The sequence below is a fragment of the Drosophila innubila genome (assembly GCF_004354385.1).
Source record: "Drosophila innubila isolate TH190305 chromosome 3L unlocalized genomic scaffold, UK_Dinn_1.0 0_D_3L, whole genome shotgun sequence".
In the NCBI taxonomy this organism is placed as follows: Eukaryota; Metazoa; Arthropoda; class Insecta; order Diptera; family Drosophilidae; genus Drosophila; species Drosophila innubila.
In genome coordinates, this window is record NW_022995376.1 from 127,881 (window position 1) to 366,065 (window position 238,185).

The following is a 238,185-nucleotide window of genomic DNA, read 5'->3' on the forward strand; positions in this document are numbered from 1 at the left end:
TCGAAGTTTAGGTCTTAGTATGAAAAAAATTTTTGTTTTTTGAGATAGTTTAACCAAATTTATTGCATAAATATCTGGGCTTATACTGTACATTCTGATGAAATTTGGTTCAAATCCGTCCACTATATCATATAGCTCCCATAGAGATGATCTGTCAACAATTCATCTAGACACTCATCGAAGTTTAGGTCTTAGTATGAAAAAAATTTTTGTTTTTTGAGATATCTTAACCAAATTTATTGCATAAATATCTGGGCTTATACTGTACATTCTGATGAAATTTGGTTCAAGTCCGTCCACTATATCATATAGCTCCCATAGAGATGATCTGTCAACAATTCATCTAGACACTCATCGAAGTTTAGGTCTTAGTATGAAAAAAATTTTTGTTTTTTGAGATATCTTAACCAAATTTATTGCATAAATATCTGGGCTTATACTGTACATTCTGATGAAATTTGGTTCAAATCCGTCCACTATATCATATAGCTCCCATAGAGATGATCTGTCCACAATTCATCTAGACAATCATCGAAGTTTAGGTCTTAGTATGAAAAAAATTTTTGTTTTTTGAGATAGTTTAACGAAATTTATTGCATAAATATCTGGGCTTATACTGTACATTCTGATGAAATTTGGTTCAAATCCGTCCACTATATCATATAGCTCCCATAGAGATGATCTGTCAACAATTCATCTAGACACTCATCGAAGTTTAGGTCTTAGTATGAAAAAAATTTTTGTTTTTTGAGATATCTTAACCAAATTTATTGCATAAATATCTGTTCTTATACTGTACATTCTGATGAAATTTGGTTCAAATCCGTCCACTATATCATATAGCTCCCATAGAGATGATCTGTCCACAATTCATCTAGACAATCATCGAAGTTTAGGTCTTAGTATGAAAAATTTTTTTGTTTTTTGAGATAGTTTAACCAAATTTATTGCATAAATATCTGGGCTTATACTGTACATTCTGGCGAAATTTGGTTCAAATCCGTCCACTATATCATATAGCTCCCATAGAGATGATCTGTCAACAATTCATCTAGACACTCATCGAAGTTTAGGTCTTAGTATGAAAAAAATTTTTATTTATACTAAAATCTTCATAAAGTTAGTTTAAATTATGAGTAGATTTAGCTTTTGTCAAAATAAATATGCCGACCACTGTATAATGAAGACAACTTATTTTTGTGCACCCGTAAATAGGTGTGAAAAATTAGAGCTCTCGTCGGCAGCAAAAGCTCGTTCGTTTATAACCTTATAGTCAATTTACAATGTCGGTAAGCAAAGAGCCTTTGCTTACGTCGAAAGTCGTTTACACTGATGAAAATGCCGATATTTTAAAGTCTAATTGTCAAATTGTAAATTGCTCATTACTAAATTTATTATAAATTGTACTTAAAGTTTTTATTCAAATGTATATAACGGATCCATCATGTATGTCCGACGACTTGTTGAATGCATAATTGAATTAATGAGAAATTTACGGTTTACAAGAAATATTTCAAATATTAACTGACCTTTTTGTGGTGGTAAATCGATTTTTAATCAATTTTTAGCCAGGGCTGCCAACTTTTGTCAAAAAAATCGTCGTTAATGACGCCGTTAATGATAGGGGCTCGCCTAAAAGCCTTTATTTTGAACCTAACTGTCCAATTTTTGTATGGTAAAGTCCTACTTAAGGGCTCTATACCGGCTTTTTTCGCTACGGCGTCATACCGGTCTTAGATGGATGCAATACGTTTTGTGCTCTCGTAGGCAGTCGAAGCACTAAGTTAAGGGAATAATTTTGCCGACGAGAGCACCATATACATATTTCATCATGAACTTAACTATGAAATCCAATGAATCTTGATATGCGTCAGCTTTTTCATATGAAATTTCAATTTTTTTGGACTTTTCCCGTCAAAAACAGTTTTTTTCCTTAAGAAAGTTGGCAGCACTGCTTCCAAATTCAGATTCATTCAGATTCAGTGCTGCCAACTTATCTTAAGAGTTGCAAACTTAGCTATTTTTTAGCTTGTTCTGACTGTTTTCAATATGATCAAAAATTGCAAGCAGCGCGCAATTTAAATTTATTTACTGTTTAAGCAATAAATGGGCAACAACCCGATCATTTATTGTAGGTTTTTAATTCGAAACTAAATAAAATAATGGTGAATTATCAAAGCTGCAAATTTTAATACATTTAAGGAATTGATCACAATCCAAAAATGGTCGGCCAGCTTTTTTTTGCGACATGTTCATTAAAACAAGTTGGCAGCAGTGTTACTACAGAGACGTCAGTCTTTTTAAGAACAACTAGAAGAAGAACGGGAAAACGATAATTATTTGTAATTTTCTTGTAAATAATTTTTCACATGTCCAAATTTGCTTAGTAATAAGAAAAGAACATGTCCGCCCGTATGCTAAAGAAGCTGCAAGGCGGAGCCGATAAGCTGGCGCCACCGCCAGACGACGAATTGGACAATGACCACTTGACTGACAATGATGAGCTGGACACGGCCAGAGGGAATACGCATTTAAATCCATTTGATTTGGTAAGTCTAAACAAATGTAAAGTGTTGTTGCTGTTGACGTAACTTCTGTGTGTGTGTGTGTGTGTTTGTTGCAGCTAAATCAACAAAGTCTATCGGAGAGCGAATTTAAGGAAGACGACAATGAGACGGAACATCCATCGGCAGCTCTGCCAGCGAACAGCGTTGCAAAGAAGAAGAAGAAACGCAAGAAGAAAGTCAAATCGCATGGCAACCACATAAGTAGTGAAGATAACGAACGTCCAGATAAATACATTGAAAGAGCTGATCCGCTCTATGGCAAACTCTATGATGCGTTGCCAAAGCAGTTGGAGAAAAATCCTGGACAACAACTGGCAAGCAGAAAACTGCTTACAGTGGAGCTCAAACATCTGAATCAACAGAATGAAATGCGGCGCACTTTCGGCAAGCGCGTTGTCAAAGTTGAGTAAGTTCAAACTAGGGGCAAAGTCGAAACTATCGATAAGTCATGTATTGATATATAGATTTTTATAGAATTCATATATAGATATATATGCAAAAACCAATTGGTTGATGTCTTTACATCACTGTCATATAAAAATATGTCATATCGATATTGATATCATCACAAAAAAATATCTACCGATGTATCAGTTATATTTCCATTAGATTAAAAATTATAAATTTTTTAATCATTATATTGTACAAATTTTAAATATGTTTATTATAATTTTAACTATCAGTTTTTACAATTTCACATTAAATAATGCTAACTTATGGTTGATATCGATATATTATTCATTTCACATTTTTACTTATCCCTAACATTTTTTATTATCCCTTTGGTATAAATTCAATTTCAAATTATTTTATAGCTTACAATATGATGTTTTTTGTGTTTTTGTTTCTTCTGTTAGAAATAAGCGTGGTCGCCAGAAGCCAACACTAAAATCCACTTACATGATAACTGCAAAGTGTTCATGGCCGCCATTGACCAAGAATATCATCTCAATGAAACTGATACCAACGCCTGAAATACCGAGCACATCCTCGAGGAGTCCAAAACAGCAACTGAAAGACGAGGATAATGGTTCAGGGCAATGGTTCAGCTTCCAGCACAGTCAGTACTATCAAGGTGTACAACACATGTTTCTATCGGCACTGGAACGCATAGATTCCGAATTTTTGATAACGCTTATCAAACGCTGTCCCTACCACGTCGACTCACTTGTCCAGCTGAGTGAGGTGTGCAAAATGACGGAGGACTTCGCACTGGCCTCCGAGCTGATTGAGCGTGCTCTGTTGCTCCTGGAATCCTCGCTGCACATCAATTTCAGTTTAACATCGGGGAATTCCCGATTGGATTATCGGCGACAGGAGAATCGCGCTTTTTTCATTGTGCTGTTCAAGCATGCTCAGTATCTGGAGGAGCGTGCCTGTTGCCGCACCGCATTTGAGATCTCCAAGCTGCTGTTGAGTCTGCAGCCGGATGTTGATCCCTTGGCCATGGTCCTGGTCATCGATTACTATGCATTGCGAAGCAAACAATTTGGCTGGCTAGTGGAATTCTATGAGCAATATAATGCGACCCGTAATCTTGCCCAGCTCCCGAACATGGCTTACTCCTATGCCTTGGCTCTCTACACGCTCCATGGCAGTTGTGCGCGTGCCAACGAGGCTCTGCAATATGCGCTGCTCATGTTCCCGGGTCTACTGCGTCCGCTCCTGGACGAGATGTCCGTGCAAACAGACAAACGTGTGCTTGCCTCATCATATTTCTTTGCCGATGTGTCTGGCAAGTGAGTATTCCATCCCCATCAAGATCTGTCTAATCCGACTTACTATACGAATATCGAAAATATTTGTCAGATTACACAAAAAAATATTAGGAATTAAAAATTATGAATACAATTAGGAATTAAAAACCAGAAAGACATAAATTAGGAAAAGTCGAAAACAAATATTGAGAAAAAAAATTTCGAAAAAAAAATGGAGGACACAAATTAGGAATAAAAATTGGGAAGACCAAAATTAGGATAAGGCAATATCCAAAATAGTTTCTTAAATATTGCGTAATTCTTAAGGAATTTTTAGGAAACTAAAATTAGTAATACTGTTATTAGAAATTAAAAATTAGGACGAGAAAAATTAAGAAAAGACAAAATTAGAAAAAACAATATTTGGAAAACAAAAATAAGGAAAAAAAGTTGATAAAACAAAAATTGGGAAGACCAAATTTAGGAAAATCAAAAAATAAAAATAGTTTTTTCTTCGGCGAAATCTTGTTTATCTAGCTCTTTCCGTAATAATATAGAGTGATTTGATTAATGTATATTTCTATTTGAAAAAAAATCCAACCAGACAGAAAAATTAAAGCTACTTTTTAAGTAGAATTTCCTAATTTTTGTCTCTTGAATTTAGTTTTTTTCTAATTTTTGTAATCTAAATATTTTACTTGTTTGAAGCACCTTATTTACGATTTCTTATTTTTTTCTATTTTTATTTGAATTCCTTAACTTGTATTCTTTTTTTTGTAATTCCTTCAATAGTATCCGGATGTGAATGATCTAATAGTTGAATCTAGTTAGTCATCTCTTCTCTCTTGTGTTGTAGTCAATCACCTGCGTTGCACCAACTCGTCTGTTTGTATGTGTGTCGTGCCAAGATTGTGTGGCGTCAGAATGATGTGCTCACTTGGCTGGAGAGCAATGTAAATACTGCACTGGATCGCATTGAAGCCAAGGATCCGCTTATTAATGACTGCAAAGAAAAGCGTTCTGTACGCTACGGCGGTACACCACCGCGTCCCATTTTGCGTCATGTCATCCTCTCCGACTACAAGGAGAAAGTGCCCTTGGCCGTGTTTGTATCTAAAGAAAAGCAGGCCATCATGACTTACGATCCACTGCCGCCTGTTGACAGTGTCAATTGCTATCAGCGGTGAGTTGAAATCAACAGATGACAAACGAATTAATTAATTAACTTGTTTCTTTATTGGCAGTAAATCATCTTCGAGCAGCAGTCCCACAACGACCGCCAACAACTCTGTATCAATGTTTTTCCAATCGCTTTTGCCAACATTTAATTTGAATAACATTGCTGCCGCACAACAACAACACCAACCTGAGGTAGCTGGTGCCGCTGTAGCTGGAGCAGGAGCTGTTCCTCCTCCTCCCCCTGCTGCTGCTCCTCCTCTGCTAGGCTTTCCAGAGCCAGAACCAATCGCCCATGGCGGCGAAGCTGAAGGTTAAATTTTTATTGTATTTTTCATCTATTTACAAAACCCTTTGTCCATTGTGGAGAACTAACCGTAAGAACTAGAAAGCTAAAATTATCACATAACGTAGCTAAGACTATTTGATCTCGCAATCAGGCAAATTGCAAATTGGTTAAATTTAGAGTTGAAACTCACACTTCCATTGAATTGCTGAGCTTATAAATATTTCTGGTCTTATATCTTTATAAATCTTTATGACATTATTGTTGCTACTATTATTTAATTTTTGCTTATTTATTCCTGTAAAAGCTGGTCTACAGCAATCGCTGACATTGATGATGGATGCTATGCGGGATTTTCTGCAGAGCTTTCGGATTGCTGAACACTTGCGATCACCGGAAACAGCCGTTGCCCCATCGAGTAGCAGTAATGATGACGAGGAGGAAGGATCCAGTGACTATGTTGATTAGAGCCGCCTACACCCTATTCTAATAATATTCTTTCTTATTACATACCATACTATTGTACCCTCCTCACAGCCACTTAAAGTTGATAACTTGCACCGCATTGTTATCAGAATCAAATGAAAACAGTTTAATAATTGCAAAGCTTTGTGTTCGAGTGTTTTTAAAAAACACTTTGTTTTCTTACGCTTAAGCGACAGTCACAAAATTTGAATATTAGAAAATGTTTATTACTCATGTGTATTCCAAATATGTAATACATTAATAAAATTTCCTGTCAAAGCTTTAGAACAAAACGGCGTTTAATATTCTATTTAGAAACATAAGCAGTGACCGTTCCGATTCTAGTTTAAAAATATAGAATATTAAACTATATGTTGATTATCAAAAAATTAAACAAATAAATTTTTTTTTATCTGATCAAAAAATTTTAAACTTTCAAATTACCTGTCATTATTTTTTATTATAAAAATTTAAATTCAAAAATAGCCAAATAATTAATCTTCTTTTTTTTGTTTCAAAAATTCAAAATAAAAGTTATTTTTCAATGAAAATAATTGTTTAATTGAATTTGAAAATTTTGAATAGTTTCATGAAGTCACATTACAAATAAGAGCTAAAATAAATTTTTATGTTAAAAAGTTTAAAATGCATCCAGTTTTTCTCATTCATACAAATATATTTTCTCTAAAAAACTTTAAAAAAAAAACTTAAACTTTGCTATACCCGCAATAAACTCGAAATTAATTTCACTTTGGGCTTAAAGAATGTTTTATTGATTTAATGAATGCCTTCAATTACGCTTATCAATATAACAAACAGATTTTTCATCAATATTAGTTTTCATATTATTTTTCCCTTCTTCATGTAATCAAACTGCAGTTATTGCAATTTATAATATTACTTTGACAAGTACAATTTCAATTTAATTAAAAATTGGGTTTTGACCGGTATTCAATGCAGCGCCGTTTGGTGTGTGTGTTCTGTGTGTGTGCGTGTGTTGGACATAAGAAAGTTACACATTATATAATTAATCTTGTAGAAGTAATGCATCTTATAAAAAGTTTAACTGGCAGACATTGTTATTTAAACACATTTTAGCTTAATTCAAAATCCGAATCACACAGGAAATAAAAATTTGGCCAAAATGATTTAACGCGTATTGTTGATATACAAATATTTTTTTTTTTTCGACAACTTTACAGCCTAACAAATAGAAAATCATTACTAATGTCTAAGCAATACTATAGCGTGGAATACATGGTCGCATATAGAATTAAAAAACGGAAATCAAATCAATACATAAAAAATAAGTTTAGGCGCGGCATTTTTGACAGACAGCCACGAACATCAGAGGATTATAATTATGTCATGGTTCCAAAGACAGGATTGTGACGGCAGATGCTGGGTCCGTACTCCTCATAGGCGGCCTTTGTGTGACACACCTGGTAGAACTCCGGCTAGAACGTGTAAAACTTATTATTAATCTGCTTTACAGTTAAATAGATCCAAGTAACATAGCTAGAACTTTCTTAATCTTTACAAAACCATCTTTTTCTGATAAAAATGAAATTGCATTTAAAAAAAAAAACAGTTTACATATATATCTTTGGTAATATTTTTATTTTATATCTAGCAATTATTATTATTATTTTTTTCGATTATTGAACTTTAAGGACAGATTTTTCATTGTCTGTTTAAATTTTATCAAAGAGATATTTTAAAATTTGACATTTATTTCAATACGTTTTACGTCAAAATATCTCTGATATAGTTTTCATACTCCTTATTTAGACATTGAAAAGCCGGTCCTAAAGTTCTTTAATTTATATATAAAAAAATGATTGTTACTTTTTCTCTCCCTTGATTTTGTTATGAAATTAGTTAGACAGATGTATGTGTTAGATATTACTCATTCAAATTTATAAATTGTATGCATTCTGAATCAATATTGAAATAAGTTTTAAAGAATGATTCTAAAAATTAAAAAAAAAAAACTGTTTTCATACAAAAATGCATAGTGTTGTATCAGAAAAAGGATATTTTATACAGGTTAAATACTATTTAATAAATAAAAGTAAGAAATTCATTACCGTTGATGCCAGCATACTGCCTCCAAACCAGACAGCATAACGCTGCATATGATGCGTGATCACCTGGACATCGATGGGTTTTGGCTAAATAATAAATCGATTATTATAGATCTATGTCTGCAACTCAAAAATGATCATTTTGATAATACCTTAATGCGTCCCTCCGACAGATTTTCGCTAATCCGTAGACGGGTATCCACCGATCTCTTAATGTCCCGTTGCAGTCGTCTGCCAAAGTCCTTGAACATTGTGGAGCCACCGCTCAGTACAATATTGTTGTATAACGGACGTCGCACATCAATGGGACAGTTTTGTATAACATTGTCGACAATCTCGGACAGTGGTATGGTAAAGTCGGGATTGGAGAATTCCGGATGAAAGAAGATTTCTGGTCCGAGGAAACGCTCATAGCCAACATCCACATTAAATGGCTGCTTGGTGACGGTGTTAAGTCCCTCAAATTGACGAATCCATTTGCTTGGCTCCGTATCGTACTTGGCAAACTCTTTTGCAATGTCTGGGCAAATATAGCAATGTTTCTCCTTGATCGCTTTGGCCGTCTCCAGGCTCTGTTCCGGCGGAATGCCCACCTCCCGTTCCCGGAGCAAACTCTGGATGAAGGATGTAATGTTGCGACCAGCAATCGGTATATGCTTGATGCAGGATCCAATCACATAGCCTTCGGCCTGTCAAATTCAAATGTCGATATATAAGTAACGTTTTAGATCAAATATCGATAAGTATTATTTGTGTTATCTTTTCTGTAGATATTATTGTGCGATAAATGAAATACAACTTGATAGAATCGTTAACATAGATGTTGTGTATGTCAAAATATAATTAATCAACAGCTCTTTTAAATGAATTGATAATATTGATGTTATGTATATCAAAATATGATTGATCAACAGCTCTTTTAGTTGAATTAATAACAAAGATATTTACAAATATTAAAAGCTCTGTTAATTGAATTGATAACATAGATGTTGTGTATATCGAAATATAATTGATCGTTAGCTCTGTTAATTAAATCGATGACATAGTTCTGTTAATTGAATAACATAGATATCAAATATTGATATTTACCAATATCAACAGCTCTGTTAATTGAACCAAAAGCGATAAGATAACGCACGTATATCGAAATTATATTACAGGGACTCACCACGGGAATAACGTGCGTCACTCCATCACCACTGTCTACCACAATGCCAGTGAGTGTTCGCTCCTCCGCGGATCTGGATGCCCAACTGGCGGCCAGTGCTAAAACCGCCTGCACCGCAATATAGAGACCGGGAACATTGAAAGTCTCAAACATGATTTCGGCAGTGTATTCACGGTTCTCCGGCGTATTTAGTGGCGGCTCTGTGAGCAGAAAATGATGATCCTCGGGCTCCGCACGCAAATACTTGAAGATGCATTGCTCCAGAAAGCGTTCCATCAAATCCCAGTCTTCCACCAAGCCATGACGCACTGGATACTATGAAAGTGATTAGCAAACGATTCGATTAGTAATTGGAATGTATATGGGAGTATGATGACTCACTTTTATAGAGTAGCCGGTGGCATCGAAAGCCTCGTCGCCAATAAAAAAGTCCAAATCCTCGATTCCTTTTGTGATGCGTCGCGTGTTCGTGTCGCCGACGCGTGCCGACTCCTTAATGGCAATCGCCGAGGGTATTATGAATTGTGGCTCCTTGTTGCCAGCAAAACCTAGTTTTGAGTAACTACAAAAAAAGAAAAAACAGGTAAAAACAGGTAAAAACATAGAAATTAATCATGTGTTTGCTGACAGCTTGCTCTCTTTTTCGAATTGTCAAAATAGACGGCACCTTATTTGCATACAACCTGATCTGCGATTTGATTGTCCCTCCCCCTCCCTCACCACATACTTCCCCGCAGACCAGTATATTCAACCTACCCGGTGCCCACATCGATTACGCATGCCGGTAGCCTGCCTGCCATGTTGACTGACGATTTGTTGAATGTTGTATTTGAACGGGATAAATTACAATTCAAGCTTGAATTTCACACCACTTTCAAATGTCTGGCTCTTTTGTTAAACAGCAGTTTATAAATTTTCAACCACACCTCCGCCAGCAACGATGTGTCATTTAGAAAACTTCGCTCTTTGTCACTCCTCTCGCACACACTTACAATCACACACACACATACACAGCGTTGCATTCGCTACATTCGATATAATTGTTTCGTTTTGCAGCACTACAAGACAATTGAAACGCTGTGGTAACATCGATATAATTATATTAACACTATTCTCAGCTGGATAATAAAATGTTATATAAATATAAACATTGAACTGCAAGTAAATATATTTCAATGTGCTCTTTGCGTACTTGCAACATTTATTTTTCGATAAATAGCTAAGTTTGAAGATTCCCACCATTACTGTAGAATCGATATTTCACCTAAACTTGAGGTATCGATATTTTTTCCGAAGTACGTTCGGACTCGGAAATTTCGGCGGTGTTGTGTGTGGCTGTGACAGCCTTTTTCCACGTTTTTTCTATTAGCACATATTTTTTGCAATTGGCATTAATCCGTGCGCTAATTGAAACGACATTTCAACTAAAATCGAGCAAATTGTGGGTGCTTTAGTAGAATCACAGCCAAACAGCCAAAAAAGACCGGCAAATTGGTCAAAGCAAAACCTCTTACACGAAAATGGAGGCACAAAAATTGACGGAACTGTTGCGCGCAACGATTGATCCAAATCCCGAGCAAAGGAAGGCGGCCGAGGATCAATTAGCACAAGTAAGTGACTTCTGGGTGTTTGGATACTAAGTTTAATACCACCAACACGACAGTATAATGCCCCTGTTAAGGGGCGCTGTTGCCAGCAGCAAGATTGAAAACCATGTGCTTTTTTAATTGTTCGCTTTTAACCTCCTTCCCTCCCTCTTTTTCTGCCTCTGCTCTGTGTGTGTGTGTGCATATCACTGTGTGTATGCCAGTGTCAACAGTAAATTGATATTGGCCAAAACCAATAAAATGATACATGTTTAAAATTTAGTTTTCAGCCATGCCTCATAACCGGGACAGTAAGGCAACAAGTCTTAATACTGCTAGCAGATTCACAGGGGTGGGGAAGATTCGCATACAAATGCAGTTAACAAATCCATATTTGCATGTATGCGTGCTGAACAGTGGGCAGGAATACAAATACAAAAATATAATCAGATTAAGTTTATATTTATTGATTTAGCTGTATTAAAATTATTGAATAATGTTGAGTGGATATTAAAAAAAGTGAAGGCCACTATTAAAAAAAAATGAAAATAATATCATCAGGTTCTTTTATTAATTTAGTACAGAAATAATGTTGTTTTAAACTTAAAAATAAAATATAAAACATATTAACTAAGTGGGTAGTCAAAAATATCAATATAAAAAAAAAATTTAATTTATATACAAATTTGCGTGATTTTTAATAAAGTATTTTTGTTTTTGGCTTTAGCACTTATTCCGATTATCGAATATTTTAAATAATAAAATAAATATACCAAATATTTGTAATTATCTAGAATCAATGAGTGTCGTCATATAAATATAGAAAGTTGAACCGCAGCTACTTTTCCGTTAACCATTAATAAAATAAAATAATTTTTTTTTAATTTTTGTACTCAATCCTTTTTTTCTACTTTTGCATTCCTGTTTTGATTTCTTCTACATTTTATTCTTAGTGTTCATTCATACATAATTTCAAAAATATTTGAGTTCATTTAAATAAAACCTTAAACGAAGCAATTAAAATATTGTAGTTTTTATTTAATTGGCAGTAATTAAACATTTCTTCGGAGTACACACAATGGTAATATGAATATGTACATTATACAATTTTGCGCCACTGTGCAAGTGGCTCTTGTGTTGTTGTTGTGTCTGAGTCAGCTTCTTACGATTTCCATGCCCTGCCTTATTCAATCGGTTAATATCATATCTGAATAAATCATACATGTAGTGGGTCAATTAAGTTGTGAGCCACTGTACATGTGTTGCTATTGTTTTATCAATATACAATAATTGTTGTAGTTGTTGAATCTTTCGCATTGGCACGCGAAATGTTATCCAGAGAATCGCATTACTCATTCGCCATGTTATGCCGACAGCTGTGTAAACAAACGGAAATCTATTTTGCTAAATACCCATTGTATACTATACTATATTCGTATTCCTATTCCTATTCCCATGTCTTATTTAGATACACAAAATCATTGGTTTTGTGCCTACCATACTGCAAATCGTAATGCAAACGACACTCGAGCAGCCGGTGCGACAGGCGGGCGCTGTTTATCTCAAGAACCTGATCAACAACAGTTGGTCGGATCATGAGACCAAGCCGGGCGAACCGATACCATTCTCCATCCATGAGCAGGATCGCGCCATGATCCGCGGCGCCATCGTAGATGCTATTGTCCACGCTCCAGAGCTGATCAGGTGAGCATGCAATCCTATTTCCAGTAGGGATCGTTATTATTTTATATATAAAATAATTATTTTTTAGCTGAAAATATTAATAATGATTAGATTTAAGTTTGTTTTATGAAATTTAAAATACAATCTTTTATAATACAATTTAATTTAATTTAATTAAATGCACTTACCAAAAATATCAACAAATATCAAATAATCAAAAGAAAAACAAAGTAAATAGATAAGTAAAAATTATACCAAACCTAATCAAATACATTTTTAAACTAAAAATTAAATTAATTATCGCAGACAATTCATTTTTAATTTAAAAATATTTTTATATTTTTCATCTTTATTTAATATTATTTAAAACAAAAATGTAGAGTAATATTTTCAAATTAATAATACATTTTAGTAAGTTCTTTAATTTTTATTATAACACTTTATAATAAAATTTAAAAATCAAAAATATCATTAAATTAAAAGAAAAAATACCAAAACTAATCAAAAACATTTTTAGAATGAAGACTTAATTAACTATCGCGGATGACTTGTTAAATTTAAATTATATTTATAAACTCATTTGAATAAATCTAATGATTGTTATTTTCCTTTACAGGGTTCAGCTTTCAGTCTGTGTGAATCACATCATAAAGAGTGATTTTCCCGGTCGTTGGCCCCAAGTGGTGGACAACATTAGCATCTACCTGCAGAATCCGGACGTGAATGGCTGGAATGGTGCACTGGTCACCCTGTATCAGCTGGTCAAGACGTACGAGTATAAACGCTTCGAGGAGCGAACGCCGCTCAATGAGGCGATGAATTTGTTGTTGCCAATGATTTATCAGCTGATGATGACGCTGCTCAATGATCAGTCGGAGCAATCAGTGTTGCTGCAGAAGCAGATACTCAAGATTTACTATGCACTCACACAATACAGCTTGCCACTAGACCTCATCACCAAAGAGATATTCTCGCAGTGGATGGAAATCTGCCGCCAGATTGCGGATCGGGCGGTTCCCGACTGTTCCCATCTGGATGATGATGAGCGCACTGAATTCCCTTACTGGAAGACCAAGAAGTGGGCTCTCCATATTATGGTCCGCATGTTTGAGCGGTAGGTTCCCAAATAAAACTCTAAATTAATTTCATACTAATCTTAATTTACGTCTTTTAATTTATCTACTTCAAAGTTATTATAAACATAATTTGTTTATTGAGAATTTTAAAAATTTTTTAGTTTAAGTTTTTTTTAAAAAGCAAAATTTATATAATCCGATTTTAGAAATTTATTAATTATCAGTGAGTAAGTCAGGACAAAGAGTTTTATATATGTAGATTTCTTTTTCTATTAATTTATAATTTTGGTTTTTTTTTCAAACCCTAGCTAAATTTATCTATTATAAATTTTATAATAATGTATTTATTTATTTATTTAGTTAAAGAAATTTGTTTAACAATTTTTTATTAAGCGATGTTTCAATTAATTTATAGTTTAGTTTTGTTTTTAAAATCAATTAAATAAAATAAAATTTTTATGCTTTTTTTAATTTGTCTATTAAATGTTATTTAATTTTTTTAACAATTAAAGTTGATTAGGATTTTAAATGTATAAGATTTATTTATTAATTTGTTTATTATTTTTTCTATGCAAAGTTAGTGAAATTAAAAAATGATTTATTTATTTAATTACCTTTGACCTTTTTTTTGTTCAATAACTGAAATATTTTTCTTTATAACAATTTCAGAAATGTATTTATTAATGAAAATAAATGTTTTTATTATTTATGCAGCTATGGCAGTCCCAGCAGTGTGGTTAGCGAAAAGTATCAGAAATTTGCCGAATGGTATCTGCCCACCTTCAGTTCTGGCGTTTTGGAAGTGCTCCTGAAGATTTTAGACCAATATCGTAATCGTGTCTATGTTTCGCCGCGTGTTCTTACGGACGTGCTGAATTATCTGAAGAATGCGTAAGTTTACAATTCAATTTGTTTAACTTTAACTTCATTTAAGTGGTTTGTTTTTCTTACAGAGTGAGCCACGCCTACACCTGGAAGCTGATAAAGCCGCATATGGTAGCTGTTATTCAAGATGTCCTATTTCCTATCATGTCATTTACCGACTCGGATCAGGAGCTGTGGGAGAGTGATCCCTATGAGTATATACGCCTCAAATTTGGTAAGCACAGGCACTTAGTTGCTGTTATTTGGATTCCTAATTAAACTCCTGTTCCTGTTTCTGCTCCTTTTTAGATATCTTTGAGGATTATGCTACACCAGTGCCAGCTGCCCAATCCCTGTTGCATTCCGTTTGCAAGAAGCGCAAAGGCATCCTGCCCAAGGCGATGAGCACGATCATGCAAATAATTACCTCACCGAATGCGGACAATAAGCAAAAGGATGGCGCACTCCATATGATTGGCACATTGGCAGATGTGCTGCTGAAGAAGGCGCTATATCGTGATCAGGTCGAGTCAATGCTCACCACATATGTTTTCCCGGAATTCCAGAATCCGGCTGGACATATGCGTGCCCGTGCCTGTTGGGTATTGCACTATTTCTGCGATATCCAAATTAAGAATCCTCAGGTGCTGGCCGAAACTATGAGATTAACCACAAATGCCTTGCTAACGGATAAAGAGCTGCCCGTTAAGGTGGAGGCCGCCATAGGCCTGCAAATGTTCCTATCATCCCAGGATGAGGCACCACAATATGTGCAGTCTCAGATCAAAGAGATCACCAAGGAACTGCTGACGATCATACGGGAAACCGAAAACGAAGACTTGACAAATGTCATGCAGAAGATTGTCTGCACGTTTACGGAGCAACTGTTGCCGGTAGCCACCGAAATCTGTCAGCATTTGGCAACGACATTCAGTCAAGTCCTTGAGTCGGAAGAAGGTTCCGATGAGAAGGCCATCACGGCCATGGGATTGTTAAACACGATAGAAACGCTACTCAGCGTTATGGAGGAGCATCCGGATGTGCTAATTAATCTGCATCCGATTGTCATCAATGTAGTGGGTCATATATTCCAGCACAACATTACCGGTTAGTCCCCAAGGTCAATGGAGAAACCGATCATTGTTCTAATTAAATGTTTCCGTTTTCGTATTTCATAGATTTCTATGAGGAAACCTTTTCGTTGGTCTACGATTTGACGTCCAAGGCCATTTCTGCAGAAATGTGGCAAATGCTTGAGCTGATCTATCAAGTTTTCAAAAAGGATGGCGTCGATTACTTCATTGATATTATGCCAGCGTTGCATAACTATGTAACCGTCGACACACCAGCGTTCCTTTCCAATCCAAATCGTTTGCTGGCCATTCTGGACATGTGCAAAACTGTAAGTTGGCTTATTCGAAAAGGATAAATAGCGCACAAGAGTTTTGGGCTTACAAATCTGTTAACAATACCAGAGAATAGTACCGGATCCAATACTGTATCCAAAATAAATTCAAGAGCTGGTACTGTACTGGTACGGTTGACGAACTTCCAACTGTCATAACTTGATCAACATTCAACAGATTTTCAAACGGAATTTCATGTTGATCATGATTTGGCCTCTTGATTTGTTCTGTATTCAAATTTTGTGCATTTAGAAAATATAATATTTTGCCACCATCATCCCTAAAATTCAACTTCGGTAATAAGGTTTGAAAATTCAAAATTTTAAATCTCAAGTTTTCACTTTTGATCAACTCCTAATATCGTAATTAGTGTAAAACAACACTTTAAACTTGATTCTGAGACCTTTCATTTTACTGTAAATAATCATGTGAATATCAACAAATATTTTGGCTTGTAAAGTCGTTAGGTCAGAGGCGTGACCAGCTTCGCACTGTCGTAACTTTAACAAAGCGTAGCCAATTTTTAAGCGGATTGCCGTTTTGGTCACAGTTTGGCCTATTATTTCATTCTGCGTTCAAATGTAATTTATTTCGAAAAAGTAAATAATAAATAAATTCATTTGATTCAAATTTTGAAAAAAAAATTTTCCTTTGGATCTTGGTTTTGGTTTTAATGCCCGCTTTTGATATTTTGATATTTTAAAAATTTATAATTTAAAATCTCCTCACATCACAATTAGTATAGAACCTTTTACCGAAATAGTTATTTCGGGACGTTCCAAAACCAAAAGCCGGAATCTATACTTGATTCAGTTTAAAAAGCTTACTTAAGAGTGTTGTTTTTTATAGATGCTGACTAGCAATCCTGGCGAGGATCCCGAATGCCATGCCGCCAAATTAATGGAGGTGATAATATTGCAGTGCAAGGGTCAAATTGATTCGGTGATACACATGTTTGTGGAGCTGGCTCTGTCGCGTTTGACACGCGAGGTGCAGTCGTCCGAGTTGAGGACGATGTGTCTGCAGGTGGTCATCGCTGCATTGTATTATAATCCGCAGCTGCTGCTCTCCATCATGGACAAGATGTCGCAACCGAGCAACGAACCAATTATCTCGCATTTCATTAAACAATGGCTGCATGACACGGACTGTTTTCTGGGGTACTACACAAATACAAAATATTTAATACTTTAATTGTTTATTAATACTATGCCTATATTTATTTAGTATTCACGATCGCAAACTCTGCGTACTTGGTCTGTGTACATTAATCTCCTTGGGGGATGCCAAGCCACAGGTACTGAGCGAGGTGGCCGATAAGATAGTACCATCACTAATATTGCTGTTTGACGGTCTCAAGCGTGCCTACGAATCCCGAGCACAGGAGGAGGAGGAGGAAGAAGAAGAGGAGGACGGTGACGATTGCGAAGGTTAGAACCAAATCCAATAATATAATATGAGTTTTCGCCAATAACACTAGGCAACAAATTCGAATTGATTGGCTATTAAACGAACGAAATCCACCTTTTTGGATATCAATCTTATTGTTATTCGGTAAAAAAAAAAACAAAAAAACAATTTTGGTTTTGCAGAGGCGCTGTCGAGCGATGAGGATGAAATGGATGAAATGGCACCCAACTATTTGGATAAGGTGGCGGACTTTGCAAAAACGAAAGGAGCTTCAGCTGGTTTCGAAGTAAAAGCTGAGCTCAAGGATGACGACGAGGATTCGGATGACGAAGCGGAGGAATCAGTTGGTGATTTAAATGAAACTGGTCTCGAAACATTCACCACACCCATTGACGACGAAGAGAACGAGACCGCTGTTGATGAATACTGGACGTTTAAGGAAGTTATTACAGGTAATATGATTGATTTAAGTCCTGTCTTTGTCCTGACTCGCTCACTGACTGACCCATAACAACTAGGAGGCTGAAATTTTCACCAACATAGCTGAAACAGTTTAATTAATATTATATATATTTGTTTCAGGAATTTCCACTCAAGACCAGCCATGGTATTCGCTGCTGACGTCGAACCTGATGCCCGAACAGGCCAAAGCGCTCCAGGAAGTGGTCGTTACTGCGGATCAACGTAAGGCGGCAAAGGAATCGAAACTGATTGAGAAGCAGGGTGGATTTGCCTTCCCCCAGACAACTGTGCCCACATCCTTTAAGTTTGGCTCTTAATTGGCTTTTTGTGTACCAACGACTTTGCTGACTTCATATTGTGACTCATCATATTTCTTTCCAAAAACGTAAACAAATGATATATGATAGCATATTCTATAGGTTTTCTGAAAGATTCTTTATATATGTTGCATGCTTCTTCGGCCCAGCGGTCGGTCGGTCGGTGGGTAAGATGATCGCTATATATTTATTGTAGATTTATATTAAAAAAAAACTTCTAATCAATTATTGGCAAGTCTATGCCAACTAAATTATGATAACATAAGTTAAAAGTCGAGTCTATATCATTGTATGTAACTAATAAAATCTACAACGATCAGAAGACACACTCCAACCTAAAATGGGTCAGAGAATGAGAATTTAACGCTGAGCATTTCACATACATTGTCTTTACACACACACACACACAAACTCACGCATATAATGTACTAGATGGAGCGATATTTTTGAAAAATAAAAACATTTTTAACGTTTGAATTTAAGTTTGTTTATTTAAATTGCAGGATTTTAATTGAATGTAGTCAAAGATAGCAAATAAGGACCAAATAAATCAGTGTGCACGAAATGTGTTACTTCAACTTGAAATACACCAAAATTCCAAAATTATATTATATAGTGATATAAGCCAAAAATCTTTATTTTCGTTTTAATAATATATAAATCATTTTTAATTCTTATTTTTAATTTTAAAAATTATATCTATTTTTGATTTGTATTTTAAAAGTTAAAAAAATGAGTTTTTCCGTAACTTTTTTTTTTAAAAACAAATATAAATTTAAATGTGTATTTTTATTTTATTTTTGAGATGTTTTTCCCTTATTTTACGCGACTTTAACTTTGAATGGCCCAGAAATGGCACAGGAAAATAATTGATCATAATATATAGTAATGCTTATATATTCGACAGAGTTTGGAAGTATTATGTATTGAATATAGAATGTACGTTAATACCAAAAGTATATATGTATTTTTTATATATATTTTAATTCTATTCGTTATCGCTTTAGATTCGTTTGCTACCAGCAAAACAACTTTCTCTGCTCGCGGTTCTTTCCCGAATTTAGATTTTTATTTAGTTGACCTCTGGCCGAATCAATGGTCGCTGAATTTGCTAATCGCGATTCTGGCGTATTTGCTTGAATAAAGAGTAGATGCCGAAGAACATGTAGATTTGAAGACTATGTTAATATAGGAGTCAGACATTGCAAAAATAATCAAGCTTATGAATTTTCCATAAAAATATAGCACCATGGCCAGGACGGCGATCACAACACAAAGGAGCTCAATAATCCCAACCAGCCGATCACAACTCCGGAGGTGTTGAGGCGCATGAATCATATCTTTTTCATCATTTTCACTGTTTACGTGTATTTTCTTTTTCGTACAGATTTGTAATAAAAAATCGTAAACTGGAATATTCATAATTAGCATCCACTAATGCTTCACAATTGCAAGTGCATTTTTCTTTTGAATTTTTTAGTAGCTATTGGTATTTTCTTTGCGACTAAATACTGCATACTTATTGTACTGCAGCCAAAATATTAAAGAAAAAGAGAAAATTATAGGATCGTTTCGTAAAATTCATCTTTAAAGGACTTAAAGGAAACTAGGTTCAATAGATATTCAATTTAAGATGTATTATCGATTTTATAAATAAAAGTCACTAATTAACTCTTTTAATAGTTCTTATTTGTAACTATTAAAATATAAATTAAAAATAACCCGTATTTAAAATTTTTATGATAAAGTCAAAAGCAAGTGCTGTTTTGTAACTTTTTAATAATTTTGGGAAACAATTGTTCAATTGTAAATATTTATTTTCAATCCTTGGATATAGTTACTCAAATTTGCCTGCCAATTGTAAGGATTTAATTAAAGTCAGCTGCTAGTTTTCGTTCTAATAAAATGTATTTTTAATATGTTTTTAAAACTCACAAGTTAAAAAGAAACAAAATAGACTAGTAATAAACATTTATTCCGTTTAAATTTAAAATAATATAACTTTTTGGCTGTAATTCATATTTACCATTTTTTTTTATATAGATAACTAAAAATAATTAAATTATTTTCCAACTTAACGACTAGTATTAGTTTGAGCTTTTAAGAAGATGTTTAATTTTCACTTCTCTAGAGCCATTTATTCCGTTTAAACTTGAAATAAGATTACTTTTTGGCCATAATTCATTTTTACCATTTTTTTTTTAAAAGATAAGTAACAATAGTTTAATTATTGTCAAACTTAACGACTAGTATTAGTTTGAGCTTTTAAGAAGATGTTTAATTTGCACTTCTCTAGAGCCATTTATTCCGTTTAATTTTAAAATAAGATTACTTTTTGGCCATAATTCATATTTACCATTTTTTTAAAATAGATAAGTAATAATAGCTTAACTATTTTCCAACTTAACGACTATTATTAGTTTGAGCTTTTAAGAAGATGTTTAATTTGCACTTCTCTAGAGCCTCTATATAGACGGGGCATCCACTAAACCAAGCCTTATGACTACCCTCGCAATTTGCGCATTTGGGGGTTGCGTGCTTCGGTTCGACGCAATCAGTGGAGAAATGGGATCCTCCGCAATTAAAACAGATAGATCCTTTGTCCTTTATCCGACAATTCGTAGAGCTGTGGTTGAAACCTAGGCAATTGAAGCACTGCTCAATCCGGAATGGTACAATCCTGACTTTAAATGCTTCTAGGTTGCAGATATTCAGCGCATCCAAATTGTTTTTCTTGGACAAAAGGTCCAATAGGATAGAGTTTTCTGGAAATTCGGGAATATACCCGCTGTTTCTTGCCGCTTCGCAGACAGTATGACCAAGTTGGGCCAGTTGACGAGAGATCCAGTCTAGCGTTGTGGAGCAGGGAAGTCCTTTAATTATAATGGTGAATCTCGACTTGCTCTGGGTGCGATCCACAAAGGGTTTTGAAAGAGCCCTATGTGTTTCCTTCGTGGAGCATTGAAAATCGAGGTCATTTCCTGGAGGCTTTCGGATAATCTTGTCGACGTCCTTAACGTTGGGAGTTATAGCAGATAGCGCCTTATCCTGGCATATTTTGGCGGTTGCCAATTCTTTATCCAATGTTCCATCGGTTTTATCCTTTACTGTTGGTGCAGATGCACAGCTGCTGGAAGATTGGGTAATAGAGGCAATTACTGGTGCTATCGCCTTCAGGATAATACTCTCGGCGTCCTTAACGTTGGGAATTATAATGGATAGCACCTTAACCTGGCATATTTGTTCGGTTGCTAATTTGTTATCCGATGTCCCATCGGTTTTATCATTCAATGTGGGTGTAGACTCACAGTTGCAAGAAGATTGGTCAATATAGAAAGTTGGGTCCTTCATGGAGCATTGAAAAGAGAGAGCATTTTCTGCAATTTCCTTCAGTTTGGAAATAACAATGGATGGCACCTTATCCTGGCTTTGTTCACCAGTTGCTATTGGGTTCTCCGGTGTCTCCGTTGTGCCGTCAGGTGTAGACTCACAGTTGCTGGAAGATGCGTTAGTGAGCTCTGGATTTTCGTGTTCTTCCCCATGAATTTCTTGTATTTCCAGTTCAAGCTCATCAAGTTCATCCAGGAAATCCAATTTTAAATAATTTCTTGGCTCTACTTTAAAGACATCAAGGGAAACTATTGATAGTTCAGCACCTGAACGGTTATCCTTGCCGGCACTGCGTTGTGGCGAGGGGGGAGGGAGAGTTGCTGTCTCATTTTCATCCTCACTATTCCAATCGGCGTCACAAGCACCCAAAACTTGAGGCTCTGGTGAATATACCCTTTCTTCACGCAACGGAGTCTTCACGTTGTCACCTTCATTTTTTATTTGCAATTTATCCATTTGATTGTCCATTTTACGCAGAAAACATTTCAAGTATTTTATTAACAAAGAAAAATTGTTTGCGATTCGAATCGTTGGCTTATCGATAAATGGGTGACTTATCGCACACTGCATATTATAGTTACTTCTGACAATTTTCAATATGGTCAGAAACTGCAAACGGCGCGAAATTTAAATTAAGTTAGTTATTTTTTTTTAAATTTTTTTTAGCAATAATTGCCAAAGCTTAACAATTTAATTTACATGAATAATTTAAAATTATATTAAATAAAGGTAAATTGAATCCAAATATATAGAAGTTGCAGATTTTAAATACTTTTCAAAAGTTGATCACAATCTGAAAATGGGCCACCAAGGCTGCCAGCCCGTTTTATGTTGCGACACGAGTCGTGTCACATGACTATTCAAACCAGTTGGCAGCACTGTAAACAAAGAGCGACATTGTGCATTGGGCGCATTTGATTATTTACGTTGATTTGTAAAATAAAATTGCATTTAAGGAGCACAAATATGAAGATTGCCATTGAAGGATGCGCCCACGGCGAACTGGAGCGCATTTATGATACAATTGAAGGTATCGAAAAAGAGCGCAATATCAAAATCGACTTGCTTCTCTGTTGCGGCGACTTTCAGTCAACCCGTAATGTTACGGATTTACAAACGATGGCTGTTCCACGTAAATACATGGACATGTGTACGTTTTACAAGTGAGTGAAGGTAAACTACAGGCGGGCACAACTTATTTATATATACTTTTGGCAGATATTACAGTGGAGAGCGTTTGGCGCCAATTCTCACAATCTTCATTGGCGGAAATCACGAGGCATCAAACTATTTACAGGAATTACCTTACGGCGGTTGGGTTGCTCCAAATATCTATTACCTGGGATATGCGGGCGTTGTGAATGTGAATGGCATTCGTATTGCTGGAATTAGTGGCATCTACAAGGGACATGACTTTTTGCGCGGTCATCATGAGTTTCCGCCGTATACGGAGCAAACGTGTCGCAGCGTCTACCATGTGCGTCAATTAGAAGTGTTTCGTTTGCAGCAGCTCTCGGGCAAAGTGGACATTTTCATGTCACACGATTGGCCCAGGGGCATCCAAGAGTATGGCAATAAAGCGCAATTGCTACGCTTTAAGCCACACTTTGCCGAGGACATTGGCAGCGGACAACTTGGGAGTCGTCCGCTAGAGGAGCTCCTAAAAGTGGTGCAGCCCACATATTGGTTTGCAGCGCATTTACACTGCAAATTCGCAGCGCTGGTACAACACAAGAAAAACGCTAGGAGAAATGAATATGCGGATGAGGATTCCGCTTCCTCCGATAGTGAACTGGAGGAGCATGATAACGGAGACAGCTTGGAGACGCATACCCCAGCGGTTACCAAGTTTTTGGCACTAGATAAATGTCTGCCCAAGCGACGTTTCCTACAAGTGCTGGACATGCCAACGAGGGAAGAGGAAACGACTCAATTAAAGCTGGAATATGACCTGGAATGGCTAACAATATTGTACACAACGAATCATCTGATATCGGTCAAGGATTACAATTACTATTTGCCAGGAAAAAAGGCGGGATCCATGGAGGAGCGCTGTAATTTTACACCAACCACAGAAGAATTATCGCATATAAGCAACAAATTCAGTAATCTTGAGGTGCCGTTGAACTTTTGCCGCACTGCGTCCACATTTGATCCCGTTGAGCAACAGAATTTTAAGCACTTGTATGTGGAACAACCAAAAGCACAACTGAATCCACAGTGCACGGAATTTTGTGCACTATTAGGCATTGATGATCCACTATGCTTGGCCATGCTGGCTAATGGCAAGCAACTACCTCAGACTTTCAGCTTTAAGCAGAGTCCAGCAAAGATCAATACTCCAAATACCACCGTGGTTGAGTCCACAGAACCCGTAGCCGTATTGGCCACATCCAAAAGAAAATTAAATTTAATGCTCCCAGCTCTGAAAGTGTCTGAACTGGAAAAAAACGTAATTGAGCTGCCAGTTGAGCAGGAGGCAGATGAAAAACCATCAATTGTCCCAGTTACACAGGACGCCAAGGAGGAGATTGCTCCTATTTGTGTCAGTCCAAATCTGAAAAAGCTCAAGAGGAGAAATCAAAGCATTTATCAATCTGAAGATAATGGCGAGATTATCTGAGATCTCCTAAAAAGATGCCGAACAATATTACTCAGGCCCGGTTTTTCAAAGCAACGGCCGTGTCGATTGAGCCATATCCGACTGTCTGTCCGTCTGTTTGAACGCTTCGATCTCAGAAACCATAAGAGCTAGAGACTTTAAACTTGGTATGGTTCCTGGATCAAGTTTGTTTTTACTTTTGGATCGGACCACTGTATCTTACTTATCTTGATTTCTTAGTTTTCGCAATTCCTTAAAAAAATGCTCGGAATTCGTATAAAGTACCACAATCTAAAGATTAACTACAAATTGATAATAATAAATTGTACAGTATCTCTCACTTTTTATCTGTATACTTGAGTCGAAAAATTATTACAAAACAAAAGGCAATTTTATTAAATTTAAAAATAACACAGAAAACGCTTGACACTGCATGCAGTTATATTAAATGGAAATAAATTAATTATAAGTATATAATTATCGAATATATATATATATATATATTTAATAGAAGATGCTTCCATCACTGAACGTCGGTCACATTGACGGCAAATGCTTCGGCGGCGCATATAAAACCGCATTGCAGCACCGATTTGGGCGTATCGGTTAAATCACAATAATAGCTGGATGGTGAAGGAATGCATTGCAGCTCTAGATGATCAGCTAAAGATTGGGATTCGGAGTTGGGGCGATAGAAACGGCAACGGCGTGGCCCAAAGATCGGCATATTGGCATCATAAGGTGGACTTAGAATATCGAAAAAGGCAGCAATGCCATTTCCGTCTTCACTTCCGCTTCCGGCTTGTGTTATCTGATGATAGTTGCGTTTACGTGGCGTAAGCAATGCACTTGATGTTTCTGTTGTAACCAGACAGGGCTCCTCAGCGATGACCTTGACCAGCGTGGGATTCGTGTCATAGGTCAAGGGATCGTCAGCAGCCAACAGCTGGGAATAGCTTTGCACATGCAGTTTTCCCCAAAGGCAACGCAGCAAACCGTACATCATGGGATGATCATGCAATGGAATCGAGTTGCCGCCACGCACAATAAACAAACTCATCGAGAAGCGTTCATCCTCAAAGATGTGCATATAGGTGCAGGGTGCCGAGCGAACACTGTCAACACTGTCAATGACCTCACGAAACAACTCCTCCTTAATGTGTAAGTCCCGATATGTTAGCTGATCCGTTAACTGCTTCAAATGCTGTAGATTCGAATTGAAGCTAGCAAGATTGGCTCGGTCAAATGTCTTGAAGGCCTGGCGCAGCACGCTCATAAAATGGGACGTCATTGCCAAAGCCGGCGAATAATTGTGCAATTGTTTAATGCAACGACCTCAGACAGCAATTTTTCACTGACGTAAGTTGTACTTTTGGTAGCGAGTAAAGCGGCAAGTCTAGATAATCAACTGCACAACAATTGCGGCCAACAAAAATTTTAGATAAACAAAAAGTCAGCTGTTTGACAGTGCTGGAAAACTGTCAAAACTAAAAATAGCTTAGCAGTGCTGGAAAACAACACAAGATATTGCGATTACAAAAATCTTTGCTTGTAATAAAAAACTGTTAAGTTAAATTAAATACATTTATGAAATTTAAACAGTATTAATTGTTTTAACAATTATAACAATTAAAACTAGTCTGCTACTGCATTGAATCAAAGCTTCCCAAGATAACACAAAACCCAATTTCAGATCTAGATGGAAGAGGCGTAATTTCTAAATATGTTTATTATTTAGAAATTATGCCTATATTTATATATTTATTTGAATTAACAATAAATTAAAAGCCCCTCTCCTTGGACTGTGTGGCGTGAGTCAGGATCCAGGACTTGTAGTCACGTTTCTTCATAGACATTTGCTTGTGGCGCGGATGTGTTGGACAGATGACATAACCGCGTTCCTGGCGCACCACAACATAGCAATCACTGCATCGACGCTTTAGGCGACCCTTGACCTTGAATCCTGCCACCTGCTGAACTAGTGCATTTAAAGGCGCAAGTAATCCAGCTGTATTTGTAGCCGGCACCAATTGTTGACCAATTGAGATGTGATCCGAAGTTGGAGATGATCCAATGATTGTGGAACGCATTAGACCATGGAAACTACGCGCGGCGCTTAATCCATTCCATAGACGGTCGCTGGATTTCAGTAGTTTGCTTGCAAAAGACATCTAGTAAGAACGTGAACGTTTTATTTTATATATTTTAATAAATTACACAAAACACGCACCTTTTGTTGACTACATATATTTAGAGTTGCCAGATTGCACAAAATTGACAGGTTGTGATGCTGCCCACCTTTTAAACAGTTTTCCACTGGCAGAATTTAATAACACGTTTCCACTGCAACGGCATTTTTGCATTCTCAATTGTTTATTTCCATTTGGTAATTTAGTTATTTTATTAAAAAAATAAATATTAAAATAAAGGTTAAATTAATGCATTTTTTTCTAAAATAACATATATTTTTGATTTCTCCAAAGATGTTTTTTATTAAATGTGAATTGTAGATATATCTCAAATTCAATTGTTTATTTCTGTTTGGCATTTTTTAAAATTAAAATTAAGAAATATGAATGCAGTTTGTTCTCCAATATATATATATATATATATATATATATATATATATATATATATATATATATATACATTTTGATCTCTCTCGAGGATGTATCTATATTAGATGACATTTTTAAAATTCAAGTGTTTATTTCAATTTGAGAATTATATAAGTACGGATCTTTAAAGTATGCACTATTATTAATCAATGCTGATTACTTCCACAGATTGTGGCTCATCTAATTTAGTGCGTTTACTCTTAGTAGGACCCACTTCTTCTTCTTCGGATGAGTCCAGAATTTCGGTTATATCTTCATTTTTAGTTTCTTTACTGGGTTTGCGTTTTGCTGCTGTTTTCGGAAAACTTGCCTCGACAAGTTTATCAGTTGTGGAGCTTACAATCTGTTCAACGTCATTCTCCTTCTCCTCCTCCTCCTCCTCAACTACAAGGCAATCATCATCATCATCATCGACTTTAGTGGGTCGATTACGTTTGGAGGTTGAGGGACCATCATCCGTAGAATCTTTGCCATTCGCCGTACGCTTCTGGGACCTGGACTCCGTCTCTGTCTCCTCCTTGCCCTGAGATTTCTTCTGCTGCTTTGGCTGCAACTGACTTTTATCCGCAATCACCTCAAATAAGGAATCCTCTCGCTCCGCCTCAAAGTGTGATATGATGATGCTCAGCTCGTAGTTCTGGAAGAAGTCATCGCACTTGAGAATGATGCCATCCACGATATTCATATCACAAAGCATCTTCTGTTCATTGCATTCGGTTTCACCCTCCTCCGATGAGATGATAATGGATCCTGTAGATTCCACGGTTACATCTGGATTGACCATATTTAGAGCTTTGATGAGTACTTCATCGCGGAATGCCTTGACCTGGACACGCTTGGTATCGATGCGTAGTGTGATGGCCGGATCACTGGCACACACATAGCAATTGGGGTTGGGCTCCGGGAAGAAGGCGTCTGCAACCAAAAACTGATTACGTCCATTGAGACGGAGTCGGGCATAGACGGCCTTGCACTGTTCCCACTTGGATTGGAGCACACTGAAGGCGCGCATTACGGATATTCCGGCCGTAATGGCATTTGTGGTCGCAATCGCTGGAATTATATTGCCCGCCATGGATTTGATCTCAAAGCGCGACTTGCGCTCAATGTCAAAGATGTTGGAGCGCACATTGGCACAGGCAGCCACAAAATCCATGGCCGCCTGCTCATCCTTGTCCCAGACCAAGGTATCATCGCCCTCTAGCTTCAGAAAAGCAGCGCTTAAATCCTTGAGCGCATTGGCAAACACCTGGGCACATTCCTCCACCGTCCAGACTTTGTGATGTTGACGCGCCAACTCGAATCCTTCAGCCTCCTTGACGCCCTGTGGCAACAGGGTGTTCCATTGCACGGGCACGGGTGCCGTGCGGGATTTCCAGAGATTCGACATGCGTAGCAAGTAATTAATGTCCTCGTTGAAGAACTTGTTAAACAATTTGCCAGCATCGTAGGCGCAATCTTTGGCCCATTGGCGCGTATTGATGCGCACCACATTCCCATTGGATTCCGAGTTGGACTCGGATTCACTTTCTTTATCCTTCCTATCGTTATCGTTATCCTTATCCACGGCAACAGCGTCACCGGCACCGTCTTTGTTGACTTCAGCTGCCTCGGGATCAGCGACATCGGGGGATATATCCTCATCCTCAACAGATTCACCGAATAGTTGACTGAAAGTATTATTTTAAATTCCATATCGATCAATATTTGATGTAGTAATGTAAAAAAAACTAGCAACTTTCCAAGTCCAAAAACATGTCCGATTTAACATGATTTATAACAGAAAACTGACACGTCTCAGAACCATGTTTAAAGTGTTGTTTTATACTTATTACGATAGTTATCAGTCTATAGTCGAAAGAAAAATTATATGTTCGAAATAAACAAAATTTATATTTTTTTTGATTAAAAGTGAAAACTTGAGATTTAATATTTTGAATTTTAAAAATTTCAAAGGGGGGACCCTTACCATCAACATGAAACCATGGCTATGATTTTTGAAAAATAATAAAATTTTCTGAATGAACAAAATTCAAATGCAGAATAAATTTTGGAGCCAAATCATGATTAAATTGACATTCCGCTTGAAAATCGCGTAAATTTTGTCAAAGTTACGACCGTTCGAAGTTGCTCACGCCTCTGACCTTAACAACTTTATAAGTCAAAATATTTCTTGATTTTGACATGATTTTTTACAGAAAAATGAAAGTTCTCAAAATCAAGTTTAAAATGTTGTTTTATGCTAATTACGATATAGGAAGTTTATAAAAAGTGTAAACTTGAGGTTTAAAATTTTTAATTTTCAAAAATCCTAAGGGGGGACCCTTACCATCAACATGAAACCATGACTATGATTTTTGAAAAATAATAAAGTTTCCTAAATGAACAAAATTCAAATGCAGAATGAATTTAGGAGCCAAACCATGATTATTATGACATTCCGCTTGAAAATCGGGGAAGTTTTGTCAAAGTTACGACCGTTCGAAGTGGTTCATGCCTCTGACCTAACAGCTTTACAAGTCAAAACATTTCTTGATTTTGACATGATTTTTTACAGAAAAATGAAAGTTCTCAAAATCAAGTTTAAAATGTTGTTTTATGCTAATTACGATATAGGAAGTTTATAAAAAGTGTAAACTTGAGGTTTAAAATTTTTAATTTTCAAAAATCCTAAGGGAGGACCCTTACCATCACCATGGAACCATGGCTATGATTTTTGAAAAATAATAAAACTTTCTAAGTGAAAAAAATTCAAATGCAGAATGAATTTTGGAGCCAAACCATGATTATTATGACATTCCGCTTGAAAATCGGGTAAGTTTTGTCAAAGTTACGACCGTTCGAAGTTGCTCACGCCTCTGACCTAACAACTTTACAAGTCAAAATATTTCTTGATTTTGACATGATTTTTTACAGAAAAATGAAAGTTCTCAAAATCAAGTTTAAAATGTTGTTTTATGCTAATTACGATATAGGAAGTTTATAAAAAGTGTAAACTTGAGGTTTAAAATTTTTAATTTTCAAAAATCCTAAGGGGGGACCCTTACCATCAACATGAAACCATGACTATGATTTTGAAAAATAATAAAGTTTCCTAAATGAACAAAATTCAAATGCAGAATGAATTTAGGAGCCAAACCATGATTATTATGACATTCCGCTTGAAAATCGGGAAGTTTTGTCAAAGTTACGACCGTTCGAAGTGGTTCATGCCTCTGACCTAACAGCTTTACAAGTCAAAACATTTCTTGATTTTGACAAGATTTTTTACAGAAAATGAAAGTTCTCAAAATCAAGTTTAAAATGTTGTTTTATGCTAATTACGATATAGGAAGTTTATAAAAAGTGTAAACTTGAGGTTTAAAATTTTTAATTTTCAAAAATCCTAAGGGAGGACCCTTACCATCACCATGGAACCATGGCTATGATTTTTGAAAAATAATAAAACTTTCTAAGTGAAAAAAATTCAAATGCAGAATGAATTTTGGAGCCAAACCATGATTATTATGACATTCCGCTTGAAAATCGGGTAAGTTTTGTCAAAGTTACGACCGTTCGAAGTTGCTCACGCCTCTGACCTAACAACTTTACAAGTCAAAATATTTCTTGATTTTGACATGATTTTTTACAGAAAAATGAAAGTTCTCAAAATCAAGTTTTAAATGTTGTTTTATACTAATTACGATACAGGGAGTTGATTAAAAGTGTAAACTTGAGGTTTAAAATTTTGAATTTTCAAAAATCCTAAGGGGGGACCCTTACCATCAACATGAAACCATGGCTATGATTTTTGAAAAATAATAAAATTTTCTAAATGAACAAAATTTTAATGCAGAAAAAATTTTGGAGCCAAACCATGATTAAAATAACATTCCGCTTGAAAATCGGTTTATTTTTAAGAAAGTTACGACTGTCCGAAGTTGATCACGCCTCTGATTTAACAACTTTACAAGTCAAAATATTTCTTAATTTTGTCAGAAAAATTAAAGGTCTCTGAATCAAATTTAAAGTGTCGCTTTTTACTTATTACGATATTAAGAGTTGATTAAAAGTGAAAGCTTAAGATTTTAAATTTTAAGGTGGGACCCTTACTACCGAAATTGAATCTTGGCGATGAAAATGTAGAATTTGAATACAGAATTCATTTAGAGCCCAAGTTATGATCTATATATGCAAATTTTTATATGACAGTGATGTAGACATCAATTAATCTGTTTTTGAATCTACAAAAGTCGATTTATCGAATTGTTTTACTTAAATAATTTGTTGTTTTCATGTGTAACTCACTTAAATAAATGCTTGGCCCACACAATACAATGAATAGGCTCCGAGGGAGTGTTTCTTATGGTGCAGCCGGGAAAGCTGCGCTGCTTTTCTTTCGGTGTACATTCGTAGCATTGGGTTAAGCCGCGCTTGATCAACTCCACCTGACCGTTATAGCCGGAGGTGCCACTTTCAATCAGAGGCACATCTGCATTCAGACACAAGCGATTCACATGGTTGCGAGCAGCTCGATTATCCAACGCGCTCAACACAACATCGAATTTCTTGAAGAAACTCACACCGTAGTCAGTGCTGTAAAATTAAAAAGATAATAATAACAACAATAACAATGAGTCAGATCATAGTGAAATAAACAAAGTGAAATATGTATTCACCACACTATAATACATTTTGATAATTCACCACGTTCTCAATTTCACCACACACACTTACGATGTAATACTGTCATGATGTGCAGTGATATTCGCATCAGGATTAAAGCTCAAAGCACTTTCTCGTGCAACGCGAGCTTTTGACTTGCCCACATGCTCGCGATGGAATAGAAATTGGCGATTTAGATTGCTCAGGTCAATGGTATCCAAATCAATCTTAAAACAAATTGAAGCATTGGTCAATTTATTATTCAAACTTGTCACTCGTAACTTACAATTTCGATTTCCGTAAAGCCGCTGAGCACAAGATTTTTGAGCACCTCGCATCCGATGCCGCCGGCGCCTACAACCAACACTTTCGACTTTCTAATCAATTCTTGCAATGTTGCGGGGAAAACGCCGTCAATTGCCGCTGCCATTATTTTAATTTTAGTTGATTCCTTGCAATTACAGGAAAAGGAATGCAAAATTTGCAAATGACGCCGGCAACAGTGCTGCTAGCTTTTTTAAGGAAAAAATTGCTAAAAACCAACCGAAAAATAGCTAGATTGACAATGCTGCCAACTTTTTTGAAGTCGAACACAACGGGGTGGCAGCCTTAAGTCTCAGAAAAAATTCCGATAGTTTAAACGTTTAAAAAAAGTGCGATATTTATTTATCACAGTCTGAAACGGTTAACAATTAAAATTTTTTTTTTTTTTTTTTTTGGGTTTTTGCAATAATTTAGCAAAAAACCAAACAAGTTAATAAAAACATATTAATTCGAATTTAGATAAATTAAAGGCGAACTTTTTTATGAATGCTGGGAGTTTGTTGTGCGTAACAAAGTTTGATTTAGTTGAACCCAAAAATGTTAAGAGCTCTAAGAAAAATTACTTCAAAATTTTTGTTAACTAATAGAAGTTTCAGATTAAAGCTCATTTTTAAATTAACTGATCACAAAATGAAAATGGCTATAAATCCGAGAGCCAAGCCTGCCAGCCCGTTCAATTGTTGCGACATGACTATTAAAAATAGTTGGCAGTACTGACTCTACATTTGACAACATTGGTGTGTTGTGTTGAAGTGAAAAACGGACGTATTATTTTTTAAGTGCTTGTTTGTGAAGCACAACAACTGCGCTAAAGCTGTAATTTGAAAAAACTTAATATTTAAATTAGTTGCGGAATTTGTTGAAAGCATAAGTATGGCTGAAGTGCGACGCAGAAAGGCAGACAACGAGGCGGACGATGCTGCTGCTGCTGCTGCCGCGAGCAGCGCAGCTGATTCTTCAGATCATGTAAGTTTGTTACCCAGTCCAATAAGACTAAAATGACATTCCAGCTATGTATGTGTGTATATATAAACGTAATTGAATGACTGAATCCTTACGTTTCGCTATTCAAAATTGGCTATAATTGAAGCGCAAAGCAAAACGAGACAAAAATGTATGTATACGCATACAACAACAACATTAATACTGCATACATGCATACATACATATGTGTATGTTTCTCTGTGCTGTGTTTTTGTTATTCTCTGACGCACAAGCAGGTGGTAAAAGAGCGCCATCCAGAGAGCGGCGAACGACAGCCAGAGAGAGAGAGAGAGAGAGTGGGGAAACGATGAAAAACCAATAACAAATAAACTGCGTTCTCGCAGTCATAATACAACAACAAGAATACTAACAAAGAATCTGTTGCAAGCAAATTCAATTAAGTGGCTGAACAACGAATCCACCAACCACCCACTAAGAATTACCTCAGCACAGCTTGCTAGAAATGAGACTCTCAAAGCTAAAAAAAAGACACGCTTGTTTCAAGCAGCGTGTTTTTCTTAATTGATAATGAAAATAGTGCCGCACTTTGCCAAAAATTCTCACTATTCCATTACTTAGTACTTAGTACTTAAAGAGAATGCCCCTTTCACTACTTTCTTATCAGACCTCACTAATATTTGACAAGCAAACAAAACACGCCACCTTAACAACCAACCACAGACAGCTTGGATAAATTGCCTAAATATATTCGTATCTTGCTGATTATATTGTCAAGTTCTTGTTTTGACCAATTTTAATAATTCACAAATTTATTTATTATTTACTTGTATATGATGGATTTCATTAATTTTTTTAAATTGCCTTAAGAACCATAAAAAACATTTTTAAATTTAAAAAATATTGTAAATGATCAATTAAGCTATTTATTGGAAAATATAAAAATTTACATATATTGATACTTTTTTGTATTTAAAGAAATAGTTAAAATCAGTGTATATCATTATTTTTCGTAAGAGTAAATTGATTATGTATCTAGAATAGCATCTTTTCACAAATTTAAGCAATACATATTTAGCTTTTATTTTTTTTTTAAAAATAGTTATTCTCAATTAATTTCATTATACATCATTTTTTAATTTCTGAAATTAAAAACAAAAAAAATTAAATACGAAGACGATTTTCTTGTCAAAAAATTTGTTTGACTAACTGTGCGCAAACGGAATTGGACTTTGATTTTGCACGCTTAAGTGTGAAATATCTTATTTTGATCAACTTTTTACTTGATACTTTAACAGGTTGATTCAGAGGAAGAGAAAATACCAGAGGAGAAATTCGTTGAGGAGCTGGCCAAGAATCTACCTCAAGGCACTGATAAAACGCCAGAGATATTGGACTCTGCACTTAAGGATTTACCAGATCGGTATGTGCATAGAAAAACATTATTTATTTACAACGCATTGATACATAATTATTTGTGGGTCAGAGCGTAAGAAATTCCGTTAATATTTCAACACACAGCTGTGTGCATATGGCGGCAAAATAACAACAACCAATAATTCACACACATCAAAATTAAAGGTCAATTTTCCATTTTGAAAACAAATTGTTATAATGTTGGAAATACATATATTCTCATAGTGAATTCATATAATAATATTTAGTTGGCATTCAATTGGTTTTTTTTTTTATTTATTTGTATTAATACATATAAATTTTGTACTCTTTCAGCTGGAAGAATTGGGTCATTCGCGGCATTTTTACGTGGATTATGATTTGTGGATTTGCATTGATAATCTACGGTGGCCCTTTGGCCTTGATGATTACGGTGCGTTAAATGATGATACCCACACAATTAGTCCAAAAAGTTGTTTGATTAAATACTGTTTCTTACAAAAATATAAGTATTATTGATTTTAATTTTATTTTTAAAGATTGAAGTTATCAATTTTTTAAACAAAAAAACCAGTATAAATCTTGTCAAAACGCATTCGTGACTAACTATACTTAGGTGTACAACTATTAAACACCTAATTGTCTATGTCTATATTATCTATATATATTATTGCATTTGCAGACACTGTTGGTACAAGTGAAGTGCTTTCAGGAGATTATCTCAATTGGCTATCAAGTGTATCGCATTCACGGTCTGCCCTGGTTTCGTAGTCTCTCCTGGTATTTCTTGCTCACATCCAACTATTTCTTTTATGGCGAAAATTTAGTTGACTATTTTGGAGTCGTCATTAATCGTGTGGTAAGTGATTCAGCTTATTTTTAAAACGAATTATTTTCAATTTGTAACTTATATATTTTCAGGAATATCTGAAGTTCTTGGTAACATATCATCGCTTCCTATCGTTCGCCCTGTATATCATTGGCTTTGTTTGGTTCGTGCTCTCGCTTGTGAAGAAATACTATATCAAGCAGTTCAGTCTATTCGCCTGGACGCACGTCTCGTTGCTGATTGTCGTCACCCAGAGTTATCTAATTATACAAAATATATTTGAGGGTCTTATATGGTTTATAGTGCCCGTATCGATGATTGTTTGTAATGATGTCATGGCATATGTTTTTGGTTTCTTCTTTGGACGCACACCCCTCATTAAGCTCAGTCCCAAGAAGACCTGGGAAGGTTTTATTGGTGGTGGTTTTGCCACCGTTCTTTTTGGCATATTATTCTCACTGTTATTGTGCAATTACCAATACTTTATCTGTCCCATACAATACTCGGAGGAACTGGGTCGCATGACAATGTCCTGTGTGCCCAGCTATCTGTTCACGCCACAGGAGTACAGTCTTAAACTGGTAAGATTAAGCATTACACACACTATAATACTTACCTTTACGAAATGCTGTTTGTTTTGATTTGAATTGCAGTTTGGCATTGGCAAAACTTTGACCATTTATCCATTCATATGGCACTCGATTTCATTGAGCCTGTTCAGTTCAATAATTGGACCCTTTGGTGGCTTCTTTGCATCCGGCTTTAAGCGTGCATTCAAAATTAAAGTAAGTGAACTTATCATATTCTTTTTATACACGGAAATCACAAAATGTCTGACCCCATAAAGTGTATATATCTTGTTGAATCTTAACCTGACTTTTTCCTTTCCACTAATTGATTTGTGTTTTTTTTTTTAGGACTTTGGCGATATGATTCCTGGCCATGGCGGTATAATGGATCGCTTCGACTGTCAGTTCCTGATGGCCACCTTTGTCAACGTTTACATTTCGAGTTTCATAAGAACTCCATCGCCGGCCAAATTATTGACACAGGTTTGTTGTTCACTATACAACAAACGAGAACTAAATATATTTACAAAGTTTTGAAATTACTTTGCAGATTTATAATTTAAAGCCGGATCAACAATACCAAATCTATCAGTCCTTAAAAGATTCACTTGGCGAGATGCTAAACTAAATGAAAAAAAAATTAGACAACAACAATTGTTTGCTTTAGTCGTACTTCTATATATAATCATTATAAATTACCCATATATACACATAAAATCTGTATATGAAAACACAGCGCATGCTGTTAAAGTCTCCTTAAAAAATGATTCAATAGAATGAATAGTTATAATTTTGAGCATAATTTTTGTTATGTTTTTTAGTTGTATAGTTTAGAATTTTTGTTGTTACAATTTTAAGTTATTTCAGTTACGATTATTATTATTATAATTATTATCATAATAGCATTATATAGTGCAATTGTAATCCGCTTATCGGAGACATGTTGTTAAGCGATTCCATTAATTTTAATTGAGATTGACTATTTACCAAATCGAATTAAACTCTAAAAAAATGCGAATGAAAACACGAAAATGAAAGGCAAAGCAAAATAAGAAAATTAAAATAACCACCAGTAAAACAATCCTCTAAATTTGATGTTTGTGTGTCTCCATGTGTAAATTATATACATAGTATTTATATACTTATGTGTACTAACTATTAGTCCAGAGAGAGAGAGAGAGCGACAACGCCTGTGAGTCAAGTCGAAAGAGGCGAAACTATATAAGAATGTGAATTATTCTCTATATAGTACAAATCTATAACTTAAAGCATTTTAATTTATGTGAAAAATACGTACTACAAGCGAGTAACTTATGTCTAGTGCAATATATATATATATATAACATTATAAAACATTTTTCCATTTTTCAAAACGTATCATTTATATAAATTTAATTTTATAATATTTATGTATCCTTTGGTTAACGCATGGATAAACAATTCCGTGAACTTATTCAATTCAATTCAGAGTTATATCAAACTGTTTAAGATATAAGAAAAGTCTTTATTGATGTTACAAAACGAAATTAAAAATATGAATGTAAATGGAAAATTAACAAACAAATTTTAAATGGCACTCACACACTTATGTGTATTATATATAGATTTATATTATTTTAAATCATTTAAATGATCTTTAATTCGAGAGCGATTTAATTTATCAACCTCGCTGCGCTTCAGATCAAAGTAAAGGTGTTTATACACAGTGCACTTAATTAAGAGCCAATTATATATATTCATATATATACATATTGGAATCGTTTGGATTACACCGTATCTAAAGGAGAATTATCTTAAATTTCAATGGGCTTAACAAGAATTTTTTTAATCAGAGAGCGATTTAATTCATTGACATCGCTGCGTTTCAGATCAAAGTAAATTTGTCGTTTTCGAGCATCATCCAGCAAATGACGCCACATATCTACAGCCTGTGAACAAGAAAATAGAAAAAGGGATGTTACTTTTACATGAATAATATTTATATATTTATTTGTTTAATAACGTACCTTTAAGTCATCGAAATTGCCGCAGATGATTAGACAACGACGTGGTCTAGTGATGGCCACATTAAGACGCTGGTAATTGGTAAGGAAGCCAACGCCTCGAGTGCGTGCATTCGACAGGATAATGACATCTCGCTGCTGACCCTGATACGCATCCACCGTGTGCGGTGTGATGCTCATGTGACTCGGTATCATTTGGCTGAGTATATGGCATTGATTGCTATAAGGCGTTATCAATCCATATCTAAACTTTGAAGCGGGCATATGCTTATCCAGCTCCATCAGCAACTTGGCCACAAAACGCGCCTCCTCATCGTTGCTAATGCTCCGACTGCTAGAATCATTTGTGTCCCGTGTGAAACTCAAATTGATGACACAATACGGAATAATGGGAGATGTTAGATACTGTGTGCAATTGGCATTGACCAATTCACCCTCATAAAAGTAATTATTGGGCCAACGGCAAATCTCTGGATGCATGCGATACTGCATACTCAATTTGTAGACTTTGGTATGTACAAAACTATTTCCCTTCTCCTTGAGGAGCTGTTGTTTTAAGTTACGCTGTATGCGATCAAACATTGAGTTGCCCAGTCCAAATTCAATGGCCTTCTTAGATAGCACTGTTGCCGGCAATTGTTGTGTATCTCCGACGAGTACTAATCCTCGCACGCCAAACTGAAGTGGGAGAAGAGTCCAGGGTTCGGTGCACTGTGTGGCCTCATCAATGATGCACGCATCAAAGTAATCTATGAATGTGGCCAATTTAACGCAGCTCGAAAGGGTTGTGCACACAATATTGGCACGTTGTATATACTTTTTGGTTAGCTCGTATTCCTCCCGTGGCGTCAACGGTGGATTCAGTCGCTCATTGACCAATCTCAGTTGTTGTTCCTTCGTTTGCAGTTGCTGTTGCAAATAACTCAGCTGCACCGAGCGTTGTTTGATCTCGGCAATCTCCATTATCAGCTCCAGCTGTTGTTGGAGTAGACTGGCTACATTGTCAGGTGTCAGACGTTTGCGCTTCTCCTCACGCTCCTGGCTCAGCAGCTGCTCCAGCGACACCTCACGCACACTCTGATGCATCTTCTCAAAGCAACCAAATCTTAACAAGTGAAACTTGGAATGACCCATAGCATTCCTTGCCTGATTCAATTTAAAGGTGATATTATCCACAGCTGCATTGCTGTGCGCACAAATGAGAATCTTGCGATCCAGAGTGAGATGTGTGGTTCCATATGTGCACTGTAGCGCCAAATTATAGATGACCGCCGATTTGCCAGTTCCCGGTGGACCCTGTATCAGTGTTATACTTGGTGTCGAATCGTCAGTCAGGCGTATCCAGGTGCTTAGACAAATGTCCGTCTGATGGGGATTCAGTCGCTTGAAGCCTCTATATCCGGCGCCCTTAAAATGCTTGCTGTCAAAGGATATCACATTCTCGCTGGGCTGCAGGATGCGTTGGAAGAGCGGCGAGCGGCCAAGTTGATAAACCCCATTAAATGCACCCAACTCCACTCGCATATTATCCACAACTGGCCGACAAGTTAGCGTCTTAACGGGTTGTAGCATTTCCATTGAAATGTCCTTTTGCAAGATTTCAAAGGTCAACTCGTATACATTGCCTGCGATGTAAGGTTAGATTAGTTTTAATATTAACAATCAATAAAGATTAGTATATAAATAAAAACTTAATCAGGCAATCAAACCGAAACAAATATCGATTCTGGTTTCGGTACATACCGATGTAACTATTTCATCAATAGGTTTTATACTAATTATTATGTAAGGAGTTAATTAAAAGTAAAAACTTGAGATTTTAAATTTTAAAAATTCCAAAGCAGACCCCCTTAGCATTCAAATCGCAACCAAGATCTGGAGACAAAATTTTATTTTAAAAATTAATTAAATTTAAATGTAGAATTGAAATAAGACGTTAAATAATGATCAAAATAAGATTCCGTTTGAAAATAGGTTTAGTTTTGACAAAGTTATGTAGGTTTCAAGTTGGTGAAACCTTTGATCTATTTTTGTCCAATATGGCATGATGTTTTACAAAGAAATGAAAGTTCTTAAACCCAAGTTTAAAGTGTTGTTTTATACTAATTACGATGCAAGGAGTTGATTAAAAGTAAAAACTTGAGATTTAAAATTTTGAATTTCCGAAATTCCAAAGGGGCACCCTTACCATCAACATGAAACCATGACTATGATTTTTGAAAAATAATAAACTTTTCTAAATGAACAAAATGGAAACGCAGAATATATTTTGGAGACAATTCATGATTAAAATGACATTCCGCTTGAAAATCGGTTAAGTTTTGCCAAAGTTACGACCGTTCGAAGTTGTTCACGCCTCTGACCTAACAACTTTACAAGTCAAAATATTTCTTGATTTTTACATGATTTTTTACAGAAAAATGAAAGTTCTCAAAATCAAGTTTAAAATGTTGTTTTATACTAATTACGATATAACGAGTTGATTAAAAGTGTAAACTTGAGGTTTAAAATTTTGAATTTTCAAAAATCCTAAGGGGGGACCCTTACCATCAACATGAAACCATGGCTATGATTTTTGAAAAATAATAAAATTTTCTAAATGAACAAAATTCAAATGCAGAATCAATTTTGGAGCAAAATCATGATTAAAATGACATTCCGCTTGAAAATCGGGTAAGTTTTGTCAAAGTTACGACCGTTCGAAGTTGTTTACGCCTCTGACCTAACAACTTTACAAGTCAAAATATTTCTTGATTTTTATATGATTTTTTACAGAAAAATGAAAGTTCTCAAAATCAAGTTTTAAGTGTTGTTTTATACTAATTTCGATATAAGGAGATAATTAAAAGTGAAAACTTGAGATTTAAAATTTTGAATTTTCAAAATTTCAAAGGGGGGACCCTTACCATCAACATGGAACCATGGCTATGATTTTGAAAAAATAATAAAATTTTCAAAATGAACAAAATTCAAACGTAGAATGAATTTTGGAGAAAAAATCTGGAGGAACATTTATTTTGTAATCGAAATAAATAAAATTTTAGTGAAGAATTAATTAAGACGTCAAAAAAAACCTTTGACCTAGTAACAAGTTCAAATTTTTTTTTCGAATTAGGGATAATTTTTTAAGAATCAAGTTTAAAGTGTTGGTAAAAACTTGTTAATGGGAATCCAGACAGTAAATATTAGTAATAATAATATATTTGGAAAATTTACCGGCTATGCGCTGCATGCGGGGCAATGTCGCGAAGATTTCTTTCAACCGATCGCTACTGCGTAGAGTATAAAGGTCATATTTCTTAACGGGCTTGTTGCTGTCTAAAAATAGAGTTGGAAATTATTTGAAAATATTGAAACATAATCATAAAAGCAAAGAGAAATTTGCTAACATCTTGTGACCAGTAAGAAACGTGGACGATGTCTGGTGTTCTCCCTGGAATAGCTCTTCAGAGTGACTTCAAATGTGGTGCTGTTGGATTTATATTCGCGTTCTATGGTGGTTAGTAGCTCCAGCTTCATTAGTGGTATTATGGTTCTGTGTATGTTGCATTAAATTTAAATTAATATTTATAGGAATAATGTAACTATTTATTCACTTACTCTTTGTACTGTTTGTAGCTCTTGAATTCGGTTGGTATTGGCATTAGGACATCCTTTTCGGCCACATCACTTGGATTACCTAGTAAGAGCCATTGATTACCCCAGCTAAGTATATTTCCGGTTATCAGATCCGTATAATTCTCCAATTTTCCCTTGGTCTGTGCCCATTCCCGTCGCTCAGAGTATTTACTCAGTGAAAACTTGTTGGTATCCTTGGCATTATTCACCTTTCTCATGGCACCTTCGATACGTTCAATGTATTTGATCTGAACATCATCATTAAATCGAACATGACGATTGCGTTTAGACAATTTATTCATGTCCTGTCGATATTTAAAATCACGATCCATATCGGCAAATGTAACCCGATTGCAGGTACGTGTATTGCGCGCCATTTCCGCCTCTTTACGCTCCGGCGGACGACAATAGTAGAACGGCGGACTCTTAGGCGCATTCTCGCCGGCATTAGCCCAATTCTCGCTGGGATTAGCCTCATCCAAATTTTGTGAGAAGCATTCAATGGTGGCACGACGCTTTGGTATTGCTTTTAGAGACGTCTTTCGCTTTTTATCCGTTTCCTTATCCAGTTTGGCTTTCTTTGCCACTGGTGGCTGCAATTCCTTGGTTAGAAATTCACCACGATTGCAATTGCCGAGTGTGGGCACGTGTAACTGGTTACGCTTCTCTCCTTTTGCAGTATCCGTGGAGTTGTTTGATTTTTCCTTGGATTTTTCCGCCAGTTTTTGCAAATGCTCACGACGCATTTTCTTATTTTCTTCATATTCCTTTTTCTTATCCTTTGGCTTTTGATACCATTTCTTTTTCATTTCCACTTGGTATTCCAGCGTTCGTTGTTTATCCAAAATCTCATTTTTTCGCACTGTGTTTTTCTCCGTTTCCTTCTTCTGTTCGGCGGACACTCCGCGCAATTTGCCACGATGTACAGGTAAATGTGGCGCTGTTACAAGTTTTGGTCCTCGACTTGATTCCTCGCTAACTGGTTTTGATCCTCGATTTAAATCCTTGCTTTTCTTGACTACTTTTGTTGGCGTTTCCGGTTTTTTTATTATTGGAACTTCGGGTACTAATATATGTGAATCTTCTGCATTTTGTGCTATATTTTCTAGAATATTTCTGATGCCCTCACAAAGTTCGGAGCGTGTAGAAATGGACTTTCTACGACTGCTTATTGCATTAGTCTTAGGCACATCTTCTGAAGTACTTGTAGGATCATTTGTTTCTAACTCCATGGGTCGTTCCATGTAACAAGATTTGGATCTATTGCGTAAGCGGGAGTGGTTTAGTTTGAATGGCTCTACTGGCTTTGCTATTGGAGTCTTGTTTGGTGAAGATTTTGCCAACTCTTTGGCATTAGGAACATTTTCTGGTATAGGGACATCTTTTGTAGTGGACGACTTAGGATCCACAGGCTCTATTGTTAAAGATTTTCCATTCTCTTTGATGCCCTCAAAAAAATCCGATCGTGTGGAAATAAACTTTCTACGACTGCTCATCGTATTAGCCTTAGAAACATTTTCTGTAGTACTTGTAGTAGAAGGCTTAGGATCATTCGTTTCTACCTCCATTGGGCTTTCCAAATAACAAGATTTGGGTTTATCGCGCAACCGTTTTGTTGTTTCTGCTGGCTTTGCAACTGACACAACTTTTTGCGAAGATTTCTTTAGCTCTTTAGGAGGAGAATCTGAAGATTTTTCCGGTTTTCGCTTGCTTGTTTTGCTTGTCTTTGTTTTTGACTTCGATTTACTCGGTTTAGACGTCGTTTGTGGTACCAGAATCACTTCCAATAGTTGATTGCTATTCGCTTGAGGATCCACAGGCTCGACAGACTCGACAGCCATAGCATCCGACTTCTCATTGGCGTCACTTGGGTCGCTTGTATTTGGTTGATACTGTGACACATCAATGGATTTTAGACGCACCCTGCACCGTTTGATATTCAATTCCACAGTTGTGGTTGGCACAGCTGCAAGAAAATATACATTTATTTTAATAGATTTGTTTGATTTTCTATACGAAAGTCGAAAAATATAACTCACTAAAAATCGAAAACCAAAATAAGAAATACTGTTATTAAAAACTAAAAATTAGAAAGACAAAAATTAGGAATAATTAAAATTAAATTGGAACACCAAAAATTACATTAAATTTGGAAAGACAAAAATAAGGATAAGCTAAAATCAATATTTATTAAAAATCCCGCTTTTTTCTCTCGGGCCTCATTCCGGCGAGAACTTAAAAAATTTTCAAATCTTGTTCATGTAGCTCTTTCATTATGTAGTTTAAAAATCACTGTGGACGGCAGTTCGCGCTAGGGACGAAAGCACCACGAAGGGTGCGAAAGGCGACTAGCAATATATACAGCTAATTTGGAAAATTTGCTATGACTGTCCGATCACATCGAGTTGTATACCGATCGAAAGGTTTAAACTTAGGTCTTAACTTACAAAATGGCATACTAAAACTTTTTCTAGTTCACCTGGGTCATGAGATACGGGGGTGTAAATGGGAGGGGGGAAAATTGCAATAATTGCAGCTAATGGGATTGTTCGGGCCTTTTGGTAAAATTTTTTATTTTTTTAAAATTTTAACTAAAAATACGCGTCGATTAATACTTCGATCACCCAAATCCAATAGCTGGTTCAAAAGATAAATAAATTTGAAAATTTTAGTGGACTTCTCAAAATGAGATAAAAAAAATGTTTGTTTGCATCAAAGCGCTAAAAAAGCTTAGATGTAATGATGGGGATTTATTCCATTTCGAAAATCTAGAAATGTTTGTTCTACGACTAAAAAACGCTAAATCACGCTGAGATTGAAATAAAAATATAAATTAATATAAAAAAAGCGAAAATTGCAATTAACAGTGCACAATGTCAATTTTCGTTTTTTTTTTATTAATTTATATTTTTATTTAAATTTTTTATATTAAACTGAATTTTGTTCGTCACAAAATTGGATATCAGAAATTTTGGGGCTAGAAATTGCTTTTGTCACTAGACTTTTACCTCGTGTAGAGGATTTTTTGTGGGGTTTTAATATTATGGGATGATTGCACCCGAATATAGGATATCGTTCGCCAATGTATTATCGGGTTTTATTCACCTTCTTATCGAATTCATAACAATAGCCTTTTGGATCAAGTTGTTCTTGCAATTCCTTGATCCATTTTTAACAACGAAACATACGACCGTTTTTCGCAATTTTTGTCTTTTGAATATTTGTTGCCCCTTATTGTTATACTCTGCATTTTTTTTTAAGATGAAATTCCTAAGTTATGTTTCCTCTTTTTACTTCCGAATTTGTTTGTTTTTTTTTGTAATTCCTTAAAAAAATATCGGTATTCGAGATACCCTAATTGACTGTTGAAGGGTTTAAAACGTACCTAGGCATGGGGCAGGATAAGGACCAGGATCAGCAACGTCCTCGTCGCTGTCTTCAATGCGCAGCGATTTGAATCTGCGTCTGGTATAAAGATTTGACTCTGCCTGCAGACTCTGATGCTGTCCCTCGGCATCCTGGCCTTCCGCTCCATATATCGGAGACATGACCTTTTGGGAAAGCAGCCTCGATGACCAATCTGCCACCTTTTCGAAGAGCTCATCATCATCATCTTCAATAATGATAATTTCATCATCGATGATACGGGTGGCCACATCTGTTTCGGTTTTAAACGGCGACAGAAAGTCCTCCTCGCTGAGATCGTTGCGTGTATCGGCCATTTCCTCTTTCATCTCCTGCAGCACAGCTTGCGACATGGCCATGACTTCATCATAGTCAGCATTATCATTACTATTGACAGTTTCATTTACATTTGCATTATTTAAATTATTATAAGTTGATGTGGCGTTGTCATTTAACTTTATGATAACGCCATTATCATTGACATTTACATTACTTAAATCATTATTATTAGATGTGGAGTTGTCGTTTAACTCTATAATATCGCCATCGCATATTTTGCCGGCTTTTTTGGCGTTCACATTATTATTATTGTTATTCAGCTGCTTGTAAACATAGGGATTTACATTTAAAGCGGACTCTAGGAAATCCTCATCGGGTTCTCCAAATAGTTCTTGAACAGTCTTGGTTGCCTGTGATATATGTTCCTGTTTCACATCTGGCAATTTGGGCAAATGTATTTCGCGATTCTCATTGTAGCTTCTAATCTCCATGTCAATTGCCTCTGGCTCTGGGTCTGGCGGCCTTATCTCTTGTTTGATCTCTTGATTCTGCAGATTCTCAAAATTCTTGCCCACTTCGTCTCCCTCGTCATCCGAAATGAGCACAGTTTCGTCGGCATTTGTGCAGGTTTGTTTTAACTTGAATACCGCATGATTTGATGGCACCACAGCATTTGGTTTCTTGTCCATATCCACTCCAAGTCCAATAATGTCACCACATTTCAGTGACTGTGTCTTTTTCACCATTTTAATGTTGTTGATAAAGACGCCATTGAGTGCGTTCTTTTCATATAAACATACGCAAATATTAATAACATACATAATGCCACTAAACGCAACACTTACCAACTGTTCCACAACAACACTATTATTATGGCTGACAATCAACTTGACGTGCATCCTGGACAAAAAGTCAAAGCTGCACAAAATAAACTTGCAGGTTGAGTGCCTGCCGAGCGTATTTTCACCAGCGTGCAGAATTATCTTTCTGCCGGTGGTTGGATGCTCCAGGTACCAGTAGGTGTCTACTGGGGCCATTATCCATGAATTAGCAAAACAGCAATGTCGAATTATATTTTATTTCAATCTCGGATTACAACTGTTGCGGTAAAATTGACCTGCGTATGTCAGTGTGACCAGTTGGTTTATATTAAAAAATACCGCCAAATAAATCGACATTATGATTTGCTTTGGTGCTTTTCTGCCGATCTTTTTTTTACATTTCGCATTTTTTCTAAGGTAACGCAATTATCTTTGCATATAATTAAGCTGGCGTGAAATCTGGATAAGTACTGATAGTTTTTCAAAACAAACTTTCAGGTAGGATGTCTTCCCAGCGTATTTTCACCAGATATATCTTTGTGCCGGTGGTTGTAAGTAGTACCAGCTTTGACCATCTTGGTAATTCTTAAATTTCAGATTGGAAAAAGCTGTTGCGCGGCGTCGGTCATTAAGACCAGTTGCTTATTTTATGAAATCTCGCCAAATATATCGATGTAATGTCGCAAATGTTTATAAAATTAATAAAATTAAATACCGAAAATACTAGTAGATACTGTAGACAGCTGCGAGGGCTGCAAGGTCGATTTGTGTAGTGCAGCCCTGACATAATAGTCAGCTGAGTTGCAAATTTTTGGCGCGCTTCTGTTGTACATAATAAATATTGCACAAAATGCCAAGAACAAATAGAAATGACAAATTAACGCCACTGCGCATTGTTAATGCAAAACGCATTTGCATTGAGCGTGTTAAGCCGACAGACACTCGTGCGAGCGCGGTGGAAAACAATGAAAGTGTGCTTTGGCCGGAAAATGACTCCAGCTTCTTTTCCCATGTGAAACTAGAGGATATGTTTAGTGGCCAAGATGCTGTGGTGTCTGCTCCATTCAAAGGCAACATGACGCAAATAGCAGCGGATGACAGTCTGTTTGGTGACTTATCTCTGTCTAGCAGAAGGAATGCAACAGATGAGCAGGTGAATCAGGTGAACCAGATGAGTCCAAAGGAGCAGTCAAGTTTCAAAGCAATCAACATGTCCGACTTGAGCCTGGCTGAGGCTGAGGATATTTTCCAGGGAATTGATAACGATGACAAGCCAGATGTGCAGAACACTCAACTCTTCTTGGATGCAATGCCAGCAGAGATGAAGCAGATCAACCAGAGAACCGAAGACGAGTCCATCTCCGTCTCCATGTCTCAGTCCATGTCATTCATATCGAAATCCATTCTAGATGGCATTGTTCAGGGCACACAATACGAAACATATAAGACTGCTAAAAATCGCACAATGCTCCAAACCCAAAACGAATCAGCTGAACTCGATCTCGATCAGTTGGATTGGCAGACACAGGTATTTGCTGAATTTGAAGCTGCCAAGGAAGAAGATAGTTTTCCATCCAAGGGCGACTTCTATGGACTGCCGGATAAGGTAAAAAAATTGATATTTGAGCACAAGGGAATCAACAGTTTATATGGCAAGTAAAGCTTAAAATAATGCCTGTTAATAATTTTAAATGGTTTCTCATACGAGTTCCGAATGCTTTTTAAGAAATTAAGTAATTCAAGATAAGGAAAAAAAGAAAAGAATTAACAGATTCAAAACGAAATCAAAAATTAGAAAACTCAACTACATAAAATATTCAGATTACAAAAATGATAAAAATCCCCAATTTTAATTCTCAAAAAATATTTTAATTTTTGTAAATTCGTAATTTGCATTTTCCAAATATTATTATCTGTATTTTCCTAATCTTTATTTCCTTATAAAAAATTGCCTAACTTTGATTACAATTTTTTTTTCCAATTTAAAGGTTTTCTTTTTCCAAATTTCCTTTTTAAGTTTTCCTCACACGAATTCCAAATATTTTTATAATTTATATTTTTATAATTTATTTATATAATTCATTAATAAATACACTTGCAGAGTGGCAAAATGAATGCCTCAATCTTCCTGCCATCCGAAAGCGCAAGAATCTCATTTATGCACTGCCCACAAGTGGCGGAAAAACTTTGGTTGCCGAAATTCTAATGCTACGTGAGCTGCTCTGCCGGGAACGTAACGTTCTTTTCATTCTTCCGTATGTGTCCATAGTGCAGGAGAAGGTCAGTGCCATGTCACCGTTTGCAATTGCCATGGACTTCATCGTTGACGAGTATACGGCGGGCAAGGGCAAGTGTCCGCCACAGCCACAGCGCAAGAGACGTAGCCTGTTCATTGCATCTATAGAAAAAGGTGCCGTCCTTATGGACAGCTTAATTGATGCTGAAAGACCCCATGAGATTGGCCTGGTTGTTGTCGATGAACTGCATCTGATTGGGGAACGTGGACGTGGCGCCACACTAGAAGCATTTCTCAGCAAAGTTATGTTTTTGAACGGTACGTAGCGTATAAAACATTTCTTTTGTAACAAAATTGGAAGCAGAATGTAAGCAATGATCAAGCATCAAATAAATTCTGCTTTTTAAAATCGGTTTAGTTTTCACCAAGTTATAATCGTTTGAAGTTGGGCAGACTTTTGATCTAGCAATTTTACAAGCTATTACTTCTTGATTTTGACATGATTTTTTACAAGAAAATGAAAGTTCTCAAAATCAAGTTTAAAGTGTTGTTTTATACTAATTTCGATATAAGGAGTTGATTAAAAGTGAAAGCTTGAGATTTAAAATTTGATTTTTGAAAAATAATAAAATTTTCTAAAGGACACTTACCATCAACCCATGGCTATGATCAAAAAATTTTAAATTTTCTAAATAAGCAAAATTTATATGCAGATTGAATTTAAAGGCCAAGCAATTACATAATAGAAACTTGCACGAATTTGCAATTTTTACAGCCAACATTCAAATTGTGGGCATGAGTGCTACGATTGGAAATTTGAATGAGATTTCTGCTTTTCTGCATGCGGATGTTTATACGCGAGGCTTTCGTCCGGTGGAGTTGAAGGAATACATCAAATGTGGCACTGATATACTGGAAATCAATGCATCTGGGCAAACACTTGAGGACATTTTCGTGCTAAAGCGTAGCGTTAACTACAATGTGAGTTAGTCCATATTAATTACTGAGTATGAATTAATTTTGTATCAATATTCTGTTGCAGTATAGTTCTGCTGTGGCGCGCGCTGATCCGGATCATCTGGCTGGTTTGGTCAGTGAATGTGCACCGGAGCATTGTTGTCTAGTGTTTTGTCCCACACGCAAGAATTGCGAGAATGTTGCGCTTCTTTTAAGCCGAATTGTGCCTAAACAAAAGTTCTTTGAGCATCGCCAGAGCGAGAAAGTTGATCTTATGAATGCCCTGGACGCAATGTGTGGCATTCTAAGTCCCGTGCTGGCCAAGACATTACCTTATGGCATTGCCTATCACCATTCCGGCCTCACAACGGACGAGCGCAAATATATTGAGACTGCCTATCGTTTTGGCGTCATCACCGTCATTTGCTGCACATCCACATTGGCCGCCGGGGTTAATCTGCCCGCCAAGCGTGTGATTATCCGTGCTCCCTACGTCGGTCAGGACTTTATGACCCTGTGCAAGTACAAGCAAATGGTTGGACGCGCTGGTCGCGCTGGTTTAGGTGAAGCAGGCGAAAGTATTCTTATCACACAGAGCAAGGACAATTTGCAAGTGGGTGAAATGCTCTTCTCACCCATGGACAAGGCGTTGAGCTCCTTGGATCAAATGGAAGCCGTTGGCTTGCAGGTGAGAATACAACTTTAATGATACCACAAAAGAAATCTTAATATTTTTATAAGAATTGCAAAAACAAACAAAAAACTAACAGTATAACTTAAATTAAACCTAAATGAGAATAGGGAAGTACGAATAATAAATATATTCATATATATTCATATATAACACTACTAATTTTGAATTCCAAACTTTTATTTCCAAATGACCTACTTTCGAAATTTTTGTTGTTTTAGTTTGTATTTGCAAATGTTTGCTATTTTGTAAAACTCATCTTAAATCGCTTTAATATCTTGATTAAAAAATGTATAGCTCTAAAATGATTTGTAGTCTTTAATTCTTAGCGTTATTGGACTAAATCTGGCTGACTGTCGACGTGATCTAAATCGTTTGGTGAACAGCACACTGCTGGCTGTGCAGGCTAATGCCTTGGAAATAGCTGTGGATGAGCTGGTGCTGCGAATCCTGCGTGATATGTTTAAAAACAAAGTTCTAAAACTATGCGATAGTGTGCCAAAAGGAACGCCAAACAGTTCAGATATTATGACCACACAGGATATGACTCTAAGCAAGCATTCGTTTGGTTACGGTTCAGTATCTGGGCCTGGATCAAATCGTCGTCTGCTCATTAGTCAGTCCACAAGGTTTCAGCTGACCAGCATTGGTCGGGCCGCCTACAAAGCCGGCATCGATTACAAACGTGCCTTTGCCATACACAAGGAACTGAAGCAGGCACAGCAGCAATTGATCCTCAGCAACTATGCGCATCTATTGTATTTGGTTGTCTGCTTCAATTCCAATGAGCGTGGTGACGAACTCTTTCCAGCGGATGCCAGCATTCTCTTTCGGGAATACACTTCGCAGTCAGCAGCTAAGCAGGGATTATTTAAACAACTGGGCTTTACGGAAGCCCTTGCCGCCAGATTGGCCAAAACACAGTCAGTGCAGGGCCCATTGGTCCTGCAATTGAATCGTCTCTACAAAGTGCTTATACTGTGTGATGTCATGGATCTGTTGCCTCTACCCAACGTGGCCAACAAGTACAACATCGAACGTGGCACATTGCAGCATCTCATCAGTCAATCGACTTCGGCGGCCAGCGCCATTGTCAGACTCTGCGAGCAAATGGATGAATTTTGGTGCTATAAACCATTGTTTGAACGCATCCACCATAAAATAGATCGCTGTGGCACTTTGGAATTGGAAGCACTGCTCGAACTTCCTGCAGTTAAGATTGTAAGCGCTTAAAATAATCATATCTCATGCAAATAATTATTAAGGAATTACCAAAATAGAAGAAAAAAAAGGAATAACATTTTTAGAACCCAAGATAAGGAAGAAAAGAAAAGGAGTCATAAATAAGAAAATTGAACTATGAAAAATATTCAGATTATACAGATTACAAAATGTAGGGGGAAAAAATATTGAAAGACAAAAAGTGGGAAAGGTCAAGATTTGGTTTCTTTTTTTTTTTTTTTTAATCTTTATCTCTTAATAACAATATTCCTTATTTTGGTCTTCCCTAATTTTTATTTTCCCCATTTAGCTTCCTACTTTTTATTTTTTAATTCCCAATTTTTGTCTGCCCATTTTTTTTTCAAATTGTTATTTTCTAGTATCCTATTCCTAATTCTGTTCTGTCCAAACTTTTACCACACAATTTTGTTTCTTTATTTTTTCAAATTTCCTAATTTTTGTCTTCCTTAATTTTTATTTTCTTATTGTTATTTCCTAAAAACAATATTTCCAGTTTGGTTTCGTAATTTTTATATGCAACTTTAATGCTAGTTTTTGTTTCCCAATTCATATGTACAACTAAACTTTCGTATTCTTTTTTCGTTTTATTTTGCTACATTTGTATAGGAAATCTAAATTAATATTTAAACAACTGTTTTAATGTATTTTATTGTTTTAGAATCGCGCAAAGCAGCTTTATGCAAAAGGCTTTCGTACTGTTGAGGATGTAGCAAAAACACGACCCATGGAACTCGTAAAAACCGTTGAATTTATGCCTTTAAAAGTGGCCACCGAAATTGTATCTGCAGCCAAGGTATGTGTTAAATAGATTTCTTTTAACATATTCTTTATAATTTTATTTCTTTTTAGATAATTTTAATGAAAAAATTGGATAATCTGGAGGAGGCAACGGAGGGCCTTAAGAATTGTTTATACTTTTCAGAAGCGAAACAAATTAAAGATGAATAAACTAAGTAATAATAATATTTTTAATTTTTTGTATTTTTGTTTTTATCATATATTTTTTATTTTGTTGGAGCACTCGTGTCGAGCCTAGAACATAACTTAAATATTATGTGTACACAATTTATGGATTCTACAATTTAAATAAGTTGTATAATTTTTAAGAATTTTAAATTTGTTTTCTTTCTAACAAATTTGTGTATTTATCTAACTTCGTTCACATTCAATAACGGGAAGTGTATATTTTTGTAAAATTTAGCTGACAAAATTAAAATTTCTTTTGTCTCGGCCACTATCACGAGATTTGAGTATTATATAATGTGCTTGTGTTTTTGTTTTGTTTATGTTAAGGTGTTTGTTACTTAAAGTAGATCTCGATAAACTTTAACTATAGAAGTATAAGTAGGTTGCGTTTAAGAGTCTAAAATAAACAATGGTTGAGAAATTATGTTGCCTAGGCACCTGGGACGCTTTCTAGTTGTTGAAAGTTATTTACATCTTCAGCTGCAAAAAAAGGAATTAAACAATTATTATTAACTTAAAAAAAAATTACTTTCGATTTTATTCCGAAATTTTAAATCCTGAGTTTTCACTCTAAATCAACTTCTGAGGTCCAAATTAGTTTAAATCGACACTTTAAATTTAATTTTGAGAGGTTTAATTTTTCTGTAAATAATCAAAAAGATATCTGACAAAAAATTTGTCTTGTAAAGCTGCTAAGTCAAAGGTTTCACCAACTTCAAACTTCCATAACATTGTCAAAACTTAACCGATTTTCAAGGGGTACGTCGTTTTGATCATTATTTATTCCCTTAATTTATTCTGCGTATAAAATGTATCAACTTTAACAAATTTATAACTTTCGTTATTTTTTTTTTTCGAAAATATCATGTACTCCTCTTTGACATTTCCGGATAAATATTTTTTTTAAAATTTAAAATCTCCAGTTTTCCCTTTTAATCAACTCCTGGTGCCCTAACTGGTATAAATCGACACTTTAAATTTGATTTTGATTGGCTTCATTTTCCTGTACAAAATCAGCCCGAAACTAACAAAAAATTTGACTTGTAAAGGTGTCAGTCCAACGTTTTTCCAAACTTTAAACTTTTATAACTTTGTCAAAATTCAACCATTTTTCAAGCGGAAAGCCATTTTGATCGTTATCTAGTCTCTAAATTTATTATGCATATAAATATTAACTTTACAAAATTTTGAATTTTCTCCTTTTTTTCCGAAAAGTCATAAAATTTTCGGAAAAAATATTTTATTCCTGAGTTTTCACTTTTAAACAATTCCTGAGGCCCAAATTAGTATAAAACTACGCTTAAGACTCGATTCTGAGAGGTTTAATTTTTCTGTAAAAGATCAAGAGATTTGACTTGAATTGTTGCTAGTCAAAGGTTTCACCAACTTCCATAACTTTGTCAAAACTTAACTTAATTTTCGACAACGTAACGTACTCCACCTATGGGTTTTTTTTGAGATTTGAAATGTGGAGTTTGTATTTGTGTTGCCTAGCGGTATTACCTTTTTTCACTATCGACTAATATGAATAATCTTCATAAAATTGCTGACTCGGTCGCGATCCCATTTGGATGCTGCTCCTCACTGCTCCGCCTCCTCCTGTTCCGGATCCGGCAGCGTATTCGTGTCGATGTGAACGCGTGACTTGCGACGGGACAATCGCTCGCCGGCGTATATCTGTCGATGAGAAATAGGAATCACTACTATGATGCGACGGTGACTGTGACTGTGACAGTGACTGGGACAGTGACTGTGACGGATGCAAAGCGGATGCAATGGAAGATTGATGATTCTGATTTTGATTTTGATTGATGGATGCCTGCTGATAATTCTGATTATGAGCCGCAAATGGATTGTAGGCAACGCTCTCTGCAGGATCAGGAGCTGAAGCTGAAGTTGGAGCGGCATACGCACTGGCATACGGGCGACTTTGAAGCTGAGGCGGAAGCTGATGTGGATGCGGATGTGAATGCGGATGTTGTTGTGACGTAAGCGGCTTAAGCGTGGGATCGAGTGCATCATTCAGCGTCACATCGTAATCATTCTCATAGAGCTCGTCCAGATTCAGCTTGGCTGGCTGTGACTCTGGCGTTGTCTCTGTTGGCACCGATGTGGGAAGCGCGCTGCGTGGCGGCAACGTCGATGGCGATGACAGCTCACGATCTCGCTCCCGTTTCATGTCGTTGCCACGCAGCAGTGGAGCACCGTGCTCCAAGAGTCGCACACCGGATATGGTAGAGCCCATGTCAATGGGTGTGCTCTCTGTGATCAGTTGCTGTTGCTGCTGTTGCCTCCCTGCCACGCCCACTGGCTGAAGGCCACGTGGCAGATAGGGACTTCCCCCGCGCGATGGTAGAAACGGTCGCTTCACCACACGTACCGAAGCTGTTCGTTGTGGCTTTGCCGGCGTCACCTCATCCCCAATTGCCGGCTCATCATCCGTCTCCGACTCCGTCTCCGTGGATTCCCTAAAAGAGTATCTATACTTATTACTCAGAAGTGGAAGTGAAAAATAGGAAGGAATTACAAACAAAAAAAACATTAAAATTTTAAGAAAGCAAAATATGGAAAACTAGAGGGCTGCACCCCCTGCTTGCTTCGCTCGCGGTGCTACAGTCAAGCATACTCGATCATATATGACCAACTTAAATGTCCGATAAAATAAAACAAACGTAGACTTGATCTGCCAACAATGTAGAGGAACCTATAAATCAAGTTTGGTGTCTATTGCTCTGATAGTCTCTGAGATCTAGGTGTTAATACAGACGTCAAGAATATATATACTTTACTCTGCCGCACCTCCTTCTGCCTGTTACGCACATTTTTTTTAATGCGGGGTCTAAAAAAATAGAATCATAAATTAGGAAATTCAATTAAGATAATTATTAATAGTAAAAAACAAATAGTGAAATACAAATTCGGAAGATATAAATTAAGAAAGTCCAAAATTTAGAACACTGCTATAAAGAAATACAAATTGGGGAAAAAATTTGAAGGTCAATTTCCTATTTTATGATTCCTTTTTTTTTCGTTTTGGTTTCTTAAAATTTTATTCTTTGTAATTTCTTAAAAAATATTCGTAATTCGTATGGGGTGGTACCTCTCCGTCTCCTGCTCCTTCTGCAAGGCGAGCGCAGCTGTTGTCCTGGACGTGGGCAGAGCTCGTTGCCTACTGGACTTTGGCAGCTTTGGATTACGTCGCAGCGCATTGACTCTAGCACGTGAAGCTGGCACAACCGGCTGCTCCTCCACAAGCTCCTCGACAGGCTCGTCCTCCTGCTCCACACTCGGCACTCGCTCGATGGGCTGTCGTGGACGCTGGACAGGCTTACGTGGTGCAGGACGGACGCGTTGTGTCCTCGCTGGCGTTGTCTTTTCTTCGTAGTCCACATCATCCACGATATCCGGCTCCGCTACTGGCGGCGCACGTGTCCGACTTCCTGCTCCTCCTGGACGCTTGCGACGTGTATCGGGTGCATAGTAATCCTGATCCTCGAGCAGGGGCTTCTTGTCCGTCACGGGCTTGCGCAGCGAGGAACGGGTAGGCTTCTGCTCCCGGGGAGATGCAGTGCGTCTGCGTGATGTACTCCGAACTGGTTGCTCGTAGTCATCCTCCTGCTCCTGCTCCTCCACTGCCTCTTGATAGTAATCCTCATCTACCAGTTTAGTGGCCGTGTTTTTCTGCACAGGATAGGAATACTTTTTCTTCTCATTGATGGGCACAGGTCTGGCAATCCGTGGAGGAGCGCGGGGACGGGAGTAGACGGAGGCAGGTGCCGCCTTAGGAGTAATAAACTCGGTTAGTGGCTTGGGCGTTGTCTTCACCTTCAGTGGTGTTTGCTCCTCGGCTTCCTCCACCTGATGCAGTCCGTAGGGCTTCTCATACTCGTCCAGCTCGTCCAGCACATCCTCCGTTGAGGGTGTGGTGCGTTTCTCATTATTTCGTCTTCGGCCGTTGCCGTTGGAACGTCTCGGTTCCTCACGATCAATGTCCCGATCCCGTTCCCGATCCTCATTGAAGCTGCGTCGCTCGTCCACGCCACGTCCTGGTTTCCGAACCGATGCCTTACCCCTGCCCCCGCCCCCTGATGAGGTGGGCTTACCCCGACGCCCACCTGGACGATTGGGTCGATTGGGTTCCTCGTAGTAATCCTCACTGAGATCATCCTCATCCCTGTATTGATTGCGGTTCCTCCCCGTCGGTTTCACCTCGACCCGTGGATCCTTGTCCTCATATTCATCGTCATATTCCAGCGGCGGCTGTGGTTTGCGTGGACGAGGTCGTGCCTTGGGCTTGTGACGATATCCCCGATTCTCGTAGAAGTCATCCTCATAGTCATCGTCGTCGTAGTAGTCGTCCACCGGCCGACGGCTGTAGGGTCGATGATAGGGACGCTGAGGGCGACGTCTTGGCTGCAATGGAGGCGCCTCCGTTGTTGTTGTTGTTGTGCTCGTCGACGACGTCGTCGTTGCCATGTACAGCTCATCGTTTCTGAGTACGGAAATGAGCATAAATACGTGTTAAAATCAGGGAGACAATTAATTAAATCAATTAAAATTTTTTTTTTTAAATTAAGATTTGTAAATAAGTATTGAAATTTGGTCTTTATATAATAATTTTTTTTTCGATCGTTAAATAAAAATTATAGAATTTAAAAAGTGTTTAATAGGTTGTTATTCTTAAGATCACAATAATTACTTTTCCTGGAATATTGTCTTAGTTGTAATAGTTTAGGATTCTCACCTGTTCCAATACTTTTGAGATCCCTCGCAGTCCACATCGGAGGCAAAGTGACAAATGAAGGTGCGCTGATCAAAGGCCGTGAAATTGGCACACAGAAAATCGTGACGAATTCCATAAACGCAATGATGATAGATCTGCAAAAAGAAGAATTAGATAATGAAATCTGTTGGTTCAACTCGGAAATATTAAAAAATTATAATCCTATTTAAGAGTTTAAGTTACAGATGGCATAACGGAGGTGTGAACAATTTCTGTTGTTTAACGTCTCGTAGCCTGGCAAAAAAATTTCAATTTGAGGTCAAGATCGACATGCAGACAATTTTTTTTCTCTCATGCTTTTTTTTGTATTTTTGTTTTTGGCTTTGCGTTTGGGCACGTAAGTCGCAAGTCGTCGACAGCAAAAGAGAAATTACTGGATATGAATTACGCGGACGATGTTTAACTTGACCAATTATAACACCACTCCCCACACCATTTTTCCCCCTCTGCCGTCCACAGTACCGTGGCGTTTTTGATCACAAGGTCAAATTCTCGAACTTGAGTGACTTTGAATATTATTAAACTATCGTTCAGGAGTATTTCATATGTAACTTATAAAAAATTTTTTTAAAATTTTTAAACGATTAGAACACTATCTCTATAACCATCGTAGTAGGAAGGACTGGTAAAAAAAAATTGAGAATGGAGCATTAAAAATGATATGTGCAGGAGATTAGAACTCTATCTTGTTATATCCTTGCCAATGTTATTATAATTTGCTTAATTTTTTGTTTTGCTCACCTGACATTTATACTCAATAGAGGCATAAAAACCATCGTGCAGTCCCTCGCATTTGAAGTGAATTTCATCCATGGGTGGTACAGTGGACAAAAATGGATAGCTTGACAGATTGTAGCTGTAATTCAAAAAAGATGAAATATACAATTACAATTATTTTTTATTTTTTTGATATTCTTAAAATGATATTACCCGTGCAGTTCTCGTGGCAAATTTGGATCCCAGACATAATCAATTTGAGGTATGCCCGTCAATTTAGAGTTTTTTGTTAGCGTTGCATTGTCGGACTGTAAATGAAAATTAGTTTTTAATCCTTACATATTAAACTGTTTGTCATAATTGACTGACTTATATTTGTGCAGGCCGAACGGTAAGACCACGTTGGCTGAAATTCATCTTACAATAAGACAGCTTTTTGTATTACATATATCCTTACTTAAGTTGCACCTTAAAGTTGAAGTAATTACCTTGTTTTCCTCACCCTCACTTGTTGATACTTGTGGCAGTTCCTCATTTTCAGGGTCATCATCCGGAATGGATGTTGTTGTGGATGTTGTGCTGGTTGCGGCTGTGGAGGCAGGTGTTTTGGCAATGGAGACCTTTTTAAAGGGCAGCGCTGCATCCGTGGATGCCAGTAAGCCCAATAACAGCACTGTCAATTAAATTAAAGTATGTTAAACTTGCATCAGTCTTTTATTGTCGCATCCGATACGAATGGATTATATCACCAATTTCGGCAGTACGAGTTGTTTTTAAACCACAATTTAGTTATAACTAGTGATATAAAAATACATCAACAACTCGATTTTCGCGGAAGCGATTCTCAACTACTTTAACTAGACTATTATTTTTGACACTTTTTCAAAAACTTTAAACTGTCATAATTTTGTCAAATCTGAACCGATTTCCTCGCGAAATGTAATTTTTATCATTATGTGGCCCTTATTTCATTCTGCATCATAATTAAAAATATCAATTTTTCTTCCCTAACTGTCCTTTTTGCCATAATTTTCCATTCTCTTCCCTGGACACTGTTTTACAAACTTCAACCTGTCATAACTTCGTTAAATTTTAGCCGATTTCCTTGCGGAATGTAAGTTTTTTCATTATTTCATCAGTCTTTTATTGTCGCATCCGATACGAATGGATTATATCACCAATTTCGGCAGTACGAGTTGTTTTTAAACCACAATTTAGTTATAACTAGTGATATAAAATACATCAACAACTCGATTTTCGCGGAAGCGATTCTCAACTACTTTAACTAGACTATTATTTTTGACACTTTTTTCAAAAACTTTAAACTGTCATAATTTTGTCAAATCTGAACCGATTTCCTCGCGAAATGTAATTTTTATCATTATGTGGCCCTTATTTCATTCTGCATCATAATTAAAAATATCAATTTTTCTTCCCTAACTGTCCTTTTTGCCATAATTTTCCATTCTCTTCCCTGGACACTGTTTTACAAACTTCAACCTGTCATAACTTCGTTAAATTTTAGCCGATTTCCTTGCGGAATGTAAATTTTTTCATTATTTCACTACTAATTTGGTTCTGCATCAAAATTGGAAAGTGCATTTTTTTCCGTCACTGTCAATTTTTACCATACTTTCTATCAATCTCAGTTTTTCCGCACTCTTACTTTAAAAGTTTTTCAGGAACTACAAACTGTCATAACTTTGTCAAATATTTACCAATTTACTCTTTTCGATTCTCGATCCAACTCGATTCTTTTTTGTCTTTTTGGTATTTTTATATTTCGATTTTAAACTCAATTCACAGTTTTCATTAACATCACTGGTTTTTCGAGTGTCTGCGCCTGAACATTTATTTTAATTTCAACTCACCTGTTGCCGTTGTTGTGAACAGCCAGCGTTTGGCCCTCTTCATGGTAATAAGTCTTTTGATTTTTTTTTTTTGGCTTTGCTAGAATTAAAACTAAATATAATGAAATATTATGCAAATTTAACAAGCAAAGAAACACACACAAAAAAGGAAAAAATTTGCTAAAAACTTCGGGGCGTGATTTGGATAGATTTATGCTTCATGTCTTGCGAGTGGCCTTTTGGTTGAGTTCTTCACTTGATTAACATTTTCGGCACGCAGTCAAACCTTTTTCTTTTTCTTTGCTTGATTAACGTTACTTTTTTAACTGACAAGCAGTTAATTGAATAGTCTTATTGATGAAATTAAAGACGCAAAGAAAGGCATAGCTTCAAACTAGATATGGGTGTAGAAAGTGTTCTAGACTCATTTTACGAGTATGTTCAATTTAAAAGTCTTGAAATGGAATCCAAAATGTGTTAAGATTGTTAATAAAAAAATAATATAAATAAATAGTTTTTAATTGAAATAAATTGAATAGAGAATGCATAAAGTGTACATATTGAAAATCTATAAAGAAACGAAATTCTTACTATTAAGAAAATAGCTATTTATTAAAAATTTAATTACATTAAAAAGAATAAATAATATGGATTGATTTTTTAAATTTTTAATGCAAATATATGCTCTTGCTTAAAACTCTTTCACTTAAGCGTAATATCATAGTATCTCATTATGTTTTATCATTTTTTTTATGCACAATGACTATGCTAAATTTTGTTTAAATTTTAAGTTAATTTAAAGACATGTTTTTCTTGAATTAATTGCATAATTAGTACCTGCCTGCAATGTCACTTACGCAAAGCGCAGCGAAAGGGCAACAAGTCAGAGAGACAGACAGACAGACAATTTAAGTATAACTGTATCGAATCGAAAAGTGAACGATACTCCTTACAGTTACAATTACAATGCTCCGACACTTTCATTTTCCATGCGTTTTTTCATTGACTGTGCAAATTGCAAAAATTAAAATCAAAAGTATTTGTGTAAATATTTTCATTTTGTCAAACACTTTCTTGACCAACTGTATTGTATTGGCGTGGTTACAGATTCCAAGCTGCCAAAAACCTGCAGTTGTTTTATTGCAAAACAAAATCAGACAGTATACAGGCAGAAAAAGAGGGAGACAAAGACAGAGAGAGAGAGAGAGAGAGAGTGAGAGAGATTAAAAGAAAAAGAGAGGCATGAGTGATTGTCTTTGAAGTTAATTTAAAACGAATACAAATGAAAGACAATGCTATGCAAAAAGTTCATGAGAGCATTGTAATTCGGCAACTTGTCATTGTTTTTTTTGTAATATCAGATAAACTGCTTTATTTTGCATTGTTTATTGATTTGCTATAAATTCGATAATCCATCTATCAGGTAATTGTAGAGCGGGGCGTATACGCAATGTAAATACAAAATGTCAGTCTACTACAGTTGTTGAAAGGAAACTTAAGTTAAATAAATGGATTGTGGATAGATTAATGGATTTGTGTATATGTTTAGTTCAAGTAGATCACCGACAGCCTTTCATTTATTCAAGGCGCAAAATAATTTGGAAACAGTGTTGGTTGCACTTTGTATGACGAAGGTGTCTTAATTTGTTTTGTTTTTTTTTTCACTGGTGGGTTCAAAGATTCATCGTTCACACCCCGCTCCAAAATTAAAGTGTGTCGCGCATTTTAAGTGGATTTTTATTTGTATTTTTCTTGATTTTTTGTGTGCCTTTTTTATATTCTTTTATGTACAGTTTGTGTGCGTTACGTTCAAATGGTGAAGACGGCCTTAAGTTGTGTGCAGTTTCTGACATTTTCAGCTGGTCTCTTAAATATGTGATAAAATATGATAATCGGCAACGTGTTTAGTTTATTGCATTGAGCTAAGACCAACTGGTTCTTTTAATATGACATCAAATGCGTAAAGCGATAAATAATATTAAGTATAAATGTATATTTTATTTATCGTATATCTATTAACAGTTGACATAGTAGTAGTAAGTTAAATTTCTAAAAAAAAAACAATGTGATTATATTGCAAAATACGATGAAGTAAAATTTTAAATTGAATTTTAAAATTTATATTCAATACCTAAGTTAAGTAAAGGATATTTAATTGGAAAGTATTAGTAAAAGTACCAGTTATATTAAATAACATAGAGATGTAAAAATTTATCGAATTATGAACAACTCGATTTTCGCCGATGTAAATTTTGTTAATTCTACATCAAAATTAAAAAAATGAATATTTTTACTATCGCTGTCAATCGGATTAAAATTTAAATGTAGAAACTTAACGACTGATGGTTTTTATTTATAATAAATCCATTGACTGCTCTATGCCCTCTACTTTACAATGTTCCAAATATGTTTTAAACAAACACATATGCACATCTTAGCCATTATTTGAAATGTCTAAGGTCAGATTTGAAAGCTCTTTGAAATTTATCAAACAAGCTAAATTTATGGCTTAGTTTTTGTTTTTGCTGCATATAAAGTGTTTAAATATTTCAATTTTGTTGAACGCTAATATATCAATAAGGAGCTATAACAATAATGATTAAGGCATATTAATTTTTACAGCCCACCATTGAGTGGAGACAGCACAGAAATGAACTCGAAGTTTCGATGTTGTTAAATTTTTTTAGCCAAGTTCAAAATCAAGGCTAAAAAACACACGAATATCGGTAAATCGTTTTTGCATTGTTGTTGTTTATATTGTTTGTCTTCGTCTATCAAACAATTATTGATCAAGTCACAGTTAAAGTCACAGACACTGTTGCAGTCAGAATTGCCTCAATTTATTTTAGCCGGAAAAGTAAGTTAAATTTTTGACAATGTCACAGGAAATTTTAAATTAGAATTTCGTGTATTTTATTGTTCAGTTCATAGTTTCGTTTTGGGTTTTTATGAGAGCAAAGCTCCTTGAATTTGTGCAAATTTGTCTAAGCAACGAAAACAGCCAACACAAAATTATTTTTCACATAATTTAACAATAAATTCTATCTATGCGTGTCTGTGGTGTTTTTATTTACAAGTTGATTTTGGCAAATGACTTAGACAATGAGTGGCGTTAAGAATCAGAGATTAATGTGATTGAGGTCATTCACAGTCATAGACACATTTTTAGTTAAATATAAACAATGCACAATTAGAATACAAATTTAAGATATTAATTTCTGACTTTTGATTTGCATTATTCATTACCCAAAGGTCACAGTGTCTCGAGAGACTTGTCTAGAGATTCAACAACAAGTTGAACCTGTGTCTTGTCTAAATTAACTCTCGATTTCATTTCCATTTCTAAACGCTTCAAGTCAAATTTCTTTGAAATGTATCTTCGTTGAATCGTCGCGATGTCAGCAACTGGTTTACCAGAAACCAGATACGCTTAGTCAAACAAGTGTTTTGACAATATTGAAAACATAAATAGTTTAAACACTTTGTAAATTATATTATTTTGAATAATTTTAACTATTTTTAAATATAAGAAACCAAATATCTGAACTTTTTATCTTGTCAAAACACTTTTGTGACTACCTAACATATGTTTTCCCTTTTTTATTTAGCTTGATAATATTTAAATTATATTTGTTGTATAATTTATATATATTTGAATAATTTTAGCTATTAAAAAAAAAATATCTTAGTTATTATTTTGTCCAAAGACTTTCGTGACTGACTGTAGTTTTTCCATTTTTTTTTTTTTTGTTTAACTTGATAATATATAATTTATATTTAAAGTCTCTTCAACCGGTTGCTTCTCCGGTCCGTTACTGATCTTCACTAGGTGCCGGCTCCTCCCCGGTTCCTCCCCGGTTTCTCCTCGGTTACTTATCCTATTCGCCTGCTGTGTTGTCACTAAAAATTAGCATCTCTGGGCCACAGTGATTGGATTTTTGACTTTTCTTTCATTTTATTTATATTTATATTTTTTTCTGTGGTCTTTCAAGGTCGATGCTGCTTTTGTGACTTTGAATTTCTGTTGAATTTTTTGGTGCAGACTTTTAATGTTTTGTTTTTCGCATTATATAATAAATTTAATATGAGCTAAGCTAATTGTGCATTGGTTTTTGTCTCTTTTTTTGTTTTTATATTTTATACATGTTAGTTTGATCTTACTTTACCAGTCTATTAACTAAAATCTATTTAAATTTTGTTTAATTTCCTTGACAAATAGATTTTCTAAAGCATCTGCGTTGTGTTTTTTTGCTCAAGTGAAACTGAAGTCTCCGTTTTGGAAATCCATTTTCAGTTTCAATTAGTGTCTCTTTGCTGCTTTTTTTTTTATTATTATTGCCGTTTGCTGTTCAGCAAATAAGTTAATGGTCGATTCCGGTTGCAACTTATTTAAGTCGATTTTGGCTTGGCAAGTTTATCGTGTCATTTAAGAGAAGTTTACTATATATATATGAGAAATCTTAACAAAGCACATGTTCACACCCATATAATTAATCCCCTTTTAATTATTGAATATTAGGCGATATTTATAATTTAAGAAAAACTGAAAATAGTGAAAATATTGTTATATTGTTTCACATCAGGGGTGTTCAAAGCTGCCTTATGGATGTGCCCGCACTAATACAAATAAAATAAATTAACTTAAATTTTTTTGTTTCAATGTGTACACTGGAAAAAATAGGAACATGTTTGTTTAAGTGAAAAAATTAAATTACAAATGAAAAAATGCGAATAGAATAGATGCGTAAGACGATTCACAACAAAGTATAGTTTTTCGTTTTCAGTGTATACGAAACAATAAGGCAACAACAACTTACATCGGGATAAGCGACGAATCACTCATGCAACAACAATGTCTATAAAGTTGTTGTTGTTGAGCTCGGCGACATGTCAGAAAGTGAAAAGAAAGAGAGCGAATGTGTAAAATTGTTTTTGTTTTAAAAGGATCGAAAGGGACGGAAAACGAAAAGTCAAAAATTGTATGTGTAATTTGTCAATGTGAACTACGAGCCTACTAATGTGTAAGCTCACACACTTCCATATGATATGTGCACAACAAAACAAATGTGCGTCGTGTGTACAGGCACTGAGCACCCCTGTTTCATATATTTGTATATTTAGATACAAATGCAATCGTTGCAGATGGATGAAAGTAAAGTTTCGAAAAAATGTTGTTGTACTTAAGTTGTTGTTGTTGATGATGAAAGTAAAATCGGCGCAGTTTTGTTTGGCCATTTGGCAAAAGATGCGCACAGTAGCAGATGCAAAGATACATAGATACAAAGAAAACAGCTGCAAAATGTGTATAAACAAATTATGGCAATTGTTTGTGTTTTTAGCAAGTAATGTAACAACGACAACAATATATAGTAGTAGTAACAACAACAAAGACAACCACAACAACAACATATTGTACAATGTACATGGAAAATAATTAGCTACGCTTGAGATAATTTTGCAAAGTTTTGCCACGAGATTTGGCCCTGAGTGAACAAGAGATTCAGTTGCTATATAACAACAGCTAGAAATGCATCTTGATATTAAATAAAATAAGATTGTCTCAGCTATTGTGTGTCAAAATTTCAGTCTTCTAAGTATTATGGTTTGGTAGGCTTTGAAATGATCAGTCAGTGAGTGAGTGAGTCAGGGCAAAGAGTTTTATATATATAGATTTGCTTACCTCACGCACAAAGCGAATAATATTTGCAAAATAATCCACAAGAGTTTCCAATATTATTTTATTTTCTGTTTATCTGAAGAATTTTTTTTTTTGTTTTAAAAATATTTTTTAATTTTAGTTTAATTGCTGCTGTAAATAAAGCAACAAATAGGAATGTTTTCAATAAATTACACACATACTCACTTCAATCGACAGAAAGAGCGAAAAAGAGAAAAAGAAAAAGAGCCACGCAAATAGAGTGAGACAAAGAGAGAGAACGATAGATGTACACAGCTAGTCAAGATAGTGTTTTGACAAAGTAAAAATTCACATATTTATGTTGATAATTTTAAAAATTTGTAATTATTTTTTTATTTTTAAATTGCTCTAAGAATTCAATTTAACAGAAATTAAAAGAAATATTCATAAAAAAACATACTTTTTATAATCAAAATATTTGATTTTTAAAATATAAATAATAATTGTAAAATAGCAAGTAATTTAAATGTCGAAAAAAAATATAAATTTGTTTTCAAGAGAAAATGTGTAGTTTTTTTATTTTGTCAAAACATTTTCTTGACTAACTATTTATCAATGCAAGGGGTGTGTACTTGTGAAAATTTTTTGTTGTTTAACACTCGCGTATTTCCATTTGATATAAGATTCAAGAAGGATTAATTTAAGATTTTCTGATAGTAGCACAAATATGAACCGGGTATTATGGGTATTACGACACTGGAGTTTAAGATTTTCACAACAAATACAGCTGCAATTGCTTTAAACACTTGATTTATTTATTTATTTTTAATAAAAACAATAAAGTATTGTCGTAATTAATTTGCATTCAAAACTTTTGTTGTCCATATATATATATTTTATATAATTTTTACAACACAACAATGCAAAATGCACACACAAACAGAGTCTATATATGTATATAAATGCGTATATATATGTATATACACTTGTACGATTGCTCTGCGCATGCGCAGCGTCACTTTTATAGGAGTTGACTACGCCCACTTTGCCCACTTACTGTTGCCAACGTGTCTTGGCTGCCGTTCACCAGGCTGACCGTCTGCTGACTGAAATTGCAGACTGTTGGCCAACTTTGTATTGGCTTCAAGTCTCGTATTTTGCCATCGAATCGAGTCGAAACGAAGCGAAGCTTTTGCCTCGCTAGTTTTGTATTGGTAACAGGTTTCTTGCTGCTTCATCGCAACGGTTTAAGGGGGCAAATCAAGAGACAAAACAACTTAGAGAGAGATTAAGATACTGAGAGACAGAGAGTGAGAGAGCGCGAATTGAGAGAGTGCTTGAGCTTTTCACTTTATAGCAATTTTTTTTTATATTTGTTACACTTTTCCTATGTGCAATAGTTGGAATATGTTTTTATTTTTGTATTTGCTTTTGAATTTACTTCATCTTGACTTTTTTTCTTTGAGCTGCTCAATCTTTATTACAGATTTTTTATTGCTTATTTATTTACTTATATTTCAATTGCGGTTCAGTCAATATATTAAAATTTACTTTTCTTGTAAAGTTTTGCCAAAGTTATCATTATCAAAATTGCATCCCGTAAATCGGGTCAGTTTTCTTCAAGTTAAGACAGTTGTAAGTTTGTCAACGTAGTAATTTTACGACAACCGTACCGGTACAAGTTTTTTGGTCTTCGGTTCTTGAAAGAGAATTTATTTCGGTTACGGTTTCAGTTCCGGTACCTAACATGAAGCGGTTAGTTTCGGCTAACGGTTCCGATACCGGTTACGGTGCTATTTCCTGGTTATTACTATACAATTTTCTTTTATAAAAAAAAAAAATTACTAAATAATTTATTTAAGATTTTAAGGGCTCAAAATTATATTATGAAATTTAATTTTAAATCCATTTATATTGCGTATCCCTATTTAGATTTTTTTATTTATCTACAAAAATTACTTAATTTTCAATTGGGCTTATTATATTTATTTTAATTAAATTCAATATCATTTTTTATGCATTTTTGTAATGCACGATTTTGAATATCACTTTTAAAATTTTATTGTATTTAAAATTAAAAAGTTACTGAATTTTCGCTTAGTTATTTGCATTTGTAATACTTTATGTTGACTGATCTATTAACTAATCACAATTGATAAATTGTTTAAATGCATTCCGTTTTATTTGCAGACTGGCCGCAATGACATAATGACAATAACACAACACAAATTACCACAACCAACATCATTAACAATAACAAAAACAACAACAACAGCGCCATGCATTTCAATTAATGAACTAACGTAAGCCAAATCCATCTGACATTAGTCACACACACAACAAAAACAACAAAGGTAACAACAACAACAACAAGAATATGAAAATAACCGTAACACAAGAAACCAATGGACGCTGTCCAGCGACATAAATTGGTTAAACGGCTCATGAATTATTGCGTATACCCCGCGTGGTGTGGATCACAATTAAATTTTAGTTAGGCCATATTATATACATATTGTAATCTACACACACATACACTGAAAGAAAATGCATTGATTCTTTAATATTTACAGTTTGATTTTAAATTAAATATGGATTTATTAGATTTAAAGTGTACGCACTTAAAAAAAATATAAAGTATGAGTATATTCAATTTAAATATATTTCATATTGAACTACATGACCTTTTTATTTTAACTTGAATAAAATATTAAAAGGAAATACAAAACATATTTAATTTGAATACGTCTTAGTTAATTTTGTTTTTTCTATCAGTGTAAACTAAATCTTTCAATCGACTGATTGCAAAATAATGTTAAGCATTATAAAGATTTCAATCAGTGCATTGTTGTTGTTGCTGTTATCGGTTGCGGTAACTGCGGATTATAGTTTTTTTTTTTTACTTTTAACTGCCAAAAGACTTGAGGCTGTGTCTGTACTCTTTATATATATATATATATATATATATATATATATATATATGTGTGTGTGTGTGTGTGTGCGTCTATTACGTCACAGCTCCAAAGTACTTGGAGTGTTGTGGTGCACTGTGAAAGTTGAATTTGATTTTTGCGGCATCGACTGTTGACGTTGTATTCAAATTGGAGCAGGCAATGGAACTGGCTAAGACACACACAGTCAGACATACTTACTTATAACTTGTTACATTTAAAAAGTCCACTCATATTCAAGCAATTGCTTTGTTGCATTATCTATCTGTATCCATTGTTTGTACCCACCTTATCTATGAATGTGGGCTTTTGGGTCTGCTGAGAACGGGAGCAATATGTCGTCGCCTGCAGCTAAAAAAATATCTATATGTGTGTGTGTGGGTCACCTAGCTGAACCGGTATTTCGCACACTTGTAGTACTCCTTCTCCTCCTTCTCCTTGTCCTTAGTTGTAGTTTAGTTTTAGTACATGTTGTAACTGTTTCCAACTGGTCTCCAGTCAGCTACCAACTTCCAGCTACCGGTTTCCAGCTCAGCTCTCATGTATTTGATCTGATAAAAATTTTGTAGCACTTTAATAACATAATCATATTGCTTAATATTATTGTTTTTGACCCCAAATTTAATAGGAAGTTAAATTAAATGCCTAAAATATTTAAATGGTAGTAAGGTAGGATTAAGGTTTATATTTAAATAAAAATATCCAAAATGCACTACTTTTGTGTAAAATTAGTAAATTTATTGCTCTCACACTGAAGTGCACTCTAACAATACTTGTTTAGAACTGAACTTTAAATTATGTTGAATAGTATTTAAATGGTTCCTCATGCGAAATTCGTATATTTTTATAAGAAAATAAAAATGAAGCTAAAAATTAAATATTGATCACCAAATACAAGCATAAAAAGGTAACATTATTTTGGAAATTCAACAAAGAAAATATTCAGATATTTATAAATGGATTTTAAAAAATGGACACAATTTTATATTAGTTTTCTAACTTGTAAAGAAAGCAAAATATATCTGAATGAAAAGGAGGCATAAATTACTGTATTAATCCAAGAAAAACATTTAGAGTGCAAAAATTACGAAAACTTATTTTTATTGATGTTTCGATAGATAGGTCTATTATTGGATTTTCCAGCATGGTTGATTCCGGATTCTTAGTCAATGTTTCGTCATAAAGATATTTGTATTTGTATTGTAAAGCTTAAAAAAACATAATAAACAGTTGAAGAAAGAATTTCCCAAAAAAAAAATGTATTATTAAAAAGAATTGCGCATTATTTATTTATTTATTTTGTGTCAACTAAGAACAGTTGATTAAAATCCAAATATATTTATTAAAAATTGCTCTTAATTAAAATTTAAATGAAAATCTGAAATAAAAAAAAAAACAAATTAAAAATATAAAAGTCTATGGAAATTTAAAAAAATTTTCAATGAAAATATTTGTATTTTCTGCTGTCCAATTTAATTTATTTTTTAAATTTTAATGTTATAATATCATAAATCCTTGTTTTTATTTCTAGGTTTAGTTTTACTTATTTTCGTTGCCAAAATTTTGGTATTTTGAGTATTATTTGCCGATTATCTTATTGAGAATTTTATTAAAATATTTTTATTGTTTAGTTGTCATTTGCAACCATTCGCAAATTGTTGATTTCTTGGAACCAAGAAAACCCCACCCAAAAAACGTATTTTTGACCGATTTGCATGAAATAACAACAAAACACATGCAGATTATTTTTATTGTTATTGTTAAAAGCATAAAGTCGTTCAACTCGTTTTTGTTACTCGTGTAATACGTAATTACAAGAGAAGAATGTTTTTTTTTGTTTTGTTGCTGGGTATGTTTTACATTCTCTTGAAAACCTTGAAGGCTTTTGCTAACAACTGAACAAAACACAAACTGAGAAACTGACAAAGTGAATTGCAATTCCGCAATCAGTTCGAGTTTGAGTTTGAGTTTCAGTTTGTTTTTGTTCAGTTATTGAACAACTCAACACCGAGTTGACCTTGCGAGTTTACGCATATAAATCGATATCAGCTTAGTCCGTTGAGTGCTTAAACGACGAAGAAGTTCATAACAATTCGAAGCACTTGACTCAGTGTACTGTTGGAGGCTGGTAGGTCATTGGCAGATACTTGGGCATCCCGCTGATCCTCCTCCAGTTCGGCTCCATAGCGAATTATATACCACTCGGCTATAAAATACAAGGCAAGTGTGATGAGTCCGAATTTAAGATAGATTTTGAATATATCTATAATGTGTCGACACAGCTGAAGCAGCCACTCCATTAGCTTCATCTTGGGACAACGTTGCGTATACGCAATCAAGGCGGCAGTAAATTAGTAGTAGTAGTTCTTGTTGTTGTTGTTAAATGCTGCTCTCTACAACGGTAACAACTTTTTGCACCTACTGTTGTCTGTTGTTTGTTGTGTAGGGTCGAAAAGCTGGCAAAGATTGCAATTTGCGTAAATGAGATCGCTTCAGGCGTCACTTGGGATGTATATCTCTCTCTCTCTCTCGCAGTCTCTCATTTTATCACTTTCTCAGTTGGGTTGCTTATGCAATTGTTGTGTTACAGTTGCTGCTGCTGTTGTTATGGCTGTAGCCAGGGTTGCCGCATAAGCTACTTTATAGCTAGTTCTCGCTATATTTCATGTTCGACAGCTAAAGAAATTGTTAAAATTGTTATTAGTTTGTCATAAAAAAGTTGGCTATATTCTAAGATATTTTTTTTCATTACTATTTTTTGAAATGGAAATTTTATAAAGAAATTTAAATTTTAGTGGAATAAAAGAAGGCGTTTTTAAAGCCATTATTTTCTTTGCAAATTTTGTTTTTTAAAATGGATATTATAAAACTAGGGGGCCCCCTGCTCGCTTCGAGCATACTCGACTCTCGTTTTCCATACTAAGACTTGATTTTCGCCTGATCGGTCCTATGTCAGCCGAACTTTGAAACAAACTTGATCTGTTTGCAATATAGAGGCACCTAGATACCGAGTTTGGTGTCTCTAGGTCTTATAGTCTCTGAGATCTATTTGTTCATACAGACAGACGGACATTGCTATATCTACTGGGCTATTGATGCTGACCAAGAATATATATACTTTATAGGGTCTGCCACGCCTCCTTCTGCCTGCTACACACATATTTGTTGAAAAAAACCCAATAGACCCCTGTATTTTTTTTTTAAGTACGGGGTCTTAAAATATAAAGTGTGTTAAAAAAAGATAAAGTTGGCAAAACTGGTTGTTACTAAAACAATTGTAGCGATTGTGTATACCGTAATAGTGTAGAGTGTTAAAGATGCACATTTCGCTTTTGTGAGCCCGTTTGATGCTCTCCCTTCTCTCCTCTCCCTTCTTTATTGTAGTTTGTTTCGTCGCCTCATTTGAATTTTATAGCGTTAATAATCTCTTGGTTAAGATTTGACTGTTTCGCTATTTCGGCCTTTTACAATCTTAATAATGGTTTGGTTCGGTTACCTCATTAAGTTTTTAGTTTCTGCTTAGTTTCTGCTTCAATGTAAAGTATCTCTCTCACGTTGTCATTTGATCATCTCAATTATGTTAATTTGTAGAGCAACTTTGATCATTTATTATTATTTTATATTTGGTTGGTTTTGGCTCTATTGTTGTTTTTGGAGTTGAGCTGCTTTTATTTGCTCGCTTTGCAAAATGCTCAAAAGAAAGAAAATAAAAAATGTTTAGCGTATTTAAATATGATTGAAAACTAATTTGTTTTGGGGCGGCAATCTCTTATATGTAGATATAAAGATAAATGATTTAGTAATAAATAGTGATATAAATAACGGGATAAATAAAAATAATTGGTAGATTGCAAAAATGATGTAATCAAAATCGAACAAATGTGATGAATCTTATGAAGTGATTATGGCTCAAGTAAATATGAAATATGATATATGATATTAATATACGAATTGTGATATATAGATTTTTACAATCTGGCTTGGCCTTATGTATCCGGTCCAAATGTGGCTCACATCAGTCCACTATACTATATATAAAACTGCCATGGGAACGATTGGGCGGTTGGCGATTGAAGGATTAGTATAAAAACTTTAATCAAAGTCACAGAATATGAATTGTATTTTGTGTTATACTTCCTGACCAAATTTGGATCTTTTCGGTTCAGTATATCATGTAGCTATCATTAGAGCAATCAGTCGAAAATTTAATACAGTAAAAATGTGGACAACTTGGTATATAAAAGGCAAAAAAACAAATTAAATATATTACTTAAATTTAAAATCTAAAATGTACGGGCTAAAGACACAGAGTTGTTGCAATGCAAAACATAAATAAAAAATGCATAAACCAGTCTCCAAATGGACAAAAGTGGATTGCCTTCTTTGCGTTGGCAGTTGAAGGCTGTTTTGCGACTGCTGGCAAATCGTACTCGAATTCGAATTCTTCCTGACTGTGCACAAAAAAAGAAGCACATAAATGCTGAAGTTGAAGTGCTGCATAAATTGAGCTGCATCGGACAAAGAAGCTTCTGAGCTAAATCTACAAACTGTCAATTCATAACATTACGACATTAAATTTAAGATGCGAAGCTGAAACTGACTGACAGTGCTGCCACATATTTGACATATTTTCTTAAAATTAAAAAGCTTTCAAACATTTAAAAATTAAGCAGGAACTAGCATCAAACAAGCTAATCTGACAACACTGTCTAGTTGTAGTAGCTTCTGTCTGAAGATGCGTAAAGAACTTTTTATAAGAGCGAATTATAGATCTGTTCATTCTCTCAGTCCAAACATATTCAAACGTTGACAGTTGTTTCTTCTTTCTATTTATTTGTGATGCTTAAGTTTACAAATTGTGCATGTCTTACCATATGTTTTCTAAAGACTTTCAGTCAATCACATTTAAGCTTCAGTGAAACCCATCTCGATGCTTTCAATAACTTTTTACGTACGATATGATTTTCCTACTCTTCCACTTAACTTTAACATTATAATTACTTTATTTATTATTTGCTCAGCAGTATACACAAAAAATAAAATTTAATAGTTGGCATCTGGAAACGTGATATTTCCAATTCGCTTCAAAGCTTTCTTGAAAGTCATATGATCAACAGCTGATCTCCAAGCAGAGCTTTAAGTGTAAACACGTTGGTTTGACTTGTGCGAGAAAGAAATGACTATAGACGGCTTTGAGCCAACAAAAGCTGAAAGCTATAGATTTATAGCGGCCAGAAAAAAATGAATGGCCATTTCAAAGCATCAAGCTTTGGCATTTATATATTTCGCCTAAAAGCATGCTTTAGAGAATGTAAATTGTTATTTTCTTTTTTTTTAACTTCTTGCAATAACTGTAGATCAGAATAATAAAATAAGAAAATAAATGAAAATCAGAAAATACACTAAGTCAAGAAAGTTTTTTGACAAAACATAAATTTATACATTTGCTTTTTTTCAAGAATAAGATAGTCGGAAATTAAATTAAAATCCCTAAAATCTATATATTTTGTTACAGAAAAAATTTTGTTAAGTTTTGATTGTTATTTTTTTTTATTGTAAATCAAGTTTTATTTCAAAATATATTTCGGGTTTGAAACTTTTTCTAAATACCTAAAGAAAATAATAATAAGATTAAAAATAAAATATAAAAACCTAACAAAAAATATATTTTTTTAAAGAAAAGTTGTTTTGATGTTTGATTTTGTTTTATTTTTTTCATACATGAAATTTTATTTTATAATTATGTTGTGTCAGGTACATCAATTTATTTATGATAGTATGTGTAATGATTGGTGAAGTGATTTTTAAAAACTAACATACAATGCTTAAACAGGAAGTTTTTTAACTGGAAAAAAACATCTTCAAAGCTTTTAAAAGTTTTTTTTTTCGTATTTGAATTGTTTTTTAATTTCTCCCATCGTTTTATTCAATGGCCTCAATTATTTCATATTCTTCATCTAAAGAATGATCATAATCAATGTTGAATTTGTTTTTGATTTTACTTTTGTAATCCTTAAGCTCATCATCGTTTTCAAATCTATTTAAGTTGTAACGGTGGCTACCGCGTTGTTTGCTGTTGTACTTATTGTTGTTGCTGTTGTGGCTGTTGCTGGTAGTGTTGTTGTTGTTGCTCCTGTGTTGAGTGCTTGTACGTCTAGAGGGTGTGTTACCTATACTATTTTGATATTTTTTATTATTCCTACTACTATTTCTGCTGCTATTATTTTGCCTACTTTGATATTCTCTATTTACTTTACTATAATTATTTAGTTGTGTTTGGGATTTTGATTTCGATTTTGATTGCTGCTGTGATGATGAGTACGACGATTGAGAATTGGATTTGTGTCTCAAGCTGCCTCTAAAGCTATTTTTGGTCATTTTATTGTAGTTTATTTGTGCGGTGTCATCTACGATATTGTTGCTGTTGTTGCTGCTGTTGCTGTTGTTGCTCTTGTTTTTTGACAAAAATTGTCGCTGTCTGCCTCCTCGTTGCCGATTTACTTGCCCAATCCTATACTCATCATCAGCCTTATATCATACCACATTCTGCTGCTGTTGTTGCTTGTCGGGTATACGATAGAGTTCATCGTTGTTCTGATACAATTGCTCGGAGCTGGCACAGTTCACATTTGACCACCAATCGCAGACACGAACGGCTTGGTTGAAAACTGTCCCATTTGGACAGAGGAACGAATATTGATGTCCAGAATGCAAGCACCAATGCCAGACCTTTAAATATATAACCATATATAGATTAAATTTAGTAGTCACAATTGTGAATCCAACTGTTTTCAATACCCATTAGACCCGCTTTTAGTTAGTACTTCTCTTTGGTTCTTTTGATATTGTTGAAATAATCTGTGCTAAAAATGGCTCGGTTCAAATATGGTAAGCATAAAAATCAGTTGAGATTTCTATGTAAAAAATTAAATAAGGCTTTCTTTATAAATTTAAAATTACTAATTGCTTATTCGCTAAATCATTCGATATGATCTTCTTAAAAAAATCGCTTATTTTCTGATCTGAATAAAAAAATGTTGATGAAATACTCAGTTCTGTTGCGGTTTTCACTTTTGCAAGAATTTTCAGAAGCAAGTATTTTAACCTGTTCTAATTTCATTTAGGCTTTTTGTCTAAGCTGAAACAGGACTGAATAATTAAGTTCTTCTTTAAAAAGCATCAAATATATTTTACTTTAAATTAAACTGATAACTTTTTGAAAATTTTAAGCTATGAAATGAAATAAATTCACATAGCCAAAGAGTAATGTACTATTGTCAATCGTTGTTTTTAACCATATTATTGCGAATATGAGTTTAGCTTTCTGCATGTTTCACCTGACAGCGTGTCTCAATGTCCGCATAGTATCCTGGCTGGCGCCCTTGACAGTTGAAGGACAATCCTCGGGGCACGGCATCGTAGGCTGGATAATCCTCGCCAGCTATATAGCCATCAATTTGCTGCAATATGAAGACAGATGACACAATATGATGTATTTTTTTATGTTTTATTATTTATAATTCAGTGTGAGAATGTGAATTATCTCACTGAGTGCAAGTACGAGTACTCGTAATGTGACCTTAGTTCGGTTTTTGGTTTTTGTGTGATTATGATGATAATGATGATGATTGCCCAAGCTATGCACATATAAATCATGGCAAAACAACTGCAAATTGATGTCTAAACAATAACAAATTACGAGCTGCAAACAATTGCCATACAAAACTTGGTACACAGAAAAACAACAACCGAAATTTGAAATGCAAATGCATCAACCAAAAAATCTGTCGAAAAGCCAGAAAAAAAAACAGACTAGAGATCAACAAAAGAATCAGATTCAGTGAGTGTTAAAAAATTGCATAAAAATGAGAGAGGGGTCAAAGAGAAGGCGTGTGTTTGACAATAATAACCGACGAAAACAAACAGACAACTGTCAATCTCATGCGTATGAAACCATGAAAAGCTAATACTGCAACAAAGCGTGACAGATTTTCAAAGTTGCAATCTCATAATAACACATTACATTAATCCCATGACAGGCATTCTACAGAAACTGTGATATCTGTTTTTTGTTCATCATATGTATATTAATACAAATTTTATAACATATTTTTCATCGCAACATTGTCACGCAACATGTTGCACGGGAACGAACGAGACTAATAATATTTATTCCATATTTGTACTGCCTTTTCATTGTTCCTGGTAGTTCTAAAACAGCACCTACATAATACCTTCTGAAGCTATAAATTATACACTTTCCCAATTCAAAAATTAATAATCGATTACAATTTAAATTTATAGATGATTGCATCCTCCTTTTAATTTTATTACCGATTAATTTAAAATTGCTTAAATCGATTGCATACTCAGCTTAATTTTATTACGATTACTCCAATAGATGGTACACTAATAATTTTCAGAGTACAATGTCTCACTGAGTTGAGAGGCGCAGTGCCTCCAAACGCTCTTCACAGGCATTAGCTTAGCAGGTATATGGGCTCTTTAAATATCAGACAATGACGAAGACTTTAAAACAGCAACAACAACAAATCAAGCAATTTTTCTTTCTTTTAAGCTGTCTATGTTTTTGTATTTGTTTTGGTTTGTTCTTCTTTTATTGTTGTTGTTACTGTGTAGAGCAGGGCACCAAGGCTAATTGATAAAAGACAACAAAAGGAACAACAAGAAATGGTTAAAAATAGCTGTAAACGAACACAAAAGAAAAAAAAAACATGTGGATCAATCGAGCGCACTCGACAGAAGGATACCCTGTGCTTAAGAAATTATGCCCTTGCAGAGCCTTTGATTACATTTTTGATTGATTGTTCCTATCTCAAGAAACAAAGAAGTTTTTCGCACTAAAACCTAATTTTCTACCGATTGTTTCTATGGCCACTATGTGATATAGTTATCCGATAAAGCAATTCAACTTTGGTCAAAGTGTAAGAGTCTGTCCAAAATATACATTCTGTGAGTTAGGATAGCTTAGGATAGCTCAAAAAACAACAATTTTTTCAATATTAAAGTGTAAATTTTGACCACAAACTTCACCGACTGGCAAGTCAAATTTCACAAAAAAATCGGCCTTATTGCACGATATAATCGTCTTAGCTTCGTTTTGTAAAAGTTTCAGCTTTCTAGGTCTTACGGTTTGGTCTTCACCATGATCAGTCAGTCAGTGAGTCAGGACAAAGAGTTTAATATATATAAATGCCTTCTGTCAAATACATTATACCCTTTTTTTTGAAAATTTTTAATGGATACAGGGTATAACCAGCAAACGATGACCACACTCAGACTCTTGAACCATGGGAATAGGGAAAGGGGAAGTGTGCTAGGGATCTTATGGTTATAGGTCTGTGTTTTGTGGTGTTGCACGGACGTGAGAAGATGTCTAACACTTTGCAGACAGGTTGACGTCGTTGTCTGCACTTGCAAAATCGCAGGCAGTAAAGTTTCAAGAAAAAAGCAGAAGATCTCTTTTTTAGTCTATTTTCTTAAGTTGCAACAATTGCATTGATATTGTTGTTATTGCTGTTGTTGTTGTTGGCTGCAACTTTGCGTGGGAATCTGTTGTTGTGTTTGCTGCTTGTAGATCGCTATCAAACAAGAGACAAATGGTGTGCGCAATCTTTTACTTTGCATGAGTACAGAAATTTATCTGCAATGACAAATTTTTCTCGGTGTGTGTGTCTCATGATATGTCTGCCTTTTCTATATGCATAGCTAATGAAGTTATCAAATTTTGAGTTAATTAAAAATTAAAAAACTCTTAGTCGCCTCATTCCCAGGCCAAGTATTGAAGTAAAAAAAATCCAGACGATAAATGCAAGATAATTCACAAAGAGCAATAGGCAAATTGGAAAAAGTAGGACGGTTGGAAAACACGAAAAGAGGGAACAGGTCAACAAATAAGTACACTCAGAAATAATTCTAAATACTTAAATTCTAATATGTTGAAACTTATTTATTAAGCATGAATCGGTCATAAATTAAACACTTACAATAAATATTAAATATGACAGCTAATAGTCGGCTTTTAATCAAACCTACTCAGAATACAAAAGATCATGCCAAACATTAAACTTAAGTTTGTTTAGTTACCTACAGAAGTATCAGAGGTTTTTATAATCTAAGATTCTATAGTCGATCTCTTACAGACTTTTGTTAATAATCAAAACATTCCAATTTCGGAAATGCCGATTTCGAACTTATATTTCTTGGTTTTTTTCTGAGTGTAGGCAGGTCAACCAATAAATAGCTGCAATGGAGCATCTTGTTGTTGCCCGCCACCCCCAACTTACCCCATTGACACAGTTATCTGCCAGCAGCAGACCGAGCACGACAACAAATACGATGGATATGCTGGAGGTGAAGCAGAAAAAGTTGTTGTAGCTGTAGTTGTTGTTGCTGCTGTTGATGTTTTTGTTGTTGTTGTTGCTGCTGGTTGCACGATGAAGATGCTGCTGTCCGCAATGTTGTTGTTCTTGGAGTAATTTGTTTCCTGTTGTTATTGTTGTGGCTGCCATAATGTCTGTGATTTTGGGTTTACGGGCAACGCGGCGTATACGTATTTTAAATGTAATTTTGTGTTTACTTTGTTGTTTTTCTTGTTTTTTTGCTATCTTAGAAACAAGGAAGAGAGGGAAAGAGAGAAACAAACTGAGCTGAGTGCTGTTAAATGATTGGTTTGAATATATTCACTGCATTCACTTTGCTTGTGTGTGCACAATTTTTAGAAAGGAAAAAAGTATATTGCATTTTGTCTAAGTAGATGCGCAGTGCAATGAATTCTGTGCATCGGGTCTGCAACTAGATTTAATTTTTATATTTTTATTATCTATACATGAATACACGAAGTTGGCATGGCATTTTTGTGGTTTGTGGTTGAGACAACAAAATTCACTTTTCGGCACTAGATTTTGATGGGTTTCTTTCATGATTTCTTTTGTATTTGATTATAATGATTTATGATAAATTTGTCCAATTTTTGATTGTGCAATCCTTATACCAAATTAATTTGATTTTGTATTAATTATTATTAATATTCTTGTAAATAAACTATTCTTAATTTATATTCAAAAGATTCCTCATTTTATATTTTCTTAAATATTTGAATAATCATAAATTTTGCATCCAATTGCTTTAGAATTCATATTTTTTGAAATTGTCATTTTTAAACTTCTTTTAGCAAAGTATTTATAATTTTTAAAAATTTGTTTAGTTATTTTATAAAAAAAGTATCCTTATAAATTTATATTTGCTTCTTATTTTCTTAAGCTTTTTAAATAGAAATTGTTGGCATTTTTATTTGGGATATTTGGAAGATTTTGTAAATTTCTTATTTTTAAAGCAACTTCTTTTATCAAAATAATTCTTGTTTCTTAAGAATTTATGTGTGCCATTCTTTTTTCGAATTAGTATGCTCTTAAAATAAGTGTTCTTGATTTCTTTTAAAGTTTCCACGCACTTTGTCGCACTGTAAATTTTTTATTGGTAGTACTTTAACGTTTTTATGTCGCGCTGCGAGCTACACGTGTTGCCGCGTTTGAAGTTGATGCAAAAGTTAGAAAAAAATTCGCCTCAATTTTAGTTTTATACTCAAAAGCAGGTCGGTCGGCTAGGGGCAAACACAAGAGCAAGCTTCACACAAAAAATGCACAGCGTCATCGTCATCGTCAAATCGAAAGCCGATGCCGAAGGTAAAGCATCCAACGCCGCCGCATTGCCAAAGAGAATGCTCATCGGCTTCGTCATCGGCGGAGAAACACGAGCTGCTGCCGAACTAACTGTAACTAAATCATTGTACAATTGGTGCTTGTTCGACTCTTCAGTTGGACCCATCTTATCTCTTAACTCTTCTCATTCATCGCTATCGGTAAATAAGTACGAGTAGTTGGCGCTTTTTGAAGATGCCACAGTTTCGCACGGCTAAGACTTTGTTTTCTTTGTGGCTTTTGTTTGTTTATGTTTTTGGCGTATTTCATGTTGCCAAACTAAAAATTAGTGCAAATTTTCATTTGGTCTGTGATCGCAAACAAAAGACTTAGGCAACGAACTTGATTGGACTGTAAACTGTTAAAGCATTTAATTGCTGAACTCGTATGTTGAACTTAAATGTTTACAATTAGTGGCGGTTAGCAGTGATAAACATACAAACTGGGCAATATGCAACTGATTGATTAAAAGTGAGAGTAAAAAAAATGTTACAAAATACTTAATATCGGAATAGCTTCTTTTATTTGCTATTTAAACGCAGAGAATTCAGTATTGAATGCAGAGTAAAGTGATTAGTTTAAGTACAAATAATTTTGAAATTTTTTCCTGCAACGTTATAGCATTGTAAAAATACCATCTTACATATAAAAATGGTTAATTATGATGGATTGGGTCAAATTAGTAACCTAAAACTAAGTAAAAACCATATTAAATAGAAAGAGCATGCTGAATTAAAACTGAATGATGAACAGAGTGTCTGCCTTAAGTATTAAGGTTTCCACTATTTTTCAGCATTATTATAATATTTAAAATACACGCTCTTATATATGAAAATGAATGAGCATTCAGAATCAAAAGTAAATGAAGATAATGTCTAGCTTAAGCATAAAAAAATCCAACTAATTTTTAGTATACAAAAAATACTGTCGTATGTATTTATTATAATGATTCATTAGGAAGGATTGGGCCAAATAACCTAACTAAGCTAAATAAATAATCAACTATTTAAGAAGAATCAGCATCAAATTTAGACATCGTTAGCCTGATGAAGCACTTTAATTACGCAAATCCCTAACGTTTTAACCCCCGCAATAGAAATAAAATTTCCATTATGAATCAGCATAAATTAAACTAATTAAAATCAAATGCAGCAATAAATTTGCAGCAGACATTCGCTCTAGAATTGATGCTGCTATCTGTTGTTGTTGTTGTTGTCGTCGGTTTTTGTTGTTGCTGCAAAAGTAGTCGGAGCGACAGCCGCTCACTTTCAAGATGTGCAGTGGCAATCCGGTTGAAGCAATCGAGAAACCAAGAAATAAATATATCGACAGTGGCTGCAATAAGATGTAGACTTTAGTTGGCTTTCAATGCGCTTCAGTTGGAACACTTTGAATCAGACTGAGATCGTAACTGAGGCTAAGCTTGGGACTCAAAATAAGACTCCAACTGAGACTGCAACTCATTGTGGTTCACCTTCGAGAAAAGCATTACAGTACAATAACAACAACAACTATGTGTATAACAACAACAAAGTTTGGCAACTGCTGTTTTCCAGTTATTTTTATTTTATTATATATTTTTTTGATCTGTGAGAAATTCCCTTAATAAGCGCAGTTGCAACTTGCCAATAAGAAAAGTCCAAAATGAGTTGAAACTTGCAGCTAAAAATGGTCGAATACTTTTGACTTGATTTTAGATACACACAAGACATTTCATAACTGATCTTTAACTGAGCCGGACTGATGTGATATGTAATTAATATATGGGAGTGTTGCTGAAGAGCCACCATATTTTAATGAACTTCAACTTTAACTTGATTCACACGCTACTTTATATTATTTTCGATTCGCTGCCACCGTTAAATATCGAATCTTGCCCTTGACTGTAACACCCTGTGGTCGTCACAACATGTGCCACAGTCCCCGAATCATTTACTCCACAAAGTGGAGAGGAGTGCAGAGGAAACCATTAACCTTGACTTTTACTTATGATAGAGGTGATGGAGTTGGCTCCATATTTTCTTCGTCTCCTTCATTGTCGGTCTCTAGGAAATTGGCTTATATACGTGACCAAAACAATGATTAAGTAATTATTTATATACACTGATAGAAAAATGCTTTGAAATTTTATTATACACACTTTAACTACTTTAAACTAAGATTTAGAGTTCAATATGGATTTTAAGCGTACGCAAAATATTAATGTATAAAAAATGTGTATATATTTCATATTAAATTTATATGCAAAAATCGTAGAAAAGAAAGTTTTTTAACATTAATATATTTTAACGAAATTTATCTACATAAACTTTTTATCTTAACTTGAATAAAATATTAAAAATAAATACGACACAAATTCAATTTAAGTACATATTAATTAACTTTCCCGCATTTTAAATAAAAATAAATATGGTATTTTAGATTTGAAGTGTTTTCTTTTTTTAGTTTTTATATTTATACAAGCTTGATATTTATTTAATTTTATTGCATTGAATAGAAAGAAATAGAGTTGTTTAAATTTTACCTGTTCGATTTTTCTATAAGTGTATATTTGACTGACTGAGCTTGACTTAACTTCTGCTGTAATTTGATAATGAGCAACACAATAAAATGTTGGTTCTGAGCTAGCTTAAATAATTTTGACTTGTAAAGTTCACTGATCCATAATAAACGCACTTCCTCGACTTAAACAATCTTTGTATAAATACATATATATTTGTGTATATCATTGTATAGAAAGAGCTGTTTGTCATTTTGATTTGACCTCTAGATTTATTCATTTCTTCTTTTTGAATTCAACATTATTAATTTCGATGATGCAACGTTAAAAAGACTTTTATTCTTACATTAGTATTTAATTCTGTGCACACATTTTTCAAACTAAATTTTTCCTTAAAAAATGAACAAAAACTGCACCTAAACAGACCGCAACTTGATAAACGCATTTCAGCAGCAGTTTTGAATACTCATTGTATTTTTTAAGTTTGCTCCTTTGCAATGAAAACAAGAAGACAATGCAGCTGCAGTCAGTTGATTATTGTGCAAATAAAAGTTCTAATGATGATTTCGGCAACAACAATGCAATTATGCAAAGCAAAAAGCAATAACAAAAGCCACAAGATGAGGGAAGTTAATTAAAGACATGGAAAACAACAAGAAAAACAAGAATTGGAAATTATCATAGAGTTGCAATCAACAAACGGCGAATATGCTAAGTAACCGGAAAGAACATCCTATGGATTCACTACACCATAAGCCAAATATCTTATATATGTATGCACATCCGCCATTTTTGAGCATCATTATCATCATCTTCATCATGTTACCAAGTAGCAATTTTCGCAATGCGGCAAAACGTGAAACCCAAAACCCAAAACCGAAATCAAAGCAAATATCATACATCATCGTAAAGGCTTTTCTATTACATCGGATCGCAGTGTTTCTCTTCAATTCAAACTGTAGCAAATTGTCGAAGTTTTGTAATCAAGCTCGTAGCATTTTTTTTTTCGTACTTCTCCCTTTGCCTCTTCTTTGAATCTTTTTGGTCTCAACTAATTCACACATGCTGAATTTCGATAGTTGGCTAACTATATGGAACTTCTTCTTACTACTGCGAGTATATCATTTTCTTTTCTTTTTCTGGCCAAATAAGCATAAGATACTTGGACCGCCTTTTTGTTGCAGATCTTTACTTAATCATCGTCTACAATTGCCAGTTTCTACCATTGCAAATTGAAATCAAAGCATTTTAATTGTGTATAACTTGCAAAAGATTTGGTGAAAACGAAAAAAGTGTTGACATCTTATATGACAAGAGGTTTGAATAATATCCAACTGAAATTTGGGTCGTTGAATGAATTATATTCGTAATCCGCTTGATTGTGGTCATAAGTACAGGTGACTTTAAATGCTGACAACTGGCCTTTGTAAATGGTTTTAATTCGGCCAAACCATGATTAAAATGGGATTAAGCTTGATTACCGTCTCAGAATTGACAGAGTTATGGAGGTTTGAATTTTTCTTCAAGAATTTTTTCTTCAATTGATACTAACTGCAATATAAGGAGTTGCTTAAAAGTAAAAGCTTGAGATTTAATATTTTGAATTTTCGAAATTTCTGAGTGAACAAAATTCAATTGCAGAATAATTTTTGGAGCCATATCATGATTATTATGACATTACGCTTGAAAATCGGATCAGTTTTGCCAAAGTTACGAACGTTTGAAGTTGTTCACGCCTCTGACCCAACAACTTTACAAGTCAAAATATTTCTTGATTTTGACATGATTTTTTACAGAAAAATGAAAGTTCTCAAAATCAAGTTTAAAATGTTGTTTTATACTAATTACGATATAGGGAGTTGATTAAAAGTGTAAACTTGAGGTTTAAAATTTTGAATTTTTAAAAATCCTAAGGGGGGACCCTTACCATCATCATGAAACCATGGCTATGATTTTTGAAAAATAATAAAACTTTCTAAATGAATAAAATTCAAATGCAAAATGAATTTTGGAGCCAAACCATGATTATTATGACATTCCGCTTGAAAATCGGGTATGTTTTGTCAAAGTTACGACCGTTCGAAGTTGTTCACGTCTCTGACCTAACAACTTTACAAGTCAAAATATTTCTTGATTTTGACATGATTTTTTACAGAAAAATGAAAGTTCTCAAAATCAAGTTTAAAATGTTGTTTTATACTAATTACGATATAGGGAGTTGATTAAAAGTGTAAACTTGAGGATTAAAATTTTGAATTTTCAAAAATCCTAAGGGGGGACCCTTACCATCAACATGAAACCATGGCTATGATTTTTGAAAAATAATAAAATTTTCTAAATGAACAAAATTCAAATGCAGAATAAATTTTGGAGCCAAATCATGATTAAAATGACATTCCGCTCGAAAATCGCGTAAGTTTTGTCAAAGTTACGACCGTTCGAAGTTGTTCACGTTTCTGACCTAACAACTTTACAAGTCAAAATATTTCTTGATTTTACATGATTTTTTACAGAAAATGAAAGTTCTCAAAATCAAGTTTAAAATGTTGTTTTATACTAAATACAATATAGGGAGTTGATTAAAAGTGTAAACTTGAGGTTTAAAATTTTGAATTTTCAAAAATCCTAAGGGGGGACCCTTACCATCAACATGAAACTATGGCTATGATTTTTGAAAAATAATAAAATTTTCTAAATGAACAAAATTCAAATGCAGAACCAATTTTGGAGCCAAATCATGATTAAAATGACATTCCGCTTGAAAATCGGGTAAGTTTTGTCAAAGTTACGACCGTTCGAAGTTGTTCACGCCTCTGACCCAACAACTTTACAAGTCAAAATATTTCTTGATTTTGACATGATTTTTTACAGAAAAATGAAAGTTCTCAAAATCAAGTTTAAAATGTTGTTTTATACTAATTACGATATAGGGAGTTGATTAAAAGTGTAAACTTGAGGTTTAAAATTTTGAATTTTTAAAAATCCTAAGGGGGGACCCTTACCATCAACATGAAACCATGACTATGACTTTTGAAAAATAATAAACATTTCTAAATGAACAAAATTCAAGCGCAGAATAAATTTTGGAGACAATTCATGATTAAAATGACATTCCGCTTGAAAATCGCGTAAGTTTTGTCAAAGTTACGACCGTTCGAAGTTGTTCACGTCTCTGACCTAACAACTTTACAAGTCAAAATATTTCTTGATCTTTACATGATTTTTTACAGAAAAATTAAAGTTCTCAAAATCAAGTTTAAAATGTTGTTTTATACTTATTACGATATAGGGAGTTGATTAAAAGTGTAAACTTGAGGATTAAAATTTTGAATTTTCAAAAATCCTAAGGGGGGACCCTTACCATCAACATGAAACCATGGCTATGATTTTTGAAAAATAATAAAATTTTCTAAATGAACAAAATTCAAATGCAGAATAAATTTTGGAGCCAAATCATGATTAAAATGACATTCCGCTCGAAAATCGCGTAAGTTTTGTCAAAGTTACGACCGTTCGAAGTTGTTCACGTTTCTGACCTAACAACTTTACAAGTCAAAATATTTCTTGATTTTTACATGATTTTTTACAGAAAAATGAAAGTTCTCAAAATCAAGTTTAAAATGTTGTTTTATACTAAATACAATATAGGGAGTTGATTAAAAGTGTAAACTTGAGGTTTAAAATTTTGAATTTTCAAAAATCCTAAGGGGGGACCCTTACCATCAACATGAAACTATGGCTATGATTTTTGAAAAATAATAAAATTTTCTAAATGAACAAAATTCAAATGCAGAACCAATTTTGGAGCCAAATCATGATTAAAATGACATTCCGCTTGAAAATCGGGTAAGTTTTGTCAAAGTTACGACCGTTCGAAGTTGTTCACGCCTCTGACCCAACAACTTTACAAGTCAAAATATTTCTTGATTTTGACATGATTTTTTACAGAAAAATTAAAGTTCTCAAAATCAAGTTTAAAATGTTGTTTTATACTAATTACTATATATGAAATCTTAGAGTTCATAGAACCTTCAAAAATATACAATCAAATATAATTTATTAATAATTAGTTAACTTTTCAACATCTTGAGATCTGTAATATAAATCACGGAATGCAACTATTAACAATCGGAAATTCAAGAAAAATTCCATTAATATTTATTGAGTAGTGATGGATGTCTTGGACATTAGCAACAACAACATTCAATTATAGTAACAACTGTGTGAATGGCTAAAACGACTGACAGATTCATCAAAAATTGTAAGAAGGCCAAAAGTACAAAAAGTACATTTGAGGGAGCTTCATCAACCGACTCGATTGAAAAATAAAAACCAAAAATGCAACAAAGGCCAAAAAAAAAAAATGAGTTGGACAAGTATAAATGATAATCATGACGCGTTAGCAAAAGACGATGATAGACAATTGCTGTCGGCGAAATTTAACACAAAATGCCAGCCAAAAATGAAAAAAATGAAAATGCCAATGGAAGAATCATTTCAGATAATCAGTATTGACATGGAGTGTAATAGAAACTATACCGAACCGCAAACAAGGTCAAAAGCAATGAGTTGGCCGAAACTGTTCGGATAGTGTAAGAGCTCGAGTTCGAGCTCGAGTTAATACATTTTTCCCATTTGGCCAAGAAACTGCAGCATCTGGCCAAGAGATAATGTCGCATTCACAGTAGTTTCGAGTTGCACTGGTTGCAACTTTGAACATATTTCGTTTGGTCCACATTGTGCACCTACAGTATGTCAAGTAATTGTGTCCATCTTTCAATTTGCAAAAAAAAAAAGGAAAACAGTGAAATGCATTGTAATGTATAAAAATAACGCATAAGAAATGAAACATACACACAGAAAAAAAGCATATTCGATTTCTTAAAAAAATCGTATTCTTTGTCAAAATAACTTGTTAGCATACTGTATGTTAAAGTTACACTGCAAGTTTCCGTTTCTTTACACATTGATATATTGTAATTTAAGGCAAGGTCAACTGGCCTTTGAATTTGCACGTGTGTTTTTACCTGTAATTGGGCCACAATTGTTAAATATGAAAGACCTTAGAAAAAGTCTAGTCATTGTGTTTTTTTTTCACTCAATTGAGATAAGAAAATATCCCAAGAGTGGTTCAGATACTTAGATACTATAGGAGATGACACCTCGAGATTTTGCATTTTAAATTGTTGTTATTATTGTTAGTTGACAATTATTTTTTTTTCCTTATGAATATATATCTTTTACACTTCTATTGTATGCAATGATTTGATATTGTCTAATTGTCATAAATTTCCAATTTAACCGACTAAAATTGCAATAATTTAAATAAAGGTTGTTGAATAAATTTATCTTATTTACAAATGCTTCTATAAAGTCCTTAAGCACAACATTCATAAATGCCCAACATCCTTAAATTTACAATTATAGCTACGATAAGTCTACAAGAATGCACAAGTTTAATTCACTTGTTGCTATAAAATAACCAAGTTTCACACTTCCCATAAAATCAAGTTAGCAGCTAAAAATACCAAATTCCATATGATTAAAATTATAGCTAAAAGAAGACTATAAATATTCACAAGTCTAAAAATACCTCTGGCTATACAAATTCCAGTTCACACTTGCTATAAAAGCTTAGCTCAGAGCTTTAGTTCGAAACTAGGCTAAGTGTCTTTGCTGTACGAGTAATAATTGTATTTACAAACATTTGAATATTATCACTGCGGACGGCAGTTCGCGCTGGGGCTGTTGGGGCCTTTTGTTAAAATTTTTTATTTTTTAAAAATTCTAATAAAAAATACGCGTCGATTAATACCTTGATCACCCAAATCCGATTGCTTGTTCAAAAGATAAATAAATTTGAAATTTTTAGTGGACTTCTCAAAATAAAATGAAAAGTCAGTATGTTTGTCTGTCTGTTTTTCTGTTTGTATCAAAGCGCTAAAAAAGCTTACATGTAATGATGGGGATCTATTCCATTTCGAAAATGTAGAAATGTTTGTTCAACGTCTTTTTGAAAAAACCGCTAGTTTGGTTAGTTAGTTAGTTTCAAAAATGAAAGATGAGAAATTCACAGCACTCTATTTGATAAACAAAAACAATTGAATAATAAATACGCATCAATTGTTTGGCAATTGAACAGCATCATATTTCATAATAAAAGAGTTTTGGCAAGAGGTGACTATTAGCTTGGTCAAGTTGGCAAGTTATTGTTAAGGAAATTGGTTGCATTTGTATGCAACTCTTGGCCATAATGAGCCCAAAAAATATTCAATCCGCTAATGTTGAATGAATTACAGCTAGTCAGCAATTTGTAAGTGGCCAATTGACGGCAGTATAAAAAGTCGCATGAAGCGCAGCGATTTAAAATATGCACAAGTGTTAAAATCAATCAATTTTGAATGACTGCAACAGCCGAATGACAGTGAGTCTATTAGACAAATGCTAGCAACAATATTCCCCCCATTATCTCTTACAACCTTTCTCCTCGTATTGCCCTTTTCACCACATTTTATCAAAAAAACCATTGAAACCACTTGAATGCTTGCTCTCTCGCTCTAATTCTGACTCCGTACAATGTTACATTTTCAGATGATTTTACTGACAGAAGTTTGCTGACTGTTGACATGTGGTCCAAATGCAAAAGGGAACTGTTAACTGGTAACTGTGTTTGTGTTGGTGTTTGTGTTCGTGTTCGTGGTGGCCAAGAGGGGCACTACACTTGATTGCCGTTTAAATTACAAAATCATGCATGTGAATGACAGACACATTGCCAACTGCCAACTACCAACATAGAGCAGGAAAAGGGGAAAAAAGGGTGTCAGACTGGTGTTGAATTTATAGTACATTTGTGTTTTGTAATTAGATCTCATATACGAGTACTCATCTACCTACAGTACTCTCAATTCGACAAGTGTGTGTGTATGTTGCTTAGCCTAATAAGCCCACAAACGCATCCTGAAAAACAATTCCAAACACCGCTTGATTGACACACAAATTATAAATAGATCGCAAGAATCAACAGATATGTTTTACAAAAATATATTTTCTAATAGTATAATGTACCAGCTATAGCTACCATATCAAATATATATCTAAACAATACTACAGTATTTATATGACTATGTTTGGAACCTCATGTAAATTTGGAATCTTATTTTAAGAACTAGATGAAATAAAAATTCACATTTCTTTTTTATTTATAAAAAATTTTTAAATTCTTGAAATATTTTATCTAATTTTTTTTTTTTCTGAAAACTAGAAATGAATAATAAAACACTATATAGTATAGCCCTGTTCCGGTTTTCACTTTCGGCAAGATTTATCGGAAGTAGAAATCTTTAACCTGTTCTTATTTACTTTGAGTTGGTGAATTTAAGTCTGATTTAGTGAAAAAAGATATTTTTATAAATACTTAACCTAAATGCATAGTGAAAAAATGCAATTAATAAAATCCTATGAAATAGGATTTAAAAACTGGAACAGTAATAAAAAAAATGCATAAATAAATATTTTTTAGCAAGAGAAAATATTTAAGCAATTGATATTGTCAAAAGACTTTCTTGACTAACTGTGCATATGTTCGGTCATTCAAAGAGAGTCGATGTATCGATGATGATGCGCCAATGAATTCAAATTTAGCTTGCCACAAATAAGTTGGCATTGTGGTTTTGGCTTTCGGATTCTGGGTTTCGGGGTTTTAATAGTTATTGCTGTTCTTGATGTTGATTTCGTTGTATTTATGGTGGTTGACGATGCTTAACTCAGTTCAATAGATTTGATTTGCATAATATGGCAACGCCATGCAACAATTTCCTGTTGCCGGCCCTCTGCAAAAATGGAACAACAACAAAAATCACACACAATTTATTTGTGTTTTGTTTTTCGAAGCTTTCAATCAAACAAACATTTCATTATTTTGCAGACAGCCACTGACTGTAACCCAATATTTAGTCAGTTGTCAAGTGGACAACTAAGTGGCTCTGATCCAAAACTGGCCCAAACTCATTCCCACATACACATACTGGATATGGACTTGGTCAATATTCAAGCGAGGTCTTAGTTAATAGGATTTTGTGCGAATTGTTGTTATTGTTGGTATACTTATAGAAAAACTCAAAGCAAAAACAAATTTAACCGTATTTGATTTTATTATGCTAGATTTCACTAGAAAACGTATTAAAATTAAATAAAATAAACTTTAATTTATCTAAAAACCTACTTAAATGTCAAAGTTAATAGAAATAAATTGAAACCAAAGAGAAAACACTTCAAATTAAAAATACCATATTTCTTTTATATTTAAATCATACTTATTTTAAATATGCGGAAAAAGTCATAAAGCACAATTTCACAGCATTTTTTTGTTAGTGTAGTGTAGTGTGAATTGGACCTGTAAATGTTGATGCTTTGGCAACATATAGTTTTATACAAAAAAGAAAAAAATTGGCTATGTTTTATTTTATTCATTAGACTCTTAAGAAATCGGAAACTGATTGACAGCTATCTATAAATTTTCACTCCCACATGATGCAAACACACACACACACACAGCTCGATTAAGCCAAATCAGGGCTAATTCAGCTATGATTTACGCACAGATAAATGCACAGGGAATTCCGAAACGTTTTTGGCTTAGGTTTCTAGGGGGAAAGACGTTAACATACAATATCTGTGCACTGCAAACCTAAGTTCGAATTTAGTCAGCTATTTTAGTCAGTCTAATTAAGGAGGGGAAGAAGAGTAGAAGAGGGGTGGAAGACGAGAGGATAGAGACAGTGGAAAAGGAAAGGAGACAGGCTTGTCGCACAACATCTTTGCTGATGACAAATGTTTTAAATGATTTGGAGTTGACTGCAGTTGGCAAATGTCAGCATGGTCACTTAAAAGCCCAGTACCCAAAGAATACAAAGGCTATTGGGTTTGTTACCCTGTTTGTACTTTCGTATAAACTTCAAAGTTACAATGATTATAAATAGTACTTAGAGCCACCACATTTAATGAAATTACTTATTTCGGATAAAGTTTGTTGAACTTTAACATTTTGCTGAACTTTACTGAATATTTTAACTCGATGGATTTAAAAGCCGAAAAAAATTAATTGAGATATAATTTATAAGCAGCTTTATCAAATTTAATATTATTTGACACATGGCAGATCTGGAATTCCTCATAAATGTACTACACAGAAATAAAATTATTCTAAAATTTAAGTTTAAAACTCAAGATTTTAGCATGTATTTTAACCAAACACAGATTGTATATTTGGACTGTCTGTTACATCCCGACCAAATTTTGTCCAAATTAGATTACTATATTTATTTATATAAGAAACTTCTAGGTTAAAAAATTCAATTCGATTTTTTTACATGACTAATTTTGTTCCTGAACCCCAGATATTTTTCATCCAGTGTAGGAACTAGGACTAGAAGCAAGAATTAGAACTTGACAGAAACTGCAGTGGTCGCTTTTGGACATGCGTAATTAGGTTTCATCTTGTCACTAAATATGCGTGTCAAGTTCCTCAGCCTGTTGTTGTTGTGTTTGGGTGTGTGTGCGTGTGTGCGTGTGTGGTTGGCTAATAACTGACCTGGCCAGCTAGCAAATGTTAATGTCCTGCGTTTGTGTCTTGTTGTTGTTGCCTGCATAAATTATAATTGAAACCTCATTTCCGCTGCAGGCATTTCAAACCCCTCTTCCACGCCTACGCCTACGCCCACTTACTGCGGCTGCCATGGCCAATAATATGGGGTTGCTTTAATAATAACACTAGGCAACAGCCTAAAAATTACAAGGACCAAACCTACTGTTTTGGATAGATTTGGGGCCCCAAACGGCAAAAGCCTTTTTTTTTAATGGTGAGATTTTTTTTTTGGAATTTATTGAAAATCTGTTTTTTTTTATTACTTTTTTTAAAGGTACGCCCACATTTGTCATCTATAATAAAGTCAAAAAGTAAAAAAAGCTAAAAAAAAAGCTAACAAAATCATCGTTTTCTTAATTAAAGAATTGATATCTCTTAAACTACTGGTTTAAATCTTAAACTTTGTATAAATTAATTATAGATATATTCATTGTCTATCTGAAGCAGTTTAGCTTTGGAAAATCGGTTTTGGCAATCTTAAATAAAATTGCGATATTTTCATGCATATAGCATGGTTTTAAGAAAAGGCTAAATGTATACACAAGTTTCATTGGGCCTAACTTTCTTATTCCCTGCCATTAATTATGGCCAAAAAATTATATAGTTTGTTTTTAGTTTTAGATCAGGCCTCTATATCATAAAGTTGCCATAGGATTTTACTGTGATAAACTTCCTTGTAATTTTAAATATTCTAACCAATCTGGCAAAATAAGTAGGCAATATAGTTTGCAGTAAGCGCTGTAAAGTAGGAAACAATATTTTGTACAACAAATTCAAGCAATCAAATCTTTTTATTTATCTGTCTATGTCCTAGCGGTAAATGGATATCCTTATAAATTAATGCACAGGACACAAACCACATTAAATAGATTTATTGCCCTACTTTAGCTACGAGTTACAAAATCTTTATACTTTAATAAGAGAAACATAATTAGTATTATTATTAAATGTATTAATAGTCTAATTTTTTGTTTATTTTGTTTAATAATTGAATCGTTTTTTACAAATTCTAATAATTTTATCAGTTGACAGTTATTGCTCATGTTCATTTGTCAGAATGAAGTGATGATTGAAATGCAAAAACTGGTGATGTTCTTTGTTATACACTTCCAGTAAGAGAGACACAACAGCAATTGCTGCTGCATTCTGTTCTCTGGCTGCGTGTTCCATTCTATTGCATTCCAGTTAAAAAAGAGAGCAAGAGAGTTACAAGTGAGTCAATTTAAGGCTCTTTGTTTCAACTGCAGTTCAAATTAGACTGAATGTGTTCCATTCCATCGCATTCCAGTTAAAAAGAGAGCAAGAGAGTCACAAGTGAGTCAATTAAAGACTCTTTGTTTCAACTGCAGTTCAATTTAGACGAAACCATGACCCTTGGCAACATTTATTTCATTGTGTGCTCTGCACTTTTTGTTCCTAAACCAACAACAATAATAAGAACAACAACTTTGAATTAGTTAATTGCATAAAGCATAAAATGGCCGATAGAAGCAAGAGCTTCTTTGTCATCGAACAACTACAAAAAAGCAACCGAGGATATGGAAGAGGTGGAAGAGGTAGAGAGGGAGAGGGTCACAGAGAGAGAGGAAGATACATCTTTGCAAATATTAATTTACTATGTAAAGCGCTTCACATTTTCTATAAGCTATTGAATATACCTACAATTCAATAATATTTAGTTTACAGCCTTCAATGCAAATAAAGCTTATCCGATCTAAGATTTATAGTTTTGTTTGTTAAACGAATAACCTAATCTTTCAACGAATAATGAATGATAACAATTTATATAAAATGTTTAATTCTGAACACTAAAATAAGGAAACAAAAAGTTGTGAAATTAACTTAAATAGATGCTGCGCATAAATCACATAAATCATATGCAGCTTGACATGTGTGAAATTACTTAATTAAATTAATTTTTGGATATTGCACAGTCGAGTCGCTGTAAGGGAAATTGGGATTCTGTGATATTGAAAAATGTCGGCATTTTAATTTGCTGACAAAAGCATTTAATTTATGGCATGTCAATTGTCAATGCCGACGCATAGTTAATTGTCTGAATTAATACTTACGATTCACAATATATAAAATTAATTTCGAGCAATTTATTTTGTTAATTTTGGAACTCTCATATAGTTCTTAGCAATTTAATTTTAAATACAAATAAATAATAAATAGAAAAATAAATAAGTAAAATCAAAAATTAATGAATACTTGGAATTTGCACAGTGCTTAAGTCAAAACAAAAGGGCCTTTAAAACACATCACGCATACGCCGCGTTGTCTGCCTTAATCGCTGCATTTGCCATTGTTTTTGTTGTCTAAGCAACAATGCGTTGTTGTCTCCCTGATATGCAAAAACACACTCCTTAACACACACACAGGGACATGCATTTCAGAATGCGGCAAACAGCAACAATAACAACAACAGCAGCAGCAACACACTTAAATCAAATGATAAAGTTGCATACTTGAGTAGAGTTATGCGAAGTGAGGCAAAGTGAGACGTGGCAAGGGCTGTGCAGGGGCGGGAGGGGCGTGGCGAGAGGGTGTGTCAAGAGGATGAGCTACAGACGCGCACAAAACGCGGCAAATAAATATGAAAACATTTTTTTCCGTTGCGGTTGTTGTTGTTGTTGTCTGCCTGTTGATGTTCGTTGTTCGTTGCGAGTTGTTTGTTGTTATTGTTCTTATCGTTGTTGTGCTGCAGTCTCAACAAGCGTGCTAAATAATATGCCTACAACAGTGGCATTTATAACTCAACACACAAAACACAAAATTCAAAATACAAAACAACACAGCAAGTAAAAAATAATAATAATGGCTAGACCTCGTTGAATTGTTGTGTTGCTTCAACAACAACAGCAACAACAACAGTATTATTTTGGCATGCACATGTTTAACGCAATAACAAAAGCAACAAGAAAGCATCACCGCCCTTAAAGATACTTGGTACTTTTTCATTTGTATTTTTCTTAACATGTCTATATATTTTTCGCCCTTTCTTCCATTCATTCTTTGTCTCTCTCTCTATTCTAAACCTTAACCGTTAACCGGTACTAACCGATTTAAATTAGTAATCAGAACAATACTTTTTTACTTTAAGAAATTCAAGTTATTACAGAAATTAACGAAATCAGAAACCCAAAATATCCGTTTAGTAACCGATTCAGGTATAACGGTTAGTTTAGGTTCAATCAAGCTTGTATTTGAGTTATGTTGTTGAGGTGTAATAATTGTTTCTCAAACCAATTTTTGTTTTAATAATGTTAAATAAAATAATTTATTTTAAAATAATTTTTTTAGAATTTCAACTGAATTGTCTGTCTCTAATATTTGGTGAGATTTTCTAGAGTATACACAGTTCTATGTGATCTTCGCTTAGTTACTCGTACTATTCTTTTCCATTCCATCAGCATTCCATTGCATTCCATCTACCAAAAGACAACTCTAATGTATTCCAATCACAATTCTAGTTTTCGACATGTTGATGCACTAGAAGTTGCTGCTCTTGTTGATGTTGCTATTGCTTTAGCATTATTTTTGTTGTATTTTCATTTTTTTCTATTGTTGTCATAACCGTATTTTTTCTTTTATTTTTGCTGATACTGCACATATGTATGTGCACTGCACTATTGTGATTGTTATTGCGACTTAGGCATCAACATTTAACATGATGAATTAGAATGAGAATTGCAAATTTGTCTCTGCACTTTTGACCTCGTTAAACCTCAAGCAGAAACCTTTTTCACAGGCTGATTATATGTCATTAAAATATTAAGTAATTCACTATAATAAATGTGTAACAAATGCAGGACCAAATTGGCTTAGCTACGTTGTGTGAAAATTTCCGCTTCCTAGGTCTGTCGGTTTGGTCTTCCCAATTATAAGTCAGTCAGCGACTCAGGACAAAGAGTTTTATGCATTTAGATGATTAGAAGATTTCTTTCCTTTTTTGTCTATTTTTCATGCTCTTATTTACCACAACTTCAGTGTGCTACTTTATTAAATGCTTTAATTTACATTGGTCGCATTCACCAGAAATCATGCTCCCTGATCAAGTATCACATTTTATGCTACTGATACTTCCTGGTGAACGCTTTAATACATTTTTCTGCCAACACCTGATAATCGAATTATCGTTATTCAAAGTTATGAACAGCGCAGATAGGAAATTACATTAAAACTATCTTATAAATTAAATTAAATTATCTGTTATTAAAAAACTGCTGCTGCTTGCACATTGATAACAAAAAAAACTTTCGATAAACATTTCATGTATTTCGATAAGAAATTCTGACAGGAGCAGAAAAGTAGCACAAAGTAGCAGCCTTTTTTTATGATACAAGGTTAGGTATCATGATACACAAAATTTGGTATCATGATACGGTATCACTGCCGTTCACCAGAAGTATCATAGGTATCACAAAAATTATCAGGGAGCAAACGTGGCTGGTGAATGCGCTCATTGTCTTCTTTAACAAAGCCAAAGGTATCTCGACATTGGCTTTTTAAACATACATAAGCGACCTTCACTTCAAAACTCTTCAAACTCTTCCATATAATTCTCTTATGAATAGTAAACTCCTTGCAGCTACGACTGCTATCATAAGGGAATCTTACACGCACACACACACACACACACACAAAATGTCACACACATCGCTGGGCCGTCATACGGTGCGTATGAATAACGCAAGTAAAATTCGTTGACTCGTTGCGCATACGTTACGGTGTACGCAAGGCTACGCGAATCCACAGTGCTTATCTGACCAAGTTTTGAGAGCTCTCAAGTGCACTTAACTAAAACTGAGCGTTGCGAAACCAACAATAAAAACTAGAAAAGCTACAATTGAAATGATAGACTCTTAGATGCCCAGTAGCCATTCCATTTAATCACAATAAATGAAATAAAAATGTAAATAAAAGAGAACTAAATATAAACAATTTTAAAATTTTGTATTTTACTTTTTTCAAATTTTTACACTACTAAAAATTTTGTGAACAGAAAATTTAAATTTGAAATATTTAAAGCAACAAAATATTAAAAAAATTAAAAATGGAAACCTTATAGCAAAAAAATATTAAAAACTTTCAAAAAAAAACCTTTAACTTGTGTGAAATAGAAGTAAAGAAAATCAAAATATTTAAAAAAAAATATAAATATTGCATTTGCTTTTTTCGATTTAAATTTTTGCATTATTAATAAATAAATGAAAAAAGAATTTAATTAGAAAGAACTCTAATAACAGCAAAGCAAATGCAATGCAGGAAATGCAAAGGCCAATAATTCCTATGACTCCTGAACGTCCTCCTCCTCCGCTGTCTCTTACCTCTTCTTCCCCCCTGTCTCTTACCTCCTTGTTATTCTTTCAACTCCAAAACTGCGAATACAAATTGACTGGTCTATTTCATTCTAACTCTGCTCATTTCCCCACAACTTGAAGTCTTTGTCTCGCGTTATTTCTTAGCACTTCAAAAGGATTTTAATCAAAGTTTTCAAGTGCCACCATGTCGTCTCCTTTTCTCACTCTTTCGCTCTCACTCTCTTTATCTCTTCTATTTTGTTGTCCAAGTTTTGGTTTATCGCCTGGGTGCTTGCTTAGAGATTTATATACCATCACTCACTGTGATTTAATTATCTTTTTGTGTTTTTCTCCCTTCGAACATTTTTCTTTTGCATTGCATAAAATTTATGCGGCGAGTTGAAGTAGATTTGTTGAGAGATGAAAGATTGAAAAATACTTCTAAAGTGCGTTGATTGTTGATATGGCCATTATCGGGGCTTATGTTTCAATTGCAATTGCGGTTACAGTTCTCGGGTGCGAAGCTTTTCAATTGATTTAACTGAAATTATTTCACTTCAGTTTGTCAACCCAACACATTTTTAAGTTGAATTTTTTTGCTTTTACTTGACAGGCACAACAATAGAGTTTAACTATTGCCAAAAATTTTCCAAAAAATACACTGTACTATAGATTAACAGAGATCAATTATTCGAAAACTAAAAAAATGCCAAATATTAAAAAAAAAATATTGAAAAATTTGTTTTCCTTAACTGCATTATTATATGGAAAAGTGTGTGTGCGAAATGAGATTGAGGCGTAAACGAAATTAAAGTAGTTGAATATATTAATCAATAAACAAATTGATTATTCAAATTTACTGTTTATTTACATGTCGATTGCCCAAGTTTTCCAAGCTGTGTGTGTGTGTGTGTGTGTGTGTGTGTGTATTGCTTGTTTGCCATTAATCGCTTTTGTTGCAGCTGGCAAATTGTTTGTCTGCTTTATTTTAGCAAAATTTATATGCATTTAATGCTCAATCAGAGCGGAAATAAAAACTTTATAATTTTTTTTTTTTAAGCAAACTGGCTGAAAAATCAACTAACAGCGGAAACGGAAAGCGGATGCAGCAAGAAATGGAGGGGAAGGGCAAAGTGTTGACTGTTTTCGTTATTGAGTTATTTTTGTATATTATAAAGCTCCGCATGATTGCAATAATGAAGTGTTTCACTCACTCATATATAAATATATATAAATATATACGTGATGGTGAAGCTATCAAATGTGCCTTTAATTAAACATGAACAACAAAATGTAAACAAATGCAAATAAAATTAACGGAAAAATAAGCAAACTCAGTGTTATTTTACAGTCGCTAATAGAAATTTATGAGGATGATTTATTTTCCAAAATAACAAAATCGATTGATTGAAGGCTTTAGATATGACTTTTTCTTTGTTTGTCTTCTCAATTTTTTGTGCTGAAGAATGTGCTATTTATGTATGTGAAAGTACTGCGGCTCTGGTTGGTAAAGGTTGCTCTTTTTTCTTGTGTTTTGTTTAAAATTGGTAACATTGCTGTCTGCAGTAATTGTTGTTAAAGCAACACAGGCGGCAGAAATTGCAGCAACTGTAATAACAAAATGGCCCCTAGAGATGTTCCTATTGCAACACAGAGAGGGTGAGAGAGAGACAAGAAGAGACAGCGGAAAAGAGAAAGTGGGTGCATGGAACATATTTCCAGCTTGACTTATTTTGACTTTCTTTTGGTGTGTGTGTGTTTTTGATTCCCCTTTTAGCCAAGAGTCATTCAAGTGTTAAGTCCGAACCTCTCACCCTCCCCCAACCTTCACCCAGCCGCCCATCAGCGACGCCCAGTTTATTGTAGTTTGCTTCAGTAAATGGCAAAGTTTATTCAACGCAAAATGTGCAACGAAAATGAGCGGAGTGTGTTTTTGAATGTGTGTGTGAATCTATGTGCGTCTGTGTCTATGTGTGTGTAAACGTGCTCGGTCTAACGTGCCACACTGATTTCCTGTTGCATTTCCGGTCCCAAAATGTATGTGTATGTGTGTTGCCTACTTTGCAGCAACATCATAATATTCAATTGAATTTGGGGCAGCTTTAACGGAAATTTGAAATTAACATGTAAAATAGATTTTAAACTGTTCCATTATAATAAATAGATTTATTGCATTTTATTTAGGTAAAATTTAGTACTGCTCAACAAAAGAGATAACAATTAACTATAATAATACAACTATTTCTATTTCTCGCAATTTATGCATTTAAATGCATTTCAAGTATAATATGAAATTCTATAAATACACATAAATATTCATAATTCAATTATGAGCATATTAAAAAGTTAATTTAAGTAAAACTTATTTGTTATTTGTTAATGATGGACCAGCAAATTCTTTCACTCTTTATATCCTGCAGCACTTAAAAATGTTATAAATTTGTGGAAAAAGGGAAGATTGCATTAACTTTAAGAATATGGATTTTTGTACTCTAAATAATTTTCTTGGTGTAATTTACATACCTATGATTCCTTTTCTTTTTATCCTTAGTTTGGTTTCCCAAAGTTGTATTCTTGGTTTTTGTAGTTAAAAAAAAATTTCCGAAATTCGTATGATATTGTATACGTATCATTGGGTAGTTCTTTGTCGAGCACTCTTAAGTACAACTTTATTTTAAGTAACTTGTGGAATTTACTTTACACATTTCTTGAATAAATGTTCTTAAATGACTTTTTTGTAACATTATAGCATTTTTATAATAAATTTAACAATTGGATCGGAAACGAATAATAAATATGCTGTTGTTTTTAAAGCTTTTGACATTGTGAAGAATATTTACTAGAAATCAATCATAATACTGTATAATAATAATTTAGTATTTTTTAAATTATTTATATCATAAAAGACTATCTCTCTCGCACTCGCTCTCACTCTTTCGTGTTTCATTGTATTTCCATTGTATTGTCCATTGTATTTTTTTTTGAACAATGGGAGGTGTCATGCAAGAAAAAGTGGTAACCCCAGGCTTAGATCCCTTTGTGCATTTTACGCGGAATTACACAACATAAGCAGCTGCTACTGTGTGTCGCTATCGTTTTCCTTGTCTACCAACCTGCGCCTTCTGCCGTCTCCCTTCTCCTACCCCCTTCCTTCACCTTTCACCCTGCTCCCTCCTTGAACACTTCACTCTGCGGCAACTGCCAGGAGGCGACTTGCCTGCTTTGTTGTGCCCACCATTGTGGCCAAAGACAAACACAAAACCTATCCAGTGTTTCTAATTTAGCATCTTTACATCTATATTTTATGATATTTTTAAAGTACGAATGCTAGAAATATTTTAAAATTGCTATTAATCGAAAATCTGGCTACTTAAAATATTAAATTATTTTTTACTATTAAATTTTTCTAAAGCTGTGTGCAAAACTTTCACGTAAAAAGTTAGCCGAATAGCTGGCTAATCCAAAAAAAAATATTTAAAAAAATACATTTTAATACTCTGATATATTACCATTTGCAAAATTTTTAATAATATACAAAGTTTGTTTTTAGAAAAGTTTACCATTTTCGAAGATACTTTCTTTTGCAAATTTAGCCATTCTTTGGATGCTTTCCATGAAAAGCAGCTTACTTTTTCTCTAAAAAGATGACAATACTGAACCAATTGCCTACATTTCTCCGACTGCCGCTTACACCCCCGTACTACCCCCTTTCCCATCCTTAATGTTCCTCTGTTGATTTGAGCTGCACAAAAATCAATATTCAAAAAAATGAGAATAATATAAAGGCAACTAAGAAAATGCATGCACAAAAGTAACTTAAAATAAAGACAAGCCCAACCTATCCCTATCTTCGTCCTGATTTTCATAAGCAAGTGGGAACACATAGATGTTGATTTTTTGGTTATGCTATAAAGTTTGTGGTGCTCACAGTTCGCTTCAGAGTTGAAGATTCCCATTGAACCTAGTTTCAAGTCGTAAAAAGCAATCTTATTGCATGATGAATTTGTCTCAGCTATTTGTGACCAAATTTCATTCTCCTTGGCCTTACCGTTTGGGCTGCACAATTATCAGTGGTATCTTTTTTAGAGCATATTTAAATTTTCGAACAATTTCTCCTAAATATATTCCTAAACGCTGTCAGGGCTCGACATATATCCGATGTTTTTAACCGTTACCATTTAAGGAAGAATTACAATTTAAGCTACTAAACAAAATAAAAATATCATTGTGAAGCAGTATTTATCTATCTGTAAGAGTGCTGTGGTTCTTAGATAGGGTATCTGCCTGACGATCCTTTCCGAACTAGTTAATTATATCTCGCTTAACTGGGCTGGTCCTTATACAATGATATGCATATATCATATACGGCGTTTTGCCGTACACGTATGTGAGTAGTCTAAGCCACATAGTCTTATATATTTTTGATATGCTTCAGACATTACCTGCAACGTCTCAACAACAATGAGATATATTGTTCAGTCAACTACACAAAGGAGCGAAATTGATTGAGGAGCAAGAGAAAGAGCGTGGGAGCATTTTTGGTGCATAAGCAGCAAGTGAATTGAGTGTTCCCTTCATCCCTTATTCCTTAACCTCCAGTTTCATCCAACAACTTTTGGTGAACTATTTATTGTTTATATGTGTGTGTGTGTGTGTGAGTTTTCTTGTTAATGCATTGCAGTGGCTTGGCCAGGACTTGCAATCAGCATTTGCATCCAGAATCTCCACATCCTACCCTTACTCAAACATTATTCTCAGTCACAGCCTCTGTTTAAGCCTTGACTTTTCGTTGCTTATACACAGGAAAAAAAAAATAATTTTACGGAACGGTGTCAAAATTGGGATCATCTCGGAGGTTTTATTTTACTCTTGATAGAATTTATCTCTTATGCCCGTGTTTTTTTCGGTGTAGTTTGTTGGTAGTGAATGGAAGCTGCAAATCATGCCAATTGCCGTTAGCCAACTCGAAAAGCGCTTTTTTATTGTTGGATCGTGGCACTTGGCTGATATATAGATGTTTGTATATATATGTACGAGTACAAAATGAATATTAATAATGCAAGCTGGTTGCTTGTGCTTGTTTGCATGGCCTACATGGCGTATGCATAACATATTCATTAGGCAGCAATCGTTTGTCAATTTGCCGCTCATATAAATCCAAATGGCCGAGAGACAAGTCGACGAGAAGTCGCCTTAAACCCAATTAACCCATTAGAGGGACTCGATTTTTTAATTTTAAAGAACGCATGCACTCATTAAGAACAAGAAGAAGGAGACTTTTCCTTCCACTCCACACATTTAATTTTAATACTAGCGAGCGCTAAGAAAGCTGCCTCAGACTAAGGAGGAGGAAGAAGGAGAATGGAGGAATGAAGAAAGTAATAACTGCGCATTCCCATTATTTATGTTTATGTCCGCACTACATCATCTTCAAATGTCCAGGACTCGCACCCTGTGGGCCATAAAAAACAAGTGCCGGCGGACAAGTTGTAGTTGTAGTTGCAGTTGTAGCTTCAGTCTAGATTGTAGTTTTGGTAAAGCTTAGAGCCGTTTGGTGGTCGGTTAGTTGGTTGGTTCGTTGGGTTGGCTGGTTAGATGGCAGCGTTTAACTGCCGCATTTGGAGTGCAGTTGAACTAATTTCCGATGCCAGACGATGTGTTGGAGGATGCACAACAGTGCTGATTCCAACTCTCTACTCTCTGCCTCTTCTCTTCTCTAGTGAGAACATCTTCTACTCATACTTCTTTTCTGGTCTACTGCAATGTGCGCATTTCTTTGACAATCGCATTTGTCTAATTTGACATAAATTTTTTATGCTCGGCTGCAGAATGCCGTGAGCCAACTTCTTAACTTAGCTCGCAGATGAGTACAAATCCATTAACAGTTCAAGTTATGCATGCATCAGAAAAACAAGCCGAAAAAGTTATAGTGGAGACGCCAAGTATAGCATAGTTGCATACTTTTAGGCGCTTAAATCTTTCTTAGCAGCTGTTAATCACTCAATTTGCTGAAGTTTTTTTATTTTTAAGGTTGTAAGATGCAGTGATGTAGCCAAAGTTTTTTTCAACACGTGGACTTCAACATATGAAGGAAAAAGCAGGAGTCAAAAAATATGCTGAGTCAAGTTTACTTAAGAACAGCAAAAGTCAGCCAGGTTGTCAAATTTATTTTAAATTATTCAATTTATATAAAAATGTTCACAAGAAATCCTTAGTTTATTTTTCGAATTTCATACTTCTTGCGATAATACTGCATGCACGCAAAGTTTTCTATATTCAAATATAGATTAAACGAGAGTACAAATTGGAAGTGGGGAGTAAAGAATATGAGAAGAAGCAGACGTACGTAAATTGGAGTAAAATAAGTAATAGTGAGTAATAGTGAAGTGTAACATTAACAAGTCTTTGACTTTGAACGTTTGCTTTTTATTTTATTTTTTACTATTTTTATTGTTGTAAAATTGACAGCACAAACGATGGTAGCAAACCTTTTTATTATAAATTGAAAACAAAAAAGAAATATGTATAACAAATTATTACAGGTATTTCAAATTACTTCACTTTTAGCTCTTGTAAACTAACGACCCTGTATTTGGGGCCAATGTCTGGGGCATTACATGTGCGTCGCATTAAAGGGCATCGAATCGATCATATGAAAAGATAAAGAAGGAAAAAAAGAAAAAAGACACCATTAGTCGGTTGTGTTGTTATAGCTAATGCAATTTTGTTTCTTTTTTCTTAGTGCTAACATTGGGAGAGCTCAGATTTGTTCACGCTTTTGCTCTTTAATCTTACAAGTCACGCACTGAATTTGGAATTTGCATGCAACGACCGCTAGATGGCACCAGCAACGGCACGTGTCAAGCGCACTTGAAGTAGCAGCGTTCAATATTTGAATTCCCCCTCGGATTTTCAGACTAATGCAATAATTTTGCATATAAAAATTTCTCAAGTTAATTTTTTGGATGACACTTTAAATAATGTATTCATTCCCATTCATAGCTTAGATTAATTGCATTTTTTTTTAATATAGAGCTGTTGTTTATTTAAACTTTCGTACGTACTATACAAGTTAAGTACTTTTTTGCTTATTACTTCTCTTAACACCTCCAATAAAATAGTGTCAAATAATTGATCACAAAAATAAACTGTCTGCCACTCATATCGATAACATTTACTCGACTATCTGAAACATATATATACAGATATGCATACAGGGAGAAAGATATGTAGATTCATTGCATAAAGCCCCGAACAACTTTTTCATGCTCCATTGTGTTATAAATATTCATAAAAGCGCGCCATTTTTTTCCATTGCTCTTTTTGTGGGTTGCCCGTTCACAACTAAAGCCTTGATTTCTTGCATTTCACTTTGTTGCTGTACTATGTTCTTGCCAAATACCTAACCAATACGCCACGCCCTCCCCCGCACGCCTTCTGCAAAACAGGGCACCGCAAACTATGCTTCTAATGCCGCGCTGGCATAAATTTAAAGCAGCAGCTGCGGTTTTTCACTGCCAACGGCGTAGTCAGCTTAGTGCGAAAAGGGGCTCAAAATAAGGTGTTAAGCAACTCGATAAATCGATGTATGGACTTTTGTAGAATCTATACATAGATATATATTCATATTTCTTGATTAAAGCCCAACTGATTGCTGTAACTTCACTATGTTTTATAATAATATGCCCCTGCTCGCTTTACTTGCCGTTTGCAATTTCAATTCCGCAAAATGCCGTCATATTGCACGATACATTTGTTTCAGATATGTTGTGCCAAAATTTTAGCCTCCTACATAGGTCTTACCTTTTGAGCTGCACAAATATCAGTCAGCCAGTCAGGACAAACAGTTGTATATAAAGCTGTAATATCTTTAAAAAATCAGTATCGATTTTTAAATTAGAAAGTATGAATTTAAATTAAAAATTAAAATAAATTATAGATTATTTAAATTAAAAACAATGAGTTAACTATAAAAAGTTAAAAATCTGTGAATTTTGCAAGGATTGGGGGAAACAAAGAAAAGCATAAAATTAGATCAGAGTTTTTTTTGAAGGTGGAGGGGTCACAGACTGCAAACGTCCCCTGTCTACACGCTTTTTCACTGCTCCCACAGCTCGCTCGATATTTGCACGTTGTAAGTGGGGGGAGCGTTGGGTGAGTGGAGCAGAGAGAAGGGGTGAGGGACCCGGCTTTAAACCAAAGCATTTTATGCTGCTAATTGATTTTTCATACTCGCCTTTTTTTTTCAGAGTTCTCTGCGCATTTGTTTGGCGTTCAATTAGAGGAAATTTGCATTTTATGTAAAAACACTGTTTGGCATGAATGACCTACCATATCAATATATGTTACACTCTCACACATCATCATATTCTTCACATTTTGATCATAACTTCATTACACTATTCAGTTACGATACTTCAGTTTTTATTCGCTAATATAATTTTCACTGCTCGAGTGTTAAATACACAATGAGGTAAAACAAATTATTTATCTACAAGTGTGAATCTTTTTTTTATTACATCACTTAACATTGATCTTTGAAATCAATCGACTATACGTTTGTTTAATAGCTGGCATCATACTGACAAATAAACTCATAACACTGAGAATATGCTACTTACTATACAAGGCAAATGCATAAACCCAGTTTTTCAATGTGATGAGCTGTTGTAAATTGCAAATAAATAATAAAGATTATAAATGCACCCAGAAAAATTAAATTTGATAATAGTCAATCTAAAGCGTGTGCACGTTAGTTACAAATTAAATAAAACTATACCTTTGAAATTCTTTGAACAATAATATTTTAAAAAATATTTCGCTAAGAAGCATTTACAAAATATATAAATACACTAAACAAATTCTTATTTTTAATGAAAAAAAAATTAAATATAATTTAATAAAATTATAATATTAGATTAAGGTCGGAACAAAGCACAAATTTTATTTTTCAAATTAATTATTTTTAGATGCAGAATCAATTTTGAGACCAAATAGATATTAAAATGATATTCCTTATCAAAATCGGTTTAGTTTTGACAAAGTTATGAGAATTTGAAATCTGGTAAATCATGGGACTGACAACTTTTCAAGTCAAATTTTTTGTTAGTTTTGGATGATTTTTTACAGAAAAATGAAACCAATCAGAATCCAATTTAATGTGGCGTTTTATACATATTTTGGTAAATCATGGGACTGACAACTTTTCAAGTCAAATTTCTTGTTAGATTTGGATGATTTGTTACAGAAAAATGAAACCCTTAGCAAGGGCGTAGGCAGGGGGGTTGCCACCAGTTGCCCAAATTTTTTTAGACAATTGAAAGCAATGGTTTCTTTTTTTCAGAAACACCAACAATTGCTTTTCGGTTGCTTTATCGCATTTATAAATTTGTAGAACACACCTGATAGGCATTTTTATTTTATTTAAAAATCAATTTTATTTTATTCAATAATTTTGAGGCATAGTATATTGCTTTTCTGCATGCCTGAATGCTCTTTTAAGATTATGTATGGTGAGTGCGCACATAAAACTACTCTCCGAAAATGTCTTAACTTATATAGTTTTGCAAAAAATTCACGACTAGTAATAACTTATGATAGTTGAAATTTGACGACTTCAGTGACTTCGGAAATACATATTGTATATGAAAAATATGAAATCACTGACATTTTGTAAACTCCGAAATTTTCAAATTCTTAAAACCATTTCTTTCAAAAATCTCTAGAGATTTTTGGATATATAATGAAAAAATTGTTTTTAACATGCATTTTTTGCTAAGTGTATTTACAGATTTTATACTTATATCTGTAAGGTGTTTTTAAATTGAAAAATTCTTGAATTATTTTGAAACTATAAACGTGATACAAACATAATAGAGATAAAATAAAACAAAATGTCCCATTAATTTGTAAATTGTTTTTTTTAGCCACAGTCAATTGCTGCAATCGCTGCCATCAGATGTAAAATTGTAACGCCTATTTCGTTTAACTCGTCTGGCCTAGACTTGATAATGATAATGAACTGTTCCCTTGTATAGTTATTTATATATATTTAATAGCAAACATTATGGAGGCTGGCAGCCTCATAAAACTTGATGAACCACGGATATGGCTAAATGCATTAAGCATGAGCTTGACCACAGAAATGGCCACTGGCAAGAGTAGGAGCAATAAGGGGCAATAGCAGTTGCTAACAAGTTTCAAGGTCAAGAGGCAGCAGCCTAAAATTAATATTGAAACTGCATTGAATTGCAAACTGCAAAACCGGTTACAGATCGGTTGACACTGAGACTGAGACAGAGACTGAGATGAAGCTGCGGTCGCAGCAGTTGCTTATTCTTCTTCTTCTTAGGTTTGGCTATGTTTGTAATTTCGTAATACAGCACAAAGAAAGCAATTCAAGTCTGACATTGAATTGTAAATGTACGCGATAACATGAAACAACAAATAAACGAAGACCAAAACCAGATGATGTAAATAAATGCAAGTCGCATTCAGACAACTTACAATAAATGTGGAATTTGTATGTGTTAAAGTTAAAAATAAAACAACAAGACTAACAAACACACACACAGATAATGTATACGACGCGTACGCTGCGTCTGCCAATGTCCATATCAATGGTCAGTTTGGTACACTCAGAAAAATGGTACCTCATACGAATTCCGAATATTTTGTATGGATTTAAAGAATTGAAAATACTAACTAACAATAACATTTTAGGAAACTAAAATATGAAAATCATAAATTGTGAAATTCAGCTAAAAAAAATATTCAGATTACAAAAACTAGGACGAAAATAATTTGACGACTAAAATTAGGAAACGCCAAAGTTAGGAAGGTTATAAGGGAATTGTATTTTTTTGTGAGTGTAGCTGTTGCTGCTGCTTCTTCTACCTCCGCTTCCGCTGCTGCTGTAAAAAAGACTTCGGCATTTTTTTTTCACTTTGTTGTCGCCGTTTAATGCTTTTATTTTGGACTTTTATTTTTATTTTATTTTATTTTGCCGCATTACGTCAGTTTCACTGTACTTTGGGGCTCAAGACCCTCTTTGTAGTACTTATATTTTAATTTTGTTGTTGCTCCTGTTTCGGCTGCTGTTGTTGTTGCTGCTTAATTTAGTTGTTTGTTGTTGTCTGTACTTGTTATTTGTTGTTGTTGGTTAAAATAGGCAAAGTGCAATAAAAATACTCGTACCTAAATTTATGGCCACATGCAAGAGAGTCTCTTTTTGGTATGATTTATCTCGTATTCGGGTTTGTGTGCCTCGCATAATTTATTTGTGTTTATATAGCCAAACTGGGTTTTTAGTTCAAGTTCATCAGCCGATTCCTGATATCTTCTGTGCAAATTACTTGTGTAAAGTTGTTAAGCAAGACGTCCCAAAACCAAAGTAGATAATGGATTTATCTGACAAGTTTCAGTAGGCTTATCATTTAATCTCAAGAAAGTCTCACACTGGCCTTGTGTAAAAAGTCATGCCAGTATACCAGATTTCAAACTTTTATTAAAAAATAATATGCAAGTTTCGTAACTGAACAACATTTAGAAGAAGAATCAATTTTGTTGTCAAAACATTATTAAAATTAAGAGATTTCCCCACGACAATCAGTTGAGTTTTGACAGAATTATGGGAGTTTTAAGTTTTCGAAAACTATCAGAACTGTCCGATATAATTAAACCTTAGTTTATAAAATGTTTAAATGTCAGGCTTACACTCCTAGTTTCCAATTAAGTATGAAACAACTTTTTAAACTTGATTTGTCATGAGTAGTTTTATGGGAATTATTTTTTTCTTATGAGGGTATTAACAAATCTTAACTCTTCACGCTCCTTAACTATAATTTAATGCTCCAACTGCAGCGCCGATTCGACTGTAGTCTTTCTCAACCTGATTTTGCAGTTCAATAACTTGATAACCTCATCATAGATCTGAATAAGTTCGAATTGCAGAAAGTATCTGCCATCGTCAATGCGCAATGGAACTTGAGTGACATCAACAAATCCTTTGTCCACGTAGTAGAAACCCGGTGTCAGTGGGCAGGATATTAAAAATGTTGATGGCATCAGGGATTCGCCAGGAAAATCATCTAATGTCATATTGCGCAGGGACTCGAGTGTCTTGCAGAAATCTAAATTCTTCATTTTCAGCATTTCAACACTGTTTTTACCCCCCGGCGAATTGTCCAGCTTTCGAGCAAAGATGTGCATAAGCAATTTGCCGGGAAAATGCTCCTTGACAGTCATATTATAATTAAAAATCTCCATATTTTCCACGCTGTAACTGACAATTATGTCATTGGGTACAAAAGATTTGGAGTAGAACTCATCAAATTGAAGGTTGAGCTAAGGTGTTTAAATAGGATCAGAAAAATAGTTAAACATAAATAGTTAAACTTACGCCCAGGACTACAGATGTTGTCCAGACTGATACCAATAGTAATTGATATTTAATCATTGTAAAACTGCGACTTATGGCTTTGAATTTGTGATTGAAAATGAATGGTTTTAGATTTAATGAAGTCACACCACGTCGCCTGACTTAATGGATTTTTGTATGCAAACTGTTTTTTGTTTCTACTGATTGCTCCCTAGATTCTTATCATCTTATTTGTTGTACAGCTTGGCTTTTAACAGTCGAATGATTAGTTTCATGATGATATTGATGATATTTTTTTGTATTTAGGTAAAGGTCATGAATGCTTAAGCCCACCTATATCTTATATAGACTTTACCTAAAGCATTTTTAGTGTCATAACAGAATTTTGAAAAAGACACATACAAAACAGGTTTTGTCGTGACAGTGTGGGAATCGAACCCAGTTATTTTCAAACTGAGTTTCACCACTATTTATTGCCAAAAGTTCACGGAGGGTATTACACATATTTATATCAAATTTACTGTCACTTAACCCAATTTTTACATTCTTCAAATTGTCAACTTGTTCAAATAAAACTATATAAATACCTATACGAGAAGAGAGACAGTTAAATAACGACAAAGTAAATTGCAATCCCAAGTTAACAAATCACAGATGAGAGATGAGAAGAGAGCCACGCCCTTTTTTGGGCATTATAATTTACGAGCTAATTGACTTGTTACGGGTTACGGTTTAACAGTGACTGACTGACTCGTAGACAAACCGACGACAGATGAATAGATTAAAATATATTCATGTCATTAGTTGTCTAATCATTCAAAGAGTTTGAATTAAACAACAACAATAAGACCGCTTCGTATTGTAACTCGATGCTCTAATAAAGCTGCATTTGCATAAATTTTTGGACTTTTACAGTGCTTTGTTTTTGTTTTTATTTTAAATTTTATTTTATTTTATTTTTAACGAATCTGCACAAAAAAATATATTTTTATATTTAATAATATAATCTAAAATGATTAGATTTGAATTATGAATGTGTATCAAATACGCTGGGAGACACTGTAAATAATTTTTAATATAGCTATCATTCAAATATGCTTACTCATGCTGTGGTATGTTTATTCAATAATCTAATTTATATAGACCTACTACAAAAATCTGCATTTACTTCCGCTCTTTCAAGTGCACTGCATTTGTCAACGCCTTTTATGCAAATCAAAAACGACTTTAACTATAGAATGGAATGTATTAAAACAAATATTAAGTCAAATGTTGACCTCTATCTTAAAATTGGTGTTGCTGTGGTATGTTTATTCAATAATCTAGTTTATATAGACCTACTACAAAAATCTGCATTTAGTTCCGCTCTTTTAAGTGCACTGCATTTGACAACGCCTTTTATGCAAATCAAAAACGACTTTAACTATGGAATGGAATGGATCGAAACAAATATTAAGTCAAATGTTGACCTCTATCTTAAAGTTGGTGTTTTTTTTGGATTACCAATTAAATATTGATTTAATGATTGAATCTTTTAGCATGATGGCTATTATAAGTGCTAAATATTTATTGTGCTGTAGTTTTCAATCAGATTCATTTTAAGTAGTGTGAGTCATTTGAAATCTTTTAAATCTGGCTTGAATAAATATTAAATGCGCTTTATTTGTGCTCAGAGAAGTGTCTTAGGCTAATAGATATTTAATGAAGTTTTCAGTATATTTATTCTATTTTACTAATAACTTCCGTATGTCATAAATTGTTTTAAAATTGACAATATACGTTATATATTCGTTGTCATAACCTTCACATATTACGTGTATGTACATTGTACAACTCTTAAATGAATAATACTTGTTAAGCAAAGTATAAGTAGAGCGCCTGACTATGACATACGCTATAATCGGGTCGAAGATGCCCTCATTTCATTAGCAGCACATTTGTCAATGCTATTGAAATGTGATTTTATTATCTTACATTTTTTAACGATAATGAAAATGTAATGATATTAATTTGAGACACAACACTGCTTGAAAATACAAGTTTTGACTGCATAACATTTTTCATTACTTTGGCACTACTTTATTAAACGCTTTTAAAGCCGTTTTAAAGTTACAGGGTATTGTAATAGTTTGATCATAGGCTCAAAGTCTTCAGTAGCACAGACTCTTGTCTTGCCTTTGACTTAAGCAATGCAAACAATTACAGGTGCAGACTAAGATTTCTTTTTATATATGCTTTATTTGTTAAGCAGCTTGGTAGTTACCCAGCTGCCCAACAGGGCCAAAACACTGTAATGTCCACGTTCAAGTCGTTTGCAATTTTTGACAAGTTTTTTCTTATTTTTCTTTTTGGCTTTTGGTTTTTGGTTTGGCTTTTTGTTGACCAGACTCGTTTATTAATGCGCCTTTGTTGATGTATCGCTGTTTCTGGCTACTTGGCCAAGACAGTTAAGCCATATGCAGTTTACAGTTTACATATGACATTATCATTGATTGACTTGGCCAACTCTGGAATATAAAAGCCACCAGCATTTTGGCCACAAGGTGCAGTCAATTTTTGAACTAAACTCAACAACATACAAGAGTCGCCTTCGCATAAAATATAAAAAACAAATATGAAGTACATTGTATTGGTGAGTTTGCTGTCCTTAAAGGATCCTTCCGAGGTTCAACTTGCTGTCGTCTTACAGGCCCTTTTCCTCTGTCTGCTGGCTGTGGCTCTGGTCAACGCGGTGCCCGTCGATGAGACTCTCCAGGGTGACAACTTCTTTGGACAGTCGGATGTGCACAATCCCCACGATCCTCAGGCCATCTTCAAGCTGAAGAAGCTTAAAAAACTACTGCTCGGTTAAGGTCACAGGGCATCCTCATCAATTATGTTGACTCTAGTTATCACACACACACACATACATAGACGCACAACAAACTGGGAATGTCACCCCGCTCTTTGCTATCGCCTAGGCATTGCGCTGCATTTAACCCCTAACTTTAAGATAAATACAATTCAATGAAACTTACAGCATTTAAATAAATTTAACTCTCTACAAGAAGACAAGGACTATCATAAACAGAGAAGTAAAACGAAACTAAAATTGGTTTCTGTCCTTTTGGTTCCAGTATATTGATCAATTTTAAAGTGTTTAAATTGAAATGCAGAATAAATTAAGTCCAGTTTGACAAAGTTATGACAGTTCAAAGTTGCTCAAGCCTCTGACCAAGCTACTTTACAAGTCCAAATTTTTCTTAATTTTGACATGATTTTTTACAAAAAAATGAAAGGTCTCAGAATCAAATTTAAAGTGTTCTTTTATACTAATTACGATAAAAGGAGTTGATTAAAAGTGAAAACTTGATATTTAAAATTTTGAGTTTTCGAAAATTCAAAGGGGGGACCCTTGCCATCAAAATCGAGTCTTGGTCGAAAATAATTAAGTTTTCTAAATAAATAAAAATTAAATACAAAAGGAATATAGAGGCCAAGCCATGATAAAAATGACATTCCGCTTGAAAATCGGATGAGTTTTGTTGAAGTTATGACAGTTCAAAGTTGCTCAAGCCTCTGACCTAGCAACTTTACAAGTCCAAATTTTCCTTAATTTTGACATGATTTTTTACAAAAAAATGAAAGGTCTCAGAATCAAATTTAAAGTGTTCTTTTATACTAATTACGGTAAAAGGAGTTGATTAAAAGTGAAAACTTGATATTTAAAATTTTGAATTTTCGAAATTTCAAAGGGGGGACTCTTACCATCAAAATCGAGTCTTGGTCGAAAATAACAAAATTTTTTAAATGAACAAAATTTGAATGCAGAATAAATTTAAAGGTCAAACCATGATCAAAATGACATTCCGCTTGAAAATCGGTCCAGTTTAGACAAAGTTATGACAGTTCGAAGTTGCTCAAGCCTCTGACCTAGCAACTTTACAAGTCCAAATTTTTCTTAATTTTGACATGATTTTTTACAAAAAAATGAAAGGTCTCAGAATCAAATTTAAAGTGTTCTTTTATACTAATTACGGTAAAAGGAGTTGATTAAAAGTGAAAACTTGATATTTTAAATTTTCGAAATTTCAAAGGGGGGTCCCTTACCATCAAAATCGAGTCTTGGTCGAAAATAATTAAGTTTTCTAAATAAATAAAATTTAAATACAAAATGAATTAAGAGGCCAAACCAAGATCAAAATGTCATTCCGCTTAAAAATCGGTTGGGTTTTAACAAAGTTATGACAGTTCAAAGTTGTTCAAGCCTCTGACCAAGCAACTTTACAAGTCCAAATTTTTCTTAATTTTGACATGATTTTTTACAGAAAAATGAAATCAAATCAAAATCAAATTTTAATTGTTGTTTTATACTTATTTCGATATACTGAGTTGATTATAAGTAAAAACTTGTCAACAGTTAAGTTCACTTTGACTTAAAAAAAATGTCAAATCCTGTTTTATCCTAAGTAAAACCAACATGATCAATAAATTTTAACACAAAGAATAAATAGTTGTTTATCATAATTTTTTTTAATAGTTATCTGCCTTAAATACTAGACACAAGGTATACTAAATATTTTGTTAATAGAAATGTAGATAGGCTCGTGAATTAACCCAGGAAGAGGAGTTTCTTTAAGAGCTTCAGCTTGAGCAGGAAGGACTGATCATCGGTTGGGTTGACGGGTTCGCTGCCAGGACCCTCAATGCCCTCTGGTATGGCCTCCTCCAAAGGAACAGCACTGGTTGCCATAAAGCAGACGGCAAGGCAAACGAACACGGTCTAAAAATGATGAGAAATAGACCAAAATAATCCACAATTAGTCAGATGTTATCCATAAAAGCTGCAGTTTTTTGAGACGCACCAAAAGTAAGAATTTCATAGTGTTATTGTTGGCACCTCCTTGACTGAGCACTGAGAGAGTTATGATTGACGATCCCTTGTTTCGCGTTTCGAGTTGACAGACTTCAGCACACTGAGCATAAGCCCCGTCCATCCATCTATTTATATCAATGTTCCGAGCCGCATCGAGTTTCGAGCTCGTCTTTCATAGAAATTAAAACAACACATTGCCATAATGTAGGCTGTTAAATTTCGTGTATCTGTGTATCTTTGAATCTCGAACCAACAACAATAAATTTGTTTGGACTAATTGTGATTTTAGTGTACCACGTAAGGCGTTTAAAGGTATGGCAAAATCAAGAATAATGTATAGGAAACCCAAGCTTTGGTATTTTGTTGTAGCCGCTATTGTTATTATTGCCGTCATTGTTGGCCAGCTAAATTTTTGTTTTGTTGATTGACATCTCGCTGTGGTTTTTTCGTTATGTTACTTATGAGTTCTGTTTAACTTGGCCATTAGCGGCCTAAACCCGCTCTCAACTCATATTTATAGCAGTTTTTATAGTCGCTTGACCTCAGTTCTGAGTTTGATTTGTTTGATTAACAGGCTGCTTTTTAAAAATATTATCACCTATACTAATTACCTGAATTGGCCTTTACCAATATGGCAAACATTTATCACTATAACTTGTCATAGAATATAAGACCAAAAGATGTGCTACATATTTGTCATTGGCAAATATTCCACATGTAAATTCCCAGCTTCAAGGTCCCCGACACCTAGTGCTAATTGTTGGCTCTGCAAACTCTTTTTTTTTTTTGCAATGTCATTAGACAAATGCCAAGGCAACAAAACCTTAAATTCAAATTTATCCGCCACCGTATTTTTAGTACACTATACAGCCCTGCCACCCCGTTTTTGTCACGACTTGAAATTTGGCGCTTACTTATTACGAAACTGGGCAGCACTAAAAAACCAAAACGATCTGGCAATGATCTGGTTCAGATGGGAATGTCGGCACAGCTTGTACCGTACAAGTTGTACAAGCTGCCAGATTGGGAAACTTTGCAGGGTGGCAGCCTTTGCACCGGGTGGCAATGCTGACGACAGAACGCCAAAATTGCGTGATTGTTGTAAATTTTATTTTTGCTCAGTTTTATTAATTTAAAATTGTATTGTTAAAACATTTGCACAGTGTTTGTGTTTCAATTGATTGTTGTTATTTTATTGCTTCTTTTTGCCCGTTGGCAAAACTTTAAGCACTTTAAAAAGAGTATAAAACCGCGATAACATTTTCGCGCCCATTTCGGATTCCCAACCCTTGCAGTTTGTATTTTTAATTGCTCGAATGGTTTTTGTGGCATTAAGCCTAGATGGCAAAAGAGCATCAGCAGTGCAGTTAGAAGAGGATGTAATATATCGCATTGGGCGCAGGTTGGGACTGGAGTTTCATAGTGACAAAGAGGTGAGAAGTGTTGTACCAAATGTATATTTACTCTTTAATCAACAAAAGTTGCCTTATTATTGTAAACCCTTTCAGTCCATTGAGCTCGCACATGCAACTATAACACATATAGCTGGACAAATAGTGCGAGTGTCGGCAGTGGCCGGCAAAGTGTATGTGAATGGCCAAGAAGTGGAAGTAAAGAGTATCAGCAATTCTGATATCGTCAATGGTATTGTGCGTTTGCGCTTCGGTGATTTAAATGCCAACTTGTACTTTAATGATGGCAATGAATCGGTAAGGATCAATCATATACAAACGTGTGCGAAAGTTTAAGAACAGTTTAAGCGATCAAATTCAGTTTTTAAATATTTTTTTCTTATTATTTCGCACACGTTTGTAAATATACCATAATTAAAATAGTAATCATTTCCCTTTTTAGGCTCATGATAGTAGTGGCTACGTTGAAGGGACTAAAGATAAGTCAGCCAATACAACCGGTAATAGTTTAATCATTCCAGAATCAACGCCGCCATCGGCAGACACAACTCGGGATGAGGATAGCTTCAATATACCGGAAACACAAGCCTTTTCCTTTACTAAACCTTCAAGATGTCTCAATGACTCCAAGATCTCTTGTGGCGATGATTTTGTAATACCGGAAACACAAGCTATTCCCTTTACCCGTCCTTCAAGAGGTCATGATGATTTTCTTATACCGGAAACACAAGAAGTTCTGACACAAAGCAATCAACCGGTTACAGCTCCTCCAGTTCAAGATCAAGATCTGGATATTGTCAGTGACGATGATGCATCCGAGCTGGGCACTCAAATCCGGATTTGCACACAAGAGTTTAATGAATTCAATGAAGATGCTATTGATGATTTTGATTCGTCCCTTTTGCTTGGCGATGATAATGTTAGTTCAGCATTGTTCGGCAGAGTTAGTTCCAAGAAAACTCCTGGTAATTACGTTTTTAATACACAGCTGGGAATAGTGATCAAAAATTGAACATTGTTGAATCTTTAATTTTACTTCATTAGTTAAGTATTTTAGAAAATACTAAATCTCTTACACTTTATCTTCATTATTTTTTAAATCTATTAAAAATAGTTAATTTTTCGACTAATCATTGGAAATAGTTGAAAACTCCTGCTTTCACTACAGCTTAATATTGCTTGACAGTGTGTTCGTCTTATTTATATTTATATTTTAGTTGTGATTGTTACCGGAAGATTTTTTTATAGTTAAAAAGTGCTGATTAAAAATTTTAATCCCTACTCCCAGCTATCTTTCTAATTTAATGCCATACTAGCATTAAATAAATAAAATTTATTTTTTTTTTAGATATTTTAAACTGTGCGAAAGCCATCGAAGTATTCTCTCGTAGCGATCTTTGTTTAACACCAGACTTGTCCGCAGCAGGAAATAAGTCGAATGAACCTGATGATGTACCCTGCACACCCGATATATTCGATTATCCACAAGCTGATGCCAATGAAGATAGTGGTTCAGGAGCAGCTGAATTAACAAACGTGAATGTGGATGCCCATTCTAGCTCAACTCTTCAACCTTTTGTGGCCAGCATTGAAACGCCGGAGGCAACACCAGCCGATCCGATAAATCACTTGGAAGATGACATTGCAACACAGGCGTTTCCAGGACGAAAGTCAAATGAAACAGCACAGGATTTTATTGCGACGCAGGCATTTGAAAGAGTGCATTTGCGGGTTTCGTGTAACTCAAGTAAAGATGAAGACAATGAGGATCAGGACTTTATTGAAACTCAGGCATTTTCCACAAGAAAATCAAATAAAGATAAAGAAAATGAGGATTTCATTGAAACTCAGGCATTCCCCAAAAGAAAATCATTTCAGTCGCCACAATTAGAGTCCATCATGAGTAAAGAACAAGATAATGAAGACTTTCTTGAAACCCAGGCATTCCCCGGAAAAAACATATTTCGGACACCACAATTAAAATCAAATTCAATTAAAAATCCGAAGGACTTTACTCAAACCCATGCGTTTCCCACAAGCAAATCGAATAAATATGAGGAAAATCAGGATTTTATAAACACCGAGGCATTTCCTACAAGGAATTCAAGTAAAGATGAGTCAAATCAGGACTTAATTGAAACTCAGGTATTTCCCACAAGAAATTTAATGAAAGATGTAATAAATCAGGACTTTATTGAAACCCAGGCATTCCCCGGAAGAAACACATTTCAGACACCAAAATTAAAATCAAATTTATGTAAAAATCCTGAGGACTTTATTGAAAACCATGCATTTCCAGCAAGGAAATCAGATAAAGATATGGAAAATCAGGACTTTATTGCTACACAGTCATTTACTCGTCATCCTCAAACATCTAAAACAATCCCGAATAATACAGTTGCCAACAATTTAAACAATACTGATGACTTTAAAGAAACCCAATTGTTTGTTAGTCATAAAAACAGAGGTAATATTGAGGTAAATAATATATTATAAATTTTTTTAATTTAATATTTAACTTCTTTTTAGACCAAAGTGAATGCAGTCGGCTTGAAATATCCGATTCCATAAGTATCTGTGACAATTTAGATGAGGAACTCAAGCAATTGATTGCACTTTCCTCATTGCCAAGTTCCCCATCCGATGTTGAGGACCATGATAGGATAATAAATTCAACTGTTATCACAGAAAAAACACATAAGAAACGGGTATGATTTAATTGTAATTTTTGTTGTATTTATTAACTACAACTTTGCATTTTTTGCAGCTGTGTCAAATGCAGGAATTAGTTACAGAATTTAACAGGCAGGAAACATGTGCAAAATTGGAAAGAAATCGGTTTGGACCTCATTTAGAATTGACGGAGGCATCGCGTAAGTTAGGAACCTATCACATTTGTATTTATTTCTAAAACCATTGCTCGTTAGCCCGCAAAATCAAACGCACACGGAAACTTTCAGCACCGGCAACTCCTGCTGATTTCAAAGCACCATCGAAAGCTACAAGAATTCACCAAAAGAGATCAATAGTGCTAAATGAAGAGCAAATAACGCGTAAGTTGCACCTATTAATGTTATCATACAATTGAAAATAAAGAAGAAACTCAATGTCTTGCAGCTGCCAAGAAAATGTGTTCTGAAATATCGAAAGTGGACGAATCTGTCAATAAAGAGGAAAAGCAGACTCGAGCTCAAACAACACAGAAAGCGGAGAAGAGAGTTAAAATCCTAAAACCTACAAAGCAAACTTCGAGTCAAGACGACAATAAACCAACGACTATAAATAATAAAGCAGCCAACTCCGTAGAACGGCAACCAGTGACCAGCAGACGAACCAGAAAAGGTACTCAGAAAATTGATGTTGACAGAGATATAAATTCAGAAGACTGCTCTTCAGCTAAAAAAATCGATAATGCTTTAGTCACAGAGGATGATGATAAAACAAGCATCTCAGTAGAACAAAAGTCCGTGAACCAAAGACGAACTAGACAAAATACTCAGAAAGTGAATGTTGACAGCTTTATTAGTATAGAAGAAGACTCTTCCGTTCAAAATATCGGTAAAGCTATAGTTCCAGTCAGTGAAAAGGATTCCAGCAAAACGGAAGGTTGTATTAAATGAACTAAACAGCTACAGCTGATTGTAATAGTTAAATTATTCTTTATTTGCAGTACCAGAGAGCTCAAAATTGGTGAAAAATGTTGGTAAATCCAAGGCTAAAGCGAATGTTTCTATAGCCAAAACATCAGAAGAATCATCTGCCACGCCCATTGATGAAGAGCCAACGTCTATTGTTAAAAAAACAATGAGTAAGTACTCGAGTTCTCATAAGAATATGAGGGATCTATTTAAATAGGTTCCCTATACGAATGTTGAAATATACAACTCAGAACACGAACTTTGGGGACAATTTGAAAATACAAATTAAACAACCGAAATCAAAATTTTTGTTACTAGGAAATAAAAATTAGAGAAAAATACTGGGAAGATAAATAAGGAAAATAAATTAGTAAACAAAATAAGAAATACAAAGAAGGAATTAGTAATAAAAAATTAGAAAACAAAATTAAAAAGATAATAATAAAAATAAATTTGTAAAGACCCAAATTAGGAATAATATTGTTGGGAAGTAAAAATTTGGAAAAAAGTTGGGAATGCAAAATTTAGGAATACAGTACAATGCGTAAGCACTCGACTCCCCATTAGAACAACAACGTTTATTCCTAAATATATCAATATTTTAAGTTTTTGAAACTCTCTGGAAAATAGAACATATTTAACCTCGAATTTTTTTTCTACAGGTGCGCGCAGAAACAGATTGCCCAACCAGGATCCACTTAAAGGTGACTATTAAATTGCTTGGCTACATTGAATTCAATAATTGATATATTTTATTTTCAGACATAAACGATTACATAAAGAAAATAAAAAATTCAGGGCGAAAAATTCAAATTACATTATCGATGTGCAATTATGCTGAACTGCGCTCATTATTAAATTCGTTAAGAAGTATGTTTTGAAATAAGTTGCAATCCAAATGCATAATAGCATAATGTATCCTTTTTTTTTTAGACGTTGTCGATGTCATTGAAAATCCGTTATGCTCAGATTTACTGCTCATGGAAAAGGGAGAACGCACCTATAAGTTTTTGGTGGGAATTGCATCTAATAAGCCCGTTTTATCGACTTCTTGGCTGCACGCGATTAAGGAAACACGCTCCATAACAGTCCAACCGAATCACATATTTAAAGATACAAAATTCGAGGAGCTCTTCAAGTTCAATCCTTTATCGGTAATGAAACAACCCAGGATACTAAAAGGACTTCATTTTATGCTCGGTAATACTATACAGCCCAGTGATAAGGAAATGAAAGGTGCTTAACTGGAGATAGATCTATTAAAAATTTTTTCTGTAAGTCCATTTTTTATTTTATAGCAATCGTTGAAAGTGCTGGTGGAACGGTGCACAGCAAACCGCCTCCAACTGCCACCAATGTGCGTCTCTATGTGATTGCCTGTAAACAGGATCAAAAACTCTTCAAGGAACTCGGCAAATATCCCAATCGAATATATATTAAAACAGAAGGCGTTATGCAAGCGCTCGTTCAGCAAAAATCTGAGCTGATGGATGAGTACAAGCTGCCAATTTAAATAATTTTTATTATTTTAATAATTTTTTTTAGATATTTTAAACCAACTGGGTTCAGTGATATAATTAAATAATGGCAAAATATTTTATTCTTTCCTTATTCTCTATAACAATTTTAATTATTAAGAGGTCAATAATATAAATATATAAAATACAGGATGAATACATATAAATATAATTATTAATTGTAACACATTTTTTTTAAGTCAAATATAAAGTACAGGATTATTAAAAATAAATACAATTATTACATTTTATTACAATTATTACTTTTTTTTACAATTATTACTTTTTATTACAATTATTACATTTTACTACAGTTAAATTTAAATTCGTCTGTATTTTTTATTTAAAAGCCGGGAGCTTCTGCTGTACGGCGGCGGCACACTAACATCTGGCGTTTGTGGACTTTTTTCATCGTCACTGATCTCTATGACCTGTTGAATGTACAATAAATAATATAAAAGATATTTACAAAATGTCTTTAGCTTTGTTAAATTAAATTAAATTGAAATCTAAAATATCTTACACAGTTACTTATAAACTAATGAAACAAAATTTATGTATGATTCCGAAAATATTATTTAGCGTTTAAATAAATTTTGTTAATAATTGCTTAATTGTTCAATTTATCATAAAATTACAAAGAAGTCTGTCAAAAGACCTGTACTGACAGTTTGAAATCATTTTCAAATTATATAATTTAAATATATTTGTATACTAGAACTCAAGCCCAACAGAATATCTCCCAAGCTCTACACACTTTTGCGAGATTTTCGGTTGGTTTTCATTTCTGTGCCATCCCTGTATATGTATGTATAAGAGGATGCATCGACTTTTTACAAAAAATTGTAACAAAACTTCGTTGTCTACGGTCAATATAACAAAATATTTATTATTTACTGTCCTTGTTAAAAATTTCAGAATATTAAATTTTTAAACTCAAAAATTAAACTCATTTCTTGGTAAAAACATCTTTGATTTGACTATAGATTACGAATGTGGGTTACCATTTTTTTGTTTTGGGCCCATACAAATCGATGTACCCTTATTTATCCCTGATTTTACTTAGACTTACCGACTGCGAGTCATCAAATGAGGATAGATAAATTATGCTACAATCCGTTGGCTTTGCCATTTCCATGTCACTAGCTGCAAAAAAAATTGAGATCAGTAAATAGATATCTGATATAGTCGTCCGACTTTAACCAATCCAACGGCCTCTATTTTCTTAATTAATTTATTGATACTTTTAATAACCTAGAATAACCCCTGTATTATTAGAAGATCACTTACATATATTTGCAAGCGCACTGCGCTCCTTGGCTTTATCTTCTTCTTCTTCCTGTTTTTTCTTCAACTCCGCTTTCTTGGCTTTAATTAGCGCTGGAAAGTCTATAACAATGTCCACACTAGAATTTCGGCCCCTGTAATTGTTTGGCCATCCCGTAAGCCTGCTCACAGGCATCCCACTTTAAACATTATATGTAATTCAATTAAATGTGATAGAATATCATTAAACATTAGTGTATGTTATTTAATTAAATTTATTTACCGATTGAAAAGCAGATGATTGCGCAATTTTTCCCGCCATTCCGGAGTGTCTTCAAATCTTTCTAGGCCCGACATACTTTTTTATTGCCACACAAAATATAAAATAAGCACAAAAAATAAAACATAAAGACAATAAAATGAGAATTAAAACAGTGTTGATCTATGCACTAGACAATGAATGCAAATAACAGTTATAATATCCCATTCTGCTTTGATTCGCATCTGCATCATAATGTTAACAGCACCATGGTGAAATTATTACAAGGTGGTTTATTCACTAACCATTGTATATTTTGCTCACGATTGCACATTAATTAATAAAAGGGTTTTTTAAATTATATTTTTTTCTCCTTCTCAATAAAAAAATGTATTTAAAATTATAATTATAATAATATGTAAGAGTTGTGGGTCTAATATGCTAAGTGCCACTGTACATATATTCTTGATCATTATCAACAACGGAGTCGATTTAGCCATGTCCATCTGTTTGAACGCGTCGATCTCGGAAACTATAAGAGCTAGAGGCTGCAAACTTGGTATGTACAGTATATCCTGATTAAATTTGTATCAAATCCGTTAACTATATTGTATAGCTGTCAAAGGAAGGATTGGCCGATAATTAAGATTATTATTCAATTTGTTGTAGTTTCTGGAGATGTCTCAAAGAAACGCGCAGATTATGAATTTTCTTTTGTCTTATACATACTTAAAGGATTTTGTTAAATTGATTCGCTGTATCATAACAATAAGTCGAAACTTTAACACAGCGCTCTGCAGGGATATCATATTTTCGGTATTTCATGTCGAACAGTGCCTGAAAACAGCGTGTGCCTGTTGATCACCTTGTTCTTACATTCCATTTTCGATATAGTTCTAATTCCGGATTGGTCATGTTCAAAATATTTCCCAGATATATTTCAATATATATGGATAGATTTCTCATTGGGACAGAAAAGCAATAGATATTTAGAGAGCTGGATAAGATAATCTACATTATTTATTGTAAAAAATTTGTTTTTACAGTTTCTATTTTTATTTTTTTTTGTTAATTTCTATTCCAACTTTTTTCGTTTGGAAGCTGTTGGTTTGTCAAATTGTTGTCGCATCCCGCCAGCATGTTCATTATGAAACTTCATGTTGTTGGACGTTTCGGCATACCAGGGTGAATCGAATTTGGTTGTATCCTGATCGACTAGATGCGTGTATTTGGTGCGACCGCAGCGTCCAAAGTTCTTCACCTGCATCACTTTGGGCAGAATGGTCTTGTCGAAGTGATCCTCGAGCGTGGCTTGAGCAAAATCTCGCTTCAGCACATCGTTCTCTTCGTCCAGATAGAAGGCACCACGATGATAGTATTTCTGCAGGAATTTATATTTGCCTTTGGTTGCCTTGTTGGTGACAAGCTTCGGATTCGAGCGCAATTCCTGACGCCGTTCCTCCTCGGTCAGATTGCGCATCCGTTCAATTTCCACTTTTTCACGATCAGCACTGCAGATACAAAATATCATTAGAATCGTATTAAATTGAGGGATCTATTTAAAGAGATGCCTTATACGAATACTACTCAGAAAACGAAATTTTAAATATGAAATTATGAAAACCAAACTATTAAGCATTTAATTTGGGTTTCCTATAATTGTCTTAGTTTCTTTCCTTTTTTTTTTTGTATGAGGGATCTATTGAATGGATACTCACTTGTCCCGCTCCTCGCGATCCCGCTTCATGCGCTTGAGTTCCCGCAGTTTCCACGCCTCGTACTCCACCTCGTCGTTCTCGTCGGCGGTGCAGACATCGTCGATAGACGCCTCGTTAGTCTCTGGCTTGATTTTCTCCAGGTCCTTCTTCACACTTTCCTCCACCAGGCGCAAGGTGGCGCGTCTTCGTTCCTTGGCCGCTCGTTTGGCTTCGGCTTCGAGTTGCTTCTGTTTTTGGGTCTCTCGCTCCTTCTCCTGGATGGTGGCACGATCTCGCTTGCGTACAAACAATGGCTTTAGTCGTGGTTCATTCTCCTCCTCGCTTTCCGTCTCCTCCTCATACTCGGAGCTCTCCGTTGCGGATGATTCTGTTTGTTTTTCATCCTCCTTCTGCAGCACTTCCTCCTCGCGTTGTTGTTGCAACATGCGTGCTCGTAGCTTTAAACGTCGCTTTTCCAATTCCGTATCACTCAACTCCGAATCTGTATCGGATTCGGATGCGAGTGTTATTTTATTGGTTGCCCGTTCCAGACGCTGTTGTTGCTCCCGGGATGACTCCAGAAATGGTTCCTCCTCTTCCTCTTCTTCGCTGGCACTCTCCAGCATTTCCGGCTCATGGATGTGTCTGTGTCGTTCCCGTCGCTCTCGCTCCAAATCCTCCATTTGAATGGGACGCGCACGCAAGCGTCGCAAGCGCGGATCATCCACTTCCGCTTCCGCTTCATCCTCCTCCTCTGCCAGTGTCTTCTCCCCCTGCCCCTGCCCCACTCTCTGTCGCGCCAATTCAACTTTGTGACGTTCCGCCTTGTGACGCTCCATGCGCCGTCGATTGTCCACAAAGTCATCGTCATCGCTAGAATCGCTGCTGGAATCGGCGCGTGCATAATCGGGTCGCTTCCCTGATATATAACGTTGAACCTTCACCTTTTGCATGGAAATCTCGCCTGAAAAATACGCAATTAATTCAACACTGTTCTCTCGTCTCTATAATTACCAAATACCCTTACCCTTCTCATTCCGCACGGGAACTGCACCTGCGGTGCACTGTATCCCAGTTTGGGCTGCTAGGTTGCTCATATTTTATGTGAAATGTGAAATGAAAAATAAACAAACAAAATTACTTGTTTCTTTTTATGTATTTGCCGCACTAGAGTTGTCGCTCTTTCGCTTAGCGTTGCCAACTATTTTAGAGCAACAAAAAAGCTGAAATTTCGATACGATAAAATAGCTAAAAAAAAGCCACCAATTTTATAAACATCAATTATTTTCAATTATTTATAAAAAAAAAATCAATTATTTGAATATTAAAAATAAAAAGCAGTCATTTTGTTTTTTGCATTAATATTTAAAATAGCCACATTTTTGGCTTATTTTGAACATTGTGCTAGCAATCGAACTTTGAAAATAGCCAGAATTTGGCTAAGCCAAACTGCCAACAGTGCGATTTAGTTCTCAACAAGTTCAAATGAACATGTCTTTCAGAAGAAGAACTGAACAAGTTTATTAAGTTGTTTATGTTATGTTAATAACATTTCAGTAATATGTTAATGTTTGCTAGAGATTTCATATGAAATTAGAAGAAATAACCGGCTACGATAGTTTATTTTTGCTTCTACTTAGTTTATTTAGTTTAGTTTATTTTTGCTTCTACATATAGAAAATATATGCTAACCATACTTAAAAATTCGAAGTATAGGGAAGTGACACATCGAAAATATGTAATTTTCTTTTAATTAACAATTTTGCACATCGAGCATTTTAGCAATTTTCGACGCCCACTATCATTAACGGTGACAATTATCAATTGACCTTTAACGCTTTCTTTTCGATAAGTTCAAGGGGACCGAGACGACTAGTTATACGAGGGTTCTGAATTTATTGAGTAAATGCATAATAGAAGTAATTTAATATTTGTAGCTGAATTAGAGTAGTTATTAAAAATGTCTGATCAACCTCAAAAGTCATACATGTTATATACGGGGGGAATAGGTATAACACAAACTCAACTATAACTCTGCCAAAATGAGCCCAATTATCATTTGGAATACCATTCTGATCATTATTTAGTCTCAAAATTGATTCTGTAGATGAGTTAGAGTTGCTGTTAAAAATGTCTGATCAACCTCAAAAGTCATGAATCATGGAATATGTATAGCACAAACTCATCCATAACTCTACCAAAATGAGCCAAATTTTCATTCGGAATACCTTTCTGATCATTACTTGGTCTCTAAATTGATCGTGGATCCCAAATAAGATTAAAGCAACACTTTTAATTTATGTCATTTTAATTTTTGTTGTTGTGTGTGTTGTTCTATACATTGTTAATAAGTTATAATTTTCAATTTAGGGACTTAAATATTTCACGTATGTAGCTCACACGTGCATATTTGAAACCCATGTGAGAAATTTCCAGTATTTATATATTTTTCTATGTGTGCTCTCTGACAATATTTTCAATTCCAATTTCTAATACATTTCAATTAAAGAGCAAAAAAATTGTAAACAAATAATTTTCTATTAACAAGAACGAAAGTTTGATGTATGTTGTTCCAGATCAAACTCGTTATCGTTATCCAAGCTGAGAACACAAAATATGCATAACTGGAGACGAAAGACCCCGTATTAATTGAGTCGCACAGATATTTATATTAAATGTGTATGTATTTTTTTATATATTCAAATATTAATTGGCGCTCTGTTTTTGCGACTTCCTTGAGTTATTTACACATTTGAAATATGTACATTTCATATGGGGCGGCACCATAAGATTCATCACTCAACCCCAAAAAGTTATTAACATATGACGCTTTATTGCCCAACAATTAAACTGTTGCACGCAAATCGAGAGAGTGTGTTGTGTTGTGTGTTCTGTGTGGGTGTTGGAGTCGTCTCCGATTAGCCTTTGGCTGTGTCTCCAATTGTTGATGGGTCTGTCTGCCTCGAGTGTCCGCCTTTAAGAAGTTGTCTCCGGTATTTTCCGGCATCTCCGGTAAAAGATCAAGTTATCACTTTTAATCGACTCCTTTTATATCGAAATTAGTATAGAACCTCTTAACGAAATAGTTGTTCCATATTAATATTTAATGCACGATTCTATTTTTTCCGTATTCCCACACATTTATTTTTTAATATAATGAATTAATTATTTTTGTTTTTTACCTTTAAAGATTTAATTTTATTACTTAATATAAATATTTTTTATTTATCATCTTATTTTTTCCTTGACAATATTTTTGTCGTTGACTGCTTTAGTTAGTTTAAATAAAAAATAAATGAAATGATCAAATAATTAAAAAATAAAGTTAATTCAATTAAAGTCTTAATATAATATAATATATTGTGATACAACAATTTTATAGATTAAATAAATAACAATAATTTCTTTATATTAGTTAAGCTCTTTCCAATTGTTGAACTTGCGATATTCATCTTAATTTGTTAGCCATCATTTTTCTCTTTGCTCGTTTTTATTTTTATTGCGCTCTTTTGTTACCCAAGAAACAGTTCGCGAAGCTGAAACTCTGTGAATTGATGATCAATCGGCTGACTGACGGTCATATAAAAGCCCATAACTGTCGCCAGCTACAGCTCATTCATTGGAAAATTGTCGAACAGTTCGAACTACCTATTAAAAAGTCGAATACAAAACAAATTCAGTTCAGTTAAGTTCTTAAAATAAAGCAAAGGATCGAATTAAACTATTTGAAAACACGATTAATAACGGGATATGTTAGAATTGTGAATTGAACAGTGCTGTGTTGTATTTTTTTTTATATTAATTGAAACAACGTTAATGAAATATAAAAATAATCGTGGTACAATCTTGCAAATACAGTTTAGAACATTTTTACTCAATTTTGTTTTAAAATAACGAACGTGTATTAAAACTGAAACTTTGGCGAAACTAAAGGATTTTTTGTACCAGGATTAAATAACATTTAAAAAGGTGAAAAATATTTATCATAAATATGTGAAAATTATTTATAATTAATTTATTGTTTCGAATTAGTGCAGTATCTGCACATCTGTTTATATAATTGGGATTGTATCGTTATTGATTTAACCCTGGATATATATATAATAGTTAAATATTTTACAGACATGCGAAGCTTTTGAAAGGTTATTTAATTACAAAAAATTAGATCAGAAATAGAATTAGTTATAATTTTATGGTATCTTTAAAACTTTAGAACTAGTTAATAGACGAAGTTGATCGCATTAGTTTTTAACAATCAGTTGTTGTTAGTTGCACTCAATACTAAATAGACTTGCAAAATTTAAATTTATTACCCTCACAAGCAAAATACATACAAGTATATAACTAAAGTAGAGTACGCCTTAATAATTAAATCACATGGTTAACCGATATCTTCAGAGTAAAAAGCTAGTAATAAATTGTAAAAAATTTCTGTAAATATGTCAAATGGAATTGTTTATTATTGTTAAAATTGTTATTATACATGAGACATGAGAAGAGAAGTGAGATACGCGCATATCAATTGACTTGATAAGACAAAGATGACGATGAGATGAAGAAAAATGGATCACATTGCATTTCGCAGTCAAAGGTGACGAGAGCTTCACGTTGAACACAGATTGTAAGACATCGAGACATTAATAACAAGCAGAATCTTTTATCATTAACCCCTTTAGGCTGTTCTCCTTGTCTCTCTTAGCTTCTTCTCTGCATCACTCTTCAGACTACAATCAATTTCCAGTCGAAACTGGCGTAAGGCGGCTTAAAATATCCAATCGAAACCAGTTAAATTCGCTTAAATCTCACTTGCTCCAAGCGCCAGGAGCTGTGAGTATACTCAATAGTTTTGCAGATTGCATGTTCATCAGATACAGATACAAATTCAGATAAAGATACAGACACTCGTACTCGGCTTGGGATACAGAACTCAACCGACTACTTTTTATTCCGACTGCATTTCTCAAAAATAACTTAAATTAATATTGGATAGTTTATTTGCTATAAGAATAAGCGAAAGTATCCATCAAATTATAGGTATATATCTAAAAAGTATTAAAAAAAAAATAAAGACTTTTTCGAAGAGGCATTTAAATGAAATTGTTGATGTAACCAAATAATATAATTGTAATTGATCTTGATGATTGGGCCACTGGAATGGTCCCGAGTATGAGAGTATCTTACAGAGGCATTTATACATCTTAATTAATTAACGACGCCTACAGCTCTTTGAATTGTAATTGCCGCCTCTCCCAATAAGAACTTGAACTTGTCATTAGACAACAATTTATGTATTTTTTTTATTAAGTTATTATTTTGTAACTTTATTATTGCAAGTTAAATTTATAAATTAACAATCAAATTAAATTAAAATTATATAATGAATATTAATATTAATTATTTTTTTATTATCTTTCTTGAAATTTATTTTATTTTATTTATTTATGAATATCTATATATACCCAACTCCTTGACTCACTCACTCACTCACTGATTATAGCACAGCCCAAACCAATATGTAAATATATAGCTTAGATAATTAAATATAAATATATTCTAATAATCAATTATTTTACTATCTTTCTTCAAATTCAGTTAATTTTTTGTAGTTCTTCAGAGCAGCTCATCAGATTTGCGAAAATGTTTGCTACAATCTTAAAATTATTGACCTTGTGTGCCCTTGCACATTTTTTAAATGGCCACACAGTGAAGGAGCAACCGATTACAACCGAACAAAAGTATCTGATTGTGCGTGGCGAGGCATCTGATGGATCTGCTGGCTCCCAAGAGCATCTGGAGTTCAATGATGCAGCCAAGTTGCTGTTGACTTCCTTTAAGGCACAAAAGATACCCGCTAACCATGGCATGGATGGAATTGAGGAGTGCAGTGAACCAAGCCATAAAGCCTCCTTTGCTGGCATTGATTATGCAATTCTGCTGTCCATGCTGGCTGTCTCACTGGGCATTGGCATCTTCTATGGCTTCTTTCAAACCGGTGGCAGCTCCTCCAATGAGTTTCTGCTTGGCTCCGGCATGAATCTACTCCCAGTTACGCTCAGTTTGACAACGAGCTTTATAACAGCAATTGAGCTACTTGGTAATCCCTCCGAGATGTACTTTCAAGGAACACAGTTTGTGCTTATTGTAATACCCATGGTCCTGGTCATTCCTGTCGCCGTGAAGATCTTTTATCCCATCTACTTTAAAATGGAACTAACCAGCTGCTATGAGTATCTAGGCATACGCTTTGGCAAAGAGATTCGCATTCTAGGAGCTGTCCTCTATGTCATACAGGTGAATATTAACTCACTGGAGAATTTAAGAGATCAATTATAATTCTCTTTAAATTCCAGATGTGTTTTTATACCGCTGTTGCTGTACTTGCTCCGGCTATTGCTTTGTCCAAGGCAACGGGATTGGATACAAAGATTGCAGTGATCCTAATTTACGTTGTCTGCGTCTTTTACTCTTCAATGGGCGGCATTAAGGCTTGTGTCATCGCAGATTCCTTTCAGGTGAGTGTATTTAACAAAGTACAATCATTAGATACTATTCTAATCATAATTGTTTATAGGCTGCCGTTTTGGCCGTGTCATTGGTACTGATTGTCGGTCTGGGCTCATTTTATAGCGGCAATCCAGTGCAGGTCTTTCAAACTGCAGCTGATCGCAGTCGCCTTGAATTTTTCAAGTGAGTACCATTAAATTAACTTAACTAAATATTATTTTTATCATGAGAATCACATTAAGATCGGGCAAGTAGAACGGCAGCTATCTCAATTAAATTTTTTCAAAGAAATACAAGTAATTTCTTTAAAGTAATTTTATATATATTGAAATAAGTAACGGGTATCCTATGGTCGGGATCTCGAATATAGCCTTTCCGACTAGTTTTTAAACTTGAGTGGAGTTTCTTATTCGTATACCATTTTTTATTTAATTTTATTTTTCATTCCTTTACAGTTTTAATCCAGATCCAACTGTACGCCACACTGTCTGGTCTGTGGTCATTGGCGGCTTCTTCTATTGGACCTCGCTCTTCTGCACCAATCAGGCTTCTGTGCAAAAGTGCATGTCTCTGAAATCCCTTAAGCTGGCAAAGATTGCATTGGGATTTGCTATAATTGGACTGATTATCGTATTTCTACTTAATTTCTATACTGGCCTGATGGTCTTCAATCATTATGCGGATTGTGATCCATTGCTTGTGGATCGCATCACGGCATCGGATCAATTGTTGCCCTATTATGTGATCAACACCTATGAGAATATCTATACTATAGCTGGAATCTTTGTGGCAGGAATCTTTGCTGCGAGCTTGGGGTAAATTCATAAATATAAAAGTCTTTGTCCTGACTCACTCATTCACTCAATCACTCACTTATCATTACACGACTCACGCCATAATGCCTAGAAAGCTGAAATTTTCACACAACATAGCTAAGACAACCAAAATTATTCTGCAGGACTGTCGCCTCGGCATTGAACTCATTGTCAGCTGTCACTTGCGAGGATTTGCTCATCAATGGCATGAACATTAAGATTTCACCTGAGAAAGGTGCTACATATGCCAAATGGATGTCCTTGGGCTTTGGTGTGGCCTCCTTTGGCTTGGTATTCATTGTGGAGCATCTGGGTGGAGTTCTCCAGGCGACTTTGACCCTAAATGGACTCATTGGGGGCGTTACTTTGGGCCTCTTTGTCCTGGGGATTGCCTGCAAACGGGCGAATACCAAGGGCGCCTTCTACGGCGGTCTGTTATCCCTAGCCTTGGTCGTATTTGTGGGCGTGATGTCACAAATTGTCTCTCTGGAAATTCCAACGTTGCCCACTTCCGATGAACAGTGCGATTGTCATGTGAATGTGACAGGAATCATCGGAGACTTACTCAGCGAAAGCTTGCGATCAGAAACAGTTCAGGAGGGATTCGCGTAAGTAAAAAAATAATTTAGTATCAAACATATTGTACCCGAAAAAATTTCCTAGAAGATTAAAAAAAACTGTAATATATTTTAAGGTATTTGAATATAAATGCTTTGGAATAATTGGCACATAAAAATAAATATTAAATAACTTTTCAATTTTGAGCAAATGTTTATTAAATCTGAATCGTTCTGCTCCTTCAACAGATCCTGGTCAATATTCCGTCTGAGTTACATGTGGTTCAGCATGATCGGCTGTTTGTTAACCGTATTTCTGGGCTGGCTTATATCGCTTATCATTGATGCATTGCAGAGACGAAGTGTTTTGAAGATAACTGGAAAGGGCATTGATAATCCTGCCATCTCTGATGAGGTTTTCAAGAGTGATAGTCCTGTAATGTGCACCACATTGAAGCCAATTGAGGCAACAAGTGTAGAAGGTCATATTAATCTGGCCATACGCATCGACGATGAAGATGATTCCAAATAGGTTTTCCACACGACAACCATGCAAAATCGAAACCAAAATAATATATATTCCTGATACTGTTACTGAACCTGTTACCGTAACTGTAACTGTAAGTGTAACCTCCATGTACAAAGTTATCGTATAATTTGTAGTTAATTCGAGTCGCAAACCCTATTTACTAAGTTTAGTCGAAAGAGTGATTTTTCATTTTTAATTAATAAGCAATTATCTGCTATTCCAGTACAGTATTTTATAAACTTTACTTACTATGTACGACTATCATTAATATGTGTGAATTTATTTTAGATCTAGGCTAATTTACAACGCCTTTTGTTGCGTTAACATTAAACTCGTAAATTGAATAAAAGCTGTACAATGAGTACTGTGAGTACACTGAGAGTGAGATTACTGCCTTAGCAAAGACACAAACCATCAGCAGTACGGGCAAGCGTCAGTGGTATCCAGCTCATAAGATCATTTTTTAATTTATCCGGTGAGTTTGAATTGTGTTTCATTGTTTTTGAACTTTGAGCCTTCAAACATTCACATAACTTGATGTATATATAAATTATTCATGACTCTTACCCTATGAAATATATATTAAGTCATGTCTGTCTGTTGGTCCGTCCGTCTGTCCGTCCGGGTTGGTCTTATACATGCTGATCCAATTTGGCTTAAATCGGTCTATATATCGAAAACCTTTTTTGTTTTTGAGGAATTTATTTTAAAGGTGAAACGATAAAAGATGTGAACACTTATTGATAAATGTTTAGGCTGTTAACTCACCAATAAATATCTATTATGAATCATAGAGAGAAATAAGTAAGTAACAGTTGTAAGTGATTATTTCAAAGAACTTTATTTTGTGTTTGAATTTAAATTCGAAAGAAATCTGCACACGTTAGGTACAATAAATTAATGAATGGATTAGTTTTTAAGAATTTTAATAATCAATAATTACGCAAAATGTACAATTAAAAGTGGTAAAGATACGAGTATATATACAATGCAATTCCTTTGATTTTGGAAATCACGTAACGCTGATTTCCTCATCGCTATCCGAATTGGAGTCATCGTAGTCATCATAGTAGAGTTTCATGAACTCTGCGCTGTGTTGTTGCTGCTGATGCTGCTGCTGTTGTTGATGTTGTTGGTGTTGCTGCTGTTGTTGCTGTTGCTGGTGATGATGATGAAGTTGCGCTGCAGCTGCTGCTGCCGCCAGTTCCACCTCCCTCATGGCCGTAAAGTGTGGAGAATGATGCAGTTGTTGCTGCAGCTGCTCGAAGCGTCGCTGCTTCGCCTCTTGGATGCTGCTCTCCAGTTTAAACTTAAGATCGGCGGCAACCAGTTGCTTCTGCATTTCCGCATTGATCTTGGCCTGAAACTCGACGGCACTGGCGACACCTGGCGGTGATGAGGCAGCCGATGACACTGTTGTTGTGGGCGTGGTAGGTGTAGGCGTGGCTGATTGACCCTTAATGCTGGTGAGGAGCGGAGGCGGTGAGCTGAGTTGATATTCAGCGGCTGTTGTGGGCGGGGGTGAGTTGCTGTTGCCAGCAGATAGCGGTGATTTGGGTGTGACAGCCCCGCTAGCTCCTGCTCCTATTGCTCCTGCCAGCGGCTCATCCTTGCCAGCAGCAACTGTTGCTGTTGTTGGCGGTGGTGTTGCACTGCCATTGGGTGACAGCAGCGCGGGGGAGAGCGGCGTTAGCGGACGATCGCATTTGGCATCGGATAAATCCGGATTAGGATTATTCTTGTTGGGCAGCGTTTGGTCGCGTGAGCCGCCGTTGGCCAACAGTTCGCGCTCCTTGGAGTTGCGCCACTTCATGCGGCGATTTTGAAACCAGATTTTTACCTGCAAGTGCAAATGAAATGCGAAAACTGTAGGGATTAAAAACGTTAACGAATCCGTAACCCTTTACTTTAAGCCTAACTGGGACTCCAACTGAACCAAGACATTTTTCTTATACCGAAACTGGAAGACCGAAATTATTCAACCGGTATAACTGATTCATAGATATCAGGAACCTCAAATATATGTTATGGGCTTACAAAAATTGAACCCGAAAAAATATAAAAATTGATAACAGTGCAAAAGTTATTTTTCAATTTTTATGTTCAAATTTTTAGTTGAAATCAACCGAAACCTACAAACAATCGGTAACCATTACGAAACAGACCCACAAAGATTTTGACTTACCGATATAACTAAAATCCAAAGTACAAACATAAACTGAACCGTAACTGAAACCGATATTCGAATTCCTGGTAAATTGTAATTTGAAAAATGTCCAACTACGGATGGATGCCTGTCCGGTCCGGTCCTGTCCTATCCGAATCCGACCTGTCCTGTCATGTCCGTTGCAGCACTGACAAGGAGACAAGCAGTTGGCCAAAAAGTTTTCATTGCCACAGGCGCAGCAACAACAAATTCATGGTCAAAAAGTACAAAATGCCGACGCTTAACGGTCAATTCAACTTTTTGGAAAAGTTTCTGTGGCTTAAAAGGGCAATAAGTGTGGGCTTGTGAGGAGCAGAGAAAGGGATGAAGAGGTGGGCGGGGCAACGTGTGTGTGTGTATGTGGTTGTGTGCGTGTGTGGGTGTGGCCAGGCCAAAAGTTTCAACTGCAATGCCAACAGCAGATGCTATCAAATCCATAATAAATGCAAATGAGCGACAGTTGCTTAGCGGCAACAAATTGATTAGAGGCCACACAGTGGAGCAAACAATACATTAGCAGTGTCATCAAACTAAAAAAAAAATTGTGCTAAAATAATAACAACTTGTGAAAAAGAAATGAAAGGTCTCAGAATCAAATTTAAGGTGTTGTTTTATACTAATTACAATATAAGGAGTTGATTAAAAGTGAAAACTTGAGATTTAAAAGTTTGAATTTTCGTAATTTCAAATTTTTTTTCGATTTTACCATCAAAATCGAGTCTTGGTCGAAAATAATTAAATTTTCTAAATAAATAAAATTTGAATACAAAATGAATTTGGAGGCCAAACCATGATAAAAATGACATTCCGCTTGAAAATCGGTTGAGTTTTATCAAAGTTATGACAGTTCAAAGTTGCTCAAGCCTCTGACCAAGCAACTTTATAAGTCCAACTTTTTGTTCAATTTCACATGATTTTTTACAAAAATATGAAAGGTTTCAGAATCAAGTTTAAAGTGTTTTTTTATACTAATTACGATATAAGGAGTTGAATAAAAGTGAAAACTTGAGATTTAAAATTTTGAATTTTCGAAATTTCAAAGGGGACCCTTACCATCGAAATTGCGTCTTGGTCGAAAATAAGTAAACTTTTGAAATGAACAAAATTTGAATGCAGAATAAATTTAAAGGCCAAACCATAATCAAAATGACATTCCGCTTGAAAATCGGTTAGGTTTTGGCATAGTTATTACAGTTTAAAGTTGCTCAAACCTTTGACCTAACAACTTTAAAAGTCAAAATATTTCCTAATTTTGACTTGATTTTTTACATTAAAATGAAAGGTCTCAGAATCAATATTAAAGTGTTGTTTTATACTAATTACAATAAAAGGAGTTGATTAAGAGTGAAAACTTGATATTTAAAAGTTTGAATTTTCGTAATTTCAAATTTTTTTTCGATTTTACCATCAAAATCGAGTCTTGGTCGAAAATAATTAAATTTTCTAAATAAATAAAATTTGAATACAAAATGAATTTGGAGGCCAAACCATGATAAAAATGACATTCCGCTTGAAAATCGGTTGAGTTTTAACAAAGTTATGACAGTTCAAAGTTGCTTAAGCCTCTGACCAAGCAACTTTATAAGTCCAAATTTTTGTTCAATTTCACATGATTTTTTACAAAAATATGAAAGGTCTCAGAATCAAGTTTAAAGTGTTTTTTTATACTAATTACGATATAAGGAGTTGAATAAAAGTGAAAACTTGAGATTTAAAATTTTGAATTTTCGAAATTTCAAAGGGGGGACCCTTACCATCGAAATTGCGTCTTGGTCGAAAATAAGTAAACTTTTGAAATGAACAAAATTTGAATGCAGAATAAATTTAAAGGCCAAACCATAATCAAAATGACATTCCGCTTGAAAATCGGTTAGGTTTTGGCATAGTTATTACAGTTTAAAGTTGCTCAAACCTTTGACCTAACAACTTTAAAAGTCAAAATATTTCCTAATTTTGACTTGATTTTTACATTAAAATGAAAGGTCTCAGAATCAATATTAAAGTGTTGTTTTATACTAATTACAATAAAAGGAGTTGATTAAGAGTGAAAACTTGATATTTAAAAGTTTGAATTTTCGTAATTTCAAATTTTTTTTCGATTTTACCATCAAAATCGAGTCTTGGTCGAAAATAATTAAATTTTCTAAATAAATAAAATTTGAATACAAAATGAATTTGGAGGCCAAACCATGATAAAAATGACATTCCGCTTGAAAATCGGTTGGGTTTTAACAAAGTTATGACAGTTCAAAGTTGCTCAAGCCTCTGACCAAGCAACTTTATAAGTCCAAATTTTTGTTCAATTTCACATGATTTTTTACAAAAATATGAAAGGTCTCAGAATCAAGTTTAAAGTGTTTTTTTATACTAATTACGATATAAGGAGTTGAATAAAAGTGAAAACTTGAGATTTAAAATTTTGAATTTTCGAAATTTCAAAGGGGGGACCCTTACCATCGAAATCGAGTCTTGATCGAAAATAATTAAATTTTTTAAATAAACAAAATTTGAATGCAGAATAAATTAAGAGGCTAAACCATGATCAAAATGACATTCCGCTTGAAAATCGTGCCAGATTCGATCAAGTTATGACAGTTGGAAGCTGGTCAACTCTTTGACCTAGCCACTTTGTCACAACCGTACCGGTACGAGCATTTCGGTTTTCGGTTCTTGTAAAAGAATTAATTTCGGTTACGGTTTTAGTTTCGTTACTAAATAAGAAACGATTAGTTTCGGTTAACGGTTCCGATACCGGCTACGGTGTTATATCCTGATTTTAATAAATAAAATCCAATTAAAATAGATTTAAAATTAAAATTGTTATTTCAAGTTGAACATTTCTTGAAACACTTTTTAGCTTTGATTCATACGATTTTGATAGTTTTTATAACCGTTACTTAAAGAATAAGTAAATGGGTATATTGTGCTCGTTGGAATATATGTAACAGGGAGATGAAGGCGTCTTTCGCAGGTCAAGTTTGCTAAACACCACCACATCCACAGTTTTTAAGATAATACTTTTTTTATTGTAATTAACGTTATCTACTAATATTATCTATTATCTCACTAAACCGCGGATACTTTGGACAAGTAGAATGGCATTAATAGCTAACCAAAGTTATTAAAAACAAAGGCGATACAAGTACCCAAAAGTATGCAGTAGTGTTTTTTTAGGTAGTAATTTCTATAAAGGTTTTTAAAATTTATTGAAATAAGTAAGGGGTATTCGGTCGGGATCTCGAGTATAGCCTTCCCGACTTGTTTGATTTGAATAGATATAAAAAACTGGAATGACGAGTCTAACATTGCAAAAACTTCGATTAAATAAAATTGGTTTTGGTACACTGTGCAGATTAAAAGTTGGTCCAGCAAAAGTGCTGTAAGTCCTTCGCTTATAATGTGTGTGTGTGTGTGTGTGTGTGTGTGTATGTGTATGTTTATGTGTGGCTGCATTTGACAGGGACAGTAAGAGACACAAGTAGGACGCAAACACTCTAAGCAAATTGCAAGCTCCCCTGACAACGGCAACACTGACAACCCTGGCAATCGCCACCATGACCAACCATGGTTTCTGGCTAAGTTTGCGACTGTTTTTGAGTTATTATTCAATGGGTGTTTACCTCTGTTGTTGTTGTTCTCTGCTTGTCTAGGAAACAGCAGGACACGCGCTCACTTTGTTGCAGTGGCATCGAGGAAACGGGGCAACAAGATTGCAACAGTTTATGGGGTTGCCAGCTCCAACAACATGTAATTAGTTTACATTTAATAGGAAAATTGACTTTTAGAGAATCATACAGATGAATCAAGTCGGTAAGTCTATAGTCGAGATCCCGACCATAGAATACCCGTTGATATGTAAAAGTACTTTATAGAAATCTAGTTAAAAATACTGCATACTTTTGGGTGCTTGAGTGCTAGCTATTACTGCCGTTCTTGTCCGATCTTGCTGCGATTTAGTAGGATAATAGATTATATTAATAGACAACGAAAATTGCCAGAAAAACAATGGTGAAAACATGTTATTGTTAACAGAACGAAATGCCAATACATATCGAAACATAGCGAGAAGTTTAAACAAATTTTGAACGATTAAGCTGCGGCTAAGTTAGCTAATTCGAGTACCCGATAAAATTGTAAGGCATACTCGTAAAAATATTTAAACAAGAGAAGCGGAAAAGTGCTGACATGTAGAACAAGCGATTAACCGCAGAGATTTGCCGAGCTTAACGTCATCGCCTTTGCCTCGGGCTTCGTCTTCAGCTCGGCCACGTGCCAAGTCTATTTTGGGTTTGCTGTTTTACTTACTTCCGGTCATTGAATATCCAGTCACACCCACCCAAGGAATTCACCAAGCAATTCACCGCTCAATTCACCACCTCTTTTCCCCATGCAACAGCAGCAGCAATTGAAATAATAAGCTCAGGCGGCGATAAGATTAATGATTATGGCCCAACCCGAACTGTGAGCCTTCGTTCTGGGCAGGACTATCGTCCGAACCATCCGTCGTCTGTCGTCCTTCGTCCGTCGGTCCTTTTCGTCGTCTGTTTTTGATGGAAATTAATTATAAAGCGTGCAATTTAGTATGCGTCTCGGGGTGAACGGACCGTTGAAAAAGACCACTGGAAAATGAATCTCCCACACTCCGTTCCTCCACCTCCCTCTCTTCTTAACCTATGCTTTACTTCCAAGTTTAATGAGCTTGAAATTATGATGTTTGCTCCGGCTTTTAATAGGTTTCCCTTCTGATTCAGCATATAATAAGCCAAAGTCTGCCCAGAATTACCTCACATTGAGCTAATTAATGCACATCTCAAAAACCTGTTCCAAATAATTGAAATAACTGACCTAACAAATGCAATTCCAACAATATATTCTTAAAAAACAATAAAGCTGCATTTAAGTGCTGTCTTAGACATAAATACTATGTACAATTAGTGGCATTATAAATATGTATATAAATTGAGTTTTTAGCTTGTCAACAAATATTTGCCTGGTTTTTTAGCATTATCGTTAATGTACGCGTATAAAAACATATTTACTGCTTAATTTCTGAATATCAGTGAAAGTGATTATCAGACGGAAATGAGTTGATACTCTGCTCATAACAGTTGTGATCCCTGATTTTCAACTATCTAAACGATCTCTCTCCCATTTTTCTCCTCCTTTATAATATTTTTATGGACTCGACACATTCAACACATTATCCCAAACTATATTTAGCCACATTGGTTACAATGTAGGGAACAGATTTTGCAGACACACCGCCTGCATCATCTGTTGGAAGTTTTTATAAAGCAAGCGTAAGAGAATCAGGAACAGAGTCGAGGAATAAATGGAGTTGAAGTGGGTGGTGGAAATTGGTTTGTTCAGTCAGTTTGTCTACAAATTGCTTTGGCTTTTGCCGAAAATTGACTTTAGCAATGAGCACCAAGTGCTGTTTTTTTTTTCTAGAGTCGGAGTCGGAGTCTGAGTGTGGCAACATATGTTAACTAATGAGGCGATTGCTCCTTGGGGATGATTTTGTCAACCCATCATCCCTGCCTTCCGTTCTTCTGGCATGCCATTCGATATGCTGTGTAATAGCGTATTAAATAGTCTGCTACTATTTGCCAATGTCATTTCAAGTCATTTCAGCCGTTTTAAGTTACCAACAATTTGCTACTCGACCAATGTCCTGTAGAAATCGGCACCGACTTAATAGCGATGACTCCCCCCTCTTCGGGCAATTATTTGGCAATTTGTCATAAATTTATTTTGTAACCAAAGTTGCAAATGATGGTTTTTAATGCATTTCTCAATCGAGCATATTTTGGCATGAAATGAAATTCGAGTTATGAACATTTTGTGTTGAGTTAAAGTGCTTTTTGATTGCCATGTGAATTGTGACAGGCGTGTAAGGAAATTCCATATGCTGACTTATACGATACAAATGATATATTAATATATAGCTTCCAGAATGTAAATGCAATCTTAAATCAATTGCAGAGCCCTTCTGCCAAACACAATTGTCGGGCTATTTAGACGATAACAATTCTTATAAAAAACAGTCACAGTAAATGCAGAAAAGACCAATCCAGAAGTCTATTGTATGTACTATTTACTCGAGTATTAATACAATAGTGTAAGCTCTCTCTTTCACAGATTATTTATCATTTACCTTGATTTAAAGCCTTCGTTGAGTAAATAAAAAGCAGACAAAATCGAAATGACAAACACATAAAAAAGAATAAAAACAAATACCGCAAATATGTGCAGTAATCCACCCCAAAGTAACCCCTCCCACTGCCCATACTCGCCCTCGCACACACACACACACACACACTCACACTCACACAAAGAACGTAAAGCAGACAAATAAATTAAGATGAAAATATTTATAACGTGAAAATTCCAAAAGTACCAAAAGCCTGAGTTTCCACAATTCATAGCAAGATTTTTCCCACTGTCTGTATTTTTATATAGACTTGTGGTCGTTGTTGTTGTAGTCGTTGTTATTTTTTTTCCGTTTACTGTGTACCTCCCCCCAATTTTGGCAAATCAAAAACAGACGAATTTGTTTTGGACATGACACTTAAAAAGTTGCTGCCAGGCTTTGACACGTGTGTGCCTGTGTGTGTCTATGTATTAATGTGTGTCGCCTGCAGGGTTGCTCTAACAGGGTTGCCAACTCGATCTCGCGATTCCTTGAACTTTGCGCTTTGTGCATTGATTTAAAAATGCAAATCAGTTTATTGAATTTGGCCCCAAGATGTTTTCATTTCCGTTTTGTGAATTTAACAGGCGGTGGTTGAGAATTGAGAACTGCGGTTTGCCGTTTGAAGTGTGTTATTAATGGCAATTAAATTAATAGCAGGCGGATTATGAGGCTGGTAACTGTCACTTGCAGTTGAGCTCCATCTCTATGAAACTTAAAAAATAAAATTAAATTAAACAAACTGGCAGGAATTAAGGTAATCAAGGTTGCAATTCTCAAACATATTTTTAACGTTTCAAGATTTAGTTTTTTAATTATTTTTGAATTATCCTTGATTTTTTAAGCCAATAAAATATCAAAACAATAGTAAAATATTGAAATAGTTTCTTTCATTGAAAAACTATGATAATATAATTTTCCATTGTTTTAAAGTCCAGAAAATTTGAAACTATAGTTAGTAAATTTATATGATATACTCTTATCAAGTTATTGTTTTTCTTGTTGCATATCCATTATATTTTGATTGTAAATCCGCTATATCAAATTTCATGTCTGTTGCTTTCTTTATCTCCGAGTTCCTTGAGACCAGTAAGACTTAGATTGTTATTAATTCCTGGAATCCCAATTTTAAATAAATTGACAGTGTTTTGGGTTTTTGTTTTTTCAAAAATTTAAGTGCCAATATTTCTAATATCACTTTTGTTAAACTGATACCATAATGTCCAAAAATTCAACTTCCAACTAATAAGACAAACAAATATATTATATATATATATGTATTTCCAATTTTAATGTAAATTAAATTGATGTAATTATATTTTGAACCTAAACTGCATTTTCAGAATCGCCCATAAATTTCAGTGAAATAAAAACGCGAAGAATTCTGGTCAGCTTGGTCGACAATATTTCGAGTGCGTTTGTTAAAATCGCAATAAAAGTTGCAATGAACACCACTCGAAATGATGAATCACCTGAGTGGTTTGCCATCAATGCAACGATTGTCAACCGCAAGGCACGCGACTCCAACTCCCAACTCCTGGTCGTATCCTGCAGTATTCCAGATGCATAACACTGCTCCAAATTTATGGCATGGAGTCGACAGCAAATGAACAACAAACCGAAGCAAACGCAAAAAGTGCAGCACGGCAATGTACGAGTACAAATGCGAAGTGAAGCTCTTAAATCATGTTGCATACAACTAGGCGCCAGGACACGCGTTGCAATGCAGCCCACACAAACACACTCATAGATACTCAACCTTAAAGCTGTGAGTGTATGTGTGAATGTCACATGAGTGTGAATATCCGCACTCGTTCATCACCCACACCCAAAATTCACAACCACAAATTCCCATCCCTCATTCCCAATTCCCAATTCCCATTCCCATCCCGGGCTGTTAATGGAGCCGGTGTCGCCATCGCCGTCGGCTGGACAACACTTTGTTCTTTGTCAAGCTGGGGAACCGAAACCAAGGACTAAGGGCCAACGACCAGTGTCCAGCCTTGGACACAGGACCAACTGCTGCGATTTGACTGTGAGTTTTTCTGACATTTTTGCAAATTTTTTAAACGTTTCCCTTTTTTTTATTTTGGTTCTTTGGCTTTGTTTTTGACGCTATCCCGTCGACATTTTCATTTTTCCATTTTTATAAATGATAAAGTGCAATTGATGAATGCTTTGATTCGCTCCTTTTCTTTTACCCTACACTGTGCTATAAAAAACTGTTTTGTTTATAGAGATTTATGGCATAGAACTTTGCACAATAATCATAAAATAATTGTAAGCCCCGTACATGAAATCTCTTCAAAACAATAGAGAATATATTTATATGTACTTGAATTATACTTGCATCTTTTAATTTTAAAATTTTTTAAAATTGAATTGTCTTTTGAGACCTTTTTCCATATTACTTGACTCTATCTTAGTTAATTTTTCAAGACACTAACTATTCTATTCTTTTCTAATCTATTTTAAAATTCAAGCTGAAAATTTCTTATATTTACACATTATATTATTATTTAAAATTTTTATAGCAAACTGAATTTTGTTCGTCACAAAATTGAATATCAGAAATTTTGGGGCTAGAAATTGCTTTCGTCCCTAGACTTTTACCTCGCTAAGAGGTTTTATTTGTGGGATAAAAGTATAGGAGTAATCGCCAAGGTTATATATAAATCAGTCAATTTATATAGGACAAGCACATGGTGAGCATTATAAGATCATTAGGTGTATATATGTGATGATCGATCGATCTTTCGGAGGCAGCCGCCTGTAAAAAAAGGCGTGACGCATTGCATTGAGTTGATGATGTTGATGAATTCATGTTCATGTTTCGTATTCCTTCTGTCCGTCTGCCAAATGCAACTGGACACGCTTATTGCATAATTATGAAATTTTTATGAATTATATGCAGTTTGGCATTGTAGGCCAGAAACCCAAAATGAAAGAAAAAAGAGCTGCACTAATTTGGCATAAAATTGTCAGCATCATCATCATCATCATCATTATCATCATCATCATCATTGTAATTATTCGACTGTCAGAAGCCGACGGCTGCTTCTGTTACTCAGTTACTCTGTCGTTTTGTCACAACGGCTGCTGACAAGTCGCAATTGTCCTCTGATTGAGTTGTGATCGATTACATTTTGACAAGGCCAAATTGGTCATGCCAAATTTTTTTTTTTCCAGCAACAGCAACAACAACAACAACAGCAGCAGACATGTGAAAATGTCGCTGTGAAAATGTGTCTCCCTTTTTATTCCCTTAAACTAGGTAATATATTGTAATTATATATTGAAATAATTTTCAGTCAATTATTGCTCGAATTTTGTTAAAGTTCATTATAATGTTTCAAATCCTTCTAAAGTTATTTATTATTCTTAGTATGGGTTGATAATAGCTGCTTAATAACTGCTGATATTTTGTAAAGCTAGTTGTAATTCTTCAAATCCCTCTTTAGTTATTTTATTTTTCACTTACTTACGTCACTTTCAACTCTTGGTAAAAAATGAAATATAAAGAAATAATAGAATAAGCTTAATTATACCCGGCGTCGCACAATCAATAAGAGCTGCTTCTCCTGCGTCTGGCTTGAAAGCAGAAATGAATTTCTTATAGCTCGTTATAATTTCGTAAATATGTATTTCGCTGCGACCTTTATATAAGTATTCGAGCAAACGGCGAAGATAAGCGACTGCGCATTTAAAGGAAGCACGCCCAGTCTGCCTTCCCTTCTTCCCTTTCCCCCTTCTCTCCTTCTCTTCTACTCTTCTACTTCTCACCTCCCCCGTCTATACACTCCCCTGTCGGCATTTTAAGTTTGTCCTGGCTTCCATTTTGCTCTCCGCAGCCATTGCTTAGAGCTTTTCGTATTTTCAGCATTGGCATTTAAGGGGCGGAGTTTTATTTTCACCTATACTTATGCTCTTATTTCACATTTTCATGTTGTTATTATGATTACTTATTATTGTTGTAGCTGATTTGAAAAGTTTTCGAAACAATTTTATGTGTGCTTGCAAATAATTTTTCTATTAGCTTTATTTAAAGTTTATTAAGAGCACGTTTTTACAAAATTATTTGATTTTTATTGGCCTTTTTTATGCTTTTTGGATTGGTAACTCGTAACTAGCGCAATTTGTAGAATAAAATTAGTGGTTAATCAATATTTGGGAGATGAAAATCTTGTTGAGTTTAGTAAAATTGCTTATTATTATTATGTTTTAAAATAGTTAAACCATTGGAACTTAAAGTTTAATTTTTTACATTTTCTAAGAATCAGAAACCGCAGTGAAATAATTATAAAAATAATTTTACTTGATTATCTTCAGTTTTCCCCTACATACGTATTAAATATATTCGTGTCTCAGGTTTTTTTTAGGTTTAATAAAAATTAACACTCACCTGAGAGTCTTTTAGACCCAATCTCTCAGCTAATTTCTTGCGATCCGGCTTACTGATATATTTTTGTTGCTGGAAACGCTTTTCTAAACCTTTTCGCTGTGAATCTAAAGAAGAAGAGGGAGAAAATGCAACAGTTATAAATGCAGTCAACTCATTTCAAATTTCTCCCTTTCTACGAACCTGAGAAGACGGCACGTCGCATCATTCCCCGACGAGGCTTTCCACGTGTCGAATGCGCCCAGGGAAATCCCTGACCGGGGGGCAGGGGAAACACTTGGGCACCAACTGCAATAAAACAAACATGTACTCGTAATGGGGGAAATGCATTAGACGATGCAGTTTGTGGTTTGGTCACAAAGCACTTGTTAATGAGCGCAATGGGGTTCCGAATTGTTAGGCAGTAATCAGAAAGGGGAGCAGGAATAGGCTCAGTGAGAGGGGCAGTCTGTGATGGCATTTAAGCTATTATTTGTGCTTACCGAAAATAAAAAAGTTAGGGGGAAAAAAATGGATGGTGGTGAAAAAAAATTTTATTTGTTTATTTTGATGCACAATCAAAATAGAGACCAAATAATGATAAAAATGACAATCCGTAAGGAAATCGGTTCAATTTTGTCAAAATTATGGCGGTTTGAAGTTCTGATAAACTGTGAACGGCCAAGTAAGGAGAAAACAGTGACAGTGACCCAAAGCATGCAAAAAATGGACGGTGATGGCTAAAAAAATAGGTTTTTATAATTATGATGTAGATTAAATATAGAGGCCAAATAATAATAAAATTGACATTCCACAAGGAAATCGGTTAAGATTACCAAAGTTATGAAGGTTTGAAGTTTTCGGAAAAACTTAAGATTTTTACATTAATAAAAAAGCCAATTTCTTGTACCCTTTTTTAACCCTATAATTTATACTTTTAATATCTATATATCTGACTCTGAATCAAGCTTATTTAAAGTGTTAAAATTGAGAGGCAACACTGATGGGGGCAACACTTACCACTCATGTAGGGATTGCGGCAATGCGCCAGCAGTGAATGCAAATGCGGATGGTTGAGTGTGTGGGGCAGAAAGGGAGTTGGTCGGCTGGGCATCGGCTTGGCAATGACCGGATGTATTGGCGGGGGATGTGGATGTATTGGCGGTGCGGGTCCTGCCGCCGGTGGTGGTGGTGGTGGTGTCGGATGCGCTGTTGGTGGTCCTCCTGTTGCTTGTCCACTCAACAGTTGTTGCTGTTGTTGTTGTTGTTGCTGTTGTAGCTTTTCTTGCGTTAATCTTCGATTGCTGTTGTCCTCATCGTCGCCAGTGCCGATTTCATGCGGTCGACCATCCTGAATACTGTTGTTATTGCTGTTGTTGTTGTTGTTGCTGTGATTGTTGTCGCTATCACTAATTGTGCTACCAGGTGACGACGCGGATGCGGCCGTCGTTGCTGTGGTTTGCGGTTGACAACTATTGCTGTGATGCTGCTGCTGTTGTTGCTGATGCGTTAGAAATGCGGGATGCAAAAAGTGGGAGTGGGCATGGGCGTGTGCATGATGATGCAGTGGGTGTGGCAGTCCCAGTGGCGCCTGTCCCACCAACGCCTGATGGTGTTGCTGATGGTGATGATGATGTGACGTCGGTTGTTGGTGCTGCTGCTGTTGCTGCTGTTGATGGTGCTGGTGATATTGATGTGTATGCTGTTGCATAAAGTTTTGTTGTAGATAAGGCCATATATGCTGCGGTTGCATGAACTCTGTCAATACGAAAAAAAAGCGAAAAAATAGCAGAAGAATTGTTGTAAAACTGACATTTATTTATTTTATATTTGGTCAGGGTGTAACTGGCAGTCCCAAATACACAATCTGTGAGTTTGCTCGATATATCTCTAAAACTAACTAAGCAAATTACTTAAAGTGTAAACAATGACCAAATAAAATAAACAATAAAATTATCTCAGCTACGTTGGGTTAATTTCCAGCCTTCTAGGTTTTACGGTTTGGTCTCTATAATGATCAGTCAATCAGTCCGTTAGTCAGTTAGTGAGTCAGTGAGTTAGAAAGTTTGGACGATATATAAATAATATAGACACATTATTTAAATAATCATCTTAAGTTGTATTCTTTTCCTGACGAATAAGGACAAAATCATCTTTTTTCACAGTTTTCTTTATTTTTAAAGCTTATCAAATTATGAAATAAACAAAATTCCTAACTTGTTAAATAATCTTAAAACTTGGTTGATTATAATTATTTCAACAATATTTTTTTTTGTTTATTCCTAACTAAAAAGGGCCTGATTTAGTTCCTTGGTTTTATTTTCTGTAGTAATTGTGTTCCAGGGAATTTCCCTTAATTTAACATAAACAATAAATTACAACAATACTTTTTTAAGAATTGGATCAAAAATTGTGTAAGATTTCTTGAAGTGATTTTCTTGGCGCCATCCAAGTGCATTCCAAGCCGAGACCCCAAAATCAAACTCACATACATCTTATCTTAAAATCTACCCTTTATGTGTGTGTATCTGTGCGGGATAAGTCATGCTGGTGATTTTCCGACAGATGCTGCTTTGAAGTGTCAAACTGGCATAATTAAACAGCTCGCAGCTTTCAGCTACCCACAATCCCCTTCTGCCCCAACACATTGAAAACTTTGAACACACGCACACCTTGAAGCAAGGCGCCAACAATGCCTTCAGTTTCCGATTTTCCACATTTTCCGATTTCACTTCATGTGGAAAGCAAACAAAAGTTTGCCGCCTTTCATTCGAGAACAGAACTTAAGCCTGCGGAAAGATTTTGGCTGCGTTTCATTTTCTAATTAAACACCCCAAAAGCAGCAGACGCCATTTACAAACACACACACACAGTCACACATACACTCACAGTCACACACACTCCCACTGACAGACGCCGCAGGATATGATTTTAATTCGATTAGAGCGACTGAAACAATTAACATATTAACGCCTCTTTAGTTCTAGTGTGTGTGTGTGTGTGTATGCTAGTATGTGTGTGTTTACGTTGTGTGCATATAATTTGATGGCAGGCTCCCAACGGAAATCTTGTGGCTTAACTTTTTAGCATGAGTTGCGAGTATTCATTATATTTATCAAATGTGTGTGTGCCACATGTGTGCCTAATGAGCACACAAATTGAGTTATAATTGTTCTGATTGTTTGTTTTATTTGGCTGCTATTTTGACCACTTTTGCATCTGTGCCATGCAAAATTCTCAAAAACTGCTGTTGGCAAAAAGTTTGTTGAATCGTTTTAGGAAACAAAAACTTAATTTGCAGCCTTCGACAAAGCAAAAAGTAATTGCACTTAGATAGGGTTTATTGCAGCAGTGGCTATAAAATAGCTTTTCTTATCTCATGTGATACATGCTCCACAAGATTAAATTATCAAAAAATGTTTAAAATTGCATCTTAATATTCAATAAATTTGCTAAAATTACAGATTAAAATATTTTGTATATCTTTAAATAATGCAGTTACTGTGTATTTAGATATATGTGATTTTCCCTTACAAGATGGCTTTAAATTAATTTTAAAGGAAAAAATACATAAGATTATATGAAACGATCGAACAGAATTTTGTTGAAACCATAATTCATTATTATTTTTTTCGGATTGTATTCGGAATTTATACATCGAATCATATTCTTTTGTTAGTTGTTCACTACTCAAGCATTGCCACGCTTCTGTCATAAAATGCATGTGAATTGATCTTTAAGCAAAAAATTGGCACATTAAATCACATAAAAAGTGCCATAAAAAACAGTTGGAAAACTCGGCCCCCTAATTAATAAAATAAACCCTGACAATTAAAATCCCACAGTCCAATTCGGAAAACCTCTGAAAACCCTCTGAAAGCAATTCACATGCTAAAAAAATGGATAAAATGCGTCGCAGTTACATTGACTGATAGACAATTCGACACGCCTACTTTTTGGCGATCCAGCTAAATACACGTTATATAAAAAACCGCCTCAATGAACCCTTGTTTTGCTTCTCTACTGTCCTAGTGTGTGTGTTTGAGCATGTGTGTGAGTGTGAGTGTGAGCGTGAGTGTGTACCTGTGCGCAAGCAGCACGCGCAGCCGCAAAAGGACGAGCTGAAATATTGAACGGAGCTCGGAACTCGGAACTGGTTTACGAGAATGCGCATTTGGCTTGGTCGGCAGCTACCAACGGATTTGTCGAGGCTCAGATACAATAATTTAAACATGATTAGGTCTGGTTGTGTTTTTACAGCCTGCTCCGATCCGCCGATCCGGCGATGCGCCTCCAGGGCTTAGGGAGCACAATAAAAAAAGATACAAAATGAAATGAGGCAATCCCCGTGGCACATTTGAATTGAAGTTGCTGTTCAGTCGAGTCGACCCTTTTGTGGCAATAGTGTTATTCTTTTGGATTTTCATATTGCAATTGTATTTTGATTTTGTATTTTGTATTTGGCATTGTTTATGTTTGGCATTAGCCACGGCAAATTAATTGCCAAGCCGCGTTTATTGCGTTCACAATGCGTAATAATTAAGTCCGAGTAGCTTCCACTTAGTAGTAGTCTCTCCACTTTTTAAACTTTTTTTTCGCTCCAGATAGGCACCTGTTTGCTTGAGTTCGTGTGCGCCTCTATGGCACTGGTTAAAAAAACATAACGGACATAGTTTGCAATAAAGTTTTACTTAATAAGAGATACTTGTCCCTTATATAAATACTTTACCTTAGAAATACTTTGTTAAAGAGCTCGAATGCTTATTTTCAGATACTCGCGCCTATAACCAGTATGAATCTTAAGCAGGGATCATAAACGGAACCGTGACCTTTAGCCGGTATTAGCTGATTAAAATTGGTAAGTGAAACCCTAATTGAAACAAAATATCTGTTTTATACAAAAATCCAAAATAATCGTTAAGTAACCCATTCATGTATTACGATTATCAAATATTAAATACATTTATATTTTTAGGGTGTAAACATTGGTTTTCCAAATAATTTTGATTTTAAATTTGAATATTAATCATATTAAATAGATCTTTTTTAATAATTAAAATTTTTGATATAACTGAAAACGAAAATACAAATGTAACCGAAATCCTAACATCTTATTGGTTTGATTCCTGATTTTGAGAACCGTGATCTTCTAAATTTGAGGTAATTTCAACGTAATTTTATTAAGTTTTCTCCCCTCTGTTCCCTTCCTCTTACCATTTCGGACTCGCACTCCTTCACGTGTATCGCCCAGAATGGCGGATACGCTGAATTTGAGAATAGGTTTGCTGATGTTATCCTTCAGGATGGTTGTGCCGCTGGTTGTGTTGGTGTTGGGCTCTAGTTTGGGCTCCAGTTTGGGCAATTTAATTTCCTCACGTCGTGACTCCATGTCCAGCTCATCGTCGAGGTCCTCATCCAAGTCTAAGTTCGGCGTCTCCACGCTATCAATGTCCGCCACAATCTCATCCTCATCATCATCATCCTCGTCATCTTCCAACTCCATTTCCTCAATGCTCTCAACACTTTCGGCACGATTCTCACGACATTTATCACATTTATAGCCACGTTTACCACAATTGCAATTGCACAATAATTCGCTGGAGCGTTCCTCCTGTCTGTCCGTCTGTTCGGCCGTCTGGCCACGACTCAGGAGCATTTCACTCAGGCTCGACTTAAGTTGACTCTCACTGTAACTCTGTGCGCGCTGTGCATGCAACAAACTGTCCACGAGAAATGCCGTAGACATCGCGCTTAAACTAAATCCTTGCTACGCAATGTGGCTCTATGTGCCTGGCCTGTGCTGTGTGCTGTGCGCGTCGCGTACGCGTCGAGTGCTCGATTCGTACTGAACAAGGAGCATTCGACTGGCTCGATTCTCGATTCTCGGTACTCCGTACTCGATTCTCGGTTCTCGATGCTCTCGACCACATTTTAGGGGTTGCTCTACGGTGGTTGGTCCTTTTCTCCTGCCCAGTCGTACTTGTTGTATGTGTACGGCACGTGACGGCCTTCTTTCATACTTATGTATACATATACACATACATATATGTACAAAGGAATATATCCACTCTTAGCTCTCTTCTTCTGCTTCTGCTATTGTTGTACGCTTTTTATTTGATTTTATTTGTGTGAAAACAATAAAAATTTAATTTTCTTGTTTTGTTGTTGCCTTGAACTGCTCGCTTTTCATTCTGTTTGTTTTCGCTCCACATTATTGTTGTTTTCTCTCTTGCTCTCGCTCTCTCTCTCTCGCTCTTTCTTTTGGTATATCTTTTGTTATTCGCTAACAACCTGAGTACACTGTGGTATGCGCACAGTGGGCCCGACGTGTGCTCTATGTATGGGTTTTTATTAAATCTATTCATAATTGTATTTTCCTTTACACTGACCGCTTATAGTTGGGCATCGGGTAAATTTAATAATAATAATTAATTGATCTCTATATACAATATTTTTCAAACTAAATAATAATTAAATATTTAATTTTTAAAATTTTTAGATCGTTTTTTTGAAATATTTTAAAAATGTGTGGAACTATATCGAGTATTGAAAAGTATAGAATAATTTAATGTCTACAATCTATTTAAATATCGAATATTACATTTTACTAATTTTATTTGTATATAATAATTGAATAATATATAAGGTTTATTTTAGAATTATTTTTACTAAGATAATTGTGCATTTTATACTCGATTTAAATATGCTTAACAAATTAGTTAATAATAATAAATGGCTGTGCAATGATCAGTCAGTGAGTCAACATCATGAGCTTAAAACATAAATATTTTAGGCACAATTTATATGCATATATGTCAATGGATTTGATTGAATGTATATATTGTGTGGGTAAGGTGTATTATTCAGTTAGTTGCCACTACACTGAGTGTAGTTTGTCGCATGAATTATGCTCCAGCATTTAGCCAAACTTCCATGCCACAAGTTGTTCATGTCCACACGCAATTTGTTGCAGCAGGGACAGAAACCGGACAAACAAACAAGAGCCAAGAGTCAGTAGATTAACTTTTATTATGACCGCAAATTAGTTGTCCTCGGCGCGTTGATGACGACAATCGACAATGATGACTTATTTACTAGCCAACAATAATGAAATTCCCAGAGTGTTGCCAAATACATAGGGCCAAGTTGACAGCATTCAACTTGGAGTCCTGGCGTTTATGTAAGCTTAGAAACTGACTGTGCCTTTCCTTATGACTTTTATGTGTGTGGTGCTACTCTATTGTATATTACACATATAGCACTCACTCACACACACACACACACACACACACACACTCTCTTTCTCTCCATTAGGTAGACAGAGAGACATAGAGTAAAAGCAACCCTTGTTTTGTAGCTTAACGAAAAGTGCAAGTGGTTGCCCCGTCGTCCTTGTCATCGTCCTCTTCCTTTTCCTCTTACTCGTAGGGGGCGTGGCCTCACTCGAATTGGAAGCTCATCATTGAGGAGCAAGGAGCACTCTTAGGGCAACAATAAGAATAAGGATAACAAAGCGCAGACCTTGTTAGTATTTGTGTGTGTTAGCCTGGCATTGTTTTGCCAGCCTTTTTGCGCTGCCATTTGTGGGTTTTGTGCCTTTCAAAAGGATTACTCCGCATCTAGCATCCTTCGCTGCTGCCACTACTGCCACTGCCAGCGAGTACATAAAACATGCTCATATAAGCGTATAAATATGTGATAATAATGATTAAAAGTTCTCATCATGCCTTCATCATTTATGCAAAGGATTTCACTCCCTGATTTCACTCCTCGCTGTCTCTCTTCATCTGTGTCTCTATCTGTATGTGTATTTGTACTTGTATTTGTGAGTGTCCTTACATTTTTATTTGGCACCCAAAGCTAGCGACGGCTTTGCATCATGTGGGTGTCTTAAATTTTGGATTTTGGCTGAGATTTTAACGAGTACTCTTCAATTTGCCAACAATTTTTTGGTACTTTGCCAGTTGTCACTGCGAATCCCTTATTAATATATATGTAACTCTTTGTCCTGGCTGACTGGCTGACTGACTGAGCATTGTTTAGGCCAAACCCTAACGCGTAGGAAGTTGATAATTTCACACAATATAGATGAGACTTCAACGTCAATAATCGGCAAGCAATAATAACTTTTTTTATTCTTTTAATTAATTTTTTTTTAAAGTTTTAAGAAATGTATCATACTAGCATTAAGTAGACACAATTTTAAGACCAAGCCATAAGACTTTATATACATACGTGTCTATATGTCTACATGGATATCCTTTTGAAACTGCCATAATATGAAGACAATTATTTGATAAGTGGACTGAAGAGGTACAGAGGCATTATTGCTCGTGTCTCTTTACTTGACAAGTGAAAAAAGGTCACAATTCACACAGATTTTTTTATTGGTGGGTGTTACCTCAAAAACCCCTCCAAAACATAGCCAGGCAAGTGTTGAAGACAAATTTGAATACAGACAAAAGTTTTAATTGTTTTTTAGCGCAGAATTGCGAATCATTTCTACTTTTGTGTGTGTTCTAAAAGTGTCTGCTGAATTGGAAATATGTAAATGATTTGAGTTTTGTGCTTTATTTAAATAATGTTGGTTGCCTATTGTTTTCTCAGCTTTTGGCTTTTAACTGACTTTTGTGTAGGGTTCTCTCTGGGTGTTTATTGCTGTTTGTTGCCATTTTCCGATCTGGGTTACATTTGCTCCCACTCTAAGATCTTACAAAAATTGAATTTTGGAAATATGGGATGTTTGGTTTTAGAAATATTTAATATTGCTTTTGAGTTGACTTTGAGCTAGAAGTGATCTGTAGAGCAGGCTTAAATCAAGTTTTTTTTCAAATACTTCCGGCGATATCGATGACATCTTCATCTCAACTTGTCGACAGTCAAAGATGCCACTTTTGGGGCACAGCAGAGTCTTGCAATTTTATGATATCGTGAAAATGCCAATGGAATGTAATTGACAGCCGCATCATTATATGGATATCATTATCGTGTACTCGAATCGTGTGTATCGGCACGAGAACGACGACAATGGACGTCGATTCCACGCAGAGTCAAATAAAAAAAAGAAAACAGATATAAGGTAAAATGTCACAAGATGCTGGGAATACGCTTATGTTTGGTTGAGGGCGTGGATGGGCAATATAATAAAGCGCAAACATTTATACACGACACTCGAGGCGAACGTTATTGAAGAGCATAACAGAGGAGAGAAGAGGGGGAAGAGAAAAGCAGAAAAGAGGAGTTCATGAGTCAGGACAACCGCCGCCAAGTCAACTGTCGATATCAGCTGCTACCCGATAATACTGCCCCCTTTGCTCCCTTCCCAATGGAACTCAATGCGAATTCTGTTTGCTATCGATTTTCAAAAGAACGTTTATTTTATTTTTATTATACGGAGGGTAGCTGGCAAATTATGGGCTTTTCATAACGTTAACAGTCGCATAAATACCGCTCTCTTTGTGTCAACCAAGTAGAAAAAATGCGATAAAAGATTATAAACTGTGTGTGTTGGTTGGTTGGTTCTGGCTTTTGGCTTTGGCACAGGCTGCTGGACAGCAGGATGAGGGCAGGAAGAGGGCCAGCATGGTGGCGACATCTGTTTCCGACATCTTTTAATAAAATTTTCATCTTTATTACGAAACGATTGTTTTACGTGCCCAGTTCTACACTCACTACTTAATCTAGACGTGTCCTGGCACACTGCAAGCAAGTCCTTTTGCGGCTCGCGATTCAACTTGAGCGCCTGTGCGACTCCGCATATCCGATTCCCTGCTCCTGCTCCTGTTCAAGAGGAAGTAATTAGAATGAAGCGATTTTTAGTTGCCGTCTTTGCAGAAAGTTCTGCACAACTTTATTTTTCACATTCTGTTATTTTTATTTTACTTCGTACTTGCCACACATAAAAGTTGGATGCAGAATGAGTAAAGTTCATAACTTGACTCTATGAAAATTAACTTTTATTACACAGTTTGTACACTGATAAAAAAAACGAGAACATTAAATTCTTAAAGCTAGAAAACACATCCTGGTTTTATAAAAGTATCTAAATACTCAAGACAGCCATTTAAAAAAAATAAGCACGTTTGTACTATTCAATTTTTGTTTTATTTTGATAAAAAAAAGGGCCTTTTATCTCTCAATGAATTCATCTCAGCTATGTTGTGTGAAAATTTTAGCCTCCTAGGTCTTACGGTTCGGGCTGCATAATGATCAGTCAGTAATGACAAATAGTTTTATACATATGGAAATAAATTTGTCTGGCTTGATAATTTTGTTTATAAATACATATTAAAGATATGTTTTTCGTAGACAAAGCTGGACTCGAACCCGCGTTTGTTTTCAAACTGATATTTAAGAGTAAAATATTTAAGATGAATGTTCTTGATTTTAGTAATTGGTATTTTTTTCAGTGCATACAAATGAAAATACGCATTGAAATATGAGTATATGTGTAAAATGTTGTGAAAAGTGGACAGAAAACAGGTGCTTGTATTGAAATAATTGCGAACTTAATTGCTTAATTTATTAATATTACACAATGCATAATTATTAATGGCTTGTGTGTGGTTGTCCTGTGGTTTCCGTTGCGGTGGTTTCCTATCAAAATATTTAAAGTATTGGTAATATTTAGTGGTCAGTTGAGTGGTAAAAGCATTGCATTTTTCCAGGCTATTTATATAAATTAGTATTTAACATAGTATTAAAATCGCGATTTATTTTGAACAGTTTTAAAAAGAGTCTTAGTAGATGAATCGCTGGGTGAATGAACATATAAAGGGAATATTTTGCAATATTTATTTTATTTGTTTTTGTTTTTTTTTTTTTTTTGCAAATTTTAAGCTCAGCAGCTTCGATTTTTGCATTGATATTCGCATGAAGGCGCAGAATAAACGAACTGGAAAATTTCCATGTGGCTATTCACATTTTTTGCCCTCATCCAAACTGACCGACAATAAAAATAATAAAAATAAGAAGAGCGAGAACAACAAATAAATAAACAAAGTGCTCAGTGGCTTTAATGAAAATACAGAGAAAAAATAACAATATTTCCTGAATTCATAATAATCATAATAATGTTAATTAAATTGTTTGGACTAAAACTTGTTGGAAACTAATTTTTTTATTGCATACAAATTGCATAATTAGTCAAAAGTAAATGACAGAAATTTAGAACTCAAAATTGAAAGGGATGCGCAGCTGAGGAAGATGATATAGGGAGGGGAAGAAGGAAAGAAGGGTTTTCTAAGGCAAGGCAAATGAATGTGTTGTTGTGATTAATAAAATTACACAAAATCACAGCAGCAACAACATACAATGAAATTTGACAGCTCGAAACAATAACAACAGTAGCAGCAACAACAACCACAACAGCAACAACATCAACAGCGACAAGGGTTGCTGTTTTTACCTTTTGAATGCTCCGGCAATTTGGGCGTTAAAAAAAGGCTCATCACTTGACACCGCCAAATGTCTGCCAAATGTGGCAGCAACAAGGCGCAGACAGGGACAGAGATACAGATAGAGAACGAAACAGAAACGTGGACAGGAAAAAGTAAGAACACAAGATTCGATAGGCTCGACTATTAGATGCCCAGTACCCGAATTATTAGCAATAATTTTTTCAATTCTAGTGAAATGTCGATTTCATTAGCACTACTTTCTATAACGCTTCTGAGCAGGGAATAACACCGGCACAGGAACCGTAAATCGAAACTAACCGTTTCATTTTTTCTGTTGGAACTGAAATCGTTACCGAAGTAAATCTCTGTCAAGAACCGAATCCCGAAACGCTTGTACCGGTTCGGTTGTGGTAAAGTTGCTAGCTCAAATAGTTGACCAACCTTCAACAGTCATACCTTGCTCAAAACTGAACCAAGCGGATTGTCATTTTGAGCATGATTTGGCCTCTTAATTGATTCTGCATTTACATTTTTATCACCCAGAAAATTTAATATTTTTTCGATACTAAGCCATTTATCATCCATTTTTCCATACTTACCCCTTGACATTTTTTCAATAACTTTGATCTCTCATAACTTCACTTACTTAATTTTCAAGCGGAATATCATATACCTTTAAATTGATTCTGAATTTAAATTTTTATTATCTAGAAAATATGACCTCTACACTAAAAAAAAAGACCAACTTCTAAAATCAAGAACATTCATCTTAAATAATTTGTTCTTAAAATAAATTAAAATAACGATTATTAAATTACCGATTTTAATTTTAAGAACATTTATTCTTAAAATAAGAACTTGGTCTTATTTAAAATGTTCTTAAAATCAAGATGTGTTCTCATAATTTAAGAATTTTATGTTCTCGACGCATTTTTTAGACCAAAAATCTTAGTTCTGAGACCAAAATCTTGATTTTCTGGACCTCTAGGTCTAGCTAATTATTTCGATGTCATGTTTATTATAAAACGACATCTTAACATTTTAAAATATTTCAAAATTGATTTGTTGTACCGTTCCGCACCAGTACTGATACCGGAGCCGAAAAAAAAAACTGAAATAGAACCTTTTACCGATCTCAATGCTGTAGCTTAAAAATTTGTTCGTTCTATTCAGTTTTTACTTATTGCTTTAACTGTGAGATCTGTATAGGTTTTTATACCGACGGACAGACTTTGTCAAAAATCCAATGGCCTTTGTACCCTTTAGTTACTGGGCTAATAAAGGCCAAGCCGATTGTTGTTGCAGCCTTTAAGGCGTATCATGCCACAAGATGTTGCAACGTGTGAACAATTTGGGAAAAGAAGACATTGCCGCTACTTTAACAATACTTTGCTCTACACACGAGTACACTGTACACGAGGGATGGGCAAAAGGGGCATCTTGAGGCGAGACTTTAATTAATTTTTATATATTTGCCGTCCGCTCTGTTGGCCCTATTGTGTTCGCCTGAATTATGTGACTCACTGTGGGCATTGCCAGCATTGTGACTCCGATTGTGAAGTGCAGTTCCAAGATCTACTTAGCCAGGCGTAAGTAAATTGAAAATTTATGTTGGCTCCCTTTTTTTTTATTTTGCTTTGAGAATAATTGTTGAATGGCTTGTAATCTAGTGGTAAGTAATTAGTCAAAAATTACAACTACATATGTCATTTACGAGAGTGGAGTTAAAAGAGTTTAAGCTATGGAAACTGAAGTACAAGAAAAAGTTGACAGATTAAATAATATTATTTTTCACCTTTAACAAGAATTAACTTTTTTGAATTAGTCCTTAATCTTACTGCTTGATTGAATTACTTATTTTTATATTGTTTTGCACATATATTTTGTAGATTTAAAAAAATCAAAAACCCAATATTCTTGATTTTAGAAACCTATCTTGCTTTACCAAAGTGCAGCCTCTTCTGATATATTTTCTAATATTAGCCACTTTTATAATTGTTCTTTATCTACATTAAATAAATTTGTCTCGGGAATTTAGAGTATGATTCCACATGATGCACCCGCACTACCCTAAAAGTGGCAACACTGAATGTTACGCTTATTTAGGTAACAGATTGTGCTGAAATATATCGTATTGAAAGATTGACGACTCACCATAAACATAAAGGCATAAAGAACAATCGGAATCAACTCATTTAGGGGATGCCTTTCATTTAGATGCGGTGTGAAATAAATGAAAGGGTGGCTCGATGATATGTCATACGAATATGTGCAGATATCTAGAGCAATAGTTGCCTTATAAATGCGATTAGGTTATGCAATAGAAATGAAAATGATAATTAAATTCGTTCTGGTCACGTGTGGGATGAAGCATAAATTGGCTTATAAAAGACAAAGCTGGAAATATGAATTGATTATGAATTAAATTAATAAATGTAAATTGTTCAAAAGATCATTCTTATATTTAAGAAAGCTTTTTCGCTCGAATTTCAAATAATAACAATATTTAATACTTAAATTAAAATGGGCTTATAAAAGACATAGCAGTAAATATGAATTTATTATTGTTTTAATTAAAATTGTAAATTCTGTGAAAATTGATTTGCTCTAATTCCTAATAATACCAATAATAAATACTTGTATTAAAATCATTTTCGGCTTTCAATTAACTAGCTGCCAGAACTTTGGGTGAAAGCCTGAAAGCCCGAGGCGTTGAATTTTTAATTAATCCATTTTCTCCTCTTTTCCCACATTTTCCCCATTTTCAAGCTGCTGTTCATTGTTGCATCTCTGATGGACATTTGGCGTCTGTTTTTGAATGAAGCCTTCAAAGCACATTTGGCATTTTGGTTTGGTTTTTGCACTCAACACACACAAATTTTGATTGCACATTTTAATTTAATTTCTCATATCTTTTAACTATTTACTCCTATTTGCATAGCTGTAGATATTATTTACATCTATACAAACTATATGGGTTTGTTTATTTTGATTTGATTGACATTTTAAGCGAGAATCAATTACAATTACCAAAAGGGTTGCATTTACATAATTAATAAGTATTTGCATTGCATATGTTTGTGATGTGTTTGATTTGCCAATATTTGAATTGAATACATGAAATTTGTATCTAATTTGAATTAGATATCGACTTAGACTCGTGTAATACATCCTATTCTATAGGTATCAACTATATCATATCAATAATATTTAGCATAGTATGTTGAAAACAATGCCAACAAGTATAAGATGCTCTTATTACAGATTCAGATACAACTCTTAAGATACATTCTACATAACTAAGCAATATTGTGGTATATTCATATGTACACGTATATGTATATGTATGTAGCACTCACATCAGCAGGTCAGTCGCATAGTTCAATTAAGGCATATTAAATATGCCAAAGTTCAGGAGCACAGCGAGGGTTTCGCTCACTTAATTTATCAATACAAATTAAACCGTCTACTATAGAAATGTGCAATATTAAAATTAAAATTATATTCTACATTTAAAAATTAAATTAATTTTATTACCCGCACTCCGCTCCTGGTCAGATCACTTAAGCAGAATTTCTTGTATAAAAGAAATCTCAAATTGAACTGAAGATCTCGAACTAACAGTTGAAATCTAGAAGTCTTGCTTAGACATTCGCAACTTCATGTCAAATGGTGCCGGAATAATTTGGGATAGTTCATATTAAAAACCAAAACTAATTATAAAATTTGTCTCACTTAGCTAAAATAAAATATGTAAATAATTGGCCGGTTGATGTGTGTGTAATATTTGTATTAAAAAAAAACTGAATTAACAGAATATTGCAGTCGATTGTACAATGATTAAATAACAATTGAATCATAATTAAGTGTCAACCGTGTGGGGAATATTGAACGAGTTAATTACATATATCAAGTGAAATAACTGACAATGGATGAGGGAAATAGAACATGCGTGAATATCGATACTGAGTACCTTAATGGGTGGCTGAAGGTGAAGAAACTGTAATAAATAAAACGAGCATCGTTTACAATTTATGACCTACATTGATAGAGGTCCCAAGGTTATTATAATTACTATTTAATTATTTAGTGTCAATTAAGAACAGTTGATTAATATTAAAATAACATTATGAAAAATAGGGTCATAAAAATAGGTTCATAAAATCATACAGTACAATCGCTATAAACTATCGGTTTTCACACTAAAATTAAGAAAAATGTCGCAATGGCTTTTTATTTTATGGTGATACTATCTATTTGATAGAAAAATATTTCTTAACAATAGAATTTTTTTTTCAATTTTCTAATTTTATGTTTATGACGATTTTTCTAAATATATAAAATAAAGTTTCTCAGTGTAGACTAAGTATAAGTGTTAGTGTAAGTATGCTCTAGTTCAAGCTAGCTGGGATCAACCAACAAGAACTGTAGGCTTAAGTTCTATATGCAACTATGCCAATTTTCTATCAATAAATTCCAGAAAAGAAATTTTTTTTATAATTTTCATTAAATCACCTGTTGTCGATTTACAATTATGACAATATATATTTTAATGATGTTTACACATTATTAAAATGAAGTTAATTAATTATTATTAAACTAGTTCAGTTAATGTGGATCCCATTAAATATATATTGCTTTCGATGCCTGTTGACTCGTATTGTTTTTCTTTCTTGCAATAAAATAATCAATGAAATTATTAGAGCTCTCTAAGATAGAAAAGTTGTTATCTGGAAATTGTAAGGTACACAATAAAATTAAAATTAATGCACTAGACTTAGTATTTATTAATTATATACATTATTAAACTATTTACTATATTTGATTGTTGTTGATTCTATTTGTTTTTCTTGACTCAACAAAATTATTAATTCACTTAGTGAGGAACCACAAGTTGTTAATTCAAAGTTGTAATACACTTAATACAATTAAAATTATTTACATTAAACACTTAATTAAAATTATAATTAATTTGTTCTAGTTAAAAATAATTTTACAAGCGCAAATTGAGGGCGTAATATATAATAGTATTCTCATTATCGCCTCCTTTTTCTAGAATAATTAAATCAACGTGTTTCTAATGCAAGTTTTTAGCAACTTTTCCAACTGGAATTCCCGTTGTGATTAATTAAAATTAAATGCATAGTTGATTGGGTTGCGTTTGTTAGTTTTGAATAAGCGAATTATTTATTTAGAGCATTTAATTTTAAAATAATGCCATATTATAAATAAATGCATAATTGGAATTATATTGTACTAACTACAATAAATATTTAGAAATGTATTGGTTTTAGGTTGGCTTTCGTTTGATTTGTATTTCTTGAACACCCCAAAATATATTTTAGTAAATAAATTTTCTGCCTAAAGGTATGCAAGCTTTTTACAGATCTCTAAAGCAACAACCAAACAAAGCTACAGTAATAATTCAATAATAAAAAAATATATTTTAAATAAATCGAGAGATTAATTTTGTTTAACATAATAATCTTAGTTCAGTCCTAATTTATTTTCCAGTGAGTGGGAAGACTTTTGAAAACTATGAACACGAAAGGATTATTAAACAAGACATTTTTCGAGATCACTATGGACGGCAGTTCGCGCTAGTGACGAAAGCAGCACGAAGGGTGCGAAAGGCGACTAGCAATATATACAGCTAATTTGAAAATTTGCTATGGTTGTCCGATCAGATCGAGTTTTATACTGATCGAAAGGCTTAGTCCTATCTATTCCATTTCAAAAATCTAGAAATGTTTGTTCTACGACTTTTTGAAGAAACCGCTAGTTTAGCGGGAAAACGCTCAATCCCGCTTTAGCAGTAATTTTTATGTACAAAGAAGCTCACCCTTTTTGCATAAGTGCACAATGCCAATTTTCGTTTTTTTTTTGTTTTATTAATTTATATTTTTATTTAAATTTTTTATATTAAACTGAATTTTGTTCGTCACAAAATTGGATATCAGAAATTTTGGGCTAGAAATTGCCCACTAGCCATTTACCTCGTGTAGAGGTTTTTTTTGTGGTCATAAATACACTCAGAAAATTTAAAAACTACAAATTTTGTAAAATTTAGGAAATTTTCTATATTTAACTGCAAATCACCTTTAAAAATGGATCGAAAAAATAAAAACGTCTATATTTTTTAAGGGTGTGACGGCTTTAAAATTAGAAAACCTTGTCTAAAGTTCTTAGAGTTTAGCCACATGTATGGTAAAATTTTCTTATATTAAGAGTGTATCGTCTTAGAAATTAGAAAAACTCTTATAATTTGAAAATTGTCTCATAATCTAAAAAAAATATTTTCAAAATGTTTAGATAGAAACCAGGGTGCAAGACGCATTTGGTGTAATTTTTAGGGCGATTTTCGAAAGTTTAAAGTGAAAATTGACTGCTTTAGTTCTAATACTGTATGATTTTTATGAAAGTAGGATTTCAATATTCTACAAATAAAGCAATTACGAAATAAATGTAACAGGGTCACAAGATAAATCGAAACTTTTGACTGAAGTTAATTAATGTAAAAAGTCTGCTGGTAATTATTTCCATATCAGCGCCTTTATTGTGGTATATGTATACGCAGACATTGCTCCCCCCTCTTTGGCAGACGAATCTCCCTTCTGAATAAAATAAAAAAATTATTATTTTATTTTATTCATTATTATGGTGTCCTTCGTAGAGTAATTGAAAACAAAAAAGTGAAGAAATCAACGTAAATGCTGTGTAAACTCCTCGAGCTGTTGCTTGACTTCTAAGCCAGCTGTCTGTGAATTATGGCCAAATAAAAAGACCAAGTTGAATACAATGTTGACTTTAGTTGTTGCCGTTGTTGTTGTAGTTGTAGTTGTTGGCAGTATGCTTTGTAAACCCGTTTATAAGAGCCCATTTATGTTTGAGTAATTGAAATACATGTAAAAATTATTGCACTTCATGCCTCACATTATGGCAATATCTTTATAACATACAATATTAAATAGACATATATCATATATATATCATACACACATATACTTGTATTATTTTGCTAGGTCATTTCTCATACGATTTTTGTTGTTGTTTTTTTTTTTGGTACGTTTCTGATTTCCGATTCGCTTGGCAATGGGATGCCATTTGATCTTTAGATCTTACGATCTTTAGTAAGCTACGAACCCAGACCTGTTTCCTCCTCCTACTCAGGTAAATCAACTTTCAATGTGAAGGATGGTGCTAAGTTGTTATTTGACATTCTGGTCACACCCTTTTTGTTGCTAGTAAGACTATCTGTTATATCTATACTCGTATGTGATAAATGTGATGTACCCGTAAAAGCACGATCACGAGCACTCACATTACACTCGAACTCGTATTTGCACGAAAATATCAAGAATTGTGAAATTATTAAGTAATATTCATCTACAAGCCCTTGAGCTGGCGAGCAAAGCCCTTGGGTACATAAAGGTGCGAAATGCATTTAGGTTCTATTTTCAGATCATTCAAAAAAAAAGCCGACCGATTTTTTAGCAAAATGTCATTTTGTGGTTAGGCTTCTTATTCATTCTGCATTCAAAATATTTTATTTAAAAAAGAAAAATGTTTTACCTCTGGATCTTGGTTTTGATATTAATGCTAAGGGTCCCCCTTGTGATTTTCGAATATTAAAAATTTTAGATCTCAAGTTTTCACTTTTAATCAACTCCTGGTTCCGTAATTTGTATAAAACAACATTTTATATTTGATTTCAAGACCTTTCATTTTCTTGTAAAAAATTATGGCAAATTGGACAAAAATTTGGACTTGCTAAGTTGCTAGGTCAAAGGTTCGACAAACTTTAAGCTTTTATAACATTGTCAAAAGTAGACCGATTTTCAAGCAGAATTTCATTTTGTTCATGTTTTGGCTTCTTATTTCATTCTGCATTCAATTTAAATTTTTTTGTAATAGATATATTTTTACCTTAGGTTCTTGGTTTCGATTTCAAGGCTTGTGACTTTCGAAAATTAAATAAAATTTGCAGTGATACTCAAACTTGAACTTGAATAAAACGAAGCTTTTTTCCTTTCCCAGCTTTGTCCTGAGCAGGCCTCAATCAGCTTGCAAGACATTTTGGCAATTACTGGAAGGCTATGTTGTTTATATATATATATATATATGTAAATATATTTAGTAGCGACACTTGTAATGTGCATTGTGACCTTTTGCAGCAAACAACAAGAGTAGTCACAGTAATTATAATTATAAACAATATACATGAAATTTTTGTGCCTGATGTGCACAACATGTCCAAATATGTAAATTCGCTTTACGACAACAATTAAAGTTGTTCTTGTCAAACTGAAAAACAAACCCGAAAAGTGCAACCTTCGTTGGATTATTAGATTAAGGTCTTTATATAAGTGCAGCAACATCCTTGTACATTTTTATTATGATGCAACATGTTATAACGTGATATAACGCATTTAAAGTCAGTTCCGATTCGGGTTGAGGTTGAGTTTCATTTTTATTGAAAACAATGTCCGAAACACTTGAGCTTGACTTCAGTGAACTTTCATAAATATGGGAAGCATGTATTTCTTAACGCTTGGTTTCACTAACTGGTGTTTTTGCTAAAATTTAGTTTATCTTACAGTTAAGAGTTTGTTGTTTAAGTTCTTCAAGTAATTTGTTCTTAATAATTGTTTTAGTTGAAAGGCTGTTTCCGCTTTATTATGCAATGGATTCAAATCGAATAGAATACGAGTAGTATTTTACTTTACTCGTACTGATCTGCCTCTAACAGCAGCAATATGCAAATCAGCTTTTTGATCGTTAAAAGCCCATTGAAGTTCGCATTTTAAATCGTTTTTTATAGTAACTAACAGTTTGTCAAGTAACTGTTTTGATATATATTTATTTTTTTTTGATACATTTTATTTATTTTTCAAACAGTAGTTCTAGTTATGTGGTAGGTCGGGGACTCTAACATCTGAGCCACGGGACCACACAACTGTTTTGATAAATTTAATGAATCGCATGTTTTCGGGAAAGAAGAAGCAAGTACTTGTCAAACTTTATATTTTTTAAAATAATTTATATATTAAATTGAATATCACAAAATTGGATACAAAAAATTTTAACCATAAAAAGGGTTTTGTCTTTCGTAAAAATTTGAAAAAAAAAATCTTTTTTTTTTTATTTTCTTATTTTATTGTAGTTTACTATGGCTCTCTTAAATAAAACAAGGTCCATGGGATTAAACTCGTTCTAGAATTTCAAAAACTATACGTATTTCTTCTTGATTGTCAGAATAATTACTTTACCCACTGTAGATCATAGTAAACAGAGCCTATAATTAGCAGACACAGCTCCTCAAGAATGTGCAGGAAGTCGGACTTGGAATAAATTTATGTTTTATTGACCAGATTCCATGATCCTCAATATAGCTGCAAATTAGACGTGTCAATTGCATAAGGGTTCGAATTTTAATATCGTAACTAACTTACTCAGGTTTTGCTCTATGGAAATTGAAATGACGTCAAGTAGCGTTTAATTTTAATTCTGTTTTGCTGTTGTTACGAGTATTATAAAATTCTTGTTTATAAACAAACTGAGTCTGTTATTATTCTGACCTACAGTAAAGTGCGTAATACTGTTTATTGATTTGTACAAGTAGTTAATGCTACTTATACATACTTATTAATATAAGTACATTTATTAAGGGCTCGAGACTTGACTACGACTATGGATAACTGAGCGGGACCGGCTGTCTGTCTGTCTCTTTGTCTCTCTGTCCGATCGTTAGCATGAAGTTTAGTTAATTTCCAGTTTCAGTACGGCAAATAAAAGTACAAAAATAACAATTGCTCTCTATGAGCTTGAAAAATTTTCCACTTTAAATTGCCCACTTGTTTTTTATTGTGTACACGTGTTCAAAAATGTAGAATTTTCGCAATTTTCAAACTGTTGCAACAATTTAATTTAAAAAATTAAAATTACTTTAAATCAATGTGGCTAGTGCCTTAAGTAACGAGTATTCGAAATCAATAAAATAGTAACCCACTGGAATTTCTGGGTTTCTACCAAATGTCCCTGAGTTCTGTTCATAAATACTTTCGATTAATTTTATATTAACTTTATATTATTTAAAATCAATGATTGTAAAAGTAATTGTACTGAAAACAATAACAACTTCTGAAATCAAGAAAATTTATCATAAATATATCGTTCTTAAAATAAGTGCTTTTCTTTATATTCTCAGTTTTGAGACTAAAATCTTGATTTTAGAACAATTTTTTTCATCAGTGTAGTGCCTTGAGTAATAAGGAATCGAAATAAATAAAATAATAATGTACTGGGATCTTACGCGTCATGAGACTAATTGAAAGTAAAGGGAAATATGTAAACGTAATTTTCCGCTGTCGCCTTAAATATCCTTCAAAAAAAAAGAAGATGAAGGAAATGAAAAAACCCTTAATGATTACAGACTAAATGAAATTAAATAATGTAGGAAGCAATCGAGGCACTCAACTTAAGATCTGTTTACGGCCACTTCACTATAAGTATTCACCACAAGTCACAAATGACTCAGCAAAAGTCGCGAATTAAATATACAAATTAAATACGGGCACAAAAAATTCGTTCAGCATAAAACGAGTAAAAATCAACAAAAGGAAAACTCAACACAGCGTGCAAAAGACTTTTTTATATTCACCACAGCTTCGAGTTCTGCTGAGAACGAGCAGCGATGCCGACAGCAACGACGCGACGTCGACGTCAGCTGATCGCCATGCAGATTGCCAAATTTTGTATACTGCAAACTGCAATGACGTCGCAGCTGGCAGCGAGGATTGCGGCAAGTGATAGCGCAATACACACACACACTGACACACACACACCGACTTAAGCTAAGATTTGCACACACACATAAGCTGAGCTGCCGACGCAGCTGTTGCTCGGCTCGACTTGATACTTAGTCGGCGACTGCGACAGAGGCTGCTGTGACTGAGCTGCGACGCCGACTGAAGTCGAAGTCTTGCGTTTTGAACAAAAACGTCTTGCGGCGTCGTTCGTCCATTCATGCGAGCTTTTCATTTCGACGCGTCAACTTCAACTTAAACTTTTAAAGCGACTCACGACAATTCAACGCGATCGCGTCTCAGTTTCAGTTTCGTTTTCAGTTTCAGTTTCGGTTTCAATTTCGTTTTCAATTTCAATTTGTGAATTTGTGAAATTGTGTGTGGGATTTAACAAAATAAATGATAAAGAATTTAATAGTAATAAATAAAGAATACAATAAATCGTTCACACCTTCGATAATGTGATCTTGTGTGTGTGGGTGTGTGTTTTAAAAGCTTTTAAAGGATAAGCCAATTCTTATTAAATCAAGAAATGTGGATAGATTGAAAACTCAAAAGGCAATTCAAAAAAAAAGCTTTGCTCAACCAAAAAGTATTTCCAGTTCCATAATCAACGAACTTATTTGGATTAGCGGCTTTGCAAGAGATATATTTAAATTAAAAGTAAGTTGAAATAAATTTTATTTGAAAACATAAAAAGAAGTGATAACTACAAAAAAAAAAAAAAAAAAAAACGGGTAGAACAAATTGTGTGAATATGAAGAGAAATATCACATATTTATGTCAACTAAGAGCTGTTGACCTAGTCTAATTTTAAAATTAAAATTATAAGAAAAAGGCATTTTAATTAAAATAACGGATTGGGAAAAACCCAGAAAATCCCAGTCAGATCAATAAATATTGGTATTGGTATTGGTATTAGTTATAGTATTAAAAGCGCATATGTAAACTTAATTATCGATCAAGATCTTTTCAAATAGATTTAAAACATCAATTAGTCAAGAATATTTTGCGTGTAATAAAATTTTCAGTCAAGTTTATTTCCAAGTTTGAAATATACAGTGACTCTCATCTTATTTGACCCACTCGTTTAATATGTAGTGGGTCGAATAAACTGTGAGGCACTTACATATGCAATCCGTAGGCAATTAAAACGAATTTGACTTTTTATTTGGCAATATTTTAAATAGATATTTACCCGAATAGCCCCAGCGTTACCATATGGTAACACGCAATAGACATTTATTAAAACTTAATTCTTAGACAACATATTAAAATTAGACTAACTTTAATATGATATTCTAAGACTAAATTGTTGTCTCTAACTGATAAAAATTTGATTGAAACAATCTCTTAAAGATAGCTTATCGAAAAATGCGCATTAAGTTGCTTACTGCATTCTGCAGTGCAAAAAAACGGCATTTGGCAATTCGTCGCAAGTAAATTTAAATCGTTTTACTAATTTTAGTACTGAGCTATATGAAATGCACACAACTTTAAAAAGGTATAAGAATGCTTTTTTAATTATGAAAAACATTCGGAATAAAAAACATTTTTTCCCGGTAAATTTACGCTTTTCTTTTTCTTGTTACCATATGGTAACGCTAGTGCCGACAGGGTACAGGTTTTTTCCATACATTTTACTCGCGTTTTGGTACTGTTTTGTTCGTAAAATATGATTGTTCCTATGACAGCTATTTGATATAGTATGCCGATTTGAACCAAATTTAGTCAGGATGTATAAAACCAACCTAAATGCATATTCTGTGAGTTTGGTTGAGATATCTCAAAAAATAAAAAAGTTTTCCATACAAAAGGTGAATTTGACCCCGATTGTTCCTATGGCAGCTATGTTATATATACGGTCATATATATCAAGGAGGAGCCCCCTGTTGGATAAAGCTGTTTTTATTAGACTTTTTCGTAAATATTCGTATTTTGTAGTATTAAAAATACCACTACCCAGTGGGTACTAGCGTTACCATATGGTAACAGCCGAAATATGGTCCTGTCGATTATCCTGACAAGGACAAACAAAAATTATGTTTGTTTCGAATTCAGCGACCTCAAATTTATCAGTCCTGAAAGTCCCATAAAGAAACTCGAATAAAAAGCTCAGGGCTATTCGGGTTAATAATAAAACTTAATTTAATTTTTTTTGGTTGTTCAAGAGAGTGCTGCAAAAAAATAGTTGCGCAATCTGCTATGTGTAGTACTTTTCATAGATGGTGTCGACCTTTTAAGTTTTAATTAAATGTATACAACTATTTTGACTTTTGATATGCCATAAAACTTTTGTCAAAATATGCAACCACAATCACGTAGCTTTGATAAAGAGATTAATGTCAAACACCCTCTTTATCTTGATTTAGAAAGTTCGGCATTTTCTAAAGGTCAGGTCAATGTAGAGGTCAAATATGTTAAAAAAATGTTAAAGTTAGCCCATATTTTTATTAAAACATATAATTAGTAGAATGAAATATCTTTATTGATATTTTAAAAAAATTTTCAATAACTTTTGTTTTGAATAATAAAATATTGAAATAGTAATTTTACCATTTTTTCTAATACGAGAAAAAAATTAAAAAAAAATAGTAAAATTGGATTATATATGACTTTTCTATTTATCCAGATAAGCTTTTTCAGTGTGTTTTTTTATTTTAAGGTCAAAACTCTTATTTTCAATTCCTGATTTAGCTATATCAGATACTAAAATTAAAGCCTACAAAGTTGAATCGCTTTGTAATCTTTGTACCATTTTTGTATTGCTTGTTTTAGCACAAGCGACAACCACAACAACAACACAAAAGTCGCGATAATATGACCTAGCTAAGTTTAAAAACTTTAAAAAAAATATTAACAAGAGTTTACTAGAAATATGTAAGTCAATGTCAAGTTGGGTCTTGGTTTTAAAATAATAGTTATTTGTGTTGGCGTTCAGCAAACGAAGGGAAATAAAAAAAGTGTGAAATTGTATGTAAACATCGCAAAGAAATGCTAGTTACAGTTAACAGTTAACAGTTTGAGGTGTGTCGAAAGTTCTGAAAGAGTTTAGTTTGAAGGCTGGTTCAAATTTATTCAATTTATTGCATTTTTCAATTTATTTATGCTCTTCGTTCGACTTGTTTGTAGTTCAATGCACGATCTGTCATTGACATTGGATTTGGATGGAACAGCATGAGATTGGAAATGAAGAGCAATTAATTCCTAGGTTCGAATTCCATATACAGTTTATTAATTGTCTGTAATGATAAAATAAAAATGTTTTATTATTATAATAAAATCATAGCTATTATTTTAAATTTGTCAACATAAAGCAAAAAAAAGTGGCACTCATATATTAATGATTGTTCCTTAAATTTTAACTTTTCCATAGGGAAGTTTGGCAAATCTATATGTAAAAAACTCTTTGTCCTGACTCACTCATTCACTGACTGATCATTGCACAGCCCAAACCATAAGCCCTGGGAGGATGAATTTTACACACAACATAGCTGAGAGAATTTTATCGTGCAACAAGACGATGTTTGCGAAATTCAAATTGTAAGAGGGTAAAATTCGGGGTCAAAGCTTACACATTGAGAAAATTACTGTGTTTTATATATATTTCTAGTCAGTGAGTGGGATAAAGATCTAAATACATTAAATAGTTATTAATATTAGTATTGTCAGAAAAATATTTGTGACTTGAGACATTATTTTTTTGTTTCCTAGTATATCTTGTTAATTTTGCTAATTTATAAGAATAGAAACTTATCGTATGCTCAGCTGTAAACAGTGGATTGCATTTACAAAAACGAAGAAATAGTTGCTAATCATTTTTGAGGATGTAATTTTTTCCTAAATAATCATTAAAATAAAAATTACCGAATGCCACAAACCAAGTTTCACTTTCAAACAACAATTTCAATTTTTGTCAGCACTCTTTTGACCACTTAACTTTACAGTAGTGCCAACTACCAACTACCAGCTAATCATCCACACATCCAGCCTTTTAGGCTTTCAGCCTTTTAGCCAGCCCATACGCCCACAAATACATACTCGTAAAATTGGCAATGGCCAGGCACAGAAGTCGTCTTAATAAACCGCAAAATGCAAAATAGTTAAGTGCAATATATTAAAAAAAAAAAAAGCCCCTATATGAGGTGAAGAGCAACAATTACATGACAAAGTGTTGCCTTTGTTGTTGGGAATATATATATATATATTTTTTTTTTTGGCATTTCTTAGCCGCTAAATTGAAATATTGACATAAGCATGTGATTCACGGCGTTGTTTTTTTTTTCTGCCAATGTTGCCACACGATGTTATTGTTGTTGTTGTGCCCCGGGCACATTTTGCTAATAAACTGAACATGCGACAAGCTTATAACAACGTTTATATAATATGATGTATGCTATATGCTTTTTTAATAGCAATATGATTTGCCTATTGATAAGCTTATAATTTTCGGGTGGTTCGCTTTAATGTGCCAGAAACCCATCAATCTATCAGCCACTTGAGCCCCAAAGTCAGACATAGGCCAATCCAATCAAAAATGCTTTGACTTAGGTCAGGATTGACTTTGGCTTGAATTGAATTTGTTGCTTTGTCTTAAGGCCTCATTGTTGCCACGCTTCGTTGGCGGCCTTCGTTCCAAGTGTCAGCTCTGAAAGGCAGGCAGAGAAATTTAATAATTCAAATAATATTAGTTTTTAAATTGAGATCGGAAATAAAACTTATTTTTACTATAAAAATCTATTAAAAATGTTTAGAACCAAGTGGGGTATTTCAAAAATAACTGTCATAATTAATTTTTGTTTATTTTCGATCACTGGTTTCAAGAAAGTATTTCGAATAACAAAGTTTTGAGCGAATTTTAAATATAAAAGAAAAAGTTCTGCATCTTACTTAAAGCTAAAAAAATGATCATAGATGAAAGAAAAAGAGCGACAAAGAGAATGAGAGAGTAGTGGTGGTTAATAAACGTATAAATTACAACACACAGCCAACTAGACGCACTTACAAAAAAAGCAACAAAGTGCTTGTTGTTGTTATTTACCTGTAACTATTGGAAAATTGTTAGCCAATAATGCGCTGAAGCTGCCACGCTTCAACGATTTGCCACGGCAACCGACCGACGAACCGACAACCGTCAAGAGAAGAGCGCGTGGCAATTTGCTGAGTTAGCAAGAATTGCCGAGTCCAAGTCAGCTCACAGCAGAGGCTTCACAGAGGGCTAAAAGCCACTTGGCTATAATTGAAGCAGAATTTTAGACCGGCTACTGAACATATTGTGAGTGTGTTAACGCTTTGAGGTATTTTAAAGCTTAACGAGCTGAACGAATTTGGCGTTGGGAGTCATGAACTGCATTTATTTAATAGATATCATATCTTCTGTTTTTTTAAGCATCTTTTCTTTCGTATTGATTAATAAGGTTAATTAGAAAATTCATTCAAAAACATTAAATTAATGAAATTCATCAAATTGAAAGGCTAAATTAGCTGACGTCTTCAAACAACTTCTTTGTGTTACTTAAAGCAACTTTCTTAAACAAACTTTTTATGAACCTTTCCTTATTGCGTGTCCAGTTCGTTGCCTAAGTCTTTAGTTATACTTTTTTATTTTTTGAGCATGCTGCGAGCGTCATTGCAAATTGCATAATAAACTTCAAACATATTCAAAGTCAAATGTTAAATTACTTAATAACATTTAACCAAAATTTGGTTGCTTGTTGTTGCTAGAATGATTTGATGCGCTCGAAGTGTTGCCAACTTAAGTAAATTGAGCTCAGCGAAACGATTTACATGGCTCAGATGCCAGTTGGAGCAGTAGCTTAGGAAAATATATCCAACTTCGCGAATACTGAAATCAGGGACCGTAACGATTTTAATTTTGAAAATGTAAATTATGAAATAATATTAATAAATAAAGAAAATTAATATATCTTGCATTATAATTTGTAACTAATACAATTATTATTTACTAAATTTTTTATCAAGTTTTTTAAAGGCATGCACATTATTATAAAAAATATACATCTATTGCATCAAAATTTGTATATAAAATTCAAAAAATTTATAATTAGTGTTATACCTTTTAATACTCTATTTTGATTCTGCATCAAAATTGGAAAACATAATATTTTTGGCTTCACTATCAAATTGTTCCATGGACATGGTCACTGTCCATTTTCTCCATACTTTCCCTAAGACCCTATTTCAAAACTTCACACCTTCATAACTTTGTCAAATCTTAAACGATTTTCTTGCGAAATGTAAATTTTATATTATTTTGACCTTTTATTTGATTCTGCATCAAAATTGGGAAATATAATATTTATGGCTTCCCCATCAATTTTTTCCATGGATATGTTCACTGTTCATTTATCCATACTTTCCCTTAAACACTATTTCAGATATTCAAACCTTCATAACTTTGTCAAATCTCAACCGATTTTCTCGCGGAATGTCAGTTTTATATTGTTTTGGCTTCTATTTTAACTCTGCATCAAAATTGGAAAACATAATATTTTTGGCTTTAATATACATTTTTTCCATGGTCGTCCATTTTCTTTAAAATTCAAACATTTTTATAAAAAAAAATTTATAATAAGTGTTATACTTATTAATACTTTAAATTATTATTTGATAATTTTTTTTATTTTTAAATTTTTAAATGCATCTATATTGTTAAGCTCATAACTTATATTTTGCTGGCTTAAATCTTTCGTGCTGTTTGGCATAAGGAAAGAAATTGGCGGTATATATGATTTAATGGCTTTTGACTCTTGGCTCTAATGAATACCTGGTCCATGTGTAAGCTGTAATTATGGCTAAATACTTATGCTGGCTGGCCGTCTTCAATTTTTTTTGTCCATACAGTGGCAACTTCCGCAATATTGGGAAGTCTCAATGTCAACAGAGCGAAAGATGAACGAACTTTTCAGTTATCTCAAACATTTCGGAACTTTTCTTATAGGGCCCCGTGCTGATTCCCTTTTCAATAATTGCATACAATTTGCCAATTAACGCGTCCCAACGTTGCCAATTATGAGATGTGCCTCTTTGGCATTGGCTTTATGAAGCCATTCAAGTGCTCCTCTCTCTATAATCAGCCCAAAATGACTTCGTTGAAGTTGCAGTTAAGCTTGCAAAAAATTGAAATTTTATATACATAAATAATAAGGTGTACAAAATTAACCGAAAAATTTATTAAAAGTACATAAAATGAAGCTAAAGTAAAAAAAGGTGAAAACAACAACAAAACTGGATACGGAACAGCTGAAAGAGAAGGAGAAAGATAAATGGTATGTGACCTTCACAGTGCAGATAGACCCCCTCCCCCTTAAACTTCCCCTTCCACCTTCACTCCTCACCGTCCTCTTTGGATGCTGTGTGAAATTTATTAATGCAACAATGCAACAAGACAGTCAAAATAAACAAGTGCACAGTTTTCGACTGGGAGCAATAACAACAACAACCAAGCAAACAATACCAACAGCAACAACAACAATGGCACTTTAATGAACAGCTACCACATATCACAAGCCAAGTAAGAGTGGAAGCGTCAACTTGACAACAATCGATAGTCATTGCGGTTATCTGCACTTCTTTTTGGTCAGATATTCGAACTTTAGATTTTTCAAATATAAAGAGTGGTTTTAAATTAAAATATGCTTAGTTTCAATATTTGTACTAAATATAAATAAATACAAATTTAAATTCGTAAAATTTACAATCGTAGCGTTCGCTGAAAGAAACCAAAAATGAATCTCAAATTTTGACTCATGCCTCGCAGTGGGAATAACAACCAAGTGATACCAAAAGATACCAAGTGCAAGCAGGCAAGAAGATTGGTAGTACGTTGCAGACGTTGTTAAATGCCAACCAGTCAGTGGCTGGCACAGTGGCTTATTGGCTTAGTGGCCTGTTGGCCAAGCAACCTACTTATTTCTGCCTGGAATGGCCCGTTTGGTTTTCTGCTTAGCTGGTTAGCTGCCTGTTGGCTGTTGGCCTGGCTAACAGCTCATGCGCCTCTGGTGCAATCGAAAGTGTTACTATTACCAATGAGTTGACCAAAGCCCAACTCAATATCGTCATCAGCTGTTGGGAATGTTAGAAAGCCCCAATGGAGCTGGAACTGGAACTGGAGCTGAAGTTGGAGTTGGAGCTGGATTGCCGGCTGGAGTAATTGCACCATCGCATCGGTTGCCATATGTGCCCGTCTGGTTATACAAACTGAATTTGGGTCAATAGATTTCGTATTTGTGCAATTTTGCAATATGCTGTGAGTCAAGAAAGTGTTTTGACATAAGCAAAAACTTACACAATTTCTCTTGCAAATAAAATATATTTCTTATTTTAGAACGAGCTAAAAAATAAGTATTTTTTTTGTTCATTGAATTAAAAATTAAAAATTTTTAAAATACAAAAATCAATTATGAGCATTTTTATTTAGTGAACAAATTATTTCGTTCTTTTGGAAAGAAAAAATATAGTTTTTTATATATCATTTCTTATTTTAATTTTCTTGTCTTTTTGAAAATTCGAAAAACAGTTAAAACAACTTTTTCTCGATCAACTGTTACTTTTTGTCTTTGCTGTTATTGTTATTTTACGCAAATTCTTTATTTACGCAAATGTTTGCGTTATTTTTTAATGATTTCTAGATAGTTTGTTTTCGTTTTCGGACAGATGCATTTTTGTTGGATCTTTTCTTTTTGTTTATTACTTATTTTGTTGACGTGCCACTTGCATTTACTTACATAATACTTATGCCAAAGAGGCTGAAGTAAAATGAACACGAGCCGGGCCAAAATGAAGTCGAGGTGGCCAAGACGACCAAGTGACCAGGTGACCAAGTCGTAGCCGGCCAAAATGCCGGAGTCAATGTGTGAAAATAAGCAGAAAATTGTTAAAACGTGTTTTAGTTACAGTTTTGAGTTTCGGTTGTGTTTGAGACTTCTTAATGGATTGGCATTAATGGCGCTTATGAGCCGTAAGTTGTGGGAAAGTGATTTGGCGTTTATGCTCCGTTAATTGAGGTGTACGAAAAGTGGAATTTGGATTGGCATCAAAAGCACCATAGAATATATCTTAACGTCGTATAAATTCGATTATAATTGATGACTGTAGAATTCAAAGTGACAACAATTGTATTCAGTTTATTATCCATAAAAATGTGGTATATAACCTGACTGTAAATAGTCTGTCAGTTTGCTTAAGTGGTCCAAAATTAATTTGCATTGTGTGTATTAATTTCCAAGATTATTTATATATCTTTAAATATATATGTATATATTAATCAATTAGCAATAATACTCGTAGTTTTTTTGTAATATTTAAATTGTTTATATCTGTTTACGATGTCTTTGGTATATTAATCAAGGAAACTGTAAAAACTGTTCCTAATTTTCCGCACCTAGAGGACTTGTCAGAGCAAATGTTTGTTTTCTCTCATCTCATTGCACTCATCTCATCTTTTTGTATATAGTTTTTTATTCTTCTTCTTCCTCTCTTGCTGTCCCACTTTCTCAATATCAAAATTTATTTAATTTATTTTTAGCATTTGCAGTTCTTTTTCCCTTTTGCCCATATTTGGTTGTTCTACAGCCTTTGGGTCTGGATCTTGGTTATTTCCTCATTGCGCAAATGGTTGCAAATTAAAAATGGCCTTAATTATTTTATGCTCATTAGGCGCAGCCTGAAGATGAAAAAATGTTTCTCAGTTTGTCTTTTTATCCGTGTCTGTATCTGTTTCCATAGCCAAGTTGGCGCATATTAAATCAGACGCCAGGGCAGACAGGGCTTTTGAACTTGGCCCATAGCAGTTGACAATGTTTTGTCTTACAAGCGGCAATTAAAACTGAAAACAGGGCAAAAAACTAAATGTCATTAATTGTCATTAAATAATTTTTGCTCATCTTTTTTTACCTTTACACAACACTACAACTTTTCGCTGTTCATTATGAAAGTTGCTTTAATTTAGCAGAGCAACTCAAAAAATAGTGTACATTAAAAAAAAATGAAGTTTTCATTTAGTTATGGGTCGTTATAACAGAGAGCGAGTCAATATATGATTCATACACTTTTAGATGAACCGCAGATCTTAAAACATGAGACATTAATTATGAAAGCGTTTGCTTAGCTGGCAAGTTCGTTGCCAGAGTCTTTTGTTTCATGCTTGTCATGCCATCGATTTAAGTCGTCATAGAGATTCGTGCAGCCAAACAGATTTCAATTACCGACTTACCTACTGTTAAAATGTTAAACAATGAAGGAGGTCTTGCTTTAATTTAATCGCTGCATTTAAAATATGTAAACAAACTGAAATATGCCGGACCCAACTACAAATATATTTGCATATGTTGCATCGAATGACAAATATTTTATTATAATTAGTTTAGACAATACCCTTTAAAGTGATATGATGGGAATTCCAACATGAAAAGCAAGCAATCACTCAGGGAATTAATATTCTTTTCTTTAGCAACTTTATGAAAATAGGTTCTTCCTTATATAAAACTGTTTGTCCTGACTGACTGATATTTGTGCAGCCCAAACGGTTAGACCAAGGTGGCTGGAATTTTGACACAACATAGCTGAGACGAATTCAGGTATATTCAAAAAAGGATGCCTTAAAAAATGTTAAGGTTCTATTTAATCTAAGAGGTTAATATTTTCTAAATTTTAAGGGAATATTTGGAGGTACGTTTTTAATTTTAATTGTTTCCTCATTATCGAGTACATTAGACTAGAGCATATCTATTTGATTATTCCTAATGAATTGTGTCTCGCTGTATGAATATTTATGCCGATATAAATAAACTTAGTATTTATCAACTTAGACTTAATATAAACGTTAATTGTTTGTTGTCTGCTTAATTAATTCAAGAATTCTTGGGGTTTCTGTAATACCGGACATTCTGAGCGGTTATTAGAATAACTCTAAAATGCAACTGAGGCGCATCAATGACACAAAAGTCATCTATATAATATTCTGAACAGAGTCCCTCGAGTTTGTAATTGAGCATTTAATCAGTGAAAAGAATTAGACACTGACCCCAGGCAATAAAGATTAGATTAATTATATTTTAATTACAGCTCGTAAATATGTTGTTTACTTTAAAACAAGCCATAGCTAAATTAATTCATTTAATGCTAACGCTATTTCCATTTATTCCGATTTCATTGGACAGACTTGAAGTATGGGCTTAGAAAAACATTATTTGAGATATGGACGCACGGCTAGAGATCACATACTTGACTGGGTCAGCTGTGGGCGTGGTCGTCGACACCAGCGAGAACAACAACAACAACAGCAGCAGCAAGAACAGCAACAACACCAGCAGCAACAACCACAACAATCACAGGTGCCAACTCGCAGCGGGCGTCGGTCACGCCCCCATGAAACTTACAGAGGGACGCCTCTTTCCATGTTAATATCACATGGCATTAAGATTAGCAATAGTAAGTATGCTTAACTATTTCCATGCATAAATAGTATATAATTATATAATTAATTGCACATACTAATAATTATAATTTATATTTGCACAAGTATTGAAATTGCTTAAATATAAACAAAAACAGGAAATAAAACCGGCACCGTTAATCGAAGCCATCCGTTTATTCGAAGTAGCATAGACAGATCCTTATCCATAATAAACTCATTTTCCAAATCGGTTTTGGTATATTTTTCGAAAAATAATTTTTTATTTTCTGTACGCAAGATAATTTTGAAATTGTAAACTTAGTCAAAATTTAACAGATTTTCAAGCGGAGTGTCATTCAAATTTAATTTATTTCGATCAGAAAAATATTTTGTGTCTGGATCTTGGTTTTGATTACGATTGTAGGGGTCCCCCCTTTGGAGTTTTGAAAATTAAAAATTCATTTCTCAAGTTTTCACTTTTAATCATTTTCTTATATACTTAATAGTATAAAACAACCTTTAATATTTGTTTCTTACACCTTTTATTTTCTTGTAAAAAATCATGGCAAATTGGACAATAATTTTGACTTGTAAAGTTGCTAGGTTAAAGGTTCTACCAACTTCAAAGTTTCATAACTTGGTAAAAGTGTGCATGATTTACCTTCTAATTTCTTCACGCATTTAAATGTGATTAATTTTGTTAAGCCTTCTATTTCCTTACGCATTTAAATGTAATTAATTTCGTTAAATTTTTCCATCTGATCTCGGATTCGATTTTAGTTGTAAACTTACATATTAAAAAAACCATTTAAGATTCTTAGTTTTTCTTGCCGTTTTTTAACACTAAATTAAAAACAATTATTGAAGCCAGCTTAAAGTCAATATCAACTACCGAATTGGCAACGTTTTGTGGCTGTTTTTGTGTACTTTGTTGTTTACTTGGCCAAAAAAAAAGCTAAACAAGTTGTGCGCCACTTATAACTTGTTAAAAACGCTTCGTTGTTGCTTAAAGCCAGCAACAACTGTATACTATATAGATAAAAGTTCAAAAACAACAACAACCACAAAAACAATCGACTAGTAATGTAAATACTGCAAAGTTTTTTTAAAACTGGTCATCCAAGAACTGCAAAATGCAACTGCAATGCAAAACGAGTATTTGGCCAAAAATACCGAGATAAACAACTAAAAAAAAACATTAAGGCAATAAACTGATACAGACTTAAAAAAAAAAAAACGAAATAAAAAGCGAAAATCAAAACAAAACAAGAAAAGCAAATGCAACTAGCTAGGCAGTGAGATTGAAATCAAGGAAACGGACACAGAGACACAAAACTTTAAACTTGCCTAGTTAGCCGCGTTCTGTGCCAATCGAGAGACAACATTGCGTATACGACGTGTGAGCTGGTTCAGCTGAGCTGGGCTGAGCTCAGCCATGCAAACAACAACCATGACCAAGAACACTAACTAGCTGACTCTCTCTCTCTCTCTCTCGCTCTCTCTGCCGTGTTCTCTCTGAACTTGGCCAAATTGCTTTCGGTTTCGTTGACTTTGCTTTCGGTTCGAATATGGTTTTGATTGTCATTATTTTGGCCAAAATTCTTGATGTCAATTGACGTTTGAGTGGAATAATCTTTAAAGTATTTTGCGCTTTTTAATGCTAAATTTGTAATTGTCTTGTTGTTGGCTTTGCCAATCTGTTGCCTTCAGATGCTACCAATAATTATTGGGCTTGTCATTTTAAATACTTGTGTCTTACGTGTCCGGTAATCTGCGTGCGATCTGATAAAGATTTTCGTGCTTGACTTTATGATTGGCTTGTTAAATATCTGATAGATTTATTGCTAGGGTAGACTTGTTTTTTTATTTTCAGTTATTGTTATTATGATGTTGATGTTGTTATTACTTAGAATAATTGCCGAGCAACCTGTGCGTCGCATTATTGCGCATTACGACTAGATATGTTATGAGTTTTGTCGCTCATCTCGTCATTATCACTGCCCCGAAGGTTTCGTTTAAAGTCTATTTTAATACGTATATGTATAGATATATTTAGATTTTTTTTTTGGTTTAATATTATAGTTAATATGTTAATGATAATTCTCAATAAGAGGAAGAAGCTCAACAAGCCCGCTAACTGCACTTGAAGCAATACTTTCAATTGATTTCGCACCACGGTGCTTAAGCAATTCCAATACGATGCTAAACAACGTGAAAAGCAAACCAAGAAAAACCAAAAAACAACATAAAACAGAAGCAGAAGCGAAGCAAAGGCAAAATAAGCTAAATAATAAATCGCAATTGAAAAGTCCACGCGAACACAAATTCGAATACGAATACAACTCCGAGTATTCGTACGAGTACTCATACCATACTGACCAGTGCAATTTTGTCTGCTGCAGAAACAGCAACAACAAAAAGTAAAAATGCTACAGTCGCGATGGTCGACTGTTAGATGCCCAGTATCCAATTAATGAAATCAACATAAGTGAATAAAAAGGAATATAATTGTCTCAGCTATGTTGTGTGAAAATTTCAGCCTGATTTCAGCTGATCAGTCAGCGAGTCATATTTAAATCAAGGAATCAAACCGAATCAACGAATTGAGCGAATTTAACAAATTTTGAATGCAGAATAAATGATCAAAATGACATTCCGCTTGAAAATCGGATGGGTTTTGTCAAAGTTATGCCAGTTCGAAGTTGTTCAAGCCTTTGACCTAACAACTTTACAAGCCAAAATTTTTCTTAATTTTGACATGATATTTTACAATAAAATGAAAGGTCTCAGAATCAAATTTAAAGTGTTCTTTTATACTAATTACGATAAAAGGAGTTGATTAAAAGTGAAAACTTGAGATTTAAAATTTTGAATTTTCAATATTTCAAAGGGGGGACCCTTACCATCAAAATCGAGTCTTGGTCGAAAATAATTTTTTTTTTAATATAAAATTTCATTTGGTAAAACATAAATGGCTTTTGTATTACACAGGTCCAAGGCCCGAACCCAACCCTTGAGTTCGGGGGCTTGTTCACCTGTTTGCAAAGTCTTGCTCTATGACTAGAGCTCTACCAAAATTTTTGTCGATTGCCAACAACCCATAAGTCTGTATACTCTTTGGGTACTGGGCTAAAAACAACTATTAGCTGCCAAATACTACAACTAACAAATACGCGTACGAGTACGAGTACAAGTACGACTGTAAGCACTCTCGAATCTCGTACATACAAAGCAAATATGAAAATGTTGCCAAATCAATATACTACGAGCACAAGACATCAAGAGGCCGAGCCCCAGAGTTATAGCCACAGTCAGAGGCAGAGAAGTGAAATACCAAAATCCGAAAATTGATGCTGAGAGAGACCAAAACTGAGAAGGAGATTGCGAAGGAGACGTAGACGTAGACTGAGTTATAGATAGAGATAGATACAGCCAGCTCTGGACATGAATATGGGCATGGGAACTGTTGCATATATATATACATATATATATATGTACTATACATGAGCGTTAAACAACTTCAAGAGAGTAAGCCAAGAATTAACACAATTAACACAAGAAAAACAGCTACGTTTTTGGCCAATTCTGAGTCCAACTCAAAGACGGCTATTTGAGATTCCGTTTATGTGCTCAGCACAAACAGAACAGAAATACGCGCGGTAGTTGCCCCTGCTAAAATTCGAGCTCATACTCATACTCGTACTCATACTCATAGAGTGTCTACACAAATCTCTAAAGTCTCGCAAGAAGAAGTCTCAGCCAACTCTGGCTATCTGGCTAACTGTTTACTGCTAACTGCCAACTAGTGATGTAAAAAAACATCGATGCATCGCACATCGAATTTTATTTAAGGATGTTTCGCGATGTTTTACGTTGTTTTTGCAGATACCGATGTTCATTAATGCATCGAAGTTTGACAAACCCATCGGTCGTAATGATTAAGATTGCTATGAAAGCAAAACATACAATAAATATGGTTGCTACGGAAGCACTAATTGTTATAATTATAATTTAAAACATTGTTAATCAAAAAAAAGGATCAACGTAATTGAATCAACGGAATTTATTGTGATAATATTTATTTCAAACATTGTCAATAAAAAACTGTTAATGTTATAAAAACAAAAATTTTATTATATTATTAAATTCAAATAATAAATATCCGATATCAACGCTTAATTTTTTTTTAATGGAATTTTGATTTTTTAACAAAACAAACGGAACATCGGACACCATCGATGCATCGAAGTTTTTGACCGATGTTTTATGCACCATCGAATTTTCATTTTGTAAACATCGATGAACATCGACATCGAAGTTTCGACCTAAATTTACATCACTGCTGCCAACTGCACTGGCCAATGCTCATAACATGGAGTCTTTAGCAATAACAAGTTAGTGAGTTTCTGTTTAAAGATTGTATAACCAAATGTGCAATTGATTTAGTTGATTTAGGTCATGTCCAGCAGATCATTTTTTTAAATAAAAAACATCAAAATTAAAATTTGTATTTTAGAAATTTTATTTTCCAAATTAAAAAATACATTTATTTTGGTATTATTGATGTTTGTAGAATTTTTTGGAAAATATATCGACAAATTTCAAAGATATTATTTATATTTAAGAATATACAGACGTTACGGTGTCTGAATTTAAAGTTTGCTTCCCCGTTCAAAACATTAAGTATTATAATCGATATGAGCACAAAAAACAGCATTACTTCCATTCGACCGATTCTTTGGGTTTCTCCCACTCAAACAACGACCTTTCACTTTCCATTACATGCCCTCGTTATTTTAACCAACTATTTAACTGTAATTCATTTCATTTTCGTACATCAACAAAAACTTTCCAGGGAACGTCTTTATTATCGAGCATCCGAATCAGTTGTAAGAGCTTTAATTAAGGGCCAATATGCGATAACTTAAAGGCAAAATTACCCAAGAAGGCACGTCCTGAAGAATAACCCCAGAATAACTGGTTTTTTGAATGCAACAGCCGCACACTGAACAAGAGTGTGTGTTACATACATATGTAACATATGTATGTACATATGTGTAGAGGGCTAATTGGCATCGCAGATTGGCAGATCGGAAGATGGACAATGCAATGCAAATTGTAAGGCGTATCCAAGGCACAAGGCACAAGGAAGTGTGTCCGAGTGCAATTCCATTTCCATTGCAATTCCATCTCCATTTCCTACTCGTAATTGCAATAATTTGCTTAAACAAAGGTGTTTACATTGCAGCAAGACAATGCAACAATACTTGAGTACTTGAAAGTCAGATCATGAATAATGCCGCAATGGGGCACGTTCTGAAACGAAGCGAAGTCTTAAATCTGAAATCTGAGCTTAATTGTTAATCTGCAGGCATTTCAAAGCGTTGCAAAGTGTTTACTCTCAGTGTTCAGTGCTCAGATACGGTTTGTTGTCTCTGCTTTGTTGCATTATTGCATTGTGGCATTGTTGCATCGTTGCAGACAGCAATTCCGCGTCCACATCTATTCAAATTCTGCTTTTGAAGATAAAGGCAACAAGCAGATTTGTCGACCGCCGTCGTAAATTACAGCTTGTAATTGTTAATGTTAAAATTTACAGGCTCTTGTGAAATTGAAAATAATTATTAATGTTTATAAAATAGAAAATTACTCATTATCATTAGGGCCAAGTTAAGTTACGAGTTAACTGGGCCTCAACAATTGCCTTCGAGAGCTGCTCTTAAGTGACTGCAATATTCAGTACATAATTTCGACAGTTCAGCAAACGGATGGAAACCAGATACTATATATGTATTATGTTAGCTGTAATTTTTAACAAAGTGAGCATATGACACCAGTATTAAGTTTCCGACTCAGAGGCTTAAAGCAAAGGGGGTTCACTTCCTTTGCAATTTTATACAAAACTAGTTTTTATACCCTGAGGCCATTAAAAATGGGCAAAAATATTGTGTTTGGTAGAATCGAGCAGGAGGCTGTGCACTGATCAATGAGTCAGGACAAAATATCCTTATTCTCCACTTATATAGAAGTAAGTAGCTTTGGAATAACACAAAATATATATGTATTTATTAAATTGATCCCTTGTAAATGACGCCTCTGCTTTTATTAAAGCTCAGAGCGTTGCAAATATTTGCAAGAAAGAAAAACTTAATCAAACGTGCCGAATATTAAATATTCTTAAAGACTTTATTAAAGAAAATTAATAGTCAGTAAAAAAAAATATAATTGCGTGGACTTTGATTTTTTAACTATAGACTTAAAATCATTAAGTAATATTAATATTTTTATTTAGTAATTGTAATATTTAATGAAGCTTCAGCTTCTATTTATGTACATCTTGAAGTCAACAAAAAATCCTCCTGTGCTTAAAATGTTTAATTCATTTTGGCGTTACATGCTAATAAGCAACAGTGAAACACTTAGAGATAGGGTATAAAAACAGCTTAAAGCTCAAATAGAAATATTGAAACAACAACAACTTCTTACATGCCATAACAGCAATAACAGCAACAACTACAATAACTGAGCATTCAGCATTATTGTCAACAACAAGCAACAATAAGAGGTAACAAACAGCTGACGTATCAATTGTGTGCCAAATGTTTATTGACCATGTCGCCAGTCATATTTAGGCCTAGGCAAGCGTTGTCAGTTGCAGCAACGAAAGTAAATGTATATAAATAAAGCTGAAATTATATAAAGATATATATATATAAATCTTTATATATCTTCAGCTATATATATATATATAATATTCGATATTAAATAATAATGCAATGAAGCAGCTAAAGCCGAAAGACGATTAATGTAAACCGGCAATAAATGCTGCCGGTTTTTGTGGTCAGATTGTCCCAACTGTTGAGTGCTCTACTCCCTTGACCTTGAAACTGACAGCGGCCCCAAAAAATAAAAATGTAAAAAAAAAAACACAAAAGCAACAGCAACAATGTCAACATTTTGTGCTTGATTTTATGACATTTTACGTAACTTTCTCTGCGTACATTTTTGTTGATTTTCAGGCGATGACACAGGGCCAAGATAAGGGTTAAAAAGAGGCAAAGATAATTTCAGGGTCAATGGAACGCTTGAACTTTACCGCTTTCTTGTCGCAAAAATATGCAAAGTAATATCGACAACAGCTTTCGCGTCTATAGTTCAAAAAAAAAAATTAATAAATAAATAAATCTCTGACGTCGTTATCAAAATTCAAAATGCTGAGTTCAGCTGCTTTGAATGACGCGATAAATGAATTTTACTCGAATATATAGCAAACCTACATACACGTAGTTAGTTAAATAATTATAGTGACATAATTAAATATACAAATAATTTAGTTTGCAAAAATTAAAAGCTTATAATGTTTTTCTTATTATATCTAAGACCTTAATTTAATTATTTTTCTTTGATAAATTAATTACTTGACATACTGTATATGCTTATTGTATATATATGAAAAATATAATTTATGTTTAAATGCTGGTCTTTGCACTTTTTGAAGTAACCTCTTTGTAGCACAGAAGTTAAATCAGTTCGTTGACCGTTTCAGGGGGGATCGGACCAATCGGACCAATCGGACTAATCGGCTAATCGGTGACCGAAACCAGTTGGCATTGTACGTTGGCCACCGCCCACATCATGTCGGTTACGCCCACTTTACTAAAATGCCAACAAGGTAATGGCAGATGGGTTATCGTTATCTCCCTCTCCTAAGTGCATAGACTCATAAACACAATAATTTGTAATCAGCATTCAAAATTTAGTTGCAATTTGGTGATAAGTACATTTCGATATTCATGAATAACATCTTAAATTTTTTGTAAGTCGGCCAAGATCAACATTTTTAAGTCGGAGTGACAACCGTGAAATACCGCAAATTCAATATCGTCTTAACTCGAATTGCAACCAATAAACATTAAACAGGTGTGAAGTACTCCGGGAATTGGGTTGGGATCTTGTTAACGGAAGCATGACGAGATACTTTCGGATTGACGTTTGTCTCCGATGTCTGTTCACATTATTTCCACATAATTCGCATTGTTAACAGTATTAATAATAATATAACTTTAATAATGTTTTTTTTAAATAACTAAATTATGTTTGCAAACTTGTGATTTATTTTCAGGTAGACTAGCTGTGATAATTTTTGGTATAGTTACATTAATCTTAGGCATAGTTTTATCATCCATACCATGGTTGGATTACTTTATACTAAAGGCAAGTACATCTCTTTACCAAAATAATACAAGTGCTAATGAAATTTGTATTCTAAACAGAATTTAAGGCTGTGGAATGACACTTTAAGCTATCACTATTGGCAGAGACCCGGAGTTATACGGCTAACCAAGGTATACATCTACAATGTAACCAATCCGGATGGATTTCTCAACGGCGAGAAGCCCAAGCTGCAGGAAGTGGGTCCATTTGTCTACAGGTGAGTACCACTTATATAATTATTTAAAAATAATTACAGTCTCAAAAGTAGCTGTTGCTCTATGGGTTAAATGTCATGGGGGAAAGTTGTTACGCCATTTGATTCTAGGTATACTTAAATACCTAAAAGTATACTTAAATACTAAAAGTTAATATGAATATTTTCATGGCAGCTTTAGCAAAGTGCTCTTTGGTCATGGTTAGTTAGGAAATACGTGTTTAAATTAAACTTAATGAGTGCAATTACAATAATTATAGGTTGATTTACTTATTTTTGGTTCAACCAATGCGATATTACTGCATATAGAAAGCGTTGTTTCAGTAATTAGCAGAGGGAAACCGAGGAAAAAAAGGATGTTTTTTTTAATACAAGTTTTATCCTAGTACTTCACGACTCTAAAATTACTGCATAAGTAATTAACACTCAACTTGAATTTAAAATAACTAAAAATAAAAACTACTGATTAGTATAATAAAATTTTAAAGGATAAATAAATTGATTTTATTTTAAGCACTTGTCTAAAATATTCAAATCCCAAAAATATTTTCGGTATATTTTTCGGAAACATTCCTATTAATTGATTCGCACATATTATAATATTCTGCAATTAATATTTCTTATATCTATAGCAATGCTAATTCAATTGCAACCATTTAATGATTTTAAATGTTAACACGTAATTATCTCAGCAACAACTGCAATCAGTTGCAGTCGAACGAGACTGACCGAAAGAAAAAAAGTGCTTACAATCTACACCCCAGTGTTGAACCACTGTGAATGAATCCACTGTGACGTGATTTCTAATAATTGAGTCATTAAATCAAAGCAAATATTTATATGAGAGAGCGATTATTTAATATAAGACTTTGTGAATATTATGTAAGGCTTAACAAGCTGAGAGGCCACATCCCGCCCAGAAATAAAACCAGTTTTAGTAAAGCATTACGTGGTAATAGCGGACTATTATCAATCAATCTTACAGATACAAATAAATATAAGAATGCAGAGATAAATCAAAATAAATATTCAGGTACCTCTTAAAGAATAAATATTATGAATATAAAGTGTGATGAACATTTAGAGATACAGATATAAATGAGATTTAGTTGCAGATTACTTTTAGTTTTTTGTAATTAATAGTTTGTTAATGCACTTTTGAGATTAAATGTTAGGGACAACAAAAGCAAGAAAATTTAAAAAAAACACAAATCTGCTGACAACAAATGACAGCTTCAAACGGTACCTAAAACGTCACAAAAATGCCAAAAAAAAAAACGCTAAAATTTTTGTCATTATTATATGGTTTTCATTTTGTTGTGTTTGTTTTTTATCTTGTTGCGTTGTTGTTGTTGTTGTTGACAACATTTCTCTAACTGCTACAAATGAACTTGACATTCAGTTGGGTTGGGTTATTATTTGAGTTTTTTGAGTCGCATCTTTTTTTTATGACCACCGTCCCTGACTTTGGGCTAACTGCCAACTGTCAACGGCCAACTCTGTGTACCAGCTGTCAACCGCTAACTGACTTTGACTTTGGCTACGACATCGACACGTGCTGAGTGAACTGAACTGAATTGCAATCAAGATACAGATTACAAAATAAACGTAACATCATTCAAAATATGTATATTCATGTATTACATTGGTTTGCTTTTGCGATCGCAAATAAGATTTTAAAAATTCAAAGCTAAGAACAATTATCTAGAATTTTTATCAGAAAAGTTTCTAGGCCTTATCTCTTATTTAAATAAATAAGAGTTGATTCTAAAAAATTAAATAAAAGTTGTATTCAATTTTTGTACAAATTTATTGCAATAAAAAGTAAGTAATACTTAAAAGAAACAAAAAAAAAACTTGTAAAAAAAAATAAAATTTGCAAATTTTAATTTAACGATTAACCGTTTATTCAGATCCAATAAAATACAATTGATTTTCAAATATTTTGATAGAAATAAAGATTTATTATATTTAAAAATGTATTTGGCTTGTAAATGTATTTTCAAAACTAAAATATTTCCGGTGCCTGATTCATTTTGCCATTTTAGAGAAGACATGGAGAAGGTGAATGTTAAATTCCATGAGAACAATTACACGGTGTCATATCAGCATAAGAAAATCTTACAATTTGTTCCTGAACTGAGTATTGATAAGAACACGCCCATAGTAACGCCCAATATACCAATGCTGGTGAGTAACTAACTAACATAGTTGATAATTAATTAAATAATTACTAAACATTATTCGTGTTCAATTTTAGACCCTGACTAGTTTGAGTCCCAAGTTGGGGTATCTGCTGTCCAGAACAATATCCTTTGTGCTAACTGCCGCCAAGTTTAAGCCCTTTATAAACGTGACAGCTGATCAACTGGTTTTTGGCTATGACGATGCGTTAGTTAGCCTGGCACATAGATTCTATCCAAAGCATATGAGACCCATGGAAAAGATGGGATTACTTATAGCTCGCAATGGCACTCTGACGGAAGTGTCCAGCATTAAAACCGGGTATCGGGGCATGGACCAATTTGGCTATATTGATTCCCTCAATGGCATGGATCATTTGCCGCACTGGAATGAGGGTCCCTGCACGAGTATTGCCGGCTCCGAGGGATCCTTCTTTCCGCCACGTGACATTACCAAATCGGATACGGTACAAATCTACGACAAGGATCTGTGCCGCATTATACCCCTGAAATATGTTGAGAGTGTGGAGAAAGATGGTCTCGCCGCAGATCTGTTTCGATTACCCAACAATGTGTACGGCGATTCGACAAACAATCCGGCGAACAAGTGCTACGACTCCGGCGACTATGATGCACCTAATGGCCTCCAGAATATCAGTCCATGTCAGTATGGCGCACCCGTCTATATATCAAATCCGCATTTCTATGAAGCCGATCCTGAGCTGCTCGATGCGGTTGAAGGTCTAACGCCGCAGCGAGAGAAACATGAAACCTACTTCAAAATACAACCGGTAGAATAATAAAGTTGCTCACGACTTCAACTTATTCTAATGCCTGATTCTTCTTCTTACTTCTTTAGAAACTTGGAGTGCCTCTAGAGGGCAAGGTGCGCATTCAGCTTAACCTGAAGGTCACTCGCGCCAAGGACGTTCATCCGGTGCGTGACTTTCGAGATTTCGTGTTTCCAGTTATGTGGCTGGAAGAGGTGAGTTAATAGTCACATTTAAGTACTTGCACATCCAAAAAAAAGGCGCTAAAAGAAACTTTTATAATTTTTAAAGTAACTTTCCCAAATGAAGTGCAAATTTTCCTTATTGAACCTAAGTTTTAACACTTCCGAGCACGAAATTGCGCAAAATTTAAAAAAAAGTTGCATATCACAAAATTACAAACAAATTTTTAAGGAAATATATTCTTTTTTATTATAAGCTCAACTAAAAGTTTACGGTTATTTCTTTTTTTAAATATAGAAGATACATTTTTCTGAGTATCGAATCATGTTTACTTGTCATTTGCTTATGAAAAATATATAATATTAATTAATTTCATAGGGCATTTCGGAGCTAACACCCGCCATTAAACGCTGGCTCTACCTGGCCACTGTGATTGCTCCGCATGCGGTGCCCATTGGATCTTACCTGATGATCGTGGGTGGAGCATCGGCAGTTATATTCAGCTTTATTCGTGCCTATCAAAACATTGTGTTTGGCCGCGATCCAAGTCTGGAAATTCTCGAGATGGGGCGACGTTCGCTGCGACGCGGCAGCAGCTTTATTGCCCATCAGCAGCACAAGCTGCTCCTACATCATCGGGACAGCTACTCACTGCTCCGCACAATGCCACATGCCATGACCGCCTGCCTCGATCCCGATCTCGAGAGTAACAGCGACGATGTTCAACCGATTATTGATTGTACAACGCCCAGTCAGGAAGCATAGTACAAGATTTCTGCGTGTGCGAGTGTGCGATTCAGTAGGTGTGTGTGTCTGTGTGTGATTACACTATGTAACAGCCAGATTGTAAATAAACCCACTTCTTGGTTACCAATGGAGCCCTAGATGAGAAAAAACACCTGAAAACAATTTTGTACTGTAACATTCTCAAGCAAGGTATAAATGCAAATTTACCTTTAAACAAAAAAAAAAAGAAAAATAGGTTTTAAACTTTCTTAAACAATGTCTCACCATAGAAAAATTTGTCATTTGTGGTCCGATAGACTTTTTTTATTTCAAAATTTTATTTGTGTAGGGGTCCTTCTAAATTATTTTTAAAGCAATTGACCTAAATGTTTATTAATGGTTGATTTGATTTTAATGAGTTTAACATTCTCAAGTAATGATAACAAATTCAGGCTCACCAATATAAAAAAGATAGATACTTAAAAAACCATACAAATTTTTGAAAGTGTTTTTTTTTTTACCTGTGGTCCGATATGCTTAAAAAAAAGTGAATTCGGTAAAAGTTACAAGAAAAAAATGAAATTTACTTGCCTAGTGTTATCCCTGAGTGTTAGTGTTTGTGAAATTCACTATGGCTTAGGCTTAGTCGTATTGTGGCCAATATCGTGGCATAGTGGGTGAAGTACTTACCCAAAAAAAAGATTTCGATGTTACAGGGTTTTTATTCATTTCATTTGCACATCTTAACCAATTTGATTTCATAATTCATTTTCTTGCAACCAAAAGCCAAATCGGGTTTGCTAGTTATATACTATACATAGATATATGAAGATATATATATATATATATATTTATAGTTATGATATGTAATTTGTAATTGTTAAAGCTACAAATTCACTAGTCATTTTTACAATGTGAAAAATGCGAGCTCGTTTCTAGTTCTACTTAGCTAGTTAGGTATTCTAATTAATTAATTAAACTAAGTTACATTTAATTAATAAATATTTAATGATATAGGCAGCGGATGTTTTAAAGTTTATACGATTTTTTGTATATGAAATAAATCAAATATTATTTTACATAACCCCAAATGCATTTACAAATCGCTTTACGGGTGAATTTATAGCTTGTCCAACTCTTTGGGATCCTAACATTTTTATTAGTTTATGTATTTGAATTATTAATGGAGGTTATAGTAACTTTGAGATTTTTCAATTAATCACATAAAAAAAAAACAAATACAAAAAAATATGCCTTTTATACTTTACCGAAAATGAACCGCCGAAGGTTCAATTTCATAAATTTCGGCCAGCTAAAATACCAGGCGAACAGAGTTCACAGCAAGACAATATTAAGACAAGCGAACAATTAAAATGCAAGCTCTGATCAACAAAGAAACCAGGAGAGAGAGAGACAGAGAGACTGAGGGAGAGCTTTTTGTAGTTTCTGGTCGCCTGGTATTTCTGATGATGGTAAGCTTCCCTTGCTTATAATTTCCTTAAAATAAAAGACCATTTATTTTAACGCATTAAGCTCAGTTTACTTAAAATATACAATAAAAATTGGGTTTTCTAAATATATAATATATTTTCTCATTTGACTAGAATTTTTCTTATTTTACAGCTTTTGATTGAAGCCCTTTAACGTTTGCACAATTCTGAGCATTGCGCTGTTTTTTTCTGCAAACATATACAACAAGCATACGGATCGTATGAGTAATAAATTACATGTACACAAGTGCGTGTGGAGTCCGGAGATGACGGCAGGAAATGCTTTTGTTTTGCACAGCAAATAAAAAACAGGCACAAGAAATATGATGTTCTGAATGCTCAAAAGTCAAGAAAATGAAATAAAAAATAACAGAGCTTGGCACGGACTGAAACGGAATACGTAGGGGCAGCAGAGGCAGTGGCAGAGTTTGGGGCAGTGGCAGTGGCAGAGGGGCTGCCGGGGATCTAGAGGGCACGGATAGGATGTAGCATTAACTGCCTTCACCTTGCGAGAGCTATAACAAAAGCATTTTCATTTCATTTCATTTGGCAAAAATGTTTATACAAAACCAATTTTACAATTTTCGATTCAATTTCTGTTACTGACATTTCACTTAAACGAAAACCTTAAAGGCGCAATTCATTTTTCCACAGCGCCCTCGTCTTACCCCCTCCCTTTCCCCACTCGGCGACGACCCTTTGACTTTATTGTTATGTTGCAAAAATGCCAAGAGAAGCAGCGATATTCTGGGCGTGGCATGTACTCCTGCTGGCATTCGATGCTAAAGGTCAAGTTATGTCCAGTTTTTGTAATTACTCTACGCATACTACAATCTCTCGCTCATTTGATGTTTTACTCATTTTCACGAGCACTTGAAAACATATAAAATGGCCAAGTGATAAACTAATAAGCGACATCAGATTTGTGGCACATGTTGTTGCACACATGAAAATAAAGACAAACAAAAATGCCAACGTGCTCGACTGTTAGATGACCAGTAACTAGCAACAGCTTGATTCAGTCAATTTTTATGAACTTAGCGAAGTAAACATACATCGTAATATCGACAACTTTACTTTCGCGAAAGCGATTATCGAGTACTTCAACTAGTAATCTATCGAGTTGATTATATCGATTACCATAAAAACATCTAAAGCACACTGGAGTTTGTGTTCATCGTAGTTTATTTGCAGAACTAATAATTTTTTTTACACTGGAAGTTTGACGGTTTTTTTTTGTCGAAGGACCTTTATTTCAAAGAATCAATTCATCTAAATTCTTAATTTATTTTTTTTTTATTTAAAAACGATTCCTTAAGGCTAATATTAACATTTTAACTCTATAAGAAAATGTACAAGACCTGCTAGTTTAAATTAAAAATTTGTTTATTTGATAAAAAAAATTTGGTTAAACTAACACAAAATTTTAAAAATAAATTTATCATTTGGTTTTTGTAAATACCTTATTTTTTCAGAATTTTCCATATTTAACAAATTAAATTGCTTAAGAAATACACCAAATTTTAAAAATAAAGTTTATTTACTTAAAAATATTTATATGTATGCAACGCAAGAGCGAGGTGAATATAGTCTAGGTGTTGAAATAAACGGACAGATATTGTCCCAAACTCAATAACCTTACACGGGGTTGGCTTTGGGTGCTGGGGCTAAACGCCCTCCGTTGCCACGCCTACAGCATGCATCGAAAACCTCAAGGACAGGAAAAGTTAAAATTTCATTTATGGCGCGCCATAAAATCGAATAAAAACAATTGGCACATCAAAAACTCACAGAGAGAGCCAGAGAGATCTTCATTGAGGATGGTGTAGAGGCAGAGGAAGAGGAAGAGCATTGAGGAGGGTTGGCCACGTAGTCAATGCGTGTCGAAATAGGCCAAAAGCGTCGGCCATATGTTGCACTCCAAAGTACGAGGTGGGGTTGTTGGGTGGTGCCAAAAGAAACGTCTGAAGTAAATAAATGCTACGATAAGACGAGGGAGGATGCTTCTTGAGAGCATCTCCTGCTTCTGCTACTGCTCCTGTTCCTGTTCCTGCTCCTGGCGACAGCTGGTTGGCCACTTAGGCCGCATTTGTAAGCGTTGATGGAATTGCTTATGAATTATACAAGAATATTAAAACGTGCGCAGCCAGAGAAGAAGAAGAACATCAGACCAGGAATTGCCGCAATTCCTATCGTTTCGTTTCTTCTATTTGATTTCATCTTTGCGCGGAATATTTCAATTGGCGTCAGCAGCCAAAAGTTTGCTGTAAATACTTTATTGGAAAAGTATGTGCCAAATGGTTATTGGGGCCCAAACAAACTGGGCGCTAAGTTGTCCGTTATTGGTTTTTATGTGTGCCGTCTGTTAAACAGTTCCAGAGGGTTGGTGCTGGGTGAAGGGAGCATAATTTGATTTTTGTTGTTTGTCCAAGTGCGCAAAAAGTTGCCGACCTTGTTCATGTTTATAGCATAATGATGATGGCATGATTGGGGCTATCAATGTGGTCAAATTGAAATAAACAATACATTTCACTTTATCGCATGTTGAATATAAAATATTTTGTACACAATTATTATATTTAGGGGCACATTATATTACAGGCAGCGATACTTCACATTTCAATTTACACAAATTTTTAAATTAGTTAAAACATAAGTTTACGTTAATCATTCAGTCTAATATCAACACACACGCAAACATACACATATACATACATGCATTCCATAAAAGATTTTTAAATTGTAACAGCCAAGAGCAATTTCAAGTTTAACGAAACTTTCACGAGCTCATGTTGGTTCGTGCACTTGCTAAGCACGCAAAGGTCATTCGTTATAAAGCTGAATGCTTCAACACTTAAGCTTAGCGTTTACGACAACACAAGCTGGTTGTTGTCTTTGTTGAATGTTATCGAAACATTTCAGTGATAGCGCGAAAACTGCGAAATGCTATCCTCGTTAGGTGGCGCCACTAATAGAATCGGCTGCAGATTCAAGCCAGTTATGTGAGGATTTGACTTGCGTGAGCCAGCCAGGCTAATAGCATCCGTCAGATAGGCATTATTAATTTCACCTGTCAACAAATTGAATAATAAGCATAAATTTACTTTACACGAACTTAAAATTATTTTCTCTTACCCTTGTAGAGGGAGTTCTGATAGATTGGATCAGGCTGTAGCCTCACATGTCGCGTGGCCAGAATGAATGCCAAGGTGGCAAGAACAACGCCGTCAATACAGCCAATTATTGCCAATGGATATGCCCAGCGAATGCCGCAAAGCCCCAACTCAAATCGATTCGCTTCTGGTCCACAAATCTTACGGAAATCATCCGAGTTCCAGCCAAAGGGAAACGCAGCACATGCCACTATCATACAAAGAGCTAAACAGAACATTTTTTTAGATTAAACTCGTAGCTACGTGCCAAATGTTGATCGAAGCATAAGAATTCAAAGAAATCGAAACATAATGGAATTTTGCAATAAGATTGTTAATACGTGCTCAAAGTTCAAGCTGAAACTTTGATATCACGTATACATAGACTTCCGTCAGAGTCAACTTATAATTTAGAATACAAACCTGATATAATCTGCATCCAGCCACAAATGTGAAAAACGCGCGTCGACTTCATAAACATCAAGCAGACCAAAAAGAATATTGTCAGCAAGGCCAAGCCAACGGCACCGATCATAAAGAAAGTGGACAACTATAATGAGAGAAGCATAAAATTATTATTATTACTAAATATAGGCAGATTTGTATATTATCTGAATTAATTAATTTATATCAATAACAATAAAATTGTGTGTACCTTTCAGAAATTGTTTTTTGTCAATAAAAAATATAATATTCTATTAATAGACAGATTAAATCTCTTATACACTAGATTGATAGATAGATTGATATTGTAATTGTAGACATATTGTTCTACGCTTAGAGAGAATCAGCGATGCTTTTCAGACAAAAGTATTACATTTAAAAAAAGAGACACAATCCTAATTAAATTTATTGTCTTTTAATCAAAGCTGCAATCCACAAAAATGTTCGTAAATTTTGCATTCGACGGTTTGAAGGGCAAAGGGCATAGTTTAGGTTTGGTTTGCAAGCCCGTTTATATTTCCGTTTGAACCTAAGATTCAGTTCAAACCTTTGCTCAATTTACTACAATAATAATATTATAGTTTAAATTTTATCTTGAATTTTTAAAACAATTACAGCCGGTTCGCAGCCTTGCTTCAAATGATGTCACACAGTTACTGGATGAAGAGTGAAATTCTAAAGGTAGTTTTATCTAAGTAAAGATACAATTTTGAATTTTCGCAGGTCACAAGTGATAAACGCACCTGAAATGAGAATGTTGGCACTGCAAAGATGTTCTCCCAACGACGCCGACAATTGTCGAAGATCTCATCCCGCTGACATTGCTGCCAGAGGCCCAACCGACCTGCACTGTCGCTATCCGGATCACCAATCCATTCTGAAAGTAGGGTACAAATTAATAAAAAGGTAGATGAAAGCTATTAATATACTGAAGACTTACCTGGAGTCACAAAGGCCACAATTCCAATGATGGCATAGCAGATTGTAAAGATGGCCCATAGGACACCAATGGCCTTTGAGTTTCTGATATATTTGGATGCGTATAGATGCGTCGTATCGACGTACTCAATTTTAGTGCCCATCGCGTCGGTTTCGTAGTGAGTTGAGGTAAGTTGCGGGGAGGTGTGGAGTGGAAGCTCTTGGCCTTTGTTGCTGTTCAGAAAGTAACGCATTAATATAAGTAAAAAGTTAATAATAGTGTTGGCAGTTATAAATTATAGCGACAACAACAAATAATAGCAGTATTAGATATTTGTCAGTCATGCATCTGTTTTTGAGTGTTTTCAGTTGTAAGCGTATTAATTTTGTCCGATTTTAGTTTGCTGACCTCGTTTGTTATTTTAAGCTGACGGTAATAGTTTTATGAAATGAATTGGAGCCTCAAGTTTGCCACTGTATAAGCAAAAACTCCGAGGAAATGATGAAAATATATATATATATATTTAAATAAACGGCTAGATATAACAACATATAAATTAAACACAACTTTGTTACCGATAACAAATACACCAGATAGATGAAGATATATAAAGAGAATGCATTAGACTAAATCGTTTTTTAAATGGACTTTCCTTTCTAACACAAAAGCTTAATTTCATACCATTACAAATATGCAATCGTTTTTCCTTTCACTTTAATCATTTAAAAACCCATGCAAAATATTTTCAATGTGGATAGCATTTGGTTAACGTTTTACAATACTTTTTTGGCTTATGTAAATCTGCACGATAATTGTTAACAACCTTTCTCGGATATTGCTTAATTTTCACCACTAATTCTATGTTCGGGAGCTAATGATAAACGAGCCGTACGGGCAAACATAAATAATATATCAATGTAAAAAAAAACTATAATTTCACAAACGAGAGACGAGAAACAGACAGACCACAAATCTTGGGACTGTCTATCTAATTTTAACTATGATTCATGGCAAAATAAAACACAACTTGCAAATGGCCAAAACCAACCGAACAACAGGCTTAGCTAAGCTATCAATAAACATGTTTTTCATTTTGAAAGTGTGGTAAATTTCATTTCAATTCATTGTGGATGGGCAGCCTTTTGAAGTCACAATCAGAAAATTAACATGAAAAACAAAAGGTGCAGTTGGTAAGTAAAAAAAATCCAAGTGAATTTTTAGGGCATTGTCTTTCAACTATCACGATCTCACAGAGAGACAACATTGCGTATGCGTAATTGAGTAACTCATTAATTTTATCTTTCTTTTTTCGGGGACGGAAGTAAAGCAAAACAAAAGTCGTAATTTTTAGAGAGAATACAAAGTCAGAAATGAGTTTTTTAAAGTAAAAAAGTAAAAGAAAATATAAATGACACTTAATAAAGGCAAAGAAAAAAAGCAAGCTTAAGTCCGGGGAATAATGAGTTCGGTCATTTATCATAATATAGCTAATAAGTGAGAGAGAGCGAGTAAAAGCAAAGTGAGAGAGAGAACAATCTCTTAGCAGTAACATAAATATATTGAAAGTTAAAGCACGTGAGTAGCAGATTCTGGTGTGGTCAATAAAAATGGAAATCTTATCTTCAAATTGAGCCTGAGTCACGTACGAGTTCAGAGCCTACGTAGGCTTGGGAAATGGGGGAAACGGGTCTACAGACAGTCGTCCCGACAATTGCAATACATTGTCAGCCACTCGAGACATGATCGCAGACAGGCCGTAGACAAATAATAATTTCCTGCGACTGCGACTGATCGCCATATAATTCAAATGAAAACTGAACGTGAATGTGGAGACACGAGTGTTCACAGAGTTCTGTGGTGTAATTGCATATTGCAATATCCAATTTGCCATTAACTGGTTTCTGTCTCGGCTAATTGTGGGGTACACTGAAAAAAGTTTTTTAGCCAACTGGGTCGTTTAATTTGACAAAATTCTTGTAGGCAGGATCGGTAAGTCATTTTAATATACAGCAATCTTCATATTTTATGTACAGGAACGGAAAAATTTAAGAATGGACATACCTAATATTAGAATGCCATATTTTTCTGAGTGTATAAAATATACAAACACATTTATATGTAGCCAACACTTTAACGCTTAGTGTTTGTTTATTTATTTGTACTTGACTGCATTCTTCGGGCACTCACATCGATCATGAAAGAAAGAAAAGAAAGTGACCATGCGGTGAGGCTGTGAGTACAGTAACTGGTATTGGTATTGGTATTGGACCCGTATTGGGCTTGGTATTTGTATTGGTACTGGTACAGGTACTGCTATTGGTATGACGCCGCATTAAAGTCCATGGTTGAGATGAAAAGATGGAGAGGTGAAGAGATGGATGAGTTGGTGTATCTACATCCGTTCGCTTATGGAGATGCTAGAGCTGAAGATGCTGTTAACGTTGTTGATGTGTTGAAATACAAAGTTTCTCTTGTAGACACAAACAGAAATCAGAAATCAGCGTTGATTTAGCATCAATAACATCGGCCTCACCATTTCAATGCTGTTTTCAGCTGCAGTCGCAAGCGGTTTCTTTTCTTGCTGAGCGCGACAAAAGACGCGTGCGAAACGCGCGCAAACTTCAAATGACATTTCGAGAAGCAAAATGCATAAACTACACATGTAAGTGTGTATGTGTATAGAAATGCTATGTACGTACATTTTCATATTTGCTGAGAATTGCATATGCGATAAAACAAGGTCAGTTGGGTAATGATTCGAGTTCTCATTGTTACCTTAAACGTGGCAAAATGTGTTGCAAAATTTGACAGACCGACAGACAGACGGGACAGAACTGTACGAGAACTGTAAAATGCAACTGCAACTTTTTACTTTAGCGGCTTTCTTTTTAAACAACTAACTTAGTGACTTTGGTCATTTCACTCACACATACACAAATACACTAACACACACACACAGACTGGACTTTCTACTTTAAACATAAATTTTACATTAGCCATAACTAACTGCAAAAGGGGAGAGGTGAAGGAGACTTATCACCAAGTCAAAGTCGGCTCTTTACTTTGATGGTCTACTATTCATTTTCACATTTGGGATTTGTAGCTTTTCAGATTTTCCCAGCTAATATCGTTTAAGCACGGAATTGTTGCCTCTTTATAACTACTTAAGTGCGCCGTTCCGCATTGTTCCGATCTTTAGTTGAAACCCGTATATGTTTTATTTTTTTTTTCTTTCTTTTAAACTTGTTATAGTTTGTTTTTCATTGCTTGGTTATTTTTATTTTTTTTTTGTTGGACTGTCCAACAAAGCGGAACCTTAAACAACAACAAGTTGCGGCGCTTATGAAGGGCCTGATTAACACATTCATAAATATAGCGGTCAGTTATTCAACTAAAAGTTTATGGACAACATTTCGGTTCTTCTTCTATAAAATTATGTGAGAAATCTGGCTTAAGCCATGTTGGTTGTCTCTTGTCTCTTGCTGTGACTGTGACTATGAATCTGCTTTTTATTAGATCATGACTCTTAATGTTGGCAAACATTCGCGCATTCCAAAGCCCCAGCGAGCTGACAAATAGCAAAAAGAACAACAAAAACCTACAAAAACAAACTACAACAACAGCAACAATGTAGGCCCCATACACATACCTATACCAATAGTAACTCACACCAAGATTCTTCTGCCACTTGTTGTACCTTCGACAGGAGCGGACTGTGCGCAAAAACAATATTGGGCCTGCATATCTACACACAGAAAAAATCAAATTCAATAATAATAGAATTAATGGCTTTGATTTTATCGGCCTTTAGTTTCTATTATATTTAAATAACCTAATTGCAAAAGTCTTAATTTGGGCTTAATTTACAAATTACAATCTTCCTAGTTTTGTTTTCAAATTTTGGCATTCTTTGTATTATTTGTCAAAATTTGTACATTAAATATATACTCAAAATATGAAATTATTAAAGTTCAAAGAGTTGATTCAATAAATTAATTAGATGTCAAGGTAAGTCTTTCAAGTCAGTCCATACATCATACTGGCTACACAGAATCGCATATTTAGCATTTGCTTTACACTTATACAATTTAAGGTGCCCCATTTAGGCCACTTTATACATTTAGGGCGCCTCAAGTGAGAAGCGCCATTGCGCAGTCGCAGACGTTCGTTTTAAACAAAAACAAAACAAAAAAAAACTGTGCCTCTATTCTGGTTTTTCACGTTGCTTGCGCGGTTTTTGCCATCTCTCTTGTTGGTGTTGTTTGTTATTGTTGTTGTTGTTTGTTGTTGCTGTTGTTGTTATCGGTGCGATTGTTGCTGTTGTTGCAGTTTTTGAAACGCACGTCTTCAGAGGCAACATGGTCTCTAAATGCAGTTCTATGTGTATAATATATATGTGAGAGCCACAGTCAGCGTGTGTGCGTCTGTGTGTGTGTAGTGTGAATGTGAATGTGAATGTTGCTTGCAATATTGTTGCAGTTGATGTTGTTGGTTTGCACGTTTCGATGTTGCATGAACTTTTGTTGCTGGTTTTCTGGTCGTTTGCTTAATGTCAAAAAAGAAAAAAAAACCCAAAACTGGGCGAAGTTGTCGATTGTTGAAGTCGTCGCCTGTATTTTTTTTTACTTAATCTGACATTTACTTTGCCTCTTTGTAGTTAACTATTAATTTAAACAACATTTTGTATGCCTTACAATTCTAATTCTAGTTGAGCGTTGAGAACCGGTTGAATATTTCTTTTATATTTTTGCTAAATGCTATTCAATTTTGTTGTTGTTGTTTTGCGTGCGTTGTGCATAAGTATTAAAAATCGCGAATATCATATGTATAAAAAGAAATACACTTAATCCGACGAACAAAGCACAAAATCCGTGGTCAACCGTCGCGTTTCGAGCTGAAAACCGAACTGCGGTTCGAGTCTTAAGATCCGCTTTGTATTGGGAGACGAACAATTTGAGCGCTCTCTCTCGGCACTCGGTTCTCTCAAAACACCTTCACATACCTGCCAAGCATGGGCTAGAACGAGACAGAGACGTACAGAGGCAGAGTCAGATAAAGAGCGCGATATAGAAAATATTTCGAGAGTGCAGAATCGTGACAGTTCGACTACGAGTATTATGATAAGTGAACCGCAAATTGTTTAAATTTCTTTTCAATTATTTTCTTTTACCTTGGGATAAATACAAACAAATGCTCAGAATGCACCTAAATCTCTTTCTTGGAAGAATCATTGGAAGAATCAAAGAAATTTCTACAATTATCTTTTTTTTCAGCGGTCGTTGAAACTTTTTCCTGTCTACCTGCAGGATTTCAGCAAATTCCTTTGCATTTACTTTCATCTTTGTTCGGAAAATTCCCGGGTAAAAAAAAAAAAAAATATGTATATCTATATTATTACGCTTTGCTTTAATATTCAAGGAGTAGAAAATACAAATATTTGTAGCAAAAGAAAAATGTATTATCTAATAAATCTAGTAAATACATTTTAACTTTTAGATTTTTAAATTGTTATTTGAAAAATAAGAAAGAATATTTTGTCTTAAAAAAATTAAAAAAAAAACAATTCTGAATTGAATGAAAACATTAAAAACAGAATAGATTATATATTTAATAAAATATTAAATCATAAAAATAATATGCGGATTGAAATATTTCATTTAGATAACTTACATGAGCACGATTCAATTTTGCCGCCAAACAACTTGTTTTTATCGTCAAAGCAACTCTGTTTTGTAGCACCACGAGCAACCACCTGATAAACAGCTGTGACTTATCAGCTGTGACTTATCAGCTGTGGCAACCCAATCTAATAGTGTCAGTTGCAAGAAATCAAGCAAATCCCTTGTAATTGCTGTAAGCAATATTTATTTAATTTTAAAATATAAATCTAAAATTTATTTTGATCGCTGAGATAAATCTGCTTGGAAAATGGAAGAAGTAAGCACCTCATACAAATTAGATTATGTTAAATCAAAGATTGGAGAACATGCGGACTTTCCCAAAAAAGGAGTGATTTTTTAGTGAGTTAAACAATGTGAGCAAACACATGTATTAAAACCCCATGAACTATTTGGCTTATCAGTTGATTAACATGTGTCTACGCTTTTATTCTCTTATCAGTGATATATTTGGCGCTCTTACGGATGGCAAGGCTTGTGCTTATCTGCGGGATTTGCTGTTGCGGTACATACGTGAGAAGCATCCGGATGTGGAGCTTATAGTGGGTCTGGATTCGCGTGGGTTTCTCTTCAATCTGCTTCTGGCCACCGAACTGGGCGTGGGCTGTGCTCCCATTCGCAAGAAGGGGAAACTGGCGGGCGAGGTGATCTCCGTGGAGTACCAATTGGAGTATGGCTCTGTAAGTAATCTGACTTAACATATTCATGGAAGTTCTTACCCAACACCTTAACAATTTTACAGGACATATTCGAGATGCAGCGCGCAGCCATTAAGCCTGGTCAAAAGGTGCTCATTGTGGATGATCTACTAGCCACAGGTGGATCATTGTGTGCTGCCAGTGCTCTAGTTCGCAAAGTGGGAGGCGTTGTACTGGAAAGCTTGGTTGTCATCGAGCTCCTTGAGCTGGAGGGCCGCAAGAAGCTGGAGGGCAACGTGCATTCCTTGATACAATACTGAAAATTACAAAAAATTAGATAACATCTTGCATTTGCATTCACATTTAGCAATCACACTTTTACCTCAATCTTACACAATATCTACAAATGCATTTTTTTTTATGTTTAATGCGAATTCTTATGAGCATATTTTTTTGAAGGTTGTTCGAACCAAATATTAGTGCAAATATAAGATAATTTATTTTTATATAAAACAAACTACATACTGATTTATTAAGTTTCTATGTAAGTTTAAAATATGCAAAATTTGTATATGTACATACATATGCTGTATATTTATTGACACTAAACCAACCAATCAAAGCTGCTTAAGAATTAGGCTTATACGTTATTAAGAGAATTTTTTTGAATTAACTATTTTTATTTGCCAAGAGGTGCTGATTAAGAAAAATAATCAGTATTTCAGTCAGTCAGATAGTTGTTGCTGCCATCTCAGGATTAAGACAGGAGAAGGACTTGACGTCACGGTCGCCAAATACATGCAGCTAGCGACAACAGCTGTTCAAAATGTGGTCCCACCCAAGACAACAGAATACACATTTATATATGTCACTTCTCGCATGTCCTCATGTCTCTTTTTAGTTGGGAGTAAGCATGTATACGCATTTCGCATTTCAGTTGCTCGGCTTTGTCGTAGTACATATGTAACACTAAGTACTCGTATACCCGGCATTTGCTTTGGCGCAGGCGTGTACAAACTAATTCAGCGTCTGCTTTCCCACGCAGGCGTTCTATAAATTGGTTCCACTGCATCCGCTGCATCTGCAAAGTGAGAACGACGGATGAGCCCAGAGAGAGAGAGAGAGAGTGGGAAGAGAAAATAAAGCGTTTAAGACAATTTTCGGCTTTTTGGTCATCAAAAAAATTGTACGTGTATATTAAATTAAAATCATAAGATCAGAATTGTGTAAATTTCAGTTTTCTATTATTTTTGAGTCAAGACAAAGATCTTTTAAAGAATAATTACTGCAATGCCTGGATCAGTCTAAAGCTTGAATATAAATTAAAATCACATGGGGAAAACCGAAACAAAAATACAAGCTCCTTATAATTCCCAAAGCACTCATTTCTCAACAATATGCATATACAACTATCAGATGTCGTATGGCATTTAGGCATTGCATTTTTTAAGGTAACTTTGTGTGCTGTAATGACCAAAGGGATTGAATACGTTAAAAGTGTTGAAGAGCATTTGTAACATTTAATGCGGTTGCTGAGAATGAATTTTTTGCTACACTTAAATAGTAAATAGTGATACAACCAAATTCCCCAATGCGGTTTTATAAAGTTAAAACTGAAACTGAAGTTTATGCAAACGAACCGAGGGGCTTAGCTATTAATTTTAAATGTTGCTTTGTTATCCAGTGCTCATATTAGCATACATTTTTAAAATTGCCTAAGGAGACTAATAAAAAATTATTATAAGGGGTGCCAAATATAGCAACACGTGTCGATTTCAACAATTGTCGACAGTGCAGAGCATATGAAATATCTTTTACTAACGACCACTAACAATTATGATATAGAGCCGAATGTATGTAAGTGAAACATTTTTAAGTGTATCTCGGTTGAGAATATCTTTTGTCGACTATAGCGTTCTCACTTTTTACCTTTGTGTTTTCTAGTTTGCACACTTCCACTTTTTTTTGGGCTTGGGAAATTAGCCAAGTTTGCAAAATTTAAATTAATTTCATGGTCCTGCAAGCAGACCAACTAAAACCGGTCAACACAAGCCGTCGTCCAGTAGCCTTCGGCGCGACACATATGTACAGTACACACACATTCATATATATTGTATATGCATATTTTCACGTTAGCAATTATAATTTTTTCGGCCTTTTGGTTACCATCGTTACGCTTATACTGCAACTAAAAGACGGGGAAAGGCAGTAGAACTTAGACTGCATTTCATTGAAAACATATGTAAAAATACAGTTGAAAAAATAAAATATTAGCAGCACTCCAAAGACAGAAACGCTACAGATATAGCACGTTCTGAAACTACTATTTCTGGAAAAGGTTCTATTTCAATTTTATTCTTTCGGTTTGGGTTTCAGTAACGGTACGCAACGGTTCAACAAATAGGTTTTGAAACATTTTAAGATGTTAAAGTGCCGTTTTATAATAATTATAACATTGAAGTAAATACCTTGATACAGAGGAATAATATTTATTGATCGAATTTAACAAAATTTGAATGCAGAATAAATTAAGAGGCCAAACCATGATAAAAATGACATTCCGCTTGAAAATCGGGTTTCTTCAAGTTATGACAGTTCGAAGTTGCTCAAGCCTCTGACCTAGCAACTTTACAAGTCCAAATTTTTCTTAATTTTGACATGATTTTTTACAAAAATATGAAAGGTCTCAGAATCAAGTTTAAAGTGTTTTTTCTTATACTAATTACGATATAAGGAGTTGAATAAAAGTGAAAACTTGAGATTTAAAATTTTGAATTTTTGAAATTTCAAAGGGGGGACCCTTAGCATCGAAATCAATATCTGGTAGAATCTAGAAAAAATTATTTTTTTTCAAGAATTTTATAAAATTTAAATGTAGAATAAACTAAAATGGAAAATAATGAATAAAGTGGCATTCCGCTTTAAAATCGGTTCAGTTTTGATCAAGTTATGACAGTTTGAAGTTGGTCAGACTGCGGATTTGGCCACTTTACAAGTCAAAACTTTGTTCAATTTCACATGATTTTTACAAAAATATGAAAGGTCTCAGAATCAAGTTTAAAGTGTTTTTTTATACTAATTACGATATAAGGAGTTGAATAAAAGTGAAAACTTGAGATTTAAAATTTTGAATTTTTGAAATTTCAAAGGGGGGACCCTTAGCATCGAAATCAATATCTGGTAGAATCTAGGGAAAATTATTTTTTTTCAAGAATTTAATAAAATTTAAATGTAGAATAAATTGAAATGGAAAATAATAAATAAAGTGACATTCCGCTTTAAAATCGGTTAAGTTTTGATCAAGTTATGACAGTTTGAAGTTGGTCAGACTGCGGATTTGGCCACTTTACAAGTCCAAATTTTTGTTCAATTTCACATGATTTTTTACAAAAATATGAAAGGTCTCAGAATCAAGTTTAAAGTGTTTCTTTATACTAATTACGATATAAGGAGTTGAATAAAAGTGAAAACTTGAGATTTAAAATTTTGAATTTTGAAATTTCGGGGACCCTTAGCATCGAAATCAATATCTGGTAGAATCTAGGGAAAATTATTTTTTTTCAAGAATTTAATAAAACTTAAATGTAGAATAAATTGAAATGGAAAATAATAAATAAAGTGACATTCCGCTTTAAAATCGGTTAAGTTTTGATCAAGTTATGACAGTTTGAAGTTGGTCAGACTGCGGATTTGGCCACTTTACAAGTCAAAACTTTTGTTCAATTTCACATGATTTTTTACAAAAATATGAAAGGTCTCAGAATCAAGTTTAAAGTGTTTTTTTATACTAATTACGATATAAGGAGTTGAATAAAAGTGAAAACTTGAGATTTAAAATTTTGAATTTTTGAAATTTCAAAGGGGGGACCCTTAGCATTGAAATCAATATCTGGTAGAATCTAGGGAAAATTATTTTTTTTCAAGAATTTAATAAAATTTAAATGTAGAATAAATTGAAATGGAAAATAATAAATAAAGTGACATTCCGCTTTAAAATCGGTTAAGTTTTGATCAAGTTATGACAGTTTGAAGTTGGTCAGACTGCGGATTTGGCCACTTTACAAGTCAAATTTTTGTTCAATTTCACATGATTTTTTACAAAAATATGAAAGGTCTCAGAATCAAGTTTAAAGTGTTTTTTTATACTAATTACGATATAAGGAGTTGAATAAAAGTGAAAACTTGAGATTTAAAATTTTGAATTTTTGAAATTTCAAAGGGGGGACCCTTAGCATCGAAATCAATATCTGGTGAATCTAGGGAAAATTATTTTTTTTCAAGAATTTAATAAAATTTAAATGTAGAATAAACTGAAATGGAAAATAATAAATAAAGTGACATTCCGCTTTAAAATCGGTTAAGTTTTGATCAAGTTATGACAGTTTGAAGTTGGTCAGACTGCGGATTTGGCCACTTTACAAGTCAAAACTTTTGTTCAATTTCACATGATTTTTTACAAAAAATATGAAAGGTCTCAGAATCAAGTTTAAAGTGTTTTTTATACTAATTACGATATAAGGACTTGAATAAAAGTGAAAACTTGAGATTTAAAATTTTGAATTTTTGAAATTTCAAAGGGGGGACCCTTAGCATCGAAATCAATATCTGGTAGAATCTAGGGAAAATTATTTTTTTTCAAGAATTTAATAAAATTTAAATGTAGAATAAATTAAAATGCCAAATAATGAATAAAGTGACATTCCGCTTTAAAATCGGTTCAGTTTTGATCAAGTTATGACAGTTTGAAGTTGGTCAGACTGTGGATTTGGCCACTTTACAAGTCAAAACTTTGTTCAATTTCACATGATTTTTTACAAAATATGAAAGGTCTCAGAATCAAGTTTAAAGTGTTTTTTTATACTAATTACGATATAAGGACTTGAATAAAAGTGAAAACTTGAGATTTAAAATTTTGAATTTTGAAATTTCAAAGGGGACCCTTAGCATCGAAATCAATATCTGGTAGAATCTAGGAAAATTATTTTTTTCAAGAATTTAATAAAATTTAAATGTAGAATAAATTGAAATGGAAAATAATAAATAAAGTGACATTCCGCTTTAAAATCGGTTAAGTTTTGATCAAGTTATGACAGTTTGAAGTTGGTCAGACTGCGGATTTGGCCACTTTACAAGTCAAATCTTTGTTCAATTTCACATGATTTTTTACAAAAATATGAAAGGTCTCAGAATCAAGTTTAAAGTGTTTTTTTATACTAATTACGATATAAGGAGTTGAATAAAAGTGAAAACTTGAGATTTAAAATTTTGAATTTTTGAAATTTCAAAGGGGGGACCCTTAGCATCGAAATCAATATCTGGTAGAATCTAGGGAAAATTATTTTTTTTCAAGAATTTAATAAAATTTAAATGTAGAATAAATTGAAATGGAAAATAATAAATAAAGTGACATTCCGCTTTAAAATCGGTTAAGTTTTGATCAAGTTATGACAGTTTGAAGTTGGTCAGACTGCGGATTTGGCCACTTTACAAGTCAAAATTTTTGTTCAATTTCACATGATTTTTTACAAAAAATATGAAAGGTCTCAGAATCAAGTTTAAAGTGTTTTTTATACTAATTACGATATAAGGAGTTGAATAAAAGTGAAAACTTGAGATTTAAAATTTTGAATTTTGAAATTTCAAAGGGGACCCTTAGCATCGAAATCAATATCTGGTAGAATCTAGGAAAATTATTTTTTTCAAGAATTTAATAAAATTTAAATGTAGAATAAATTGAAATGGAAAATAATAAATAAAGTGACATTCCGCTTTAAAATCGGTTAAGTTTTGATCAAGTTATGACAGTTTGAAGTTGGTCAGACTGCGGATTTGGCCACTTTACAAGTCAAAACTTTTGTTCAATTTCACATGATTTTTTACAAAAATATGAAAGGTCTCAGAATCAAGTTTAAAGTGTTTTTTTATACTAATTACGATATAAGGACTTGAATAAAAGTGAAAACTTGAGATTTAAAATTTTGAATTTTTGAAATTTCAAAGGGGGGACCCTTAGCATCGAAATCAATATCTGGTAGAATCTAGGGAAAATTATTTTTTTTCAAGAATTTAATAAAATTTAAATGTAGAATAAATTGAAATGGAAAATAATAAATAAAGTGACATTCCGCTTTAAAATCGGTTAAGTTTTGATCAAGTTATGACAGTTTGAAGTTGGTCAGACTGCGGATTTGGCCACTTTACAAGTCCAAATTTTTGTTCAATTTCACATGATTTTTTACAAAAATATGAAAGGTCTCAGAATCAAGTTTAAAGTGTTTTTTTATACTAATTACGATATAAGGACTTGAATAAAAGTGAAAACTTGAGATTTAAAATTTTGAATTTTTGAAATTTCAAAGGGGGGACCCTTAGCATCGAAATCAATATCTGGTAGAATCTAGGAAAATTATTTTTTTCAAGAATTTAATAAAATTTAAATGTAGAATAAATTGAAATGGAAAATAATAAATAAAGTGACATTCCGCTTTAAAATCGGTTAAGTTTTGATCAAGTTATGACAGTTTGGAGTTGGTCAGACTGCGGATTTGGCCACTTTACAAGTCAAATTTTTGTTCAATTTCACATGATTTTTTACAAAAATATGAAAGGTCTCAGAATCAAGTTTAAAGTGTTTTTTATACTAATTACGATATAAGGAGTTGAATAAAAGTGAAAACTTGAGATTTAAAATTTTGAATTTTGAAATTTCAAAGGGGACCCTTAGCATCGAAATCAATATCTGGTAGAATCTAGGGAAAATTATTTTTTTTCAAGAATTTAATAAAATTTAAATGTAGAATAAATTGAAATGGAAAATAATAAATAAAGTGACATTCCGCTTTAAAATCGGTTAAGTTTTGATCAAGTTATGACAGTTTGAAGTTGGTCAGACTGCGGATTTGGCCACTTTACAAGTCAAAACTTTTGTTCAATTTCACATGATTTTTTACAAAAATATGAGAGGTCTCAGAATCAAGTTTAAAGTGTTTCTTTATACTAATTACGATATAAGGAGTTGAATAAAAGTGAAAACTTGAGATTTAAAATTTTGAATTTTTGAAATTTCAAAGGGGGGACCCTTAGCATCGAAATCAATATCTGGTAGAATCTAGGGAAAATTATTTTTTTTCAAGAATTTAATAAAATTTAAATGTAGAATAAATTGAAATGGAAAATAATAAATAAAGTGACATTCCGCTTTAAAATCGGTTAAGTTTTGATCAAGTTATGACAGTTTGGAGTTGGTCAGACTGCGGATTTGGCCACTTTACAAGTCAAATTTTTGTTCAATTTCACATGATTTTTTACAAAATATGAAAGGTCTCAGAATCAAGTTTAAAGTGTTTTTTATACTAATTACGATATAAGGAGTTGAATAAAAGTGAAAACTTGAGATTTAAAATTTTGAATTTTTGAAATTTCAAAGGGGGGACCCTTAGCATCGAAATCAATATCTGGTAGAATCTAGGAAAATTATTTTTTTCAAGAATTTAATAAAATTTAAATGTAGAATAAATTGAAATGGAAAATAATAAATAAAGTGACATTCCGCTTTAAAATCGGTTAAGTTTTGATCAAGTTATGACAGTTTGAAGTTGGTCAGACTGCGGATTTGGCCACTTTACAAGTCAAAACTTTGTTCAATTTCACATGATTTTTTACAAAATATGAAAGGTCTCAGAATCAAGTTTAAAGTGTTTTTTATACTAATTACGATATAAGGACTTGAATAAAAGTGAAAACTTGAGATTTAAAATTTTGAATTTTTGAAATTTCAAAGGGGGGACCCTTAGCATCGAAATCAATATCTGGTAGAATCTAGGAAAATTATTTTTTTCAAGAATTTAATAAAATTTAAATGTAGAATAAATTGAAATGGAAAATAATAAATAAAGTGACATTCCGCTTTAAAATCGGTTAAGTTTTGATCAAGTTATGACAGTTTGAAGTTGGTCAGACTGCGGATTTGGCCACTTTACAAGTCCAAATTTTTGTTCAATTTCACATGATTTTTTACAAAAATATGAAAGGTCTCAGAATCAAGTTTAAAGTGTTTTTTTATACTAATTACGATATAAGGACTTGAATAAAAGTGAAAACTTGAGATTTAAAATTTTGAATTTTTGAAATTTCAAAGGGGGGACCCTTAGCATCGAAATCAATATCTGGTAGAATCTAGGGAAAATTATTTTTTTCAAGAATTAATAAAATTTAAATGTAGAATAAATTGAAATGGAAAATAATAAATAAAGTGACATTCCGCTTTAAAATCGGTTAAGTTTTGATCAAGTTATGACAGTTTGAAGTTGGTCAGACTGCGGATTTGGCCACTTTACAAGTCAAATTTTTGTTCAATTTCACATGATTTTTTTAAAAATATGAAAGGTCTCAGAATCAAGTTTAAAGTGTTTTTTTATACTAATTACGATATAAGGAGTTGAATAAAAGTGAAAACTTGAGATTTAAAATTTTGAATTTTGAAATTTCAAAGGGGACCCTTAGCATCGAAATCAATATCTGGTAGAATCTAGGAAAATTATTTTTTCAAGAATTTAATAAAATTTAAATGTAGAATAAATTGAAATGGAAAATAATAAATAAAGTGACATTCCGCTTTAAAATCGGTTAAGTTTTGATCAAGTTATGACAGTTTGATGTTGGTCAGACTGCGGATTTAGCCACTTTACAAGTCCAAATTTTGTTCAATTTCACATGATTTTTTACAAAAATATGAAAGGTCTCAGAATCAAGTTTAAAGTGTTTTTTTATACTAATTACGATATAAGGACTTGAATAAAAGTGAAAACTTGAGATTTAAAATTTTGAATTTTTGAAATTTCAAAGGGGGGACCCTTAGCATCGAAATCAATATCTGGTAGAATCTAGGGAAAATTATTTTTTTTCAAGAATTTAATAAAATTTAAATGTAGAATAAATTAAAATGCCAAATAATGAATAAAGTGACATTCCGCTTTAAAATCGGTTCAGTTTTGATCAAGTTATGACAGTTTGAAGTTGGTCAGACTGTGGATTTGGCCACTTTACAAGTCAAAACTTTTGTTCAATTTCACATGATTTTTTACAAAAATATGAAAGGTCTCAGAATCAAGTTTAAAGTGTTTTTTATACTAATTACGATATAAGGACTTGAATAAAAGTGAAAACTTGAGATTTAAAATTTTGAATTTTGAAATTTCAAAGGGGGACCCTTAGCATCGAAATCAATATCTGGTAGAATCTAGGAAAATTATTTTTTTCAAGAATTTAATAAAATTTAAATGTAGAATAAATTAAAATGCCAAATAATGAATAAAGTGACATTCCGCTTTAAAATCGGTTCAGTTTTGATCAAGTTATGACAGTTTGAAGTTGGTCAGACTGTGGATTTGGCCACTTTACAAGTCAAAACTTTTGTTCAATTTCACATGATTTTTTACAAAAATATGAAAGGTCTCAGAATCAAGTTTAAAGTGTTTTTTTATACTAATTACGATATAAGGACTTGAATAAAAGTGAAAACTTGAGATTTAAAATTTTGAATTTTTGAAATTTCAAAGGGGGGACCCTTAGCATCGAAATCAATATCTGGTAGAATCTAGGAAAATTATTTTTTTCAAGAATTTAATAAAATTTAAATGTAGAATAAATTAAAATGCCAAATAATGAATAAAGTGACATTCCGCTTTAAAATCGGTTCAGTTTTGATCAAGTTATGACAGTTTGAAGTTGGTCAGACTGCGGATTTGGCCACTTTACAAGTCAAAACTTTTGTTCAATTTCACATGATTTTTTACAAAAATATGAAAGGTCTCAGAATCAAGTTAAAAGTGTTTTTTTATACTTATTACGATATAAGGAGTTGAATAAAAGTGAAAACTTGAGATTTAAAATTTTGAATTTTTGAAATTTCAAAGGGGGGACCCTTAGCATCGAAATCAATATCTGGTAGAATCTAGAGAAAATTATTTTTTTTCAAGAATTTAATAAAATTCAAATGTAGAATAAATTAAAATGCCAAATAATGAATAAAGTGACATTCCGCTTTAAAATCGGTTAAGTTTTGATCAAGTTATGACAGTTTGAAGTTGGTCAGACTGCGGATTTGGCCACTTTACAAGTCAAAACTTTTGTTCAATTTCACATGATTTTTTACAAAATATGAAAGGTCTCAGAATCAAGTTTAAAGTGTTTTTTATACTAATTACGATATAAGGAGTTGAATAAAAGTGAAAACTTGAGATTTAAAATTTTGAATTTTGAAATTTCAAAGGGGACCCTTAGCATCGAAATCAATATCTGGTAGAATCTAGGGAAAATTATTTTTCAAGAATTTAATAAAATTTAAATGTAGAATAAATTGAAATGGAAAATAATAAATAAAGTGACATTCCGCTTTAAAATCGGTTAAGTTTTGATCAAGTTATGACAGTTTGAAGTTGGTCAGACTGCGGATTTGGCCACTTTACAAGTCAAATTTTGTTCAATTTCACATGATTTTTTACAAAAATATGAAAGGTCTCAGAATCAAGTTTAAAGTGTTTTTTATACTAATTACGATATAAGGAGTTGAATAAAAGTGAAAACTTGAGATTTAAAATTTTGAATTTTTGAAATTTCAAAGGGGGGACCCTTAGCATCGAAATCAATATCTGGTAGAATCTAGGGAAAATTATTTTTTTTCAAGAATTTAATAAAATTTAAATGTAGAATAAATTGAAATGGAAAATAATAAATAAAGTGACATTCCGCTTTAAAATCGGTTAAGTTTTGATCAAGTTATGACAGTTTGAAGTTGGTCAGACTGCGGATTTGGCCACTTTACAAGTCCAAATTTTGTTCAATTTCACATGATTTTTTACAAAATATGAAAGGTCTCAGAATCAAGTTTAAAGTGTTTTTTATACTAATTACGATATAAGGACTTGAATAAAAGTGAAAACTTGAGATTTAAAATTTTGAATTTTGAAATTTCAAAGGGGACCCTTAGCATCGAAATCAATATCTGGTAGAATCTAGGAAAATTATTTTTTTCAAGAATTTAATAAAATTTAAATGTAGAATAAATTAAAATGCCAAATAATTAATAAAGTGACATTCCGCTTTAAAATCGGTTCAGTTTTGATCAAGTTATGACAGTTTGAAGTTGGTCAGACTGCGGATTTGGCCACTTTACAAGTCAAAACTTTTGTTCAATTTCACATGATTTTTTACAAAAATATGAAGGTCTCAGAATCAAGTTTAAAGTGTTTTTTTATACTAATTACGATATAAGGAGTTGAATAAAAGTGAAAACTTGAGATTTAAAATTTTGAATTTTTGAAATTTCAAAGGGGGGACCCTTAGCATCGAAATCAATATCTGGTAGAATCTAGGAAAATTATTTTTTCAAGAATTTAATAAAATTTAAATGTAGAATAAATTAAAATGCCAAATAATGAATAAAGTGACATTCCGCTTTAAAATCGGTTCAGTTTTGATCAAGTTATGACAGTTTGAAGTTGGTCAGACTGCGGATTTGGCCACTTTACAAGTCAAAACTTTTGTTCAATTTCACATGATTTTTTACAAAAATATGAAAGGTCTCAGAATCAAGTTTAAAGTGTTTTTTTATACTAATTACGATATAAGGAGTTGAATAAAAGTGAAAACTTGAGATTTAAAATTTTGAATTTTTGAAATTTCAAAGGGGGGACCCTTAGCATCGAAATCAATATCTGGTAGAATCTAGAAAAAATTATTTTTTTTCAAGAATTTAATAAAATTTAAATGTGGAATAAATTAAAATGGAAAATAATGAACAAAGTGACATTCCGCTTTAAAATCGGTTGGGTTTTGATCAAGCTACGACAGTTTGAAGTTGGTCAGACTGCGGATTTGGCCACTTTACTAGTCCAAATTTTTGTTCAATTTCACATGATTTTTTACAAAAATATGAAAGGTCTCAGAATCAAGTTTAAAGTGTTTTTTTATACTCATTACGATATAAGGAGTTAAATAAAAGTGAAAACTTGAGATTTAAAATTTTGAATTTTTGAAATTTCAAAGGGGGGACCCTTAGCATCGAAATCAATATCTGGTAGAATCTAGAGAAAATTATTTTTTTTCAAGAATTTAATAAAATTTAAATGAAGAATAAATTAAAATGGAAAATAATGAATAAAGTGACATTCCGCTTTAAAATCGGTTAAGTTTTGATCAAGCTATGACAGTTTGAAGTTGGTCAGACTGCGGATTTGTCCACTTTACAAGCCAAAATTTTTCTTAATTTTGACATGACTTTTTACAATAAAATGAAAGGTCTCAGAATCAAATTTAAAGTGTTCTTTTATACTAATTACGATAAAAGGAGTTGATTAAAAGTGAAAACTTGATATTTAAAATTTTGAATTTTCGAAATTTCAAAGGGGGCACCCTTACCATCAAAATCGAGTCTTGGTCGAAAATAATTAAATTTTCTAAATAAATAAAATTTGAATACAAAATGAATTAAGAGGCCAAACCTTGTTAAAAATTACATTCCGCTTGAATATCGGGACAGTTTTGATCAAGTTATGACAGTTAGAAGGGGTTCAAATCTTTGACCAAGCCACTTTACCACAACCGTACCGGTACGAACGTTTCGGGTTTTGGTTCTTGTTGGAGCATTTATTTCGGTTACGGTTTTAGTTTCGGTGTTAAAAAATAAACGGTTAGCTTCGGTTAACGATCCGATACAGGTTACGGTGTTATTGCCTGGTATAAATCGACACTTTCAATTTTATTCTGAGAGGCTTCATTTTCCTGTAAAAAATCAGCCCAAAACTAACAAAAAATATGACTTGTAAAGATGTCTGTCCAACTTTTTTCCAAACTTCGAACTTGCAAAACTTTGTCAAAGCTAGCTCGATTCTCATACGAAATATAATTTTGATTACAGTTTGGTCTCCAAATTGATTCTGTATTTAAAAATATTTGATTTTTTCGTCCATCACCGTCAGCAGAACGTATTCCTGTGACTATGACTTATTTGCATGATTTTTTTTCATAAACTCAAACCTTGACTTTTAATCAATTCCTGATGCCCAAATCAGGGTAGAAGGACACTTTTAATTTGATTCTGAGGCGGTTTATACCATTGCCGTTGCTTATTTAAAAGCGCTTTTTGCTACCTCTTAGTTGCAATCGCGTCGCGCTTACTTTTCCCCTTTTTGGAGCAGCTTTTGGCATTCTTGCGTAATTTGTTGTAACTGCATCATTTAACCTTTGAAAGAGCTGTAGCTGACTTGACTCAGCTCCTGTGCTGTCCTTGCTTCTCAGATTGCTTCTTTTTAACAAGCGTTTGAACAACCATCGAGTTGCCTAAGAACGCTCTGAACCTGTCTCACTGCAATTGGTTGCTAGTTAGGGATAATGGTAACAGACAGCAGTTAATGTTCCGAAAAAATTCCCTATTACAAATGTGCTGTATTCTACTATATTGTATATCTGGAGCACTTTTCTTTGCAGTCAGACTAAAAAAACACATTTAATACATGTCTGCTTTGCAATGCGGTAAGATTTTATTGGACATTTAAAGGAAGTATTGGAATTTTTTTGGGAAAAGTTACAAGTACTGCAATGATTGTATTTATGTCGACCACAAACTGTAAAGAGTTTGGGTGATTACTCACATGAAGAAATGTATAGCAATGCGAGAAATTTGTAGCAATACATTTTGCAATTATACCTTATATTTATATAAATCTCCTCAACTTTTAATGCCTAAATATTTTTCAAAGAAATGTAAATCACCATCAGCTTCATTTCATTTAAATTCAAATTTATTATGATATTTATATAAATGCACAGCAAAAAGTGTCCGCAAAATTTTCTTTAAAAAAGTTTTTTTTTTCTACTTTGCAATTACATATCTATGCAAAGTTATAATACCCCTCGGTATGAGTTGATTTTGAAGTTGAGTTTAAAATGCTGAAGAAATTAGCTTGCAACTAAAATGAAAACTTTAGAGCGTATCATATAAATCAGCTTATAAAACTTTCACCGTATTTCAACACACTAATTATGGTAATTTTATTATTTTTAGAAAAGTGCGGATCAACAGGCTGGCATCCCCAAAAGGCGTTTGAGGTTAATGTTTAAAAAGCCAAGGCGTCCATCAAATGTACACATAAAAACCGAACACCCACGCATACTCTGGTTGGCAAACATTTAGGAAAACGTAGAGCGGCAGGAAAACGAGTTCTTTTCATGAAATATGAACATAAATTCCATTGAACGAAACAAGAGCAAAGTGCAAAGCCGGCATAATGCCTTATGCCTAACCATACACCCACAAAGTACACCCCCTTTGTCGAGCTTTGACGCTGGGCTCAGTTCGGCTCTCATGCAGTTTAGTGTTACCAGACCCTGAGGGATTGCTATGGACTAGCTGTATGCCTGGCCAAGAAAACTGTGCAGTCGAAGCAAGGAAACATCTTCAAAATAGAAAATATTAGAATAAAAGTTGAACAAAAAAAAAACAAGTAAGAAGGCTTAATTCGAGAGGCTCGATTACTAGATGTCTAGTAACTAAATTAAATCTATAAAAAAAGGTTAAATACAATTTTTAATGAATACAAAAATAAAGAACTAAGCACTCTGCTATTGTATATACTTCATTTAAGCACTTGAATAATCTTTCCTTTAGTTCGATTTTTCGCATTTTTAAGGGTGGATGGAATCTTGATAAAATTTAAAATTAAACTTAAATTGCGAGCTCATCATGGAAGTTTTATCACCAATTTGGTTTCCTTAGCCGTCTGAAATATAATAAAGACAATGTTAGAAATTCAACAGCCTGTGTTTTCCTTGAATACTGGGCACAAAATGAAGATGACGATGAGAACTATGTTATCAGGCAGACCAAAGCTCGGTCCGAGTATAGCATATAAAGTTAGTGCTGAACGCTGACAGGACGAAGCAGCGACCGCTGGTAAAATCAACTTTGCAACTTGAGACTGTTGCAGTCTATTAAATTTACGCCACCGGCAAGTGGCTCTCTTTCCCCCCCTCTCTCTCTCTGTCTCTCTCTCTCTCTATCTCTGTATTCTGTGTGTATTTGCGGCTAGTTGGTATATAGTGTATGTGGGCGTTTTAAGCCTAAACACAGGACTCTGGGGCGCGAAATTGAAGGCAGGCAGCAAGGCAACTGCTTGTGCTTCTTGCTTCTAGTGCTTTGGCTGCTTCCATTTCTTTAACTGTTGCCGCATCTTCTTCTTCATGCAGTACCCAGTTTCCGGTAGCCGCTGGCAGTTAGCAAATGTATCTCACTACCCCTTTCCTCCCCTTCCCACCCAGTGTCATTTCCTGCCTGCGCTTTTAGATATGCCTGGCCAGGGTCTGATTCTGATTCTGTTACTGTTTCTGCTTGTGTTTTGATTTTTTTTATTTTTTTTTTGCTGTGTTAGTCGTACCGCATTGTAAATTAAAAGACTATGCGGCTACTTGAAAAGTTTCGTGCAAGACGTTGTCATGTAGTTTACGGCACAAAAGCCACAATAATGGGCAGCCCTAGGTGTGCCATCAATTTCATATCTTATAACAGTAGTTACAACTTTAGTTTGAGTATGAGTGAGTTGTTGCACTTTTGCATACTTGATACAGACCAGCCACATTGATTGAGCAGTTTCTGATGATGATGGTACTTTGGTACTGTCGGTTTATATAACTCAACTCCCAATGAAGCCTTGCCATCACTTTTATTATTATTGAAGGGCATTATTTTGTTGATGAGAATGCGAAAGAGATTGTCTGCGGGGTTTGGTTATGACTTTTCCCTTACCGAGCACATTTACTCTCATTTCTTTATGGTGCATTGCTAAACATATAAAATTGATATTTTAATATTCTTTTTTTGGACAGTAATAGACGTTCGTTAAGTTTTTGTTTCGTTTTTTTTGTATATCCGTCCTTCTGATGGAACAAAAGGATCTCAGAGACTATAAAGGGTAGAGTAACCAAATTTGGCACATAAATTTCTATATACCCCATGCAGATCAAGTTTCTTTTAAATTTAAGCCACGCCCTCCTCCGCCTCCTCAAAAAACCACCACATCCACATTTCTTAAGATAATAAGTATTTTGTGGTAATTAAAGCTATCTATTAGTATTATCTACTATCCTACTAAATCGCGTTAAGATCGCACAAGTAGAACAGCAGTTTTTAAAGTACTACAAGCTTAAATAAGTAGCGGGTATCCTATGGTCGGGATCTCGACTATAGCCTTTCCGAGTAGTTTTTTTATATTTTTATATCTGAGAATACTTTTTATTCTATTGCTTTTCGCATAAGCAGCACTCGTCCTTGGATTGTTCTGTCCAAAAATTGGCTTCGGCCTAATCCTGTTCTTTTTTTTTGTCTGTTTTGTTTCCGTTTGGCACATTTTACAAAATTCACTTAGATTTTTGCAAGTTAAATTTTGATCTCAATTTTGTGGTCACAATGACTGTTGACTGTTGCAGTTGCAGTTGCTGTTGCCATTGTAATTGTTATTGCTGTTGCTGTTGCACATGTAGGATATGAGCAGCAGCCATCAACGAGTCGACTGTTTGTATAGGTACTCATAATATCCTATGAAATAAGCGCGCATTTTATCTATTTAGATTTTGAAAAAGATTTTTTAATATTGGATTAAAGTTTGTAACGGCGAGTTTTATTTATTTCTAGTCAAGACCTGATCTTTTCACATTTTTAAAGAGATACTTCAATACATAAATTAATATTTGTAAATGTAGATCTAATTTATTCCTAGACAAAAGATATTTGATTACCATTTTAAATGCAAAACTTCTTGCAACTTCTTCTAATACGCTTCTTACACTTCAGTTCAATTAATACAGGGTATTAAAACTGTACTACACTGCTCATACATATCGATACACCCCAATGTAGGTATTTGGCAGCTAGACGCACAGTTAAAACTTTGCCCGCCCATATTCTGTATGTTTTTGTCGGTTGATTGTTGTTATTGCATTCCCATTGTCTTTCTGTGGTTCTTGTTGGCCGGCGTTCAACATGTTTATGGTTGTTACTATCATGCATTTAACTATAGATTTCTATCTGCTATGTAAGTAAGTATCGGACTTTTAAACCAATTAAATATGGTATACTAATTGATTCATTGAAGGCAGTTCAAAATTACTTAAGGAGGTGAAGTATTATTTTATTAAATAATCTGAACGTTTATTATCAATTTGTTTTAATATTATCATGATGCATGTGTTTCATTCAACTAATTCTAGTAGATTTACTGCACACAACAAAAAAAGCTTTCGTGTCAATTATTATCAAAATAGTTTTTCAATTTAAGGAACAGTTTCTAAAATAGCTGAATATGCTCACAAAGTACTGTCGTCTAACTATTGTTAAATTTTTGTTAGGTCAGAAACTCCTGATTTTGAGATTTAAAAAAAAAAAAACAAATTATGATAACCTTCGCAAGAGTACAAAGCATAGCAAAACGGGAAAAAGGCACGAAGCGACAGGTAGAGAAAATAAACCAAAGACTGAAGACTTTTCTACTTCTATTTGTGTTCCTGCTGCAGATGATGATGATGATGATGATGATGATGATGCTTGATTTTATGACAGTGGCGTGGCCGTAAACGATTTTTAAATTTCTGCTATGCATAGAGACAAGGACCTTAAGCGAATTCAAACCATTGGGTAGAATTTCAGTGCTTGTTACAATGCGATTTCCGTTGCCCGAGTCACGATTACTGCTTTTGGCCATGTACAAGTGCACAGATAAGAAATGCACTGGTCACAAAATAAAGATGAGCCATTATCGATAAAGCATATACTTATATAATGGTCTGTTCCATTGCTCATTGGCAATGCAATAAATTTCTCACAAGGCAAGTTTAGTAATGGCTAAATTGCTTTAAGTTGTAGCCAAAAAGTTAAACTTTACAAATTTTAGTCATTTTGTTAGAGGAAGTTTAAGTGGCCAAATTCAAAACATTAGTTGAGTATCCTAGTGGATCCTAAAATACACTCCCTAAAAATCGAAAGCGGCAGAATTTAAGCTGTACATTACTACGAAAACGCAAAAAAAAAAAAAAAAAACTGCGTCACTCAAAAGCAATTGTGTTGGGTAGATAATAAACATAGGAAACAGAACGACGACAATTTGTTTATTTGAATGCGAATTTAAATATTAAAAATATATGTTTTTAATATGTAAGAAAAACTCTAGTCGTATCTGCATGACCAAGAGTTACCATTCAGTTTAATCATCAAAGTCTTAGGACATTTATAATAGCTATATTGTCAGACTTTCCCCTGCAACTTGATAAGCCTTATTTTCCACACAAATTGAATTGAGATTCTGTGAGATTAAAAACAATATATCACAGTCGTATGAGTATATTTAATAACTTTTCATTAAAAACTTTCAATGTATGCGACGATCAGAAACGCGAATAAAGTGCTAAACAGCCAAATTAAAGCTAAAATACAATTTGACTAAATTCTTTATAAGGTCTTATAATTAATTTTAGCTTCCCAACAGCGCCTTTTCGTAGGGGAGGGGGGCAACCGCAACGGAGAGCCGAAAACATGGCCAAGATTAGAAATTAAAGAAAAAATAGGTTTTAATTTTTGTAACCTTAAAGCCATTTTAGTTATTTATTTTGACTCTGGAATCGTCATATTTTTTAGTTTTTATTTGTGAAACACTTAAATAATTATTTTTTGAAAAACAAATTGATTTAAAATTTCAATAAATTAATATGTATATCAATAAAATCTTAATGTCCCAAAAACAGTACGGCTTGCATCAAATAATCATGATCAATTTTTTTCATCAAAATGGGGTCTATGGATTACATTTTTAAACAGCAAGGTCAGGCTTTTTGGCTGTTAGGGTATTTAATAGCCGTGCACTCCCAACTGGGGTACTCTTACTTGTTTTTTATATTTGGCATAATTTTAACATTTACAAGCCATTAAACACATTTTATTGCTTTTATATTTCGCTGGCTGCTTTACGGCTGCCATGCAGGAGATTTTCTCGGTGTACGTCCTTTAACTTTGTTGCCTGCTGCAGTCCTTTGGCATTGAACGTACTCATGTGAGTCCTGCTCCTTATGATGGTGAAGACGTTGATTTATTTGACTGCTGTTTATATTATGCACTCAATATCCACACATATTTTACGCTCAAATATCAAAAAATGCCGCAATCATTTTGGCTTACAAATTTTGCTTAACTACCTCAGTTAAATGTGTTACTTGGCAAAAATTTTTGTCTGGTATTTAAAGCCTACCCAATTCTTCATTTTCGTTGGGAAAATCGCATCCAAATTTCAACTGATTGCACATTAGAAACTTTGTAAAAGTACAAATTTTATGCGTTATTCCATATTTTTGTAACGATTTTTGATTAGATTTTTTTCTCTAGACTTTACACAAAAGTTTACAAAATTATTTGATCACCGATTTTAAGAAAAAATACAATTAAATTTTTAAAAATAAAAAACAAGGATATAAAAAAACGACAAGTTACAGTGAAAAAAAAACTGGATTGTTTCAGACATCTGGAAATTCAGATATTTACATAAGTATACTTGAGTGCCAGTGGCTCACTTGTTTATATGTAGGCTTTAGTATAGGGTTAAAAGCTTCAAGTAAACACGTCATAAATATTGTCAAACAAAAATGTGTACGTGCCACCCCGAAGAGGTAACTTGCCTCAGTGTTTGCATAGAATATTACGAGTAACCATGCGGTGTTGAAGTGCAGATGAATTGTATACTCACATTAACATTCACGAGCACAAATATAAAAAAAAATAGTCCAATAAATTTCTAAATATAGCCTTGTACATAATATGAGCACATTCCTTTCAAGCGTTCCAAATAAACTTATAGATTATCCCAAAAGTGAATTTAAATCATTTGTAATTTTTGCCTAAACCCTCTCGACACCAGTGTTTTTTATCTTTGTCGAATCACAGCAATTTTGGAACTTTAAATGGTGTTCGCACTTAGGCCTGTGCACCAGAAACATTTTTAACAATGACTTGATGTCCGCTTTGGCGGCCATTATGTAGAACATTTTTTGCTCCGGCTGGTAAAAAAAAGTCGTTGCGCTCACTCAGCTTAAAAATGTTTGTCATTTAGGCACTCAAACTACATCAGAGGCAACAATAGCATGTGGACACTATTTTGGATGGACGTAGCTAGCGTCTCTCTCTTATGGCATCGAGATACGAGAATGTCGTCCATGAACTGAGATGTGGATACTGCGTAGGGTATATGTTGACTATGACTGTACCGCTCGACTGGTCGACCGGTCGTCGCCAGACAGGCACACAGGCAAACTCATCAACATTCAACGTTATTGTCACTGAAAAATACACACAATTATCGTTACAAATTGCTGTTAGCTCTCACTCGCGTTTGGTCCTCCCAGTACGAGTACACTCAGAATAATAATCAAGATTTCTGTACTTTAACAGGGGACATTCATTTTGAAACTTCGAATAAAAGTCATATAATAATAAGACATCTTAAAACTAATTTAAATTTATTATAAAGTTAGATACATTTTAAATTTTTAGTACACAGCAAACTTGAAATGTACAGAGCAAAACGGTAAATTCAAGTACGATCGAAAATAATTTTAGGATAGAATATTTTTCAAAGTGTACCATAGCAGTCCAGTACCAGAGAGAAGCTGTCGTTACCATTTTTGCTCGTCTTACTATTGGTCAAATGGGAGAAGAATGGGTAAGCCCACGGTTTGGTTTTGGTGTCAATGGAAAGTGCTATTGAAAGTGTGATGGTATGTCGACGAACACACAACATACAGACAAGACAACAAAGGAAAAAATATATACATGTACTCACATATATGTATGTCTGTCGGAAGTCGCCTTCAAGCCATGCGGATTGTCCATTGTTGTTGCCAAGGTTGAACACTGCAATGGATTTGACAATTGAAAATTAGAAAAGAGATAGACCAAGAGTGAGAAAATAAGTTGAATTGGCGAGTGTGTACTACATGTAGTTAACGTAGTGCTTAAAAATTACGATCTATCAGTTATATCCAACTCAACATAGTATCTGATTTTATGACTAATGCATTCTATTACTAGCACTCAGCAGAACCCTATTATTCAAAGTGATTTGTCTTCGATGTACAAGTATGCATTTAAATACATATTTTCATGATGGCCGACTTTAAACAGTTTGAATCTATACATATTAATACAAATTTCATACCTAAAATATTTGAGTAAGAAAAAGAAAAAACGTGAATGAAAAAAACATGAACAAAATTTTCCGTTGTCGTACAAGCAAAATTTTCCACGTACAGTATATCTAGGATACATAGATCTGACATAATCTTTTACAAATCATGCTTGTTAATTGGGTATGCTTTTTTTCTTTGCAATGTCCAATCTGTGTGTCATCTTTTAATTATAGCGACTCGAATGTTATCAATGTCTGTACTTTATTTCGATCTCATAATTTGTAAGCTGTGTGCGCTATTTTCTTCGCTGTCACTTAGTCACTCTATCTTCATTGACGCCCCAACAAACCCACTTACCCAGGGCTCTCCATCTATTTCAGAAACTCAAAAAGCAAAACTAATTTCTGTTGCTGACAACCATTTAAATTCAATTTGTTTGCTTTCCGTGCAACAATAGGATTCATCCAGCATCTAGAACCGAATGCGAGGATGCGACTCGTAGTAAAAATTGCCGATTATCGCGACCATTTCGATAGGAAAGTGCTAGTAAGGCAAACTAAAAACAAATGTGCGAAACAGGCTGAAGGTGGCGCGGCAGACCCTTTAGAGTATATATATTTTTAATCAGCATCAATAGCCGAGTCAATATAGCAAAGAACGTGCGTCCGATTTTCTGTATGAGCACGTATATCTGAGAGACTAGAGACACGAAACTTGGTATGTAGGTTCCTCGATATTTCAGGCAGATCAAGTTAATTTTATTTGGATCGGACAATATAGCTCCCATAGGAACAATCGGTCGAAAATCAAGTTTTATTATGAAAAAGTTTCACATATTTTAGATATCTTAAGCAAACTGACAGTATACATTTAATTTGGTATGTCCACTATATCGTAGGACCGATCCGTAGAGAATCAAGTTTTAGTATAAAAAACATTTTAGTTTTGGTCCTATAGATCCTGACCAAGTTTGTTTTTTTTCCTAGATAATGATGGTGCTAAACAAATATTAAATACATCACCATCATAACTCCGTCCTAAACTATTTTAAAAAAGGCTTATGTACTCTTGTATATTTAGGTTTAAACTGGTCGTATATTGCAGATGCCCGCCAAAGGAACTAGAAAATGAAAAACAAACATATTCACTTTACTTGGATGATGTTTTAAACATCAATGACAACAACAGCAACAAAGGTCTCTTGGCTTTCCTTCATACAGCTGCCGTCAGCTGCTGTTTGAATGACGACCTGAATGATTGAAAGAATGACTGGTCACAGGCTGACTGGCTGACTAGCTGAGTGGTCCTTGTGCTCACTGTGATAGCTTACTGCCTGTTTGACTTGGTTTTTTTTCCCAAAATGCGATGTGGATAATGTTTCTCCTCGAAAGCATATGGCCTTATTTATGCTTGCCAAAAGCCAAAAGCTAAGGGCGGTGGCCATATTTGCTTAAAGCAACAAAAAAAAAAAACAACAACCTAATGTCTTTTGTGTATGTATGTAAGTGTGTAAAATATGTGTATGACTGTTGCTATGCGACTTTTCCGCCTCTGTTCTGTCTTCCTCTCTAATTGTTGCTGCAAAGTATACATACTTATATTTTCCGAATCTGTATTTTTTCTCATTTGTTCCTTTTTTGTGCTGACAAGCAACTCGGCGCCATTAGAAAGCGGCGTTAAAATGAGTCTGCCGAGCAGAGCAAAGCACACAAAAAGGACAAATTACAATTCACATTGCAATGCTTAACACGTTTCCGTAATTTAATCAAGGACATGTGAATTATTTATTTACAAATTCTACTACTAAAGAATTAATTAAAAATTCTGAAACTGTGAACAATTGTAAAACACTGCATTCGACAGTGCATCGACTACGAGATACCCTGTGCTTTTAAGCTACCTATGGAACTAAATCAACATCGCGTAAACCACAACTATCGACTAGTTGGCAATGCGGCATTTCACCAGATCTCTCATATTGGGTACAAATTAATAAATTGAAAGTATTTAAAAACAAACTATTTCAAATACAAGCTCTAGCCAAATTGGACAACATTTTTTACTTGTAAAGTTGCTAGCTTTAAATCTCAAGTTTCTCCCTCACTTTTAAACAACGCTTTATATCATAAATAGTATAAAACAAAACATTTAATTTGATTCTGAAACGTTTAATTTTTCTGTAAAAAATCATGTCAGATTCAAGAACATTTCGGACTAGTAAAGTTGCTAGGTCAAAGGTTCGACCAACTTCAAAGTTTAATAACTTTGTCAAAACCAGACCGATTTTCAAGCGGAATTTTATTTTGTTCATGGTTTAGCTTCTTATTCCATGCTGCATTCAAAATAAATTTATTTCGAAAAAAAAAAATTTATTTTGTTTTCGATTTTAATGCTAAGGGTCCCCCCTTTGAAATTTTGAAAATTCAAAATTTTAATTCTCAAGTTTTCACTTTTAATCAACTTCTTATATCGTAATTAGTATATAACAACACTTTAAACTTGATTCTGAGACCTTTCATTTTTCTGTAAAAAATCATGTAAAAACTAAGAAATATTTTAACTTGTAAAGTTGTGAGGTCGGAGGATTGACTAACTTTGAACAGTCATAACTATGGCAAAACTTCACTGATTTTTAAGCGGAATGTCATTTTGAACATGTTTTGGACTCTAAATTCATTCTGCAAATTTTTTTTATTTAGAAAAGTTTATATTTTGCGTTCATAGCCATGGTACATCTCAAGTTTTCAGTTTTAATCAACTCCTTATATCGTCTTTGACAGCTAGTGTAAGACTGTACTAATCTATAAAAATATGAGTCTTTGAACAAAAAACAATGAGGCATAAAATCACAAAGACACGTTAAAGGATTTGTGTACTTTTCTGAATAATCTATGTGTTATAATGCTGCAAAGCTTACATATTGTATTTTGATTGGATGTAATGTGTAAAGTTTAGTTCTTTAGTTTGTTCAACTTAACATGTACGCTAGTACTTGACATGGTCAACCGACTTTTTGAGTTTTAAATTTACAAGTCTTATAGACTTGTAGCATACGTAATTATTTTAACTGCGCTGCCTAACACATTAAGACCAGCGCAAAACTTTGTAATTAAAACTGAAAAGTGAATCGCACTTTTTACTTGAAAGCCAAAGAATAGAAAAGAATGGCCCGCTAAGTGCAGCTGACAACAATTGGGCAAAAGGCTCTGTAACTAAGACAAAAGGCTCCGAAATTATTCAACAAGCGACGACGCCTTCTGCCAGGACTGCTCGCTTTTGTGTTTTAATAAGTTTTGAATTTGCCAACAACTGCAAGCCTGTTCTTCGTTATTCTTTTCTTTATATTATTTAATATTCCGTGTTAGCTGCCACGAAAGAAAAGAAGCTGAAACCAATAATTAATGCTGCATTTCTTGCATTTCCTGGCACAAAAAAAAGTATTTAAAAAAATGTTCAATGCACACTTGACGTAACTTAAACTCTAGTCTATTTTGATTTTCTTTAATATTTCACTACTGTATTATTTAATGTAATATTACGTGTAGGGTTTATAGCAATTCGGACAAATTTATCATGTTTAATTTCAATCTGCTATTTTAAAGTTGTAGTTCCCAATCTTATTTTTGTCGATTTTAACGCCTAAAAAAAATTAAATTGAAGGTATTAGCAAAAGATAGTTGTGGTGCAAATACTCGATTGAATAAGTATCTTCTTTTATTAAGATTTGCACTTAAACTGCAACTCGCATTGAGGCTGAGACAAACTCTGAGGCGAATTCACATTACACGATTGTGCACTTTGCATGCATTATATTTACAGATAGAATTAAGTTTAGGGTGCATCGATTTTTTTTACATAAAATGTTGACCAAAAATGTAAGCTCGATGTTCAATAATTATTTAATAGACTTTTCAAATGTTTTCCTTTATCAAATATTTATTTAAAAAGTAATTCGTAAAGTTGATCAGAGAAGCGCACACAGCTATATAAATATTAATATACTTATAATTATATAAGTATATTGAAAACTTAAGAAATTTGCAAAGCATTCCTTATTTGTAGTGCACTTTGATGTTATTCGAAACTCTCGTCAATTTTAAAGCAGCCAGCTAGAAGTTCCTCAATATTTACCAAAAGGCAACCTCCCAGTCTATTTAGTTTTGGCAATACACATTTCTGTAGGTTCGTTGTTTGCCAACTATGTTAAATATTTAACTTGTGAATTTCAAAGTAACGTCGTCAACTCGTCAAATCACAGCAGAGCAAAACACCTGGCGGCATATCGGATTGCGTACGTACTAATTTAATATTTTAGGGTTCATTTTTAGTTTGTTACAAACACTTTCAGACACACACACACTCACACACACACAAAACTTTGGGCCTCGTCGCTCATGTGTTGCCACCACAATTTGTTTACTTAGTCGGTTTTTGTGCACGCAGTCGAGCATCCAAAATTGAATTTTAACTTTGTTAACCGCCACACAGCCAAAAAAAAAAAAAAAGAGAAAGGAAAAAATAGAGGAAAATAGCCTCTCTACCGCCTATCATCATGTGACTGACGAATTCGTTCCTCCATTTTCCCGCACTCTCTCCCTCGCTCTGCAAATCAACTTATTTTTTTGTATCGTTGTGTGGTAAGCGCCGTGATAGCGTTGATAACGTTATCCATTAGCCAACTCTCACATCGGAGGTTGGGCGTGGTTTTTGGTACTTTGACTCTATACTAAGCCTGTCGAACGGATGTTGCAAAGAAATTCAGCTAGTTTTGAAGTAAAGTGCTTAACAATCCTCATGCTGCAGTTTTCTTCTAATTTTATTTATTTTTATTGTGGTTTTTTTTTTTGCTGACTTCCAAACGATTTTTAAACGCAATCTGCTAAGTGCTTTTTGGTAACCGCGACTTTGAGTGGGGCTCGGCCTGTCCTCAATTAAATACCCGGAACCATCACCCACTTTGAAAGACTAGAGCTTTAAGTAAAATTACATTAAAGTTGCACTTAAATGAAAAACAATATTAACGATCCTTTAATTTTTTATGTAACCAAACTTCAAATAAAAAAAGTAATAAATACATTTTATTGCCACAATTTTCGAACTTTCCCGCAATGGTAGCTGCATCTTCAAGAACAAGAATTCGCTGCTGCATTCAATGAATTTTCGGCCATAATAAATTAAATGTGGCAGCTTTTGCCTTGCAGCTTTTACTGGCAGCTCGAAGAAACTAAATTTTGTCCTCAACAATCGCTGGCAATGTTCAGAAAACGCGAAATTTATTTATATTGTTTGCCAACATTTTCTTAAAACACAATAAATTTAAGTTTTATTATACTCTGGAAGCATATAGGCAGGAAAAAGGGTGTAAACAAGTCGATCACACTCAACTAGAATCTTGATACTATATTATTGTATGTACATATATTTGAGAATATGAATTACCATACAAATATATACAATATATCTGTCAAATATTGGTTTATCACATACAACTATGATATGATAATGATTTGGGCTTAACAAATATCAGTCAGTCAGTCAGGACAAACAGTTTTATCTAACTTAAGCTTAAAGACAACGAAACTCATGTTTCTGTTTTCTGACATTTATGAAATATGGAAAATGGACAAACTGTATATGAAGGAAAAAATGCGTTGGTTTGTCAAGTGACTGCCAATAATAATGAGCAAAGATTTCTGTCGCCGAGTATAATATCTTGAAATATGCAATTTAAGCGTAGATAAAGAAATGAACTAGTGAAACATCAAGTGAATTTTGTTTTTGTTTTCCTGTGAGAATATTTTAGGCCGTGCCGGATGTATAAGTATTTGTGAGAGTTTCTGCAAAATTTTCATCTTCGTCTTATGTATGCCAACGCTCAGTTCATTGTTACAATTTCATTTCAAGTATATTGGGTTTCAGACATAGTCGTCGTCGATGTTCTCAGAGCATTTGTTGTGTGAGTTACATGCTATCAAGAATTTAGCGCAAAGGTCACGTACATTGTTTGAAGGAAGGGTTAAGGACTCTTGTGTGATTTCATCATCTGAAAAGTTGCCACTGCCGGAGAGAATAAGCAACAAAATTTGTGTCGATTGAAAATAAAAAGCTTACGATCTTAGAATCTTATATCGATTTTACATACATACATACGTATTTAATCTTAATTAATGGTGAGTCTATTAAGAGCTGTCGATTTTGTTACTGGAGAAATAAAGTTCAAGATGATGGTGCTCATTTTGAATGCATTTCCTATACTTCTGCAAAACTTAGTGAAGATCCAAAATTTATCCAACCATATTAACCATATCATTTCGTTGATCGATTATGCGAATTTTTTTATTAATCCAAACAAATACTTGGCAAATATTTATTTAATTTCTATAAAAACTATTAGCAACTATTTCAAAATAAGAAAAAATTTTCAAAACCATAAAAGGTATTCTTTTAAATAGATTTTCTAAAAATAAATTTTTATTTATTTATTGACCAACTGAATGTCTGAATGGTTATTCCAAAATGTGTTAGGGCACCTTAAAATCAAGCACTTTAAAGCTGTGGCTAACACTTCGGCTTCTGACCTCTTTTTTTACAGACGCTGACTAGAAAAATGCCATTGGCTTTGTTTTGAACGGAAAGTAATCATGCTGCCAATATTTTCTTCTTGTTTAATCGACGCTAATCCTTGGTGTACACAATACGAGGAAAATACAGCCGCAGCCTACACCAGGATACATACTCGTATACTTGTAGTTGTTCGGCCACAGGATTGCCATTGCACATTGTGCCCACATCTTTTGTTTAACTAAAGAATTTAAGTTTTTGTTTGGCTTTTCATTCATTTCAGCGTCGGCTGACGACGTTTGTTTGTCATTCGCCCATTGTGTCTGCCCTGTAAGTGTGTGTATATGTGTTGTGTACATACATACATATGTATGTATGTGTGTGTGCATATAAAAGCACTGTATATTAAAATCAATGTTTCGCTTTGCACATTGCATTGTTTACCGTTTTTTTATTATTAATAATCGTGCGTAGACTGCAAATTCTCTATTTTTCCTCATTGATTTTTCCGCCTTCCGCTCCCACGTGAAATCCTTAATTTCCAGATACCTTTCTATAAATCCCTGACCTACAACTAATTACTTATCATAACACCTCGTAAAGAAGTTAAATATGCAACAAGCATTTTTCAAAATTTATATTTCAGCTGAAATCCAATTATTTGGCGTAACGTTAATATATTTTTGATAAACTGGGACACATAAGCTGAAGCTAAAATATAGAAATAATCAGAAAAAGCAACTGCTATTGATCAAATTATTGATCAAATTTTAACTATTGCATATGTTCCCTGGGCGTAAAATAGAATTTGTTAAACTAAAATCCGCTTACTTTTTTTTTCAATGCATGTTATTTTAATAAATGCATCATCAAGAAAAACAAAAACAAGGCAAGCAGAAAATAATAAGTTTAAGATAAAACTTTAGAAACTATTGGAGGATTAGGCAGGAAGTATGTGACTTCAACGATGACGACGAGTGGAAAATGTCACTTTAGCAGACATACGCGTAAGTAAGTTGATATGGGCTCCAAAAGACTTATAGAACTGACGAGGGTGTAACTTTGTATGTATGTATGTTTGTAAAACACCAGTAATAGGGTGGGTAAAGAAAATCTCCCCCGTCACCCTCGAGATGAGTGATGAGAAATGGAAAATAGTTTCAGCTGATGTGACAAGTATTAAAGGATTTCTTACTTACAAGAGCACAACCAAGGAGAGAGAGAATGAAAGTTTAACGGTTTGCTCCTTTTCCCAAGTTAAGATTAACATCATTTTTAGTCAATATCAACATTCTTTTCGCCTTGACATCCTTTACAATCGCACGTTTATTGTATAATATCTTTTCAAATAAGTCGAGAGAAAATTGAGAAAAATTATAGAATAAAAAATATTAAATAAACAATAAAAGATCAATTTTCTAGCTTATTTCTTAAATTGTAGCACCCACATTTGTGGCTTGTCTGTTAATAATACTGATTCACTTTGGCAACATTAAATACTTATTGCAATCGCTTAAGAGTAAAAGATCTATATTTTCATAGCTTTAACAAGTACATTCAAGAAATTTCAAATGCGCTATGCACATATATTTTAATTTTCCTATGTTGTGCCAGTCATCTCTCCCATTTTGTCACAAGAGACAATATATTGGCCCATAAATTGCCACTTGGCATTCAGAATAAATACCATTTCATGCGTTGACCCATTTAATATGTTGTCCGGAAACATTTTGTTGTTGTCACTACCCCTTGCACCGCTTTCCACCAACTTCCCCGAAGCTAATTACAATGGCGTTGTGGGCGTTAGTTCACTGAAAATAACTGCATGTGTTGACCTTTTTCAAATGCCCCCGAAATAGATTACGGCGACAAATCTAACAGTAACTCCAAATGTGCAACATGGCGCTTACGAAGCCATGAACATAAATTCCAGTTTCAATTTCCGGTTTCTGTTTTATATTTTATCCAAGTACTAAGGCAACAACTCATCCTTCTAACTATTTCTATGATTTTTCAATGCTGTTGTTGATTTTTGCGTCATTATAGTATTCTCTATTTCATTGATATCGTTTAAATCAACTGTCCTAAATTAAAAATAATTTACATAATACTGGTATTCAATCGAATATAAAGGGTACAATATTATATTAAATTAAAACTCAATACGCTAAATATAGTTGCATTTCCTGTTTAGGAACAGCCCAAGTTTTCTAAGCAATATAATAGTCGCTGATATCCAGCACTTAAGTGGGGAAAAATTCAGTCAACAATCATTTATTTATACCCAATTTAAGTTCGTCAAAAAGATTGAGAATGTACTCGGTATTTATTGTTGTTACTTTTTAAATTGTTATAGTTTACTATGGTATGAGCAACAATTTATTGTCTTGCTGGTTTATTTTGTAGTCTTGTTGACTTTTCGAATGTCATTGACTTATTATTTACTTCTGTTTGTAAATATAATATTTCTTGATTACAGCGTTATTCTCTGTTACTGCTAATTGCAATCGTTTTGTACTCATTGTTCGTACGTTTTGATAAATGCCTTGGGAATTGACTAAAATAATGGCTGCATGCAGATGTGATTAAAGTAACGCTAAGTGAATTATAATATTTATGATGCAAGTTCAATCTGAGAATCGCGTTTAAAATCAAAATCTAAAACATTTAAAACAAAACTCAATTTATCGATCAATCGGCAAATAATACATGAGTTGCATACACATAACAAGTTTTCCAAAACACTTTGTTGAACACGTGTTAAGGGGAAAGTGAGGGAAAAATGAACAATGATAGAAAAAAGAAGAATTTTCCAATTTAGATGCTAAATTTAATTATTGGTTAATAAAAAATCATCTTTTGTGTTGCTGTCTTTATATGCATGTGCAATTCCTTTAACCCTTTTAAATGGTAAAGCAAGTTTAATTCAATTTCAAAACACCCGAAAAGCTGTAACCACTTAAGATTGTACTTGTTGTTTCAGTCGAAAAAAATATGCTTTATTTTCAAGTGCTCATCTGAGCGAACACAGCGCGAGGGACTGGCAAGCCAGTTCTTTCAATTTAGCTATTTTATAGCTATTTTTGGTTATTTCAGCAACCCCGTCGATAAAAATATTTAAAAAAAAAAATTGCGTCTATCTATACTCTGGTTTATTAACATCTCAAATTAATGTTAAATTCATCTTATTGAATAAATTAAACTGATTAGTGAATTGTGTGTTACTGAATTAAATACAAACTAGTCAAAATAGTAGAAAACTCATAAATAAATATAAAGGAAAATAAAAAAAAAAAAAAATTCATTTTAGGTTTTTTTCTTTTTCAAATTCAGCGAATTTTTTTAAGCTTTCTCAACAGAAACAACTACATTTTCCACTTAAAAGTTGGCAACACTGCTCACAGCCAAAAAACAAGCAGTCGAGGGAAAAAGAGTCTTTGTTCCCACAGCTGTTGGCGTGGTTTAAGCCCTGGGAGCACTCAGTATTGTGGTCTGACTGTTGAAACATTTTGGGTCTACACTGCCGCCGATGAAACATCCATTTCAAAGTCGTTCTGCGGACTCTCAGACTCAAAACAATAGAAATCTAACCGCAAATATTGCCTACCCTCAAAGAGAACCAGGGTATAAAAACGGGGAAGGTTGTAAAGGGGTGCTGTAAGGGGTATTGGTCGGTCGGTCAAACAAATGATTGTGGCATGCTTTCTCAATTATTATTAGAAATATTATATTATTATTAGAAAAAAATAGATCACTTTCAAATACATGTTATTGTCAAATTAATTTTGTGCTGTAGTCAGCCTAAAGCATTGAAATGCTTTAACATTTAATTACTCACCAAACAAATCTGAAAGCAAAAAGAGGAAAATTTGATTTGAATTAAACATTATTTATTTTTTTTTTTTTTCAAAAAAAAAGAAAATTAATTTTGACTTTTTATATAAAAATTCTTAAAATCATTACTTATTTTTGAAACTCATTTAAAATTCTAATTTTTCCGGACAGATGCGATAAGTAAAGTTGTTTACTCACCATACAAGACTCTGAAAATTGCCAAAGGTCACGTATTCGGTTGGCAGAGAGTAAAAAAAAACACATGCTAAAAATGGTGCCAAACTTAATGAAAATACCAACGCGTCACACAAGAAAATACTGCAGTCCCATAATATGTTATTTTACATGCTTGTATCTGACTCTCACTCACTCTCTGTGCATGTGTGGGTGTGTGGGAGGCTGTACATATGTATGTATATATATGTATACATATATGTATACGTATTGACATTTTTGATTTCTGTCTGCTTGTTTCAATTCAATTTTTATTTCATTCTGGGACATTTCTCTTTTTCTTTGTATTTTGCTACTGTTCGACATTTGCATATCAAGATAGTGACATTAAATTTGCATATTTTGGATAAATTTAAATTCTTTGCATGTCTCACAATGCTGCGTTGCTTTTTTATTTTATTTTTTTTTTTTATTTGGCATGTCCTTGTTTTCGCTTCTTCTTTGCTATTTGTTCATTCTTCAAATTTAGATAGACTTTGTTGTTGTAATTTATTGTTAAAAAGAACATTGTTCTCTCACTACGTGTGTGTGTGGGTGTGAGAGTGGGTGAGTATGGGATGTTTCAGCTTTCTGTCGTCATGCATCATTTGTTTAGTCTTTTAGTCCTTTGTTATGTGCCAAAGACGTTGGTGCGAATTATGCGGGGTGGTGGGGGAGGGGGGCTGAAATTCCAGTGTACCCCGTAAACAGATTTGGGATAATGGATAATGCTCATGTGTGGGTGTGGCACATTTATGCCGGAAACTTGTTGAGAATATTAATTTTATTTAAATATTTCAAAATGTCCAAGCAAATGTTCACTGAAAAAAAAAATTCTGTAAGATTGAACTACTATCACTAAGAATGTTTATATTAAGAATCGCAACTCTTAATATAAGAATACAAATTTAAAATGCTGTTTTATACTAATTTCGATATAAGCAGTTGATTAAAAGTAAAAACTTGAGATTTAAATTTTTGAATTTTCAAAATTTCAAAGGGGGGACCCTTACCATCAAAATCGAGTCTTGGTAATAAATAATTAAATTTTTAAAATGAACAAAATTTGAATACAGAATTTTGAGGCCAAACCATGATCAAAATGACATTCCGTTTGAAAATCTATTCAGTTTTGATCAAGTTATGACAGTTGGAAGTTGGACAACTCTTTGACCTAGCAACTTTACCACAACCATACCGGTACAAACATTTCGGTGTTCGTTTCTTGACAGAGAATTTGCTTTCGGTTACGGTTTCAGTTCCGGTACTAAAATTGAACCGGTTAGTTTCGGTTAACGGTTCCGGTACCGGCTACGGTGTTATTCCCTGAATCTATTTAATTTTAATACGTTTTCTATTTTAATCTAACATGAGAATAACAAATACGTTTGTATTTAATTGTATCATTCTTTTTTTTATCAGTGTATTATGTGTATCATACTCACTATCAGGCCTGTTCCGGTTTCAACTTTCGGCAAGATTTTTCGGAAGTTAAAATCTTTAACCTGTTCTTATATCAAACTGGAAATATTTTGCGTATTGAATTCACTCTGAGTTAGTGAATTTATGTCCAATAAAGTGCTTAAATATAATTTTAAAATGTTTAGCCAAGTGCAACGATGAAAATTACATTTTTTTAAATCCGATAAAACAGAAAGTGAAAACCAGAACAGGCCTGTATATGTACATTTGAATATGTGCCTAACTAAACCTGGCTGCTACATAACTACAGCTTCATCTGCAAAAAAAAATTTACATATATTTTGTTTAATTTTTATTTTAATTCTACTTCTATTATTCCTGTCAAAAATAAAAGAAACGTAATTTTCATTAAATGAACTATTTTAAAAAATAACAAACAAACAAATATGAATGTAAATTTGTATTTTGTCAAAACACTTTCTTGACTAACTGTATGCGCCTAATCGGCACATACATACATGCATAAGTGCACAATATAATTCTGTATTGTTGAATTATTTAAATTTCTCTCTTTGCACCGGTTGACTTTGCACACACAACAAATACAAAAAAGCAAAAGCAAAGCTGCAACTTTTTGCCGAATACCGGCAGTACAACTGAACACAGAGAGCGAGAGAATGCGAACACGCAAAGTAATTTTTGTTTTTGCTTGCTCGTTCTCGCTCTCTCGTTCGTGTTACGCTCTCTCTCTCTTTGAAGCTGGTCGCTTATTTGCTTTGTTTTTCATTCACCCACCTTTTCGTTAACATTTCGTTCCGTTGACGCTTTCGGCTTGTTGTGTGTTGCGCTTTTTGCTCGATATTTGTCGGTTCTCGTTGCGCATTTTACATAAATCAAAATTCATTACGCACCCTAAACAAAACAACAAATTGTAGATCTTAACCCACTAACAACATCGACAACAACAACAGAAAGAGCGCGCGCCAGTGCAAAGTGCGCGGTCGGCTCTTCTTCTTTTTCTTCTTCTTACTTCCTTGTGTCCGGTTGCCCCAAATGTATGAGCATATTTATATGCATAATTGTGTGTGCTTGTATTGGTATTTGTGAGAAAAATCGCAATCTCGTAATCGTAAACGTAAGCGTTATCAAAGGGAAAGGCGATAAACAGGTGACTTTAAATAGTGAGTATATCAACCTGCAATCCACCTTACCACACCTCACCACACCTACGCTCACCAACATACATACTTGCAAAACACGCACACTTAACGCAGATTTTTCGCTGTCGTAACAAATTTTGCTGCGGCAAAAAATAAACAGCTCTCAGCTAATTGAAAGCGAATCCGAATTTTCTTTCATTCTCTTTTTTTGCATGTCTCGTGTCATTGCACTCTATATTCATAGTTTTGTTTGTTTTGTTTTTTTTTTTTGTAATTGTACAAAAATACTTGCATTTGTACATGTGTATGTATGTATGTATACGCATCTACATACACTGAACTCACAGCTTATTTGATCCACTTCATTAATCACTAAATATTTAGTTGAAAATGTTGTGGATCAAATAAACAAGAGCGAAAAGTGCAAAGCAATAACAAAAATGAAACAGATATA

General features: G+C 34.1%; 24 protein-coding genes across 29 annotated transcripts; 10 read left to right on the forward strand and 14 right to left on the reverse strand.

Moving 5' to 3' along the window:
- Nucleotides 1-2,285: 2,285 nt before the first annotated feature.
- Nucleotides 2,286-6,484, forward strand: LOC117788095 (transcription factor 25). Its single transcript, XM_034626760.1, has 6 exons — nt 2,286-2,549; nt 2,624-2,973; nt 3,425-4,306; nt 5,121-5,447; nt 5,509-5,753; nt 6,034-6,484. Exons 1-6 carry the CDS (start codon nt 2,403-2,405, stop codon nt 6,192-6,194), a joined length of 2,112 nt encoding a protein of 703 aa, XP_034482651.1. The 5' UTR covers nt 2,286-2,402; the 3' UTR covers nt 6,195-6,484.
- Nucleotides 6,485-6,941: 457 nt separating this feature from the next.
- On the reverse strand, nt 6,942-10,416 carry LOC117789161 (actin-related protein 3). The gene is made up of 6 exons (XM_034628227.1): nt 10,203-10,416; nt 9,828-10,008; nt 9,447-9,761; nt 8,431-8,967; nt 8,282-8,365; nt 6,942-7,648 (listed from the first exon to the last, which is right to left on the reverse strand). The coding sequence occupies exons 1-6, from the start codon at nt 10,244-10,246 to the stop codon at nt 7,553-7,555; spliced, it is 1,257 nt and encodes a 418-aa protein (XP_034484118.1). The 5' UTR covers nt 10,247-10,416; the 3' UTR covers nt 6,942-7,552.
- On the forward strand, nt 7,171-18,727 carry LOC117789160 (importin-7). Of its 2 annotated transcripts, XM_034628224.1 has the most exons (12): nt 7,171-7,183; nt 10,901-11,056; nt 12,501-12,736; nt 13,332-13,829; nt 14,506-14,682; nt 14,745-14,890; nt 14,965-15,762; nt 15,834-16,057; nt 16,911-17,221; nt 17,289-17,491; nt 17,654-17,923; nt 18,054-18,250. In XM_034628224.1, the coding sequence occupies exons 2-12, from the start codon at nt 10,967-10,969 to the stop codon at nt 18,248-18,250; spliced, it is 3,150 nt and encodes a 1,049-aa protein (XP_034484115.1). In that variant the 5' UTR covers nt 7,171-7,183; nt 10,901-10,966. The 2 variants fall into 2 exon arrangements, with proteins under 2 accessions (XP_034484115.1, XP_034484117.1); XM_034628226.1 differs by lacking the exon at nt 7,171-7,183 and having other exon boundaries at nt 10,732-11,056; nt 18,054-18,727.
- Nucleotides 18,728-22,524: 3,797 nt separating this feature from the next.
- LOC117788359 (lariat debranching enzyme) lies at nt 22,525-24,669 on the forward strand. The gene is made up of 2 exons (XM_034627110.1): nt 22,525-22,803; nt 22,859-24,669. Exons 1-2 carry the CDS (start codon nt 22,607-22,609, stop codon nt 24,261-24,263), a joined length of 1,602 nt encoding a protein of 533 aa, XP_034483001.1. The 5' UTR covers nt 22,525-22,606; the 3' UTR covers nt 24,264-24,669.
- On the reverse strand, nt 24,618-25,705 carry LOC117788360 (2-aminoethanethiol dioxygenase). The gene is made up of 2 exons (XM_034627111.1): nt 25,626-25,705; nt 24,618-25,587 (listed from the first exon to the last, which is right to left on the reverse strand). The coding sequence occupies exon 2, from the start codon at nt 25,531-25,533 to the stop codon at nt 24,766-24,768; it is 768 nt and encodes a 255-aa protein (XP_034483002.1). The 5' UTR covers nt 25,534-25,587; nt 25,626-25,705; the 3' UTR covers nt 24,618-24,765.
- Nucleotides 25,706-25,929: 224 nt separating this feature from the next.
- LOC117787272 lies at nt 25,930-26,481 on the reverse strand. The gene has a single exon (XM_034625754.1). The coding sequence runs from the start codon at nt 26,411-26,413 to the stop codon at nt 26,024-26,026; it is 390 nt and encodes a 129-aa protein (XP_034481645.1). The 5' UTR covers nt 26,414-26,481; the 3' UTR covers nt 25,930-26,023.
- Nucleotides 26,482-26,917: 436 nt separating this feature from the next.
- On the reverse strand, nt 26,918-31,994 carry LOC117787999 (SUMO-activating enzyme subunit 2). The gene is made up of 4 exons (XM_034626651.1): nt 31,791-31,994; nt 31,577-31,731; nt 31,148-31,435; nt 26,918-28,530 (listed from the first exon to the last, which is right to left on the reverse strand). Exons 1-4 carry the CDS (start codon nt 31,932-31,934, stop codon nt 27,003-27,005), a joined length of 2,115 nt encoding a protein of 704 aa, XP_034482542.1. The 5' UTR covers nt 31,935-31,994; the 3' UTR covers nt 26,918-27,002.
- Nucleotides 31,995-32,536: 542 nt separating this feature from the next.
- Nucleotides 32,537-36,203, forward strand: LOC117786728 (phosphatidate cytidylyltransferase, photoreceptor-specific). The gene is made up of 8 exons (XM_034625085.1): nt 32,537-32,794; nt 34,069-34,193; nt 34,502-34,598; nt 34,848-35,024; nt 35,087-35,575; nt 35,648-35,779; nt 35,912-36,046; nt 36,114-36,203. Exons 1-8 carry the CDS (start codon nt 32,702-32,704, stop codon nt 36,189-36,191), a joined length of 1,326 nt encoding a protein of 441 aa, XP_034480976.1. The 5' UTR covers nt 32,537-32,701; the 3' UTR covers nt 36,192-36,203.
- Nucleotides 36,204-37,148: 945 nt separating this feature from the next.
- Nucleotides 37,149-45,936, reverse strand: LOC117786729. Its single transcript, XM_034625086.1, has 9 exons — nt 45,714-45,936; nt 44,570-45,650; nt 42,718-43,150; nt 42,396-42,669; nt 41,167-42,224; nt 40,956-41,101; nt 40,783-40,884; nt 37,570-39,191; nt 37,149-37,491 (listed from the first exon to the last, which is right to left on the reverse strand). The coding sequence occupies exons 1-9, from the start codon at nt 45,903-45,905 to the stop codon at nt 37,357-37,359; spliced, it is 5,043 nt and encodes a 1,680-aa protein (XP_034480977.1). The 5' UTR covers nt 45,906-45,936; the 3' UTR covers nt 37,149-37,356.
- A 528-nt stretch (nt 45,937-46,464) lies between these two features.
- On the forward strand, nt 46,465-51,780 carry LOC117788030 (helicase POLQ-like). The gene is made up of 7 exons (XM_034626685.1): nt 46,465-47,341; nt 47,791-48,243; nt 48,701-48,906; nt 48,968-49,570; nt 49,889-50,794; nt 51,474-51,608; nt 51,665-51,780. The coding sequence occupies exons 1-7, from the start codon at nt 46,540-46,542 to the stop codon at nt 51,761-51,763; spliced, it is 3,204 nt and encodes a 1,067-aa protein (XP_034482576.1). The 5' UTR covers nt 46,465-46,539; the 3' UTR covers nt 51,764-51,780.
- A 7-nt stretch (nt 51,781-51,787) lies between these two features.
- LOC117788029 (nucleolar protein dao-5) lies at nt 51,788-68,008 on the reverse strand. Its single transcript, XM_034626684.1, has 9 exons — nt 67,922-68,008; nt 59,153-59,231; nt 57,770-57,954; nt 57,495-57,589; nt 57,306-57,420; nt 56,526-56,659; nt 54,882-56,273; nt 53,285-54,249; nt 51,788-52,261 (listed from the first exon to the last, which is right to left on the reverse strand). The coding sequence occupies exons 2-8, from the start codon at nt 59,193-59,195 to the stop codon at nt 53,301-53,303; spliced, it is 2,913 nt and encodes a 970-aa protein (XP_034482575.1). The 5' UTR covers nt 59,196-59,231; nt 67,922-68,008; the 3' UTR covers nt 51,788-52,261; nt 53,285-53,300.
- Nucleotides 68,009-69,451: 1,443 nt separating this feature from the next.
- Nucleotides 69,452-72,733, reverse strand: LOC117787407. Of its 3 annotated transcripts, XM_034625920.1 has the most exons (3): nt 72,592-72,707; nt 71,217-71,411; nt 69,452-70,396 (listed from the first exon to the last, which is right to left on the reverse strand). In XM_034625920.1, exon 3 carries the CDS (start codon nt 70,027-70,029, stop codon nt 69,787-69,789), a length of 243 nt encoding a protein of 80 aa, XP_034481811.1. In that variant the 5' UTR covers nt 70,030-70,396; nt 71,217-71,411; nt 72,592-72,707; the 3' UTR covers nt 69,452-69,786. The 3 variants fall into 3 exon arrangements, with proteins under 3 accessions (XP_034481811.1, XP_034481810.1, XP_034481812.1); XM_034625919.1 differs by lacking the exon at nt 71,217-71,411 and having other exon boundaries at nt 72,592-72,733; XM_034625921.1 differs by lacking the exons at nt 71,217-71,411; nt 72,592-72,707 and adding an exon at nt 71,015-71,198.
- Nucleotides 72,734-73,906: 1,173 nt separating this feature from the next.
- On the reverse strand, nt 73,907-78,252 carry LOC117788078. Its single transcript, XM_034626744.1, has 4 exons — nt 78,173-78,252; nt 78,028-78,085; nt 75,058-75,180; nt 73,907-74,449 (listed from the first exon to the last, which is right to left on the reverse strand). The coding sequence occupies exons 1-4, from the start codon at nt 78,250-78,252 to the stop codon at nt 74,255-74,257; spliced, it is 456 nt and encodes a 151-aa protein (XP_034482635.1). The 3' UTR covers nt 73,907-74,254.
- A 30,424-nt stretch (nt 78,253-108,676) lies between these two features.
- LOC117786682 lies at nt 108,677-109,346 on the reverse strand. Its single transcript, XM_034625030.1, has 2 exons — nt 109,290-109,346; nt 108,677-109,234 (listed from the first exon to the last, which is right to left on the reverse strand). The coding sequence occupies exons 1-2, from the start codon at nt 109,344-109,346 to the stop codon at nt 108,734-108,736; spliced, it is 558 nt and encodes a 185-aa protein (XP_034480921.1). The 3' UTR covers nt 108,677-108,733.
- Nucleotides 109,347-111,804: 2,458 nt separating this feature from the next.
- Nucleotides 111,805-112,359, forward strand: LOC117786414. The gene is made up of 2 exons (XM_034624654.1): nt 111,805-111,900; nt 111,958-112,359. Exons 1-2 carry the CDS (start codon nt 111,883-111,885, stop codon nt 112,117-112,119), a joined length of 180 nt encoding a protein of 59 aa, XP_034480545.1. The 5' UTR covers nt 111,805-111,882; the 3' UTR covers nt 112,120-112,359.
- A 1,399-nt stretch (nt 112,360-113,758) lies between these two features.
- On the reverse strand, nt 113,759-114,256 carry LOC117786413. The gene is made up of 2 exons (XM_034624653.1): nt 114,113-114,256; nt 113,759-114,030 (listed from the first exon to the last, which is right to left on the reverse strand). The coding sequence occupies exons 1-2, from the start codon at nt 114,242-114,244 to the stop codon at nt 113,860-113,862; spliced, it is 303 nt and encodes a 100-aa protein (XP_034480544.1). The 5' UTR covers nt 114,245-114,256; the 3' UTR covers nt 113,759-113,859.
- Nucleotides 114,257-115,331: 1,075 nt separating this feature from the next.
- On the forward strand, nt 115,332-120,754 carry LOC117786408. The gene is made up of 13 exons (XM_034624647.1): nt 115,332-115,556; nt 115,632-115,832; nt 115,978-116,500; nt 116,884-118,002; nt 118,065-118,243; nt 118,303-118,408; nt 118,463-118,588; nt 118,653-119,141; nt 119,206-119,343; nt 119,836-119,877; nt 119,936-120,043; nt 120,107-120,409; nt 120,472-120,754. The coding sequence occupies exons 1-13, from the start codon at nt 115,440-115,442 to the stop codon at nt 120,684-120,686; spliced, it is 3,666 nt and encodes a 1,221-aa protein (XP_034480538.1). The 5' UTR covers nt 115,332-115,439; the 3' UTR covers nt 120,687-120,754.
- A 230-nt stretch (nt 120,755-120,984) lies between these two features.
- On the reverse strand, nt 120,985-122,367 carry LOC117786412. 2 transcript variants are annotated; one of them, XM_034624652.1, is made up of 4 exons: nt 122,240-122,367; nt 121,981-122,156; nt 121,763-121,836; nt 120,985-121,121 (listed from the first exon to the last, which is right to left on the reverse strand). In XM_034624652.1, exons 1-4 carry the CDS (start codon nt 122,311-122,313, stop codon nt 121,011-121,013), a joined length of 435 nt encoding a protein of 144 aa, XP_034480543.1. In that variant the 5' UTR covers nt 122,314-122,367; the 3' UTR covers nt 120,985-121,010. The 2 variants fall into 2 exon arrangements, 1 of the variants encoding a protein (XP_034480543.1); XR_004617628.1 differs by lacking the exon at nt 121,981-122,156.
- A 906-nt stretch (nt 122,368-123,273) lies between these two features.
- On the reverse strand, nt 123,274-125,089 carry LOC117786411 (microfibrillar-associated protein 1). Its single transcript, XM_034624651.1, has 3 exons — nt 124,940-125,089; nt 123,934-124,876; nt 123,274-123,726 (listed from the first exon to the last, which is right to left on the reverse strand). The coding sequence occupies exons 1-3, from the start codon at nt 125,007-125,009 to the stop codon at nt 123,291-123,293; spliced, it is 1,449 nt and encodes a 482-aa protein (XP_034480542.1). The 5' UTR covers nt 125,010-125,089; the 3' UTR covers nt 123,274-123,290.
- A 4,415-nt stretch (nt 125,090-129,504) lies between these two features.
- On the forward strand, nt 129,505-132,698 carry LOC117786410 (sodium-coupled monocarboxylate transporter 1). Its single transcript, XM_034624650.1, has 6 exons — nt 129,505-130,203; nt 130,263-130,424; nt 130,484-130,599; nt 130,872-131,231; nt 131,375-131,839; nt 132,038-132,698. The coding sequence occupies exons 1-6, from the start codon at nt 129,550-129,552 to the stop codon at nt 132,318-132,320; spliced, it is 2,040 nt and encodes a 679-aa protein (XP_034480541.1). The 5' UTR covers nt 129,505-129,549; the 3' UTR covers nt 132,321-132,698.
- A 528-nt stretch (nt 132,699-133,226) lies between these two features.
- LOC117786409 (centrosomal and chromosomal factor) lies at nt 133,227-150,840 on the reverse strand. The gene is made up of 5 exons (XM_034624649.1): nt 150,309-150,840; nt 146,115-146,852; nt 145,299-145,403; nt 145,119-145,222; nt 133,227-134,157 (listed from the first exon to the last, which is right to left on the reverse strand). The coding sequence occupies exons 1-5, from the start codon at nt 150,838-150,840 to the stop codon at nt 133,330-133,332; spliced, it is 2,307 nt and encodes a 768-aa protein (XP_034480540.1). The 3' UTR covers nt 133,227-133,329.
- Nucleotides 150,841-163,609: 12,769 nt separating this feature from the next.
- LOC117788584 (lysosome membrane protein 2) lies at nt 163,610-192,087 on the forward strand. Of its 2 annotated transcripts, none has more exons than XM_034627373.1 (8): nt 163,610-163,623; nt 178,479-178,749; nt 186,837-186,928; nt 186,988-187,145; nt 189,191-189,332; nt 189,403-190,116; nt 190,185-190,310; nt 190,657-192,087. In XM_034627373.1, exons 2-8 carry the CDS (start codon nt 178,488-178,490, stop codon nt 191,041-191,043), a joined length of 1,881 nt encoding a protein of 626 aa, XP_034483264.1. In that variant the 5' UTR covers nt 163,610-163,623; nt 178,479-178,487; the 3' UTR covers nt 191,044-192,087. The 2 variants fall into 2 exon arrangements, with proteins under 2 accessions (XP_034483264.1, XP_034483263.1); XM_034627372.1 differs by lacking the exon at nt 163,610-163,623 and adding an exon at nt 167,713-167,954.
- A 2,938-nt stretch (nt 192,088-195,025) lies between these two features.
- Nucleotides 195,026-201,913, reverse strand: LOC117788206 (LHFPL tetraspan subfamily member 3 protein). The gene is made up of 6 exons (XM_034626901.1): nt 201,704-201,913; nt 197,031-197,242; nt 196,834-196,967; nt 196,070-196,196; nt 195,630-195,872; nt 195,026-195,564 (listed from the first exon to the last, which is right to left on the reverse strand). Exons 2-6 carry the CDS (start codon nt 197,170-197,172, stop codon nt 195,413-195,415), a joined length of 798 nt encoding a protein of 265 aa, XP_034482792.1. The 5' UTR covers nt 197,173-197,242; nt 201,704-201,913; the 3' UTR covers nt 195,026-195,412.
- An 820-nt stretch (nt 201,914-202,733) lies between these two features.
- On the forward strand, nt 202,734-203,842 carry LOC117788207 (adenine phosphoribosyltransferase). Its single transcript, XM_034626902.1, has 3 exons — nt 202,734-203,029; nt 203,130-203,367; nt 203,430-203,842. Exons 1-3 carry the CDS (start codon nt 202,938-202,940, stop codon nt 203,643-203,645), a joined length of 546 nt encoding a protein of 181 aa, XP_034482793.1. The 5' UTR covers nt 202,734-202,937; the 3' UTR covers nt 203,646-203,842.
- Nucleotides 203,843-238,185: the final 34,343 nt, after the last annotated feature.

What these genes read in the sequence shown, in the direction of transcription:
- LOC117788030 (XM_034626685.1), top strand. Translation starts at nt 46,540, where the DNA reads ATGCCAAGAACAAATAGAAATGACAAATTAACGCCACTGCGCATTGTT. An exon ending in AGCGTAGCGTTAACTACAAT is followed by an intron (nt 48,907 to 48,967) that starts GTGAGTTAGTCC and finishes ATTCTGTTGCAG; the next exon opens with TATAGTTCTGCTGTGGCGCG. An exon ending in AAATTGTATCTGCAGCCAAG is followed by an intron (nt 51,609 to 51,664) that starts GTATGTGTTAAA and finishes ATTTCTTTTTAG; the next exon opens with ATAATTTTAATGAAAAAATT.
- LOC117786412 (XM_034624652.1), bottom strand. Translation starts at nt 122,313, where the DNA reads ATGTCGGGCCTAGAAAGATTTGAAGACACTCCGGAATGGCGGGAAAAA. An exon ending in CAGTGCGCTTGCAAATATAT is followed by an intron (nt 121,837 to 121,980) that starts GTAAGTGATCTT and finishes TTTTTTTTGCAG; the next exon opens with CTAGTGACATGGAAATGGCA. An exon ending in CATTTGATGACTCGCAGTCG is followed by an intron (nt 121,122 to 121,762) that starts GTAAGTCTAAGT and finishes TACATTCAACAG; the next exon opens with GTCATAGAGATCAGTGACGA.
- LOC117788584 (XM_034627373.1), top strand. Translation starts at nt 178,488, where the DNA reads ATGGGCTTAGAAAAACATTATTTGAGATATGGACGCACGGCTAGAGAT. An exon ending in TGGATTACTTTATACTAAAG is followed by an intron (nt 186,929 to 186,987) that starts GCAAGTACATCT and finishes TATTCTAAACAG; the next exon opens with AATTTAAGGCTGTGGAATGA. An exon ending in CGCCCAATATACCAATGCTG is followed by an intron (nt 189,333 to 189,402) that starts GTGAGTAACTAA and finishes GTTCAATTTTAG; the next exon opens with ACCCTGACTAGTTTGAGTCC.
- LOC117788360 (XM_034627111.1), bottom strand. Translation starts at nt 25,533, where the DNA reads ATGACGTCCCATTTTATGAGCGTGCTGCGCCAGGCCTTCAAGACATTT.
- LOC117786410 (XM_034624650.1), top strand. Translation starts at nt 129,550, where the DNA reads ATGTTTGCTACAATCTTAAAATTATTGACCTTGTGTGCCCTTGCACAT. An exon ending in CTGTCCTCTATGTCATACAG is followed by an intron (nt 130,204 to 130,262) that starts GTGAATATTAAC and finishes TTTAAATTCCAG; the next exon opens with ATGTGTTTTTATACCGCTGT. An exon ending in ACAGTTCAGGAGGGATTCGC is followed by an intron (nt 131,840 to 132,037) that starts GTAAGTAAAAAA and finishes CTCCTTCAACAG; the next exon opens with ATCCTGGTCAATATTCCGTC.
- LOC117788029 (XM_034626684.1), bottom strand. Translation starts at nt 59,195, where the DNA reads ATGAAGAGGGCCAAACGCTGGCTGTTCACAACAACGGCAACAG. An exon ending in TTGCCACGAGAACTGCACGG is followed by an intron (nt 57,421 to 57,494) that starts GTAATATCATTT and finishes TTTGAATTACAG; the next exon opens with CTACAATCTGTCAAGCTATC. An exon ending in CTATTGAGTATAAATGTCAG is followed by an intron (nt 56,660 to 57,305) that starts GTGAGCAAAACA and finishes TTCTTTTTGCAG; the next exon opens with ATCTATCATCATTGCGTTTA.
- LOC117789161 (XM_034628227.1), bottom strand. Translation starts at nt 10,246, where the DNA reads ATGGCAGGCAGGCTACCGGCATGCGTAATCGATGTGGGCACCGG. An exon ending in GTAATCGATGTGGGCACCGG is followed by an intron (nt 10,009 to 10,202) that starts GTAGGTTGAATA and finishes CTTTTTTTGTAG; the next exon opens with TTACTCAAAACTAGGTTTTG. An exon ending in TGACGCACGTTATTCCCGTG is followed by an intron (nt 8,968 to 9,446) that starts GTGAGTCCCTGT and finishes TGAATTTGACAG; the next exon opens with GCCGAAGGCTATGTGATTGG.
- LOC117786729 (XM_034625086.1), bottom strand. Translation starts at nt 45,905, where the DNA reads ATGGCCCCAGTAGACACCTACTGGTACCTGGAGCATCCAACCACCGGC. An exon ending in GTGTTGTTGTGGAACAGTTG is followed by an intron (nt 45,651 to 45,713) that starts GTAAGTGTTGCG and finishes TTATATGAAAAG; the next exon opens with AACGCACTCAATGGCGTCTT. An exon ending in GCAATTTCGATGACTTAAAG is followed by an intron (nt 37,492 to 37,569) that starts GTACGTTATTAA and finishes TCTTGTTCACAG; the next exon opens with GCTGTAGATATGTGGCGTCA.
- LOC117786409 (XM_034624649.1), bottom strand. Translation starts at nt 150,840, where the DNA reads ATGTCTACGGCATTTCTCGTGGACAGTTTGTTGCATGCACAGCGCGCA. An exon ending in CCGCAATCCCTACATGAGTG is followed by an intron (nt 145,404 to 146,114) that starts GTAAGTGTTGCC and finishes GTTTTATTGCAG; the next exon opens with TTGGTGCCCAAGTGTTTCCC. An exon ending in GCGACGTGCCGTCTTCTCAG is followed by an intron (nt 145,223 to 145,298) that starts GTTCGTAGAAAG and finishes CTTCTTCTTTAG; the next exon opens with ATTCACAGCGAAAAGGTTTA.
- LOC117788206 (XM_034626901.1), bottom strand. Translation starts at nt 197,172, where the DNA reads ATGGGCACTAAAATTGAGTACGTCGATACGACGCATCTATACGCATCC. An exon ending in TGCCAACATTCTCATTTCAG is followed by an intron (nt 196,197 to 196,833) that starts GTGCGTTTATCA and finishes CTCTCATTATAG; the next exon opens with TTGTCCACTTTCTTTATGAT. An exon ending in TCAGAACTCCCTCTACAAGG is followed by an intron (nt 195,565 to 195,629) that starts GTAAGAGAAAAT and finishes ATTTGTTGACAG; the next exon opens with GTGAAATTAATAATGCCTAT.
- LOC117788095 (XM_034626760.1), top strand. Translation starts at nt 2,403, where the DNA reads ATGTCCGCCCGTATGCTAAAGAAGCTGCAAGGCGGAGCCGATAAGCTG. An exon ending in ATTTAAATCCATTTGATTTG is followed by an intron (nt 2,550 to 2,623) that starts GTAAGTCTAAAC and finishes TGTTTGTTGCAG; the next exon opens with CTAAATCAACAAAGTCTATC. An exon ending in AAGCGCGTTGTCAAAGTTGA is followed by an intron (nt 2,974 to 3,424) that starts GTAAGTTCAAAC and finishes TTCTTCTGTTAG; the next exon opens with AAATAAGCGTGGTCGCCAGA.
- LOC117787272 (XM_034625754.1), bottom strand. Translation starts at nt 26,413, where the DNA reads ATGTCTTTTGCAAGCAAACTACTGAAATCCAGCGACCGTCTATGGAAT.
- LOC117789160 (XM_034628224.1), top strand. Translation starts at nt 10,967, where the DNA reads ATGGAGGCACAAAAATTGACGGAACTGTTGCGCGCAACGATTGATCCA. An exon ending in ATGGTCCGCATGTTTGAGCG is followed by an intron (nt 13,830 to 14,505) that starts GTAGGTTCCCAA and finishes TTATTTATGCAG; the next exon opens with CTATGGCAGTCCCAGCAGTG. An exon ending in GTTTAAGGAAGTTATTACAG is followed by an intron (nt 17,924 to 18,053) that starts GTAATATGATTG and finishes TATTTGTTTCAG; the next exon opens with GAATTTCCACTCAAGACCAG.
- LOC117786682 (XM_034625030.1), bottom strand. Translation starts at nt 109,346, where the DNA reads ATGATTAAATATCAATTACTATTGGTATCAGTCTGGACAACATCTGTA. An exon ending in CAACATCTGTAGTCCTGGGC is followed by an intron (nt 109,235 to 109,289) that starts GTAAGTTTAACT and finishes TAAACACCTTAG; the next exon opens with CTCAACCTTCAATTTGATGA.
- LOC117786413 (XM_034624653.1), bottom strand. Translation starts at nt 114,244, where the DNA reads ATGGACGGGGCTTATGCTCAGTGTGCTGAAGTCTGTCAACTCGAAACG. An exon ending in CTATGAAATTCTTACTTTTG is followed by an intron (nt 114,031 to 114,112) that starts GTGCGTCTCAAA and finishes CATCATTTTTAG; the next exon opens with ACCGTGTTCGTTTGCCTTGC.
- LOC117788359 (XM_034627110.1), top strand. Translation starts at nt 22,607, where the DNA reads ATGAAGATTGCCATTGAAGGATGCGCCCACGGCGAACTGGAGCGCATT. An exon ending in GACATGTGTACGTTTTACAA is followed by an intron (nt 22,804 to 22,858) that starts GTGAGTGAAGGT and finishes TACTTTTGGCAG; the next exon opens with ATATTACAGTGGAGAGCGTT.
- LOC117788078 (XM_034626744.1), bottom strand. Translation starts at nt 78,252, where the DNA reads ATGGCAGCCACAACAATAACAACAGGAAACAAATTACTCCAAGAACAA. An exon ending in CAGCAGCATCTTCATCGTGC is followed by an intron (nt 78,086 to 78,172) that starts AACCAGCAGCAA and finishes CACCTCCAGCAT; the next exon opens with ATCCATCGTATTTGTTGTCG. An exon ending in ACATTGAGACACGCTGTCAG is followed by an intron (nt 74,450 to 75,057) that starts GTGAAACATGCA and finishes ATATATTTAAAG; the next exon opens with GTCTGGCATTGGTGCTTGCA.
- LOC117787407 (XM_034625919.1), bottom strand. Translation starts at nt 70,029, where the DNA reads ATGAAGCTAATGGAGTGGCTGCTTCAGCTGTGTCGACACATTATAGAT.
- LOC117786411 (XM_034624651.1), bottom strand. Translation starts at nt 125,009, where the DNA reads ATGAGCAACCTAGCAGCCCAAACTGGGATACAGTGCACCGCAGGTGCA. An exon ending in TCCCGTGCGGAATGAGAAGG is followed by an intron (nt 124,877 to 124,939) that starts GTAAGGGTATTT and finishes CGTATTTTTCAG; the next exon opens with GCGAGATTTCCATGCAAAAG. An exon ending in GATCGCGAGGAGCGGGACAA is followed by an intron (nt 123,727 to 123,933) that starts GTGAGTATCCAT and finishes TTGTATCTGCAG; the next exon opens with TGCTGATCGTGAAAAAGTGG.
- LOC117787999 (XM_034626651.1), bottom strand. Translation starts at nt 31,934, where the DNA reads ATGGCAGCGGCAATTGACGGCGTTTTCCCCGCAACATTGCAAGAATTG. An exon ending in GCTTTACGGAAATCGAAATT is followed by an intron (nt 31,732 to 31,790) that starts GTAAGTTACGAG and finishes ATTTGTTTTAAG; the next exon opens with ATTGATTTGGATACCATTGA. An exon ending in TGGGCCAAGCATTTATTTAA is followed by an intron (nt 28,531 to 31,147) that starts GTGAGTTACACA and finishes TAATACTTTCAG; the next exon opens with TCAACTATTCGGTGAATCTG.
- LOC117786408 (XM_034624647.1), top strand. Translation starts at nt 115,440, where the DNA reads ATGGTTTTTGTGGCATTAAGCCTAGATGGCAAAAGAGCATCAGCAGTG. An exon ending in TTAATGATGGCAATGAATCG is followed by an intron (nt 115,833 to 115,977) that starts GTAAGGATCAAT and finishes TTCCCTTTTTAG; the next exon opens with GCTCATGATAGTAGTGGCTA. An exon ending in CAACCAGGATCCACTTAAAG is followed by an intron (nt 119,878 to 119,935) that starts GTGACTATTAAA and finishes TTTTATTTTCAG; the next exon opens with ACATAAACGATTACATAAAG.
- LOC117788207 (XM_034626902.1), top strand. Translation starts at nt 202,938, where the DNA reads ATGGAAGAAGTAAGCACCTCATACAAATTAGATTATGTTAAATCAAAG. An exon ending in AAAAAAGGAGTGATTTTTTA is followed by an intron (nt 203,030 to 203,129) that starts GTGAGTTAAACA and finishes TTCTCTTATCAG; the next exon opens with TGATATATTTGGCGCTCTTA. An exon ending in ACCAATTGGAGTATGGCTCT is followed by an intron (nt 203,368 to 203,429) that starts GTAAGTAATCTG and finishes ACAATTTTACAG; the next exon opens with GACATATTCGAGATGCAGCG.
- LOC117786728 (XM_034625085.1), top strand. Translation starts at nt 32,702, where the DNA reads ATGGCTGAAGTGCGACGCAGAAAGGCAGACAACGAGGCGGACGATGCT. An exon ending in GAGTCGTCATTAATCGTGTG is followed by an intron (nt 35,025 to 35,086) that starts GTAAGTGATTCA and finishes ATATATTTTCAG; the next exon opens with GAATATCTGAAGTTCTTGGT. An exon ending in AGCGTGCATTCAAAATTAAA is followed by an intron (nt 35,780 to 35,911) that starts GTAAGTGAACTT and finishes TTTTTTTTTTAG; the next exon opens with GACTTTGGCGATATGATTCC.